Genomic DNA, 258164 nt, shown 5'->3' with positions numbered 1-258164 from the left:
CTACGGAATGATGCTCACCTGGCTGCTTGAGTAGGTCTCTATGGAAAATCTTGTTAGACCTTAATAGAAAATTATCTGTCTGTTTACCTATGTGCTTATATGGCCCCTTTGCTGTAGCTTCTGAGGTCCTTTTTCTATATGCTTTTTTGAACTATCCTGTAGAACTGAATAGAGAATGAGATCTTCTATAGAGTGCTATAGGATGGCTCAATTAAGGCCATCTTTCCTTATTAAATCCTGTAGGTTCTCAGAGTAATTTCTATAGAACTTTCTTGGTTTCCTCCCCATGAAATTCTAGAGGACTTTTCCACAGGGTATACGGGGATAAGAGGTCAGGGTACATATGTCCCTTTCCCACATGTCTGAAATGTATAGGGATAGGGGAGGATTTTACCCAATGACTGCAGGACTGGACTCATTTCCCAGAAAGTTTTCAAAGAGTCTAGTTATTTTCTTCACTGAAACTTTATTAATCATGAAAAGCTTTAAATTGTTATGGTTTTTGATGGTTAGTTGTTTTTTGGGAGAAGTAGAAGATGGTTTGAAGTAGAGATAGGCCCAAAGCTGAAATGGACTGGGCCAAAAATCATGGATCCAAATTCTCCTAAATTTGTGGTCCAAACTCTGGATCAAGATTTGAATTTCCCAAATTTCAGGGTGTTAGATTTAGTCCCTTATAGAGCTAGATTCAATCTGCAGACTTCAGTCTGAACCCAGATTTGAAGCTAATCCCATTTCTCTTTTAGAGGTATGGTTTCTTCTCAGTCTTTTATTAAAGAACAGCTCTGTCATTATCAATCACTGCATTTTCAGTCGGCAGTTAATGCAGATATACACATTGGCAAAACATTCAGACAAAATCAAGACAATCCTATGTACAATATTTCTATGGGGACTTCATTCTGTATATTACATTTGGTTCAGTCCTTAGCATAAGAATCTTTACTGAGTTCAGGGCAACACAATTCTGTTTTGTAAGTATTATTCGGTTGACTTTATCCTTTAATTATAACTATAGTCAGTAGATGACTTCATAATTAAGTGAAACCTGACCCTGAAACCATCATCCAGCCATTCATTCAGAATTATATTCACTGATCATCAGCAATTGTCCTTTTGATTCAATGAAAACCAAGGTGGCATAAGATTATCTCTGTACATTCCAAATGTTTTGCCAGTTAACTGATATGTAAAAAACAAGAACAATAATTAATCAATCCTCATTTTTGTTACTGTAATTTTAAAGTTAATTGGTAGCACATGATGTCCTCATTATGACACCAGATTAATTTTAAGTCAAGCACCGTTGGTCTCAAAAACCTCACATGGTATATATGTTTGTTAAATATATCAAAAATATTTTTATAAACTCACTCTTTGTGCCAGTAACCAAAGTGTTCTGATACTGAGATAATGCTTCTCGGTGGATTTTAGTCAAATTTTCTGATAAAGAGACAAAATTCTGCCTCAGATCTGCACACTTATCTCCAGAAAGTGATTTAGAGTCCAGACAAGAAATCATAATTACATCACAACAAAAATTAATTGTCGAGGGATAGATTTGTATAGTGTTCGGTCTAAAATAGTCTGCTCCACAAAACCAGCTGAATGTTTTGGTGATGGTATATGATTGCAGATTTGTGCCCAGAGTACACCTGGAATTGAATGCATATAGTGAGATACCTTCATTCATATGATTGGCATCTTCCAATAATGGTTCAGGTCCTTGATGAGATTGAAAATTTTTTGCTCTGTTCATATTCTGCAGATAAATATGAATCTGAGGGCCATATTGAGCTGATGAGGCCCTCTGCACTGGAGGGCTCAAATTCATTCTTGGAGTAAGGTAGGCAATGGTGCTGCTCTCCCTTATATTTCTGCTACGTGAGGGGAACTTTATTCCGATCCATGCGCTCCATTAGCAGAGGCTGATAGACTAAATAAAGGTATTGTCCCAGGTGGTGTGGCCAGGCACATTTACCAACCAGCTTTGTCCACTTTTTGGAAACACTGGCCCCTTACAGCTGTCCCACCTAGGCAAGGGAGGTTGTAGCTGCTTTCTGTAGCTTCCTGCACCTTGGGAGAATGTCTATTGTTGAGGCTTTAGTAAAAGCCTGATCCAAAGGCCATTGAAGTCAATAGGAATCTTTTCACTAATTTCAATTGGCTTTGGATCAGGCCCCAAGTATCCATGTGGGCATTAGCCTACATAGAACAGTGGTGAATTTAGCCATTGCTCTATAAAGATCTCTCTTCTATAGTGAAGTGTACATAAACAAGCATTCACATACTTTAAAAATGAAATATTAAATGAGGGAGATTGACAACTACACTGTAAATAAATATTCTCATGTTAACTATTAATAGTAGTCAAATAAATTGTATAGCTACATAAAAAGTAAGGGAATTTAAATAAATTTCCTCTGATCCAACACCCCAAGTTTAGCCCCTTCTCCCCCAAATTAAATTGTCTACCTCATCTTAATGATTTGATTTATTGGGCTTAACATGATTTTCTCAGGTGCAATAAGTAGAAACATCTGGTTCAGTATTTTTTTCTTAAGGACTTATTTTAATGGCTTGATTGTATTTCTGACAAGAGTCAGAGAGAATGACTAACTGCTGTTAGTCAGTTTAAAAACTGTAAAGGGTACAATATAGATAATTTTATGTTCCATAGTGATCACATTTGTTTAAGCGTATTGCAACTGGCTGTCTTAAGGCCCATTCCTGTTGTTAATCTGTGCATGGGACTGCTATTGAAGTCAATAGGAGGTTTGCATGCAGAACCACCATAGGACTGGTTAAATATTCAATACTGTCCCCATAGGGATTAACTTTTTAAAAAGAGCAATCATTCAAAAAGAGTGAGATGACTTCCGAGCCAACTTTTACAAGAACTATTAAGGCGGCTAGTAAAAGACGGAGAAGAATATAGACAGGTTTGTTTCATTACAACTGTGTGTCACACTCAGTCCTTGGTTGATTCATGTGTCATCATGAGCAATAAATCTCTCCCCCGTATGTTGTGTAGCAATTTATCTTTCTTTCATGGTGCCTTTCTTCTAGAATTAACCTTATAAGAGAAGCAAATTTAATTTCCTCATACTTGCATTTTTTAAACTTGATACAGATATCTGACACATTACCATATTTCTAGCATAGGAGACAAGCTAGAGCTTTAAATGCTGGTGCTCAATAAACTGATTCAACATACAAAATAAAAGTAATATCTGAACATTTTGCTGATATTTTATAGGATGCTAGAAATATGATTCAGTGGCTCATTAAGTGATAGATATTAAGCTGAATTCTTATAGGCAATGGGCAAAGTTTTCTAAAATATGTGCCTGAGTGATGAATGTACATGCAAGTTACTATGTGTCTATTATCACATACTATATGATGCTTTCGCTCCAGTGAGTTAGAATAATGATGGCAAATGGAATGCACAATACTTTATCTCTGACCATGAAGCGGAATTGCAGTCTTCCTGTCGGAAGCGCAACTGTGTATGTATGTTTTATGTACAGTTGTTATTTTAAATCATTGGAATAATTTTTTTAAACGTGTGCATAAAATGTGCTCAGTAAACCTTGTATTGCATCTGCAAAAGTTGCATAACTGCCTGTACAATATGCAGTTTGTCTTTAAAATCTGCAATTCCATATTCTATATCCATTTTCTACATGCATGTCCAATTACCTATCTTCCCATGTGCAACTCTGTGTTTTGCAGACAGAACTTGGGTGGATATTTATGAAAATTTAGCCCAATATGGTATGTAGCCTTTTAAAAGCATGAGCTTCTTTTATGTTCATTGTCTTTTGGCAGATGCTTATAGCATTTAAATGGGTGTATTTGGGTTAATAATGCATTGCAAAAAACAATAAGAGGTTGAAACTAACCATTCCAGTAAATAAAAAGGCCAGACCTTCAGCTGGCATAAAGTCATCATATTTTTATTCACCTCAATAGAGCTATGCTGATTTATATCAGGTAAGGATATGGCCCTATGTATGACTGGGTAGATATTATTTAACCCAACCATTAAATGTCTTGTGTTCAGATTTTTAAAGGTGTTTAGGTTCTGAAAGATTCAGATAGACACCTAGTGGGATTTCCAGAAGCGTCTAGGCACCTAACTTCCTTTCATAAGTATCTAGGTTCTTCTGAAAATCTCACTAGATATCTATCTTCATCTTAAAGGTCTAAATACTTTTTAAAAAGTATTAAATTATTCCTAGGTCTGTAGGATTTGTTTCTGGGCCCATTGAGTAAAATGACAAAAGTCCCTCTAATTTCAGTGGTCTAGGATCAGACCTGTTCTGAGAGGCTGCAGTTCCCAACTTTTTAGGAGCTAGATATTCAAAAAAGTTCTCTGAAAGTGATCCTTCTGGGCTGTGCTCCCAATATCTGCAGTAGGACAAAAAGAACAGGAGTACTTGTGGCACCTTAGAGACTAACAAATTTATTAGAGCATAAGCTTTCGTGTACTACAGCCCACTTCTTCAGATGCATACCGAAAAATATGTGGGCTGTAGTCCACGAAAGCTTATGCTCTAATAAATTTGTTAGTCTCTAAGGTGCCACAAGTACTCCTGTTCTTTTTGCGGATACAGACTAACACGGCTGCTACTCTGAAACCTGCAGTAGGACAGTGTCACCTTGTCTCCATATTGAAATCTGGAAGAAGTAATTCACAACCCACTCCTCAACTCACAAAATATCATCTAATAGTAAATGTAGGAGGCTCTGACCTGAATATCCAGCTAGTGCGGAGTGCATGGAGAGGACACAGGCTGTGTGAACAGTATTGATTCAAGTCCATAGAATATTTTATATAAAAGGGAGTTTGGGAGGATCCAAATGGCCCATGTTTTCAGGTGGGTTCAAGTTTCCACTAAAACTATTCACACAGGCCAAACCAAGCCCTCTTTTGAGGGCACCGTCAAAAAACATTTTGGTTTTGTGAGAATCTGTTCTCCAGAGATTTTCAGACTAATTCTGTGAACCCAAGTGGCTCGGACAGTCTGATTAAACAGCCAAACATTTATCTAAAACTTAACCTCCAAACTCTTGTAGTTCACCTCCCACTAATTTATTACGCAGGTTTTAGACGTGACAAGCATCCAGTTTTGAATATCTAGTCTGGTACACTTTCAGCTTGCATAGTGCATGTATTGAACACAACATCTTGGAGGTTGTTTGCTGCCCACTCAGTACTGGAATCATCAGCCAAAATTAAATTCAGATAATCTAACAAAACTTAAAAAAGAAGCTAGAGACTCCATCTAAGTCAGTCTACCATCACTATTACTGAGCATGTAATACAATACAGAAGCTCAAGTAAGGCCCTGATTCTTCAAATACTTATGCATATGTTTTAATAGGGACTAGCCATGTGCTTAAGTGTTTGCAGAATCAGGGCCTACATCTTTAGCAATCTCTCCAATACTCAGACCCATAGAGAGAGCTAAGGATAAAGTGTTAGCCTTAATTCTTTTTTAATTACTTTGTATGATTTGTGTCAGGCCACTGATGATACTTGTAGCCTCTGTGTGTGAACTTTTTATTAAAATCTACTGCTAAAAAAAGAAAGATGTCCCTCAAGGAGATGTATAAGAGTTCACATGGTAGGAAAAGCTGTTAAGGTCTGTACAAAATGTCTACTACTGGTCTCCATAGTCATTGCTGTGTATCATGTAAATATGTATTTAGGATTTACTTTTTCTAAATGAGGCATATTGATTTAACAAACTGCTAATGGTTGTTATGGTTTATCGTATATATCTATATTTATAATGAAAATGATTGGCTGGATAGACTAATTGCACTGTCAAGAATATGTGTATTGAAAAGCGAATACATGGTTGGTAATATATCATGTGTACTACACCATGCCTGTGCAGTAATTCTGTGTAGTAAAAATATGAAACTTTGTTTAAGAAGTGTTATCGCACATGGTTTCAATGTACCCAAAAGGCACAAGTCCACATAATTGACTAATGCTCTACAAAAGCTGTATTTAAACAATTGTAATTTTGTAGTTCTTGTTAAATGCTGGAAAACTATCTTCCAGTTATTTGTATACCTAGAGCTTAAAAAGTATCCAGTATTTTTAAAAATAATATGAATATTAGAAAACCTCCAAAAACACCAATCACTTCTTTGGTTTCAGCCCAGCCAGAATTCCTAGAGAATAACTAAAATAGTGCTTTACAATGAAAATGCAAATACAACCCTAATAATAAGAATATGACTATAGGGCCTGATTCTGTTTACACCACAGATAGTCCCATTTACTTTAATTACTTTGCCCTTATGGATCCTGTTGCAAAGCCCATTGAAGTCAATTAAAAGACCTCAGTTGCTGTCAATGGTCTTTGGATCAGATTCTTCTAGAGCTTTCTTAGCTTCAGATCTCAAAGTATCATTATCCTTGCTTTGCAGATGTGATAACTAAGGCCCAGAGATGTTAACTGTGAAAGGATCCAGAGCAATGGATGGTCACTTGTTACAAAACAAAATTAAGTGACTTGCCCAAGGTTACACAACAGATCAGTGGCATTGTCAAAAACCGAACCCAGGTATGCTAACTCCCATCCCCAAGCTCATCCCAGTAAACCTTCTAACCAGAGAGTGTAAAAATGGAGCTGCTATACAAAAGAGAACCAAGAGGGCTTCCCCAGAGGAGATATTTGAAAATTCAGTATCACAAATTGCCTTGGAAAAGAGAAATATATAATAAAAGGTGCCTTGATTTATCTTTATTTAGATACAGGGCATTTTTCTAAATATCAGATTTTTTTTCACCATATTTTTATTTTCTTAAGATCATTTTAGAAAACAAAACCCCATAGTCTTGGCAGTCACTAGTGAATCACTTCTGAATTCTTACAGGAATGTAATATATTGCCAATGTTTCCAGATGCAGTTCAGTAAAAAACTTTTCCTCAGGATTAGATTATTTACCAAACAATCATTAACAATGATTCTGGGACCGATCAGACAAACCCTTACGTAAGTCCCAATGGGACTACATGGATGAGTAAGATTGAGCCACACAACTAAAGGTTTGAAGGACCGGGCCTTTATGTTTCAATACATATAAAAGATGATTATTTCCATGTCTACTGGTACCTAGCAAGTTTGATTAAGTTAGTTCTGAAATACAGTTAACAGCTACTGTACCTGTAGAATGTGTTGACTACTTCAGCATTAAAATGTGCCATATCATTTAAATTTATATTTGGGCTTCTTTAAAACTCCTTTTTCTTGGATAATACCATGTGTTTATAGGGACTATTCATTCAGAAAAATAGCTAAATAAATAAAATATTTCTAAATTCCATACAGAAAATTTATATCAGTATAAATGTCGAGTGACAAAACAGAACAAGACTGCCATGTACATAAGAACATCAATTTCTGAGGTAGGCTAAATGATATACTCCTTTTTTCATTTTGTCCTATTTATGTTTCAGATGTGCTGAATCATTTATGTAAAGACAGATTGACAGACATCCTAATTTTGTTACAATAGTACCTTGAATTAAAAAAAATGATTAAAGACCAATGTAATTAATTTATTTACATATTTTTGAACAAGAGGCCTGTGCTGCCTGTTCTGTTTACAATGGCTTGTGCTTTGTGAATACATATCAAATGTTGTAATATATTTTTATTATCTAGAGTTAATTGTTAATACAGAAAAATATATATGTATATTGTGATTTTGTTACTCTGTTATAAAATGTGATTCTATTATTAAATGAACTTGTGTGAGCAATTTTTTATATAAAAGTTTACATTTAAAAAAATCTGCCTCTTGCTTATTGGAAAGATGGAGATTGTTTATTTTCATGTGATTGCAATGACAGAAAATGATCTCATTTTATTAACGGGTAGCTGGTACCTAGTACACTGTGATAAGGATATACTTTTTCATCCATTATGAGCACCACAGGTGTAGGAATCAAATCCTCAATCCTACAGTGACTTCACAGTTGGTTCCCACCATGTTACAGTTGAGGAGCTAAGCTGTACCTGTGATCTCAGTCTATCTTTGGCCCCTTGCAAGTGTAAGCAGAGTCAGGATGAGCTCTACCCTGACATCTGGTGGTGAATTATGGCGAGGGTGGAAAAGAACTCCAGGGGCTGATCTTGTTTGCATAGGCACACCCACTCGCCTGGCATGAAACCACAGCAACTCAAAGTGGTTACTTTGGCTGGTGTGGGATCCCCAGTTTCTCTGTTATTGGGGCAGGAAGAATAAAGTTTTGTTACCCTGATTCTGTGAATCAAGGCCAGTGGAACTGTTGTATGACAGAAGGACTGAGTGAGTCATTCACCATTACCTAAGTAGCATTTGCTTGTCAAGGGGCATGGGTTACAAAACCCAGTGAATAGAGAGAGGATGGGGACAGGTATTTGTACCTGATGGTGTGGCCCCCTCCCCGAGGGGGTTGAAACACCAATTGTACTACCTCCTCTCTCCACTGTTGAATGTCAGAGCTAACTTTGATTCCCTTAGGAGTCTAGTTACAGACTGCTGAGCTGAGTTCACTTTGGGCCAATAGTGCACCAGCACTGGGGCTCCCCTACTACTAGCTGAAATCACTAAGAGCTGAAATCACAAAAGAGCTAAAGCTATTTAAGAGCTGAGATCACTGAGGCTGTGTTAACTAGTGGGGGAGCCTGAAGCTATATTGCTAAGCTAACTTAGCTTAGCGGGGGTGAGCGGAGCGGAGCGGCTCACAGGTCGGTGAGCGGAGCGGCTGGAGGGGCAGCTAGCAGAGCAGAGCCTTGTGGGACGGGCGGAGCGGAGCGGCTCACAGGTCGGTGAGCGGAGCGGCGCAGCTCACAGGTCGGGGAGCGGAGCAGCGCGGCTCACAGGTCGGTGAGCGGAGCGGCGCGGCTCACAGGTCGGTGAGCAGAGCGGAGCAGCTGCCAGAGCACTTTGTGGGACTGCGGGTGGAGTGGAGCAGTTCGTGGTGAAGGCTGCAGTGGAACCCCACGGAGAAGCAGCCGGTTGGCCTCGGATCACGTAAGGTGCCCCTTAACACCCTGCTCACCCCCCCTTTTGAACTCTGGGGCTGCACTGATCATGGACAGAGACTTTGGGGGGTTGTCGGACTTTTGGGACTTTTGTGATTCTTGGGTTGCTGGACCCAAGAGACTTTGGGATTGGTGGACTTTTGGGACTTTGGTGATTCTTGGGTCGCTGGTTTCAAGAACCAACGGGAGAGGACACGGCCCAATTTGCTGGGGTGGGTCTTCGCTCATGGTTTGGTCTAAAAACTCTAGTTGTGGTGTTTTTTTCCATTTAATGCTGATGTTGTTTACCTCATGTTATTAAACATTTTCTGTTACACTCAGACTCCGTGCTTGCGAGAGGGGAAGTATTGCCTCTTAGAGGTGCCCAGGGGGTGGTATGTAATTGTCCCAGGTCACTGGGTGGGGGCTCGAGCCGGTTTTGCATTGCGTTATTGAAACGGAACCCCTAGATACAGAACCCGGCCCTTGTTGCTGCCAACTTAGATGGGCAGAAGGGTTACACAAGTAACAGGCCTATACCTGAAACTGTCTCAGAGTGAAGTCCAGCAGTAAACCCCACTCTTGACTGGATCAACAGGTTATAACATTTCCCATTTCCCCATCTGCATTACCTCCAGCAGCTCCAACTGGTTTGGACCTATGATTCAGAATCCTCTCTGGGAACTAGAACCAGCTGGAGAATTCAATAACAGAACACCTTGTTCAAATCAGAGTATAATTTTATTTATGGGCACATAGGAACATCACAAGCAGAGATACAAGGGTTAAAAATAACAAAAAATCGAAATGTATATCATCTTATCTTGCCAGTTAAAAAAGATTCCATTTGACCCAGGAACCTCCTATGCATTGGGGCTGGGTAAAGCAGGCTGCAGCCTCTGCCTCTCTGAGGGACTTTTCTTCCAGTCAGTCTCCCCCTCAGGACACAGGCTGTCTTTTATCATGTCAAAGATCCTTTGCTTGTGAGTCTCCACACAAAGATATCCTGAGATTTCAAGCAGGACTCCTGAACCTGACCAAACTGATTTTCACATTTCTCCAGAGGGGGCAGGAGAAAATTTTCATTCCCAGGGTGGCCCATTTGAGCCCTAAGGACTTGGGCTCTGTCAACAGGCAATGTTTCATTACAATGTTACAGCCATTCCTTCAGGATAACTCTTAGCTACCTTTTAACCAGCAATACAATAACTGAAAGTCCACAGAGAAATAACATTCATAAAAATTAATACACATGCCAGTCATGTTCTTCAAACACCTCTTCAGAGTTCTTGGCAGGATTGGGGCTTATGGGCTCACATCTACTCTGGTCCACACATCAGGTCTCTTGATGACTGTTCTGCTTTCCCTACAGGTGTGACATCACCATTGTGGGAGAGCAGAAGGACTTAAGAGAATTTAGCATTCCCAGATGCCTGTTCACTTCAGAGAGAGTCAGCAATTCTATGTACTGTGTGGCCTTGGTTCCTATTTTCCTCCCTTGTTTCAAGAAATTCACCAAATTACTTTTTATTTTCCAACTCCCCAACAGCGCTGGTTTTAGGGCAATGCAGCACATGTGGTTGAATGAAGGATTTCTATTTTGTCAGACTCCACTTAAGTAAAATCTGATGAGCTGTACAGAATCCATGCCAAGGAGCCAATTCCCCTACCTCCCTGCATACACATGCATGGTGGAGATGACCTTCTAATGACAGCTTGGGAATAGAGAAACTGGGATGCAGAAAACAAATACAGTTTTCAACTAACGGGATGAAGGAGAGTGATGATGTTGCCATGGGGAGGAACAGAGAGAAAAAGAGACATGGTGGAAATAAAGAAATTTGAAGGGGATGGGAAAGTAACGAGAGGCTGATAAGATGAGAAACCTTGGAGAAAGAAAGGCAGAGGGAGACAAAAACAGGTGGGGGACCTTGGAGAAGAAGAGAGGGATTTTTGTTTCACAACTGTTGTGATTATTGATGGGACTCATTTATAACTGGATCCAAATGCCCCTTTGGAGTAGAGAGAGAGGGATGATATCCAGATGGGAATGTTGCAGCTCAGAGTCAACTCTACTAGAAATGAAGTTAATAAAATACAACTTCCAGCTTTAAAAAATTAAGTCACAGTAATGTAATTCCTCAGGTGAAAAGTTAGTCATTTTAGTCCTTCAAGGGAGCTAGCAAAAAGTCAACTGGGAGAAAAGTCATTTTCTGTGCAAAGGTTTTTACACAGCTACAGTGCCTGGACTGATAGAATATTCTGAAATCACAGAATTTCTGGTTCTTGTCCAGCTCTCTTTTCTGAAATAAAAAAAACAAACAACAGAAAGATGTTCCCACTAAACTAAGTTTGGGGGGGTTGGGGGAGTTGGTTTGAAAGCATTGAACGATTTTGTTTTGATTTCTACCTTTTAAAACTTCATTTTTAATATAAAATACCAATATGTTTTCTTTCAAAAAGACATTTTGAAATGAAAAAGGAAGCATTCTCTTCCAAAAAGTGTCAAAAACAGGTGATTTCGACGTAACAAAAATGCTTCATTTTGGATTTTCTCCCTCCCACCTCAAAAGAAATTTCATAAAAAAATCAAGTTTAAGAGAAGTGAGTCAGAAGAGATGGTTGTAATTTTTTATATTTGTTCAATGGAAACTATGACATTTTGGTAGTCAGTCATAAAACAAATTTCAGCTAGTTATGTGATCTCACCATCACTTGTCCAACAGTGTCGTCATTTTTATTTTTATATTTTCATATAATTTCCATACATTTATATGTAAAATAAAAAAATCAGTCTCTAAAGTATCTATGTCACTTTTAAAAGTGGGATTTAGGCCTTGCAATTTTGAGCAAAGCAACACCCACATATCTTTAAAAATCTGGGCCTAACAGTCTCTCATGTTGCCTCCAGATATTCAGAGAGAGACCAATTCTGAAAACAATAGGAGTTGTGGGTATATAAAGGATGCAAGATCAGGCCTTAATGTAGCAAGCTAGGGAAAAGTAAACAGCTGCTTCACTCAAAATAAAATAAGAAATTTGGAGTATGATATGCTCTCACAAAGATGAGAAACTGGACTAGCTCCAACGATGTAGATGGCATTACTCTGGTTTATACCAGTGTAAATAAGAACAGAATTTGTCTGAGAAGAAAGAGACATAACTCCTCTGAGACAACACGGACATCATTACTCTTGATCCTATGCACATGATGGGCCAAATTCTGTTTCTGGACATGTCCACAGAGCACTACTTGAACTCCATGTATGCATCCAAGGACAGAAGTTCACTTATTGTTTGTAGAAAAATTAAGGTGCAGAAAAGTGACTGGCAGAATACAAAAAGAAACACAATCAAATACTTTTATATTCCCTAAAGTATTGCTTCCCAAAAAACAAATTGAAAGGGAGACTGCAATCTCATTTACTGACTTTTCAATAATATTCATCTCCACAGTGCCTGAGCACCTCACAGACATTAATTAATATAATCTGACATTACCTCACATAGGTATGGAAGCATAAAAGAACCCAGGTTAGAAAATATTTAGATATATTCAAGTTGGCAGGGCCTGATGACATTTATCCTAAGGTACTTAAGGAACCAGCTGAAACAATCTTGAAACTATTAGTAATTATCTTTGAGAACTCATGAAGGATGGGTGAGAATGCAATTGGACTGGAGAAAGGCAAAGACAGTACCTATTTTAAAGAGGGGAACAAAGAGGAACTGGAGAACTATAGACCAGTCAGCTTAACTTTGAGGCCTGGAAAGATACTGGAACAAATTATTAAACAATCAGTTTGTAAGCTCCTAGGAAATAATAGGGTTATAAGGAATAGCCAGCATGGAATTGTCAAAAAAATCATGCCAAACCAACCTAATTTTCTTCTTCGACAGGATTATTGTCCAAGTGGATGGGGAGTGGGGAGGGACAGGCCACGCTGTAAACGTGATCTATCGTGATTTTAGTAAGGCTTTTGACACAGTCCCACGTGACATTTTCATAAGGAAACTAGGGAAATGCAGTCTAGATTCTATTGCTATAAGGTTGGTGCAAAACAAGTTGAAAGAACATACTCAAATAGTAGTTATCAGTGGTTCGCTGTCAAACTGGGGGAACGTATCTAGTGCTGTCCCACAGGAGTCTGTCTTGGGTCGGTACTATTCAATATTTTCATTAGTGCCTTGGATAATGGACTGGAGAGGATGCTTATAAAATTTGCAGATTTCACCAAACTGGAAGGGGTTGCTAGCACTTTGGAGGACAGGATTCAAATCAACACACATTGAAATTGGACAATTGATCTGAAATTAACAAGATGAAACTTGATTAAATGCAAAGTACTGCACTTAAGAAAAAAATCAAATGCACAGCTACAAAATGGGGAAGTACTGCTGAAAAGGATCTGGGGGTTAGAGTGGATCACAAATTGAACATGAGTCAACAATGTCATGCAGTTGGCAAAAAAGGCTAATATTCCAGGTGTTTTAACAGAAGTACTGAAAAAGGCTAATACTGTATTCCAGGTGTATTACCAGAAGTATTGCATGTAAGACAAAGGGAACAATTGTTCCACTCTACTCCGCACTGGGTGAGGCCTCCCCAGGAGTACTGTGTCCAGTTCTGGGTGCCACACTTTAGGAAAGATGTGGACAAGTTGGAGAGAGTACAGAGGCAAGCAACAAAAATAATCATAGGTGCTGACTCCATGGGTGCTTTGGGGCTGGAGCACCCACAGGAAAAATATGGTGGGTGCAGAGCACCCACCAGCAGCCCCCCTACCAGAACATCCCCTTCCCCCCTGTGCCTCCTGCCCACTGGTGGGCCCTGCCAATCAGCGCCTCCCCCTCCTTCCCAGTGCCTCCTGCCTGCCATGAATCAGCTGTTTCGCAGCATCAGGAGGTGCTGGGGGGGCGGGGGGAGGAGTGAGGGTGCAGTGTTCTCGGGGGAGGGGGCAGAACTGGACGGCAAAGGGGTGGGGTGGGAAGAGGCAGTGAGGGGAGAGGTGGGGTGGGGGTGGGACTGGGGCCTTGGGGGAAGTGGTGGAGTGGAGGGGGCCGGGGTGGAGTGGGGGGAGCACCCCCCAGCAAATTAGAAACTCAGCAGCTATGAAAATAATAAAAGGTTTAGAAAACCTGACCTATGAGGAAAGATTTAAAAAAAAACTGTTCTCAGAAACGACAACTGGCAGCATGTGTGTGTGGAGGGAGAACCTGATAACAATCTTCAAACATGTTAAGGGCTATTTGAAAAAGGACAGTGATCAATTGTTCTCCATGTCCACTGAAAGTAGGAAAAGACATAATGGGTTTACTCTGCAGCAAGGGAGTTTTTGGTTAGATATTAGGAAAATTTTTCTAACTATAAGGACAGTAAAGTTCTAGAAGAAGCTGTCAACGGAGGCTGTGAAATCCCATTCATTGGAGGTTTTTAATAATAGGTTGGACAAACAACTGTCAGGGGTGATCTAGGTATATTTGGTGCTACCTCTGCTCAGGGTGCTGAACTAGATTACCTCTCAAGATCCCTTCTAGCCCTACATTTCTATGATTCTATTATAATGATCTCCATGTTACAGACGGGGAAACTGAGGCACACAGCAATGAAGTAATTTGTGTGAAAGATTAAGGAAGTCTGTGACAGAATTCAGATCTTCTGATCCCCTGTCCAGTGCCATAATCACCAGACAATCCACCTGCCTACTCCAGTGTAGGTTTCAGTTTTCCATGACTGATACCAACAGTGAAAAGCCTTCCCCCACGCACATTTTAAATTAATAAGCCAAATAGCAAATGATAAATTGGCAGCTACCACTTCAGAAGTTGTTCATGCGCCAGCTACTGTAGGAGTCCCACACGAGACAATTTCAGTTTGTTTGTTTTTCCATTTTGCAGTAGTACAATAAATAAAACAGTAACTTCTGTTACTCTTGATTATCCTGGGCAGTAAAATAACTGAAAACAGATGGCTTACATTCAAGTTAACACCAAAAGTACCAGTAATGCTCTTTGTCCTGGAGTAGGAGGAAGCCACATGGGAGGGAAGAGGGGGAGGCGTGCCTCCAATTATATGGATTGGAGATTGTCTTTGAGAATAGGTTAGCAATCAACTATTACTTTAGGGAGAAATAATTTTGTCCTCACCAATTATCTTTTAAAAGTAGCCTTGATAAACCAAGCAGTTTCAGATGTACTGTTACAGAATATACAGGTCTAACGTCACACCAGACTAGCACTGTAGTCCAATAATTATGTGATAGCATTTTGCATTCCAATTTTGCTTCTACTTTAATCTTTGCCATCTTGCAATCATTTAGCATAAAAGGCTGACTCATTTCCACAGCCCATCTTTCCTCTCCTCTTAGTGATTGCTGCGTGATTGGTAATGCCATTCTGGACTTGCCATTAAGTATACTCAGACATGACCTGATCCCACAACTTGCCGAGCACTTCCTGCAAGATACTGATTTCCCTCAATTCCTCATAGGATCAGGCCCACAATGTTGAAGTTATGTCCCAAGTCTTTAGGAGACAGAGTTGTCCCAAGTCAGTTAACATGGATTCCAACTGGAAACTAAGAGGGATCAAGCTGTAATTTTCACATTTTAATCTGGATTTTGAAGACACAAAGCTTAGAGCAGTTCAGACTGAGATTTTGGATTGACTCATTATGAAGATACTACAAAATTCAGATCTGGATCTATGTTTGGGGCAGTGGAAAGCTAATTTCAAGGAAAGATCTTTTCTGCTTAAAGTCTACAGGAAAGATCTTGCAGGGATGGGTGCCCTGCCTGCTTTCTAATTCCACAGCAGTAGGAGATGAAAGTTTTCTGTGGGCCCTGCTGAGGCTACTGACATTACAATTTTGCATCCCGATGGGACAGACACTCCAGAATGCAATGCTGTAGTAGGAAGACCCTAGTCTTGTTATGAAGCCCTTTGGGGTTGCACTGTTCCAGACGTTTGGAGTAAGCACACCACACAGAAGACCTTCTGTACAGATTATTTGATGGGAAGATGATTTACCTCACTGGTCTTTTAGAGACTAAAGATGGAGAAGGAGGCCAGCTAGTTGTCTCAGGAAGAGACAAGACGGCTGAAGGAGACTTACCAGTTATGAGCACTGGTGAGTGGTAAAAAGCTACTGGGGCTTTTATTCCAAGGAGATAGCAGTAGGTCAGGGAGGAACCTAGGGAGAAAGGAAGCAACCCAAAACTGAGTCCAAATTTGGCCCAGGTTTACCAAAAGTTTCACAATCTGGGAAACAAGGCCAAGTTTGGAGTTCAAAATTGGAGTTCATAAAGCAGGTGTGGGCAAACTATGGCCCATGGGCCACATCCGACCCCGGAGAGCGGGGTTGGGGTTTGCCCTGCTCTGGCCTCAAGCCAGGGAACAGGGTTGGGGGCTTGCCCCACTCCGCGCGGCTCCCAGGAAGCAGCCGGCATGACCCCACTCCGGCTCCTACATAGTACACATTGGCGTGGCCAGGTGGCTCTGCGCGCTGCAGTGCCTGCATGCATTGCCCCCGCAGCTCCGATTGGCCTCGGTTAAATAATATATGGAGATATCCTATCTCCTAGAACTAGAAGGGATCTCAAAAGGTCATGGAGTCTAGCCCCCTGCCTTCACTAGCAGGACTAAGTTCTGATTTTGCCCCAGACCTCTAAGTGGCCCCCTCAAGGATTGAGCTCACAACCCTGGGTTTAGCAGGCCAATGCTCAAACCACTGAGCTATCCCTCCCCGCGATGGGAGCTGCAGGGGTGGCTCCTGTGGATGGGGCAGTGTGCAGAGATGCCTGTCCGCGCCTCAAAGCTGTAGGAGGGACATGCTTCTGGGACTTGCTTGCGGTAAGCACCGCCCAGAGCCTGCCCCCGCTCCATGCCCCAATCCCCTGCCACAGCCCTGATCCCCCTCCTGCCCTCCAAACCCCTCAATCCCAGCCCAGAGCCACCACTTGTACCCCAAACGCCTCATCCCCAGCCCCACCTTCATCTGGCCAGTCCTAGTATTGCTTTTTACTGGGTTTTTGTTCATGTTCAACTTTAATTTGTATTCCGCTCCAAATTCAAACCAGGCCCTCAAATTTCAAGATGGAATAATGAAATTAAGTCAATAGGATCAGCACCAATCAAAGGCCTTCACTGATTTCTAATGAAAAATGTTAAAAACCATGCAGCTGCTGCTACCATCTGTGCAAGTTAAATTCCAGCCAAGATAACATCCTCCTCCGAAGCTTCACATGTGGAGAATGCAGAGGCACCTCTGGGAGACCATGTTGCAGCTGAAATGCTCTGTGGCTTGAAATTCAAAAAATAATCAAGTTTTATAATAGAACAGAGTGAGAGAGATTCTGGTAATTTCCTCTGACTCTACCGGTGGTTTTTTAGTTCTAGTCTCCATTACAACCTGCTCTTTGCATTACTCTAAATATATCAAACATTGCCTTTCATGTCACGGAGGCTTGTGCAAAAGGATACCAATTCCTGGAAGGCTCTGCATGGAAACTTCACAGAGAGAGAATAATTCGTTTGGAGAATAAGTGCTCCATAATTTAAAGAGTTTGGCATGCAGATGGTTGAAAAACTTTTTTCTTTCGCCAGCTTCTTGTTGGAACCCAGTTTAGCGCCTCATGCCAATTTCTGTTACCTGATGTTCAGAATAAAGCTGCCTGCAATTTCAACAGCACAATATGTATGTCCCTGCTCTGGGAGGGACAAATATGGCATCCCCAATATCAATTCGGAGGGTTTTTTTTATTTCTTTGCATTTCTACTAAATCAAAGGGGGTCCTAGCCAAAGCACTAGGTGCTCCTGATAAAAAGTTCTGAGACAAGACAAAAACTAAACAGCTTAATCCCCCATCATCAGAAATCTAGTTCCTATGAACTATAAAAACTCCTTTTCTTCGTGCATTCTTACCTCCATCAAATCCCTCTCCTCCGTAGCAGCATGCCCAAATAAATGCATCCTGCCACATATCCTGAAGGTAAACAGACCCAGGGTATTTTGTTCCAGTGGGAGAGTGGGCTTGATCCAGAGCTAAAAGCCTCTCATAGAAAACATTCCATATCAGCCCCCTCTTTTAAATGAAGGTGGATCCAGCCCCAGGACTTCCACAGATTGCAGTTGTGACACAGAGAGAAGAGGTCTCATTTATATGCTCACCTAGGCTGATATTTTCCCCACCTATATCTGGGCTAAGCTCGCCAATGCATGCCGTAAAGATATGCCAAGAAAGCACCATACAGCTGCTAGTATCTAAGGCCACTTACTCAAGTCACTTATATTAATGTTTCTTGCAATTTTTTCAGGTATTTTTGGCAGAAAAATTCTAACAACAAGCAAGACTAGAGAAAGGAAATCAAATGTCATTATGTGGCAGCAAACAATCAGTTACCCATGTGTAGCCTTTGCTTAATAGAAAGAAAAGAAACTGGAAGAACAGATTACAATATTTGATGGCTCTTTTTGGCATAGGACATTGTGCCTTTGACAAGGCAGCACCTCAAGGAGGAGATTCCTAATGAAACAGGATAAGAGAACAAGCAATGGCAGTTACAATACATCCTATACTGCCAAGACATTAAGTTGTCTATGTCACTTGCGGAACCACACAGCCCGTTGCAAATAATTGACTTTTGTGGAACTTGGCCTTGCAGCTTCACTAATGAATCGTATCTTTTACAAAGGTCTGTGAATGTAGGCGGTACAAAGCATGGAGTTTTCCCAAGAAGTTACTCAGAATTAATCTTTAAACCCCCATGAATATGTATATTTTAAGAGTTACCTTTGATATAATTCTGTATACTGATCATTTTATCAAAAATAAGCAGTAGCTGCACTTGTATGATGCCCAGATTGATTACAGAAGGAACACTGTGTTTACATTATCTAGGCTGTCTTCACATTTATATTAATGCAACATAAAAACATTGCAGACATTTTAAATACAAGCAGCCTAGGTAGCCTGATGTCTTCCAGATGAGGCTGGATATTGCTAAGGCTATATGTCAAATACTGAGTTGATTATAGCCAGGCTCCAAGTGTGCCATCCACCAGGGCATAGTGAGGCAGTGTCTTTTGTCTCTTGACGTTGCAAATTTGTCGTCTTGGGTTTTTTAGAACCTTTCTGAAAGAACATTAGTGATCACGTAGTGAACCCATCGCCCTTTCACCGATATTCTGACAAGAATTCTTACACATGTCATTATTACATACAGCTTAATCATTTTTAAGTTCATGCCACACTCCTTCCATTTGCAGGTAGCATATTTAATTATGACTGATTGCATTTTATCTTAATAAAGCTGCAGTTGAAGAGTATTTTTCTACTTCTGCCCTATGTGAGTGGTAGAATTCACTATTTCTGGAACCTTCATATGTTTGGAAAACAAATATTATGTACCTTATACTTGTGCTGGACTATATATTAAATATCCTGGCTTTTATATCACTATACATATTATATAGTTCTGCATTTGAATACTGTTTTGGAAGTGATTGTAACTATGCCTAGTACCTCTAAAGCTTTTAAGCATTCCCTTGCCCAGACTGCCCATCACTAGCTTCTTACTACCTTTTGAGGATGGGCCCCACAGTTCCTTTGCCTTTGACTAAAGGACCAATCCTGCACTGAAGTGAGTCAATGGAGCTTTGCCATTGACTTCCACAGCAGCAGGATCCAGCCATATATGCATAGGTTATTACGCCATGGTTGTTTCTGCTTCTCTCCCTTCTGATGGAATACGTCACCCACTGTGACGCTTCCCAGGGAAGCGAGGCACCTGGCTATCACCTACCCGTAGCATGAGAAAGCCTTCTTTGTACCTGCCAGGGGTCAGCTCTCTGACCCTCCCAGCCAAGGCAACACAAGCACTCCCCTCTCAAACCAGGCAGGCTCTGCTGCTGTCCCTCATGCAGGTTATTGATAGGCACACTCCAACCCCCGCATCCTCCAAGTGTCCCCCAGCAGTGTCCAACCACTTATTCGCTGGATGCCCAGAGTGACCAGACCCACTGCTTCCAAAGGAACGGTACACCACAGCTTACAACTTACACCTTAGAATGCAGCTCTGCTTAACACACAGCACTTATAAAGGAAGCACATACAAGTCACGAAGAACAGAGGTTCATAGGATAGCAAACAAATGTTGGAAACAAGGGTTCCATATAAAATAAAATCATAACACATTCAAGAGCATCAACTCAACTAACAAGATGCCCTCTTGACTAATAAGGTACCCCGAAGTCCTTCACACTGTTTTCCAACCAGGATGGCAGAGACCCTTCTTTCATGAGATCAAGCCCAACAGCAATTTGTCTCCCTCAAACAAAGGATGTCTGGGCATCTTTTGGCACCCCCCCAATATATCAGCTGAGAAAGCATCCTCGCCTCCACCCACCCCACTCCGCTGCTTCTCTCTTCGTATTTATTTTCCTTCTGAAGTTCCTGCAAGCTCTTCATTACCATCTGACTCAGCATGCTAATAGACTTATATTGTAAAATAAAAAATGGTCAACCAATGAGGTAAGTGTCTGATGAAGTCTGTCTCAAGGCACATATTTCCATACATATTATCTGCACATACATTCTGAAAAGATTGTGATGACCAATGAGAGATAGGCTTTCAGTAGAAACCTTACATGACTCTCTTTGGTGAACTAGAATGTAAATACCAGACTCCAGGGATCATTGTAGCCTGTATGCCCCCTTCTGCCTGCTGCCAGTTGGCATCAAGAGGCCCTTGGGTAACACACTCTCCATCACCACAAACCAGCTATGCAGTTCAGGCTGTTTTATTTAAAAATCAGGATCTGAGAAAATTAGAGAATCATAAGATATAACTTCATGTAACCATACAAATAATTTAAACAGGAAGAAAACATAGTTCATCTAACATGGTGATAAGCTTAGGAACTAGGTCAGATCTGTTGAGTTGTTATCTAGTGGTTAAATAGGATTTAATACCATGCGGTTTTGAGAGGTCATTTAATTTTGTCTTCACAAGCTGTCAGTCAGTCTTTGTGTTCAGTGACTCATCAGGTTGTATCTAGAGTCAGATGCTCTGCACAGTCCTGTGTGTAACCAACAGAATCTTCACTTAGGTTATGTTATGTTGGGGTTTTGGAGTCAGAACTCTCCCTTAGCCTCTCCAGGTGTTACACACAATTACAGTCTCTATATTACAATCTATTTCATTAAGTCCCTGAGCCACAAACTGGGAATTTTCTTCCCAATCTGCATCTGGGTTACTCTGAATATATTAAAGCTTCTGTGTAAGAGGCTATTGAGAACACAACCATTTCGCATCAACACTATGACAGGGTGGTTTGCCTTTGGGCTGAAGAGCCTGAGGGTAAGCCAGGCCTGATTACATGATGAGTCCCATCTGAGGGGAATCAAGTGATTCCTGGTTAAAAGGCAGCGGGAAGCTGGGGGTGGGGCAGAAGAGGAGTTAAGAGAGTAATTGAGACTGCAGGAAGCAGGAGAAAGCTCTCCAGGCAATGAGGTCTGGGAGAGACAGACAGACAGACCCTTAGGGAGGAGGGGGCTGTGCCCAATTGAAACTGGGGTGAAGACTGTATAAGTCTGTGTTTTGTTTTCAAAGACTGTGTTGGACTAGTGGGAGAGAGATACTGAACTACTGTTTGGGTGTGTGGAGGGCCCATGTGCACCTGAGGCTAAATAAGTGGGATCCCTTCTGGGAATTGTTTGAATAACATTGTGAACTGAGTTGTTGTTAGAGAGCCCCTGAAGAGACAATATAGCTACAGAGACAGATGCTGTAGAGTGACTTCTGTCCACGAGGGGGTGCCGAAGAGGCTACGAACACCCATTAATAAATTCAATGTACTGATAATTTTTTAGTAACTTTAAGCAGGTATCTGAGCAAACATCTCCTTTTAGAAGAGTCTTTTAAGATGCTGACTAGCTTCTACTTCGCTAAAGGAATGTTTCCCTGGATGAATTATTAGTGAGCATATGGTGAATGTAGCATATAGCACAATGAAGTCAGCGAAAAAAATATCTATTGACATCACTGATGTTGGACTGAGTTCATTTGATATAATTGTAATAATTAATAGACAGTTGAGATTAACACACACACACACAAAATGAAGGTGGCAAATGCAGTGTGAGACCATAAAATAACAGAGGTACCCTATGAAATAGCCATAACAGGCCTGATTCAAAGACTATTGATGTGAACAGGAGACTTTCCATTGACTTCAAGGGGCCTTGAATGAGGCTCAGAATTGGGAGTATTCAATTCTTCACTAGCATGCCAAGGAAGGCAAAAATCTCAGATTTACCATGATGACCAATGTATTGTGTATGTTAGTAAAGTCAGTTCTAGCTGCAATGTTTTGGAGTGCAATATAATAGAATGATTTGTCATTCAAGTGAATCTTGTAGCTTTTAAAAGAATACAACTTATGTTCATTGAGTAAATTGGTTATTTATAAGAGAAATAGTTTAACAAATATTTTAACAGCTGCATTTGAAGTAGGTAGAAAATTAACAAAGTTTAGAAAGAGCTAAAAAACTGTTTTCAGGGGGATAAATACTTAAGTAATAAGACACATAGTTGCATATTATGGAGCATCACTGGCTGTTGGCACAGATCAGTTGCATTGTTTCAAGCCACTAATGAAATGCCAGTATCAGGTTGTGATGTTATCTGACTAAAATATGAGCATATAGATCATTGTTGCAACCACTGTTATATATTTGCAGCAAATCTTGTACAAAGATTGTCACATGAGGTGTCTATGAAAAGGTTATGATTTGCAGGTTATCATTATGCTATCTGTATGCACGTATCATCTTTGTATTTGAAGTTATAAGTATTGGCTGTATACTTGGATTTTGAATGTTTGTTCCTGGGGTAATGCCCACAAGGTATTCAAATTGAGTGAGCCATCAAAAGAACATTTAACTGACAATGGACAATGGGAGACGCACATCTACGCTTAATGGAATTTCCTGCTGTGACTAGGTGAAACGCGTGGACATGTGACTTGACCTCATGACTCCAAACTCCATCTCGTTGCTGTAATTTTCCAGAGTAAGAACAGTGGGATGCCCCCCACATGACAGAAGATATAAAAGGCCATGAAAACACCTCCATTTTGTCTTCAATTCTGCTTCTGACCTCTGGAGGAACTTTGCTACAAACTGAAGCTCTGTACAAAGGACTGAATGACCCACCCAAGATGTGGATGCATTCCAGAGACTTGACTTAAGCCAGCAGTTTATTCCATCACTGCTACAAGCTGAACCAAGAACTTTTCAATTACTATATGTATTTGATTCTTTTAACCAATTTTAACTCTCACCTTTCTTTCTTTCTTTCTTTCTTTCTTTCTTTCTTTCTTTCTTTCTTATGAATAAACCTTTAGATTTTAGATACTAAAGGATTGGCATCAGTGTGATTTTTGGGTAAGATCTAAGTTATATATTGACCTGGGTGTGTGGCTGGTCCTTTTGGAGCAGAAAAAAAACATTTATTTGATGAGACTGGTTGTAAAGAACCACTCACCTTTAAATCCAGTGTTTTTGGTGGTAATACAAGGACTGGGATGCCCAAGGAAACTGCTTTTAAGACTTCTTGTTAGCCAGTGTGGTGAAACAAAAGTTTATTTTTGTTGCTGGTTTGGTATATCCAATGGGGGATTAGCCACCAGACTTGGGGTGTAGCTGCCCTATTTCTCAGCAGTTCGTCCTCAGTTGTGACCCACTGAGGCACAGTTATACAGGTGTTACACACAAAGTTCTGAAAAGTCTTTTGGAGTTTACAAGACTGAAAAAATTTAAAGAGCACTTTCAAAATGTGGGGTACAAAATCTTTGTATAAAATCTAAAGTTTCCCTCTCAATGGCCTATGTGCCCACAGGGTTAATTTCCTTCTCAGACTATTAGTTGGAACTCTAATACTTGGGCATATTTCTTAAAGACAACCTTGTTAATCATGGAGCAAATGGAGGAGTTTTGAGAACCCTTGTTATACCTTCTTGATTCTCTTGGTGCATGGGCACTAGATTCAGCCCATTATATACATTAGAGAGGCTTAGGGGATGCTCTAATTGCACCATTCCGCTGGCATAAAGTGCTAGAAAGCAGGTCCTAACTGAACTGCTGAGAATTCCTTCAGAGTAGAAGAGCTCTTGACTGATATAAAGTGGCAAAGCCAGCTCCTATGCCAACTGTCCCATGCATCCTGGCATATGGAGTAAGGGATATATGTTGGGGCATATTGGACTGGAGGAGGAAGGGGTAGTGTGCCTATGCTACACCAAATCACAACTGATACACATCTCATAGGGACCTTATCAAGATAGTGTCAAAGTGGCCAGAACAAGAGGGGAGACCAGGGGCCAATTGGCTATATTTGATCCTGAAAACATTGTAAGTTTTGCTTCTTTATTAAAGTTCTCCTTTCATGTCTCTCTCAAAGCCATGTTAAGAACTCCAGCGCTGCTCCTTGGTGGGTGGGTGTGTATTTTTATATATATAAAAAGAGACCTACAAATATCTCCAAATAATATTTTTTTCCAATATGCTTCAGAACATCTAATTTTTCCTTTGCTTTATGAAGCATAGGAGATTTAAAAATTTTATTAAAGTTAATGTTTAAAATGAAATATACACGAGTTAAGAGGCAAGGTACTATACATCTGGGGTCAGGCTTGGGTTATGCGGGGTTACAGATATCGTTTTCAAGGATGAGAATACACATACATATCACATAACCTGCATAGACCCAGATTGGGGTGCAAGGGTTTTGAAAGTGTCAGTGGATAAGTGGGCTTGGGTACACCACCCATGGAATGAATAAGGAGTCCAAGTCAGTATCGGTGTAGCGGATAAGTACATGGGTGGGGCGCGTCCCTTGGTCCTTCAGGGAAGGAAGTGGGTTATTTCCCTGGTCGGCGGTCTCGGTTACTCAATGCGGTATTGATGGTGTCCTGTGATGTGTTCCGTATTACACTTTCCAGGACTTAGATTATAAAGTTATTGTAACCATAACCATTAAGTAATCCTAGAGCCACTTGCCGTTCAGATTCTTACCTTATAGGAAAGTAACTATAACATTATATGCAGTACCCTGTTGTGCATTATTACTTAGCTAGAAGGTGGGTTTGAGTGAACAGGAACCTGTGCCACACAATCCAGACATAATTGTTATTTAATCTGCCTGCAAGTAGCCATTTTGGTGTGTTTAAACCCAATTCAGTCAATTGCTGCTATTAGTGAATCAGTGCATTAATGCTAGCTTTCTATGTCAGCTTCCAACCTCTCGAAGCGCTCCGATAGGAGTAATAGGAGTTCCAGGATATTTTGAGAATCAAAATATTAATTATAAAAAGCATGCTGTACATAATGTTAACAGTGATCATTATCACAAGGTGCTTTGCCAGGAAAGAATCCTTAATCACACCATCAATTCAGAGCCACAATACTCCATGAGAGACAGCAGTGAGGTCATATTAGTCACCGCACAATTTTGTATCCTGGAGATATCCAGCAAGTCTCTTGTGATCTACTAAAAATACAACTGTACGTTTAAATTAGAAACTAGTGACAAACACGACAGCATTCTGCATCTCATGGCATGATCCAAATCTTTGATCTCAGGGAAAAGGAGCAAAAGGCAACCCTGAACTTTATGGGTATTTGCCATTTAAACTGATGTACAGTATTTTGCAACTTCATATTGCAAGGAACAAATACAAGTAACCTGTCTAAAGCCTCTAATATGGGGACCTCAAAATGCTAATTGCTTGTATATTGGTTTTTAGAAGATTGACCTTTCCTTACATTTGTCTGATGTAAAGATTGCTTTTGGTCCTTTAGCTTGTCATCTGTCCTTGTTTATTCCATTTCAAGAATATCCACATAGCATGGAATATTGCTGCTGATCTCATTAAGTGTCTTCTAATAATTACAGGTTTAAGCAAGCTAAAGACAGCAACTCTCACATAAATTAAGCTTGTAGTGAAAGAGAACAAGAAAAAAAATGAGTAGGAGTATGGTAATTACATGCTTGTGACTATGACAGTAGGCAAAAGAAAACAGAGCAGCAGATGGTGTCTAAATCTAAAGGAAAATGTAAATGAGGCTGAACTCAGACAATTACCAAACAAGAATGATGTATACATTACTGCAGGACCCAGTAGGTAGACATTCTGCCTAAGAAAACTTACGAAGAAAAGTGTTACCTGAAAATCTTAGGGCACTATGCTGTATGCAATGGATAGCATCTTCTCTTTCATCTTGACAGGCACCCACAACCAATCACTGTGCAGGGGATTTGTGAGCCCTTTAGGTCCATACTTTGATTTTGTGACCACCTCTCTCTCCAATTGCATTCTCACAACCATTAAAGATGCTACTTAGGTCAGATTTTGTCACCGTTCCTCACACAAAGTAGTACCTTATTCTGACAGTAGCCCTATTGATTTTAATGTGCAATGTAAGGTACTACTCAGCTTGAGTAAGAGCATCATAGTATCTGGCTCCTAGTTTAGAGGGAAAGCCATAGATAAGACTGACATCCAACAAGAACTGCCACCAATATTTCATTGGTTAAGGGAACTTTGTTGTTGAATCGCAGATTGCTGCACAGGATAACTAGGGGAGTCATTCTGGCTTGGTGTTCTGAGATGCAGAAATCCACTTATCCTATACAATTCCTGTTTCTACACCAGTCCAGAACTGATAGGATCTTAATAGCAATTCCAGCAAACTAAATATCTCCTCAGAAAACTGTTGTATACGTATTTAAGACAACCAGGAAGCAGGGCAGTTTGTGAGTATAAGGGCATTAAAATTCAAATGCTTCATCAGCTGAAGCAAAGGTGTCAGCCAAACACATTCAAAGGCCTGGTCTACACTATGAGTTTAATTCGAATTTAGCAGCATTAAATCGAATTAACCCTGCACCCATCCACACAACGAAGCCATTTCTTTCGAAATAAAGGGCTCTTAAAATCGATTTCTGTACTTCTCCCTGACGAGCAGAGTAGTGCCGAAATTGATATTGCCATTTCGAATTAGGGTTAGTGTGGCTGCAATTCGATGGTATTGACCTCCGTGAGCTATCCCACAGTGCATCATTGTGACCGCTCTGGACAGCAATCTGAACTCGGATGCACTGGCCAGGTAGACAGGAAAAGCCCCGCGACCATTTGAATTTTATTTCCTGTTTGCCCAGCACAGGAGAGCACAGGTAACCACAGAGAGCTCATAAGCACAGGTAACCATGCAGGCCGATAATCGAAAAAGTGCACCAGCATGGACCGTACAGGAGGTACTGGATCTGATCGCTATATGGGGAGAGGATTCAGTGCTAGCAGAACTTCGTTCGAAAAGACGAAATGCCAAAACTTTTGAAAAAATCTCCAATGGCATGATGGAGAGAGGCCACAATAGGGACTCAGATCAGTGCCACGTGAAAGTCAAGGAGCTCAGACAAGTCTATCAAAAAACAAAGGAGGCAAACGGTCGCTCGGGTCAGAGCCGCGGACATGCCGCTTCTACGCCTAGCTGCACGCAATTCTAGAGGTGCCACCACCACTACCCCACCTCTGACCGTGGATTCCGAGGCGGGGGTAATCTCATCAGCCACACCTGAGGATTCTGCGGACGGGGAAGAGGAGGAGGAGGAGGACGAGCTTTCAGAGAGCACACAGCACTCCGTTCTCCCCAACAGCCAGGATCTTTTTCTCAGCCTGACTGAAGTACCCTCCCAAGCCAATATCCAAGACCATGACCCCATGGAAGGGACCTCAGGTGAGTTTTACCTTTTAAAATGTAAAACTTGTTTTAAAAGCAAGCGTTTTTTAATGATCACTTTGCCCTGAGGACTTGGGATGCATTCGCGGCCAGTACAGCTACTGGAAAAGTCTGTTAATGTGTCTGGGGATGGAGCGGAAATCCTCCAGGGACATCTCCATGAAGCACTCCTGGAGGTACTCCAAAAGCCTTTCCACAAGGTTTCTGGGCAGTGCAGCCTTATTCCGTCCTCCATGGTAGGACACTTGACCACGCCATGCTAGTAGCAAGTAATCTTGTATCATTGCATGACAAAGCCTGGCAGCGTATGGTTCCGGTGTTTGCTGGCATTCAAACAACATCCATTCTTTATCTCGCTGTGTGTGATCCTCAGGAGAATGATATCGCTCATGGTAACCTGGTTGAAATATGGGAATTTAATTAAGGGGACAGAGGTGGCCGTTCCTACTGGGCTGTTTGCCTGTGGCTGAAAAGAAATCCTTCCCTGCAGTTAGCCAAGCGTGGGGGGAGAGAATTGGCCCTGAGCTTTTCGCGTTTGGCTAGCAGGGATCTTCCCTGATACCAGCCACGCTGTCGGGGGAGGGATAAAGCGATCATCCAGAGAATTGGATGGGGTGGGGGTTAGTTTGTTTTCTGCTGCTGAAGGTTAACAGGAAAACCACAGCACTCAATGGGCTTTGCTTGGTATGTGGGAAAGGAGGGTGCAGAAGCCGAAAGACAATGGCTTACCATGGCCATATGCAAGACGAAATCTGTTGCCCGGACATGCGTCTGTGATCTCTAGCAGCAAAGCCACAGGCACTCAATATTAAGAGGCAAAATGCGACCTTGCACAGAAATCACATGTGCTATGTGACGTGAATAGTATTGTACACCATGAAAGAGTATAAGCATTGTTCTGTAAAATGTATCTTTTAAAAAAATTCTCTCCTTTTTTCCTTCCCTCCAGCAGCTGCAAATTTTTCAAGCCTCCCTCCTCCCCCCCGAAGGCTCTCTCAGATAAGGCATTGGAAAAAGAGGATGCGAGATGAGATGTTCGCGGAAATCATGGAATCCACCCGCAGTGAAAGAGCTCATCTGAATGAGTGGAAGGACACGGTTTCAAAGTATAGGAAAGATGCCAGTGAACGTGAGACAGGAGGGACCAACGTGAGGAGAGGAGAGACGCTCGAGATGAGAGGTGGCAGCAGGAAGATCAGAGGAGGCAGGATGCAACACTGTATCTGCTGTGTGAGCAAACAGACATGCTCCGGTGTCTGGTGGAGCTTCAGAAACAGCAGCAGGATCACAGACTGCCGCTGCAGCCCCTGTATAACCACCCTCCCCCCTCACCATGTTCCATAGCCTCCTCACCCAGACATGTAAGAATGCGGGGGGGGGAGGCTCCGTGCACCCTCCTATTCCACCCCAGTGGACAGCCCAAGCAAAGGCTGTCATTATTTTAACCTTTTTTTAGTGGCCTTTTCCTTCCCTCCAATCCTCCTCCCAGACCCCACCCAGGTTACCTTCACAGTTCTCTCCCTCTTTTTATAATCAATTAATAAAGAATACACGATTTTTAAACGATAGTGACTTTATTTCCTTTGAAAGTAAGCTGTGATCAAAGGGGGAGGGTGGGTTCCTTACAGAGAATGAGTCAATAAAGGGGGCAGATTTTCATCAAGGAGAAACAAACAGAAATTTCACACTGTAGCCTGGCCAGTCATGAAACTGGTTTTCAAAGCTTCTCTGATGCACAGCGCTTCCTGGTGTGCTCTTCTAATCGCCCTGGTGACTGGCTGTGCATAATCAGCAGCCAGGCAATTTGCCTCAGCCTCCCACCCTGCCATAAAGGTCTCCTCCTTACTTTCACAGATATTGTGGAGCACACAGCAAGCAGCAATAACAATGGGGATATTGGTTTGGCTGAGGTCTGAGCGAGTCATTAACGATCGCCAGTGACCTTTTAAACATCCAAATGCACATTCTACCACTATTCTGCACTTGCTCAGCCTGTAGTTGAACAGCTCCTGACTCCTGTCCAGGCTGCCTGTGTATGGCTTCATAAGCCATGGCATTAAGGGGTAGGCTGGGTCCCCAAGGATAACTATTGGCATTTCAACATCCCCAACGGTTATTTTCTGGTCCGGGAAGTAAGTCCCTTGCTGCAGCCGTTTAAACAGAGTAGTGTTCCTGAAGACGTGAGCATCATGAACCCTTCCCGGCCAGCCCACGTTGATGTTGGTGAAACGTCCCTTGTGATCCACCAGTGCTTGCAGCACCATTGAAAAGTACCCCTTGCGGTTTATGTACTGGGTACCCTGGTGCTCCGGTGCCAAGATAGGGATATGGGTTCCATCTATCGCCCCACCACAGTTAGGGAATCCCATTGCAGCAAAGCCATCCACTATGACCTGCATATTTCCCAGAGTCACGACCTTTCGTAGCAGCAGGTCAGTGATTGCTTTGGCTACTTGCATCACAGCAGCCCCCATAGTAGATTTGCCCACTCCAAATTGATTCCCGACTGACCGGTAGCTGTCTGGCGTTGCAAGCTTCCAGACGGTTATCGCAACTCGCTTCTCAACTGTGAGGGCTGCTCTCATCTTGGTATTCTGGCGCTTCAGGGCAGGGGACAGCAAGTCACAAAGTTCCATGAAAGTGCCCTTACTCATGCAAAAGTTTCGCAGCCACTGGGAATCGTCCCACACCTGCAACACTATGCGGTCCCACCAGTCTATGCTTGTTTCCCAGGCCCAGAATCGGCGTTCCACGGATAGAACCTGCCCCATTAACAACATGATCTTCAAAGCACCGGGGCCCGCGGTTTGAGAGAATTCTGTGTCCATGTCCATGTCCTCATCACTCTTGTCGCTGTGCTGCTGTCGCCGCCTCCTCCTCGCCTCGTTTTTCTGGTCCTGGTTCAGCATAAACTGCACGAGAATGCGCGAGGTGTTTACAATGTTCATGACTGCTGTCTTGAGCTGAGCGGGCTCCATGCTTGCCGTGGTATGGAGTCTGCAGTGTTCACCCAGGAAAAAAGGTGCGAAACGGTTGTCTGCCATTGCTTTCATGGAGGGAGGGCGAAGGATGTACCCAGAACCACCTGCGCCAATGTTTTTTGCCCTATCAGGCACTGGGATCTCTACCCAGAATTCCAATGGGCGGGGGAGACTGCGGGAACTATGGGATAGCTATGGGATAACTACCCACAGTGCAACGCTCCGGAAATCAACGCTAGCCCCAGTACATGGACGCACACCGCCGAATTAATGTGCTTAGTGTGGCCACATACATACGACTTTATACAATCTGTTTCCAAAATTCAAATTCTGTAAATTCGGATTAATCCCGTAGTGTAGACATACCCTTATAGGGAGCACCAACCACGTGCCTTTGAGGTTGCTACTGCTGTGATAGGGTAGACCCATATATGAGCAGTTAACAGGTTTGTCTGGCCTTGCTTTTGCCATATCTGGGCTCAGGGAAGCATGAATCAGGATGGCCTTGGTCTACAGATATTTATATTTGTGCCCCATTTTTCCTTACTTTGTGACACACCTTTGACAGAAGAGGGAACATGTACCTTATAAATCTGTTTCACCAACATAGAAAATGTAAAGGCTGCCCTAGCTCTGCTCATGAGCTGTAGAAGGCTGTAGGGAGACACTCCTCTCCTGAAACAAGGTGTATGTCAGTATTTTGCCACCTACCATCAAATATCAAACACATAGTGATGGGACCATTTTCCCAGGAGAACTTCCTGTTTTCTCAAGTTGTCAGCCCCTACATTTTTATGTCTGGTACGCAGGCTGCTTCCATGGATTTAAGATACATCCCTGCCCAAGATGAGAGACTAGTTTCTGACCAAAGGAGACTGGACCTAGAACCCTGCTGCTTGTGAACAGGGGAGTGGTCTAATTTTACCTTTACTGCACTGTGGTGATTTACTAAGTACCTGAAACTCCCTATAGCTTATAAATCTGCCATCTGCTTGAGAATGATTACATGATGTCAGATTCTTCTTCTGTCCTTTTCCTCTGCATGACACAAGCTCTGGGAGGCCTCCCTACTCTGAAACCCTGGTATCTGTCATCACAATTTGCTATGTTCACAAGTTTATGCCTTGGATCAGATTTTTAAGCACCATTTCAGGGATTGAGGGGAACTTCACTGAGCCAGGAGAAAACACCAACTTTTGGAGATTTTAAGGAAAATGAGCCCTGGCAGAAGAAGAAAAAGAATGTAGCCCAGGATAACACTTTGAGCCAGGCTCCCAGGAGAACCGTCAGAAGCTCAGGTCTCGTCTACACATAGCTCTTGGCTGTTGTAGCTGAGAGTGTGTTTTTTTGTTATTCTGAGTGAAAGTGGCCAAAACTTTCCCCACACTGAACATGGAGGTAAGGAATGTGAGACTTCTGGTCCTTGCCAGTCTTTAATTTGGGTTTCCATTCTCTGTGCTCTGCTGGTGGTGCACCTTGAGGTAGCAGCAGGATTCTCTTGCCCCCACATGCTCCTAAGCCTCTAGGGTGCACCCCCTTGCTCCCAGGGGCTCCCCTCTTCCTGTCTGGAAAAAGTAATTCAGGGTGGCAATGTTTTTAAACTTTATTGGGAGGAGGAGAAGAGCTGAGATGGAGGTATTATGTTAACCGCTGCCATCAAGTTTCTTTGGCCTATAGGCAATTACAGAGGTGGGTGAAGCTGATGTGTGTGCACTAATTAGATGCCAAGGACTCAGTGTATCCCCCCTCTTCCCCTTTTGTTTTTTCCTATTTTCCCCACAATCAACAGGGTTCTGCCCATAGAAGCCAAGAAGCCAAGATCATTCCCTGAAATTTTGGAATTGATTGGATGCAGTATTCAAAAGTTATCACGTTACAAACTAACTAGACATACAGATGCCACTGAATTGAGTATAAGGCCTTATTTTTCTTGGCCAATACTGCCTTTGCAGTTGCCGTTTTAATTACATGATCACAGATTGCCTTACACTATATTTTCTGTTTTTCCTCTGTTTCAATTCCAATTGACAGATGTCATGATCCCTAAATGAAGTGATGAGACAGTGCTTGCCATTTCTCCTTATTTTGTCTCTTTTAATGGCTGCAGGTGCACACATTATTCAAACACTTTCCCCTAGAGGCTGTGGGTCTTAATCATCCTATTAAAGTGACTGTGTCTCTGCCATAATTTTCACATTAAAAATAATCTAGTTTCATTACACACACAGAGCTATTCAAATTATTTGTTGTGAAGAATTCATCTGTTGCATTTAGCCTTTTTTATGTTTGCAAGTTGTCCTCCATTATCGTATCATTTTTGTTCATTATTGAAGTTGCTCAAGGAATATTTTGTATGAAGATATTTCATCCTAAGGAGTGCCTGAGAACTATTGTTCAGAGTGAGTAATAAACCAAGTATGGGACTTTGGAATCTACTATTTGACATGAGTAAGCCTTGAGGTGGGGGCCTTGTCTCCATGTGTTTGTACAGCACCTAACACAGAGGAGGACCTGGATTGGGGCATCTGATCATTACTATAGTATATGCAGTAAAGAATACTAATGATTAGTAACAAGGCATTGTTTCTGTTCCCTGAATACATATAAGTGGGGAAAAGTAGAGAGCATAAGTAGAATAAGACACGGTGCAAGGAACAAGGAGGGAAAAAGAAGATTCCGATAGCGCTGTCGTTACTGTTCCACATAGGCCACTGGTAGCAGCAGCACAGGACAAAGATGTGAACAAAATAATCCCACTAAATCAAACAGGTAAAAACAGTGGATTCTTTTTTAGTATAGAATCTCTACTTTATTCTCCTCTTCTAGCACGACTCTCTCATTCATGTTCTTCCATTTTGACTGTCTGCAGTATGTAAGGCGGGGTGCCTGGTGTCAGCTAGTCAGACCCCATTTGTGCATGCGATCTAACTGCTTGCTTTCAATACTGTGGGTGATAACCAGGGCCGATGGGGGGAGGGAGGGGAAAGCTGGTACAAATTACCGGGGCCTGGTGGTCCGTAAGGGGGCCCGGCTTCCCCTCCCCCCTTGTCGCCTTACCGGGGCGCAGCAGTCCGGAAGGGGGCCCGGGGCCGGCTTCCCCCCTCCCATCGTTGATCCTGTTTAGCTGGTCCACCCTTGCTGGGGGGCCCGAAAAAAATTTTTCACAGGGGCCTGAACCCGCCCTTGGCAGCCCTGGTGATAACTGCCTAGATATGGGGAGCAGAAATGTATGCGATGGAAAAAACACGTCAGCTGCTGTATATATATTGGATGTGACTAGGTTGCAGAGAGGAGGGTCCAGGAACTGTGCTCAACCTGCCCTGTGGCAAGTAGTATAGTGAGTAAAAGTGATGTTTCAAATGTCCTGTGTCTTTAAGAGACTTTCTACCTTAGGAATGGTTAGTCCTTTCTGGAGAACTTGTAAATAAGATCAAGAGTACTTGTGGCACCTTAGAGACTAACAAATTTATTAGAGCATAAGCTTTCGTGGACTGCAGCCCACTTCTTCGGACGCATTTGTTAGTCTCTAAGGTGCCACAAATACTCTTGTTCTTTTTGCGGATACAGACTAACACGGCTGCTACTCTGAAACCTGTAAATAAGATGCTGATTTGAAATGAATGCCATGGTTAGTCATCCAAAGAGGGTTAGTTAATAGGAATCTTGTTAAGCTATCTTACGGTGTGGGTTGCAGTATGTAAGTTGTGGGTTAATTTATGGAACAACATCCCAGTAAATCTGAAAACTACAAATACTCCTAGTGGTAGCAAACAGGTAGCTGTGTTCAGAGTAAGCTCTAGGCTAGTACTGTCAATGCTCGGTGAATTTGAAAATGATTCCTTAAGATGGCGAGTGGCAGTTTATTTTTATTTTGGCCATTTTCACTTCCTTTAAAGTTGAGTGGTTTTTTTTAAACCTAATATTCTCCGGCGTCATCTCCACTGAGCTATGCCTGCTTCCTGCACAGAGTTAGTTGTGTTCTAGCTACCTTCTTGAAGCTGCTCTCTCCCGCATTCTTCAGGAGACTTGGTTTATTATTCCAAAAAATAAAGAAGGTTTTTACCGTAAGTTTCAGGGGTGCACGTCCTGAAGCTCCCCAGCCCCAATATGTCCCTCCCCCTTTTGTACAGATTGTAAATTCTGTAGGGCAGAGACTGTCTTTATGTGTGTACACAGTACCTAGCACATTGGGGGCCCGAAAGCCACCCTGTAATAGAATAAAAATAATAATTCTGCTGGTTTGCAAAAGGGAAAAGCAAACCCCCTGTTCAATTCTTTAGGAGTCTTATTTTTGTATGCGCCTTACGTCCAAATGTTTACTACATGCAGAGCCATGAAACTGTGAGCTTCTTACGAGGAATAATGCAAGTCTTCTTTGTGCAGAGACAGAGTGAGTTTTGCTAAACACTTTAATGCCAAAGCAGGTCAGCTAAGCTGATACAGCCTCTAATTAGCACTCCTGCCAGCTTTACCTGCTGCTGAATGGCACCCAAAAAGGTGTGACATTCTTTCCTCCCTTTGAAGACACCAAATAAAATCACTTCCTGTCTGGCTTTTAGGGTCAAATGCTCAGCGATTATTATAAATGAGGAACTAAACCATCAACCCCACCAGCGGGAACTGCCTTTTGGAAAATAAGATTTGATCTATGTGGTTGAATGTTCACGCCAAGCGAGCCAGTGAAACAGACTTCCACAATATTCCCTTTGTAGTGCACAAATTTCTAAAGGAAGGAGGTGGCTGGGGGAGGGAAAGAGCAGAACAAGTGTTCTATGATTTTACATGGACACTGCAAAAATTGGTTACATATGAAAATAGTAGAATGAAACATTTCTAGAGGTGAGCCCAAGCCAGAAAGTCTGTCCTGCTCCAGAACCTATTCTGTAGGCACTTAAAGAGTTAATGTTGGTTTCTTTGGATTTACAAAATGACAAGAGGTACTTATGTATGTTCCGCTGACCAGTGTTTGCCAGTACAGCAAATAATTGGTATAGTATAACAGCACTCAAAGCCTTAATGCACCCAGAAGCAGTGCTGTGCCACTTCCACGTTATTAATGACACCTGCCTCTGTTGTGACCACATGTGCTTCTCTGTACTCCTTACTCCTGCTTGCAGCAACACCACAAGAACCACCACAAAAAAGCCTCACTCCTCCAAAACACGGTGGTGTTCAGAGCGATGTGTTTGAGCTTGGGCCTATCTGCACATAGTTCATGTTAGTTACATAGATTATAGCACATATAGGGAGGTATCAAAATATTACCCTGGTGTGCAGCAACACATTTGGATTGTTACTTCATTGTTAATCAGAATCATACGCCCCCCAGAAACACACAACTATAATCAGATCTTGGTTCAAAAAAAAAGATAGTGATCAATATTGCCAGCCCCAAATGTTCAAACACATGAGTCAGGTGACATTGGCTTTAAAAAAAATTTGGTTCTGGCTTCTGAGCCTAGAGGGGACATGTTTAGCCTTTCCTCAGCAACTATGATATACTGTTTAAAAAACCAACAGAAGCTGAGATTCTCATGTAATCACTTGTCTCTGTGAGCTGGGGCATTAAGAAAAAATACCAAATACAGTAGGACTCACAATGCAATTGCAAGAATTGGCACCACTGTTAATATTGCTCAAGTGACTGACTTATTTTATTTACAGTGGCACCCACTATGTGCTAGAAACTTTTTAAACATTCAAGGAGGGATGGACTGTGCTCTGTAAACTCACAATCTTTAGATATGGCACATGATCACACTTGCAGATCAGGAATCAGGTAACTATTAACCATTGCTAAGTCTGGCCATCTCTGTCTTTGTGAGTGAGAGGAGTTGAGATAGGGAATTGTCTTTGGCTAATTTCTCTTAAAACAACTGGGTTCTAGTACATGGACAGTTCTCATTTCCTCCCCAAAGCCCGATCTCTTTCTGAATAGCTCTCCAATAGAATCAAGGCCAGTACAAAAATATATTTCAAGACAGCAGGTTGGACACACAAAACAAGAGCTTTCCACATGTTGTAATTTTGGGTGGTTTTGAAAACCACTGTTTCACATTCCCAGCCGTGCGTTAGGAAGCAGCCTAGCCTCGGTGGAATAAACTAAAAGACAAATAGCCAGGAATACTACAGACTCCTACACTGTGCTCTGATTGTTACTCTAACAAGTCTACATTTGTCGAGTTTTGGGTTTCTTTAATGTCAAACAATTGCAACGATACAATGTTGCTGCTCCCTGGGGGCTGCGGGTCCATAATTGCTTCCGTCTATCAAAAGAAAACACATGAAGTGTATACAATATGCCCACACAGCCATACTACTGTCTTACTCCATATCTTGAAATGCTGGGTTCTATATTGCTCTTCCTTCTTTACTCTTGATCTTTTTTTCAGGATCTCTTTTTAAAACCACTAACGTGGCATATGAGATTTATTTTTTTTAAAGAGATGAATTCTGGATTTTTGACGTGGGGCCCAAATAAGTATAAACTGCTTTGCAGCAGTAGCTGCATGGAGGGCTTGTCACTCACTGACACACCTTCCACTCCAGCCATCCCCTGGGGAGTGGTAATTTACTGCTGGGTGTATATGCAGTGTTGGTTTAACTACTCTGGCCAGTAAGTGGGAGAACAGATGCTTTGCTCATTTCACTCCCTTTTCTATTCACCCCCATCCTCTTGCTCTGGGAAAGAAATAAGCAGGCAGGTAGCCCTGATAACTCCTATACACCTGAACATGAGGTGCGAGATCCAGAACTATTGCTCTTTTTTGCCAGTATGTAATCCAAGTCACTGTCTAGTCCCATGTTGGCTCAGAAAAAGCAAAGAGATTAATCAAAAAATTTCACACCTACGTAAGAACAAATGTTCTTATGTTCTTAAACCTGCTTTTCAATTGGGTTTAAAGTTTACACCTAAAATAATCTAATTTAAGTTTTGATGTTGTGAAGTCTTACTGAATGTGTCTGGGCTAGATGCTCTGCTTGCCTAGACTTTTTGCCCTTTTTGTATGTACGTATCTTAAATTCTGTGAACCTGGATCTTGAATCAGAGACGAAGGAGGATAGTACACATGTGCCCAGAGCCTGAGATGAAAAATTCATATTAGCATCCAAGTTGTGAGCACCCACCAAAATTCAGGGGTGCATTATTTTCTAATAATGGAAACTCAGACCGAGATCTGAAACCTAAGCTTGCCAAACAGTGTTCAGTGTCTTAGTTTAAGCCGGTTTCTTACAAATATATATAAATGTAGGTGGGATGGCAGTGAACCGACCTTTTTCAAATCTAATTTGCAGTAAAATTGAGCTTAAATGGGGCCACAGCTGGTCAGAACATGTGGGTTGTTTTGTGAATCACCAGATATCCTATTCACAATGATGTCTAGCAGTTTTAACAAGTTGGTAATAGGTGCAGCCTACCTGCAGTTATTGCTGTAGAATAAAGCTTACCTTCTCTCTCTTTCTCTCTCTCTGTCCTTTGGGGATTTTTGTCATTTGAAAATATCTTCTGCTGCTATGGCAAGAAATAGACAGCAACTAGTCAACTAGCACAGGGCACAAGAGACCTCCCTATCACTCTAATGAAGAAAAGTGAGTCTGTCGGCTCCAATGCCCTACATTAAAGAACCCACCATATCTTTTAAAGGCCTAGAACAGGTTTATAAATATTTTAGAATGTGTGTGTCTGCTACAGAGACCTCAGGTGTAGCAAGTGTATTAGCTTAAACCTACTCAATAAACCGAGACACTGAGCTGGCCTTTTCTAAAGAAACAAAAATTGAGTTCTTAAAAAAATATATACATCTCACACTAGTCTTGTCTGAATTCAGCTTTTCAGCAAAAGTGACCATCCAAATAATAATCTTAGTTAATGGATATAACTGAGGGATCTTGGCCTTGTAGCATCTGCTGGCAGCCTTCCACAGAACTGTGCTGGTCCTTGCCTCAGTTTCCCTTAGCTCATTCAGGGATGGAACCTATATCCAGTCTTCATTTATAACTTCAGCCCTGTAGCTGGGTTACTTGTGTCTCTTCCTTTCTGGGACTGAAAGGACTCTGGCCCCAACTAAAGTTCTACCAGGCCCTTTAGTGAACCTTTGATCAGTAGTCCCAGGAGTTAGGGCCTTCATCTCCGGCCCTTTCCTAACCTCTTTTCCAGTGCTTCCCCCTTAACAGGTTTCTTCCCTTCTTTCTTTAAGAGGGCAGAAATGGATTCAAATGCCAGAGGGCACCCTCTGTAATAAAGTAGGTTAAAGCAGGAATACAAAGCTGAAGTCCAATATTCCTATTATTGTTGCCACCCCTAGTTAGTGTTCTTAGCAGTTTCTATCCCCATCCATGCAGGAGTGGGAGGGGGAACCAGGCCCACTCTTTTCTCTGGTCCTAGCCCCAGGGGTACTTGTGTGTTTCAAACTCTTACTGTTTCCATGGGCTGTTTCCTACCTCAGGGCCTTATAGGAACCTCCTTCCTGGAATTTTATCTGATGCTTACTGGCAGAGAACTGGTTTCTCTAGGCACCTTCCTCTGGCCTGACCACATGGAGGCCCTGCATTGTAGCTCTTGGTCTGACCGGCAGCCATACTATTTTGGCTGGATTTATTCTGCAGCCTTTTATCTATGCTGTTGTGGCCTGCTGATAAAGTGCAGCTGGAGTGGTGATTGCTCCTTTTTTTAACCCTTTAGTATCCATTCTTTGTATAGTCTATACACCCCAACACAAAAGGGCTTTTAGATGCATCTACTACCAAAGGAATCTCATGATCTTATTGCTATTACCATGACCTTCCGCCCACAGTGTTTGCAGTCATCACTTGTCAAGTTATATCTTAACGCGAGGCTAGATTATGCATGTAGTAAAGAACCCATAGTAAGGGCACGGCTCTGGGGAAGCAATGGAAGCCGTTGGTCTGAGGTGGAGTAATGAACAATAGCATTTTAAGGGGGTGAAGTATACTCCTTTCCATGTTACCAGCCTTCACACCTTCTCAACTGTCATGCCTGCCAGTGTGTATGAAAGGTATGCCATAAGACCAAAACGTGCAACAACTGTGTAATTCACAGTATAATTGTCAGATTTCAATGGTTTTAAGGATAAGATCTTTATTCAAGAGGTTTTCACACTGCACAAGTATGAAAAGGTTGACTCACCACTAGCTCCCTCCAGCTTATGGCTGGGTCTGGCTTAGCAACTCTCCCCCCAGCAGGTACTTCCTGTCAATGGTCATTCCCAGCTTGTGGTGGTCTGCCTCTTCCTGTGACTTAGCCCTCCAGCCAGGTCACTTTGAAGTCTCTCCCTTCAGTGAATTAAAAGAAAAGGGGGCGGGAATATCATATACAACTGTAAAGACCCTTCAGAAGTCCTTGAACCCTTGCCTATCACTGCCTGAGCACTGATCCTCATCACTTGAGCTAATAGAATAAAGCTGTGCTTTAACCATATAACACTATAAAAATGCTGATTACACTGAATAATCAGATCCCAGGTGTCTCTCAAGTTGAGCATCTAAAATTAGTTGACACTTGACAATTCTGGCCTTAATCTCTCTTTGCCTCAGTTCCCAGCTGTAAAATGGGGACTATAATACCACCTAATCTTCAAGGCATGTTTTAAAGATAAATTCAGCAGTGTTTATCAAATACTCACATACTATGGTGAAAGAGCCATAGAACAAACATGAGGACTTTTTTTTTTATTCAGTTCAGGGTTTGAGTGTTATGTATTAAATATAGCCTGGGGTTATGCATTGATTAAGGAAAATAGAGAGATACTGAGTAAACACTGATTTGATGAATGAAGCAGGGGTCCTGTTAAAAATAGTAAGTGATCATGTAACTAAAGATTGTGTCATCATGTATGTGCACAAGGGGCCTAATTAAGGTTGCACACAATTCTGGCATTGACTACATTTTGACTGCTTTAACTTTCAACCTTAATATTCTATAAATATAGGTGGGGTTTTTTTGGATGTAATAAAGAATACTGTTACGGAGAGCCCTCATGTTTGAAAGGAGTGGTGCCCAAATCTTTCAGAAACAACAAGGAGTCTGGTGGCACCTTAAAGACTAACAGATCTGTTAGTCTTTAAGGTGCCACCACACTCCTTGTTGTTTTTGTAGATACAGACTAACACGGCTACCCCCTGATACTTGAAACCTTTCAGAGTGCACCTGCAATTTATCTAAAATGTATTGCATTCTACAGGGCTAGAATTATTTTTTTTTAAAGATCATAAGTAAAATTATGAAAATCCATCTAAATGTAATCAGAAAGTTGTTTTAAAGCTTTCTGAGATGTTTGTATTTTGGCCAGTTCCTATATTAATTATTTTATGGTACCATGCTCACTTACCAACACTAGCTATCTGGCAATGCCAAGACTAAAAATTCTGTAACTACCTAATTCCATCAAGAAAATGATTGTTATCATCATTCTCCAGACATTTCAAGAGCTTTCAGCACCACCCAAATGATTGTTTTAATGGTTGGGTCTGCTTACTCTAAGAAAAAAATACAATGGCTTAATTCCAAGATAATTCTACAAAGATATGTATATCTTAACCTTGTTTGAGGCTTTTCAAACATGCTTGCCTTTCTTGGGTTTCAACATGTGTGTGTGTGTGTGTGACAGAGAGAGAGAGAGAGAGAGAGACAGAGAGAACAAGCGTGTGCACATGGGTGTACGCTTGTGTGAGCATCTCTATTACTTGTGTTTGGTTAGCTCTCAAAATACCAAAATAAGACCATGGGCTTTATGACTTGGCTGAAAGCAACTACAGGATGCTAATTGTCTATATGATATTGCTTCCATGACATCTGATGTAGAGTAGTTTTTGGTACCCTTTTCCAAATTTTGAAGGCGTTTTCCTATCCATTGGGGCTTTTGTGAACATTGATTTCTTATATACTTCTGCATCTCATCCAAATATAGAAGAAATATTCTTGTTGGGGTTGGTTGTTTTTTGCTACAAATGGCGAGATACCCTCGTGAGCAATTACCCATGGAGCACATTTCATGGACTTTATTCTGATTTCACTAGCACTAGTGTAAATTAGGAGTAACTCAATGGAGCTATACAAGTGAGACTCTTTGGTGAGTGAGATCAGAATCAGACCCTACGCATTTCTCACATATTCTTCTCTATTAGGCTACAGGAAAGTACAGAATGTTTCTACCACTCACAGTTTCAAAGGAAATGAGGCATGTTACTTTTTCTTTCAACTGCAGCTCATTTAAACCTTTTATGGAGAATGCTACCTACTGCAACTATTTTAAACTTTGTAAACTGACCGGACATTGCTCGCTTAGTGAGCAACTATTCAATACTTTGTTTTCTCCTCCAATATTTTGTTCACTATGTGACCTCAAGCCTTATTTACTGCCACTATTCAAACCCTGTTCATGACTACAGTATCCGAGTGCTTCACAAACATTAGTACATTCATTTTTACAACATCCACGGGAGTTGAGGAGGTGCTATTATCCCCATTTTACAGATGGAAGTGATGCACAGAGAGATTAAGGTCACAAGTATCCACTAATTTTTGTTGCCTAATTTGAGATGCCTAGGACCTGATTTATTTATTTATTTATTTTGTTAAGAGTACTTAGCATTACGTAGCACTTCATACGTTCAAAGCCCAGCTCCCACTGACTTCAGTTGCAGCTACGGGTGCTCAGCACTTCTGCAAAGCAAACTCCAGGGTTTAAAGTCGGACACCCAGAAAACGAGGAACACATAATTAGTGATGCCCTGTGAAAAGTTTAGTGTAAGTGACTTGCCTGGCAGCCCACAAGAACGCTGTGGCAGGGACAGAAATCAATTCTCCAGAATAACATTCAGCTGCCTTAACAATGAGACCCTACTTTGAGACTCAGTTGAAGATAGTGAAATTACTCCTGATTTACACCTTTGTTAGTGATTTTACAGATTTCCTCTCTATACTGCATGTAGGAAGAGACACTCATAAAGAGACACTCATGAGTTCTCTTTAACAGAGCTGTTGCTTCGGAGGAGCTCATTTGCTGGGATTGTTTGCATGCAGTGGTTCACTGTACACGATGTCTAAGTAACCCCATTATTAGCTTTTTACATGTGAAATTATGGCAATGACATGCACAAATCAGGTGCCCAACTGATTGTACATTTTTGCACACAAAAATAGGATTTCACTTTTTAAAATTAGTCCTATAATATCAAGAAACATTTGACCTGGCCTGGAGGTTGGTCATCTTACTGATGCCAAGTGACAAGAAAATATTTTAAATCCCAATATGAAGTCTAGGCCATTGGAGGGTGGGATAGCTCAGTGCTTTGAGCATTGGTCTGCTAAACCCAGGGTTGTAAGCTCAATCCTTGAGGGAGCCACTTGGAGATCTGGGGCAAAATCAGTACTTGGTCTTGCTAGTGAACGCAGGGGGCTGGACTCAATGACCTTCTGAGATCCCTTCCAGTTCTAGGAGATGGGATATCTCCATTAATTATTGTTTGCTTGATAGTCAAATGCAGAATCCCTTGGTATACATTACTAAAATAACACTTTGTAGGAGTGTCTCCTTTAGGGGATGGCTTTATTTCCAGCAAGGAAAGAAAATGACACAAATCAATAGCTGATCCAAGATAGAACTTCTGTAGATTGAGTTGGCAGGATTCCATCCCGCCCCCCAAAATTTGACTATGCTAGTTTACAACCCCAAAATGTAATGACTGTTGATCAATTTTTATTAGGAATTCATTCTAGCTCTGCAGAAATGTAATTTTAAATGCATTTTTAAGTCTTTTGAGATATAAATCCATGATATGTATTCAAATGTGTTCTCTTTGGTCAATCATCTTTGATAAGTTTCCTCTAAGAAATATTGTCTGGATAGAGCAACTTTCCCTAGAAATGGAGGAAGAATATTGCATCCTGCTTAAAAATCCTGGGTGAATCCTCACATCCCACTCCAGTTCCTTTATATTGGCTAAAAGAGCCGGAGCAGTGTAAAACAGTTCTAAAAGCCTTGGATCCTTCCAGGAGAAGATTCGTCAAGCACAGGACCTACAGAAGACAGCGGTAAGGCTGCCTTCCAAAATCCCCCTTGCAAGTTGCAATGTAGGAGGTGTGCCGGGCCTGAGGGCAGCAGGGCTGCAATGCATAGCACTGCAGAGATTCTGGCAGTACTATTGCCCACAGGGTTAGGCTGCCATAAAGCAGACAGCAGCCCAGGATTTATTCAGCCTGATGCCGGGACCCGGTCCAGTCCCAAGAGTGAAATCCCCTCCTTTGGAGCCAAGACTGACACCAGCATAGTCGGAGGCATTCCCTATTGGTGCTGTGATGTAGTCCAGTGCCTGTCGTGCCTATGCCTAGCTTCAGTCAATACCTTCCCATTATCAAGGGGGAGGGATAGCTCAGTGGTTTGAGCATTGGCCTGCTAAACCCAGGGTTGTGAGTTCAATCCTTGAGGGTTCCATTTAGGAAACTGGAATAAAAATCTGTTTGGGGATTAGTCCTGCTTTGAGCAGGAGGTTGGACTAGATGACCTCCTGAGGTCCCTTCCAACCCTATGATTCTATGATCATCTCCCCGACCTTAGGCCAAACAGCCCTGTAGTGCAGAGCTGCCAAAGACCCAGGCGTTACCTTCTTATTTATTTATTTTTGTTTCACTGTGATATGGCTTACCTGGATTTTCAACTGCTACAGCCTGATGCCGAGCAAGACCTTGGCCTCACCCAGGGAGAAGGGTTCCAACCACAGCTGGGAAGCAAGAAGGGCTGCTTGGGAAACCCCAACCTCTCAGAACCATCCAAGCTTGGAGTGTCCGCTCCAGAGAGCTGCCATCTTTCCTGCGGGGATTAGCTGAATGGGCTGCCGTGCCTTGTGAGCCTGCCCCTGGGCAGTGAGCTCTGTGCTGTGCCTCTGAGAGTCAGAAGCTCACCCCTTAGGAAGCTTACAGTACTTCTGGTGCCAACAGAGTCAACATCCCTTTGTAGCAAAACGAATGCTTGTTTGAACAGCATTGAAAGAACATTAATTATTTATCCCAGAGGAAAGCTCAATTAATCAAGGCCCAACAAGCTACAGTTATGCCAGGAGGTTAAACTCTCTGTCAATCAATCATGCACATCGGCAGCAAAATTAGCAATGTCTGGTATAATGAAATACACAAGAAATAGTTTAAAAGTGTAAAGCTATTCACTCCTTGTTTTTTGGCCAGTCAAGCCAGCAATGTTTCACGAATCCCCTCATGCTCTCGGTTCTATAGGCTAGGGCACACCTTTAATACCATCCCCCCTTTCTGAATTCAAAAGTGATTCCCAGTCACTCTGTTCAGTTAGCTTTTGTTTATTTCCCACTTATGTCCTCTACCTGGCTTGTATCTATATTGTGGTGAGTGAATATAGGATTGGGAGCTCCTTGGGGTAGGGACTGTCTTGTTATTCCATGTTTGTACCGCACTTAGCCCAATGGGCTCCTGGCCCACAACTGGGCTCCTAAGTGCTACAATAATAAATGAGATATCATGTGTCCATCTACTTCCAGCATCTTCTCAGAGGGACTTATTGTACTATGCTAGAAAAGAGATGCTCAGTGCAGTATGGCTATTCATAAAGGTGGAATATGGGAATTTATTATATCTCTTCGATATAATACAGTCAGTGGGAAAAAGAGCTCTTTGTTCCATAAAATGTACTACATTTTATTAATATTTTGCATTCATATTATGCTTTAAATTTTGCAAAGAGCTTAATTAACTAACTAATCCTCAAAATAACCCTATGAGTTAGATAGGTAAATAACACCCCCATTTTATAGTTGACTAACTTCCCAAAGACTCCACATCAAATCACTAGTAGAACTGGTTTTAGAATTCAGGTGGTCCAGGTCCTATGCTCACTACCCTACACCACACAGTCTCACATGCATTTCTTGATCTGATTCATGGCCCCACATATAAAGTGATTATAGTCATTGTGTGGATGCTTAATTTACCTCATTTTCTGAGTTCAGGCTCTGTTTGTACTATACAAATAAAAAAGAATGTTGCTTCCCTTTGCCTTAGAGTATTTTAACCTACCTTTCTGCCTTCCTGCCCTCTTCAACCATTCTGTATATTTGTCTTGTGATTTCCACCCACAAAGGCTGAGTGAATTTCCTGTGCCTACTCTTGTGTTCCTGGTCTTTAAGGGACAAACTGGAAATCAGCTCCAGAATAAAGACAGCAATGAGGATCAAGCACAAGAGCAATCATAATGTATATTTTATATATAAATACATGTATACATGCATACGTAAATAAAACACAGGCATTGCAAACAGATAACAACAACAACAACCTCCTAGCTTTCCTGTCATACATTGTTTGTAAAGCTCTTCACAAAGGCGGTTAGAATCATTATTCCTATTTTACAGATATGGAATCAAAAGCACTGAGTGGTAAATGACTTAACCAGCAGGCCAGTGACAGAACCAAGAATAGAACCCTAGGTGCCATATTGGACCTACAGTTTTGATCATAAGAGACTCTATATTTTTCTTAATACTTTAAATTTTCTCTCTCTAAATATTATATTTTCTCATAATTTTTTTCCACTCTCTCCCCTATGCTCTGAGATGGGCCCAAGTGACAGAAAATTGATATAGATTTCCAACACCCCACAATTGGTGTTGTCCAGATGTAGGTGTTTGGTTCAGGCAATTGAAAAGACATCGTTTGCAAAATTCTGATCTATAGGTGGGTTTGGATTTGCGACAAACTTCCACACCCTTGCACCCATTGTCCTTCCGGACCAGAAACATAAAAGTTCAAGATTGTTTGGACAGCACATGGATCTTGCACCCAGCTCTCACCATAGTGGGAAAGACTGTGCAATCCTTACTCATGGTGGCGAGCACTGAAGCATGAAAGTAGTCCCACTTGTGTCAACACTGGTGGGATAGCTAAATGACTGAGGATATCATAACTTTTGTTCAAAATTAAACAGAACCCTTTTTTTTTTTTTGCAATGTTTTAGTTAACATTTGGGAAGAGATGCAACAGTGTGCGCGCTTCTGCACTTCCTGGTTTGGTTCAGAATCTACAAACCTGAAATGCCCCTAGAAAGACTGTTCTTGTGATATTTGTTTACTTGATGAAAGTGTCAAAAGCAGAGAGTCTCTGAAAGCTCATGAGCAAGCATGTTCTGGAGAGACTTTGCAGCACAAAATGGTGTGTAGAAGCTTTTGATTAGAATCCACATTACCATGCTTCAGTTTTTCTCTGCTTCAAATCATTTCTTTTCTTCCTGCATTCATCTGCCTCACAGCACAAGCACTGCACCTGAGAAAGCTGACAGTTTCCTTTCAGAAAATGGGAGGGCCAGCTTTCAACCAAATCACACAGATTTATATCAGCTGAGGATTTGGCCCATAATATTTTTCTCAAACAGCAGCTAGTGGTGCACATCAAGTAGATGAAGTAATAATCTAAGCACCTGCTGCTTCAATATGTGAGAGCCTGCTTTTAGCTAGCTATCCCAGGCTGCGAAGCCTATAGCCACCAAGCAATTGGGCCAGCTGAAATTCAGTACATTTCCAAGTGCCTATTAAGTTTGATTTGCAATATGTTAATAGAGAATTATCCCATAGCCAAATGATTCATAATGACATATACACGTGAAATGTACTCTCTGGAATGTAAAAAGCAACAGAGGGTCCTGTGGCACCTTTAAGACTAACAGAAGTATTGGGAGCATAAGCTTCGTGGGTAAGAACCTCACTTCTTCAGATGCAAGTCATCAACTTGCATCTGAAGAAGTGAGGTTCTTACCCACGAAAGCTTATGCTCCCAATACTTCTGTTAGTCTTAAAGGTGCCACAGGACCCTCTGTTGCTTTTTACAAATTCAGACTAACACGGCTACCCCTCTGATACTTGTCTCTGGAATGTCTCTTTGTTTTAAGGAATGATAGTTTGTTCTTGAAGCCAAAATAGGAATTCATCATTTAATTTGTAAGAATGCTTTTCATTACTCAGAAACTGACTTTATTATGCTGGATTTGCTCTAAACTGCATGTGTTCTGCACTTTATTTAAAGCTGATAGTGCTGGGGTTATTGAGGTTGAAAGGTAGAGTGACTTGCACTTGTTAAACTACTTGTGGACAAGTTTAGAGGGCACAAAATATTAACCAGTATTTTGTAATGCAAAATTTCAAAGTCAAGCCTGGAGCCTAAATGACTTCTCAAGATTATTTATCAGTTGAGCAAAGTAGTTCAGCATTTCACAACAATAAAGCAAAAAAGATTTGCTATTAGACTAAGAGTTGGGATTTTACAACTACAGTCAAATTATCAAAAGTGGCCACTGACTTCATATCCCTCAATTTTTGGATGCCAAACTTGAGATGATGAAATTTCTCTAGGCACCAGTGTGGCTACTTTATGAGATGTGTCTGTGGATTTGAATTAGCTGTGTAAGTGGGAAAATCAGATTGAAAAATTAACTTGAGAATTTTGAGACTTATATTAGTCACATATATGTCTGAAGTCTATCTACAGTGGAGAATGAGATTTATAGTGAAACCATCAAGTGTTATCTTAACATAATTCTTTTTACACAATGGAATATTTTTTATATCAAGAGCTAACAGCTCATGGTTAATGCAACTCATGATAGATCTCACTTGAAATTTTTTGTGACATGGGAACAGTTAATGCAGATGTTCCTGGTAAAATCCACATAATGCCCATTGAAACGGTGGTCTCTCCATTAGAAAGACAGATTTGATAAAGTTCATGGAATTTGCCAATTCATTGAGCTAATTCTCAGGACTCTTACCAAAATTGTTCTAAAAACCACTACTACCAAATTATCTGGAGAAATGGAGAACACACCCAGAGTTGCAGTCTGAGAGTGGAAACAATGGGAACTCAAGGGTTTATAAATAGGAAGGGTGGGAGCCAGATTGCAGGATTCAGCAGTGGAGCAACATGAGGAGGAGAAGGATATGCTGTAGAGGCCATGTTCTAGGGACTTGGCTGGTTTTGTTGGATTTAGACTGCAGGATCCTTCACCTCATAGGAGAAGAGGACTAGAATTTGCTGTAGGCTGTGAACATTGCACAGTTGTTGCACAATCTCAGAAGGAGGTTGAAGAAAACTGTGGGATTACCACTTGTCTCCCAACTTTAAGGTGCCCTAAAGAGGGTCTGCACACCATTCCACTGACAGTGAGGGTAAATCTGGCCAAAGAAGAGCCCTAGGGGGATGTACGTATGTGAGCACACATAATATATTTTGCATTTGAACTTGTGATTTTAAAAAGTACTAAAACCTGAGGACCCCTCCCTTCCTCAAAAGTCTAGTCTGTAAACAAGATTTTGATTGACAATATTCACAATTGTTTCAAAGGTTATAAGTAACCTGTTATATGTACAAGTGGATACATTTAGTAAATGTTTGTTTCAGAGATTGTGTCACTCTTCTACCAGAAGTTTAACTCTGATTAATATGTACAGACAATATTTACGTCACAATCCTGAAAAGTCTAAGTTGTGGTCGGTGCCACAGTAGAGAGGTAAGATGAGGTATGGAAAAGGGGAAAGAAAAATTATACCTAACATTAGCATCCTGTTTTCCTCAAGCCTATTAAACATAGATTCTTATTTTTTAAGGGATGATTCTGATCATCCAGTCTGACCCTGCATCTTTAACTGCAACTCTATCTCCTGCTGAATATTAGTGGTGGGTTCCGTTCAATGACTATTGGTTATCTTTTGAATATCCTTTCTCCCTTTCCCTTTCCTCACCCCCGCACTGCTGGAACATAGAAATTCCACTGCTGTTTGGCTTATGCCCATCTGCACAGAGCAGCTTGGGGGAGAGGAAGAATCTCTTATAGTAAATGTCAGGGATGGACAAAGTAATTTTAATAAAATAAGAAGCAAACTGGTCATAGAAACACAAACAAAAAAACCTTTCTTAGGTTCCCCCCAAAAACTTGACTAATTTCTTTAGCTCACTGACCTTTTATTTATTTATTTATTTATTTATTTATTTATTTATTCCTTCCTTCCATTTTTGAGTACATTTGCACATCCTGGTTCTAGCTTGAAAGGAAAGAGGAAAGGCAGAAACTCTTTCAGAAAGGCTTGTGAAACTTTCAACTCAATTTTGGAAGAACCAAGAGCTTCAAATAGTTGCCACACAGAAATGGCAGAATTTAGCATCACCGATGAGCCTTTCTCAATGCTTAGCACTTTCAGATAAAAATGGATGGGTTCTTAAAAGTAGTGTCCACAAGAATAATATTCAAGTTTTTCCATCCAGTTGATCATATTGGAAGTATCTTCAATTTACAAGTTTTGCTTGCACTGCACAAAATGCTTTTGCGGCCTGATCCAACTTTCATTGTAGTCAGTAGAACAACTTTTATTGACTTCACTGAGAGGTGGATCGGGTCCCTGGAGGATGAACAAAATGTTAGTTTCATTCTCCAGTGAGTTAAAGGTCTCACCATCCATGCTAAACAAGAATGTAATTATTTAAACACATGATATGTAATAAAAACTAAATCTATGTGATCTGATCCAGATCTCCTGAGGTAAGGAATAAATCTTGAATTTAAAACACTATGGTCTATTCAAGTGAGATTATGACTGTCATTGATCCTCATTAACTGGGCTATTGAAATACTGTCACATCTAGGGTATGAAAATTTAATTCCATTTTTCATATTCATACTCACTAACAATAAGGCTGACTCACTTTTGTAAGATCCTTAAATGATGGTTTGCACTGAATACTGAAATACTGTATTCTGTTGATATTAGGATAATATTGAGTTGATAAGAATGAATTTGATGTTGACATAATTGGCACATTGAGTTTTACAAAACAGCTGCTGTAAAGCCAGTGAGATTAAAAAATAATAACTTTTTAAAATATCCAGTGCCTGACATTATAGCATATTAAAAAAGAGGTAAATGTCACCCAACTGCTTTCTCTGAACAACAGCATTAGTACTTGGGAAAATAAAATACAAATTTGAAAATGAAATGGAATTTTAAGAGCAAGAGGAAGCTTTTAAGAACAAGAGCTTTGTTAATAATCAGTTTATATCCCACATAAGGTCATTTTGCATGGGCGCTCAGTGGGAGTTAGGTGCCTAGGCATTTTTGAAAAGCTCAGTAGGTGCCTATCTGCATCTTTGGGTGCCTAAACATCTTGAAAAATCTGACCCTTAGGTTCCTAAGTCTCACTGAAAGGCAATAGGACTCCTAAGTAGACTCCTAAGTGCCCGAGTCCCTTTTGAAAATGGGACTCAGGCTCCTGAATCAGACACTTTTGATAACCCCCAAAACATTTACAGTAGCTTAAAAAAACATTGAATTTTTCCCCTGTTTAATTTTCATCATCATTCTGCATTAGGCTTCATGCAGTGCTTCAGTGTTTATGAAGTATAAATTAGAAGGATAAAAGTAATAAATATAAATATTGTACATTAGAAGACTTAGTAGTGAAAAATATGGCCATTTTCAATTGCATTGGGTTGAAATGTGATGCCAAACAATACTCAAGCCAATACTGAGTCTCTCTAGACCTTATGGAAGATGGAGAAAAGCTCCCATCAGTGCCCAGTGGATAGAAACTATATGAACAGCATGGGCGAATTGGCTTAGAGTTTCTGAGTCTCATCTGCACAGGCAAAAGATTTCATTAAATGTGATGGCTTCACTGCCTTCAGGCACAATTTCACCGCTCAGAAACCATGTTACAATGTCAAAGTGAAATAAAACAATGTCATTTCAAGTTAAATGGCCTTTTAAAAGGAAATTAAATAGAGAAAGTACATTAGAATATGGATATGGCTGTGACTTAAATACACAAAACTAGGAAGATCCTAGGCTAAAGATTCCGTAGCATCTTTAACTTAATTTGGTGAGGCCTAAGAACTATAAAACATGATATTTTATTAGGGTCTGAGGCAACTCCCATTTAGCCGATAGGAGTCTTTGAACTGACTTTATTTAGAGATGGAGAAATCCATTAGTATAAGTGAGCACATAATTTATATTCCTTGGCTTCATTTTAAAATTGATTTACACACCCACTGCTCAACCTTCTAATAGATTAGATATTAAAATACTGATATCTCACCCTTCTGCTGCCAACTGATTGATACCAGACTAAGGATGAGCAACTCTGCTTCTGTAAAGATTGAAATAGAAGGGCCAGTTCCACAACTGGTGTAAAAAGATACAGCTCTGTCGGCTTCAGATGTGCCAGGCTGCTTCACATAAGCTGAGATCTGTCTGTACAATTTTATATAACAAGGAGCATTACAGTAATGCACTTAGAAATGTGAATTGTTACTAACTTGGATTGAATTAGGTAAAGTGAAACAAATATGCACATACACTTAGGGTGACAATGATTCTGATATGTAAGGAGACTAAGAATGCAAGAATGGATGTGAGTGCTTTTGTAACTGACATTAGTACATGGAAATCCAAGGAAAAGATGACACGTTTCTATTTTATTTTATACCTGCCAGGGTTTGGAGAAACAGGAGATGGCTGAAGGCTGGTGTTTCTGTTTTAACCTTTTGCTTCAGTTAGGCAGCTGAATGTGTTTTTATTTGGAATGGACTGTGTTTGTTTGTTTTTTAAATGTCAAGTAGAGCCTGAGCAAAGTCCTTCTTATTTTTGTAAATGTTAAAAAGGATACATAATAAAATGGAGTCGTATATACTATGGAGTTTTATTTCTACCAACAGAAAAAAAACTGTAGGGTTGTGTCCATTCTAATGCAGTGCAGATAGCATTCGTTAGGTTGATAGAAAGAGTAGAATGCAATGTCCAAGGAGAGAGAATCTCTGTTATAAGGATGTAGACTAAATAGAAAACATGATGGTGATATCTGGTTTTATCAGCATAAGCTTGTGGCTTGGGCCTATCTCTAGTTCTGATAGTAACACCTGCTACTTCAAAATGTATCTCTGAACTTGAACAATAATGATATCTCCTAATCACTACAGAAACAAAGAATTGATACCCTAGTTCAGTATTATTGTATAGCATGCATAAGTAGTTACAGTCCTGGGCTGAAATCCTAGAGCCATTGAATTCAATGGCAAAACTCCCTTGGCCTTTAATGGGGCCAGGACTTTATGCTTGGAGCTTTAAACTTCCATGTGCACTCTAGGGGATTTTCTGCCCTACAGGGTGTACTCCACTGAATAACACAAACTTCTTGAAGAAAAGATAATTGCTTCCTACTGGACAGAAGGACTGTTATGACTGTGCTGTCAAGGTAAGTGCCCATTACTGCACAATGTAAATGAACACCATACTTTCCAGCCCAGAGGTGGGAGCAATCTTCAAAGAAAAAATTTTCACCGATGAGTCCAGAGTGCATACTGGCAGGCTTGACAGCTATTAAGCAACAGCCAGAATAAAATGGCATAAGGTCACTTTCATTAGTCAGAATTCTGGATTGTGCTGGTACATACAAGCACTAATGAAAGCTAGTACAAGAGTAGAAATCTCTTTAGTATTGGATTGTGGTTCCACACTTGCAAGGGAAGAAAACTCCATTTAGGGGATATGAACCTCTTTTGGTTGTCCCAGAGGCAGAAAATACATCAGTATGGAATAACTATTTAGCAGCTCAGGGGTGGACTTCACTGCCCTTACTTGCATTGTCAAGTGCCTTACTCTGCAAATAGTCCCATGGACACAAATGGAATACTTGCAGAGTAAGGTGCTACTACTGAATATGAGAAGGGATATCTAGCCTTTGGGAGAAGGAAAGAGCCACCAGATGGTGAACCCAGATGTGGATCAGGAGACCTGGTTTCTTTACCCAGCTCTACAATTGGCACATTACATGAACGGCGGGCAAGTCACTCTCTGTGTCTAGGATTCTACATCTGTCAAATGGAAATAATAATCTTTACCCATCTTTGGAAAGCATTCTGAATTTCACAGATAACCGAGAAAGGGGTGCACATTCTGCTCCTAAGTATCTGTATTAATAACTACTATTATTTAGCAGATTTTGCCACCTTCCATACACTTACTAAGTACAAATTTTTCAATGAAAGAGACATGACTTCTCATGCAGTGAAGTACTACTTAATTTGAACAAAAGGAGGCACAGTCTGGCTTTCAATAAATAGGGAGGTGACGCATATTGGTTTTCAGACATGAATGTCTGTGATAAGTTTTGCATCCTTTTGGTAATGTAGATTCTCATAGTGACAGTGGTTCACTAATTCTGGAGGAAATACTTTGGTGGCATTGATGCCAGCTCCTGCCATTCCAACCCCAATCAGGGGCTGGATAAATAGCCTAGGTTTGCCAAATCACTGATTGCACCTGCCAACCTCATTAGGCAGGAGCTATAAGGCTGGGAGGAAGTAAGTGAAAAGTGGGGTGGAGACCAGGAGGGAAGGGAGGCTCAGGGAGAGGTAGGAGCCTGCTACTCTGTTGCTGAGCAGGCCTGTGTTAGGCCAAGCCATGGTAAATAGTCTGTATATAGTACGCAACTGGTGGTGGGAAATGGACATAAATAAAGAGCATGGGAGCTGCACCAGCTTGGAGTGTCCCTGAGTCTGTGAGGAGCAGGGCCAAGGGGATGGATACGCAGGAGCACAATGGGCACCCTGTTACAGGGAGGCACTATTAGTTATCTCCATAGGCATCAGAGTAACAAGTCCTGCCTTATACTTTCCAACTTCAGTTTTTGGTGACTCGTGCTCCTGTACTTGTGCATGTACACATCTGCAGATGTATATTTGTTCTGGGTGGCACAGGAAGACAAGACACCAGGAACATGGTTTAAATAGGCTGCAGCTTTATTAAGAAACACATCTGTGAATTATCCAGGAATAACCTATCCAGTGCAAGTTATCCCTTCTTCCATAATTTCTATCTCCTGCTAACAGCCCCCCAACTCTTAAGTTGTTCCCAGCACTGTTGCTGGAACCCCATCAGCCTCCCCTCACCTGAGGATTAAGGGAGCAGGGACAGGGGTTGTCTTCTCATCGTACCAGACATTAAGAGTTCCAACTCCATTCTCCAGCTTTTTTAGGAGATGTCTTCTCCTAATCCACCTCCAGTTCTGGTTTACCGGGGAACCAGACCCCATATTGAACAAGTATGTGAACTAGGCACCTACCAAATTGTGACAAAATGAATTTTACTGTGTCCCTGGGCTGCTAAGTGGAAGTTGAGAAACCCCCACGCTGGCCCCAGGCCAATCTGGCAGTGAAGGAAAAATTCCTACCAAGCTCTAAAAAGTAACTAGCATGATGCCCACAGCAAGGCCCCAAAACCCAGTCCTGTTCTAATTTCAAGGGGAAGGGAGAGGGAGGTTTCTTCCCAGTGCACCCTTTGGTAACCAATAAAGTTATGCTGCAACCTTATGTCCAACCAATCAGCCACCTAGCTTCTCTCCCCTAAATCCATGGGGAACAGAGGGGTGGGAGGGTGTAATCCTTAAAAGGGCCAAGGGTTTCTTTCCCTTGCTGGACCAGACAAAACCTCCTCACCTCTGAGGCTGTTAGGAGGTTATTTTGAGAGAAGTAAGTGCACCTTCATTTCCTGTACTACTCCCTTCTGTTCTCCTGATCTTGTAACATAGAAAGCCTCCAGTAAGAGATAAATGTTGTGGCTGAAGATCCAGCATCAAAAGTCAATACCAGGAGTAAGTACTGGAGAAGAAAAAGTGGAAACAATAGATGCCACGGTCCCAAAGCCACATACATTCTGAAATTCCACGGTCTCAGAATTTGCCATGGAATCCACCCTTTGCAGCAGAATTGTGCTCCAGAATTAGGCTTTCACTTTTAAAGATGTACCTTTCTAATCTTTATGGTTTTGAAGATAACATTCTAAAGGTGAACCCAGTATAAACCCATTCAATGTTGCTTTGAGTCTGCCAATAACCTGAAACGTTAAATAGGAGTGATGTGAACTGCCCCATTTATTTTAAGTAGGGGTGCTGGATCTGAAATCCACACGTCTGTTTAAATATCAACATTACTAATTATTGCACGGCTGACCAAATTCCTCCCAAAAATCTCCAGGTCTTCCTTGGTAATTTTGCTGATGCAATGAGGTGTTGGCACTACAAAAATTTGTGGCATATTGAACACTAAAAGGATGAGGACAGGGTGAAATAAATAAAATTTAACATCAAAATAAATAACATGGGGGCTAAATTATTCATTTTACATATTCATAGATTGTAAGGCCAGAAGGGACCATTATGATCAGCTAGTTTAACCTCATATTCAATTCATTGAAAGCCTCTGCTTTTTTAAATTTAAATGAAAGTGCACCAAGATTTGCACCAGAAAACTGAAATATTCAGGGACTTTACCACCCAATTTAAATGCACCTTGGAGTGGAATTTAAGAAGCCTTGACCCTGGATACTTCAGTAATATAAAAGAGAGAGAGAGACTCATGCTCTTAATAAATAATGCAACCATCTCAATAATACAGAATTTAATGAGAGTCCTGCTATTTCCTTGGGACCCAGCTGTGGCAGCATAGTTGTTTAATGGTATTTACAAAACAAGTATGTCTGGAATACCTTCCATAGGATGAACTAAAACTAGTTATTATGCAAGGGTTGATGATTGCCTTTAGTGTATATTATTGATTCTGGAACCATTTGTCTTCCTTTTCTTCATGTACAAGATTAGTTGTTGACAAGAAGAAATAAATTAAATATAGCAGACATGTATTTTCACCAAAGATTTTCTATCTGAAGTTTATTTTCTTCAATTCCGAATGATACTTTGGTGATCATCTTTTCCAGGAATCGTAAGACCATATTGAGTAAGGCAAAGCTCTAACAGCAATAATCATGGTTTTAGCAGAATTGTACTTGCATTCTTGCTACCAAGTATACAAGGGATGGTATGTTTCTTCTTAGAATTTTGACAGGAAGCTAAAAATGTAGGGCCAAACCCTTCTCTAGTGTAAATCAACATAGCAACTTTGAAGCTGCTGCAGTTGATTTACACCAACTGAGGAGCTGTCCTGTATTTCTCTAGTTTGTTCCCTCCCCACCCAAGTTGAGGTGGATTATTCTTGAAAACCTTCCTGTGCAGTTTTGATACTTAAAAGTCAGTAAGGCGCAAATCCGGTGCCCACAGCATAGCAACACCTGAAAAACAGTGGCACTGTGATGTTGGCACAACAGAGAGGGGAGGATTCCATTCCACCACCCTGCATCGATCCCCCACCCAATGCCCATTTAGCTGGATTGTGTACAGGGGGAAAAAACAGTAGCCCTAAAACCTCAGAGGAGAAAAGGTTCTGGAAACTCAAGAGATTCTTCAGTACAAATATACCAATTAGAACTCCTCGAATAGACAAAAACGTATTAATATTGGCTATGTATCTTTTACTACTATAACTGGTTTTGACTTAAGCAGAGCTTGTAATCGCCATGTGTTACAACAGAGAAAGTAGTCTATCTTCGCTGGCGCCTCTGCCTAGCCTTCTGCCTGCGCCGTCGGATTGACAGACTAATGGGCTGCTTTCCAAATTTCTCCATGATTTCTTTGATTCGTGCGAGGTTGGTTTTGCTGATTGTGAAGTCACACTGAGTGGCTCCCATGTCATAACCTACTGCACAGTTCTTGGTGGAAGAGGTATAGCCCTCTGCTTTTGCGGTGACCACATATTCTCCTGGGTTCAGGAGACGCCAGTAATCCCCATCACTCGCTGTTAAAGAAATCAGAAAAGAAGATTTTCAGACCATTGCTCTTTTGACAGAATTGTCAACACTTATCTACTATAAAGGTCTATGTTAGGTCTGTGGCCTGAAGTTATACATATAGGACTTGAGCCTCATGTCCAGTTAACCTCCGCGTGGCTGTGGCTCAGAAAGAAGTGGGGCACCAAAGGTGGCTGTATTCCTTCTTTACAACCTTCTTTCCCACCAATTTTGGGAATCACCTGAGTGGAAGTTTGACTCCTGGCATAAGCTGAGGCAGCCTTGGGAGCTCATGCACACTCAAAAATTGCTGGAATGTAGTGGAGCTCTGGTCATGTCCTGTTCCCCAGCCACATCCCAACACTGGGGGCCATGAGAGGAGCTGTATAGAGCTAGCTACACTGGTGCTGTTTCACCCAAGGATTCCCCTACACCAAGCAGGTGGCCCGGTCTGCTAGCTGTCCTGTGCCACCAGAGCAACAGAAAGCAATGGAACAGGTTCCAGGAATCTGGTCCATGGCATATGTAGCATTTGCTTGATAATGTCCTGCTTCAATAACAGTGTGTTTTAAGCAAAACACCGTTCCTTCTTTGGAGCCTTTTTAATGACCTTTAACTGGAAAAAAAATTAAGATGTGCTTATTCTGAGTTAAGTCACAATTTGGAAAAGTAACATAGGCCTGGCTGCTCCCATGTGTGACTATGTAGCCCTCACCTTGGAAATATAAATGAAGCTGGCAATGAAAACAAAATACCACCGTGAAAATCCATTACAGTTTTCATTTCCCATCCTAATTTTCTGTAACTGTAAATAAAAAATAGTACTGATTTCCCAAACAGATTCTCTGGACAGATGAGATATACACAGGGATGAGAGAAGGGTTTAAAATAACCTGTTTCCCAACACCATCAGCCAAACTAAGTTTGATCTTAACAGTTTGATATTTTGTTGAATTAAAATACAACCACAATAATTCCTTGATATGCCACTTTTGCAACTTGGGGGTCCTTTTCCTGCTGCCCTTAGCATACAGCGATCATGTTTTTTCTGTATAATATCAATTCATCGACCGAGAGCAATTTCATATGTAATTTAGGCCATGATTTTCAGCATAGTACTTAACCACATTCCTAACTTTAAATACATGAGGAGTCCCATTGTAATCCATTGAACTACTTGCGCGGATAAAGCAAAGCGCATGTTTCAGTACCTCATTGAATCAGGGCCTTAATGATTTTCCTTACAGAAGATATTCATGGCTTAATGTTTACCCAATAATTTGCACATTCTTTGGTCTTCTAGTGATGTTATTTTAAGCAGCAAATATGTTTAGTAATGGATTGGAAGAGGGGATGAAACTTAGCTTCTTGCTGTAAAACCGTATTTGTTTTACAGTTTACCCTAGTAAAGCCTGCTGAGTTGTAGGAGTGCATTTTAAAGGGTTCCTAGGATGTAATACTATATATAAAGAAACGTGACATCTCCCACAGGAAGAGTTATTGTAATGTTCATGTGAAATGACATTACTATTATTGGCCCTGCCCCTGGGTGACTTACAATACAATGTTGCTAAAATGAAAGACAACTAAAATGAAAAGGTTGTATGCTGGGAATAAGAAGACAGACTGTGTTAGAGCTGGGCTATATACTTAACTCCTTGCATCTGTGTAAAGGTATAACATTGTATATTGGGGGCTAGATAAGCTAGGCATCATGCTTTGACATAGCACGAATCAGCAAAGAAAACAACAACAACAATGCTAATCATCTCCTGGCATTATTGTGAAAGAGTACATAACTGACACACCTGGTCAAGTTACTTCTCGAATAGTAAAGACTGCTCATTTTTCTACCAACCAGTTTGAGAGTGTTTTAAAAGAGGAGCTGGGCCACCTTCTCTGCTGATATCTGGCTACTGTGCACTTCTTGGGGCTAGGGGGTGAGTCAGGTGGGGAGGGATTGTGATGGAGCTCTGCTTCACTGGGCCTGTCCTGTCCTGTTGTCATGTCCACCACAGGACCTTAGAGCTGGTTTGGGGTTGGCCCTGAGAATCCACCTTGGTTGCACATGCACAGGAGTAACTGGGCATATTTTCTCCCAGTGGGTGGGGAATAGTGTAGCCTGACACTGCCCCACTCCTATTATGCTGGCCAGCATCGCTATGCTGGTGCAGAAGTGTGTCGTACTTTACTGTGGCAGATTAGACACTGGGCCAATGGAGCCCGTGCCAGGGGCCCTGGCCAATTGGGGGGCCCTGGAAAAATGGGAAGGGGTGGGGAGGGGCCCCCACTTGCTCTGGCCCAAGGCCCCACATAACTGTAATCCGCCTCTGGTACTTTGGCCAGTAGCAAATTATTTACTTCTCTGGAGCAAGAGGAAACAAAGGAAATTTTGTTTCAGAGAGGCGTCTCTTGACCACAGTACTTTGTAGGATATTGCAGTGGTGGTGCAGTTTATGCATTGCACTTTGTACAAGGTTGTGCCTAACAGCACAATTACCCTTTGGTGCATCCACATATTTCTGACAAGCATTTGTCATGTATTTTAGCATAGCTTGAGAAATACTATAAAGGAAGCTACACAGTCAGCCACCACCAGGAAATAATTATAGAGCTAAATACAAACTATTGGCAGGATTTACTTATTTAGTTCTTTTCTGTTTTAAAACAAGTAGAGTTCATTCCAAGAGTCTGCTCCTGTTACCCATCATTTAACCTCAGGGTACTAAGAGATTTCATTCTCTGGGCTAAATGGACTACATCAAAAATTCCTGTACAGACGGTAGAGATATGTGATCAAAAATACGGGGGGATTAGAAAATATTAAGAGGTACTTTGGTAAACATAAAGAGGTAGTGTACTCAGTTAAAATGACAAAACTACGAAAGATAATCAAATTAATATATGTAAATAGACTCCAGAAGGCACCTTGATCTTGTTAACAATGTGACAGATAATAAAATAAAAATTAGGAGGAATAAATGATAATGGGTCAGATCTTCAGCTGGTGTGAACTGGTGTAGCTCCATTAAGTCAGTGGAGTTATTCTAATTTACATCAAGGGAAGATCTATCTCAATGCTTTATTACCAACAAAGGGCCCTACTGTGAAGTTAATTTGCCTGCCCAAGGAATGATGGCATACGCCCATAAATAGTTGAGTACTCGGCAGCAGCCAGCAGTATTTCAAGATAATGTATTGTTACTAGTTAATCCACTAAAATAATAAAATCTTCTGAACAATTGGAGAGAAACGTTAGATGCAAATTCTTTGTTTTGGATGTTGTAACAAACCCTGAAATTCTCATCAGATTCTCTGAAATAAAGCTTTCTATGAGAGTTTCATGCAAACTTGAGTTAATGTATGGTTTGCTTGAAAACCATGCAAAACCTATGCACAATGGTGATAGGTGCTCTAGAGAGAGAGAGAGAAATATTCTGACTGAGTTTCACTTTGATATTTGGTGTTCAAAAGATGGGTGTGAAACTATATGAAACAAAACCAGAAAATGTGGCTCACCATAAACCAAAAGCTTTGAGTTTAGTAAAACACGAATTGTTTGCTGCGTGTGTGGCAAGTTGCCACAGGCTAAACGGTCTTTTTACTTGGGAAATATTCCACTTCCATTTTAATTTCAAAGAAATCACCAATCCTTCCAGAACTGATAGCAGTGTAGGTTGTACTTGACATTGAGTCCCTGTAATGGACTAGGATCCTATATACATCAGAGGCTCTCAAAACAGTAGTCTTTGGGCCACAGCTTGTCCATGGAGCTTTTAGGGGGGTCTGCTGAAAAGTAGCTGGACATGCAGTGCTGACTTTTCTTCCTTATTTCCTGCTGCTAAATGTTTTAATAGACAGCTAAAAATCCATGAAGTGCTTTCCCAAAGTTACTTTTCATGACAGCACTGGCTGAAATTGCCACGGGGATGTTCTCTGATTGTTTATAGAAGGAGAGAGGGTGTGGGATCGTAAATGGGAAGAGAGGTGTCCACAAGTCCATTAAAATATACCCCTGCCATCCTCACACCTCTATATGAGCTACCCAGACTTTGTATCTAGGCATGCAGAGGTAAGTGGGCATAGTGCACTCACCTACTCCCTCCCCTCAATAGACTAGTCAATCCAGCTGAGCTGGCACAAGTGGTGTTTCAATTTGCTGCTGGTAAAGGCCTGGAACACAGGGGATGTAGAGAGGGAACTGTACCTCAGAAAGGTGCCTCTGACACGTTATGCCTCCCAATGCTATTCTTGGGCTGGTGAACATTTTCCTCAGGACTGTGCACCTAATGCTAAGGGCTAGAGTGCACAGCCCTGGATAATGGGGATGTGTGAACCCCATCACCCAAGGAGCCAATGGAATAATAAGAGGAGCAAGGTGCTACTTGACATTAATAAGGTCATTGGAATCAGGCCCTAAATAACTTTTTAATTTTATATCTCAATAAGAGACTATCCAATAACCTCTGCAAGCTGCTCTTTGAAAAATGAAAAAAAAGGGGTCCAAATGGGTTTGTTGATCCAACTAATGAACTTATATCCCAGGGTCAGCTGACAGAGCACAGTTCACATGTAACCATAACACCATGTCATCACCTCTGCCCAATCAATAGCTGTATGTGCAGCAAGAACAACGTGTTCAAGCTCCTGGTCTCACAAAATCAATAATTTAAATTAGCCTATTAATATTATCAGCACCCCTTTCTACTCCCATCAGATATATTGTACCGCTAAGTGAAAGTAACAGAAGGTTCTTTCTGCCCTTGAGAAGGAAGAGGAGAAATTTCCTGGAACAAGTAAATATTAATAGAAAGCTTATTGTAGACACAATTTTTATCTGCTTAATAGGGTAGTTGACTCCGTTTACATGTCAGAAAATAGCAGGTATTTTAAAAACTTAATAGCTATAATCCATTTTAAAGCAAAACTTAGAAAGGTAAAGAAAGTTGCCCAGATTCTCTTCTTGTTTAAACCAATTTTGACCCAGTGCAAATCCATTGCTTCAATGGAAATAGTCCCAATTTAAACAGGTATAAAAGAGAGAAGAATGAGGTCCCACGGAGATAATTTAATTTTTTTCTCTGCAGTTATTTATCATTTTAGCTTAGTGGCTACCCCATAAAATTTCTAGTTTCAAAGACCAATGACAGCCCATCCCCTTTATTTATTTAATGTAAGGCAAGATAGAAGTTCTATGTTTCCATCTATAAATAGAGTATCAACTTTTACACTTCCCAGATTATGGAAAAGAACAACAATTATACTTTCTCTTTTTATTATTAATAGTTAGCAGAGAACCTGAACCAGACTATTCTGATTCAGACCTGCACCTAAACTTCCTCAAAGTCCATGAGTGTTTACAGAGCAGATTGTGGGGTCTTTGATAATTGTATTATTTTACATTCATCTGGGATTCTTCTCCATATGCACTCACATTTGCATTTTCTCTAAATCATACACTATTCTCCAGTGTGGTATCCAATGTAACCGAGTATACTGAGGGATTGGATTAATCATCCATTGCATTTCTTCAGTTCCCAACAAACATTTACCAGAGTAATACAACCTACAGTTTATGACAGCCTTCCAAGTTAGTGGAAAAACAACTGATTATTTTCATTCCCTCTTTTGTTTCCCAGTGGCCCCATTTTGAAATATATAAGGAAGTCATAATTGCCTTACTAAATATCTGCAATTCAATGTTTTCTCTCACAGCAGAGACATAGTAAAGTTGAAATAAAACTTATCATAACTGAGCTAAATTTGCTGAGATTTATTATTGAGTCAGCTAACCTAAAATAGTAGATATCTGAGACTCAGAGCTTGCTTACCTAAAACTGCTGGAGTTCCTGGTATTCCATAGCCCCCCATTGATTAATTATGTCATATAACTGTACAAGCAGATCTTAAATTCAATGATGGGTAGATAATGAAATACCCAGTATACCATATTGCCAATTACTTTCTCTCATTCTAATACCAAACCAACCCTTGAGTATATAGCCATCATATCCTTACATTTGTTCTCAAAATTACAACCTCTGCATATGGTATTTCTGAGATTGATAGAATCTTACTGTTATTGGTTTAGGGGTGCTCTTTGCAAGAATTATATTTTTCAGCATCAGAGCTAATGCTATTCCCTATCATCTTTATGCAAACAACTCACATATCTACTTCTCCACTCCCGTCTTTCTGTCCAAATTAAAATCTTATGTCTCTTTGTGGATCTCCAGCCACCAGATTAAGCTCAACATGTCCAAAACAGAGCTCTTAACTTTCCCACCAGCCTCCCTCCCCTTTTTCAGTGACTGTGGACCATCATCCTCCCTATCACTCTGGTGTGTAACCTGATTATCTTCTTTTCAGCCCTCTCTCTAGATACTCATATCAAAGACAAACATTTTTCCGTATCTTCCTGTATAACATCTGAGATCTGGCCTTTCCTCTACAGCCACACAGCTAAAACTCTTATCTAGTCACCATCATCTGACTTCTCGACTACTGCAACATCCTCTTCCCTGGTCTTGATAAATGCAATCTTGCCCCCACTTAAATCCATTCAAAATGCTGCTGAAAAGATTGTTTTCCTGGCTTGTTTCTTTGATCGTATCACCTCTCCTTTTGCATCCCACCACTGATTCTCCGCTCCCTACCAGATCAAACTATTCACCTTCACTTACAAGGTTCTACAGAGGCTAGCCCCACCCTACCTACCATCTCTCCTATGCTATCAAAAATCAGCTCTCACTTTGCTCTGCAAATGATGCCAGTTTTCCTCACCCACTTGTTAAATTTTCAAGCACACACTTCTATGCTTTCTCTCATGCTGTACCTCACACTTGGACAACGCTCCCCATAAACATCTGCAAAGCCACCTAATTGTCCTCTTTCAAATTCCTCCGTAAAACGGTCTTCTGTTGTGATGCCTACAAAAATCCTGACAACTATTAAGCAGTGTGCTGAGCCCACTGTCTATCACTGAGTCGTCATTTCCTAGTGTTTCTTCATCTGTTTGTTGTCGCTCATCATAGACTGTAAGCTCCTCAAGGCAGAGACCACCTCTCTGATCTGTATTAGCACAGCACCTAGGGACACTGGTCTACGACTGCAATACAAATCATAATAATAAACTAGTTCAAAAGTACTTTGGGAAAGTCCAATTATTTGATCTAACTTCCTCTGAATAGCCCTGGGTTCATTCTGAATTTGCTGGCTCACATTTGCTTAATCAATACTGTGAAAATACTGAACGCAGGTATTAACTTTTTTTTTTAATAGAAACCTGGACCAGCAATTCTCTGTGAGTGCAATTCACCCTGCATGGAGTTAACCCTCCCACTGGGCTGCACTGAACTCTGTGGAGATTCCACCAAGCGTGCACAGTGGAACTGCAAACCTCTGAAGACCATGAGGTTTCCTCCCTTCCTACAACAGCTGATTCACCTTTTCACACTCTTCCAAACCAGACCTCTAAATCTTTCCTGTTCCCTTAATGATTAATAACCATAGAAGCACCCTTTGCTATTGTGAACTGGTACTCTAATTACTTTTGGCTAGACAGTCACAGCCCTCACTTGGCCACCCATGGGAAAAAGGCCTCCCTTATTCCTCAGCTCGGCCTTGTTCAGACTGTGATTTCAACTGTGCTGGAGAGAGCAGGGGCTACTTACCCAATACCCACCACTACAAGCAAGTAGGCAGGGAGGGGGCAGAGAAGGACTAGAAGCAGGAGGAGCCCTGACTCTCCTCCCTACCATCTGGTCAGAGTAGCCACTCCATGAAAAGGAGTGAAGTTACTTATGCCTCTTCCAGAGCACGGGAATTGAGTGACAAGTCATTCTCTGGTGTGCTCCTAGGGCACTGAAACTATTTGCGGTCCCTTCCTCGGGGCAGACTGTAAAGTTACAATGCAGCCCTATATTTGTTTGCAATAAATCTACTGATTTGTGTAGATGGATGTGATGTTGATGGGAAAGAAGGAAGCACTTGGAGGAAATAGCAGGAAATATGACCTCGCCTTCTACTGATGTATGTCCTTCAGTTGTTCAGGAGGTGCTAAATTTTATGGGCTCTTAAATGCTTATGGACTCTTAAACTAAGCCTAGATGCCCATGTAGTAGCAATTCCCAGAAATGTCAACTTTCACTATGTTCTTCCCTTCTGATGCCCCCATTAGAGTCTTCCAAGCTCCTCCAGGCAGGATCACTGCAACGCACCATATCCTAGCCTAACCCAGAAGGTTAGATGGTACAGCATGCAGCATTTTTTTTTACCTGTGCGAATGTCGTGGTTAACACCCTCTACTGAAATAATGGCATTTGGAATTCCCTTTCCAGATAAATCCCTTACCATGCCTTTGATGCCCCGATGAACCTAGTAATGGAACAAATAAATGGATACCTATTACATAAGTGAAAAGCAAATACGATAGAATCATCAAACAGTCACATCTGCATGGGAAAGCAAATCATTAACTTGATAATGACTATGTTCTCTTCCGCCAGAAATCTTGGATGAAAGATATAATTAATCTATCCCCAAATTTAAAAATAACTTTTTTCTCAAATGTAAAATCTAAGTCTTCTCCCCATGTTTGGTATTGCAGTAGGTAAAACGGCATGCATTCTCAAAGCATATAAAATATACGTATGTCAACGGAATCTGTTAGTTTTTTTTTCTTCTTTGCAAATAATATAGTTTTGAAATATCACTATCAACATAAAATTAACTTTCTAGGCATCAGCCACTTTTGACTTTACATTTTTTTTTAGCGCTTCTGTAGTTATGAACATAAGAGAGAGCCATATAAAACAACTAAAAATAGCAAGTCAAAGGGATTTCCATGTGATTGTTTTTAATCAAGCACTGCATTCTGGTAAAATTTTAACATGCTTCGTTATTTTGTCCACTTAAACTAAAATAGTCCGATGTTTAAAAAAATTCTGCTATAATTTTGAAGGGTAAGGTTTCTATGATAAATGCCAAAAATGTTCATAATTCAAAACACAGATCATAACTGAAAACTTTAGTGAAAGTGAACAGGGTTTTACTAAACTGAAATGAAACATATTAGCCCTGTGAGATCACAAGGGGTGTGTGGAGGACTGGAAAACTTTGGATAAGAAAGCATATTAAGATTTTTCTAGTGTTTTAAATGATGCCTGTTTGTACAAAGTTTCTCAGTTTCTTTTTAGCAGGAGCACTCTGGATTTTAAAGGTCAAATCTGGACTCTCCCCGTAATACAATGTAAGTGCTGTGGTTGAGATTTCCAAAGCAGCATGTGAACCAATGGAAGATAAATAATTAAGCTAATGGAAGATGGGCCTCATCTGGAGTACTGTGTCCAGTTTTGGGCCCCACACTACAAGAAGGATGTGGAAAAATTGGAAAGAGTCCAGCGGAGGGCAACAAAAATGATTAGGGGGCTGGGGCACATGACTTGTGAGGAGAGGCTGAGGGAACTGGGATTGTTTAGTCTGCAGAAGAGAAGAATGAGAGGGGATTTGATAGCAGCCTTCCACTACCTGAAAGGGGGTTCCAAAGAGGATGGATCTAGACTGTTCTCAGTGGTACCAGATGATAGAACAAGGAATAATTGTCTCAAGTTGCAGTGGGGGAGGTTTAGGTTGGATATTAGGAAAAACTTTTTCACTAGGAGGGTGGTGAAGCACTGGAGTGGGTTACCTAGGGAGGTGGTAGAATCTCCTTCCTTAGAGGTTTTTAAGGTCAGGCTTGACAAAGCCCTGGCTGGGATGATTTTAGTTGGGGGTTGGTCCTGCTTTGAGCAGGGTGTTGGACTAGATGACCTCCTGAGGTCCCTTCCAACCCTGATATTCTATGATTCTAAGATATGTGTCTGAATCCCATTGGCTGATTTGAAAAGCTGTGGAGGGTAACCCACTGAGAGCTCCTACAGGAATAAGCACAGTTCTGAACTCTTTGGCATCTGTCTCTGCAGGATCAGGTAGAAGGTGATTTGTGAACAACCTGGAGGAATAGCAAGCTTATAGTAAGTACCTCTGAAAACTGTATGGGTCCATTGGACTGGAACCTTACCTACGGGAAAACACAGCAGGCCATAGTAACCTCAAATGAAGACTTTCAGTCAGGCCCCTTCCAAAGTGAATTGTAATTGGGAAAGGTATTCTCTCTCATACCTGTTCCATAAAAACAATCAAGGATTCACGGTTATTTTCCCATTCTTCAGGTAACTCGCTCTCATGAGGATATTTGTCACAGCCCACATAAATGGATAGCTCAAAGCAGTTTGTGTGCAGGTAACTAAAGTCATTTATACCTGTTGATGCAATAAAATAAGAAAAGCTTTAGAACCACAAAATGCTGCTCTTGTTTATTTTGTGCACTAGACCTGATTACTTTAATCAAAGGGCAGAACATTCGAATAGCAAAGTAGACAACAGTTCTGGCTGGAAAATGCTGTTTTAAACATGTCATGAATATATTAATTGATTCTCATAACATTGTGCCAATAGAAACAAAATCTAAGTTGCACTTCTAAAGAAGTAAAGCCATAATAGCTCCATGAAACTTGATGCAAACTTTTTTAACTTTCCGATAGACAAGAAGTTCCATCTTCATTTTATCCCATTTAAAACAGGGAACTGAGTAGCGCAGTGCATGATAAACCAAGATGAAAAGGGAGTGAGAGAGAGAGAGGTAGCTGCTGTACTCATCCCCAGTATAAGCCTTGTTGAAAGCCTCTTGAAGACTATGGGAGTCTTGGTCGCAGTGTTCTGCAGGGTTCAGTCCTATCACTTCTCTTATTCAACATATATGTGAGACTGCTGAGTGAGAGTGTGTGAAAGTATGGACTATCTTGTCATCAATGCACGAATGACACCCAGAATTAATCTCAGTCCCCGATACTGCAGAAAGTGGGGGTCACCTTCTTGCTGTCCCAGGGTCTAACAGAATTTGGGATCTAAATGAAAAATAGTTGGGTTAAGCTTATTCCAGATAAGATGGATGTGATGCTGATGGAAAAGAAGGAAGAAGGTATATGTTCTTCAGTTGTCCAGGAGGTGTTAAACTTTATTGGCTCTTAAACACTAATGGACTCTTAAACTAAGCCTAGATGCCCATATAGTAGCAATTCCCAGAAATGTCAGTTTTCACTATGTTCTTCCCTTCTGATGCCCCAATTACAGTGTTCCGAGCTTTTGTCTCCTCCAGGCAGGATCATTGCAACACAACATATCTTGGCCTAACCTAGACGGTCGGATCACAAACTATAGATGGTACAGCATGCAGCATCCTGTCTGCTAAGTGGAATGTACTGACAAGAGCAAATAATACCAATTCTTCACCCTTTACATAGGCTGCCAGTCCAATCCCAAGTACAGTTCAAGGTCCAGTGTCCAAATTCTACGCTCATTGAAACTGGAAGTCTGAGTAATTCCACTGATTTCATCTACATCAGTAAAACTAAGAGCTGAATTCTTCTCATGGTCCTCACCATCAAAGCGCTAAATGGGGGAAGGACTTAGCTATCTCAAAGGCCATCTTTTTCCTGTAAATTTCCAAAGAAACACAATTGTTGATATAGTGCAGATTTTAACTCAGAGGGGTCAGCAGCAGAGTATTTTCCCTGGAGCTATGAAAACTCTTGTAGACCATTCAGTAGCTACACTGTGTTGAAGAAGAATGGTCGTTTGATACTAGTGAGCACTGGTGTGGGGGCAATAAGCTCATTTATACCATTCTTAAATGACCATATGCAGAGTGAGTGTGGTTTTGGTTTTTAGTTATTAACAATAAACAGGACTGTCAATAGTACAAATATTTTCCTACAGAAGTAGTACATATGAGGACATCGTATATAACTGATAAGGGAATAGAGAAGAGTTAAGGCCATACAGGTTATATTTCGTGTCTTTTGGGTGACTATTCCATGTATAGAGCCTGACCCCATGAGAGAACTATGGGCTGCACTTTTGTTTCCTATAAAGGCTCCTGCAAAAGATCAGAATTAGTATCGTTGTCTCCTAATAAAGATTTCCATTAGCGATGTGTCCTAACCAACCACTCCTGAACTTTGATGAAGCTCCAATCTGTGTCCACACTTCCCAGCTAACTCCAGTCTCTATAATAGGCCAAACTCTAAAGCCCCAGATTTCCCTGAGCACTGGGGATGTCTGTATGTAGATGAAGACCTCCAATCCATTTCCATTTTTCCCATTTCTCTGCTGATTTTCAGAAGAATCTCCCTTTGGGGAATTTCATTTATTAACATTCTCCAAACTAACACAGATAACACAATTCAATGGCCAGGCTGAATGCAGGGGGAAAGAAGGAATGAAGATTAATTTCTCATTATCCAAACAAATTGATAATTAAAAAAATATTTTAAGGCTAAGAAGAAAATTGCTCATTAATGATCATTAACTGATTTCTTTCCTAATGGCAAAGATTAGCAGGAAATACATTCACCAAGAATATCTGATTGAAGAGAATAAAAAAAAAAAAAGAAGATCCAATCAATCCAATTATTATACAGCAGCAGTCAAGTATTTAATGAGCCCTCAGTGCCTTCTGGATGCAGAGTAGGAGGATTATATAACACAGATGTTAAATTTTTATATGTTTGTTGATGGGGAAAGACTAAAATTTCAGACGCTGGCATATGCTGCTCTGCAGAAGCCTGATTCCTTTCCATGTGAGAAATGCTCACAAACATTTTTTTCTCTTTACATATCGTATTTCATCCTGGCTAATTTATGATGAAATGTTTTGTGTTACACAGTAATTGCTCTGTTTCCATACGTCTCCTTCAAATAATGGCTTAATGTTGCCAAGAGGAACTCTCCATATATTGTCTGAATGCCCAAATCCAGCATTGGAAATCAAAGATAAGATTCATATGTTGCTTAGATGTTATTTTTAGAATGATTGATGAGATCATTTTCATGGCAACCCATGGTATGCAACAGGGAATAATGTAGTTAAATACCAAAGAAATGCTGAGGCATTTGATATCTGCAGAAGCTGCTTACAGTCAGTTTGCTATACCTCCAGGGAAATTGGTGGTATAAAGGAGTTAGACAGCTTCTGGGCAACTCTCTCAGTGCAGGGTTTATGTACACCAGCTCCTTCACAAAACCCAGTGTAGGGCATACCAAGGGCATGGCTGGGGCTGGGAGGGTGCTAAACAGCTTTGAATTCAGCTATTTTGGGCTGTGGAGAAGCCCACTGGACGTCATGAGAGTAAGTTAGCGCAGACCCTGGGCAATTTTCAGGAATGTCACTTTGGGAACAGAGCTTACATTAACAGCTGTTTAAGAATGAATAACTATTGCAACTGTGGGGCTTAAAAGAGGAATAATGGAGAGAACAGCCCATGTGGAAATCTGGGACTAGGTAGAAATAATGTCGACATAGCAGACAGGCAACTCCTCACCCTCAAATCAGAGGCAATTTTGATCTGGAGCTGAATGTAACAACTCAGGTCATGTCTCTGCTTAATGAGGATTTTGGTATTAATTGTTAAAAATAATTTAGGTGTTTTTTGGTTTATGGTTAACTTAAACCATTTTCACTAGTCTCCTTACAGTATTTATTGTCAGCTCATTCCTAAATACCTAACTCCCATATAGTGCTTTTCATCGCCAGAGTTCAAAGTGCTTTGCAAAGGAGGTATCCTTATTCCCAGTTTACAGATGGGGAAACTGAGGCACACAGAATGGCAATGACTTGCCCAAAGTCACCCAACAGGAAATGACAGAGCTTTGAATAGAACCCAGGTCTCCTGAATCCCAGTCCAATGGTATGGGTGTAAAGAAGAAAACTAGAAAAAATATTTTAGTAATCTCCCCACAAAACAAACCCAGAGACTTCATTATAACACCAGAAAACAGATTAAAAATAGTGTGAAGCATCATATAGGAAAAAAACAAATTCAATGAACCAAATTCAACATATAATTGCTACTAAGAAATCATATACTACTCAGCGTCTATGCTGTAGCCAGTTAATTAATGCTACAGCTGTTAGTGATACACAGCCTTATCTTTGTTGTATCGATTCATAATCAGGTTTATACAGCATTTAAGAACATTAAAGTCAAATTCAATAATTAGGCAGTCAACTTTCCAAGTTTTCAGAATTTGCATAATGCATGGACACTTATCTGCAGGAACTGTTTCTGTGATGTGGACAGTTCAACATCTCTTCCCCTGAATTTCTGCAGTTGTTTTTAACATAGTAAAACATATTTTAAAGTGCAATAAGTTTCTGCTTGGCTTCGGTGCCAGCCAAAATTAAACTTTGCCTGATCCAATGTGAAAGCAACAAAAGTGGCTTCCAATACTTGAAACTGTTTATACAGTGAGCATGGCTGTACATAACAAGCAAGACTAAGAGCTCTAATAAAGAAAATGACACGTAAAACCACATACTTGTGTCTCAGAGTAGCAGCCGTGTTAGTCTGTATCCGCAAAAAGAACAGGAGTACTTGTGGCACCTTAGAGACTAACAAATTTATTAGAGCATAAGCTTTCGTGGGCTACTGCCCACTTCTTCGGATGCATATAGAGTGGAACATATATTGAGGAGATATATATACACACATACAGAGAGCATGAACAGGTGGGAGTTGTCTTACCAACTCTGAGAGGCCAATTAAGTAAGAGAAAATTTTTTTTGAAGTAATAATCAAGCTAGCCCAGTACAGACAGTTTGATAAGAAGTGTGAGAATACTTACAAGGGGAAATAGATTCAATGTTTGTAATGGCTTTGCACGTTTCCGTCAACGTGCAAAGGCTGAAATTGTGGAAAAGCAACATCACTTGCCCCATAACCTCAGCCATGCTGAACATAACACCATCTACAGCCTCAGAAACAACCCTGACATCGTAATCAAAAAGGCTGACAAAGGAGGTGCTGTCGTCATCATGAATAAATTGGAATATGACCAAGAGGCTGCTAGACAGCTCTCTAACACCACATTCTACAGACCATTATCCTCTGATCCCACTGAGGATTACCTAAAGAAACTACACCATCTGCTAAAAAAAACTCCCTGACAAAGCACAGGAACAAATCTGTCAGACACATGCCTAGAACCCTGACCAGGGGTATTCTATTTGCTACCCAAGATCCATAAACCTGGAAATCCTGGATGCCCCATCATCTCAGGCATTGGCACCCTAACATCAGGCTTGTCTGGTTATGTGGACTCTCTCCTCAGACCCTACGCTACCAGCACTCCCAGCTATCTTCGAGACACCACTGACTTCCTGAGGAAACTACAATCTATCGGTGATCTTCCAGAAAACACCATCCTGGCCACTATGGACGTAGAAGCCCTCTACACCAATATTCCACAGAAAGATGGACTACAAACTATCAGGAACAGTATCCCCGATAATGTCACAGCTAACCTGGTGGCTGAACTTTGTGACTTTGTCCTCACCCACAGCTATTTCACATTTGGGGACAATATATACCTTCAAGTCACCGGCACTGCTATGGGTACCCGCATGGCCCCACAGTATGCCAACATTTTTATGGCTGACTTAGAACAACGCTTCCTTAGCTCTCGTCCCCTAACGCCCCTACTCTACTTGCGCTACATTGATGACATCTTCATCATCTGGACCCATGGAAAAGAAGCCCTTGAGGAATTCCATCATGATTTCAATAATTTCCATCCCACCATCAACCTCAGCCTAGATCAATCCACACAGCGGTCCATTTCCTGGACACTACTGTGCTAATAAGCGATGGTCACATAAATACCACCCTATACTGGAAACCTACTGACCGCGACACTTAACTACATGCCTCCAGCTTCCATCCAGGATACACCACACGATCCATTGTCTACAGCCAAGCTCTAAGATATAACCGCATTTTCTCCAATCCCTCAGATAGAGACAAGCACCTACAAGATCTCTATCAAGCATTCTTAAAACTACAGTACCCACCTGCTGAAGTGAAAAAACAGATTGACAGAGCCAGACAAGTACCCAGAAGTCACCTTCTACAAGACAGGCCCAACAAAGAAAATAACAGAACACCACTAGCTGTCACCTTCAGCCCCCAACTAAAACCTCTCCAGTGCATCATCAGAGATCTACAACCTATTCTGAAAGATGATCCCTCACTCTCACAGATCTTGGGAGACAGACCTGTCCTCGCTTACACAGACAACCCCCCAACCTAAAGCAAATACTCACCAGCAACCACACATCACTGAACAAAAACACTGACCCAGGAACCTATCCTTGTAACAAAGCCCAATGCCAACTCTGTCCACATATCTATTCAAGTGACATCATCATAGGACCTAATCACATCAGCCATACCATCAGGGACTCGTTCACCTGCACATCTACCAATGTGATATATGCCATCATGTGCCAGCAATGCCCCTCTGCCATGTACATTGGCCAAACCGGACAGTCTCTACGCAAAAGAATTAATGGACACAAATCTGACATCAGGAATCATAATACTCAAAAACCAGTGGGAGAACACTTTAACCTGTCTGGCCATTCAATGACAGACCTGCGGGTGGCTATCTTACAACAGAAAAACTTCAAAAACAGACTCCAACGAGAGACTGCTGAGCTGGAATTGATATGCAAACTAGATACAATCAACTCAGGATTGAATAAGGACTGGGAATGGCTGAGCCATTACAAACATTGAATCTATCTCCCCTTGTAAGTATTCTCACACTTCTTATCAAACTGTCTGTACTCGGCTAGCTTGATTATCAACTCAAAAAATTTTTTCTCTTACTTAATTGGCCTCTCAGAGTTGGTAAGACAACTCCCACCTGTTCATGCTCTCTGTATGTGTGTATATATATCTCCTCAATATATGTTCCATTCTATATGCATCCAAAGAAGTGGGCAGTAGCCCACGAAAGCTTATGCTCTAATAAATTTGTTAGTCTCTAAGGTGTCTCAAGTACTCCTATACTTGTGTCTATTTCCAGTTGTTATTGTTGTCATACTTAATGCCATTTAAGAAATGACATACAGACATCCACAGCCCTCACACATTAACGCTACAGAGAACTCATTGCTTTAGAAATGAAGATTTTGGGCAGGAGGCTGGAACATCAATGGAGTGTAACCTGCTAAGAATCTGACTGGGTATGTAAGAGCACACCCAAATAGTGATTGAGGCCAATTACTATTGTATGGGCTCCTAATCTTCCCTTAAAACTGATCCATAGGCCGCAACCACTGCATAGTGCAATTTCTCTCTTGCTCCATTTGATAGAAGCAAGGGATATGGGCATGACTCATTCAGTTTGTGTTTTCTTCCATCTGCTGAAATGCCCATGTGTGCAATTCAGTGTTTTAGTATAATAGATAAAGTCCTTTATAAAATATGGCAGTAGTACTTGAACATCATTTCCTGTATGTTTCTACCTTGCAGCTAGTGCCAGCTGGGGTAGATCTGCTCCTAAATTCAACGAGCACTGACCAAGTTGAAGCCTAGGACTTTCTCAACAGAGGGCCACTGGAATTGTTCGCTGATTTCTTCATTGACCATTTTGGGGCTACTCCTTTGACTGTGGCATTTGCTGCTACTCTTTTCCTCCATCTTTTGTAAGGCAATGGGATATTTTGTTGGTGGAGTGACATGCTTAAGGTTGGCAGGTTCCTTCCTGTCTTGGTCTGGCTCGTTCTTTTGGATCAATTTTAATTTTGGAATGGACCGTATGACACTTGATGTGGCTCTCTTGTGACAGACAACTTTTAAATGTGTTTAATAAATAAGGTATGACATGCACACCTTTGGAAAACATCATCAGTAAATGAGGTATTTGCAAGGAAATTTTGACAGCTCTCTGTCAATCCATGAACATCTTATGAAATGCAAAATGGCAAATTTCATTAAGGTATATTCTTCTCTCAGTGTAGGTGTTTACCTGCCATGAATTGTGTGACAAGTACCATAAAATTACAGTGTTATAGCATTTAACACACTTGTTCTACAATGAATCGTAGGCAAAGTTTCTTCAGAGACTTACTTCCAGCAACTGTATGCCATGAGGCCCCATTAACAGTCCCATCTTCCTTCTGGAAATCCTCTGTATGGCACACTCGCCTTCTGGCATCTGTCATTAGTCGGTGAGTGGAGGCATATGAATATGCCAACCACCGAAATACATGGTCATCAGGGGTAGGTGTGTGCTCCTGAGTTTTCCATGTTGACCTGACCATATCATATGGGTATGCAACAACCAGTTCTCCTCCTTGTAAATTGCCACCCAGTACAAATGGATTTTTTTCCATCCATGCTATCACTGCTCGAGTCTCAACTGCCACCTAGATGGGAAACAACAGCTTCATTGAGGGGTGTGAAATTCAGTAGTCCTCACTTATTTGGACAGAAACCAAAGAGATGGTATTCAATTATGCATTAGGTTTAACATACAGTCTGAAGCCAAATCAGAACTAGGGTTTGGGTTCAGATTTTAATTCAATAGACCTGAAATCCCATGAGTTGAATTCATACAATTTTGGAGCAAAATGATGAAAATCTTGAAAAGTTCCCCTTTCTTATGAAATTTTTACCATCTCAGGCCAAATTTTTGGAAGAATCACTTATTTTTCATGAAAAGCTGGCTGCTTCTGCACCAGAATTTGGAAAACGGCCATTTGGATTTTGTATCTTGAACTATAGAGAGTAGAATGAGAGCCAGGGATTTGAACCCAAACTCTCAGGAATTCAAAGAAGTTCAGAGTCAAGCTTTTGATTTTGTTCCTTCTTTAATTCTGTCCATATTCTATTGTGTGATATTAAAACTAAAGCAATATATGAGGATTTAGCTGAAAAGCTCCCATCACTTAAAAACTATGGCCTCAATCTTCAGCTGCACATTGGTCACTTAATGCTAAGCCACTGGTGCAAAATGACCCTAAAGCCAGCATAGCTGGCAATGGGAGGATCATCTGAATACAAGGGGATCCTCTGTTAGCACAGAGCCTTGCAATTCCTGTGTCACCCTTTTCCCTGTAGCTAGCACAAAGGGAGTGAGAAAGGGAAAGGGCTTCCCTGCATCCTTGTGACCACTGGCTGTATATCTTGAGGCAACTAACAACCAGTATAAAATACAGCCTTCATATTGCTCAACCTTATGCAGGGGTGCCAAACTGGTAAACAGCCAGTTCAGAAGTGAGAGTGCATTCACTCTGTAGCAGCAGCCAAGGCCCTGCCTCTGCTCCCATTCGTGTCAATGGAAATGAAAGAATTTGCAAACCAAAGAGGCTTAAGTATGAAAATATTTCTAAATCACACAGAGTTCACAAGGGTTAAGTGCCTTCCTCTCATTGCATCTCAAGATGGCTATATTCAGCCATTCGAAATATTGGCCACTGTTAAAGTAAGACATTCAGAAATGACTTAATGTCTCTGCAATATGTGCAATTAACACAGGTCATTGAGATGGTTTTGCATATAAGATGGAGTCTGATCTGTTAAGAGATTTTTGTTTTTTTGTTTTGTTTTCGTTTTTTAAAGGAAAATTCAGTAAGAAACCTAGGGGAAATTTGCCTGATCACTAGTCTTGTAGTCTAGTTAAAATGATGGAAAACTCAGTCTCTCCAAAATACACAAAAAAGAGGCCAAGAGATACAAACAAATACCCACAAACTTAATATAATTACAATAATTCTCATTATTTAAAAAAAATGAAGTTAATGTAAGTCAGGCGGGGGGGGGGGGGAGAATATAAGTTTTAATATGCACTGTTATATGTACTAATATAGTCTATCATTCACCATCTCTCTTCCTGATTTAAGTTTCTGAATAAGATATAGGTTCTTAAAAGCTTTTATACAAATATCTCATGAGGTTTCATCCCTAGTTCACCCCACCCTTCTTTTGTCTCTCCCTTTCTCTCTGGAGCTATTTGTACTTACTGTAGCATTTTCAGAAAGGTACCATTCTGGAATTGGAATATGATGATTTGGGACTTTTCTCTGAAACTTCTTCCTATCTTCAGCTTCCCAAAGCATGGTATTTAAATCAGGGAAATTATTGTTGATGTCAATGCCACCCTGAGTCCATCTTCCTAAAGACCAGCCTCCTAATTCCGAACCCTGTAACAAAATTTTCAAATCATTCACTGTGTTCTCACCAATCAAGCTTGTATTACATTGAATAGCTGCATGCATCTTTCTGTAAAAATATAAATTCAAGGTCTTAAATGTTTGTAGCTACGTAGGATCCCAATGAATTGTGTTGTGAGCAAGACACGAGAAGTCATTCTTCCGCTCTACTCTGCTCTGGTTAGGCCTCAGCTGGAGTATTGTGTCCAGTTCTGGGCGCCGCATTTTAAAAAAGATGTGGAGAAACTGGAAAGGGTCCAAAGAAGAGCAACAAGAATGATTAAAGGTCTTGAGAACATGACCTATGAAGGAAGGCTGAAAGAACTGGGTTTGTTTAGTTTGGAAAAGAGAAGACTGAGAGGGGACATGATAGCAGTTTTCAGGTATATAAAAGGGTGTCATAAGGAGGAGGGAGAGAACTTGTTCACCTTAGCCTCTAAGGATAGAACCAGAAACAATGGGTTTAAACTGCAGCAAGGGAGGTCTAGATTGGACATTAGGAAAAAGTTCCTAACTGTCAGGGTGGTTAAACACTGGAACAAATTGACTAGGGAGGTTGTGGAATCTCCGTCTCTGGAGATATTTAAGAGTAGGTTAGATAAATGTCTATTAGGGATGGTCTAGGCAGTATTTGGTCCTGCCATGCGGGCAGGGGACTGGACTCGATGACCTCTCGAGGTCCCTTCCAGTCCTAGAATCTATGAATCTATGAATCTATGAACTCTTTTGGAGAATGGGTGTTTGCTATCTAATTCTAGCATTGGGAATTATATTCTGTCTGCCTAATCTTTCTGCTCAAATTTCAACTGGATAAACTACTCTATTCTTCAATATCTGGCTGGTAGTGCTATGGAGTGTTGTTGTCTGTACTGAATTTTATCCCCAGAGTGACTGTACTTCTCTGGCAGGAGAATGCATTCTAATTGTAGTGGACTAAGGACTGCTCTAAATTACAACAGCTGGAAGCTGCACAGGGATTACTTGATTGGACGAGGCTATGTGCTACATCAAAGTCCCATCCTGCCCCTGACATGTTCCCTCCACGCTAGAGAAAGTGGTATAAAGTTGACTATATTGGGAAATCTTCAGTAGCCCTTTTATGGCCAGTTTAAGATTTCTTTGTGTCACTCCAAGAGCACAAAGCAACCTTAGCAGAGGTTAAGGATCTGGCCCACTGTGTTAAAGATACACATACTCACACAATTATCCACAAGTCTATATGGAATCAGTAAAGGTTATAAAGCATTTTGGGATCCTTTGAAATGAAAGATGCTATATTAAAATAAGATCATTGTCATTTATTAACTATTAGCTATAAACTCCTCCCCAAAGTGAATGAAATTAAATTCCATAATATTTAACTGGCATATCTATCTCAACAATTTCATTTTACTAGTTTCACTCATATTATTTCATTGTCATTACTCAAAATTTCATAAACATATTTTTGGCTTTCATGAATTGTCATGGGTTTTGACCTTGATGTTTGTCATATAAGTTCAGAACCAGAAGAAAAGTTGTCATCATCTAGTACCCATTCAAATTAAAAATATAAAAAGAACAGTTATTTGGAACAAGACAAAGAATAGGCATGAAGGAAAATTCCCAGATGATATGGTAGAGGTGACAGGTTTATGGAGGGGGAACATTTGTATGTTTAGACTGAGATTTACAAACATTGGGTCCTTTTGGATTCTTGGCATCTACTGAGTAACCCTGATAGCTTTTTCCATCTGTACCTGATCAGGGGGCATGCAATTTTTCCACTTGGATGTGGATATCACAATTCTCCAAGCCTTTGTTCCTTCCACATTAAAGGATTGCAATGCACTCTCCACTGGGCTGCACTTAAAGAGCAGTCTGAACTTTCAACTGCTGTAGATTGCAGCTGTTTGTTTGCTTAGCTGTGCTTCTCATGTTGTATACATCACACATGTGAGCTATAGACAGCACTGACTACCATTAGGTTTCCAAATTCAATTGAAGGCGTTCATATTGAACTACACTACTCTATATGGTGTGTGTGTCCTGGCTATCCTACAGGCAGCCTCTTTCCCTACGTGCCCTCACAGCAACTGAGATCATCTGGAACACCGTTCACTCCAGTTTTTACTGAATATATTATCTCAGTGGGTTCTGCTTTTCCTTTTGAAGTGTTGCTTTATTGGCTTTGTTCATTTTGATTACATCCAAATTTGTCATTTTTTAAAAAATCATGATAATGGGAGCATATTTTACCAATCTACTATGAATAAGATAATTGCTAGTAATGTTGACAGTCACATTACCACTTCATATGCCATCTCATATCCATCTGGGTTGATTGAAGGAAGGAGATGAATTCTGGTGTCCTCAATGAGGCGTGTAATGCGTGGGTTCCCAGCCAGATATTCCTGGCACATAAATTGCATTAACAAAAGCATTAGCTCACGTCCAAGCACCTCGTTCCCATGAGCCCCCGCAATGTAGCGAAATTCTGGTTCACCTGTTGAAAACAAATAGGACAGGAATGTAGTTAGTGGAGCAAACCAAGGATGCAACCCAACACCTATTGGAGTCAATGGGAGCCTTTCCACTGGCTTCATCAGGGATTGGGTCAGCCCCCAAAATAAATATATCTCAGCTGAAAAAATGTATCTTTTCTAACTTACCTATACCACTTAATTTCTCTTTCCCATTGCTCCTATCCATAACTTAATTACGTATTGGTAGTATCTATAGCAACCATGTAAAGCATTTGGGATACATTTTCCATTGAAAAACATGGTGCAAAATTAAATTACATTATTTTGTATTTTCCAATTACAGTAAAAAACTGATATGGAACACCATTTTAAAAGATCTATGCTTTTAAAAGATAACATGACAAATCTCTCCATAAATAAAGGATAGATAATACAGGGTCTCTTGCTGACTGTAGAATACGTCTGACCTCAGGCACTCTTTCATTCATCTAAAACAATGATTCATACTTATTTGGCAAGGTTTTATTAAATGCCACAATATTTGTTGTCCTTTACTGCATAGTTCTGACAGGATGTATTCAACTCCCCTTTAACCATGTATACCACTAACAAAAAATACTGTAGACTATTATACCTAGGAACCAAATTCTTCCTTCACAGGCACATAGTGGGAGAAGGGGGTTCTCTCTGTATCTCATTGGTAGTGTTTGGAATAATTCTATCCTTCAGAATGTCACTGGACTAGGAAATATGGAACTAAACTGCCACTTAATGAATTAAGAAGGAGTGCACATACTGCATATGAAGACCATTGGCTAGATTTTTCAAGTGGCCTCCACAAATATGCTTGCAATATTTGAGGTTGCAACCATTTGTGTGTTGTAATTTCCCATCTAAATGCTAGATTCTGCCCGGGGAAATAGACACACTCATAATTATTACATGGGCATTTGTGGAACACTGGTTGTGGATGTAGTCCATGAAGGCTAAATGGACTGAATGGGTAAGTAGTTCCATACTATGCTATGGAACCTTTTGCCTTGGTCCAAGTTCAGCCAAAGTGACTGGTCAGTGATAGCTGATATTCATTACAATGTTAAAGCCTTCAGTGGCTTATGTGACATAACTTGGTGATCTCAGTCCAGATCACAGAGCTAGACCATGCCACTTGGGTACAGCTAGACCTTGACTGTAAATGGCATTGTGCAGTTTCTTCAACTGAGGGGCAGCACTGTGATGCACACAGCATGTGATGCACAGCTCCCCATCATGTGCATTGCTACATCCTTTTTGTAAGCTGAAGCTTCTTCCCCTCTACATACCAGTCCCACCATCATATCAGCATCCTTGTTGGTATTCTCAATTGAGAGACAGAATGGGTCTATAGATTGAACTACAGTTTCACCACCAGACACTACGCCCAGAACTCAGCTGAGACACATTAGTGAGGCAACGGAGGGAAATTTGAGCTGCCTGTACTTGTGGTACACATATTCTATAGATAAACACGAAACTTCAGTCTTGAGGGCTGTAAGCCAACCACATTCCACTGCACTAAAATCCACTCTATTTTTTTAAAATCAGTAAATACTATAACCCATAAGCATTAATTAATTGGATCCCACTCCCATAATGTCTTCTATTTATGTTCAATCTTTTCTTCTCCTATTAGAAATATAACGCTGAAGTTCCTCCCACACACATTCAAAATCACTGCTGCAGTGAACTTAAGTTTCTTCAGCGATAATTGCTGCAGACGTGTGGAATTAAAAAAATAAAATAAAACCCTCCTGAAATAGATTTAATCAGAATATCGTCCTAACCAACTTCGTGTTCTCCTGGGTTGTCTGAGATCTCAACAGCATACAGCTTTAGTCCTTGGTGGCTTTTTCCAATGTTGTAAATTCTCGTGATATTTGGACACATTTCATTCACAACCTTCATCAACTGTCAAAGAAAAAAAGATGCACTTATGTATATTTTATATATATGTACTAAATATATATACAAAATATTGATTATAACTCATTCAAGGTTTAGATGATTCTATGATTCAAAACTAGATGTAGGGGAAAAATACTATATTCATTTTAATTTTTCAGAGAAAAACAAAAATTGTTGAAAAAATCAATTTTGGAGATCGTTATAGGTCTGCTGGCTCAGAACCAAATGTTCATTCAGCTAGAACAAGTATAACAGTCTGCTGGAGCAGCACTGTGTGGGTGAAGTTCAAAATCCTTCTTACATCGGACATTATTTAAATGAAGGATCTGAGAGGAGGAACAGTCATAATAAAAATAATAATTCTTTGCACTCCTGGTATATAACACTTGACATTTTCAAAGCACTAACAATAATTACATAAATAATCCTCTCAACGCTCCTGTGAGATAGGTAAGTACAATAATTACTTCCTTTTTTTACAATGGGGTCTGTGACACAGAGAGTTAGTGGCGAGTTGTGATTGGAATGTAGGGGTTCCAGGCCCCTAGCCAAATATTCAATGGATACCTCCAGAAGCACTGAACCCATGACCTCATACTGGGGTTCTGGTTCTGTAAGAGGGAAGAACATCACCTGCTGAATCCTTTAAAAACATTTTTGCAGCATTTTGATTATATCTGGAGGCCTCCACCTGAGTACAGACCAAGTCCAACCCTGCTCAGATTACAGTATGAAATCTGTGGTAGGAGCACAGCAGGAATTGATATGGATGTGGAAAGAATAGCAAGACAAGCCTCTGAAAGGGGGAGAGCATGCTACACAATCTGAACTCTCCCCACTGTGTGCGGACATACAGGAAAGAATAGGAGACTTCTCATCTTTCAATATGTCATTGATCCTTAAAACTTTTCAGAGGTTTGGGGTTATGTATCTGTAGCAAGGCCGGTCACATGCTACTACATGTGACATTGCCTGGTTCAAGGTAGCATCAGATATGTGGATGGCTTGTGAAATTAACAGTTTTCATATGGGGTAATATTTCTCTGACTTGGTGATGGCTTTTATCATGCACATCTGTAAATTCAAAGATTTATTGTTGAGTATGCAGTTAATGTACATGACATTCAAATCTGCTGAACTGATAGGTACTGTAATGTGTCTTGTTGCAAATTAACTTCATGTCAGTGTTGTATACCAAATACTGCTTGACCATTAGTGACAACTGAGTTCAATTTTTGTACTCCCAGGATCGGTATCAGTTGGATTAAAAGAAATAAATGTGTGAGTTCAAAGCATGAGGTCCTAATAAGAAATAAAAGAAAATAGTTTTGAATGATAAGAAGGGCCTTGATTTTGTTGCATTGATTTTGTTCACTGGAAAGGATTATTTAAAGAAATAAGGATTTTACTATAAATTGGAATCCGAGGGAATATGGATTAGACAATCATTTTACTAGATTGTACATACCCTACTGAACAAGTATTGTAGCATAACATAACTTTGTTCTCACAGCATTAATTTAGAAACAATGACAACAGGGCTGACGATTTTAGGAATGCAATAATTAGATATGTCCAATACCCAGGCTCCAATTTAGCAAATCTAAGGGGAAAAACACAATTCATGTTGGTGAGAACATCACCAAAAGAGTGCGGTTCTATTTATAATCACGTTGCAAATGATGTGATATTTTCGTAAGTTCACTAAACACACAGACCAATTTTACAAACAAAAGAACAACTTTCTTCAGTCCATCCTCATCTGGAAATTGCAATGCAGTATGACACTCCCAGTGTCTTAATTTAAGACAAATTCCTTTATTACTATCATCAACCTCATCCTCATCACCACTATCATCAATGTTTTGATATTACAATAGCTTCTTGATGCCTCAACTAGGTCAGGACCCCATCATGCTGGGTGCTGTATAAACAATTAGCAAAAGACAAGACAGTAACTGCCTCAAAGGACTTATCGTCTAAAAGCTATAGGGGTGGATGAAACAATTGTAGTTGGGGAGAAAGGGAAGATGAGTTAACTGTAATAAGAGCATGTGGATCCATAGGCTAGCTGTGTGTACAACTTGTAGGTGTAATAAGCTGATCAGTAACACTAATATTGGCTCACCTACCTATCTTGGCACATATATACATTTTTGATTGTTTGAGGATATCTGGTCAGCAGTTTTTTGGGACCCTATCATGCAAGTTCCTGTTTAAGTATGAGTTTACATTTGAAGGGTCACTTTGTGACAATTAAAGTGAAAAATAATTATGAGGAACTTTCCTTACCTATAATAAATGGAATAAAACTAGAACCATTTTTGGATTAATCATGACCTCCCTATCACTTTTCGCTCCCCTACCCCATCCTCCTCCTTTTCCCACTCCTCTATTTTTTTTTTTCATTTATTCTTTAATTTGGTCTTAATTTGTATATTAGTAACTCATTATCCTCTGTTCTTATCATTTAGAATATATCACCTGAATATATTTGTTACTCCAACTATAAATGCACATTTGAGAATAATCTTTAAAACTTTCCAATATTTTGTTTACGTGACTGTTCTTCTGATGGTAGTCTCAAAAGGCATGGTAAATAGGACACTGGACCAGAAACACGTATTTACTGTACAAAGCAAATCCTTTTTATCTTGAATTACCTACCATACAAAGCAGAATGAGTAAAATGTATAGCCATTGTGAAACATGAAAGGAGGTCTGTTATAGCAGGATGGAATTCTCTTTCTCTAATTTATAGATAATGAAAAGATGTATTTGACTCATATCTATCCGTCTTGGGTTTTACTTGGGCTTTGATTCTGCAAAAAACTCCACATGGGCAGACCCTTCCACCATTTTCCATTTCCATGTGGGAACAGGCTTCTGACCAATGCAGAGTCTCACGAAGGACTAGGGGAAGAGAGCTGAAACATCTCAAAGATGCCTATCACTATAATATGTTGGGCCCCAATTCAGGAAAGCACTTAAGAACTGAAGTTTATTCTTATTCAGGAGAGCACAGTGAGCCTGATCCAGACCCATTGAAGTCAATGGAAATATTTCTACTAACTTCAGTATGCCTTGGATCAGGCCCTGGAACTGGGGACTGAAATCAATGTTCATTAAAGTAATGGAAATATTCACAACATGCTCATTAAGCACATACTTAATTTTTTAATTGGGGCCTAGGTGTATCATGAATTACATTTTTCATTATCTCTTAATATTCTAGCAGAGCCCAGCAGTGCAGGTATAATGAAGATAGTTCATGTTTCCATATAAACTCAAATGTTAAGGGGTTTATAAACTAGGAATAAAAATTCAGTCTATATTTAAATTTGGTGCACATGATGCCAATTGTGAAGTAACTTTTATTTTTTACTCTTAAAACTGAGTCAGACCCTCACCCTGGAATTTTATAAAGAATAAACAGTGTTCCAAAATAATCCACACAACCAAAGTATTCTGTGTTAATCTCTCTCCTTAACAAATGCCATTGGATCTTTGGCACTGCAAGGTCTTCCACGGAGTGGGTGATGGTACTGAATAAGGGATATGAATGAACATTTTTTCATACTCATTTTTCTTTCCTATCTACAATACAAATTGCACAATAGGCCATCTGAGACCTCAGACAGCTTTTTCCTTCTGCCTGCACAAACTGTCAAAGACAATCTATGGTAATATGCAGTCTGAGTGTTATTAACAACCAGCAGGGTTATAAAGCATTTCCAGGAGCAATTTTGCTAATTGACAATTGTTATTTGTTTGTAATCAGAAATTATTTACTCTATTAACACACCGGGAATATTGCATAAATTCTGCCCATTGGACTGGGCTCTGCGGGTGTGAGTCTCCCCTTGTCACACACAAAGGGAATGTGTTTTGAGTCCAGAACTAACTGGCCCCCCAATCTTTGGGGAAGCAGTAGGACTGCAATACAGCTCAGCTGAAAATACTCTTCTGGCCTATGGACTGGGACAGTGGCCACTGCCATTTCATGCACTCTGTGAAGGGGTTTTGGACCACTGGATCCACTGAGGGACCAGTCCTGTGGTTCCTTCCCAGGCCTAAATACAGAGCCCCTTTATTCACTGGACTTTTGGGGGCTAATGCTGAAACCACCTCAGTTGCATCTGAGGGCTACAAGATTCTCAGAATGGCAGGAGTGCCCCTTTCCCCACAGCTCTAAAGTGGTGCCAAGGGGGTGTGGTGGACCTTGCTCTAAGCCTCCAGATCTAATTGTATTTCACCCTCCAGTGGAGCTGTTCTATTGGTAACATACTCAGTCCTGCTGAATTCAGAGGAATTTTCAATATCATCATCATACCACCTCCATAATTAAAGATGGGCCTGAGCTGCAACACTGGATCAACTCTCTCAAATTTCAGGGCTGCTGGGGGCCTGATTCTCTCTCCCAGAGGATACAAGTAACTCCCACTGAAATCAGGTAATATTTTCCAGACAGAAATCAGACCCTGAGCATTTGTTTCAGTCCATTATAGAGACAGGGCCCAGATTTGGGATCTGAACTTTTCTGAAGTTTAGGGATGTTTGCATTCCTGGTTTTGGTTCAGGCCCCTTTCTCTTCACAATGCACAAAATGCTGTGAAAAATATTTGCTGGAAATAAAAAGTATCTACTCCCAAATTATCTGAAGTTTCGTCTTAGAAGAAGGGTTTTGCCTTAATTATCCTATTCATAGGCATCCACATGTGATCAAATGCCCACTCCCTAAATTGTTCTGGGGAGTGCATGCTTTTGCAAATCATTCTAACATGCTCATGTACAAACATGAATGTAACATGAAAATACTTTTTAGACTGTAGCCTAAACGCTGCTCTCAGATGCATGGAGAATGTTCACTCTGATTTCACAGAGAGCTTTGAATGCACTTTTGCACGCAAAATTTGACTATGGTAGGTGATGGGGTAAAATTCCCTGCCTTTTGTAAATAGCTTATGCATTGAAGCCTAAGATAGTGGTTCCCAAAATGTGGTCCATGGAGCACTTTCTGCCAGTCCCTTTCTAGTGTCTATGATAAACAACCAGAGTGGAAAACACATTAGTTATCTCTCTCTTCTAACATGGTCAGAAGTGAAGTAGTTAACAAAGCTGTCATTAATAAACTGCACCGTGAACACATTATCTTGAATGGGGAAATCTACATGTCTCTTAAAGCTGTTGTGCCAGGCTGTCTGTTTAAAGACTCAAAGACAATGATTAAATTCTCTAGTGTCACCAAAGGTATGTTGCAGTGATATCAGATCTCCTCCAATCACACCCCGAACCGTCTGCCTGCTTGCCAAATGACAAGAGTGCTACAAAATGAGATACTACTACACAGAAGCACCCAACTTGAGAAAGCCCAGCAGAGGACATAGTTCACAGCTGACCAGTTCACAGCCCTTACCATTGTTTAATCGCATCTTGATTTTCTCCTTATAGAAGAACTAGGGAAATAATTCTTTTTTTAAGCTGTTTTTCAAAGCTATTTCAAACCTGACCAACCTGTCTTTGTGCAATTAGTATCTAAAATGTATTTACATTTATTGTTCTTGACACTAATTATGCCAATTGAGTTTCTATTTGTCTAATCTTTGTGCTAGAAATATAGGCCATGAAATCTCTAGTGAACTAAACGTGTGACTTAGTACACAATTGCTCAGTAAAAATGAATGATGACTCATGCAGTATAAATACACTGAAGATTCAGCACTCAGATAATGATTCACATACTTCAAGTCCAAGCATATTATCTTTATATTTGAAGAGTAGGACAGGAAGAAATATTTCTTTAGCACATCCCACACCTATGTCTGGGGTGATATAAATCCAGATTCCCCCTCACCCCCATTTGAAGTTAAAGGGAGATAATTAAGGCTGGTGAATCTAAAATTAGACTGACAGTATTAGCTTTCTTTTGGTTCATGGTCATTTACATGGCATGAGCCTGCTGGTACCTATTGTGATCTCCCTTATCCCTGAGTTAATATTTATTTGCATCTACAGTGGTATTAAGCCAAAATAACTCCTTTGATTTCAGCTGAGTTACTCTCAGGGGTTCCCAAACTTGGTTTGCAGCTTGTTTAGGGTAAGCCCCTGGCAGGCCGCGAGATGTTTTGTTTACCGGAGTATCCACAGGTATGACTGCTTGCAGCTCCCAGTGGCCGTGATTTGCTGTTCCCGGCCAATGGGAGCTGTGGGAAGTGGTGGCCCAGCCCGCGCCGCTTCCTGCAGCTCCCATTGGCCGAGAATGGCGAACCGCAGCCACTGGGAGCTGCAAGCAGCCGTACCTGCAGATGCTCAGGCAAACAAAGTGTCTCACAGCCTGCCAAGGGCTTACCCTGAACAAGCCACGAACCAAGTTTGGGAAGGGGAACTCCTGACTGTAGATTTACACTGGGGTAACCGAGTAAGGAATCTGACCCTGCCTCTCTGTTTTATTCATATGATCACACAATACATTGAAATATGCCACAATTCTGTTACTCAAGAAGTCTCGGTGCACTATCAAGGAATGAGCATATTACAATGTTCAGCACTCCGGATAGTCACAAGAGCAGACTATTGAAACAACATACATGCCACCACCACTGTGGAAAAACCTGATAGGATTGGGTGGAAGGTTGACAAAGAAAGAAGCTGGACTTTTAGCCATATATTGCAGCATTTGTTTTTGTAGCCAGATAGATTTTTTCATCAAGAGACAAGTTTAAAAACACATTGACATTTCAAAGTACTGTACATTAAATGCCAATTTTAAAGCTGCAAATGTCACATAAATGTTAAATGTAAAGTTTCAAAAGCCATTTTGATGTAATAATAGTCACTACAGCAATAGAAAGGAAAATCATATTTAATATGCTGTGTTCATATTGATGTGAGCTTACAAAAATTTTAGAGAATAGCACACCAATGCACAAATCCAGATAAGACAGTATGTTCACAGCTGAAACTGTAACACAATAAAGCTCTGATTTGTAAATAATCTTTCCAGGTTTATAATATTTTATTTTGTATATCTCTCCATAAAATACCTCCTTCAATGCACACAATTTTGCTAGTGACAAAGTCTAACTATCCTTCTCTTGCAGCTTCAACTCATCACTCTTTTTTAATGTTTTCCCTGTGGCATTGGAGAGGAAAATGCTCAGCTTAAATAACTCCAAAATATTAGTACAAGTCCTTAAATATATATTTTGTATAACAGATGCATAAGCATGACACTGGATGGAAATATTAGCAGGCTGATCCACTGTCCATTGAAATCAATGAAGAGACTCCTACTGACCTCAGAGAGATCTGGATCTACCATCTGGCCAAAACATTCATGATTAGGAAAAAGCCATGTGCCTTTTAAAGTAGGTTATCATAAAAAAGAAACCTGCTTTCTGAGGTCTAGAATTTATTTCCTGTAATGGTTTATAACACACCCCAATATTCTGTCCAAAGGTAATAAATGAAAAATATCAAGTTCTGTTGATAGACATTGAATTTCCTTTGTAAGCCCTCACAAAATAACTTGGCAGAGGTATTTTTGGAAAAGACTTATCTGCAGTTAGGATAGATTTGGAAAATGCATAATTCTCAACTTCCCATAAGTTTGCCTTTCCCCTAGTATACTCCACAAAATCTAAGGGTCGACAGAGCTCAACTACCTAAAATAAGGACCCCAACACAATCACCCACCCCATGTGTATACATGCCAGAACTGAAATTGCATTCTCTGTGGCCTACCTGTCTCATTTCTTTGTAGTTGTGGTGTTTAAAATCAAGATCATCTGTGGTTGTCATTTCATTTCTTCTGTGATAATAATTATTTGGGTCTGAGAAAAGAAATTTTAAAAATTGCATATATTTATTAACCATTCCCAAAGGGAAAGATGCCAAGCACGGAGAGAAAGCGTTTTATTCTGAACGCCACTCTCCTACTCATATTTAATGAAGACTCTTTTAAGTAGCTGAAGTAAACAAACAGCAGCTTTGAAATATTACTAATTACCATACAAATCAACTCATTAAACCAAATAGGACCAAGCAGGCAGCAATATTACGGTAACTGAGACATTTGCTCTGCATTAACAACTAAAGTTTAATAGGAAAAGCAAAAAACACATTCCAGTCAGTGCTTTATAAAAGGGCAAGAGACACTAGAAAATAATCAAGGCATCAGAAAGATGTATTTAAGAAAGAATGGAAACAGCACTTCAGAGGAAAAAGCCCCAGCAAATGTTATCTTTCTACTAGAATAATTACTGTAGTTACTGTAGAGAACCAGTAGCTATTTGTTGTTATTGATGAGCATTTTCACAGATTATGCACTGCCTGCAAAATATTGGGCCTAATAAATAATGGATCCACTTTTTGTAGTAAGAATTATTTCTAGTTAAGTATTTTCTTAAACTCACTGCATAAGTTTTTGGGCTTTTTAATTTAAAATTAACAGACTATTTTCTTTACTATGTGGATATAATTTACTCTGTGTGATGTGTTCCATGAAAACATTTCTCAGCAGAAGGCAGGCCATCACATATCTAATTAAACCAACAGGATGACAATTAATAATTAGTGTCAAGCGAGAAGATGGAGGCGGAACAAAAACCTGTGCTTTCTTGCCTTTCCAGGTGAGTGCACTGACAATTCAGCTAAAGAAAAAGGTTGGATGAGCAAACCAGTTAGGAAAAAATCAGAAACACTCCCAGCTCCAGCTTTTGCTCATTCTAAGCAGTGAACCTGAACCACCATTTTTGGACGTTTCTGAAATGTTAACTGAGTTTTTCACCCACACCAGGGATTATTTTTCATTCTTATTCTGTTCTGCACTTCCATGTTCTAGTCTACACCAGCAGTGCTGAGATACTTTAAGAATTTGCTCCAGCGCTGTTGTTAGAACATTGCTATGGGAACTTCAGAAAAGTCTTGCACCTCCAAATCCTAGCCATCCAATGGAATTTGCTGTTGTCTGATGGGTCTCACTACAAAAAGACCACCTGATCTCAGTTGGCTTCCCAATTGGCTAGAATACAAAGCCAATCAGATGAGCAGATAAAAATAAGCTTAAAATAAGCTTAAATAAGCTTCAAATAAGCATCTGCATTTTCAGATTATTATTGAGACCTAACTGGGGAATAAATTCATGTAACTACCTTGACCCCAGTGGTGCTACAAGAACAATAAATATGGCACCATTTTAAACGTCACACCACAGTAATGTATCTGAAATGCAAACCACACAATCTCCTCTTCTCAGAAGAGACAGAATATGGTGTGTTTAATGTCACAGGAAATAAATCATAAAGATAAAAATAAACATCTTAAAATTGTCAGGATACTCTAGGTTTTCTCAATCATCAGATGTGAAAACATACAGTAACTGATTTTTCCCTAGTACTTAAAATTCCCTTCCTTTAAGAGAGATTTTTAAAAGCCTGGTATTTTGACCATGCATTAACTGTTTATCTACCATTCCTATGACATGGTGATGTAGATTTGGTGGGTGAAACCAAGAAAAGGCAATGGGATCTCCCATTTCCATTGAAATCCCTGAAAATGAAAATAATCCTACAAAAGGAGTATTGCACCTTTGGTTCTACTTCTAAAATGTGCACAATCTCAGATCTCTTGTGAACAAACATGAACGTTTTGCCAACCTCGATTGTCAGTCTGTTTTGACCATTGATTTTTCTGTTGCAGCAGGAATAGAGATTAGGAAAGTATAGAGCAAAATGCAGAAGACAAAAAAATAACCCCCCCCAACCAAAAACCCACTATCATCTGCTGTACATTAAGTCCACGTTGGCAACAACTATTTACCATCATGCAAACAGAAAATAAGACCCCATGCAGCTAAAACCACTGTAGCATTTCAATTGTGATTTACTTATTCATTCCTGGCATCATTTCAAACAATCCCTCCCCGTTGCAGGAAAAAGAAACCCTGAAAGTCTGTATGATTACGATGAATTCAAAAGAATGTATTGATTTTTTTCCACTGTCAACTTCCATTTAAGCCAGCACCACAGCTAATTTATAAACTGGCTGGCAAAGGTACTTTGAAAGAATAGTTTCTGACATGCTCCTACCCTCTACCACTCCCAAAGTGAAACTAGATAGGGTAAAATACAGAAATCAATTGCACTGTCAGGGGGACGGACTCGTGACCTTTTCCATCTCCAATTCTATAAGAGTATGTGTATGAGACAGAGAAAGAAATCATCTCCACAATATCGAATTCCTTCTCAGCACAAGAACATTGAAGGTTTTCCATAAATCTAAACTACTTTTATAAACACAAATACTTATAACTTTCTGCTCAGCTGTCATCCTCCCACTCTACCCCTCCCTATTTGTTAGATTTATCTCCTATTGTATCCTGTGTAGGTCTCTGGGGTAAGGACTGTCTCTTTGTTACATGTCTGTACCGTGCTTAGTACAATGGGGCCCTGAACCTTGAATGGGGTTCTTAAGTGCTACCATAGTATAAATAATAATAATGATAAGCAGAGAGTAATTATATATTTTTTAAAATTTCTAGTGTTCTTTAGGGTTTGATATAAAATGCTGTGTATGAAGAGAGTCTCACAAAGATGGGAGGGTGAAATCTTCACTCTCAAAGCAACTAACATTACCAAATGATAAGGATTCTCTTTTTTTAATTCACAGAGTTTGCATCCATCCTAATACCACATTGTCTCAACTTCGTCGACACTTCAACAAAGTTGAACTTCTCATGGAGTTTGCAGTTTGAAACCTGTACTCACACTATAGTGCCAAAGAACTTCTACAACTGCAGTTTGCTTTTTGTTCGTCCTATTAGAAAAGTTTTTCTTTATAGAGTGCTATGGCTGAGATGTTCAATACAGTCTAAAAGATTTAGACATACTCCTATTAAAATTAAAGGAAGATAGTGCCTAAATCCCTTAGACAGCTTTGAAAATCTTAGAATTACTGGGGTATTTGTGGCACCTTAGAGACTAGCACATTTATTCAGATGCATAGAATGGAACATATAGTAAGAAGCTATATATACATACATACTGTAGCGGTGCCTACTACCGGCCCCTTCACAAACTCAGTCGGAGACTGCTCCAACGTAAATGCACCAGTGCTCTTTTATTGTTTGTGCCTGTCCCCACCACCTACTATTTACATATCTTACAGACCAACACCCTGGGAGACCGCTAGCTTCTCCTGCCAGCAGGGATCTAGAGCTCCTTGCTCCTCCCTTTACTGTCTCTCCCCCTCTGCTTCCTCCCAGCCAGCTTTATATAGCAGGCTGGTCACTGAGGCCTGCAGTTGCATCCCCTCAGGTGATTAGGGTGTGGCCTCACCAGCCAGTCCTAACAATCCCCCCTTTAAGATGAGTCGGGCTAACAGGGGCCTGTTTTGGATCTCCTAGCCAGCACCCTGTTACACATACAGAGAACATGAAAAGGTGGAAGTTGCCATACCAACTGTAAGAGGCTAATTAATTAAGATGAGCTATTATCCGCAGGAGAAAAAAAACTTTTGTAGTGATAATCAAGATGGCCCATTTCAGACAGTTGACAAAAAGGTGTGAGGATACTTAACACAGGGAAATAGATTCCATTTGTGTAATGACCCAGCCACTCCCAGTCTCTATTCAAGCCAAAGTTAATGGTATCTAGTTTACATATTAATTCAAGTTCAGCAGTTTCTCACTGGAGTCTGTTTTTGAAGCTTTTCTGTTGCAAAATTGCCACTTTTAAGTCTGTTACTAAGTGACCAGAGAAGTCAGAGGTTGAAGTGTTCTCCTACTGGTTTTTGAATGTTATGATTCCTGATGTCAGATTTGTGTCCATTTATATCACATTGGTAGATGTGCAGGTGAACAAGCCCCTGATGGCGTGGCTGATGTGATTAAGTCCTATGATGGTGTTACTCGAATAGATATGTGGACAGAGTTGGCATCGGGCTTTGTTGCCAGGATAGGTTCCTGGGTTAGTGTTTTTGGTGTGTGGTGTGTGGTTGCTGGTAAGTATTTGCTTCAGGTTGGGGGGCTGTGTGTAAGCTAGGACTGGTCTGTCTCCCAAGATCTGTGAGAGTGAGAGATCATCTTTCAGGATAGGTTGTAGATTTTTGATGAGGCACTGGAGAGGTTTTAGTTGGGGGCTGAAGGTGACGGCTAGTGGCGTTCTGTTATTTTCTTTGTTGGGCCTGTGATTGGGAATGTGCACCCTGTTCCTAATGAATATGCACAAGTTTGACCTCTCTCCAGCAAATCAAACATATCATGGCCATTAAACACATCTTGAAAAAATGTACAGACAGCCACTAGAATAAATCATAAGTTTCTTTTCACGTGTTCTATTTCATTACGTTTCTGAATGCTACCATGACACGTTAAATCAACGGTGAAATCACACTCTTCAGATATATCGTGCAGATTCTTATCTCATTTGCATTACTATAAGTCAGGAGTAACTCCAGTTAATTCAATTAAATGACAACAGTGTAAAACTGGCATACACCAGAGAAGAATCAATAGCGTGACCATATTTCTCAAAGTAAAAATGGGACACCATACGGGGCTGGCCCGAGCTGCTCACCCGAATCCCCCCACAGGTCTGTCCCAAGTCCCCACCCCCCCCCCACCTCCTGCCATCCCTGCCCGAGGGTGGCTCAAGCTGCCTGGTGTTGCCACTCGCCCGAGCACCGCTGTGCATGGCTAGCATCGCACTCCCCCCCCCCCAAACATTCCTCCACATTCCATTAGGGGAGTAGAATTGGGCATTTGTCCCGTTTGCTCTTGCCAACTGGTCATCACTTGGCAAGAGCAAACAGGACAAATGCCTAGTTTTGCCAAAAAAGTCAGGACGTCTAGGACACGGCTTAAAAGCGGGACTGTCCCAGCCAAAATGAGATGCATGGTCACCCTAAGCATGAAGGCACCAGCCCACAGCAGTCATCTTTCAAACATTTTCTTTTAACTGTTAATAACAAGCACATTTAAAGTTTATTCTGGTTCTAGAAATATTACGGATTCTAGCAGCTTTCCCCATTCTAAGCATAGGAAGTACTTGCTCATAACAATATTTTATGTAACCATGAAAAGGTGGAAGGAACCATTCTGAGGGCAACCATTATATTACTCTGTGCTGATATACCTATCCCTTGATGAATATATAGGGATATACTACATAAGCTACACCCAAGTCCCTTACTGAATTTAAACTTTTTTTGATGCAGTCCCTACATAGGCAAAAATTTCCAGGAAAGCTCATTTGAATTTGCCTAAGTAAAGACTTCAGGCTTTAGCTCCACAAGGATTAAATTAAAACACAAAGGGCCAGAGTGTGACCTGACAGTGAGCAGTTACTCTCATAAATAATCCCACTGAAGTCAATGGAACTGCTTGTGTAGATGATTGCTCATCAGTAGGGTATGGGTTAGAGTTATAATATTGCACATAGTGAGTCCTTTGGTAGACTTAAGAAACAAACAAACAATCAAGCAAGAAATGTTCTGCAGCTCATTTGAAACAGCTACTGAATGAAGCATCCACTGCAAAAAAGAGCAAGCCATCAAATAGGTTATATACTTGTACCTATGGTAGTTTACGTTATTTTTACCTCTTGGATCAAATCTGAAGAATTCTGAAAATTATATCATGTCATGAATTTATTCTATTAAAAGAATCATCTATTGGGGTGATCATTCTCTGACATAGTAAATACATGAAAACCTCAATTGAATTTTTGTCTCCTCCAATATTTGGGTATTTTTGATCCTATCCAGCTTCTTTCTGCTTTATATTACCTTTGAGAAAAGACTGGAAAGAAAAGCACATCTATCCCTCTGAGGCAACTGCAAAAGACTGCATGTGTCAGTCTGTATCTGTCTAAGTAGCAACATTTTTGGAAACTAGTGAGGAAATTAAATAACCGGTGCCACCTTCATCATCTTTGACTTTTTGAAAGACTTTTTGCCATCTCTCCTTCTACACATAAATATGCCTTGCCCTCAATGAAACAGGAAATCACTTGATATGTCTGCTGAACCAGTACCTCCATAGTTGTGTAATATGTTTGTACAGTTTTCAGTAGGGCTAATGGATAGTTCAATCCTCCCTCTAGAAAGAGGGGCTGATCAAAAGTATCCTACAATACACAAAAATGCATATTATGAATATTACATGAACATTTTTATGATAAATATGAGAGCATCTTAAAAGATTCAGTTCAGATAATCATTCCCCACGTTGGCCCATAAATCAGACAACGGATCTTATAAGGAAAGATTTTCTCATGAATTTTCCAGAGATATAGACTGTAGTTTCCAGTCCTGGCTATTTCCAGGAAATGCATAAAAAGGCAAACATATTTTCAAGTTAGCTAAACTTTATAGCATCTCCTGAATGTTTGGCTTGAGTTTTGGATGAAGATTTGTATTGGTTCTTATTTTGTCTAAATTGGCCTCACAGCTCTAGTGGATCATCCTTCCTCAGTAAATTAGTGCTCATCACATTTGAAAATCAGGTTACTTATTAGGAACTCAAATAAGTACTTAAAAGGATAAATTAAATCTCTTATTATTCAAATTCTTGGCCTTAGGCACCTAAATAAGTTTCATGATTTCAACCCCCAATTGCCTTTAAGCACGAATAAGCCTTTTTATGGAATACAATAGGAGGCATGAGGATATTCAACACTTCTAGAAATCAGGAAACATAATTAGGTGCTTAGGTAAGGATTTAAAGGTAGGATTTTCAAATGCAACGAGGCCTACCTCTGCTCCCAATGAAGACAGTTCAGAGTTACACCTCTCGTAACCTTTAGCCTAGTGGTTAAGGCATTCGCATGAGATTCAACAAACATGCCGAAAATGTTCAGATGTTGTTCCACTCAGCCCAATTGCCTACTGTATAAATCCCCATCAAAATCCTAAGCCTTTTCAAACATTCCAAAAATAAGCAACCCTCCATATGTAATGTGTATTTTTCACTGGCTATGATACTGTCTGCCTTAATGTCAAAGACAAACAAAAACAGCCACTGCAGAAAATGGCCCCCATAAATAACTAACATGCAGAAGCATGTGTGACGTTGCACTCCATAATGCTTTATAGAAATATGCTTATGAGTGTAAGTATGACATAACTGGAATATGTTTTATGCTAGATATGCCATGGAACATATCTCTGCAAAGGTTATGCATCCTATTTGTATGCATGTATCATTTTTGTATTCAAAGTTATGAATATTGGATGTGTATTTGTCTGATTTTAAGTAGCCTCAGTGAAGCATTTGGTCAGCTTCTTGAGAAAAGACTATTCTCAGTAAGTGCCCAATCAAGAAACACTTAAGCTGACAATGAACTATAAGAGATGCCAATCCACATCTAAGCTTTCCTGGGAATGTGGTATTGGCCTGTAAAGTTCTGTGTCATGCATGGACATGTGACTTGTCCATGTGACTCCAAAACTCCATCTTGGAGCTGGATTCTGCATGGGGGAGGAGAGGGGTTTCCACCCACGAGAGAGACTATATATGCTCCCTCCATTTTGTCTTCAGCTGGCTCAAAAGAGAGCCTCTCCACCCAAAAGAGATGCCTGAAATAAACTGGAACAAAGGACAGTAACTACAGGGGTGTGAGTGATTGCTGGACCCAGACTAGAAGGAGGCTAGTCTGTCAAAGAAGCTTATTGGAACATCTTTGAGGGTTAGATTTACCTGCATTGTTTCCTACTGCATTAGGTTTAGACTTGCGTGTTTTATTTTATTTTGTTTGGTAATTTATTTTGTTCTGTCTGTTATTACTTGGAACCACTTAAATCCTACTTTTCGTATTTTTATAAAATCACTTTTTACTTATTAATTAACCCTGAGTATGTATTAATGGGGGGAGGGGCAAACAGCTGTGCATATCTCTCTATCAGTGTTATAGAGGGCAAACAATTTATGAGTTTACCCTGTATAAGCTTTATACAGGGTAAAATGGATTTATTTGGGGTTTGGACCCCATTCGGAGCTGGGCATCTGAGTGCTGGAGAGAGGAGCACTTCTTAAACTGTTTTTTTTAAGCCCGCAGCTTGTGGGGGACATGGTTCAGACTTGGATCTGTGTTTGCAGCAGGCAAGCGTGTCTGGCTCAAACAAGGCAAGGAACTGGAGTCCCAAGCCGGCAGGGAAAACGGGCTCAGAGGTAGTCCCAGCACATCAGGTGGCAGTTCCGAAGGGGTTTCTGTGACCCAACTCATCACAGCATGGATATAAGTAAGGACCTGACACTGTTTCCATTCTAATCCAAGATGAGAAGGAAATTAAAACTTGATCACTTCAACCAAAGTGAAGGTGAGCTTGAGTTTACAATGGGTCATATTCTGATCTCAGTTACATCATTGTCTATCGATGTAACCCATTGAAGTTAAATGAGTTACTGTGAACTGTCTCATGATGAGAAAGCAGAATTTGACCTTTGTCAATTGTAGTTTTTCCAGTATTTATAACATAGTTATTGTATTATTAAAAACATTTACTTTCTAAAGTACTACATTTTGCCTCTTTTCTTCTCTGGCTTGAATAAAGCAAGTGCAGTTTTACAGAATTGAAAATAAACGGTTGTAAGAACTTTCCACCTTTCCTGTAGCACATGTTGCTCTCCACCATGGTATCAGTGTCATCTTCATTATCCCCTGGACAACACTATGCTTGTCCCTCCTGTGCACTTGCTACTGGTTCCATGGTAATAGGAAGAACTTCTCATTTACTTCTGTCTGACATCCAGTATTTTAAAGAATGTGCCTGTAGACACACTAACCAGAGCCACATGGAATATACTTCAAATGGAAATCTGAGGTGCGCATTAGTCTCTGCTAGTCCACCAGGTTCTTTCTGCTGAACTTTAAATCAGTGGGATGACCCTACATCAACAGTGGAATTGGCGGCAGCAAGTCTCAGAACAGGAGCAGTTAAATTAGTAATGATAAGCTCTAGAAAGGCAGTTCTCTTTCTGCTTCTAGTATTTCTAAAAATACTATTCATAGCCCCCTGCAAAAAAAAAAAAAAGGGAAGACCTATCCCCAAAATACCAGAATTTAAGTTTAAAGAAAAAAAGCAGATGAAAGATTTAGAATGAGCAGTTGAAAACCGTAGAAAAGACTTGAACAAACAGATATACAAATATATATATATACAAATATCTAATTATAAACCTGACACTAGGCGATGTTATGCTAACCCATAACTGAGATATAAGCTTGAGGCATTGTGAAATTTTGAATGCCCTTTTTCTGGAATGGCCTTGACTTAGTTTCCATCTTGTATATGGTACCTAGTGTAGCACTAGATATTTTTTGCATGAGTATGATTAATGAAATATCTAGCATTTAAAAGATCTTTTGTTGACTTTCAGGATGTGTGACTTCTGTAGTCTTAAAGAAAAATGGAATAATTTGCCAACATTTTAAATTTAACAAGTGTTGATAAATTTTAAATCCAGGTTGGATTTTCCCCCCTAAAAGATATGCTCTAGTCCAAGCACAGCTATCAGACCTGAAGCAGGAATTTATTCAGGGAAGTCCTTTGGTCTATCTTATGCAGGAAGTCAGACTAGATGATCACAGTGGTCCATTCTGGCTTTAAAATCTGTGACTCTAGGCAATTCACAAGTGAGCCTTTCAATGCATCATTCTATTAACACTCTGATACATGTGCACTCAGTAAGGTTTATGAATCTGTATCTCAGCTTGAACATAAGAGCAATTCCTCATTAGATCAGATGTGTAATTTTGGTTTATTAATAATGCCCATTATACATATCTTTTAGTTGCATTTGAATAGAATTACACTGACACTTTCGTTGTAGCAGGGTAGAATGTATTTCTGTTACCTTTTACACAACTTTGATTGCCCATTCAAGAAAGATCTATTAATGCCAGGATAGGCTTTAGGACTCCTTCTGAGCTGAGTAATGTGGACTTAGCAAAGTTTGTGAGCAATCCTGCCAAATGTAACGGAGAACTGTGCTTACCTGGCAGGGGGCAGCCTAAGATTTCCAATCTCATACAGATGCTCCCTTCTTCGTACCATGACCGAGGGTTTATACGGATATAACGTGCAACAATTGGTACTGGCAGTTCATTGAGTACCGGGATCTCTTTCTCGCTGTTTCCTTCAAAAATCTATTCAGGTTCAAACATACAAAAACGTCAAGTTCAGTTCAACCGGGCTCACCGAACCTTTGGTAATAACATCTGGAACTAGATCAAACTCAAAGTTGGAATGAGATTATGCCCTGATAGGTAGGTGAGGGGAACTCAGAGATGAATTGCTCTTCAGGGAGAACATGCTCTCAGCTCAAATATTAGTGGGCCAGAGTAAAAGGGGAAAGTTTCACAGCTCCGTCTTCTCCACCGTTTCTCTCAAACAATGTGCACCCTGCGGGCATCCTCATCTGCTGTAAATCAGTGTAGTTAATTGACATCAATGGATTTACACCAGCTTAGGATCTGGCCCTTGGAGGGGACTCTGTATTTGATCTATCCCCTCCTGTGTGCAAGGAGCAGGAGGGGGCCAGTTCTTCAAAATAATAGCTGGTACCCTGCAGATCTGATACCCTGCAGATCTACACTGCCGAGTGGGTCAGGGACTGGCAGAGCTGGAGCAGGCGCACTCAGACAATGAGAAGGACTAGGGGGGATACATACATCGTTCCCCTTTTGGCCCCACAGAGCTTCTCAAGAATATATACTACTACTTGGTACATCGAAAGTCAATATGATTGTTTTTTCCCCAAGTTATGCTTTCCCACTATTCCTTGTGGCGCTCCTGTTCTGTGGTACTCACCATATCTCCAGATCCATTTTTGACAGTGATCCACGCGTGACTGTCATTGCTCACCATTACTTTATAAGATGTCACCCAGTCACTCCTAGACAGAAGGCAAAGGGTTTTGTTGTTTGTTGTGGTTTTTTTGTAAATTTATGCAAGTGTGTTTAATATAGCAACACTCATAAAACTGCTAATTATGGAAATCCCAATTGGCAAAGTAATATCAGCACTTGGCTGGTGAACTGAAATGCAGAGCTGGTTTTGGCAGACGATTTAAAAACTTAAGATAGAAATGAACAGCACAACCAAGATAATGTTCTGGGTTTCCAGGAAGAGGATCAGCCCCCCTCCTTCCCCCAGTGTCTAAACACATTCTAGCACCTTTGATGGTTTATCCAGACCATATGCATCAACTCCAGAGAATTTGCATTATCCATGAATGTTGCCCACCCCAGCCACAAAACATTTATAATTCCTATTGTTACTGTCAGTCTGGGTGAAAAAAGTAAATAAATACTCTAGGAGTAAAATCCCCTGAATTTTAAGCAACAGCATTTCCATTCAGTGGCTCATCCTACTTCTAATAACAGGCTGTTTCCATTTCCAGGTGCAAAAATTAGGGGTGCAGGAATCCTGAAAAGTTTGGTGTTTTAAGAAAGGGCATTTGAACTGAACCCTGAAGTTGGGTTCACAGCAGATGGAAAGGAACCAAACCCTACAGGTTCACAAAGAGGTATCTTGCTGAATACCCAGCAGGCTGGGCCCTAGCCAAGTGAGGATTTTGGACACTACTGCAATCTGAATAAAAAACAGGAATAATATGGTCCAAGCTCCATAGACTTGAACTTTTTAGGGGCCCTCCTCTCCACATCACCTGCAGCCAGACCCTCTCTAATTCTAGTAGCCAGCCCCAGGCCAGGACCTCCCATTCTTACCTTATGGCCCTTGTGTTACACAGCTAATCAGGAGTTTATGGAGGAGTAAGAAGCCACTGCCTCTATGCTCAAGTGAATCAGACCTACCCAGATCCTGTGGTCAATCTGATATGGAGCACAGTCCCTATTCACTGGTACTCCCTACTGTGAGGGGAGTGGAGATAGTAGAGGGGGGCAGGGAAAGGGTGAAGCATTGGCTCCAACCCCCTACTCATGGACCAGAGGAGCTAGTCAGGTGTGAGGGAGGAAGTAAGCTACACCCTTTAAGAGCAGCAGTCACTTATTTCCTTCCCAACCCCTCCTTCCTGGGTTCAAGAGCCAGCATGGATCAGGGGAGGAACCGTCTCCCAGAAAGGTATGTCTGAGTCACAGTGCCTGGCTGGAGTTATGCCTGGGATGATGTAGCTCATGAAGCTCCTTTATCTGGGGCTAAAGTCATAATTGAGTCCCTAACTAGTTCTAGGAAGTACTATGGTTTGTTGGTGGGTAGTAAGGGAGGCTGTGTAGGAGCAGGATTTTATAATTGTACTATGAGAATTAATGTATGATTTGATTTCATTCTGCCAGCCACCCTTTTTGAATAGCAGAAAGGAATAGAGACCAGAACAATCCTTATGACTGATTATGGTCACCCTTTTGTTTTAGGATAAGTTATGTCTACTATGGTTTCCTATATGTATTACAAATTAGGCACTCTGGTTAAATATACATTTCTTTGTTTTAAGGGTTAGAAAGTAAGAGACAGGATCTTGTATTGTGTCTATGTTAAGGAGATTAGAGGAACGTTGAAGGCCTGGGCCCCAATGTAAATTGTTTTGATTATAAGATTTAGGAAGGCTTAATTTACAATGCCTTTTCTTGCTCAACATAAAAACTTCTGTATACCTTTAACTGTAAAAGACTGTTTGTGTGAATGAGGAATATATGCATCAGGAAACGATAAGGTGTGAAGGCCATTGTTATAGCCAAATGGTCAAGGAAGAAGGAGTGAAGAGACTTAATGACACCATCAATGTGCATCCATAATGAAGGAATGGCAGATTGATGATCCTAAGGTGAAGACTGGCACCCCTAAGGACAATTGATTAAATCTAAACCAGGACAGGATGACCCTCTCGGAGGTGTATCGGAATGTTTACACCAATTAAGAAGTAACCGGTCAAAAACTGACACAGCAAAATCCATAGACTTCAACAGAGAAAAAAAGACTACAAAAGCAGGGTGCTTTGCCATGGAGTTTGGGTTCGTCTTGCCACACTCCAGGAGCATCAGATCGTGACTGACAAAGCCCGGCTCCCCTCTGCGACCAATCTGGCCGACCACTAGATTAATCCAGACTCTGGACTGGTAACTATAAACATCAACTGGCAGGACTCTGTGTGTATGTATGTGTGTGTGTGCATGTGTATGACTGAAAAGCATATGCTAACTGCTATATTCTCAATAAATGTGGTGTTTTTGCCTTCTCCTCTATAAAAGATCCCGTGTGCTTTGTATAGCATAACAGCTGGGTGGCAAAAGGGAGCTTCACCAGCTTTCTAGCCTTCTGAACAATCTCATCCCATGTTCACCAAACTTCTGCAAAACTGGAGACTGATGTTTTCCTCCCTCTTCCATCATGAGGTGACCTCCCAGATAATGAGTAAACCAATCCCTGCTAGCAAAAATATGATGACTTGTGGGGCCTTACGTACTACTGAGTGTATCTTACTCGTAAGAGTATTCCCATTAAAGAAAATAAGATTGTGGATGGTAGTAAGCACTTAGGGCCAGACTTACAAAAATACTTAGGTACCTACAGATGCAGATTGATGCCATGGGGATTTTCAAAAGTGCTTAGGCAGGTTAGGTGCCTGGCTCCCATTGAAAATCAGTAAGAATTAGGCTCTCAGCAGGACTTTTAAAAAGAACTCTAAGTTAGGTACCTATGTGTGTCTTGTAAATCTGTCCCCCCATGAGCATTTTCCAGACCAGTTAATTGATTTACATTTTGAATCAATATTCAGCCTTTAAAAAAAACGAACTTTGCCATTACTACTAGTTTAAACTGCAAAAACTTGGATATTATCTGAGAGACTGGATTTTTTGCTTTTGTACTTCAAAGCTGAAAAAACACCTACAAAACACACGCTGCTGCAGTATTTTTTAAATAATTGTTAAAATCCAGACACCCTAAACAGAACACTGTATTAATTTTCTGTATCTCAATGCAGAATCTCTAGAGACAGGGGATTCACTAGGATATAAGTTCTGAGAAATGCCATGCTGGCGTCTCAAGTCTTTCTGGCTTTTAAATGATATAAAACAATATAACTAGCAACTTCCGAGCTCCGTATACATTCAGTTCACTTATAGTAGCATCTCTCCTTCCCTGATTTTGTGAAATAATGTGGTGGTTGCCCTAGGAAAGCCACTGTGATCATAAATTCTACAGATTTACAGAGGCAGATTTACATCCAGCAGAGATGGAAATGAGGAATTTAGGAGACAACCTCTGTCAAAAAATAAATTTCAGTCAAAAAGTGAAAAAAAAAAGCTCAAGAGCAAAGTCCACACTTTGAAATGTGTGCACACACACACATGCACATGTACACACACACACACGCACATGTACACACACACACGAAAGGATTTATTTTTTGCTATTCTCCATGGCAACTTGTCAGGGACAGGAGGCATAACCAAAAGGTCAAGATGGGTGACCAAAAAAGGTTTTATTGCAAACCAAAGGCATCATCCTTTTCCTGCCACCTACTGCAATACACCACAGAATATTTTTATTTGGATTTTGAAAATAAAATGAGAATGAAAAATAAAAATTAGTCCTTATTCCTTGGTTTCCTTAAGGAACTGGTTTTGAATGTATTGGAAAAATGAATCAAACATTGAGTTTCTTTATGTCAAGATTCCAGATCATAGCTGAAATTCCATATAACTGAGAATGTTATAATAATACTGCAGCACAGATGTAGAATGTAAAAACCACCAGTCTATGACAGTATTAAACATCTCTTTTTGATATAATGGCAAATGTTCTGGTCCTTAACATTTTCTTTTAAAGGAACTAGCTCAATTTACTGACACAAGAAAACATGTGGAGGCTAAAATTATATTCTTGACTTAGAAGTGCTTTTATGCTACCATCTCCATTTTGATTTTCTCACTTCACACTCTTGTAAACGTCCACATTTCTACAAAAGGAAAATGGGCACTGATCAGACTTGAACCTGTAACTTCTTGGAAGTGATAACAAGTAACATGCTTCTCAGATGAAGCCTGTCAATTAAAATCCAAATGTGGCTAGATCTTACCCCCAGATACATGTGCAGCTTGAAAAGATTGTACAGGATTGGTGGTAGAAGATAAGCCAGGCTAATGTGGCAGCCCACACATCTGGTCCTCATTTAGCTGGGGTCTGTGGGTTAGGAGGTATCTGATAAACTGCAACAAATAAGCACACCTTTCCTCTTGCTCAGAGTAAGAAAGTGATTCCCTCTCTCCCACAATGTGGCTTGATCTGTCTCCCACTGACACTGTTTGCAAAATTCCCTTTAAATTAAATAATGCAGGAGCAGATGAATAATGAATTGTTCTCTACTTTCTCTGAGAAATCCTGCCACAACCAGCAAGAGTCTCTTTGTAGAGGAAACACTTGGCAACATCTCTGTTTCACCTTGCTGTACTACTTCAGGATTTAGCGCATGCACTAGACTAGACATTAGTACTGAGATTTGAAGACAATAACAATTTTAATAGCACTTCATATCAAAACTTCTCAAGGCTCTTTATAAAAGATGTATAAACATTTAACAACAGACCTTTCCCATTAAAGGGAATATAGGAATACTTTTCAGTATTTTAGGCATCTATTGCTCTTTTATAGAGAACATGCTGGAAGCGGTGCTGAATTAATTCTACAAATATCGGGATCTACAATAGTCCTGTAGTATACTAAATCACAGGTACCTATCTGCCTTGTGAACACATGAAAAGCTAATACATAGAAATTCCCTATAACAGCATCATGAAAATACTGAATTCCTTATCAAACATGTATGTGTGTGTGTGCATGTGTATGACTGTGCACAGGACAGACAGTATAAACCTTGTTGGTAGACAGTCTGCCACTAAAGGATGTACATGTTGTTTTGTTGTGTCTGCTCCATAATGTTCTAATATAGATATAGATTTAAATGCAGCTTGCATGACCCTCCCACAAACCAAAAGGCATGAAGGAAAAAGGCCTACAAATGACAAGAAAGATGGGTCTATTAGGATTAAGCTTGATTCAAGTATTTCCTACAAAAAACATTTCTTTTTTAAAGTTGTTTCTGCCAGACTGTTCTGTCTCTGTAATAACAACATATCTACAAAAGATAAAAATGGTCTACCTTTGTTGTGAAGATTTTATTATCTCTGTGTAGGTTTTATAAATCTCACAGAAGATAGACACAAAAATCAAAACACAATTGAAATGTCCTGGGCGTGGTGGATCTTTTATTGTTGATATTTAATGTTTCTATATGGTATGCATTTTATCCATCTATGGCACTTCTGTGCTCCCATTACTCTTGTATCTAAACACCTCACAACTTCTCTGTGACATAGGAAAGCGCTATTATCCCCATTTTACAATGGCAGAGAAGCTAACTGACTTGCCGTAGATCACACAGGAAGCCTGTGGCAGAGCAGGTAGCAAAACCCATGTTTCCCATCACGCTGGCTAGCACTCTGACCACTGGACTCATTTTCCTCTCTTTAAATAGGAAACATTCATATCATTCACACCACAAATCTACTGACCACATCTCAAAGTACTTTGATGCCACAAGAACAACGAGGTATCCCCTCCCTCTATGCCCCACTCCATTATAATGTGCCTACTTCTAACACATTATAAATTCCATTCCCTTTCCTTCCTCTCTCTAATTTCCCAGCCTCTCACCCCATCTTTCCTTTCTCTCATCTTCTGGCTCTTACTTTCGTACTCAGGGCCGGCTCCAGGCACCAGCTTGGCAAGCAGGTGCTTGGGGCGGCCACTCTGGAGAGGGGCGGCACGTCCAGCTGTTCGGCGGCAATTCGGCGGACGGTCCCTCACTCCCGCTCGGAGCGAAGGACCTCCTGCCGAATTGCCGCCGCAGATTGCGATCGGCCAGGTTCAATATCTAGGAGTTCCTCTTAACATTACACAACAGAACCGGTTCAAATCCTGCCCCACTTGTGGTTTACTGTCTGAATCCAGGGGTGCATTCAGGTGGATCCACCTCCTGCTTCTGGGAGTGAATGGGTAGTTCAGCGATGCTGCCACCTCTGTCGCTGCTTGTCAGCGTTGCAGTTTCTGCCGCTGTTCACTGCTGTTGCTGCTGGTGCTGGCTATGCTGCCGTGTTCTGAGGTTCCACCACTTAGCCCAGTTCTTAGCCCAGCTCAATGGGTAAAAGGGAACCTCGCTGCTGCTCCATTTGCTGCATCCTCTGTGTTGCCTTTCCCCGGAACATCATCCCCATCCAAAGTGTAAGGCTCAACCCCCAGACCAGCTTATCATTGATTTCAGCTCCAGTGATCACTAATTGCTGATCAGACTCCTGGTTTCTGTCTTTAAATGCTGGAGGGTGAAGGTCAAATGGTATCTAGGACTCCTTAAACAGAGTGCCTACCATCAGGTAAGAACACCTACACCTATCCCTATCCCCTTGCAGTTGGCTTTGGCATCAATACTCCATGCTTAGTGAGTGAGCTTCAAGTTAGGGTGATCTACCTCAGTTAAGTTCCTACTTAGTACAGTACAGCTGTATACATAGTCATACACTAAGGATAACCCAAAACAGCCATAGTTGATCATTCTGGCAAAGCAGGTCTGTCTGCTGATCACCTAGGCACAGTAGGTATGTCTATGCAAATATGGTCTGCTCCTGGAGTCTTTCTTCCAAGTTCATCAATAGATGGCAGGACAGAGCTCATTTCAACCCTAGCTTACACCAATACAGTTAATGCCAGGTGCAGAAATGGCACAGAGGCAGATCGCAAATTGTTATCTGCCTGCTTTCTAGCCAGTACATAGATCCAGAATTGTAATTGTTTGGGTTTTTTTTATTTAAACATGGGTTTAAGCGCATAAAAATATAATATAAATCTCTATAATGATGAAGAGCTAACTAAGCAACAATAAAAACTCTCGTGATCTATTCCTAATCCCTAGTGGATGCTTGTCCACATCACTGAGCCACCACACAGTTTAACACAATTCAGTATGACTGGCAGTGACTCAGGACTGAAATAGCAGTGATGTTGGAGATTAGACTACAGTACAAAGGGGGAGTTAATGCTGTCTACAATGGACTTGGCTCCAGCTGATCAAATTATTCTTTTGCTGTCATCATAATCCAATTTAACTGCATTACAAACACCAAAAATTAATGGAAAATAAAAATGGGCAAAGAACAGGTTTGCATCCTCTGTTATAGCATGCATTTTCAATCAGAGATCTCTGAAAGAAAAAACAAACATGACAAGACAAAACAGATTTTTAGGCCAGGCTGAAATTTTCCAACACCTTCTTATTAATGCCACTTTATCGAGAGAGAGATGAGGTCAGTCTTCCTCAGGCCTGAAGAGGAGCTCTGTGTAAGCTCGAAAGCTTGTCTCTCTCACCAGCATAAATTGATCCAGTACAAGATATTACCTCATCCACCTTATATCTCTAATAATCTGAGACCAACACTGCTACAACACCACTGCACATATATATATATATATGGATGACAAAAACAGCATATTGGAATTTAAGTGAACTTCTGCATCAGAAGGGAATTTGTAGTCAGAAGCAATTAAATATAAAAAAGTGTTAATATTAAAACGCCCACTATCCAACTGCTTCTCCCTATAGGCAACATTCAAAAGCTCTCAGGCTAACCACATGTGGGCCAATATGTAACCAAAATTAATTAAAATAAATATATTGAGTTTAAATCATGCAGCTTGTCAAGCAATGGGGTATTTTTTTAATAACTGAAATTTTAAAATGTTTAACTTTTAAAATAATAAAAAAATAATTGAGCTATGCTTTTGTGACCAAAAGCTTTATACTGAGTTTGGGTGAAATTCAACTTTTCAGAGAGCCTGTAACCTCATAGAGTTAGATTTATAGAAGAGCTCAGGGCCAGATTTTCAAGTGCCCCCTATTGAGACCAGATTTTCAAAAGAGCTCAGTACCCATGTAGGATCCAAATAAGAATCAGATTTGCAAAAATACTCAGCACCCAATAGCTGCCATGGTGACACTTAAGGCCAGATTTTAAAAAGAACCTAATCTCCAATGTACTGAGCTCTTTGGAAAATCTGGTATTAGGTGCTGAATTCTTTTGAAAATTTCATTCTTAGGGCTTAAGTGGGATTTAATTATTTCTGTATTCAGCCAGTTGCCCAAATTCTCTGATGCTCAAATATATCTGACACTGTTGTTGGGGCTGCAATTAATTATGAGTAATTGTATTCTGGTAGTGCCTAGAGACATCACTGATCTAGCGGTCTGAGCCTAAAGTAGAGCTGGGATTATAGTAAGAGTCACACCAAGGGTGGCAGCCAGAGTCAGATTTAGAAGCCATACCAAGGGTTAAAGTGGAGTTAGAGTACGAGTCATGCAACACTTTACACTTAACCAGGTGTAAGTCTCAACCCCCAGATCAGCTTATCATTGATTTCAGCTCTAGTGATCACTAAGAGCTGATCAGACTCCTGGTTTCTGTCTTTAAATGCTGCAGAGTGAAGGTCATTAACTGGAGTTAGGGCAAGGGAGCAGGAACAAGGAGCAGGATGTGGTAACGGGTGCGAAGCGGGAACCAGGCAAGGAAGCAGAGACTTTGTCTCCGGGGTTTGGTCAACATCGGGCTTAGCAACTAGTTGCTCAGACAAGGCAGTAACAGGAAACTTTATACTAAGAGGTGTCCTCCAATCAGCAGTCTGCTGCTAGTGAGCTAATCCTGCAGAGTCAGCATGGGTAGCCCTTGTTTGCTGGGCGTCTGCTGCGGTTTCCTTGTGTCCCATTGTGCTAGGTGCTGCACAAGTATATAACAAAGAGACAGTGACGGGCTCTAAGCGCTTACAATCTAATTGAGAATATTTATCACTTACAGCTTGCTCTGCAAAAAAATGTTCACCTGGAAATTGTTTTGTTCTGAAATGCATCCCTCACCACATTGCCCCTGGTGAATCTTCCTGGACAATAAATACAAAGTTTGGTTCACCTTCACGTTAAACTTTGTTGTTGGGGTTTTTTTTGGTGACATTTTCTACCCTTAATTGTGTCTCTTGCCTGTGTCTAGCATTTTGTGTGGCTGTTAAGTGCTCAGTTGAGTACATTTTCTTGGCCTCCTCATGTATCCACATGAAATTAGTATGTGCATACAACACTTTGAATAGTCTCAGACCTGTGGGGGGTTGTTTTAGAAAACGCCTCTGAAAAACCCATTGAGAAGGGATGCAAATGAAAACATTTGTGTGCATAGGTGTTAGGTTATTTAAAGTGCATATGCAGGTGTTAACGTGCATGCACGTGTTAGCACCAAGAAGATGCAGGTGCAAGTCTGATCAAGCTATTTGGCACATGCAAAGTAGAGGCTGGCCTTTGAAAACGTTAGTCCAGTCTATGAATGTAAGTATCAGTAACAAGTGTCTGTCTTGTTCATCACGTATCACATGTCATAATATCATTTTTGCTCCAGCAAGCCGAAACTACTGATGGAGAGTAGAGTGCACATTTTTTAACCAAGCCTTGATTATCAAGAATATATACAGTAAGAGCAGCATATTGCTATCTGATCTCTGACCAGGAAGTGGAATGACCTTCCTCATGGTATTTGTATATGTTTTATGTATACCTGTTTCAAAATGTTTCCATAAAAACAACGATGAGTCCGGTGGCACCTTAAAGACTAACCGATTTATTTGGGCATAAGCTTTCGTGGGTAAAAAACCCCACTTCTTCAGATGCTCCTTCAGTCAGAGGTCATCATCTTACTCCTCTCCACTGAGGTGATATGTTAGCACTGACAGAACTCTACCCTGTGCAAGTGTTTTGCCTGTTGCTGTTCTAATACCTCTCATCAGTCTTACTGCCTAAAGAAAATTCTGTTCATGTCAAACTATGCTCCCCACCTACATACTGCATGCTAGCTTAAATGTTCAAGAACACTCTTCTTGGGAATGACAATTATTTATTCTCTGACCACTGTCACCAAGTGATTCAATGAGCACCCTGAAAAATATTTTCAACCTGTTACAAAGCCATAACAAAAAATATTTATAAACACAATATGATGCTGTCTCCATCAATGGAACTTGATGCCCCATAAATACAATTGGGTAGGTAAACAGGACCACCTCGCCTAGACCACCAGCTAAGTATCCCAAAGAGAGCAGTGATTAAGGCATTGATTTAAATAGCCTCCAAGCTGTGTTGTGTGTCAAAGCTCCTCCCAGGATACAAGAACCAGGAAGTGATATTAATATAGGTACAAAATTGAAGTTAAATAAATCAATCAAGGGCATTCCACATTTAAGTTGGTGAAGGCTTATTGTCTTTGGGCCAGATCTTTAGAGGTACTGTACTTGGGCACTGCTGCACTCAGCATTGCAACACTTAACTGATTTAGAAGCCTAAATCTCATTTTCAAAAGGGATTTAGGCATTTACACACCTAAATCCCACCAATTTTCCTAAGTGCCTAAATTCCTTTTGAAAATGAGGTTTACGCTCCTAAATCAGTTACATGTTGCAACATTAAGCGCACCAATGCCTAAATGCCTTTACAAATCTGGACTTGGTTTTATTTTTAAATGGAGGAACAAATTCAAACCATTATATGGTTCCATTAAGACAGTATCACAGAAGATGCAATATCAGTGCTATAGTTAATGCAAAACATTCTTTATTAAGAATAGAATTCACTGCATAAATATGATATAATTAGTCTGTGATTATGTCAACACTGGATTATTGATTTAATTTATTTAGTTATTTATTTAAATTTATTTTTAGACATTTAGACATTTCCAGTGAAATCCTATTAGGCATGAAGGATCTACAGAGCCAACATGATTTCAATGGTAGCTAGGACAATTCTTGCAGTGAGAGCTTATCAACTTCAAGGAAGCTGTCACAATCTCCATATTCATGGCACTGACTGGGAGTCGGGATAAATAATAGTTTGTAATGGTATGATACATCATAAAAGCTCTTTGCGTGTCAGTGCATAGGAGCTACTGATTTTACTACCGTATTTGGATAAAATATTGAGACATTTCCATTGAATTTGTTAAAGTTTTATTTAAACATGTTTGTAGTCCTCATGTAAGATGTAACTATTGTTCCTGTGAAGTAGCCAGTATTTGTAGTACTAACAACTCATCCTACATTGAACTATACTATAATGTAGCTATTGTTTTTTCTAAGTATAATGCAGAACTGTGGTTTCCTGGAGATGTGTAGTAACTTGGGTTAACTGTTGACTGTGGAAGGGTAACCACCACACCATATCTGGATGCTGATACAGTTAGACTGACAGACAATGTATTATCATCAAACAAAACATATCCACTATGCTTTACATCCCAAGTACTGGAGGATAACATGGTTGGCAATTAAGACATAGCTGCACAGCGGGAGCAGGGAGCCTGCACCTTTCACAAAAAGACTGCAACATCTGTGTTCAAGGAAGTGCACTGGCTGCTGGTAGACCTGCTATCCCCTGGGTGCAGCTTGCTAAAAGGAGTGTGAGGTGAGGAGAGGAGTAGGTGGACATATGGTACATACCACAGAGCTGTCTGGTGAATGAGGGGTGTGTGCTCTAGCTTTTTAAAGGGAATTACTCTCACAAATTACTCTCACTCATGATGCAAATGGGAAGCTCTGAGAGTCATTGTGGCCCTCCAAGGCAGAATGTCTCTTTATTTCCCCCCTGGCATGGTGCAATGGTACTTGCGATGGGCAGTGCCTTTGAGGCACAATGTAGCCCTAAATGTTTTTATTGGTTTGACGACTATTGATTACTCACCAACAATATTATTAAATCATTATGATCCCATTAACAAAATTCCCCAGCACAATGAAAAATTTTCAGTGTGCAACAATTTAAAATGGCTGAATTACTAAGCCCCCATGAAAAACAGCCTTTATAATATTAGGGGGTAGCCATGCTAGTCTGTATCCACAAAAACAACAACGAGTCCAGTGGCACCGTAAAGACTAACAGATTTATTTGAGCATAAGCTTCCGTAGGTAAAAAAACCTCACTTCTTCAGATCCATGCATCTGAAGAAGTGAGGTTTTTTTACCCACAAAAGCTTATGCCCAAATAAAACTGTTAGTCTTTACGGTGCCACCGGACTCCTTGTAGCCTTTACAATGGAAATAACTCATCATTAAATATTATATTCTGAATCTGTGGTGCACTATTGAATCCATAGTATGTTAGCTCTTATTTTGAAAGTTAGATCATTTGCTCTCAGAGCTGCATGCACACACTTGAAAGAGATCATATTTTTCACAACTTTCCATAAGAGAAGAGACATCAAAAAGTACTGCTTCACTTTCTAAAGTAGCTGCTATTACTCAAGAAAGATCTTGGAGACACCATGGATATTTTCTGAACGTTTCAGCTCTGTGTGCAACGGAGGTAAAAAGGCTAACAGAATGTTAGGAACTATTAGAAAAGGGACAGAAAATATCGCAATGCCACTATATAATCCATGGCACCCCTACACCTTGAATACTGTGTCCAGTTCTGGTCAAAAATGATATAGTGGAACTAAAAAAGATTCAGAGAAGGGTTACAGAGATGATCAAGGGGATGGAACGACTTCCACATGAGAAGAAACTAAAAAGATTAGGACTGTTCATCTTAGAAAAGAGACCGTTAAGGGAGGATATGATTGAGGTCTATAAAATCAAGCATTGTGTGGAAAAAGTGAAGTGTTTCCCACAAACACAAAAACCTAGGGTTAACTAATGAAATTAATAGGCAGCAGGTTTAATCCAAACAAGAGGAAGTATTTTTTTCACACAAAGAACAATTAACCTATTGAACTGATTGCCATGGGATGTTGTGATGGCCAAAAGTACACCTGGGTTCAAAGAAAGACTAGATAAATTCATATACAATAGGTCCATGAAAGGCTATTAGCCAAGATGGTCAGGGATGCAACCCTATGACTGCAGCTACTCTAAACCTCTGGCTGCAAGAAGCTGGGAGGGAAAGACAGGGTGGATCATTCCAACTGCCCTATTCTGTACACTCCCCCCGAAGCTCTGTTATTGGCCCTTGTCGGGCCAGGATACTGGGCTAAATGTACCATTGGTTTGACCTAGTATGACAGGTATTATTATACTAGGTCAAACCAATGGTACAGCTGTACTTCAGATTTTTATATTCAACTATTACATATATTTTTAGGTAGAACATTTTCTATTCCTGTGAAAAACAAGTGAAAAAATCTAGTTGTAATCAGGGGGGAAAAACATGTTTTGAAACTGCTAATGAAAGCTATTCATGCTCACTGAGGGGAGAGCAATCCCAGTGTACAAATGTTATTTTTAAAAATACCCCTAAAGGTCAATCCTGCTCCCATTTTAGCCAGCAGAAAATTTACCATTGACTTAGATGGCACAATACTAGGTCCTACAATTGTTAAATGACCTTATTTAGTTTTAAAATACCGTGAAGTTATAAAACAACTGTGCCAAAGATCCCCTTAAAGCACTGCCCGTGAATTTACCAGGATAGCAGATGGAGCTATGAGTTACCAGGGAAGCAGACACAAAGACATCAGACCAGATATTGAAAATGCCAGTTTTTCATTCATTGCTTTGATTCATCATTGAAGACACTACAAGAAGTGGGAAATAACTGGTAAGCAGTTCACCAAATCACAAATAATTATGTCAGGTCTTGAAACACGCACTGAACCAACACAGACGTTTTCATTTGCACCTGTATATAAAGTATGAGCCTTTTTGTGAACCACTGCAGCCAGCGACAATGCACCCACTGATTTCAGTGGGAGCAGAATCAGACCCAAAGTCATTTCTGTTGAATATTTATCTTTGTTACTGGCCCTGTTGACGAGCATGGTTACCGTCAGAGAAGCTACTCAGTAGGAATGGTAAAGTGGCTCCCATGTTTATTTTCTCTTGTTTATATCTTCCAGTTCAAGAGGATAGTTGCAGCTTTTAGACACTCTTCCCATTGGAGGAGGCTGGGAGCTGCATCAACTCATGAGGGATTGTCCTTCAGTTAGGCACAATCCTACCCAGAGCTCCAGGGTGAGCAGGGAAGTGAACACACTATCACACCCACTACTGCCACATTCTCCTTCAAAGGATTAAATTGGGAAGCCCAGAGGGTGTTGATGGAACTTTGAGGGGATATTTGTAAGTGGCCTGGAAGTTGTGACACACTGGTTCCAGGGTATAGGCAGCATTCCACGTCCCACAGAAGAGGGTGAGGTAAGAGATCTGAGCCTGGGAGTATGCCAAGAGTCTCAGAGCAAGAATCAATGTCTAGACTCTACCCAGATCCTGTTGGCTTGTACACGTGTGGGACCCAGCGATTGGGTCCACTCATACCAGACCGTACAGTCGGTTATGCCTCTGACACATTATCAGTCCTCCTGCTATGACAAGGATAAGGCCTGGGGGCGATAGAGCCAGGGCTGCCCAGGGGATTCAGGGGGCCTGGGGCAAAGCAATTTTGGGGGCCCCTTCCATAAAAAAAAGTTGTAATTCTATAGAATACTATATTCTCATGGGAGCCGCTCCAAGGCCAGGGACCTGGCAAATTGCCCCACTTGCTCCCTTTCCCCCCCGGCCAGCCCTGGATAGAGCCATTCCATCATCCCTACACCAGCCGCAGAATCTCACTAAGATATGGAAGACTGTCTATGCCTCCGTTACACTGGCAGAGTGGTGTTAAGAGGCTACATCAGCAGACAGAATGGGGGCCCTATGGCCTGGCCTCAAATATGCTCAGTTTACAAGTCAGAAGAGGCTTTTTTTGACTGCCAGCCCGGCACATTCATCATGGGGTTAGCAAAACAAAGCAAAAAGGATCCTCAAACACTTCATAATCTGTATATACAGTATAAAGGGCTATATAGTATTACAGAGCCAAAATTCAGTCCCTACCCAGTCACACCAAGTAGAAAATAAAGTAAAATACCCAGATAAAAATAAAATAAAAACCAAAACCCCAACACAAAAGCACCTGCAAAATAAATTAGTCTTTAAAGCTTTTCTTAGCTAGTAGTTTTTGAAGTATGTTGTTTCCTTGTTTAATCTGCAGGCCTTTAATATGACATTAAAGGAATTATTTTGGCAATACTTTATGTTTAAAATGAATGATGTTCAGAGTTTCAATCCTGCTCCCCACTGAAGAGAATGGGAGTTTTGCCATTAACCCCAGCAGATTCAAGCCCAAAGACAGTCCTCGGACGGCACACTTCTATTTAGACATGTTTTTCTATTCCTAGTACAAAAGATGTGCTAAATTATCCACAGATTGTTTGGGCAATGAGAGACAGACCTCCCTAAGGCTTTTAGATAGTAACTTGGAAACTAGTAGCAATTCACATTTACTTCTCCTCTGCCAGAAAAGTGCATGTTTTAAATATCTTCATGTAATTTCTTCAAAAACATTCTGCCAATTTTCAGAAGAATGTTTATGGTGCCCCACTCAGAATAGCATTGAACAGTTGTGTAAAATGTGTGTAAAACAAAGATACCTTGGCAGTAATGACTCATTACACACTTTTCCAAGAATACTCAGCCACAACCCCCCTGTATCCCAAACAAATTTCATCAGCTAATATCATCCATTTCCCAGGAGAGGACTTCACATCCCTTTCTAAAAGGTTGCATCACCCTGGCAACTTTCTTTTGTTTAAGAAGGCAGGCAAAATGGCTTTGCAAAGAGCCCTTGTTAATCTCTCTCTCAATCAGCTGGTATTCATGCTGAAACAATGAAGCTGGTCCTCAAATTTATGACTCCCTAGGACATAGTCATAAATCAACAACCCAGAAAGGGCTGGCACTCTATCCACTACCACACTTGTGCTTTGAATAGATCTCAACCCACATTTGTTACATTTTTGGGTTTCACCACTTCAGGATAAAATCAGAAACCAGCCAGTTTCACTTGCAACTGGACCCAGCTTTGCTTGGGAGGTTTGCAAACTTTTGCAAAAGTTTTGACAAACCTCAGTAGTTTTTAGAGTTGATGATGATGATGAATTTAACCAGACAATTTTCATATGGCTTCAGATTTCCTAACAATGTCTGCAGCATGTAAACAACTCTGTTCACTGAGTCCATGTGTTTATTTAATCACTGAAGGAAGAGGAGTCATCAAAATCTATGAAATCTCCTCTAGGAGTCCAATTTTGCTTCTGTTATAAAAGGGTAGGATTCCAAGTGACTTCTGTATACAACTGAGTGCAGAATTTGGCCTCTGGAGTTGAAATTACTCCTCTCTTCTGAAGAAAATAAGAATGATGAATGAATTACTCAATGCTGACATGTTTGTTTCCCCCTTTCTCTCACCTCCTACTCTTCACTTCCAAGAGTTGCTGCTCCATATTGGCCTCTCGCTGCACTTGTCTGTTGTTCTCATGTTTAAGCTCAGAAACAAGTGTTCGCTAGCTGCTGGGAAGAATGAGCAAGTACCCCAGTCAGAGATGGAGGGGAGGCATGAACAAGGTAACAGATTGCAATGGGAATAACTGAGGTGGAGCAATTCACAGCAATTACTTTAGGGGCAAGGGAGGGGGCGTGGTGAGAGCTGGTGATTTTGATACTTGCTTCTGGCAGCCTCTGATCTTCTCTCCTCTCCGTTGTCTCTTCTCTTCTACCACGTCTCGTCTAACCTGTTTCCTTTGCTTTTCTCCGTATGTCCTTTCATTTGTTTCCCTTTCCTCCTTTTCTTTTCTCAATCTCACATTGCATTCCTTTCTGTATTTCTCATTCTCTCCACTCCTTCCCTCATTTCTGGACCTTTTGTCGCCCTTTTTTAGAGTGAGTTGTTCCTTAGTGCCATTGTCTCTTTCTCGGGTTGATTCTATTTCTCTAATTTTTACTTCCTTGCACTTCTGGAACAGTATTTAAACTCTCTCTCCAGCTTCCCCCAAACCGTGCTCATTCCTCCTCTCCTGCTTTCCTTTGATTTTTCTCTTTCTCCCCTTCTTCCCATCCCTTCATTTCTTCTCTTTTGTGATTTGGATTTTCTAAGTTTCTCTTCAGTTTCTCGGGATAAGCCTCACCACTTGGTGCCACTGGGCTGTCACTTCAGATATGGTGTAGGGCCTCCAGGTCAGTCAGTGCATGCAAGGAACTTGCAGCAGGATGGGACTCAGAAGAGAGGTACATTGAATGGTGACCAGATTCCCAGACATTTTGTGGTGCAAATAACAATGCTGATGTTGATAGGAATAGAATGGATTGGATTGTGATGGTGCAATAAATGGGACAAGGCGACGCTTTTCATATTCCACCCAGTAAGTGTCCCTGCATGCTCTTCACTTCATCCATTGTTTTTTTCCCTGGAGGAGAAGGAACTTGAATGCTCTCCATGATATGCCCTTAAGGCCAAAACCTGTTTCTATGAACAAAACTGTTTCCATAAACAAACTAGAAGGGCTTTATCCCTAGGAACTGTTTGTATGGACTGGATCACCAGTGAATCCAGGCTTCAGCTGCCACTGCCAGGTAGAAAGGAGAAGCAGCTGCTTCCGTTAACTACGCAAGCTTTTGAGCCACTGCATCTATACTATGAATAGGCCCATTGGCCATGCTCCCATTCTCCCCTGTCCCCACCAATATTCCTGCTCTTCAGTGAGTGGCAAAGACCTTTGTGTTACCACACGCTGGAGAGTGTGGAGATGGCCCTCTGCACATGCCCTCTGCTTTTGAGGATAAGTTAGGGTGACCAGATGTCCCGATTTTATAGGGACAGTCCCAATATTTGGGGCTTTATCTTATATAGGTGCCTTTTAGCCTCACACTTGCTGTCCCAATTTTTCACACTTGCTGTCTGGTCACCCTAGGATATGTGTACTGTTTCTTTAAATCTATAGCCGGTTCTAACCTAGGCAGCAGCTCTACAGTGAAGCACAGAGAGTAGCTTTGGAGTTAATTTTTTTTCTTGCTGTAATAAAGTTCATTGTTCAATGTTTAGAGAAAGTGACTTATGTGAGTCTTTATTACTGTAACATGACAGCCCACACCCTGGAAACATGGCATTTCTACAGAGTTTTCAGACTTGTATTCCTGTGTAAAGGGGGGAGCGGGGTGAAGAGTCTAGCATTTGAATTTTATTTCCAACAACACAGAGCACTAACTAAACTTGATCTGATCAATTCCTTGACCCAGTGATAACCTGTGGCTTCTCCTGGCCTGATTGCAAGAAGCTGGTATATTTTGGTGCCTTGATATTTTTTTCTCACTGGTAAACTCTTCAAAGTCTCCCACTGGCTAGTAAGCTTGGCTATCTTTTCTTTTAACACAGCATAACTCAGCAGAAGGGTATTTCCTGGCTCTCTTATTCAAATGGAACACATGTTGGCAAAGGAATATTCTTCATGTCTTTTTTTAAATTAAAAAATGGGGCAGTACCTCAGGTGATACAACAGCATCTTATACAGACCTTTGGGCCATAAATAGTCATTTTGACTGCCCTCCCAGTCAACAGCAATAAGGAACCAGGGGAGAGAGCCAAGTCTATGAATTCCCTTCCCTCCTACCTCCATCAGACTAGTGAGCAGCCACTCTGGGACAACAGGCCACCCAGCCCACCCAAACCACAAGAAGGCCCATCATCCTATCAGAAGCAGCTACTGGGTTGCCTGTAAAAGGCCATTAAGCCATCTGAAGTCCTACAGCCATTAATGCAGGCAGCAGAAAAGAGAACTTTCACCTCTTGATATCACCAAGCATTCCCTGTACTAGACTTTCTCCTTCTGCATTCTAAAATCTGCTTCCATCACCCTGCTGACCTACCTCACTCCCTCATCATCATAGACTATAAGGGTTGGAAGGGACCTCAGGAGACCATCTAGTCCAACCCACTGCTCAAAGCAGGACCAATTCCCAATTAAATCATCCAACAGACTTTTGCCCCATATCCCTAAATGGCCCCCTCAAGGATTGAACTCACAATCCTGGGTTTAGCAGGCCAATGCTCAAACCACTGAGCTATCCTTCTCCTTCCACTATATCCATCATATACTACTCCCTCACCATCTCCATTTTTATCCTCCCTTTTCTAGCCCTCTCTATCCACCTTCTCTTTCCCTCTATTAATTCATCATTACACCTGCCTCCCCATTTCCCTATTCCCTTCTTACCATCCTTCCTTGCTTGACCAAACGATGAGGAAGGAACAAAGGAAAGTAGAGACACATTAAAGGGTACAGTTATTTAGAAACAATAAAAATATTTAAAAACAAAACATAACCTGACATCACTGTGGGCCAGATTTTCACATGAGAGTTCAGCATCCAGAAGTTCAGATGGTGACATCTACAGTCAGATTAAAAGAGCACTGCATGTAACATTCTGAAGTGTTCTCAAAATCTGGACACCTGTTTTGGTGCCTACATGAGTGTGTTTGAAAATTCGAGACCTATGTGTTCAGAACTAGCTAAAGCAATCCCATAATATTAGTCACTTTTATCCTTCCTCTCCTTAAATCCCACTTGTCTGTCATCACTCCTAGTCAGTCATCTATTCTGAAGCTAAGCCCTTCAGAGCTAGTACCGCCCCTCACACTTGCTCTCTGTGGTGCCACACACATTTGTGCGGAATACATGATAGCTAGCAACAACATAATATTTTCTTCCTGATCCAACAAATAAAACCAAGAAACCTGTACTAGTTCAGCTTTCAGATAAACGTGTATGACATAGCAGATGTATATTCATCTGGATAAAGATTTACACCATCTCTTTTGGGTCATTTCAAATGTATTGTGTTTTTCTGAAAGCCATAAAATCATGTGCCCAGATAAAGCTTCAAACTGATAGATTGTATCTAGAAAATGCAAACACACACATACCGCATGTTAGGAAGGCTGACAGCAAAAGTTAAGCATCCATTGCAGTAAACATTATCATTTTTCCTCTAGTGTTTTAAAATTACACTTTGTCACTCCAGATTCATTTATCAGCCCTCTGAAGCTTAACATGGAATCTCTGCTTTTAAACAATCTCTGAGAGAGGAGATTAAAGAGCAGAGTTTAACCAAATCAAATAGCACAAAAATTAAAGTTACAATTCACAAATGGGAGTCAAATATTAAATAAGGACCTGATCCTTTTCCTGTGGTAGGCAATAAAGGTTTGGCACGTTACTAAAGCAGGATCAGGCCCCAGGGGCTATTTGAAAGCATGCACACTGTCATTACTCAAGAAGGGCTGAATTTTGAGCCTGGCCTGAACATCTGAGGCCTTGGCTACACTCGCGGCTCTCTCGCAGCACTGCAAGTACTCCATCTCTCCGAGGGGAATAGCTTGCAGCGCTGCGAGTGAGTGTGCAGCGCTGCAGGCGCTGATTACACTGGCGCTTTATAGCGCTGCACTCGCTGCGCTCGGGGGGGGGGGTGTTTTTTCACACCCCTGAGCGCAGCAAGTGCAGCGCTGTGAATTGCCAGTGTAGCCAAGGCCTGAGACAGACACTATGCAGATGCATGGGTACATGAGGAGAAGGAAATTGCACCCTGCCCCCCCCGGAGAGTCAGTGGGAGTTCTACCCGTTGACTTTAATGAGGACAGGATCAAGCATCTTGTTCAGAAGTTTAAAAACCAAGAAGTCGATGTGTGTCAAATGTAAATAGGGCCTCCTGCCCTGCTGCAAACTGCATAATATAAACTAAAACCCAGCAACATGACAAAGACAAAGAAGTTATGTGCTGGTATAAATGATAGCTGGCACAAGGGATGTCTAATGTATAAATACAGGAGATGTCTGATCCTTTGCTACAGTAATTACCTATCACAGAACAATGAGGAATAACTATAGCAAACTCATTGGCACAGGCTCCCACTCCCACACCAGTACGAAAAAGAAAATCAATACCAGAAATTACAGTATAAAAAGGGAAAGTTTGTTTTTACCAGAGTGATTGTTTTTCTAATACATCTTTTACAGTATGGGATACAGATCTTGTTAAATCCTGCAACCCCCTACTCACTGAAGTCGTTGCAATAGTACCAATGGGATTACGTGCTTGAATAATGCAGAGAGAGGTCAAAGGGAGATTTGAATGTATATTGTATGAAGATGCAAAATATATACTATATCCCTTAAGAGAATATTGTACTTGTAGGGCTTAATTCTAATTGGTTTTATAGTGGGGTAACTCCATTGACTTCAGTGGAGGCCCCTTTCATGTCACTTGCATCAATGTTAATCAGAATCAGGCACAGAGAAAGGAGGTTTAAAGAAAATTCAAATATATTCTCCCTCTTTTTGCCCCGCATACAACTCCATTGGGCCCTTTCTAATTAATGCTTCCACTAAGTATATGCAAGGTTTGCTCTGTTGTTCATGAGTGGGGCCATGCTGGGCAGCAAATAATAAAAATTCCACCTAGCTCTTCACAAAGGAGGTCAGTATCACTATCCCCATTTTACAGATGGGGACACAGAGACACACTGAAGTGAAGTGAGTTGTCCAAGGTCAGCCATCAGGCCAGTGGCAGAGGCTGGAATAGCATGCAGGTCTGCTGAGTATCAGTCCAGTTCTCTGTGTTATTATATGTAGTCTTATCAATTCCTTCAGTGATTTTGCACTTTTATGCCAACTGGGGAAGTAAAAGTCCCACATGAACCATCAGCCTTTTGCTAAAGTAATATGTCCAATGCAGAGACAATTTGAATGGTAGACATAACAGGATGAATTTTCAAAAATGCAATAGGTGCCTAAGCTATATATTTTAACAAGGAGCCTGGTCATGAAGAGGTGTTTTTGCACACAAAATGTGCAATTATATGTGTAAAATGGATAACTGCAAATGCGAAACATCAACTGTGTGAGATTCATAGTCAGATCCCTCACTCTGCTGCCAGACATGGGACTCCAGGATGCTTTCAGTATTTACAAGGGACAGCACAGGAGTGCCCAGCAGCTGGGTTTCTGGGTTCTGCTTTTCCAGAATGGGGTACATAGACCACAGTCTCCAAGGAGAGAGGAGGAATTGTCCCTCTTCTGGCAGGATGTCCCTTGGAGAAGTTGTAGAATGAGGCAAGCTTACTGGCCACACCTCAGTTCCATGGACTCCAACCAGAATGCACATGCTCAGTGCAATAGCAGATGCTGGAACTCTGATCAAAATGTATATCATGTTTTGTTGTAATATCTTCAGATTTTGTTTTATCCTTTTATATCCTTTTGAAATGAGATGATATGCAAATAATTATTGAAAATGTTGACTTAATTTATGTGACTCCAGAGTATAAATTAACTTGTGATTGCTGATGTACTAGTAAATCTTGGGGATTCGATATTATAGTCCAGTATGACTGAAAAATGGATAATTGTTAAATATTGGAAAACAGACAGGAAACATAATATCAGCAAATTGCACACTGGTTTAAATAATCGTATTTGGGAACACAGGGTTACTCATCACTTAAGTGGTAATGATGAGGGTTATCAAAGTGTGTTGTCCTGCTTTCTTGACATGTGTAGTTTAAGGGTGTGGTAATCAGCTACCTTCAGATTTGTTTTCCGTATACACAATACTGTATAAACAGCATGCATTTTATCTTTTTTCTGTTTAATTGCTTATGTCCCATCATCTCTTCTTTTTCCCTTTCTTCCTTGAGAAAAAATGAACAAACTTAGATCCTAACTTTAGAATCATAGACAGCAAAATAAGCATGTACTTACAACCAAAGAGAGTTTCTCCCTTGTGTGATAATGCCAGTGAACTTTGTTAGCCTTCGAGCATCTACTTCAATCCACTGGTATGGGTCATTTCGTCCTGCACACCAAGCACCATCATAAAAATCATTTTCATTAACACCTGCCTGAAAAGAAGGCAAAGCTGTCTTTATAAATCATCATTGATAAATCAAAAGCTTTTCATGGAAAAAATAAGAGAACATGAAATCATTCATTCCATTCCTTCCTTTGGTCACACAGATGTTCTAAGACTCTGATGGAGTGCCCCTTCTCAGGACCTATATACATTGGGAAAGAAAACATCTTGGCCAAAGTGGAAAAATATTTTAAAATAATTTAAAAAGCCAAGATCCTGACATAAATTTAATTTAGAGTTGACTGGTCTGATTTTGAACAGGACTTCAACCCAACCTACCTTTCTGTGCCAGCAGTCTCAGAAAGTCTCTGTCCAGCACAAATTACCCATGTGGTCTTTTGAACTGTGCAAATGTCTCTGATAGACTGACTCATTTAGAGGAAAGACTCCCCTGCTGTGGAACCCTGGCCTTCTCCTCCAAAAGTAGTTTTGGAGAACAGGGAGTTCATGCAAATGGGATCAACACATTCCATTCAGGGACATTAGTTGTGAGGCCTGGATGTCCCCAGTGATGGAGATTAGTCAGCGATTATATCAGAACTCAGGAATACTTGATGCCTAGTCCTGCACCATACATGTCTTACACTTATTGTATTTGTCAATAAAAAACAAGCATAGAGTCTCCCAACTTTTTCAAATGAGGAGGAATGACTCAGAGCTGGCCATATAAAATCCAGATGAATGCAACTAAATCTGAGGAAATTGCAATTAAGCAATAACTACCTGATCATAGGCCATTTCCTGGAAGTTATGACTAGCTGCAATGTAATTATGCGTGGAGGCACTCTGAGGGCTGTTAGCTTCACCTAGTTAGTAAGTCCTGTAAATACCCTGCACCCAGGTGGTTATTGCTATTATAAAGGACAGAGGCTCTTTGCTTTGCTCATAGCCACTACACACAGGCTTTTTAATACTTTCATACCTCCTCCTCACTCTGTTTTTCAGGAGTTATAAAGTGCACGTCTTTGCAGTCATGGCAATTCCAAGAATGGCTCACAAGCAGTTTGTAATGCTTGGTATCTCCCAAACAACTCCCAAGAGCTAGCCAGGGAGACTTTATAAATATGTATTAAAGATAAACAGGATAAAACATAGGTACAAATGCATTTTTTTCAGTGATACGGTCTCATTTGGTGTATATGGAAGTAAGCATGTGGATTATATGTCTGAGATATGTCTAGAGAATTAATGCCTGATACATTAGTCAGATTGCACGAATCATCCCTTAACATTCAATAACTTAGATCCACACTTGAATCTAGAAGTCTAAACACACACCCAAAGTCTTTGATTTCACATTAGTTCAGTTAGAATTCCTGATTTTTCCAAATTTGATCAAACCCATCAAATTATATTTATAACACAGAAAATGAAGTTTACACTCAAGTCCAACTGCAAGGGGTAGGGGAAATTCCATTAACACCAAAAAATAAATTATTCAGAAAGCAGCAAACACCGGGAAAATAAGATAGAAACTAAATAGGAACATTGCCCAGATTGTTTATGGAGAAGAGTCATTACTTCTTTCCAGGGAGGTTTAGTTAAAAATACATTTTAAGATAAAGTGAAATATGAACTATCAGGATTTGACAAAGTTACTTGTCAAGGAAAGTCAAGACTCTCAAGGGGGCTTGATTCACCATTGCAATAGTCTAGTTTGCACTGGTGTAACTCCACAGATTTAAATGGAGTTACACTGATGTAAAACTAAGGTAACACAACAGTGCCTCAGGACTAGAGACTGATTCTCCTTTCACTTGCACTAATATAAATCAGAAGTAACTCAGCTGAAGTCCATGGAGTTAAACTAGTGTAAAAATGATATGAGAGAGAGAGAAGAACCAGACCCTGGCTTGTTAGTGTAAATGGTTTGAATAGGCATAGTTCCATTGAAGTACTGACTTGAGGTTCTGGCCCCCTGACTAACAATAGTCCTTCAACTATGAGTGAACATGCCCCTCAAAGCCCAAAGTTTTTGACCAGTCAGCCAGCCATCTGCAGGGAGGGACTTTGTTTCCTCCCAGTGTCTTCTGGTGTGTTTTTATTATCATCATCATCATTATTATTATCAGGGATGCTGGAACAATTTTTATAGTGGGGGTGCTGAGAGACATTTAACCGAACTATAAACCCTGTATATACTGGAAACCACTTCAACCAGGGGGTGTGGCAGCACCCCTAGTTCCAGCACTTACGATTATTATTTTTATTTCCTTTCACCAAACCATCAGGGATGGCCATGGCTGGAGATGGGACATTGGAAGGGGAGGGTCAGGCCTTTGAGGTGGTACTGAGCATTCTCTCTCTCAGGTTCTTGGCTGGCTGGTTCTTGCTCACATGCTCAGGGTCATTCTAACTGATCACCATGTCAGGAAGGAATTCTCCCACAGCTCAGATGGGCAGTGACCTTGGGGGTTTTTCACCTTCCTCTGCAGCATGTGGGTGCACACCTCTTGCCAGGATTCTCTGGATATCTTATTTAATCATTTTCTTGCCATTGCAGGTACCTCAAACTGGTGCACCTGGGTCCCTCCTATTCTCTGCCAATGGCACATAATAGTCTAGTCTCCTGGGAGCTGTAATGCTTTAGTCTAATTTAACTTTTTGGATCCAGTGTGCAGGGGCTGGGTGGTGTTGGTGATCTGTGATATGCAGGATGTAGGACTAGATGACCTGGTGGTCCTTTCTGGCTTTAAACTCTATGACTCTGTTGCTGGTTGGCTCCTTCTACAAAGTAATCCGGAAAGTAACTGTTAGTGTTGCCATGAAACTGAGTCTCCATTCAATGGAGTGGATGAAATAAAATATCATGTTGAAATAGAGATGGGCCTTGAACTGTAAAGTTAAGATCCAAACTCCTGCAAAGTTCAAGGGTAGTTGATTGAGGTTTTGGTTCAGGCCCATCTCTAATTCAGAATGAGACCATTGCTTTATAAATGTGACATCGGAGGATGAAGAAAAGATGAACTCGGCAGTGGATGATAGAAAGGAGAAGGGAGAAGAACAAGACCAGTGGCACAGGAGAAGCCTTGTTTGCACAAATCACTGAAGCACATCCTGAAGGCCCATTGCTTTCAATGAAACTAAATTACATAGTAAAAGTTAAGCACACCTTTAAAAGCTTTGCTGAATATGGCTGGACTTCAGCACATGCTGAGCCTTAAACATGTGCTTAAGTGTTTTTCTGAGTCAGGGACAGAAAGACGGCATGAAGATGAAGTCTGTATTGTTACTTGTTTCCATTCTGTTTTTTCTTCAACTTTTCTCCAGCTACTAGAATATTTTACTATTCAATATATCAGCAATTTGTTTATTGCTGTTTAAATATACTATTTTAAAAAAAATCAAGATGCTTAATCAAAAATTCTTAAAATAGGCTTTTCCTGGGAAAAAATATCCTAAAATTATTTTTTTTTAATCTTTTTTTAAAACCACGGTACTGTCATTTGTTTTTAAAAAGGTATTTGAAGTCCTTGAACTTGTCTTATGGCCACCTTTATATTTTGTTTCCATAAATTTATGTTCTTAAATTAAATCTTTAGTAGTTTAAATGGTGATAGACCTCTTTTCATGATTGTAATTTTCATTCCTGGTTATGTGATTAAAAATAGCTATAATCAAATATTCAGCCAAAGAATATGGATCAAAATATACATTCCCATGTAAAATATTTACATAAATTTTAACTTCCATGTATTTAATTAAGGGAGTTAAGGGGTTAGAATTATGATTTAAGCATGGCCAAAAGTGTAATTTTTCAAGAGTTCATTTTTAAGCACTGATTCAGTAAATTTATAACTAATAGGATGAAGGGATTAGTGGAAGCAGGGGAGAAGATGGGCTGAAAGTCAACCAAAGTATTAAATCAGACCATTTTAGTCTTTTAATTTGCAGGTAAAATAAATACTTTCATTTTAGTGATTTCAAACTCTGAATCCAGGTCCAAGTTGTTTAGGATCTATATTACATTACATTACATCTACATCCAAATTCCCAAATCTAAATGTTCTTGAACTTGGAGTTTAAACTTTTCCAAAGTTCCAGGTTGGTGTTCTGATGCAGGCCACTACACAGATAGATTGCAAACCCAGATCTAAGCCTAGATCTGGATCTGAAATTTGTTTATGGAGTTTTGATTATGGCTCAGCTCTCAAATATATTGTTATTTTTGAACCCAGCGCTGGCATGTGGAATTAAATGGCAGCACTTTCAATGACTTCAGTGGGAGCAAGGACAGACTTTATTACCATACAATACATGCCAAAGTAAATTCTTTGTTGCTGTGCAGACTAGTAAAGTCAATGAGTTAGCACAAGGTGTATGTCTATTTATAAATGGAGATATCCTGTCTCCTAGAACTGGAAGGGACCTTGAAAGGTCATCAAGTCCAGCCCCCTGCCTTCACTAGCAGGACCAAGTACTGATTTTTTCCCAGATCCCTAAGTGCCCCCCCCCCAAGGATTGAACTTACAACCCTGGGTTTACTAGGCCAATGCTCAAACCACTGAGCTATCCCTCCCCCCAATATGACAGCAGGGCACGTCTTTTCTCAATTCATAATCATTATGGTTCTCTTTCCAAATACAACACAATATAAATATTGTCCCATACTAGCACAATTCAAAGAGCCCACTTTTGTATCAAGGGTGAAGATACTAAGCCCTAAATGTACTAAAAATACAGAGGCAGAAATTTCAGTTTTCTGTGAAATCAATACCCAGTAAGTCAGCTGCAATGCAAGTAATTATTTATACCTGTAGCAATCTATCCGTGTTTAGCTTGTATATAATTCTTAATGGGATGAGGACAACAGTTAGATCCTCTAAGGCAATAATTAGTTCACCACAGGGAGCTTGTAGATCTGAAATTGCTTGGGACTTGTACTTTCAACCAGCTCATGATCCTTTTAGAGTAGTTACTGCCAACAGAAAGGAGTGGCAGCATAGAAACTAATAAATTAAGAAATATCATGGTGCATATTACAGTACACCATCAAAAACATAACTATCATTTGCTTAAATATAACTGCAAAATGTCATTAGCATTTCTTTAGCTTGAAGAAACTTAAGTACCGTATTTGTGTAATAGTCAAAAAATGATTGTGGATTTCACTGTTTGCTCTATCCTGTAACAGTGACATAAAGAAACAAGATTACACACAAACTCATCTTCTGATACTTAAAAGAGAGTGGAATCTACTGTGTGCATACTGGGTGAAATTCACAGGGCATGCAAAGTTCTATGCACCACCTTCATCGCAATTAAACCTTCTAACCAGAGTTTAAGTGGGACTGAAGTGCATAGATAATATGCTGATCCTCTGCCCAGGGTTGAATTTCACTCTCTGATTACTGTACATTTAAGAAGGAGTGCACATAAATAAATACACAACTGCATACAGTACAAACAACCAAATGCACATACTTGCACTCCTGCCTCAAACTCTAAAGCCTGTCTTCACTGTGTAATTGACTTTAACCTCAGCTCTCATTAATAAAGTACTTGTAAATGAATCTAAATTTCAAACTGAAACATCAAAAACCGTATTTTTTCCCAAATTTGGTTATAAATAAAAGTCCTATTTATATATTTCCCAATATCACCAAAATTCAGAGATGATAATCCTGAACTGAAGTTGAACATGCAAAATTAAGTGACAGAGGAAATCTGGAAAGAGTGATCTCACCAACTTGAATATATTGAAACCTTAGTCATTTTAGGCCAGGCTGCAAACTAGGAGTATCTGAAAAAGAACAAGAACTGCAGAATGCACTTTTACACGCACTGTCAGTCATGGTAAGCGCTCAGAATGTTTGAGCTGGTTTAAGGGACTACTGAATGGTTATCTGGGTGGGCGCTATAATGTAGAAAGTGTGCAATTTGAAGTTTACTGGAGCTGTCTATTAGAGATAAAGTTGTAGAAGAGAAATAGGTAGCACTCAAACAGGAAAAGGAAAAGAGATAAATTCCTAAGTTTAAACATTGTCATAGATTAGGTACTCTTGTGTTATTTATATACAAGCCTCCCAGAGTGATGGGATCATGAAAGTATTTATACCAGAAAATAATCAAAACAAACTTGAAAGTTGAGAAAATGAAGAGAATGTTTGCCAGAATTTACACAATACATGGAAAAGGCAATAGATATGTGGAATAAGACATTGCATCTAGCAGAGTTATAACAGGCTGAAGCATTTGTTTGTGCAGTAGGAAAATAGATCAATTTTCTAAACAAAGATCTGAAACTGGAAAATGAAGAACACAACTGAAAAAATATTTTTGAAATAAAGAAGACTGGCCTTTGGGGTTAAAGGACTCTTCGTTGGAGAGTACATTGCAGCCCTCAGCCAACCACCTAGATGGAAGCATGAGCTTCGCTATGGAGAAAAATGGAGTCACTATCTAAAAATTGGTACAGATATTACAGTCACAGCCAGAGGTGTCTGAAGAACTGCTGGGAAACAGCAAGTGGCAGCAGCTCATTTGCAGGAGGAAGAATTGGACGCTGATCAAGATGAGAGAAAGACCCAAGAAAGAAAGGAGTTCTATGGCCCAGAAAAACCCTGAAACTTGGCAGACTGGAGACAGGAAACCCGAATAAATGACCAAATGTTATGGAAACTGTACAGCTGGCGTGCCACTTAGCTGTTCTGAAAGGAATAGTTGGCCTGAGCCCCTTTTCTGTTCACATTCCAGTTACAAGGTTTTGATCTAGTCATAAACCTGAGAGTGGCCCCCTCAACTATTTTTATACTTTTAAAATATACTTTCAAGCCTTAAACACATTCACCATCATCCTGTTTGCCCCTTGAACAATGCACTGATTCTGGTTTTGGTAAGTGCATTGGAGGGAAGAGACTGAAGGAGCCATCTTGGAAGTAACTGCAGCCTGAATCAGATTACTTCATTTATTGAATTCCACTCTATTGGGCTAAAGGAAAGTGTCAAGCCGAATTCAAGTTTGGAAGGAACTTCACAGCAAGAAAGAGTCACTTCTAATGTTGGTAAATTCCACTCTCCTCAAAGTCATCTGATCCATGACTCTATTCTATCACTAATGTCTCAGGTAGGGTAAATAGATCTCCCTGAAATATGTACCTTGATTTGCTTAATCAGTTAATAAATATATGGAAACTGATTCACACCACATAACTCCAGTTTTAGGCTGGTTTAATTCCTTTGACTTCAGTGGATTTACACCAGCATACAACTAGAGCAACTCAGGGGTGAATTAGATCTATAATACACTTGCCTTTGGTCTCAGTTTCAAGATGTTTGTGTGACTTCCCTCCCCCCTGCCGATGTCCCAAAACCAGACATTTCACAATTAATTCACTCTCTAATTTAAAAGAACTAAATAACTGGGGATAGCCTGAGATCCCAATTACATATGGAAGACAGTGCAGACAGGTTACAATATAAAATGAAAGGCAGTATATAGCAACAAGCATCAAACAAGGACTGACAGGCTGTTGAGACAAGGAACCAGGTATGCATCTCAGTACCCGGTAATACTTTTACCATTTTTATAGCATTATTCTACACAAATAAAATGTAACTATCATCATTCTTTGGTTCTTACATAGTACCATTCATCTAATGATCACAAAGAGCTTAAGAAATATCAATTAATGTTCAGAACAACCATACAAAGTCATTATTATTCCTGGTTTGGTTTTGTTTTTCAAATTGAGAAACTCAGGCATAGACATTAAGTGACTTGTCAACTTGAAAAAAGGGAGGTGAATTTCAAGGCCAGGATTAGAACTCAAAAATTAATGGCCACTAGTCCCATGCTCAGTCCATCAGACAATGACTCTCATTTAGAAAAGAGACTGTTATGGGAGGGATAGACAGGCAAAGATTAATAAACTGGAACCATAAAACCAGTTGAGACTTTAGCAACTTTTCACTTCTAATTTGGTGACTAATGTCCTGTACATGCTATCGAGCTATAGATATTGTGCTCTCTTTTGTATTAGCAATGGTTTTAGACTGGAAGGGAATGGGGTAGAGAAGGAAGCACTATTAAAAGTGAAAAAACAATTAAGAACAAGAGTTTGGGACTGAGGACTTGTTCCCACAAAGCACTTAAACCTGTTCTTGCATATTAGCAATTCCATTAAATAGTGCTATTCATGTGCCTAGAATTTTGTCTTTTGCCTAAGACTGATGCTGGAATAAAAGAGATAAAACCATATAAAGAGAAAATAACTAACACAGCAGACACAAGAACATATACAAGTGGCTTCCAAATTGCTATATTTTTGGTAGAAGTATCATTGCCTGGGAAAAGCTGTCTGGCGACAAGTTACTTTGCTTAATAATGTTTTTTCTATTCACCAGGTTCATTATTTACAGGCAAATAATGAAACAAAATGTTCTTGCTTCTCAAATATCCTTACAGTCTCCTCTTTGTGCTCTGTTAACACAGGAAGGTTCTTTTCCCTGCTTCTCTCCACCTCACCTTCTTTACTTTATGGAAGATGCACAGTTAATCTCCACGCCAGTTTCCGGTATTGAAAAGCTGAGTGTAATAAGAGGAGACATAGCCGGGGAGATGAGATTGGACATAGGAGGGACAGGGGGGACGAACACAAAGAGGCCCGCAACATACAGTGCTAGTAATGGGAGACAGGCTAAACGACATACATTAGGCTGTTTGTACACCAATGCGAGAAGCCTAGGTAATAAAATGGAGGAATTGGAGCTCTTGGTCCGAGAATTGAAACCAGATATCGTAGGAATAACTGAAACGTGGTGGAATGGCGGTCACGACTGGAACGCAGGTATGGAGGGGTATGCGCTGTTTAGGAAAGACCGGGATAAAGGTAAAGGTGGGGGGTGGCATTGTATGTCAATAGTGAAATAAGCTGTAAAGAAATAATAGTGGATGGAATAGATAACACAGAGTCCGTCTGGGCGATACTCAAGCTGGGTAAAAGTACTACTAGAGCCTCTCCGGGGATAGTGCTTGGGGTGTGCTATAGACCGCCGGGATCGACCCAGGATATGGATAAGGAATTGTTTAATGTATTAAGGGAGGTAAATACTAATAGAAACTGTGTAATTATGGGGGACTTTAACTTCCCGGATATAGATTGGGGAACAAACGCTAGTAGCAATAATAGGGCTCAGATGTTCCTAGATGTGCTTGCGGATCAATTCCTTTATCAAGTGGTAGCTGAGCCGACGAGGGGGGAGGCCATTTTAGATTTGATTCTGGTAAGTAATGAGGACCTTGTTGAGGAAGTGGTAGTGGGGGACAACTTGGGCTCCAGTGATCATGAGCTAATTCGCTTTAAACTAAATGGAAAGAGTACCAGAATTAAGTCAAAGACTAGGGTTTATAATTTTAAAAAGGCCAATTTTAACAAATTAAGGGGACTGGTAAGGGAAGTGGATTGGGCAAACGTATTAAGGGACCTAAAGGCAGAAGAAGCCTGGGATTACTTTAAGTTAAAGATGCAAGAGCTGTCAGAGGCCTGTATCCCCAAAAAGGGAAAAAGATTACTAAGCAAGAGACTTAGACCGAGCTGGATGAGCGACCGGCTGAAAGGGGCGATTAGGAAAAAACAGAAAGCGTACAAAGAGTGGAAGAGGGGAGGGATCAGTAAGGAAACTTACCTTAGTGAAGTCAGAGAATGTAGAGATAGAGTGAGAAAGGCCAAAGGCCGGGAAGAGTTGGACTTAGCGAGGGGAATTAAAAGTAATAGTAAGAGGTTTTACAGCCATATAAATAGGAAGAAAGCAAAGAAAGAAGAAGTGGGACCGCTGAAGACTATAGCCGGAGAGGAGATTAAAGATAATCTAGGCATGGCTCAATATCTCAATGAATATTTTGCATCGGTGTTTAATGAGGCCAATGAAGGTATTAGAGATACTAGCACCATTACAGAGGGGCATACGGGATGGGGGATTACCGCATCCGAGGTAGAAACAAAACTAGAACGCCTTAATGGGACTAAGTCGGGTGGACCGGACGATCTTCATCCGAGAATATTGAAGGAATTGGCGCGGGAAATAGCAGGCCCATTAGCGACTATATTTAATGAATCTGTAAACTCGGGGGTAGTCCCGTTAGACTGGAGAATAGCCAATGTGGTTCCTATTTTCAAGAAAGGGAAAAAAAGTGACCCGGGTAACTATAGGCCTGTTAGTTTAACATCAGTAGTGTGCAAGGTGCTGGAGAAGATTCTGAAAGAGAAACTAGTTGAGGACCTTGAAGTTAATGGCAAATGCGATAAATTACAGCATGGTTTTACGAAGGGCAGATCGTGCCAAACGAATCTGATCTCCTTCTTTGAGAAAGTAACGGACTTATTAGATAAGGGAAATGCGGTGGACCTAATATACCTGGATTTCAGTAAAGCGTTTGATACAGTACCCCATGAGGAACTATTGGTTAAAATGAAAAACATGGGGATCGATATGAAAATCCAGAGGTGGATAGGGAATTGGTTAATGGGGAGAATGCAGCGGGTCGTATTAAAGGGTGAATTGTCGGGTTGGAGGGAGGTTACTAGTGGAGTGCCTCAAGGTTCGGTTTTGGGACCCATCTTATTTAATCTATTTATAACTGACCTCGGGACCGATTGCAAGAGTGGGCTGATAAAGTTTGCGGATGATACGAAGGTGGGAGGAGTTGCAAACTCGGAGGAGGATAGGGATACTCTGCAGGGAGACTTGAATGAGCTTGTGAATTGGAGTATCAGAAATAGGATGAAATTTAATAGTAAAAAGTGTAAGGTGATGCACTTGGGGACGAATAATAACAATTTTAGTTACAAGATGGGGACGCATTGGTTAGAAGTAACGGAAGAGGAGAAGGACCTAGGGGTCCTTGTGGACCGCAGGATGACTATGAGTCGGCAATGTGACGTGGCGGTGAAAAAAGCCAATGCGGTCTTGGGATGTATTAGGCGAGGTATATCTAGTAGAGATAGGGAGGTCCTGCTTCCGTTGTATATGGCGCTGGTGAGACCTCATTTGGAGTACTGTGTGCAGTTCTGGTCTCCAATGTTTAAAAAAGATGAACTCAAACTGGAACGGGTGCAGAGAAGGGCGACTAAGATGATCAGAGGAATGGAAAACCTGTCGTATGAAAAGAGATTAGAGGAGCTTGGGTTGTTTAGTCTGACAAAGCGAAGGCTGAGGGGGGATATGATTGCTATCTTTAAATATATCAGAGGGGTTAATACAAGGGAGGGAGAGGAATTATTCCAGTTTAGTACTAATGTGGACACGAGAACGAATGGATACAAACTGGCCGGGGGGAAGTTTAGGCTTGAAATTAGACGAAGGTTTCTGACCATCAGAGGGGTGAAATATTGGAACGGCCTTCCGAGGGAAACGGTGGGGGCGACGGACCTGTCTGGTTTTAAGATTAAGTTGGATAAGTTTATGGAGGGAATGGTTTAATGATAAAACATAGTAGCCAAGGAAAACCAAGCAAGGGTACATGAACAGCATAATGGCCAACAAGGGTCAGGCTAGAGACTCTTGCCTATATGCTCGGGGTATTACTGATCGCCATATTTGGGGTCGGGAAGGAATTTTCCTCTAGGGTAGATTGGCTGAGCCTCTGGAGGTTTTTCGCCTTCCTCCGCAGCATGGGGCAGGGATCACTAGCAGGAGGGTCTCAGCCGATTGAAGTCACTAAAACACAGGATTGGGGACTTCAACGGTAGAGTCCAGGGAAGGGTCTTGCGGCCTGCAGCATGCAGGGGGTCAGACCAGATGATCATAATGGTCCCTTCTGACCTTAATGTCTATGAGTCTATGAGTCTATGAATTCCATTAGGATTTGAATGCTAAGCAACATAAAATGTAGAGCTTTTTAAAGCACAAAACAAACCCCACAACTTCAGAACTCTTCATCAACCCTATCCACCAGTATAATTCAATATTTCCCCCTCATTTGAATAATGTGAGCTGACAAGGTAGTCAAAACCTATAACCATCCATTAGCACTGTCTGCAGAACACTACAACCCTAAGCCGTTTTACCACTTACAAAGAAAATTGATGTTACCTGAATATTAAGCCTTCCTCTGTGGGCCCCAAGGCCATATCGCTTTACTGTAGAAGCATGGAGCTGGAAATCAGTAATTTTTAAAGTCTCTAGACCAAGCGGTGGGCAACCTGTAAAACAAAGTTTTATTAAAAATGAGGAAAAGAAACAAATATATATTATCCAAAGTTCCTTTTGTATACATTTGTGTGCGCATGTGTGTGAGAGACAAAAATAGGTCGTATCCTCAGCTGGTGTAAATCAGTATAGCATCAATGAAACCAATGATATGATGGCTGCTCCATTGAAGTCAATGGAGTGATGTTGATTTTCATCAGTTGAGGATCCAGCCCTTTAAGTTTTCATTAATAGTTCTTTTTCTTTGCCATACCCTTCCTTTTCCACAGATATGCACAGTATTTCCTATCAAGTGCTTGTCAGTACAAAATGCCAGCAGAGTGGCCTTTTATTTTTCTCTTTTGGCATTTACTACTGTGTCAAGTTATGTTTTCAATTAAAGCACATTCTGGAGACTTCAAACACTCACACACATTGTACAATAGCATCTCTTGGAAAGGTCTGCAAGGCCACACTGTAAAGCTCTGCTGGAGCAATGAGTAAGCACAAACAGGGCAAATTTGAAACAAGAAGCCATCTCTATAAGCTTCAAATGGTGCAGGGTTTTGAACAAAAATACAGATGCCAGTATTATATAGTACTGCAGCAAAATCCAGCCTTAAGATCTTACTTTGGAAGATAAGACATCAGAAAGATCCTACTATACTTTTTTAAAATCAGAAAAGTTCTAGTCTAAGGTACTTACATAACCTCCATTACCACAGTATCTGCATTCCTCACAATCTCCAACATATTTATCCTTATATCAGCCTTTGGAGGTAGTAAAGTTCTCGTATCAACTTTTCATAGAAGGGAAATGGATGCATAGAGAGAAACAGTTCACACAGGAGTCTGAATCCAAGTCTCCTAATGCTAGCTTCTAACCACGACTAGACCATCCTCCCTTTCTGCTTTGATTTAGAGTTGTGAACACAGCCTTACATATACCATAGCTACCAAGGAATAATTAATGCATGTAAAACTTGGATCCAAGACTATACAGGGTTCAAAAAAAGAACTAGATAAATTCATGGAAGATAGATCCATCAATGGCTATTAGCCAGGATGGGCAGGGATGATGTCCCTAGCCTCTGTTTGCCAGAAGCTGGGAATGGGTGACAGAAGATGGATCACTTGATGATTCCCTGGTCTGTTCATTCCCTCTGGGGCACCTGACATTGGCCACTGTCAGAAGACAGGCTACTGGGCTAGATGGACCTTTGGTCTGACCCAGTATGGCCGTTCTTATGTAGGTTCAGGTCTAGATTGAAACCACTCATCTGAAAATCAGAGATGTCTGGATTTGAGGATTTGATCCAGGCCCATCTCCAATCACCATACACAAACTGATAGAAAGGACATAGGATTTCTTGTTCTCTCCCTTAGCTCATGAATGATGTAAACTCCTCCTGGAAAAATGGAACTAGGATTATGCTGCAAACAAACTGCAAGTATTGTTTTGCTCACCCTTAGAAAAAAGGTTTGGACACTTCATCAGTGATAGGGCTGGTTTCTGGTCTCACCGAAGCCAATGGCAAAACTCCTGACTACAATGGAGACAGGAGTGGGACCATTAGGATGATAAACACTTAATATAAATGTATTTTTTTTAACGCTAACAATGGGCTCAGTGCTGCACAAGAGACAAAATGCAGACAGACCCTGCTCAGAAGAGCTTTCAATCTAATTAACAGAAACAGAGAAGAGACAGGATGCACTGGGAAAACCAGAGGAAGGAGTAGCTTAAGGGGAATTTTGTTTGTTTTAATTATATTTTGTTATATGAGTGTTTCATCTTACATTGTTCCCTAAACAAGACAAGCCTTGGGTTCTGAAAGACCTCTATTGGGAGTAAGTTACACAGCTGAGAAGAACCGGTAATAAGAACTCCCTGTCTCACTCCTACAAATTCAACCCTCTGGACAGATTTAGAAATCAATCTAAAGGCATAATCCTGCAAACTCTTCTGCACCTTAGTACATTCATGTTTCCCAGGGAACAAAACTACCTAAGGTTAGGCAGGCATGTAAGTGCTGGCAGGATTAGATACTAAGGTTGACGATAGAAGTGAATGCATGTGGCTTTTTCTTTGCAATGCTTGAAACTTCATAAAACCAACGATACTAAAGTGTAGCATTTAGAGTTTTAAGCTCTTCAGACCACAGACAGTATCTGCCTCTAGCAGCAGTGGTCCCATTTGTGATGATTAGGGTTTCTAGATGCTACCATAATATAAAAAGGTATATATAATAATAAATTAATAATATGCCCCATTTAAAGTGTCTTTCGCACCAAGGGCCATGGAAAATCTCTTTCAAAGAATTCTGAGAAAAGCAATTACTTTCACTCGAAACTTAAGATAGATTTTCAACTATAGTCTCCATAGGTGAAGGCTAATGCACTCAGTCAACGAAACATGAAGTCACCGGAAAAAATCTCTTTAAAAAAAATCAAATATGTTGCCCCAACTCTGGATTGAAAATTTTGACCTTAAATAAAAACATCTGATTTCCTCCACTCACAGTCCCTCTTTCCCTGGCAGCCATACCAAACTGGGAACGGAACAACATCACTCTTCATAAAATTTTTTTGGGCCTGGCTTTAGGTTTATCTGCTACCAACTATTAACTTGCTAATGCACCACCATTTGGTGGTGATCTTGTTGTCATCAAGTCTGTTGTTCAGAGCAGCAAATGTGTATGGGATTTGTGATGTTTTTCACAAAAGGCAATCTTTGATTTTGCTTTAAAGATGAGTGCCTATAATAAAGGATTTCTAACTTTAAGAGAGTCAGTTGTTTCACTTACATGTCAATTCCATCAACACAAATGGTAAGGAAAGTTTGTACCATTTACAGAATTTACCAAACTAAGGGTTTAAATCTATTAGATGGGGTGAACGGGTGGGGTGGAAATGGGAAAGTTTCCAATAGGACACGGTCTGATAATCTTCAAGGTACTGAATATAAGACACAGCAACCCATCTAAATTTGCCAGTCCACTACCGGCACAACTATTAAAAGTCCTTTATATGAGTGTCCTTTTAGGTTAGGTTTCTGCTTTGTTTTCTTAAGTTTTTAATTTATTACCAGTAATTCATTTTGAGAACATGTATAAAATTAACAAATATTCAGATTTTGACATTTGGCTCCTTGCCAGTACTGCATTATTGACCTTGTATGCTTACTTGCCCATTGACTTGATCTTTTTAATGAGTCTACTCTAGGTAAACATAGGCAATCTAATTTCTTTTCAACAAATAATGTCAAGCAAAGAGATCAAACTTACAGTGCCTCTCAACACTGCACATTTTAATATAATTTTAATATTTGTTTTAATACTGTTCATGTTAATTTGGAAAAAATCATGTGTAAGCTGCAGAAACTGTGTAACTACTCAGAGCTTCATATCTTGCCAGGTTCAACAGAAAATTATCTGATTATCTGGGCATTTCTTTAATAGGAAGATTCATAATAGCAACACAGGAAATTCAACTTTGGCTTTCAGTGACATTTTTAACCTGCACATTATCTACATAATGAGTCCCCAACTAAATCTGTCAATATCCAACCGTATTGATAAAGCTTTACAGAGATAATTGATTCCCTGATCTTTGACAATGTCAGAAAAGAGCAGAACTTAATTTACTTTCACAATAGGAAGTTAACAAGTCACAAAGAATGATAAACATAAGCTTTGCTCACCTGGCTAAAAACAGGTCTTATGCTAAAATTTTATGCATTATTTTCAATTGGTAATAGGTGCTAGATTTAGGGGAAGTGTTTGGGTCCAGATTAATTAATTTCAGGTCCTGGTTAGGATAAAAGTTTGCATTTCGATTTCACAGTATTTGTATTTTAAAAGCTGTTCTTGTGAGATTTCTTTCTCAAATGGTAGAAATCTTGTCAAATATCTGCTATTTCAGGCAGAAAAACAGATTCTTCCTGCATTTAGCTCTGACCCAGAACCAAAATCCTATAGGTGAGGAGATGACACTGATTTACGGATTTCAAATTCTTCAGAACAAAACAAAAAAACAAATTCAGAGTGGTTTGGGTTAGAAACATAAGTTAGGAATTGAGGTCCCAGCTCAGCAAGTTTCTTATGCATGTGCCTACTTATAAGCATTTGAATTGTCTCACTGAAGTCAATGGGACTGCTCACTTGCTTAAAGTTAGGCATGCACTTAAGTACCCTGCTGACTCATGGCCTAAATGGTGTGGAAGTATCCTCAGAATTTCAGAAAGTGTTTAAAAGCTCTAGGTAAAACCCATCAATATATAGCATGGTTTATTCTAATTAGAGGCTAATTTGTCTGCTGGAAAACATTATTTAGAGGTACAGTACCTCTTAGAAGCCATGATGCAATGTCCATTCCTTCAGATAATGCCTAGTGCTATCTTGGTGGATGGTGTATATCAGAGCTAAGACCAGCCAGCATTTCTGATGCAACAGCATCATTAGCCAAGGCATTAGCCATAACTTTTCTGTATGGCAGGGACTTTGAAGATGGTTTCAAATACATGCTATTATCCTGCAATCTGTACTTGCAAGACCATAGTATTGATCAGCCAAAGTTCCATTGTAATTTAGAGTGCACTGAGCTGAAAGGTAGGCAACTCTCATGCAGAACCCAAACCTAGCTCAAAGGCTCACGATTAAGTGAGCAGTTGCTCACATAAGCAGTCCCACTTATTTCTATAGGATCACAACTGGGAACAAATGCTCACCAACATAATGGGTTCATAATTCAGTAAGCAGGATGAGCCTACTGTGACGGGATGGATCACAGAAACCCCCTTGGGGCTGCCAACTGATGTGCCAAGACTACTTCTGCCCCTGCTTTCCCTGCCAGTTTGGGACTCCAAAACCCTGCCTGGTTGTGCACTGCCAGACACGCTAGCTGGCTAAAAAAAACAGACCAGATCTGAACCATGTCCCACAAATTGCTTAACTGAAAGCAGCCTAAGAAATGTTCCTGTCTCTAACACTCCCAATGGGGTCCAAACCCCAAATAAATCCGTTTTACCCTGTATAAAGCTTATACAGGATAAACTCACAAATTGTTTGCCCTCTGTAACACTGATAGAGAGATATGCACAGCTATTTGCCCTCCCCAGGTATTAATACATACTCTGGGTTAAATAATAAGTAAATAGTGATTTTATTAAATACAGAAAGTAGGATTTAAGTGGTTCCAAGTAGTATCAGGCAGAACAAAGTGAATTACAAAGCAAAATAAAATAGAACATGCAAGTCTATGCCTAATACAGTAAGAAAACTGAATACAGATAAAATCTCACCCTCAGAGGTGTTCCAGTAAGCTTCTTTTACAGTCTAGTCTTCTTTTAGTTTGAGTCCAGCAATCACTCACACCCCTTATGGTTACTGTCCTTTGTTCCAGTTTCTTTCAGGTATCTTATGGTGGTGGAGAGGCTATTTCTTGAGCCAGCTGAAGACACAATGGAGGGGTCTCCCAGGGGTTTAAATAGACTCTCTCTTGTGGGTGGACACCCCTCCCTCTCCCCCCCCCCCCCGTGTAGAATCCCAGCTACAAGATGGAGTTTTGGAGACACATGGGCAAGCCACATGTCCATGCATGACTCAGAACTTACAGGTAGCAGCCATGGCTTGCATGCTACCTTGAACGTCCTCAAGGAGACTTCTTATGTGGCTTGGAGTCTTCCAAGATCCATTGTTCATTAAGTGTTTCTTGATTGGGTACTTAATTTGCACATTCCTTTCCCAAGAAGCTGACCAAATGCTTTACTAAGGCTACTTAAAATCAAGCAAGTACACAGCCAATATTTATAGATTTGAATACAAAAATGATACATGCATACAAATAGGAGGAATAGATTCAGGAGATCACAACCTTTACAGAGATATGTTACATGGCATATGTAACATAAAACATATTCCAGATATGTCATATATACATTCATAAGCATATTTTCATAAAGCCTTATGGGTACAATGTCACACTTACATCCCCAATTACTGAAGTAATTATAACTTATACAAGTAACTGTTAGAGGAACTGCAATGCTAACCCTGATGCTCAAATGTTCACAATTCTTTATTAAATTTAGGAAATATACATCCTTGGAATTACAGATCAATTTCAGCAATAGACAAATATTTATTGTGAGGACATGGAAAATAATAAAAGTCAGTTAGCCTAGCTCAACTGTTAATTTCTTCTTTTTTTTCTTCTGAATCAATTTTTTCAGGTCAAAACACAGATTGTCATATATTTTGTTATATTTAATAGACACAATTTGGAAATCAGCTCTCTTTTGTTGCTCTTTTGGGGCAAAGGAACCAAATTGGCTATTTTATTTAAAAAGATTTCTCATCAATTCTAGTTGTATATTCTGTTCTTCTATTGGAAAAAAAAGTTTCCTTGTTATTTATTTATTCATTCATAGTTATCATTTTGAAGAGATGAATCTATGATCATATTGAATTCCCACAAGAAAAATCTGTGCTTGTCTAACTCCTCGCCACACTGTGATATTCAGATCTGTAAATGGAGAAATATTTTCCCTGTGCAGTCTGACAGGCTCCTCACCATTTGGAAGCAGAATTTATTTTGACTGCTTATTTATTTTTTATGATTCTAAATATGTTTTTGCTCCAGGTGCTTTGTCATTTTTAAATAGATAAGAATCCCATAGCACTTCAACATGTTTTTTTAATTTAGAGTTTATGTTATAGACACACAGTCCAGGGGAAGATTAAAGGAGGTCAAGACACTGCTGATATTTATTTGATACAGAATCATCCATATACCAATAATGGCTTTGGCTCTGTATATTTTTCCAGAGACATCTCTAGCTATACATTTGGGGCTTGATGTTCAGGCTTAGGAAAGATTCCCACTGATTTCGGTCAGAGTTGAATCAGGCCCTCATAAGCTGAGCTCAAGTAGTTCACTACAGTTTGGCTAGAACTGATTTTAGTTAAAGTAGTGGAATTTCTGTGAATATCTACACTATGGGCTTGATTTTCAGATATGCTGAACAACCACAGCTCCGAACTTCAGAAGCAGTTGTGGGTATTCAGCCTCCCTTAAAATCAGGCCCTATAATGCTGACTTTTTTAATATCTCAAGACACACATGGGTCAAATCTTGCCTCACCGCCAAAATCCTGCCCTGTATGAACAGTGATGACTTTTGGGTGCATCCAGTAATAGACACCCTGCCATTGCATGTGGGGCCATTTTGATGCTCTGCTGTTCCTTTTGCCAATGGGGGCGGCGACAAGCCGCGGCCAGCACATCACTCGCCCGCGCTGCTTCCCGCCGCCCCTATTGGACGGCGAACCACTGCCAGTGGGGGCTGCGATCAGCCGAACCTGCCGCGTCAGCAGGTAAATAAACTGGCTCGGCCCTCCAGGGTGCTTACCCTGGCGAGCCAAGCGTGCCAAACGTTGCCGACTCCTGGGCTACTTACATGTTGAAAGTTTAACACCTGGTTAATAAATGCTTTGCTGGATCAGGATCCTAATCTTTAATATTTTACTTGCATTTTTTTGAGGCGAATCCTGCAATCCTTATGTTGTACTTATTCAGATAAAATAAACCTATTGGAGTCAACCTAAGGACTACGAGCTTTGGCCAAAGTTAATATACATTTTAATCTTTTGAGCTTTCCCTATGAAATGTGTGGCTGAATAACTCACCTTCCAGTAATGGAACATTCTGTACAGAAAGCTCTAACTAATTCTGTCCATATTCTATGCCTCTTCCTATGAAATTTAGCTCATCATTTAAAATCTATTATGTCACGGGCGTGCAAAGTATTCTAAACATGCAGTGCACCTGAAAGGATTTTATCTGAGCAGTAACAGCCAAGCAGCTTTTTAGTTGAAAATATGTTTTGATTGCTTTGTGTCATTAAATATTGCCATGGACAGCCTTTGTGGGGGCTGGATGGAATGGAACAACATTCTCCATTCAGTCTAAATAATTAGTTATATTTATAGTCTTGGACCATTTTGGGGGAACATGTTATAGCTAAATTCTGCTGTCTTGAGGATGCGCTCACATAAGTGTGAACCGTTCACAGATGTTTATGACTCACTTACTTGGTATGCTACCCTAGCTTTTCTGGAGGATCCAAGTTCATGGATTTAGCTGTGCATGGTTCTGCTCGTCTTCCTCAGTTTCTTACGCCCACTATAATTCTCTTCTGCTTTCAGTTCCAGTCACCAATTCCCCCACCCCCATTTAGGTGAAATACTAAAGGCAGATGAAGGTTGCTCTGGCACTTGCTTCACTTTTAATTCCTCTTCCATATAAAGTAATTCCCAGTGCACTAATGAAACAGAGCAGGCTATCTGTGAGCTTATAACAAATCACGCATATGCTAGGTGCAATACTGAATTTATAGGTCCAGATCAAAGATGGAGTAGGGGAATAAAGATACTCTAAAAACACTAATCCATCCTAGGAAAGCACTAATTGTACCCTAGCCTCCCATCAAACACATGCAACTTTCTAATGCTCACAGCAACCACTATATGGGGTTTAAGAGATTGGGGATTTTCCACTTAAGGAAGGGGTAATGTTTATCCCAGTGCTATAACATCCACTTCCCCTTATGGTACTACTGTAGAAACCTAAAAAAAGACCCTGCAGGTATGTTGTAACCATAGGAAGCAGCTCTGATGAGAGAGATTCCTTTTATGCTAAGCCTAGAGGACCTGGTCCAAAGTCCATTGAAGTCTTTCCATGGGCTTTGGATCAGGCCTAGAGGTGGCATAAGACTGTGCTGTTTACACAGAGTTAGGAGAACTATTCATGGGAAATAACATATTCAATGAATGTGTCTCTTACCTAAAAAATTATCCGTGAATGGACTTCAATAAATCTTAATTATTGAACATTTTACGGGAACACATTTCAGACTATGGGCTGTTGGTGAATTGGTCACTTTAATTACTAACTACTTGTGATTTGTAGTGTGTCATTGATCATTGTTTCATGTACCATGTGCTAGGTAATAACACAACATGATTTAGTGTTTCTAAAACTAAAATGGCACTTTTTAAAGACAACTATTTATAGAGATGCTGCAACTGCAGCTAGCATTCAAGCTATGTGCAGACAGATTTCCCGGTGCCTCCTCCAAAATTTTGCCTCCTGTAACCTGTGCTCCATGCAGGTTGCTACGTCACAGAGTAGCAGTTCAGGTAGATAGATTGTGATCTGCAATGCAGGTAGCCCACTCAAGGGCTCCCTTCTCCTCAAACACCCTTACGTCTCTTTGAGGGGCACAAAACATAGGTCATGATTTGGCCCTTAGAATCAATGTGTATAAAATTATGCTGCCTGTTTTGCTTTATATAACAAATGTGCTGTTGCTGATCATGTCTATCAGATCTGGAATGGTGCCTGGATCAGAGATGGGCACTCTTGAGAGTATTTCCATTCAAATGTTTCTGTTATGTTGCAGGAACAGAAGAGACTTCAAAAGCTCTGCTGGCACAAGGAGACATATATGATACATGGTAAACATATCACACTGTCTTCTTTCACTAGCTTCTCTCTCCCCCTCTCTGCTCTATCCTCACAATCCCTTTGCATTTGGTATTCAATCTGTCCATTCTCTGCTCTATGTTTTAACTCTTTCTTCACTGAATAGTTTCATTATGCTTCCTCTGTTATGTTTTTTACCCCTGATATTCTCTCCTAAGCAAAAGCATGAATGCAATGACTCATATTAGAGTCAAACTCTGAATCCCTCAATATTTAATTGGGATCAAAATCAGGCAAACCTACTCCCCTACCTAATTCTCAATGATGGACATGTTAATGGAAACACAGTGTAAGCATATATTAAATCAAATATAGAAACAGGAACAGAGAACTTGTCTTTATCAGAAATGACTCTCTTTGGGGTTGGGTCTGGTATAGATCAGATGTGCCTGAACCAAAACCTTGCATCCAGGCTCCCCTGAATGTTGATAAAATGTGGATCTAGAACTTGGCCTAAGGTTGCAGCTGAGGCTCATCTCTTATCTATCATGGACACAGTGCCCAAACTCTGTAACATCAACTCCAGCACCAAACAGAGCTCTCCAAATCTTGCATGCTTGGCCAGATTTACTGATGTTTTAAATTGATGATTACCCATTTTGGCTGGGGTGGGGTGGCGTGGGGGGGTTGTACACTGCTTCTGATTCGTATCAGGAATCAGGGCCAGCAGTAGAGCCAATCTCTGGGCAACTTCATTAGTGCAGGTGGCTACACCACCTGATTGGTTTGAAGAGTCTGCAGACCAGCTCTTAAGCCCAGCGCAGCAGCAGTTCAGTGGCTGCTCAAAGCAATTACCCACAGCTGTGATGGTGCCTGCTTGGCCCCAGCCCTGCCTCATTCCAGGTAACCCATCCTGACTCGGTTCTCTGATTCCTGACTTTGGCTGTAGCATCTGGCCTCTGACTCCAGCTCTGACTCTTGGCTCTGCCGCCTGACTCCGGCTCTGACCCTGGACTTCGATTCTGACTACTGACTGCTGCTCCAACCCCTAGGCCTGACTCCTGCTCTAGCCACTAGGCATGACTGCCCACATCGGGGTCATAAGAACGGCCATACTAGGTCAGACCAAAGATCCATCTAGCCCAGTATCCTGTCTTCAGACAGAGGCCAATGCCTCAGAGGAAATGAACAGACCAGGTAATCAAGAAGTGATCCATCCCCTGTCGCCCATTCCCAGCTTCTGTCAAACAGAGGCTACCATCCCTGCCCATCCTGGCTAATAGCCATTCATGGACCTGTCCTCCATGAACTTATCTAGTTCTTTTTTGAACTGATAAAGGGAATCATGTTGAGAAAGTGAGCAGGCCCTGGCCACATCTATTTCTTGTACGACTACACTTGCTTTTTCTACAGAGGTCATGGAATCTGAGCAAGTTGTGCATATTGCATTAAATCCCCATCTCTTGCTATGACAGAAGAACAATGCAGAATGTATTTTGTGGCAATGTATGTTCTTTTTGAAAGGACTGACTGTAACTTGCACCCTTTCTGTTAGTTAAATGCTGTGTACCAGATGGCAGAATTGGGCACATGATTTATTGAAAAGGTGGTGGAGTGTAGTATATGAATCGGGGAAAAGCTCTCTTTCTTCTTCCCTAGTTGAAGTAAAACTAGTGATAGGTATAGAATAAAGTAAGTACTACCCCTCTTCTATATCGCAAACCTGAAATGAAACCAAACATTTTTTTAGATTTAGAAAAGTCCACTTAACTTATTTATACACTATTTGTCATGTTTATGCACCTTAGCACTTGCAGGTTGAAGTCAGTTCTGGAAATGCCAAAACAACATATTTAGCATTGGGATCTTTCAGTGTTTCTTGAAGAGCTGAAAGCAGATTTTCCCAGAAAGCCTGGTTTTAGAAGATTTCCTTTCCATGTTTTCTGACTCAAGAGGTTCAGACAAACTTCAGATACAATACAGCTTTATAAACTGTTGTAGGCAGTGGTGTTGTAACTGTGTTGGTCCCAGGATATTAGAGACCCAAGGTGGGTGAGGTAATATATCTTTGTTTCTTGAATTTGCCCAGGAAGCAAGAAGCAATGTTGGTCCAATAAAAGATATTACCTCATCCACCTTGGCTCTCCAGCTTTATAAACTGGAATTTCTGAGCCTTCTGCTGCTGCCAGAAGTTATGTCATTTATGGCATAGAGAGTATGGGAGTGCCATACAGCAGACCGTCACCAGTCAACAATCACAAAAATGCCTTTGGGTCTGATTGTGCCTGAGTAAGGTGCAAGGATAATGGGCACAAGGAGCCTCCCTCACTTTTGCTTGCATGGATGGACATAACTAATTGCAGCTGTTGCATGCAGAATGATCAAGAACTACACGTCCAGAGTGGTGCTAGTCTTCTCATAGCACGGAGAGTGTCCATGGCTGAACTCAATCCCCACTTATTAGAGCTTGCCCTCTGCAGGAGGGAATGAGCACTGCACCTTCCACAAAAACACTTCAGTAGCTATGCTTCCAAAGGGCTCCTGGGAATACACTATGCCTGTCAGAGACAAAATGTCTCCCAGAGATACTACTGGTGTGCCATGCCATTGATGAAAGAAAAATACTCCCCATTTATACCCAACCCAGACTGACTGAGGAACCCACCCCATTTTCTACAAAAAAACACTGCAGTGTATTTGGTATCTCTCTGAAAGAGATGTCTTCCCTTAACTGCTAGAGATTAAAACCATTAAAATGTAATGATTATAATGAGTTCAAAACTAAGTGCAAGTGAGGCTGACTTGTGAGCCATTAATTCAAAACATTTCCATCCAATATTTGTTTAAGGCACCAGGATGAACAGAATGCATAATTCCAAGCAAAACAGCCAAACTAAACATAGTAGTCAAAAAACAAGAATTAGCCTTCTCTTGCAAAGTCAAACATACTTAGCCAAGCATTTCAGATAAAAAACAGAGGCAAACCACTCTCAGAAGAGCTGGGCGTTTGACAAAAACTACCAGTGGAAAAGCATACTTCTTGAATTATGCATGTGTCTAAAGTATCTTAAAAATATCAAAACCTTGAAATATACTGCAGGGCCAAAAAGATTCCACAGAGGGGACACAAACAGTAGTTACAGCACAAAAGATATCTTAACCTTGTCCATGCAATTAAGTAGAAGAACATGAACTAAGAAGATTACTGCTACATTAGATATTACTTTGGGCCAATAAGGGCCCAAAGACAAAGGATGAAAATGGAAAAGGAAACAGGGAGCATATTGTCAAGGACACAGTTAAACTAAGACTTTCAGTCTTTTAACAGCTAAGCTAATTCAAACAACAACCACTGAATTATTATAGCCTGATCGATGCTTAAATATTTTACAGATATAACTTTACCAAAATAATTATACCAGTAAAAGCGTTTGTGTGGAGGCACTTCTACCTGTAAAAGGATGACTTTATACCAGTATACTTATTCCCCTTCTCATAGGGGAATAGTTATACCAGTATAGTGCATCTTTATATGGATACTGCATCCACACTACGAGGGTTGTATTGCTCTAACTATACTGGTATAGTTAAGTAGGACAACTTTCCAGTGTAGCCATGCTCCAATGCAAGATAGCACACAATTTCCATCATTCAATCAACAACCAAGGAAGGTTTAACACATACCTCTCTTATGAAATTGAGGTCCCGTCTGAAAGAACAATGCTTTATCAGAGACTATGTGAAAAATAAAAGAATAAACAAATCTGCCCATCCTGATATCATTATGAAGGCTTAAGTACAAAGTCTGTGCTGCCACAGAAAATTAACATAACACAAAAACCGTCAATTGTTTCTTAATTAGGTAGCCAACATCCCAATCACTAGAAATATGGAATCCATTTCCCCTTCATCCAAACTTTTTCTATGCGACTGCTGCCAAAAAGCAGCCTTGGTTTCCTTTCTTAAACTGCTCCCATTAGTCTTCAACTGTGCCAGACACAATAAGGAGAATTTCATTTGAGAGTCCCATATTTTTGACTGAAAGAATGGTTCTTCTCCACTTGACTAAGTGTGACATATAACATATATAAAGAGTTGTGGCCAGCTTTATGGATTTTTGCTTAGATTCTTCCATCAAGAGCACAGCCTGAACACCAGGCTAAGCACGGAGTACCCCCATGGGGGAAATCACAGGGAAGAGACCCTACCCTCCTCCATCACAGGTTGCAGAGTGATTGGCACTGTATACGTGAGACTACAGTGACTCTCATGGCCGCATATACATGGATCAGATCTGCGAGTGGTGTAAATTATCCTAGCTCTATTGATTTCAGTGATTTACACTGCTTACGGATGTAGCCCAGGATTTTTATTTTAAATCTGATCCTATTTAGTGGCAAAGAATTATTAACCTTCAAAACCATCAATACAGGCACCTCTGTTGGTGAGGAAGTATTTTCTAAATCTGTCACACTTGACTGCAAAGCTGAGCCAGAACCAGAAATTGACTCCATTTTCTGATCAATGCTATTTAAAGAGACCCACCTACCACTCATCTTTCAATCAATCAATCTAGGGTCTGGGCTATGGCCAGTTTGAATGTCTTCGTATGAAACATATGCTGGAGAGGATACTGAAGCAGATGCACTACCATCCTTTGAAGCAGCAGTCTGAGGTTTGAAAAACTTTGCAGAGAGCAAAATAGGTTCATGTGAGGCGGTCCAGAATGTCTCTGGCAATTGGGATATGGCAGAACAAACTTGAGGAACAAAAATCTGACCTTGAATGGGAACTAGATGGTTCTCTTGACCGGTAATGGGATACAGAGTCTTTTGACTATAGGTCATTTTTTTAATTTAACATTAGTTAGTAGCACCTGAAATTCACTTGTGCACATCTGATGCCTCTGGCTGACAATATGAAATGAATCTGAAAACTTAGTTCAGTGCTTAGTACAATACAAAAACGAGCATCACAAGGTGCCCTGATTGCCTCCATAAGATAATCAGAATCCAAAGACTGACTGAATATGGAACCTGAACTGTCTTATCATCTCTAACATATTCTCCTCCGATCAAGATTGAGGCACATTGGCAGGGGAGCATGGGGAGGTACTGAATTACCACGCCACGTGGTGAACCAGTTGATGGATAGAGAATGATAGCATTTAAAACAACACATTGCAGCTGAAAGAAAACATTAAACTATTAAGCATGAAGCAGACACAGGAACTGATATGCTTTAAGCTCATGGCAGGTTATAAATCTCTTTTATATCCAGAATGATGAGTTCAGGTATCTCCAGCTTAACTCAACCACATCGTCTCTCTGATATTTTTATGGCATTTATTAAAGTTTGCATTTACCAAGGAAAACAGGAACAGAAAATATTTCGTATGTGCAATGTGACCAAGTCAACACTGCAGGTGCAACTTTTAACACTTCACTTTTGAGCCATCCCTCCCACTCCTTGCCACTTACAAATTCTTGCTTGAGAACGTGCTGCTAACCATAAAGCCCATCAAAGTTTTCCCCATTCATAAGCAGCAGAAAGAATCTGGGGATGGGGGGACAAACTCTATTACAGAACTGTCCCAGGGCTGAGAGAATACAAATAAAACAGTCAGCCAGGGAACACAGCCCTACACCTTGTTGTAACAACGAGCAAGAAGGGTGCATATACCAGCCCCATCCAGTCTCTCTCTCTTCCTGAATCAGCAGTAACTTCTATAGGCCAGCAGGGGAAAGAGAGACCAAGGTTAAATGGATGACTATTCAAGGTTAGATAGGTTTATTTACATGAAGTTCTGCCCGTGATTATGCCATCCACAAGTTAGCCTTAGTTCCCCTCTATTCCTCTCCTGCACTGAACCTGACAGTCCTCTGACAATGACTTCTGACTCTCTGGAAGACAGGTTAGCTTAAATACTTGACCTATATACAGAGCAGGTAACAGGAAATACCTAAAATCAGTCCAATTCATCTTAAAATAGCTTTTAAAAATTAAAACTTCTGCCCTAAGTTCCAATAATATAAAGGTTAAATTTGTCTGACACTGTAATAAGTACAGATTTTAAAAATAAATCTGCTATTACTATTTCATATGGGATAATGAGAGGCCTGAATAAAAACACATACTCTTCATGAGGAGAGCTATTACTCACACAGTGCATTCAGAGGAAATTCATATGGTTGCAATTTATCTAATTCCAGACTTTGCTTGCTTGCTTAATGACTGGGAAGGAAATCTGTTTGCCTTTTCTTAAATATGTTAGAAGAAACAAATAAATTGGGGTTGGGTTTTTTGTTTTGTTTTTAATTCATTTTCCTGTTAGATTCTTTTCAACCAAGGATTTTTTGTTCAAACCCATCTCTAACATTGTAGTAAAACATCCAAAGTGACTGACTTGGTCAGTGGCCCAAACATATAGGTCACTTGAACATTCTATCAATTTGCATCATGGGATGCAAAGAACTAGCAAAATTTAGCTAGAGAACAACAGGAGGCTGTTTGGATACACCTGGGTACCAAAAAGTAGATATTTTATAGGGCTGTATGAAATGGGAAAACTCACCCAATAGGTAAGTTTCTTTATCACAAAAGCACCCCACGTTTTACAAGCTCTTTAACCCCTGAAAAACGTAAAGAACATTGAAGAAGTTAGAAGTAAGAGGAAAAGTAACAGTGCAAGAAATAATTAGAATTCTAAGAGTTTGAGGAAACCCAAGCCAGAGATTAAATAAAATGAAACATTGCCCAAACCAAGAAAAGAAGGCCCCAATTTGGCTCAGCCGGGAGAAGAGCATTTCTGGAAAGGAGGAAAGTGGGAGGGGTGTGTTTTGGGAACTAGTCTGCTGGCAGGGACTGGGGATTACTGCTGGAGAAAACAAAACCATGAATGGCATAGGAACTCCACTGAAAAATATACCATTGATGAAGCCATCTGAGTATGGAGCCCAGATCATTCACACCATTCATTCATGCCTTAATCCACCCGTGGAAAGGGCATGCTTTTTAAAGAGCTAAGTAAATTTACCAGCACACTATATCCAGGCCTTCTTGTTCCCACATCCCACTAGTTTTGCTGCTTCTCACGGCAGCCCTTGCCAATCTTTCTGAGGCACTTTGGGTTTCAAACAGCTGCTCACTGTACAGATAGCACTTTGATTTCAACTGCCTCCCCTGCTTAATTATTTCATCCATTACCCACTTCCCCTCCCCGCAGCTATCTGGCTTCAGTCTAGAGAAGGGGGAGCCCATTCAGGTTAAATAAGAATTTTTGTTCCAAATTCAAACCAACACCTAGGTTTCATGGTTTCAAAAGTTCAGTTAATGTCTTTTAAATTATTAGTAGTCATCATTTTCACAACCCTCTGAGCTTTCTGGTTAAGAAATGCCAAAATACTACAAGAAAGGTGGAGCTCGCAGCATTTCCAAGCTGATCATAGGGTTGCCCCTTGGTTGGTTCTTAATTGGCCTGGCCAGTTTTTGTACCGTCTTGCTGGTTGTGGGTGAAAAGATTTAGTGTGCTGTTTTTTTTTTCTTGCCTGGAACCAACATTCCCTGTAAGCTGCATGCACACACTGCCATGCAGTGATCTTATAACTACCGTGCAAATCATGTAGTTAGGAGTGTGGTCCTGCTTTGTGTGTCGAGCCCTCAACCTGCTGAAACTGCAGTGGCTCCTCTTGGCACTGGGGACCAGGACGGACATGAGGCTCACTATCAAAGAGGGGTAAAGAGTTGGGTAAGGGAGGCAGGGGCTTGTGGAAGGAGATGTGGGGCACCTTCACAGCTGTGGTGGGGGACTGGCCAGTGGTCAGCTTTTCTGCATCTCAGATGTGGCAACCCTCTATCAGAACAAAACACTGGAAATCCTGCAAGGAAGCCTGCTCTTATGAGGCTCCCAGCTCGTTTTTGCAGACCTAAAAAGTTCCAATAGTTCACACCAGGTTCAGATGAATGTTTCAACGCTTAGGCACTTACCCAATCCAAATGTCTGAACACTGAGGTTCTCCCATCTCTATTCCAGCCTCCTAATTAGGGTCAAAATCTTCTTGCTGATGACTTTAGCCCAACACAGAGCTAGTCCTCTAAGGAGAGACAGATGCCCAGCCTACCTGTGACAGATTTTTGTTAGGGGAGTTTGTTTATGTGCACTCCGCGGTAAAAGCCGTTAAGTTGTTGTATAAGTGTTCCTTTCAAAAGGCTGTATTAAAGGGAGAGAGACTGCTGTAAAGGTGGAGTGTTTGGCTTCTCCTTGACTGAGCTGTTACTTGGGACCTTATTGTTACCTCATCCAGGGGGAAACTAAGGCAGGCCACAGCAGAGTGGGAGCAGTGCCCATTTACACAGTCTTAATGGAGCTCCACATTTTATCCCACACAGCCTCTAAAGGGTGTGACTCCTCCAGGAGGAAAATAACCGCTGACCCAGGAGATGAAGGAGGGCTTTCTGGCCATGGAAAAGCAAAAGTGTTTTGGGGGTTCTGCAGTACTGGCCAGGGGAGGGGAGCTGCCTCTGTCCCCTCTCCCAGCAATAAACACATGTTCTGCTGTTACTGAGCTTGTGCCTGTGTCATCATTCCAGGGACAAGAGCCTCCTCCCTCCATGCAGGTAAGAAACTGAAGCTGTCGGCCTCAGGCCCTCTGACTAACCGATGTCACTTTCTACTCTCATGTACACCCCAAGTGCCTAGTTCTATCCCTCTAGCTCTTTTATTGCTGCCCGAAGACCTAATCTGGCCCATTCTGTACTACACAACAAGGGCTTGTCGAACATGAACAAATACTCTCTAACTCAGATGTGGAAGGGGAAGAAATCTGACTCTGAATTAGGGAATGAAAGTGAGCAATGAGCACATGGAGGATGGATATTGTGCTATTTTATCTCGGCATTTTTAAGGGGCTGGGTGGTGTTATAACTGCATAACTACCTTTCCGTTTAGTGAGGACTCTGCTGCTAACATTTTTGCTGTGCTTTGAAAAGTTTGTGTTGTTCTCTTTGAAAGAGCCGTGTAGCTTCCTTCTTCCCCAGTAAATGATTGCTTTTTGACTAGCATTCAGAAAGTTACACGGAAGACTGCTACAGCTTATTTGGCAATACCAAAGAATTCAGATCCATTCGCAGAACTGTGCATAGACAATATAAAGGGTCATTACTTACATTGGTTTAGAAAGTGGACCCAAAGGACATTTAAGCGTCACTTTTCCTTTTAACTGCATAATCCTAAACTAGTGCTGAATGCCTGGAGTGGATTTGTGAGTATTTCTATAAGTAAGCTTACTGAGAGTGCTCTGCTGTACTTTGTGGGGTTTTATTTGTTGTTCACAAACACGCACGCATAAGTGCCAATTTACTTGTGGAAAAGGTCTCAGGTCCTGAAAGTTGAATGAATTCCAGTACAAAAGGTTACCGTGCAGAAAATTCCTACAGAAAGTGCATTAATCATAATTCGCTAGTCTTCTTTTTTTGTTTTCCAGTTTCATTCCTCCAGTCAGGAAACAAAAAATACACCCTAGGACTTGCCTGACCAATTACATCCCACAAACACCACATTTTACGGAATAGGTACACCAGAAGCAAACTTGACATAGCTGCTACAATTTATAAGTAACAGGGAACTGTTGGAAGCTTTCAGTGTTACAATATTCCCATATTTTACAAATTTGTCAACTCACCCTAAAATATTCTTGATATTTGGGGTTCTTGATTTTGCTCAGATGAAGAGTTACCACCATTTTTAGTAACGTTTCAGAGAAGCAGGAAAGAGAAAGGAGGGGCACAAAGTCAGATTCTAAGGGCAGAAGGGACCTCCAGATCATCTGGTATGACCTCCTGTACATCACAGAGCACCAACACCACTCAGCACACACACACTAAATCCAACAATCAAAATTAGACCGACGTATTACAGCCCACAGGAGACTAGACTGTTATGGCAGAGAATAGGAGGGATCAAGGTGGCCCTGTGCCCAAGGTCCCCCGCATTGGCAGGGAAATAATTAAATGCAATATACACAAAAAATCCTGGCAAGTGACCTGCATCCACACTCTGCAGAGGAAGACAACCTCCCCTTCACCCCCACCCAAAGTCACTGCCATTCTGGCCTAGGGGGAAATTCCGTCCCAACCCCACATATAGTGATCAGTTAGACACTAAGTATGTGAGCAAGAACCAGCCAGCTACGCAACTGAGAGAATGCTCAGTGCCACCTCAAAGCACTGCCCCCCCTCCCCGTCCAATGTCCATCTCCAACTGTGACCACCCCTGATGCTTCAGAGGAAGGAGACAAAAAAATCCCAGAATACATTAGGGGGGAAATTCCTTCCTGACCTCTGCAGGTGGCCAGCTGAAACCCTGAAGCATGAGTTTTTTGGAACATAAGTGAAGCCCCAGGTCTGTTGAGTCCTGGCCCCTACCATCACAAATAACCCCATCATATAATTGCACCCATATATTTGTCCAACTCTCTCTTAAAACAAACCAAGGTTATGGTACTTCTGATTACGAACTCCCCATTAACATAGCCCATGTACTACATGGTAGGGAAGATATTTTTGCCCTTGCAGTACTGGGATGATGCTGTGTCCTTTGGTAAGTTTTAATGCCCGTTTCTGTCATTGCCACCACTTCTAGGAATGACATCGCAGCGCCAGAAAAGCTGACCATTTGGTGCTGCTCTCCCTGTGAGAATGGGCAGCAAAGAACTCAGGGAAAGTTAGGCTGGGGGGGCCTCCTGGGATCAGGAAAGCATAATGGTGGTATAAAGTTGTCTTAGCCTCCCTTCGCCCTGGCCTGCAAGTTTTGTGCTACAAGGGTCTGTCAAATTCACCTTATCCTCCTTCAGTTGCCCTACAGGTCACAGCACTGCCTAGAATCCTTGCAGTACCGTGTGCTGTGATTCTGCCCTTGAAATATCCTTCCCATCTCCATCATGTCTCTTTCTACCCCTGAGGTCAAGGTTGCAAGGGGTCCTTGAAAGTCAGCCTTACAGCTGACTTCCACAGTATCTGAGTTGCAGAAATCCTCCCACCAGATGAAATCAGGATTTTAGGGCCCTTTACAACCACTCCAGTCTAGCTACTCTGGAGCAGCAGTGAGAATCTCGCCCTTCAAATGAGGGATGTGGAAGAGACTGAGGCTGCAATCCTCACCTGCTGTCAAGGAGCATACAGAGCAACTGGAGGAGAGGTGGAGGTTGTCTGCATAAGTGGCTTTAAGTCCTTGTTCCCTAGAGCTCAGGCTGACGATGCGCTGGGCTGGTCACCCTGCTGCCAAAAGTCCCCAGGTTCCATTAGACAGCCAAGAATCATCAGGACAGAGGGAAGCCCTGGCTACTCTCCGGTTCCCCTGGCCACACCCAATTCATCAGCACCAGGGAATGTGCATGGGATAAGAGCTGCTACATCTCCAGAAGATCCCCTAGACTAGGGTGAACCTCCCGTGACAGACTAGGGCAGATTGAAGGCTGCTGCACCAGTAGAGCACCACTGGGATTGTCTGAAATGCAATTTAAGATTGAGCTTCTCCATGCTGGGATGACTGACCTATGAGTTGTCTGAGTCTCTTCTAGATATTCCAACATTCAGAAAAATTTGCCTAAGCAATGTTATATTTTTGGCACTGAGAGCTTCTAAATGAAACTTTGGCTTGGAGCATAAAAAAATTTAAAGAACACAAGAAAAGCGTTTTTTTTTCTTGTGTACTTCAGAACACAGTGCTCAGGCCAGCCAGCTAAGTGGATGACAACTATCATTCTGTTTGTCCCTGGTAACATTTTACATCATCTATCAATTATGAAAAGAAAGAAAAGGCTGAGAATTTAAGCTCTATTTGCGTGCTGGAGTTGTTAACTGCAGTGTCCCAGTAAATCCATTTTGATTTCCGTAAGTGTAAGCTTACAATACAGTTTACAAAGAAGGATGGGCTTCAGTCAAAATTCAGATGCAAACCACCCCCAAATATTTTGGAGGTTTCAAATCTGATCCTGGATCCGGTATTGAGCTTTGTAGATGCCCCCCCCTCACTTTTATGGGATAATCTCAACCCACCATTCAAAAGTTGGGGTGGGGACAGAGGTTCACAATCCAGAGCTGACATTTGTGGTTTAGGCACATCTACAGTTTTAATATATTTTGAACTTTCCCCCTCATTTGACCGATGTTTTAGGAAGACACTGACAGTAAAGCAAGGCTGTAAAACTGTCAGCGTAATATAGGCTCTCTCTGAAGAAGTGAACATAAATATACTTTAATTGCTGGAAAAGAATGAACTAGTTAGTTTTCAAGTGTTCACATTCCAAAGTGTCATTTCCCAACATGCTGTAGTGAGTCATGCACTCAGATGGTTTACAGTAAAACTCAGTGTGTTAGAGGTAGGAGATACTGGGCCCAGCCCAACACTCCCTACTCAAGTGTAACTTCCATAGAAATCAAGGGGAATGGAGTCAAGGAGGAAGATTGTTTTGTTTCCTGAAGCATAGACAAGGAGGTAAAAGAAATGAGGTTGAGCAGCAATGGATCTGTAGACTCCCTCCAGGACCCTGCTTCAGGGCCAAACAAAATATTGGAAGCCAATCAGAGGTGTTGGGGCTGGAGACTCCCCTTAGTTTCCTGCTCAGTCTGAGTTGGGCAGAGCAGTAGGAGCAGTGGGAACAAAACACTTAGCCTTAGTCTCCATGGGGCTGGTGGCTGTAGCAGGTGCCAAGCAGGAGTCCCTCAAGATTCCCCCTGACCCCTTCAGTGGGACCAGGGAAAGCAGCAGAAGCTGAAGATATGCTTTCTGACCCCATGGAAAGCACTGAGATTAGTGGGTCTGGAGGCTCCCTCAGGTCTCCTCCATGGGGGTGCATGAAGCAGCTAGGGATGGAAGCCCACACATACCCTCTCCATGGATCCAAGGATCAGGAGAACTGAGAAGCCAGAGAGAGCTAGGGAGCTTGCAGTAGTAAAAAGATGGGGAAGGCCCAGGGAGCTACTCTGGCAGTGGCAGGTGGGAAAGAAATTGTCATTCTCTGGAATATCTCCACATACCATCGAACCTTACAATCTGAATAGAGAAATCAGACATAGGAAATGTTATCATCCCCATTTCACATACAGGGAACTGAGGTATGGAGAGGTTAAATGCTTGTCTAGGGCCACATTGATTGTCTGTGGAAAAGTCAGGAAATGAACCCATATCTCCTGAATTCCAGTTTACTGACTTAACCACAAGACTGTCTTTCCTTTCAAGATACTTGGAGTCTTTGAAATTCACCCATATACAAAACAATCCAAATGATTAAAGCTCCTTTAAATCTAAAATTTGTGAGACTTTCAACTGTACTATTTTTTGTAGCTGGTTCTTCTTCTGGAGAATCAGAGGAATATTAAGTTGATCTTGGACAAGTCACGCACCGCAGATAATTCGCAAACAGCCTATAGGCTGACATATATTCACATAAAACATTTGTTGGACAATTCACGTTAATGAAAATCAAAATGTTTGAGTAAGTCACAATGGAAAAAAACTAAATTAATCAGAAACTATTCAATAGAATTGCAATATTTTCCATCTCCATGAATGAGAAGCCACTGAATAGACATACTGAGAAAGAAATTTAGGTTCATACACCTGCACATGAAAATATTTTCAAAACTTTTATTTAAAAAAAAAACCACAACTTTTTAAAAACACCTTAGGACTCTGGGAAGCAGGAGCAGAGATCAGATTCATGTTACTCCGGGGCTGGTCTGAATCTCCATGCTAGAAATAGAAGTTCATAGTATGCACATGCTGTCAATTCCCATAAATATAAGGAAGGTTGGATTTCTCAAGATATTATGAAGCCTTTCTCTGCTAGATCATTGATTCAATTCCACCTGAGGTTTGTAATAATTGCAAATCATGACAGCCTGCTGGAGTTTGCTAGCTTTCATGAAATCAACTGGAATATCAGTTCAGATCACAATGGACAAGCATCCATAATACAGAAACCACACTCACAATTAGCATTTGGCTATTTCAGTCTCACATACATTGAGGTGAACCCTCCAGATCAGATTTAAGGCATATTGATATGGCAGAATGGGAAATATTTCACTGTTGCTGTTCCAGAGAGACAGCTCTTAATCTAGCACCATTCTTAAAGCACCAATCTCTTTGTTTTAAATGAAACTATACCTTGTTCTTTTATAAATGATAAAAATATCTTGGGCTTCATTCTCATTTACACTGTGGTGCCATTAAACACACAAAGAGGGATACTTACTGTAAGGGCCCTTTTACTGCTCGAGTGGTGTTAAAAGAGGCCTTAATGGAAATGAGAATTAGGCCCCTTACCTTACATTGTATCTCACTTCATCCACACTAACACGGCGTGGTTCCTTGTCCCCACCTTTTGTTGCACGCTGTGCTAACATAGGTTATTTCAGCACGCCATTTCATAATCAGCACAGCATCTAGACATTTCACAGCACTCTTCAATATCTTTTGTAATTTAATTTAAATGTGACTGGAGAGAGTAGCAGCTAAACCAAGAATTCCAAAAGGTACTTTAGAAACTCTACACGTACTTTCTCTGACGTCTTCATAGACCCTTCGACTTTCATAATCACCATCTGGCATCTTCTCATTCCCTTTCTTGTTTTTCTCACCTTTCTTGTTGCCATTTTTAGCTGTAGGATGAAAAGAAAAACAAGTTTTACTTTTTTTCACTGTCAAATGTATTTAACAATGGCTAATAACTACACAATGAATAAAACAGTTGCTTCCGTATGATGGCATTCCAATCCTTCCAATGCAGCAGATGTTTAGAATATTCTGTTACTCTTTTCCCAGGTTTGAGAACTATAGAAATATGGGTGCAAGGAATCAGAAGTGTCCTTTTCTGCGCTGCACTACGAAGGAACCAGATATGCATTTCTTTCTTGCACGAATGGAATTCAGTTTTTAATATCTACACATGCGCCAGTGACAGTTTATTGCTCAAGCCTCATCATTTGATCAAACATATAAGGGCCCCACCCAACACCTATTGAAGTGAACAGAAAGGCTCCCCTGGACTTCAATGGAGTTGGATCAGACCTTAAAAGGGGTGAGTTTATTTAATCGGCAGTGATCCAACATCTTCACAGACCACCACCAATATTCTCTCCCAAGGCAAGAATGCTCCCAAAGCTGGGGAGCACAAAAGCAGCATTGTTCTGCACTTATATTCTGATGTGTTGCAGTGTCCTCCATACACAACCCTTCTCCTCTCCACATAGTTTATTCCTGCCAGGAGCATGAATAGTATGTTTGGTTGGGTTTGATAGAGGTAATTTGTAAATCAGGAGACAGGCTGACTATGATTATCTGCAGAGAACATTCAACAATCCCATCCCAACAGAAAAGAAGCCTGAAAACACTGTACAAATCTTTATGGCATGTCCCCTCTTAATTGTTTTTAAATATACCCCCACTCTGTTAGGCATTTGATATTAGTGCAGTATCTAGATTGTCCAAGAGTGGTTCTATGGAGAGAATAAAGGGGGAAATTTAGTGCTCTATTTCTCATCTGGCTTTGTGCCACTACAATGATTAATTCTCTTTCTGTCCATGTGTATCTGAGCTGGCCAAATGCTCCAAAGAGCTCTCCACCTGAATTTTAAAATGAACTCATGTCAGCCATGCTTGGACTCCTTTTATGTCTACTTTCCATGAACATCCAGAAAGTGGAATGTTAAGCTCTCACATTCACATATTCATTCCAGGAATTATATAGATTATATAGCAATGGATGCTGCTTGACACAACAGAGAGACACTGCTCATCGGGGCCTTTGCGTGGGACATTAAAATGAGCCAGATAAGTATCTGATGCATCCTTTGAGTACAGGACAGCACATGCACAAGCAGCTCCTCTGTGTGAATGTGATTTAAACTCTGCACTAGATGACAAATCTTCCAGTAGCCTAATTGTCACCGGGACGATGACACTTGGGGTTTCAGGTGTATGGGGGGTGAAGTCTCAAAAACTTACCTAAAGTTTCCTGAAATTTTACTGAATGATATCAGCTTTGTGAACTAACTAAAACAGCAATTCTGCAGCCTATGAGGAAGCAACAAATTATGTAGTAATTTTTACTTTAAATGTCTGGACTGATAAATTGTTAATCGAGGGAAATTTTCCACGATTTCATTGCACTCCAATTTTTGGTTATTTTCTGAAAATCCAGGGAGTTGACTATGTCCCTTTCACAAGCAAGAAGGAGCAAACAGTCCAATGAGCCATCTGGAAGTGAGGGGCAAGTGGTGGAATGTATTTAAGGAGACAGAAGAAGAGGTGTGGGTCCCACAGCTATGTCTGCAGGAATGAAGCCATGAGATATGTTTATGGGGGACTGGAGTGAGGAATAGGGTGAAGTTGGTTGGGGGTGACTAGAAGCAGGGGGTGGCATAGAGGCTGTGGGGGAGCAGGAACTGGAGTTCGGTGGGGGGGGGAATTTTTGGGGGGTAGAGTGGGATCGAAGGGTTTGGGGGAGGAGATCCTGACAAATGGAGGAGATTGGGGTAGGTGCTCCCGGGGGAGAGTTAAAGGGCCTCAATTGGGTGGGTCAAGGGCGGGGCTGGGGGGATGGGCCTTACCACATCTGATCCTGAGTCACAAAGTTGAATTGTTGGCTGGGGTTGTTGTTTTTCTGATCCATGCCCCCACTCTGTGCTAGCACCCTGTGGTGGCCAGTCTGGGACTTTCAATCTGGCTAGACACCTGGGACTGAGCCAGCCTGGAGCCAATCCGTGTCGTCCCAGATGTTGTTAGGCAACAGCAGCAGAGCTTGGGCTCTTGAGTGGGGCCTGGGCAGGCTGCACAGTAAAAAAAGGTCTGGCAATGGTAATGCCATTCCCCAGCCATCCCACCCCCCATCCCCAGAACCAGCATCCCCTTTGCCCCATGGGCAGCATGCACAGAGTCCTAGTGGCAGCGCCACCCCTGCCAGCTGGCACCAGTAGCAGCCTGAGCTACTCCACCACTGCTGTTCTCCAGGGGCATGGGGAGACCACCTACCAGCTTGGCACTGCACTGCCTCTGAGGCTGCAGCAGCAGCTGAATTCCCAGCTGGAGGACAAAATTTTACCGAATGTTTTGGCAGTGAGTGGGGGCTTCATCCTGTTCTGCCCCTGCCTTCCTTGTGGCACCTCTACCTATGTGTCTCATAAAGGAAAAAGACTTCTTCACTACAGGTGCCAGCTTCCTCCAGGCCCCGGGGGTGCCCTGCCCCCACCAATCCCCTTCCCCCAAGCCTCCACCCCACCCCTTCCTGCCCCACTCCACCCCACCCGCCCCCTTCCGTCAACCCCCCATCTCCACCTTGCCTCTTCCCGCCTCCGCTCTGCCCCAGGCCCCACCACACCTCTTCCCTTAAGCCCCCACCCCCCCTTCCTGCCCAGTTCCACTCCCTCCTCCAAGCGTGCCCCATCCCTGCTCCTCCCCCTCCCCCCAGCACCTGCTGCATGCCGCAGAACAGCTGATCACAGCAGGCAGGATGCACTGGGAGGGAGAGGGAAAAGTTGATTGGCAGGGCCACCGGCAGATGGGAGGTGGGAGTTGGCTGCTGGTGGGTGCTAAACACCCACAATTTTTTTTCTGTAGGTGTTCCAGCCTTGGCGCAACCATGGAATCGGCGCCTATGTTCTTCACGTTTTATACGAATAACCTAATGCTGCTTATATCTTGCTCCCTCACCATAAATTGCTACCTCTCCCTGAGAGAATCAAAGTTCACATGGCTTCTTGAAGTCCTTCTCCCAAACCTTAGAGTTACACTCGTCCAATCAGAGAACAGAAACAATAGCATATGATTTATCTGACCAATCACAACTAAAAAGATCAGGTTGAATTATGAATCTGGGCTACTGGATATTGCTGCCAAACTGTTCATATTCAATCCATCATGCATGCAAATCCTCTCTTATTCTCTTCCAGAAAGTAGTACATTGAAATAATGAATAAACTGGAGCAAATCATAATCCACCACCAGCATTCCAGAAGCAGATTCAGTCTCATGCTTACCTCTCTCAAGTCTATTAAAAGAAATCTTGATGTTTTTAAAAAGGCCCTTTTCTCACCTCAGATCAGTTTGGATATAGAACTGTTATCCAAGGTAGTGTGCTAAAACAGGTTGAGTCCTTTCTGAAGGGACATACCCAATGAGAAGTGATGGAAAACTGCATCTTCACCACTAGACCCCTTGCTTGTAAAGTCCCACAAGGATAAGTTCTCTCTCTGCTCCTTTTCAACATCTACAGTCATCCATTAGATGAACTGATCAAACGGCATGAACTCAAGAGCCAGCAATATGCCTATGGTACATAGGTCTAACTGTTCTTCACCACATACAACCACATCACTACCACCAAGATGAGCTGGCTGGCTGAAACTGAATACAAGCAAAACAGTGGTGATGCTGGTGGGCAGAAGGAAGAATTTGGAGGAGTTTGCAGCTACAGTGTATTCTTCTTTGGCTGAAGGTACTCATCCACATTTGGTCAGTTTGGTTCATGATCTAGAATACTCTTGGATTCCTTACTGATGCTAAGTTCTAACAAAGCAACATCTGTGATTAATGCTTTCTATCATCTCTTGTTGGCTAGGAGACTGTCCCATCCTGGCAGATTATGGCCTGACCTCAGCTATTCATGCCTTCACCACTTCTTGGCTGGACGACAGCACTGCAATATACCTGGGCATGAAGCTTTCAGCACTTAGGAAACTCCAACTAGTACAGAACTCTGCAGAGCATCTCCTCAGCAACACAGGCTACCGCAAGAACTTCAGGCTTGTTCTCTACTCTTTACGCTGACTTCCCATAGAATTTCAAATCATGTTCAAGTCTCAGTCCTTATACTTGTCCCAGGCCATGGAGCTCCTTGAACATATCTAAAAAACGACCTGAAACTCTGAGTTGAAGACTGTGATCAACAACTACACCCCTCTGGCACAAAGGAAAGTAAATAAAGGTAAAGCTTGTCTGTGCAGGAGACAAAACTCTCTTGGGGGCTGATCTGAGACTTTGGAATAAATTCCCCCAGGAACTAAAGACCATCATAAACTGCATCACCTTCCTATTCAAGTGCAAGGCATCCTTTTTTGACTTGCCTCCCCTAACACACACCGAACAATGTGAATATTTATTTAAAAAACTGACCAAAACAAGACACTCCACTACACATTTGCGCCCCTGGGGAGAGGTTCAGAGAAGAATAAATGAGAGTTACGTGGACATGTTACTTAATGCATTACTGGAAGATGCTCAGATATTACAGCCATGAATGTGGTGTAAGAACAGATATAGAATAGAATCTACTGAAGCCAATGGGACTAGTTGATTTCAAAGGGCTTTAGATCAGGTCCTAAACAAGCAAGAATGGAATTAGAAAATACAAATCCACTTGTGATGGGATCTGTCAATCCAACCTCTTACCTTCCAAGGATTACATGGTACAGTTGAATTTATAAGAGTCATAAGGGAGGCAAAGGGCAATATGAGACTGATGTATTGTTATGTAACTCAAGTGCTCGCAAATACTGCTTTAATTTAAAAAAATCATAGCATTATCCTGGACTTTCCCACCTAAAGTCAATGGGAGACTTGCCCATTGACTTGAATGGAAATGGATTTGTACTTACATGAATACTTCACAATGTAAAACAGCTGCATTCAAGCCATCGACAGTAATTAGCTTAAATTAATCAAGTACATGTCATATGCAATTTGCTGTAGCCTTTACACTGTTTTGATTTTAGTCCAACTTTAATTCAAAGTTAGCACTGATCACTAACAGCTGCTCAGCCAAAGGGCAGATCACACATTCCCATTCCTCTGCCTTTCTTCATTCCAGCCAAGATCCCGTCTATTGTTTGCTACAACATATAATTAATCCAACATGCCCCTGCTCCCACTGAGCTTCACAAACAAGGAACATTTTATATTTACTGTATGTCCATTGAGTTAATCTTTATTCAATGTATAAGCGTTTGTTCATATATGTAAATATATATATAAATAAATACTTACACCTCCAAACATATTTACAGTTAGATTCATAATTATTAGTTAAGCACCAATCAGTCATGAGCTCAGCACGATCTGTACCTTTATAAGGCCAATTTTTCAAAATTGGGTGTGCAATTCTAGGCACCTACATTTATATTTTGGCACTTATGTAAGTGACTTGGTTTTCAGAGGTGCTGAAAACCAACAGCTTTAATTGATTTTAATGGTACTAATCCACGTAACACTGCACTAGATGGTGTTTTAGATTTAACCTACATAATTGCTGGATCACTCTATAGTGCCTCGGATAGTTATTTTGTGTAGATTATAGACAGAGCTGCTAGTGCCATCTATAGTTAAGGTTCTTCAATACTTCCCAGTATAAGAGCCATTTTTTCAGATGCTTATAACTTCGCCAGTCCTTAGGCGTTCAGGCTAAGCTTCAACATGTTGGGTGTCTGCCTTAGGCTGAATTATTTTGGGTAGTTTCAGTTAAAATGTTTCAGACATTCCAGAGCATGAGTAAGAGGAAAATGTGGTTTTTCCCATGTTAAAAAAAAATAAAATCTTATGACAATGTATTTAAGATGTTCTAGCACCTCCATGCTTTGGAGCAGGGACTTGAAATTTGTCAGGGAGTCATGTGGGCGTCGGGAATATGCCCTTTGCTATCACCCTGAAAAAATGCCCAAATATGGCCACGCTATAAGTCTTTGAAAAATTTCAATTCACGCATGCTCAGCTGAGACTTCTTAGAGGTTGGCAGCTCAGTTTCTCTGCACTGAACATGCTCCAGTCCAGGGCTGAAAGGGCTCAGCAGGACTTTCCCTGTAATTGCTTCAGGCTGTGTGGCACCAATCATCAGAACCAAGAACAAGGAAATTGTCCCTCACGCTCTCCTTGCCCACCATGCTGGTGCCCAGGTAGCATGGAGGAGGAAGTCATCTGACTGAAATGCAGAAGAAACTGGAGCTGGATATGGGAGGAAGTGGGTAGGGTTGGGACAAGGAATACGGTGGGGGATGACTGGGAACCAGGGAGGAAAGAATGAGAGATGGAGACTGGAAGAGGATGCCTGGAAGGAGAGGAGATTGGGAACAACTGGGACCAGCATGGGGATACTGAGACTGGGAGCTTGTGGGGGCAGAGAGACTGGGACTTAGTCACGGAGCCTAGGAGAGAGAAACTGGAATGAGGAGACTGAGACTGGGTAGGTGAGGGGACTGATACTGTGAGGAGCCAGGGATGAGGGGGTGGACACTAGGATGAGAAACTGGAGGGAGGAACAAGAATGGCACAAGGACAGCGTGGAGGGGACAAGGGCACCAACATTTCTAAGTCTCACCATTCCTCTGCTGTCAACATATGTTTGTGAAATGTGTCTCATATCCCCCTCTAATACTGGTCCACATAGAGGATGACCACCTACTACTGCTGCCAGTTACTCCCTTAGTTCAAGTGGCAGAAGTCTGTGGTAGATCTAAAGGCTCCAGCCCACCTGATAAATCATGTGGGTGTCAATGCAATGCCATAGCATGGAATTTCTGTTTTTACAGTTTGCTTTTTTTAAAAAACCTAGGAAATTACAAAGAAAAACGATGTTAAAAGAACATTAAAAGTTGGGACACCACATGCTCAAAAGTTGAGAAAGCCAGCATCACAGGGTGTGCTGCTTCCCAATCGCCCCCTTGTGGCATGAGGTCACTCTGCAGGCCCCCTTCCATCAATCTCATCCCTCTCCAGGGCTCCCCAACTAAACTCACTTCCCCAGGGCTTTATTTATTTTCCAAAACAACAAACAAAAATGCAAACATTAAGCAGTTACCCTTCGGACCTTAGTCTCTGCCTCTAAGGCTACTGCCAGGCCTCCTGTCTCCAGCAGACCCTGCCATTCCTTCCTTTCTCTGCAGTTCCTTCAACTTCTTCAGACCCTCTGCCTTCCTTCCTTGTACTCTTTATCAGCTAATCCCCATTCAGATGTGCCTCCTTAGTAACTGGGATTGGATGGGCCCAGGCCTCTGGCCCTTAAAGGGACAAGCTACCCCGTTACAGCCATTAATTCAGCTCCCCTTGTGCATATGCATTATGAGAGTCTTTAATTACATGATCACATAGTCTTTTTTTCCACAGGACCCCTACCTTATTAACCCCACAGGAGGGACCTGTCCTGGGAATGAATCAGAGTGGTGTAAAGGGGATTGCTGTCTGTAGGACTCTGGCCTCATTTGTTGCAGAAGTTGGAAAGTGTGTGAATGAGGAAGGAGATTGCAGGAAGAGAAGAGAATCAAATTCTATCCCTGCCTCTGCCACAGAGCTAATAATAATAATAATAATATATGGAGATATATACCTATCTCCTAGAACTGGAAGGGACCCTGACAGGACATGAGTCCAGCCCCCTGCCTTCACTAGCAGGACCAATTACTGATTTTGCCCCAGATCCCTAGGTGCCCCCCTCAATGATTGAACTCACAACCCTGGGTTTAGTAGGCCAATGCTCAAACCATTGAGCTATCCCATCCCTCCTGAGTGAGACTGGGCTTTCTGGTGTATGTTTGCAGCTATGCTGCTAGGAAAGTTGGGGTAAAGCCAGTAGGGAGCTTGAAGGCAGTATAGAGCTACAGACCCTCCATGGTCTGGATCTTGGAGAATCAACTGATTTAGTGTTATGAGCTACCTATCACTTCTTCAGTGGACCAAACTTCACCAAGGGAATACTTTTCAGTACATTCTACAAGTGCAAGCATACAAAGTTTCTAGACACCAATTTGGACCAAAGGGGATAATATGGCTGTACATATGTGGGGCTTCTTACATCCCTGCTGGAGTCTAGAGGGCTGTGAACTGAACCCTGGACACAAATAGGGTCATTGCACCTCAGGGGGAACCCTCCTGCCTCCCCCCCCACACACACACAAAATGGGAGGGGGATTTGATAGCTGCTTTCAACTACCTGAAAGGGGGTTCCAAAGAGGATGGATCTAGACTGTTCTCAGTGGTACCTGATGACAGAACGAGGAGTAATGGTCTCAGGTTGCAGTTGGGGAGGTTTAGGTTGGATATTAGGAAAAACTTTTTCACCAGGAGTGTGATGAAGCACTGGAATGGGTTACCCAGGGAGGTGGTGGAATCTCCTTCCTTAGAGGTTTTTAAGGTCAGGCTTGACAAAGCCCTGGCTGGGATGATTTAGTTGGGAATTGGTCCTGCTTTGAGCAGGGGTTGGACTAGATGACCTCCTGAGGTCCCTTCCAACCCTGATATTCTATGATTCTATGAAAAGCAGTGCATGCACTACCAGGTAATAAGCTGAATCAGCACATCCCAGAGTTACCCTGCCAGTGCCATCTGCTTTTGAACCTTCTGTCTAGCTGCTGATCCCCAGTGGAGCACAGGGTTATAGGTTTCTTGTACCACTGCTACCTTCACCCAGGCAGACTCTCTGCTACTAGGGTCCTCTGCCCTGGGCTGTACCTGCAGCTAAGATCTGCTGGCCCTCTAACAATTTTCAACACTGCAGAAATGGTAAATTTGGGGCATAATGTATAAAAAGCTGTTTTCAATTTTTTTCTTGATCAGAAAGTAACTGATTTTTACCAGTTTTACACTTAAACTGCAACCCTTAATTTAATATCACCTATATGCAATTGGGAAGAGTTAATGCCACTATGAAAACCTTACCTCTCCAATTTGCTGTGAGGTGGGTGTCTTTAATTTGCAAATGTTGTGTCATATCCCATAGTATTTAAGGATACAAAATTCCTACTGAAGCCAATGAGAGTTTTGCCTGAGTAAGGGCTGTGGGATTTGGCCCTTAATTTTATAAGATTGTTGCTTACTCCATGAAATAATTTAGATTGCGAATTTCCACCAAAGAAATGAAATAAGACCAGTGCAATCAGAGAATGCCTGTAGAATAAACTGCCCAGCCACCTTAGTGTAACCGTGTCGAAATAGAAAGCGCTCTACTGTGCTTACTGACCACAGTTTGGGGAATTATAGTGATGTGTAGGTTTCCAATAGCTTGTCTTCTTCCAGCCAAAGAAATTACATGTAATAACTGAAGTGATGGACGATATGGCTGCCCTTTCATTTATTTATGATATTTATTAGAACCTCCTAATTATTAAAATTAATCCCCCTAGGAACTGATCTCTCTGAAGGAAAATCCCTGTTTACATTTCTTTCATGGGAGAGCTTTAAAGTGAAATCTGACAGTGATTCACCTGTTCAAAGGTGAAGAACATTTAGAGTTAAAATGACCGGAGGTAAAATATGAAATCACCATAAGACAGACAATCAGATTTTACCATGGAGTGAGTCTCTCTTCATTTGATTGCAAAACTTTAGTTTCAAAAACAAGCCAAATGTGAAATATGATAAGAAGGGAAGTTCATGCACCAGCTGGAGTCTCATTTGATTAATGAAATGCAGTGTTTTTGAAAGCTCTTAACGTGACAGGTGAGAGGGAAAGGGTAAAAGTGCATGTGAGAGTTCCAAAGAGCTGAAAAGCTTGGTGTTAGAAGTTAGTGTGTGTCATCATCACCAGCACATTTATTATTATTACTATCAGTATTAGGCTATTAATTTATGTTAGAAGTCAGAGTCAGCGTGAGACTCAGCAGAGCTCTGAAAGTTAGGAAGAAGAGGTGGAAAGTTACCTGGTGGAATCTCGAGAATGGATTTTTCTTTTTTGTTGCCTTTCTTCTGTTTTAACTCTTTCTTGCCCAGTCTGAACCTTGGGGGCTCCTCTGCCTCTGCAACGGGGGCTGTTTCTTCCTGTCCAGGTTGCTCTGTGAAAAGGGAAAATTCCTCATCAGGACCTGGATAGGAATAATAATGATCCCTGTTTATAATCTCCTGCAGGTAATAATCCTGATCCTCCACAGGCAAAGCCTGGGATAAATCCCCAAGCAGTGCTAGCCCAAAGGCACAGAGAGCAAGACAGAGCTGAGACGAACAGGAGCCTTTCTTGCTAAGAGAAATCATTTTTTTAAAGCTGCACAAAAACTCCACTCTGAGTCCCAGATCCTTATTCAGCAGATAGGAAAAACAGCAAGCTGTGGTCACTGGTGAATTCCAGGACTTGTGTAGGGATAAAGAGTCCAGTCTGTGATAAATGCTTCTGCATTAGACTAGTTTGCAAAAGTTGCAAGGAGTGCAGTGAGAGAGAGGGTTGAGGAGGGAGGGAGGCAGGAGCCCGAGGTGCATGTGATCATAGGACTCACCAGCCAGACACATATACAGACACACAGGGGGAAGAGAGAGAGCTCTGCTCTGCCAGCACTTGGCAGGTGTGACTCTCCAGAACACTCTGTCTTGTTTTCTTTCTTGCTTTCTATTTCCCTCTCTTTCTTTCACTGCAAAAACCAGGGTTACAAGACACAGTTTTCAGCTCAATGTCTTGGCTTGTGTAACTCTTCCATGAGGTGGTGTTGGCAGCAATGGGGGTCAGGTTCAATATCTAGGGGTTCCTCTTAAAAATGAGAAACAGACCTGGTTCAAGCCCCTACCCAGTAATCTGGGAAAACTAAACACTACCCCTGGGCACATCTAAGAGTATGTCTACACTACCCGCCGGATCGGTGGACAGCGATCAATCCAGCGGGGGTCGATTTATCACGTCTAGTCTAGACATGATAAATCGACCCCTGCGCGCTCTCCCGTCGACTCCTGTACTCCACCACCGCAAGAGGCGCAGGCTGAGTCGACGGGGGAGCAGCAGCAGTCGACTCACTGCGGTGAAGACACCATGGTAAGTCGATCTAAGTACGTCGACTTCAGCCACCTTATTCACGTAGCTAAGTTGCGTAATTTAGATCGATCCCTCCCTCACCCCCAGTGCAGACCAGGCCTAAGAGGCAATAATTCCCCACTCACAAGCCCTGAGTCTGTGTATAACAAAAGAAAAGTTTTATTAGAAGGAACCCAGAATTAATTTGGGAAAACACTGAAACAAATTATTCAAAAGGATGTAAACCATAAACAAACACTAGGGTTACCATACGTCCAGTTTTTCCCGGACATGTCCGGCTTTTCGGCAATCAAACCCCCGTCCGGGGGGAATTGCCAAAAAGCCGAACATGTCTGGGAAAAATACCGGACGGGTACTTCCTCTCCCGCGGCTGCTCTGCTCCTCCCCGGACTCAGACTTCGGCTCTGTTTAAGAGCCAAGCTGCCCGAGCCAGCGCTACCGGCTTCAGGCAGCCCCCGTGCCTCCAGACCCTGCGCCGCTGGAGCAGAGCAGCTGGAGCCGGGGAGGAGAAGTGCCCAGCCGGCGGCTGGGGTCCGGAGGCACGGGGGCTGCCCGAAGACGGTAGCGCTGGCTCGGGCAGCTTGGCTCTTAAACAGAGCCGAAGTCTGAGTCTGGGGAGGAGCAGAGCAGCTTAAGCCGGGGAGGAGAAGTGCCCGGCCGGGGGCGCAGGGTCCGGAGGCATAGGGGCTGCCCAAAGCCCAAGTGCTACCAGCTTCATGGTTTGCCGGGCAGCCTCCAGACCCTGCGCCCCCAGCTGGGCGCTTCCCCTCCCAGGCTCCAGCTGCGCTGGGGAAGCGCCGGTCGGGGGCACAGGGTCTGGAGGCTGCCCAGCAAACCGTGAAGCCGGTAGCGCTCGGGCAGCCCTTTTCGCGTGGCTGGGAGGGAGGAGCGGGAGTTAGGGCGGGGACTTTGGGGAAGGGGCGGGGAAAGGGCGGAGTTGGGGCGGGGGCAGGAAAGGGGCAGGGCTAGGGCCCGTGGAGTGTCCTCTTTTTTTATTTTTTAAATATGGTAACCCTAACAAACACCCTCTCCACAGTATATAGGGCAGTGGCATTTGCCTCCGTTTCCCACCTTGCAGTGTGAAAGTCTGATGGACGAATGTCCATCTAACATGCCACTCCCCTTTCCTTCCACTGCACCCCACTCTGTTGTCTGAGGTCAGCCAAGTCCTGGAACTCAAAGGTGCATTCACATGGGATCACCTCCCACCCTGAAAGGGGGAGGGGAGGAACATTGAGCACTGCCTCTACTCTCCCACTGCTCACCACTGCCATTCTCCTGCTGCTCGCTGTTCCTCTGCCATTGTTGGCCACGTACTGCTGCCTCTGCTATGTCTGCTGCTGGTTGCCGCTGCTCCCACTGTTATATCTGTCACTGCTTGCTGCCACCTCTGTAATGCCATGATCTGAGGTTCCACCACTTAGCCCAGTTCTTAATGATCTCAGCTCTGAGTGATTTCACTGGGTAGCGGGGAACCTCACTGCTATTGCAGCCTCTAAGTTGTCTTTCACTGCAACACTGTCCTCACACCTGACGCCAGGTCTAAGGCTCACTCCCCTAGACCTGCTCATCAGTGGTTTGAGCTCTAGGAATCAGTGAACAGAACCGAGAACGCTCAACTGAGTTTGATCAGTTCTGTATTTAAACATTGGAGAGGGGAGGGTCAAATGGTGTCTAGGACTTATCAAAAAGAGCCCTTCCCATCCCCCTCACTTTCACTTGGATTTGGCACCCCTCCCCCCATTTAGCAAGTGAGGTAAATTTTAGAGTGAGCCTTCAATCAGAACATGCTAAGTACAGTTCTGCTGCTCTTTACGTACACAATAAGGATAACAACATTTAATTACCCCTGCACTCAATACTACAGTGAATTTTAACCCAAAGCAGCCAAAATTGAGCACTTTGGCAAAGCAGCTCTGCCTACTTCAAGCCCTGAAGAAGAGTTCTGTGTAGTTTGAAAACTTGTCTCTCTCACCAACAGAAGTTGGTCCAATAAAAGATATTACCTCACCCCCTTGTGTCTAATATCCTGGGTCTGACACAGCTCCAACACCACTCGATGCAAATGTACACACTGCTCCTGAAGTTTCTTCCCTCATTAGATGGCAGGGGAGAGCTCATTCAGACCCTGGCTTACACATGCAAGTTGCAGTGACCTCAGTCCTCATATACACAGTTGATCCTGGACTCCATTTTTTATTTGACAAAAAGTGAAATTGACAACAAGCATTTGCCTCTCAGTCACTGTATAAACGTATGTCTCCTCCTTGCCAGAGAGACTGTGTGCTATGCATCTAGATCAAAGAAAAAAAATACTGTTTCTGTGCTTTGATTATAAAGTACAATTAACGTTGTTTTATATGAAGCGGTGCACAAAGGAAAATGCGTCTGCATGATCTCCTTTTGTCCTAAGGCATTCTATTTGGTTGCATGGGGTGAATAAAAAACAGGTGTTGATGGTGATCTGTATTTTCCTTCCCATTTTCTTCATTTTGTGCACTTTCTCTACACTGGTGTTCTACACAGCAACACAAAGGCAAGAAAGTGAAAGATTTGTAGAAGGAGAGTTGTTGGAGATAATCATAGAATCATAGACTCTAAGGTCAGAATGGACCATTATGATCGTCTAGTCTGACCTCCTACACAACGCAGGCCACAGAATCTCATCCACCCACTCCTGTATCAAACCCCTAACCTATGTCTGAGCTACTGAAGTCCTCAAATCATGGTTTAAAGACTTCATGGTGCAGAGAATCCTCCAGCAAATGATCCGTGCCCCACGCTGCAGAGGAAGGCGAAAAACCCTTAAAATCTTAAGTAAGGAAAGTAAACCTATAGTCCCACTGTATCCACCTGCCCCACTTCTGCTCCTTTCCCATCCTGGCCCAGGCTTGTCCCCAGTTCTCCCATATACCATAGCCCTCAGGGGGTCCCCATGAAGCTGGGTACCAGGCAATGCAGGAAGAGTGTAACCCTTCACAGGTCACTCAAGTTTTGCTACACCCTGAGGAAAAGGAATCGTATTAAGCTTGGGGTTCTCTAAGCCTCACTTAGGAGTAGGACACAAGAATTGCTCCAGGACAGAAGCAACTGAAGATCAAGCAAAAATATCAAAATATCCTCCACAGATTTCAAGTCCTTCATCAGGTCCTTTAACCTTTATTCATATCAAACATAATTCAATTGTAGGTCTTCTGCACAACATTGTTGTGGATTAAAGCAAAACTTCACATCTCAGCACCCATAAACATTTATTGATAACAACTGTGATCCTCACTTCTGCTGCACACAGAGTTAGGGCTGGTAGGAAATTATTTCAAAAAAAAAAAAATCAACAGAAATTAAACAAAAATAATTTTCATTCAAATTTTTATTTGAAAATTTTTATGTTTTCAGAGGGAAAAAGTCTGAAAACCAATTGTTTTCATCCAAAAAAATGTGGCTTTTAGTTGCCAAAACCAAAAAGTTTTTCAGGTTTGAGTTTTCACTTGTTTCATTGAAATATAAATTGAAAGTAATTGAAATTGCTTCATTTAACTGAAAAGTCATTTTCCATCAAATATAAGTTTTGATGCAAAAAAATGTGACCAGCTCTGCACAGGATGTATTTTTTAAACCAATCTTTTTGTCTCTAAAGCAATGGTGAGAAGAGGGCAGATTGTGGGAGCTAACACCCCTGTACTTAGAGGGTTTGAAAATGGAAATTTACATAGTAATTCCTGATTATCCTTCTTAATAGCACCTCATGTATCCAAAGGATGATCAACATCTGGATATCCCTCTTACTCTTGACTGATTTAACAGATGTTCTTACACTAGAAAGGGAAAACAAGGTATCTACTACTCTACTCCCTTGGGCCTACACATTAGTTGGGGCAGATCTTTAGTCACAGAAAATGTGCATAATTTTACCACCATGAATTTCATAACCTTTCTTGTAGAAGTTTCAGAGGTGTCCATAAATCGAATACAGAACAGAAATAAGGACACTTTCAGTTGTTGTACAGAAGAGACAATTTGAATGGTTTTTACCATGTCAGCAATAATGACCTTATTATTTCACTAACTAAATAAATTTGAACTGCAATTATTTAATCACTGCAGTTGACCAAAAAAGAAAAAAAAGGATACTGTTACTGTATGTAAAGACTGGAGCGGATTTACACTTCCAAACATAACAAGATGGGAGTATTTTCTCAATATTTGGAGTCAAGTATCTATTAAAGAAGTGGATAATAGAATTTTTGGAATTTTACATTACTAGCATTTTACAGCTTTAAAGGTATACATTTCAGAACATTAGCTTCCCCCTCACATCATGCAGCACCCTTTTCTTATCTAAACTACAACCTAAGTTTACTGATTTATTAATTCACCAGATATGTATTACAATGTGTAAATTTGATAGAGGGCCTGAATTTCAAAGCTGAGTGCATGTAATTGCATGTGTTCAATTGTATGCACCTAATTTGTACATGTAAATACCATGTTTGTGACTACAAATACTCAATTTGCATATACACATCTACATCTGTGTATAAACGGTTTAACACGGTGCCCTTCACAGTGGTATATATATATTCATGTACTTAACTGTCCATTAGTAAGTGCAAACATCTGATTTGAGCAGGCTATCACAGTACTTGCATATGCAAATTAGGCAAACAGAATAGTGCACATGTAATTGTGCTTACTTGGTTTTGAAAAAGTAAGACCCATACAGTGTTTTTCCCCCAAAATTCCTTTTTCTTACCCCCAGCTGTTTTCAGCTATTAATGTGATATTGCAGACTCCCAAATGGTACAGACACCATCCACATTTTCTCACAGTATCAAACAACTGTTTTTCTTTTCATATACATATGCCTATCTCCCACTAACATTAATCACTGGATCTTATCTGCATGGAGAGGCTCATTTACCCAAACATCTATATCTCTTGTTTATTTTTATTTACTTTTTCCTCATAGTTCAAATATTTCCTGTTATTCCACATAACCCATCTGGGGAGAGAATACTCAAAAGGTGCAGTCCTAGTAATTCCATTCCTTTTAGAAATTGTTGTCACCCCCTAACTGCAGGCATACAGATATGTTGTCAACTCCCTTTGGACCAAATTCTGCTTCTGAATATACACATATGGTTCTCATTGCAGTCAGATGGAGCCATGCATGCACATCTCTGGACAGAATGTATCCCTCTAGCAGCATAGGGTGGATGCAGCTTTTTTTCTTTTTAACAGGCAGGTCTTGTTTCAAAACAGAGTCCTAGGACCACACAATTTTCAGAAATTGAGCCAAATTTTGCTCCATAAAACCAGTCTGGTTCTAGTGACATCATTGAACTCACAATGGTGTAATTAGGAATGGAATAAGAACAGGAGTACTAACAAAGTCTCTAAGGGTATGTCTACACTACGGGATTAATCCGAATTTAGATAATTCGGATTTGAAAAACAGGTTGTATAAAGTCGAAATGAATGAGGCCACACTAAGCACATTACTTCGGTGGTGTGCGTCCAAGTACCGGGGCTAGCGTCGATTTCTGCACCGTTGCACTGTGGGTAGCAATTCCATAGCTATCCCATAGTTCCCGCAGTCTCCCGCGCCCATTGGGATTGTGGGTTAAGATCCCAGTGCCTGATGGGACAAAAAACATCGTCGCAGGTGGTTCTGGGTACAGCCTCACCTCCTCCCTCCCTCCCTGCATGAAAGCAACGGACGGCAGACAACCATTTTCGCGCCTTTTTTCCTGGGTGGGTGAACACTGCAGACTCCATACCACGGCAAGCATGGAGCCCGCTGAGCTCAAGACAGCAGTCATGAATATTGTAAACACCTCGCGCGTTCTCGTGGAGTTTATGCTCAGCCAGGACCAGAAAAACGAGGCGAGGAGGCAGCGGCGGCGGCAGCGCAGCGACAAGCATGATGAGGACATGGACACGGACACGGATACAGAATTCAGTGAAACCACAGGCCCCGGTGCTTTGGAGATCATGTTGTTAATGGGACAGATTCTATCCATGGAACGCCGATTCTGGGCAAGGGAAACAAGCACAGACTGGTGGGACCGCATAGTGTTGCAGGTCTGGGACGATTCCCAGTGGCTGCGGAACTTTCGCATGCGTAAGGGCACTTTCATGGAACTTTGTGACTTGCTGTCCCCTGCCCTGAAACGCCAGAATACCAAGATGAGAGCAGCCCTCACAGTTGAGAAGCGCGTGGCGATAGCCCTGTGGAAGCTTGCAACGCCAGACAGCTACCGGTCAGTTGGGAATCAATTTGGAGTGGGCAAATCTACTGTGGGGGCTGCTGTGATGCAAGTAGCCAAAGCAATCACTCAGGTGCTGCTACGAAAGTTTGTGACTCTGGGAAATGTGCAGGCTATAGTGGATGGCTTTGCTGCAATGGGATTCCCTAACTGTGGTGGGGCAATAGACGGAACCCATATCCCTATCTTGGCACCGGAGCACCAAGCCACCGAGTACATAAACCGCAAGGGGTACTTTTCAATGGTGCTGCAAGCACTTGTGGATCACAAGGGACGTTTCACCAACATCAACGCGGGCTGGGCGGGAAGGGTTCATGACGCTCGCGTCTTCAGGAACACTACTCTGTTTAAAGGGCTGCAGCAAGGGACTTACTTTCCGGACCAGAAAATAACAGTTGGGGATGTTGAAATGCCCATAGTTATTCTTGGGGACCCAGCCTACCCCTTAATGCCATGGCTTATGAAGCCATACACAGGCAGCCTGGACAGGAGTCAGGAGCTGTTTAACTACAGGCTAAGCAAGTGCAGAATGGTGGTAGAATGTGCATTTGGCCGTTTAAAAGGTCACTGGAGATCATTATTGACTCGCTCTGACCTCAGCCAAAGAAATCTCCCCATTGTTATTTCTGCTTGCTGTGTGCTCCACAATCTCTGTGAAAGTAAGGGGGAGACCTTTATGGCGGGGAGGGAGGCTGAGGCAAATCGCCTGGCTGCTGATTACGCGCAGCCAGACACCAGGGCGATTAGAAGAGCACACCATGAAGCGCTGTGCATCAGAGAAGCTTTAAAAACCAGTTTCATGGCTGGCCAAGCTACAGTGTGAAATATCTGTTTGTTTCTCCTTCATGAAAACCCGCCCCCTCTATTGACTGATTTTCTGTAAGGAACCCACCCTGCCCCTTCCCCCAGCTTTCTTTCAAACCAAATAAAGTCACTATCATTTAAAAATCATTTATTCTTTATTAATAGATTAGAAAAAGAGGGAGGGAACCCGGGTGGTATTTGGGAGGAGGATTGCTGGGAAGGAAAAAGCTACAAAGAAAAGGTTAAAAAAATGACAGCCTTTTGCTTGGGCTGTCTACTGGGGTGGAATGGGAAGGTGTACGGAGCCTCCCCGCCGAGTTCTTACACGTCTGGGTGAGGAGGATACGGAACATGGGGAGGGGGGAGGGTGGAACAGGGGCTGAAGCGGCAGTCTGTTTTCCAGCAGCCGTTCCTGAACCTCCACCAGACGCCGGAGCAGCCCCAGCATTGCATCCTTCATCCTCTGGTCTTCCTGCCGCCACCTCTCATCTCGAGCGTCTCTCCTCTCCTCACGTTGGTCCCTCCTCTCCTCACGTTGGTCCCTCCTGTCCTCACGTTCACTGACTTCTTTCCTATACTTTGAAACTGTTTCCTTCCACTCATTCACATGAGCTCTGTCACTGCGGCTGGATTCCATAATTTCCGAAAACATCTCGTCTCGCGTTCTCTTCTTATGACGCCTTATCTGTGATAACCTTCGGGATGGAGGAGGGAGGCTTGAGGAATTTGCAGCTGCTGTAGGGAGGGGAAAAAAGAGAGAATTGTTTTAAAAGCTACATTTTGCAGAACAATGCTTATACTCTTTCACGGTGACCAACACTGTTCACATTACATAGCACATGTGATTTCTGTGCAAGGTCGCATTTTGCCTCTTAATGCTGAGTGCCTGTGGCTTTGCTGCTAGAGATCACAGGTCTGGGCAACAGAATTCGGCTTGCATGCGGCCATGGTAAGCTTCTGCGCCCTCCTTTCCCACATACCAAGCATAGCTTGTAGAGTGCTGCAGAAGCCTGGCCAATCTCAGCCAGTTGGGGGGGGGGGCAGTGTGGGGGGGCTTGTCTGGGCCCATTCAGGCAAGTAGAGTGCTGCGGTTTTTCTGTTAACATTCAGCAGCACCAGAAAACAAACTAACCACCCCCCCTCTCGCCATGAATTCTCTGGGATGATCGCTGTACCCCTCCCCCCCACCGCGTGGCTGGTATCAGGGAAGATCCCTGCAGGCACCAAACTAACCCCCCCCCGCCGCCACCCCCCTCCCGCCATGAATTCTCTGGGATGATCACGGTACCCTCCCCCCACCGCGTGGCTGGTAACAGGGAAGATCCCTGCTAGCCAAACGCGAAAAACTCAGGGCCAATTTCCCATCTGCGCTTGGCTAACTGCAGGGAAGGATTTATTTTCCGCCACAGGCAAACAGCCCAGTAGGAACGGCCACCTCTGTCCCCTTAATTAAGTTCCCGTATTTCAACCAGGTTACCAGGAGTGATATCACTCTCCTGAGGATTACACAACAAGATAAAGAACGGATGTTGCTTGAATGCCAGCAAACACCGGGACCATACGCTGCCAGGCTTTGTCAGGCAATGATACCAGATTACTTGCTGCAAACATGGCATGGTCAAGTGTCCTACCATGGAGGAGGGAATAAGGATGCACTGCCCAGAAACCTTCTGGCAAGGCTTTCGGAGTACCTCCAGGAGAGCTTCATGGAGATGTCCCTGGAGGATTTCCGCTCCATCCCCATACACGTTAACAGACTTTTCCAGTAGCTACAGACTTTTCCAGTAGCTGAACTGACCGCGAATGCAAAGTCAGGCAAAGTAATCATTAAAAACCGTTTGCTTTTAAAACAAGTTTTATATTTTAAAAGGTAAACTCACCTGAGGTCCCTTCCATGGGGTCAGAGTCTTGGGTACTGGCTTGGGAGGGTACTTCAGTCAGGGTGATAAAAAGATCCTGGCTGTTGGGGAGAATGGAGTGCTGTGTGCTCTCTGCAAGCTCATCCTCCTCCTCCTCCTCCTCCTCCTCTACCCCATCGGCAGAATCCTCAGGCGTCGCTGATGAGACTATCCCCGACCCAGAATCCATGAACACAGGTGGGGTAGTGGTGGCAGCCCCCCCTAGAATTGCATGCAGCTAGGCGTAGAAGCGGCATGTCCGCGACTCTGACCCGGAGCGACCGTTTGCCTCCTTTGTTTTTTGATAGGCTTGTCTGAGCTCCTTGACTTTCACGCGGCACTGATCTGAGTCCCTATTGTGGCCTCTCTCCATCATGCCCTTGGAGATTTTTTCAAAAGTTTTTGCATTTCGTCTTTTAGAACGAAGTTCTGCAAGCACTGAATCCTCTCCCCATACAGCGATCAGATCCAGTACCTCCCTCACGGTCCATGCTGGTGCTCTTTTTCGATTATCAGCCTGCATGGTTACCTGTGCTGATGAGCTATCTGTGGTCACCTGTGCTCTCCACGCTGGGCAAACAGGAAATGGAATTCAAATGTTCGCGGGGCTTTTCCTGTCTACCTGGCCAGTGCATCCGAGTTTAGATTGCTGTCCAGAGCGGTCACAATGATGCACTGTGGGATAGCTCCCGGAGGCCAATACCATCAAATTGCGGCCACACTAACCCTAATTCGAATTGCTAAAATCGATTTTGGCACTACTCCGCTCGTCGGGGTGGAGTACAGAAATCGATTTAAAGGGCCCTTTACATCGAAATAAATAGCGTCGTTGTGGGGACGGTTGCAGGGTTAATTCGAATTAAAGCTGATAAATCCGAATTAAAGTCGTAGTGTAGACCAGGCCTAAGGTGCCACCACAAGTATTCCAGTTCTTTTTGAAAATACAGACTAACACGGCTGCTACTCTGAAACCTAAGAATGCAATGTGGCCTAAGACAGTTTCTACCTGTTTTACTTATAAAATGCCAGGACAGTTTAAAAATAATTGCAATCGATAAGAAATTAATATTTCCTTAAAGCAACTACAACTAGCATTATCTTTACTATTGGGATGGAATTATTCCTCTTAATAATATGTAGATCACTCTATACGTTATTTAAATCCTGGACCCACTGAAGTGAAATGCAAAAATCAGTTGAAAAGGTGCCAGGATCTATTTGTAACAAATATACATTTGGAGATTATGGGCCTGCTGCTGATTTCACTAACACCAGTTTTGCATCAGTGTAACTGAGATGTCTTCAGTGGAGCTACTCTTGGTTTACATCTTCTGTGGAGAACTGGATCCTATATGTTGCTGAGAGAGAGAGAGAGAATAGCTTTTCTTCTTCATAGCTAGTTTCTGACAAAAAGTTTTCTTTGGTCCTGATTCAGGAAGGCACATAAGCACATACTTATGCTTAAAGCTGAGCACATGTTCAGTGCTTTCCTGATTCTGGGCCTTAATTTTTGTTTATATCATACACTGTATGCTCCTATTTTTGGGATCACTTAATTACATTTTAAACCACTGGGTGACCTTCACGACTTTTCTTTCTAATTATGTGTTGTTTTTTTTAATTCAATAAAAAAAAATCTAAGAAAGAAGCAGTCTTATTCATTAGTATTCCACAGTAACTTTCTGAGATAGCACATAAGGTTTCTATATGCTTTGGAAACAAAACAGTAACTGTTCTTCCAAGCACCAGAAAAGCGTGTGTGTTCCTTTACACTTAAGATGTGTAGTAAATCATGGACCATAAAATGAAGAAAATGGAAGTAATTTCCCACACACACACACATATATAAACCATTTTACTCCTACTGTCAACAGGGGCAAAATATATCACCATAGGAAAGGGAAACCTCAAAGTGCTATTGGAAAATACAAAGTAAGCTGCATTTAAATTTTAGAACCATTCCTCTTACAAGCCTGTCTTCAAACGGTGACTGGACATTGAAAATGATCTCGTATTAACCCATTTTATTCATTTTAAGTGCTGTTTTTAGTATAAACAGAATTTCATGGTTTTGCCAAGTGGAGGCTGCCAAAAATATCAGACATTTTCTCTTTATCTCTTGAGCACATCAAAAGCTGTTGCAAAATATGAACTACAACTAAGAATAGCCATTAACACTCCCTTTGCTGAAGAAAAATTGCTATTTCCTCTAGGAAAGCAATGTCTAAAATAGTCAAATGACATTAATTAAGACAATTGCTTTTAGAAATCACTTATTTTAATTGTTTAAGAAATGGAGCACAACTCCAAAGTGGGGCAAATAGCACTATCTTTTCTGGTAAAAAAAAAATAAGATGATCTTCATACGATCACTCTTTGTACTTGTGTGTACGAGGAAGGAGCTCAAATTGCCATGGAAACCAAAGGTTCCTTGTTATCTAATACTTCTGAGGCTATGATATCACGATCATCACATGAACCCATTTTTGGCTAGAGATCGTCCTGAGCTGCGCAGTTTGGATCTGGATTTTGAGCCCCCAAAATTGTCTAGGCTTTTGACTCAGTTCACAATAGAAATATTTTGAAATTGGATCAGGGTTTGGATCCCAGTACGCCCTACCCCTCCAGCTCCGGGGTATTTGTATCTGACATCTTGGCTCAGTCCCATCTCTATTCTTCTTCTTTTTTTTTTAATTATTAAATGCTCCATTCCTTAAGGGGAGACAAATTAGGAGAAATGGCATTTAAAGAAAGTCAGTTAGACAGTATCTACCAATGTCTCTGTGACATTCAGAAAGTTGTAAACATGGGTAAAAATTTTCTGGCACATTTAAAAAGAATACTTATGAAACCAAATTCCTCCAGGCCCCAGCATGACTGGGTGGTTTTAATGCCAACACCACACTGACCTGGCACTTGGCAATCACATTCCAGGATTGATACCAGTGGGAGCCTAACTAGGAAGGGGGACTGAAGAGATTCACAGGTGCTCCAAACATTTGTAAAACTGGCTGGCTGAAGGAAAAGGAACTAGTTGCTAAGCTTATTTTATTGACATTTTTGCATTTGAAAGACTGTAGCTCTGAATTAATGCTTGGTTTAAGTGATGTGATTTTGACATTTGTTTGCATATTTGGGGAATGGGCTGGACAACACAGATCCTACATAACGTTGAGAAACAATGGGACAGAATGGTCTCACTATCTATACACAAAACCTGAAAATGGTGTGTAAATAAAATGCCCTTCAAATTCTAAATTCAATGTCCCTCAAATTTCTTGGAAACAAAAAACACCTGCTTCCAGCAAGTTCCCAAAGAGTTCATCAATTTACACTGTCTAGTTCTTCCCAAAACCAAACAGATTACAGGGCTGTCTTTGTAGGATAAGAAGGAAATAGTGTTTCCCTCAGATATACTAGAGCAGTGGTTCTCAAACTTTTTTTTTCGCACACCACTTGAAAATTGCTGGGGGTCTCATCGGACCGCTTAATGATCTTTCCAAATGTTGTTTGTTCCGTCAGCTAACTATTGTAAAGCGCTTTGGATAAAAGCACTAGATTGAAAAAACCTTAATAATAATTAACGTTTTTTGTTTACAAATAAAAGCACACAACTCATATTATAATATCAGTAGTCTTACCTTTCTAATGTGATGGATGTGCCCTCTCTCCCCCACCATGGCAACCCCCCAAGCTGGGGCTGGGAAGGAGAGGGGGTGTAGAAAGGGTTCGTCGGGTTTCATCCCTCTCTGGGGCGCCGGGAGCTCATCCCACTCTGGGGCACCAGGGAACCACAGCCTCCCTACAGCGGGTCTCTCCCTCTCTCCCCCACTGCGACAGACCCTGAGTTGGGGCTGGGGCTGGGGGGTGGGGTGGGTCTCTTCCCTGCCACAGCAGCCATAGATCTGAGGCTGGGAAGGCCATTTCTCCCTGGCAGCCAGAGCCCTGGAGCTGGGGAACGTTGCCTCTTTCTCTGGCTGCCACAGCCCTGCACATCCCAGATTTCCCCCACCCCCTCTTCTCACCCCACTGCCCCTCCCACCTACCCCTTATTCCCCCCCCAAGGCCACCACCTCACCTTACATGTGTGTCTTCTCCAGGGTCCAGGCACCTAATTAGTGGAGCCACACCTGCACGGCTCCACTAATTAGGTGGGTGGCCCTTCATTCTCTTGTGTGCGGCTGCCCAGGCATGCAACTTAGAGGGAACTATCCGCGGACCACCTGAATGGAGCTTGTGGACCACTGGTGATCCACGGACTACAGTTTGAGAACCTCTATACTAGAGTATTCATTGCACAGCTGGCTGTCACATGGGTTAAAGTGGGATGCCTCTGTATGCCTGGCACACAAAGAAGAGAAGTTTTGTCCAAATATGAACTGACATAATGTATGGAGGCTGCATTATTTACATCTAATACATTTGTTTGAAGGTGGAAATACCTGATTTTATTAATGTTCATAATCATGTACTTTTGGACAATAATACTCCACTAAACTTAATATACACTAAATACCATCAATAACATTATTTCCCTTATAAAAACAGTGAAGAACCTGAATGATTCATAAAGAACATAGGCAATTAAATGAGTTCTAACTTGTCATACAGCAAGTATCAAAGACTCATGAGAGACGTTTCCATTACTGGTTATGACAATATAGTTTCACAGGTATGTAATAAACTTGTTTGTACGTGACTTCTAGTTATTAAACATGGGCTTGTGCTAGCGTGTTGGATAAAGCTGTTTAAAAAGTGAAGTGATAAAGTCTCATTGCATCTTTAGCATCTAAAGACAGGAGATGATTACTAATGTGTAGTTTAATGCACATTATGTAGATCTAGAATTTCTGCAATACAATACCACTGTTTCCATCTATGCAAGATGCATGTGTGACTGGGGTCCCGGGGGGCCACACTGAGGTTACTCAATTAGGACAAACTGCAAAGAATGGGGCAGACAATCCCCAAAGCTGGTGGATATCCCAATATTTAGTTTTACCAAGCCTTCTACAATACCTTTGCACAGAAGCCAAAACACAGTTCCCCTATAGCAACCCAGCCTTGGGCTTCAACCCAGACACTCAAGTCAGATATGATGAGGATTACTGAAAATCTTATTCATCATATAAGAAAGTTCTACCAATCCCAAAGGATCAGACACATTACCTCCCAAGTTAATGAATATTTCAGATCTTACCCAAATATACACATACAGCCAATTCTTATTAACCAAACTAAAATTCATTAAAAAAGAAAAGAGAGAGTATTGGTTAAAAGATCAGTATACATACGGACATGATTACAGTTCTCAGGTCAGTTTTATAGTAGAGATGGAGAGCTTTGTTGTTGCAAAGAGTTCCTTCAGAACTAGTCCATAGGTTGTAGTCCAATGTTCATATTCAGGGTGATCCAGGTGGGACTGGAGATCTCAGTCTTACAACTCAAGCTTCCCCTGCATAAAGCATCAAGCAGATCTGAGATGAAAATTATCAGGACCCAAGGGTTTTTTATACAGTTTCAGGCCTTCTCTTGACAACTTGGAATTCTTAGGCAAACAACAGGCAATCATTGAGACTCTGAAGCAGACCTATTTCCTAAGCATCATGGGTAATTAGCTACACAGATTGATTAAGGCAATTATAGACTCATAGACTCATAGACTTTAAGGTCAGAAGGGACCAGTATGATCATCTAGTCTGACCTCCCGCATGATGCAAGCCACAATAGCTGACCCACCCCCTTTCCCTTGACTCAGCTGTTGAAGTCCCCAAATCCTGTGATTTAAGGACTTCAAGTCGCAGAGAATCCTCCAGCTAGTGACCCCCCGCGCCATGCTGCGGAGGAAGGCGAAAAACCTCCAGGGTCTCTGCCAATCTACCCTGGAGGAAAATTCCTTCCCGACCCCAAATATGGCGATCAGTAGAACCCCGAGCAAGCAGGCAAGATTCTCCAGCCAGACCCTCATTGACCATTGATACTATTTACCCGCGATGGCACGCTGTTGATTGATTGACTAAAATCACGTTATCCCATCAAATCATTCCCTCCATAAACTTATCAAGCTTAATCTTAAAGCCAGAGAGGTCTTTTGCCCCCACTGTTTCCCTCAGAAGGCTGTTCCAAAATTTCACCCCTCTGATGGTTAGAAACCTTTGTCTAATTTCAAGCCTAAACTTCCCCACTGCCAGTTTATATCCATTCGTTCTCGTGTCCACATTATTACTGAGCTGAAATAATTCCTCTCCCTCCCTGGTATTTATCCCTCTGATATATTTAAAAAGAGCAATTATATCCCCCCTCAGCCTTCTTTTGGTTAGGGTAAACAAACCGAGCTCCTCGAGTCTCCTTTCATACGACAGGTTTTCCATTCCTCTGATCATCCTAGTGGCCCTTCTCTGTACCCGTTCCAGTTTGAGTTCATCCCTTTTGAACATGGGAGACCAGAACTGCACACAGTACTCCAAATGAGGTCTCACCAGTGCCTTGTATAACGGAAGCAGCACCTCCTTATCCCTACTAGATATACCTCGCCTAATGCCTCCCAATATACCTCACCTAATGCCTATTTTCCACCATTTGCAGGTGATTTGCAGTCAATCAATAACAATATATATCACTATATTTAGAGTTCATTTAAATATTAAGATCTCCTGTTGATCTCCGAATTAACAGAATACAGCATAGCCAGGAAATGTTTGATTACATTGTTAACCTCGAACAATAAACACACAAAATCACAAACATTATCTACCAATGTGACCCTCAAGGTTGAATTTGGGTAATGTATCCTGCAGGATGCTTAACCCTTACTGGCCATGAGTCACAGCATGCAATTAACAGATTTGGACAAATTGAAGGCTTAGTGTTAATTGCATTGTGAGAGAGTGTGGTTTAGGAGAATGGAGCACTGGACTGGGAGTCAGGAGCCCAGGGCTCTGTCACTGATGGGCTATGTGTCCTTAGGTGATTCTCTTCATCTGTTTCTTCTCTCATCTTCCATTTGTCTTGTCTGTTTAGACTGTGAGCTCTTAACGGCAGGGTCTGTTTCTTACTACATGTGTGTTCAGTGCCAAGCACAATGGGACCCTGATCTCAGTTGGAGCTTCTAGGCACCACTGTAATGAAAATAATACTACTAATAATACTGACTTTAGTGGAGTTATATTAAGGATGTAATGGAACAAGATAACACTCATAAGAGACTCAGCTGAAGCAGCAGCAAGCTTTATTCCAAGAACACAACACAGCGCCTTGCAGATAAGGAGCCAGGTAGCCACTGTGTTGAGCAGACTGACTGGCATTTGTTGAGATCTTAAACAGCGGGCATGGGTGGCCTCCAGTGGGCAGCAACTAGTGGTGAGGGTAAACTATACTAATTCAATTACAAGCCTTGCATAGGCTGCATGAGTTCCTTACAAATGATGGATTTGGCCCACTGAATCTGAATGTTTGGAAATACTAAAGCTTAGACAAACACACACAGAAGTATATTTGAATAGTTTTTCTTTAAGTCTTCATATTGTTTTCTGCTAATTTAACCCAAGCAAAATCTCACTAACTTTTCCAATGAAGAAAAGGAATATGAAAAACATTTCCAGAAGCTGTCCTGAGAATATAAACAGTTTATCCCACTCTTAGAAATATTAAATAATAATATTAAAGTTATATGTAAATCACTTGTTTGACTCCAAGAAAGGAAATGTTGGTTCTTTTTTAACATAGTCCAATCAAGCAGTTTTCTTTTTTACCACTGATAAACAAAACCTGGACAAAGAAAGATTTAATTTTTTTTGGTCATTTTGTAATGGTGTTATGTAATATTATTACCCAGGACCTCTCTTCCTCTGCTACCTTCCCACCCATCCACCCATGCCTCTGGATCTGCTTCCCTTTTCTTGGATTTGACATCAAGATATCCAGATGTCTAATAGACTGAAGCATCGGCTTTTATGTTGTTTCCTCAAATACCTAGCCAAACAGGCTCTCTATTCCTCAGTGTCACTTTCACCACTTTAAGACTTAAGTTCATATTGAGACTTGCTTTCACACCTGTGATTGTACCATGCTTCATTGCTCCACAATCTCATGGTTCTGTTTCATGAGAATTCTCATCAGATTTGTGATGATGGATGAATCACGTCATTAAAACTTCTGTCTGAAATAAATAAGAACGGGTGGTAACCCCACTGGGAATCAGGGAGGGAAACTCAGAAAAGATGTAAAATATGCTGTTCCGATGCAAGCTAGGAGTCAGAGCTGGTGTCAAGGTCAAGAATCAAGCTCAGGGTCAGAGAGAGACAGAGTCAAAATCAGGCCAAGGGTTAGTACCAGGATCAGTGTTGGTGTTCCAGGAGTTGATTGGGGCTCAGTATCCAAGTCAGAACTGAGGTAAATACCAGTAATTCAGAAGCAGACCAGTCACAGCAGCTACCTAGAAATCCATATTGTTGCCTGGACACTTCCTGGTATGCCCCGTAGGTTTATATAGGATCAAAGAGCCAATCATCAATCACCAAGACAACTGTCAGTCAGATCACTCAAGGTGGAACTTTCTGTGGCGTGCAACTTCCGCAGATTGTGGGTTTCAGGGAGCAACCATGGTACTGCTGACAGTGTGTGGATGTTGGTTGCCTAGGAGCCCTGCAGGGCTCTGGTCAAATCCTACCAATCCTTATAGAGCACTATGTCTAGTTCTGGGCACCACACTTGAGGAAAGATGTAGACAAACTGCAGAGAGTCCAGAGGAGAGCAACAAAAATAAGAGTTTAGAAAATCTTATCTATGAGGAAAGGTTAAAAAAACTGACCACAGAAATGTAGGACTGGAATGTACCTCGATAGATCATCTTGGCCAGTTCCGTGCACTGACGCAGGATTAAGTATTAGCTAGACCATCCCTGACAGATGTTTGTCTAACCTGTTCTTAAAATCCTCCAATGATGGAAATTCCACAACCTCCCTAGGTTCCAGTGCTTAACTGCCCTGACAATTAGGAAGCTTTTCCTAATGTCTAACCTAAATCTCCCCTGCTGCAATTTAAGCCCATAACATCTTGTCCTGTCCTCATTGGATAAGGACAACAAATGATCACCCTCCTCTTTATAACAACTTTTTAAGTACTTGAAGACTTATGTTCCCCCTCACCCCTCATCTTCTCTTCTCTAGACTAAACAAAACCAATTTTTTCAATCTTTCCTCATAGGTCATGTTCTAGACCTTTAATAATTTTTTTTAGTCTCCTCTGTACTTTCTCCTATTTGTCCATATCTTTCCTGAAGTGTGGTGCCCGGAACTGGACTCAGTACTCCAGGTGAGGCCTTATCAGTGCTGAGTAGAGTGGAAGAATTACTTCTTGTGTCTTGCTTATCAACACTGCTGTTAATACATCACAGAATGATGTTTGAGTTTTTTGCAACAGTATTACATTGTTGACTCATATTTAGTTTGTGATCCAGTCTAACCCTCCGAACCTTTTCTGCAGTACTTCTTCCTAGGCTGTCATTTTCCATTTTGTATTTGTGCAATTGATTATTCCTTTTTAAGTGTAGAACTTGACATTTGTCCTTATTGAATTTCATCCTATTTATTTCACACCATTTTTCCAGTTAGTCAAGATCCTTTTGAATCCTAACCCTGTCCTTCAAAGTGCTTGCAACCCCTTCCAGGGTTGGTATCATTCACAAACTATGCCATCATCCAAATCATTTACGAAGATATTGAATAAGATTGGACTCAAGACAGATCCCTGTAGGATCTCACTCAATATAACCTTCCAGTTTGACTGTAAACCACTATAACTACCCTGAGTAGCTCTTCCAACCAGTTGTGCACCCACTTTATAGTAGTTCCATCTAGGCTATATTTCCCTAATTTGTTTATGAGAAGGACATGTGAGACAGTATCAAAAGCCTTACTAAAGTTGAGATATCCTATCTACTGCTTCCCCCCTATCCACAAGACTGAGGAGGGACATGATACAGTGTTCAAATATGTTAAGGTCTGCTATAAAGAGGAGAGTGATCCATTGTTTTCCATGTCCACTAAAGACAGGAGAAGAAGTAACTGGTTTAATCTGCAGCAAGTTAGATTTATTTTAGGTATCAAAAAACTTTCTGACTACAAGATGTGGCAAGGCACCTCTTCTTGCCACCTCAGCCTCTCCGTTTTTCCCTCTAGTAGCGGGTTGAGGGGGAGGGTTGAAGTAAATCAGCTCTACTCTGGAGGTTTTTAATTATTAACTTTGGTTTATTTATACTATTTACAAGGTAGGCCTCAGGGTAAGCCCAAGTAGTTCTCTGAAGCAAAATAACCCACAACACAAAAGAAATACATCTCTTTACTCCCACCAAAGCATTGACTTATTATGCTGGCTTCTGGTTACCTGTCCTCACCAAAAACAGAAGTAAACTCAATGTTGCCCCTATAGGAGAACAGCCTCCACCTAGAAGCCTTTACTCCATGGTGGCCCTAACCCTATTGCAATTTGTTTCTTCTCACAGCTCCCATTGTCTCAACAGAAGAGGGATTTTTAAAGGTCACTGACAGCCCTTAATTGGACTCAGGTGTCTCTAATTAACCTGAGGTAACCCCTTTTCAGTTCATAGGTAAAAGGCCTTCACCATTCTAGGACTTATATATCAGCCATTTCCCACTCTCTTATAGCTGATAGGTCTGACTTTGTCACAGAGTATAGTTAAGCACTGGAACAGGTTTCCAAGGGATGTTGTGAAATCCCATCAGTGATTTTTAAGAACGGGTTAGAGAAACAACTATCAGGTATGACTTAGGTTTATTTGGTTCTATCTCAGACCAGGGGACTGGTCTAGTGACCTCTCAAGGGCCCTTCCAGCCCTACATTTCTAGGATTCATGGATTTGATTCTGTATTAAAAATTATGCCATTTCGGAATCCAAATAAGTATATTCAGACCCATTCACCATCTCTAATTCACACATTCTGGACAAATTTCCAACAGAACTCACTGAGTGGTTCTTTCCCAGCTAATAGGGCAAGGATGGAGATGCATCTTCTTCCACTCCAGAGAAATGTGCAAAGCAGCCAGATATTTTGATTACTTATTAATGTTGAGGGATGTCTGCTGGTTCCAAGGACACTAGATGTATATTGTAACTGAGATCTATGGTTAAAATTAGGTCCTTCTTTTTGAATTTCTAAACATCCATTTGAAAGTCATAATCATGCCAAAAAGTCACCATTGTATACATAACCAGGCTATAAATGATAAATTCAAAATCTCCAACTGCTGTATTGAAACATCCTTTTTAAAACTTATTCACATTCCTTGGAAGTGTATAATATAATCACTTATTGATTCCTTAGGAAATCCTTACCAGAAGAAGGAATGTGCCTTGTCCCATTTTATTCATTGCATAGTGCAAGCCCTCTGAGTATTTATTTATTTCTCTCTGAATCTTGGCCTTTTTTTTAAACCTATTGCTTAACTAGAATTCTCTTATGTTCTACCGTTCGGTACAAGCAGATTCAAAAGATACCGAGAGAGCAAGTCAGATAACAATACCTTAGTTGGCACAGAAATCCATTATGAGTTCTTCAATTTTTAACTTGACATTGGGGTTTGGTAAAGGATATTATGTTGAATGCACACTGTGTATAGATAAGGTCTGATCCAACTCCCACTGATTTTGATGGGAATAGAGTCAAGCCTTAAATCAGTAATATGGTTATAGTTAGTGAAAGGGGCAGGCAGTCCCTTAATCAAGGAATTTAATAGAGTTGTTATTGTACACACCTTATGGATCAAAAATAATTTTTCATTACCTTCTTTCTAGCCTGATTAGTACTGTTAAAAATATACATAGAAGTGTAACGCCTACCATAATCTTTTCCTCTCCATCAGTGCACTCAAAATTTTAAAAAAAGATGACAACACAATATGGAGATCACTGGTAATTTGGGGCTAATGGAGCTATGCCCCACCAGTAATGTTATAACTGCACAGTGTGGCTGATGCAGTTGTTACTACCACCGTTGCCATACACATAATGCCACTGAATTTGCCATACATGGATTTTAAATCACAGCTAAGAACATCAGTGCTTTTTAAAGGCAGTTCGTGTGTGCATTGGTCAGTTTTACAAACTAATACAGATATGACCTTTGGGAACTGACTCTCTCTCCTGAGTTCTTATAATGAACTAAACTACTGAGAGAGCTGTTTCTTCCTTTGAAACTACAGCTGCAACTATTTGACTGCTTTCTTTTGCAAGATCTCTATGTATGGAATTCTCAATGACTTCTATTTTGGGACTACAGAACATTCTTCTGCTTTCATGCTCTTTGTCTTCAATTTGCAAACGTAAGGGAAGAGATTTGAGCCAGGAGAAAAAGGGAAAGGCATTCAATAATACAAAAAGAGTGGCTCTGTAAGTGACTATCTCTCTACATCTCTCCCTATGGTTCACGGGAAGTCAGTATTAGTTATTCAAAGTATCCATGAATAGGAGGTGAAGTAAGCCCTTTTAAAGATACATTTTTAATGGTAAGCTGAACCTAGCATTGGGTGTGTAGTCACACCAAATTGGAATACATATACAGACGCTCCCCGACTTACGCAAGCGTTCCGTTCCAGAACGCCTTGCATAACTCAAATTTTGCGCAAGTTGGAAACATATCTCCGACCATTCACGTGTGTACCTACAGCCCTGAAGAGTGTTGCAGGGGGCGACCCCAGACACTGGCAGAGAAGTGACTTCATTGAATGATGCTGCCTGAAGGGTGGGGGGACACAGAGACCAGTAGTAGGGCCTTGATATACATAGTGATGGACTTGACTATCCCCACAGATCTGCACTCTACACAGGGTTTCTCAGCCACATCCTCTGCCCCCTCCTAATGCTACAAATCCCTCTGCTTTGAGAAGAAACTGCTGGCAAAACTCCATGAGGTCAAACTCATGGAGTTATTATTAATTGTTTGTATAATCGCAGTGCCTAGGAACCCTAGTCATAGACTAGGACCCCATTGCGCTAGGTGCTGTACAAATTCAGAACAAAAAGTCCCTTCCCCAAGGACCTTGCAATCTAAGTATAAGACAAGAGACAACAGAATGATAAAGACAGATGGGGTAGTACAAAGGGACAATGAGACCACACTAGTCAGCATGATAGGCAGTGGTGTCAGCTCACCAGCAGTCTAAATGTTGTCTGGTTTTTGTAGGCCTCACCACAGAACAGATTTTTAAGGAGGATAACAAGCTAGTTTCACAAATGTTTACAGGGAGATCCTCCCAAGCATGAGGGACATGGGGAAAAGCATGAAGGTACATGTTTGAAAATTTAATAAGTGAGTGACAGAGGCTGACATTGGAGGGGGTGAATATAGGCCATAATGTTTATTCAATATAGAAACATCGCTTTACTTCTCACAATATGCATCTTTGTATAGTATGTGTAACATGGTCCCAGTTATTCTCCTGTAGCTATTATACCTGCATAACTCCCACCAAATTCTGGATTGGGCCCTAAATAAGCTTTAAACAAACTGAGGGACAATATCACAAAGATAAAAGTGATATCCCTTAAGAGTTTACGACTATCACAGCTGTCTTATTTTCACTTTTATGATGGAAAATCTGCTACTAAACTTAGGATCAAATATGGCAGATCATTTACAGCTGTTTTCTCCTCAGTTCATTTTTAATTACAGTCTATCATACATGCCAGATTAATGGAACAAAGTGCAGTCACTTTACCATTAATCTTCCTTAAACTAGAAAAATTTGGTGACAATACTAAAATCATATTTCATAAGTGATTTATTTGAGGAGGTCAAGCTTGGAATTGCAACACAAAAAATATTTCTTGTTATTATACCCAATCATGTGTAAACTCCTCCCTGCCTGCTTGTCTGTGGCTGTTACAGGCATGAAAAATACATATAAGGCAATGCTGAAAATGTATTGGAAAGCACTAGTAGCTCAAAACAGAAGCATACTGAAGAAGCAAAGCAGGATTAACTAAATTCCACACAACTAGCCAAATTCCACAGATAATCCTTAATATACTGGAAAATAACACTGGTCTACTATTTTTGAGAAGTCGTCTGCTTCAGAGATAAAATGTGCTATTTATTATGTATTTTGATGTGCTGAATTCAAATACGACAATTAAAACAACTGATTGGCTACTGTTTCTAAGATATTTAAGTTTTTACATTTTATGTCTATGTATATTGTGTAGATAGTAGAGTTTTAATCATAAATTGTAAACCTAGGTCTTTTCATGTGTTTATGGTTGCTTTACATGATAATATTTCACCTGTCCTGTTTATGTAACACTTTAAAAATCAGCAAAAAGGTTATATAAATAACATTTATTATGAAACAAAAGGCAAAAAACTATTATGTACATAGTTTAATCCTATTCAGTGTCTACTCGGTGCTTTCTTGGCTTGTCTCTTGTATTCATTAAATGGAGCATCTCTTGTCACTGTCCAGCAATGGTCTGCAAGCATTGATGGGCTCCATTTGCCCTGATAGCGTTTCTCCATTGTTGCAATGTCCTGGTGAAATCGCTCGCCGTGCTCGTCGCTCACTGCTCCGCAGTTTGGTGGAAAAAAATCTAGATGAGAGTGCAAAAAATGTATCTTTAGTGACATGTTGCAACCAAGGCTTTTGTATGCCTTGAGGAGGTTTTCCACCAACAACCTGTAGTTGTCTACCTTGTTGTTTCCGAGAAAATGTATTGCCACTAACTGGAAGGCTTTCCATGCCGTCTTTTCCTTGCCACGCAGTGCATCAAATGCATCATCTCAAAGAAGTTCACGAATCTGAGGACCAACAAAGACACCTTCCTTTATCTTAGCTTCACTTAACCTTGGAAATTTTCCACAGAGGTACTTGAAAGCTGCTTGTGTTTTGTCAATGGCCTTGACCAAGTTCTTCATCAGACCCAGCTTGATGTGTAAGGGTGGTAACAAAATCTTCTTTGATTCAACAAGTGGTGGATGCTGAACACTTTTCCTCCCAGGCCTCCAATGACTGTTGGAGTGGCCAATCTTTCTTGATGTAGTGGGAATCTCTTGCACGACTATCCCATTCGCAGAGAAAACAGCAGTACTTTGTGTATCCAGTCTGCAGACCAAGCAAGAGAGCAACAACTTTCAAATCGCCACAAAGCTGCCACTGATGTTGGTCATAGTTTATGCGCCTCAAAAGTTGTTTCATGTTGTCATAGGTTTCCTTCATATGGACTGCATGACCAACTGGAATGGATGGCAAAACATTGCCATTATGCAGTAAAACAGCTTTAAGACTCGTCTTCAATGAATCACTGAACAGTCTCCACTCATCTGGATCGTGAACGATGTTGAGGGCTGCCATCACACCATTCATGTTGTTGCAGGCTACAAGATCACCTTCCATGAAGAAGAATGGGACAAGATCCTTTTGATGGTCACGGAACATGGAAACCCTAACATCACCTGCTAGGAGATTCCACTGCTGTAGTCTGGAGCCCAACAGCTCTGCCTTACTCTTGGGTAGTTCCAAATCACTGACAAGGTCATTCAGTTCACCTTGTGTTATGAGGTGTGGTTCAGAGGAGGAGGATGGGAGAAAATGTGGGTCCTGTGACATTGATGGTTCAGGACCAGAAGTTTCATCCTCTTCCTCTTCCTCGTCTGACTCAAGTGAGAATGATTCTGGTGCATCAGAAACCGGCAGTCCTTCTCCGTGGGGTACTGGGCGTATAGCTGATGGAATGTTTGGATAATGCACAGTCCTCTTTTTCTTCTTTGACACACCTTTTCCAGCTGGAGGCACCATGCAGAAGTAACAATTGCTGGTATGATCTGTTGGCTCTCTCCAAATCATTGGCACTGCAAAAGGCATAAATTTTCTTTTCCTGTTCAACCACTGGCAAAGATTTGTTGCACAAGTGTTGCAGCATATTTGTGGGGCCCACCTCTTGTCCTGATCTCCAATTTTGCAGCCAAAATAAAGGTGATAGGCTTTCTTAACCATAGTGGTTATACTGCGCTTTTGTGATGCAAAAGTCACTTCACCACAAACATAGCAGAAGTTATCTGCACTGTTCACACAAGTATGAGGCATCTCTGCTCACTTTGGCTAAACAGAAATGTGTCCCTTTGCAAAATCAAACACTGACAAATAAGAGAGCACGACACTGTATGATTTCTAGAGCTGATATAGGGCAATTTGATGTAAGCTTCATTATGATTGCATCATCCATGACTTCTAGGAATAACATGATGCAATTCATATCATGTATGACACAATACCAGTTTCAGATTGCATCATTCATTGTTTTGCCTAAAAAGCAAGTACTGTCCAAACCCAGTCATAGATTTATTCAGAGATCCAGTCAAAGATGTATTTTAGTCATTTCTGGTTTAAATTGAGATCCCTTCCCTTTATAACTTACTTATCTTCCGCCAATCCCAAGTCAAGGGTCATATATACTGACGCAATAGCATATCATGAAAACTAGAGCCAATCAACAATTTTAAGCATCATTTTCGTTCTCAGTGACCCAGAATTAGTAAAGTTTGACTACATTTATTTCAAAAGCATTTTGGCTGTAGAGCAGTGAAAAACCTTGCCGTTTCTGAGTAGATTATTGGAGTTTGTTTTTTACCATGCTAAATAATGCTCATACTTTTCAAAACTTCAATCATGGGCCAATTTGGGTAAAAACACAAAATGCCAGTTAAAAAATAGCTGTGTGTGTGCATGGGAGGATCTAATATGCTATCGCTTCAAGTCATATGCCTGGTCTTGAATGAACATATCCCCACTGCTCTCTACAACTGTGACTGCGAAGAGATCAGCACTGAAGAGTCTGATTTGCAAGGTTTAACAATCCAATTTACAACCCTACATGGAATGTAAAGTCCACTCATTGTTAATGTTGTGCAGAATTCTCAGTCCTAATTTATAAAGGTTTACTTTTGAAAAGCCTAATGAAACAGTGTTTACAGTATTTTTACAAATGTGTACACATTATTCATGTCCAGTTGGATTTTAGGCCTAGATTCTCAACTGCACTGAATGTGTGGTAAAGCCGTTAAAAGAGGGTGCCACAAAGTCATTATTTGTGGCTTCCCTTATCTTGGCTCAAGCACTATGCCTGCCCAGGCCCTGGCCTCCTGTCTCTATGGGCACATTCGTCATGCAGATGTCGATCACAGGGAGGGAATGTCCATCCCTGGGATTCCCCAGGCTCGGGAAGATCTACAAGTGGTTGAATAAGCCAGATTTCCAGCTAAGTAGCAGAAGCAATTGCCGTATCCTGGGCTAAAGTTTATAGATGTGCCTTGTAGCTTTTTCTGACAGGGCAACCCAGACTCCACAATGTCAATGCAGAACACCATGGGAGGAACTCCACAAGGGGAGCCATGCAGAGAGCTCTTCCCGTAGCACTCATCCTTTGGATTTTTCCATGGGAAAAGATGATCCAGGCCAGCATTTGCAATATTTATCCAAACCAAACTTCCAGACTTTCTGGAGTGCTTTTACAAGTTGTAGTGTCACAATGGAAGCCTCACTAGCACAACAACGTTGGCTTAGATATCTTATACCTACTGTCTCCTAAATTAGGTTTGAATTGAAACAATGCACCTTGGACTAGATCTGCAAAGGGACTTAGGTGTCTGAGTGTCATATTAGGTTCCTAGGTCCAAAAATTACATCTTCAAAATCCCTACTCTGCTGCTACCTAAATTTGCACCAGTGGCCCTGTAGGTACCTACATTTTAACTGGTTGGCATGTTCTAAACCACCTAACTCAGAAGAGCCCCTCCCCCCTTTATATCCAGTATCTCAGGGGTTAGAGCACTCAAGTTGCATGTAGGACACACAATCCAGCTCTACTTTTTGCTTGATTCAGGGCATAGACTTGAACCCAGGTCTTCCATAGCCTAAGTGAAGGCCCTAACCACCAGGCTGGGAATGGGGTATTCTAGCCTAAGGTTCCCACTCTCACCTGTTCTCCTTAGGAACAAATATTTAAATATTCATTACACTGGAATTGGTCTCCTAGGTGAGTATCCTAACCACTGGTCATTCTGACTCTCATTCTGTCCCAATGAATATTAAAGTATTTTATACAATGTAGAACAGCTTTAACAGTAGAGCTGAGGGAGACCCATGCCCAAGGTCCAAGTCACTGCTCTGGTTAGGTAGAGAGAAGAGTTGAACCTGGGTTTCTCCACATCCTCCATGAGTGTTCTAACCACTAGGATATGTGGTGACACTACCACCACAATTTTTTTTTTTATTATTATAGAAAGGGCTGACCTGGCTTAGGTGTCTAACTCCAGGAGAGGGTTTGGAGGCAGGCACTTAACTCTGCCCCTCATTATTTTCTACTGGCTATTTTAAGCAGCTCCCTGCTCAGCTTGCCGGCTTCTGTGAATCCCGTTCTTTGGGCTTGTTTGCACAATTTTAATATAAAAAATAATATATGGAGATATACCTATCTCATAGAACTGGAAGGGACCCTGAAAGGTCATTGAGTCCAGCCCCCTGCCTTCACTAGCAGGACCAAGTATTGATTTTTACCCCAGATCCCTAAGTGGTCCCCTCAAGGATTGAACTCACAGACCTACCTTTTATGCACTAAGTGTCTGGGTGGACTCTGGTATCTTTTAATAATCCCATATTGAAACAGGGTAGATTAAAGGACAATCTGGAATTTTTTTTAGTGTGCAGCAGCAGAATTTACACAGACACTTAGTACGCAGCAGGCTAGCATGGGGTCATAGATTTGAACTTCAGCTTACTGCAAGCAAATTATTTGTGTAGACAAGCCCTTAGATGCCTAACTCTCCCTCCCGCAGCGTATAAAAAGCCTGAGCACCTAATTCGGGGTGAGGAATCCACTGGGTAACACGGTACCAAAAGTTTGGTATTGCTACACTCAGCCTGAGTCCCCTTTGTGTGATCTATCCCTTTGTGGTGTGATTTCTTCAGTACTAGCTCCAGAAGAGTTTTAATATCAGTTCAAGAGTTTCAAATGGCCCCTTAGTTGTCCAGCTTCTGCAGGTTTTGATTTTTCAAGTATATGATCGTGAAGGAGCTTGTCCCCATACGAAATACACACGTTTTATCATCTGCTTAATCATCTTCGAGTGGAGCAGTCTCATTGTTACAGCCCGATCTTTGCTGAGCATTTGGTTTGTCACTCTCTTTATTTTAGCTGCCAGATGCCGCACATCAGTGATGCAAATAGAGGTTTAAAAGTGCATGTTTATGATTTTGGTCATTAGGGGATAGGGACTTTGGTTGTGGTTCTAGAAATAAAGTAGAAAATGCTACAGGTCTTGATCCTGCAGAGACTGAATCCCATGCTCAAATTTAGTATCACTGAGTTATATCAGGGTCAGATGTAGGATTTTAGTGGTAAGAAGCCTCTGTCCCCTAAGTTTCTCACCCAGCCACCCCCTTTCTCCTTTTCCCCTTCCTACCTATTTTCTTTCACAACAGACATGAGACAGTATGAGAGACACAAGGTAGGTGAGGTAATATTTTTTATTGGACCAACTTCTATTGATGAGAGAGAAGCTCTCAAGCCACACAGAGCTCTTCTTAACTCAACTACCTTGTCTCTCTAATATCCTGGGACTGACACACCTACTACTACACTACATGAGACAGTCTGGCTCAGAACAAAGGGCTAGGAAATAAAAGCCCTGAGTTTTACTTCTGGCACTGACTTGCTGTGTGAACTTGGCCAATCACTTAATCTTTCTGTGACTCAATTTCTTCATCTGCCAATGAGACCATGATAATTATTCTCCTTTGTAAAAGTGCTTACCAAAGTACTAAGCATTATTTAAAGAAACTCCTCATCTCGCAACTGGAACTGTACATTTCACATTACTAGATAGCTTTGCTCCAAAAATGTGGACCAGGCAGTTCATTAATATGTACACTGACAGCAGGAACAATGATGGAAGTGTGTTGACAGCTGCTAAAAGTGTGTCAACCTGGTTAGTCAGTTCTCTACATGATTCTTCATCATGAACTTACAACTTATAAACTGCCAGCCAATCTTCTGAAGATCCTCCTTATAAAGAGGATCATGTTAGCATCCTTTCTGTTACCACCTCCTTTTATGTTGAAATGTGTAAGCAGCATAATTGTGTTGGTCTTTTAACTCTGAAATTCCAGATAGGGTATGGAGTATTTGTTATCAAAACTGCATATGACACCTGGGACTCTCAAAAGCACCTAAGGGAGGGAGGTACTTTTGAAAATCTCAGCCTGTGTCTATTAAGAAGCTTTTAATCTATTACCTGAAAATTAGGGTATTTACTAAATTTGCACCAATTAAGGTAGAGTTACATCCAGAATAAATTTGACCCATTCTCTGTTTGCCTGTAATTTGAGTACAAACTATTTGTACCTATTTAATATAAAGGACATGGAATTTGTTTCGTAATCCAGTAATATTAGCAAGGAATTTACTGGGGTTATAAGGCTGTCAAAACTTTAGTTAAATGGCAAATTATTATGTAATTGGTGGTTGGCTACATTTGTGACTCAGGCTAATAGGAAATGCATTCAGCAATAGCATGTAGATTGAGAGCAGAAGGTGATCTGTGTTTGCTAGGGAAGCCACAGCCTAAAGACTGCAGATTTAAAACAGTATTTACTAGGGGTCAAGAGACTAATGAAGAAGTCTTTTCTTGTCTAGTATAAAAGCTTAAAGTTCTCATGCCTAAATAAATGGGATACTACACAGAAAAGGTCTGACTGAGTTAGTAAAAAGTCCACAATGGAGCGCTACCATTTCAGACTCAAAACAGATCACTAAAACTTTGCCCAGAAGCAGTAAGAGGTGTCTTTGTTGGCAAAACTGGCTTCCTATACCTTAATGACAGTTTTGTTTTAATGCAGTACTTTCCCATTAGATACAGATGCTAATGCTCTCCCCTGTCTGGATTCAGACTAGGCTGACAGATTTAGTTTTAAAAGTACTGCTAATGAGAGTGGGTTTTTTTTAAATGGAATCAGTAATTTGTTTGTGTTCTGACCGTGTACAGATAATGATAAGTAACTTTCCCTATAAAAGTCAATGTGTTGCCACACTTCTGGTGTCCTACTGACGTCAGTGGGACTATGCCCAGTAGTAAGTACATGCAGTCAGCTACCGCGGTGATGAGTGTCCCTCTTGGATAGAAATATTTGCATGATCAGGCCTATGGCTGCCGCAAAACCAGGAAAACTGGAGCAGAGGCAGTTAACATAACAACTCATGGCAAAGATTAAGGCAAGTCATTTTGCTGTTCAAGTGAAATATATAATGAAAAGAAAAGGGAGAGAATACTGGGTGATTGTGGCCCAAATCTTGCCAACACATAAGCACGTTCTTAACTTTATGCATGTGAGTAGTTCTACTGCCATCCTAAGCGTGTTACAGATTGTAGTCCTGGGATCCTTTTTGGGTGTCAAGGGAAGGGGGGAAATGGGGTATTTTGTTGCTATAAATGATCATTATGCAGGTGAAATGACAGACATAAATTAACTCAATTTACATTGTAACTGTAGATCCATGTAGAGAATTCTGTAATGACGCCCTGGGTAATACAGGCTGAACCAAGGCCAGCTGTGTTCATCTGTATGACCTGAAGGAACCCTATTAGTTTGGGAATCTCAAATATTCTTTTAAAAAATTACCCTTAATGTTTTGGATCAAATAAAAAATTACGTAAACTCCAGTTATAATTAAGAATGCAACTGCAAGAAATGTATGTGTTTAGTTACCCAGCCTTCAGCATACTTCATGCTGAGAACCACCAGTGCTGAGATATCTAAGTATAGAGGGCATGCAGTTTTAAATGGATTAGTTAAATAAGTGATGCACATCCACCAGTATATTGATATAAATCCAACACAGTAAAAATTAGTATTTCATTCTGGATGCCTATGCTTATCTGGAATGGGTAGAGGGCCCAATCCTGCTCCTATAGAGATCAATCACAAAATTCTTTGGCAGGGCCGGCGCAACCCATTAGGCGACCTAGGTGGTCGCCTAGGGCACTAACATTTGGGGGACAGTGACCGCAGCGGCTGGATCTTAAGCCGCCCTGGTCATCGTCGGTATTTCAGGGGCGGGAACTTCCGCCGCCTAGGGCGGCAAAAAAGCTAGCGGAGCTCCTGTTCCTTGGATTCAATCTTCAGCTGCACAACATTTATACTGGGTGTGGCCTGGAGAGAGAAAACCTGCTCTTTAGCCTATCTGCAGCCAGCCACTGTGTCAGCCAAGGTGTGCACCAGCTCTTCTTTTCTGTTCCTATGTGCCCCTTACATGGAGAGGAGGAGGGACAGCACAATTGAGAGTTGGTGTAGTGAGCTCCATCACCTAAGGTGTTTCCTGTGTCAGGAAGAATCCTCACTTGCCTCTTTTGAGCCGCTTTTTTGGTTATCGGAGTAGCTGGAACGGGGCCCAAAGATTCAATCTCATTATCCAATGAAAGCAGGAGAGGGCCCAGATTCTGTTGTCTGAGTAAGAGTACAATACTACCAGGAGCTGGAACATAAATATCTTTCTTCGCTAATTTCCAAAGAATGTAATTAGGGAGTCTCAGCAAGCAACCAAATTTATTCCATAGAAGCTCTCTCCCCATATGCATGATTCTTCTCTGTAAAAGACATTTCCAAGTTTCCTTTTAGACGGAATCATTTTTTAAATTAGTGCTATAAAAATAGAGATTTGGGAGTGTTTCAGCCATTTTACTGTTTTCTCAGTTTTCTTTGAGTTCTGACAAGGGTTTGGTTCCATTTTCAAACACTACAATCTTACTGCTATTTTTAACTTTGTTTTATTTCTCTTGTGTGGTCTGAATGTAGCATGTATGTCATGACATACCGTCCAAGGAAATACATCACATAGTGTCCTCTCAAACAAAAGTGAAAGCTGCCACTTACATACTGCCGTTGTTGGCACTTTCCTGGTTTGGTCTAAGCAGAATGTAATACTCAGGGTAAGTATTTCTCCAGTCTGTAAATGTTTCAGACTGAAAACTGAGACTATGTTAAATCTGAAAGAGTGAAAAGTCATTTTAATTTCACCAGAGCTGAAATAACAGTGTTTGCAACCAAAACCCACGCAATTGTTGTCAAATTGGAAAGAGTCCAGCTACAAGAAGGATTCCAGGCCTGGAAAACCAACCAAGAGAAAGTAAAGCAGCTCAATCTAGTTAAGTTTATCCAAGAGGAGGTTAACATGTGACCTGATCACAGCCTATAAGTGCCTACACGGAGAGTAGATTTCTTACAGTAGAGAGCTCTTTAACTTACCAAACAAAGGCATAACAAGATCCAATGGCTAGAAGTTGAAGCTAGAAGTAGAAGTTGACTAGGAATAAGCAGCACTGCTAAAAAATTGCACCTAATTAACGATTGGAACAACTTACCTAGGGATATGGTGGATTCTCCATCACTTGAAGCCTGTAAGTCAAGTTTGGAGTCTTAGAATCAGAAGTGTAGGGTTGAAGGTGACCTCTTAGGCCACACTCCCAAGTATACCTAGACCATCCCTGACAGGAGTTTGTTTAACCTGCTCTTCAAAACCTCCAAGGACAGGGAGTCCACCACCTCCCTTGGTAACCTATTCCAGTTAGTAACTATATAGTTAGAAAGATTTTCCTAATATCTAACCTAAATCTCCCTTGCTGCAGGTATATCCCTAGCTCAACATAAATGTATGGGCTTGATGAAGGAATCATGCAGTGAAATTCTATGGCCTGTGTTATGCACGAGGCCAGACTAGAGGATTATAATAATTCCCTCTGGCCTAAAGTCTATGTAAACTTTCCATTCAAAGTGTGCAAGATATCCTGAGCTCAGTACACAGGAGTGAGTGTGATTCTGATTATCATTCTGGTTTACATCTCTTTGCACTCCAACAGTTTCAGTTTGAATACAATCATGAACATTCGGATATGCAGATGATCCTGACAGGACAATCCAAGCACCAAACCTCTATGACACTGAGAAAGCATTAACTGAGGACCTCTGATCTATGGAACAATACTTCCGGAAATGCCTCAAACCAAACCCCGAAAAACAATAGTAAATTGTAAATTCATTTCATCTTGATAACTGGAGTGCCAAAAACACATGGAAAGTAGCTTTCTGTGGTAAAAATGTGCAACATGACTACACCCCAACATCCCTCAGAATTAAACTCATCCACACTCTCATCTTCCATGATCACCTTGAGAAGGTAGCTGCAAAGATAAAAACAAGAACCAACATAATCCAGAAACTAGCAGCTACACCCTGGGGTGCATTGGCATCAGTGTTGCGAACATCTTCAATAGCACTTGTATACTCAGTAGATGAATATTGTGCACCAGTATGGAGCAGATGCAGCCACACGCCCTTTTTGACACCCAGGTGAATACAGTGAAGTGGTGCATCATTAGAATCCTTAAGTCGACTCCAGCACCATGGCTACCTGTTCTGTTTAACATTGCTCCCACACTGATAGGCCAAACTGCCGCAACACTCCGCGAAGCTCAGCAAATCCAGGAAAATAGATGTCTTTCTAGCAACCAAGATTTGACAACATCCCCTCACCCTCATCCACCCCCCCATCCCCCCACCCCAGCATCTTAAGTCCACAAGACTTTCTGGGAACATTCGCTTTGCCTCATGCAATCAGTCTACATTCAGAAAGAGGCTTGGAAAGCAGATTGAGCTAAATAAGACTTATTTTTAAAGTACCTTGTGCCAGATCCCATGCAGAAGTTTCCTGGGTGTGACCTTCCACAGTCATCTTGGTTAACTCTGAACCAAATGTGAACCAACCATGGTAGATGTGGACATCTAATGCACAAATGGAAAAATCAAGGACTCCCCGGCGTGCGAGTCTGGCTCCCCACGACAGACCATCTAAATATCACCACCTACTGCCCAATTTATAAATATGAAGGAGGCATTTCTGCAATAAATTCTGCTACTCCTGATGTAGCCATTTGGCTCAATCAACTTCAGGTGAAATCGTAGTTGCTGCTCTACACCAGGCATATGAAAGAAGAAGTCTGAATACAGAATTTTGTCCATAACTGCCGAGTTTTTGCCTGGTTTTAGGTCGAAACTATGCAAGCTCACCAGTTTGCATATGATTTCCAATCAAAGCCAATGCACATTGCTGAAATATTTCAGCAAGTCTATCCCAAGATTTGGGTTTGAAATGAAACTCACATTTAGGTGGAAGTATTGACTGTTTTGAGATTTTAATGTGAAAGTTTTGCACTAGTAAGAACATAAGAACAGCCATCCTGGGTCAGACTAAACGTCTATCTAACCCAGTATCCTGTCTTCCAACAGGGGCCAGTGCCAGGTGCTTCAGAGAGAAGGAACGGAACAGTTAATCATCAAGTGATCCATCCCCTGTTGCCCATTCTCAGCTTCTGGGAATGCCAAGCCCCATATAATCCTTTCTATGGATAACTTCATGAGTCTTGGACTTTGGTTATTGCCAATTTATATTTATATAACAGAGCCGACTAGCTCAGGATAGAGTAAGCAATAGCTTCCCTGATTTTCAATGGTCTTTTCACATCTCACAGTGACCCAAATAACCAAAGAAAAGGGATCTGGCCCAGAGATCATAGTAATATATTCTGGTCAGTAGCACTGTTCAAAACATTTTAAATTTCAAAATTTGATGCAAAGCAATTATAAAGAAAAAAAACACCAATTTTAGAGCTCAGCATGTCCCTGACCTGGCTGACGCCTGTAGACCCTACCACATTATAAATAATACATACCATAGCCCCATTCTCATCACTGGGACCCTATTGAGAGGTCTGCTGGCGGATTACAGGTGGAGGGAACAAAGAAGGTGAGGGGTGTTTACTAACTGAAGCGTCATACTGTTGCTGAGAGCATTATAATGCTGTCCAAATGGGTAAGGTGAGACCTCCCCTATGTTACTAGGCATACTAGTCTTCTTCCATTCCAAAATGCTACTGGGTCCCAAATATTTGATACACGCTCTGTCTAAACTATAAGTGACAAGAGTCAGAGTGATATTTTAGAAACTGAGTTTCCACATCAATCCTGGCTCAAAACCTGAAATTAACATTTGCTATTTAATGTTATGAGAAAAATGCTCCTAAAGTGAGTGAATAGTCTATTTTTAGTGTGTAACATGGCTGGTAAAATGGGGATACTGTTTTCTAATAATTTCTGCTGTGCTAACAAGAAGAGATTATTATACGTGACACTGCCATATGGAAATGGTATTAATCTATGCACAATTGGAGTTCTGGCAATTAGAGGTTACCTTATTTATGATATTTTCATATCTGAGAACACACCAAAAATGTCTGGTAGAAATATGACATATACAGTGTCTCTTCATGAGACATGGAACAGGGTAGTAGAAAAAAAATTGGTAATACAGACATCTCTTCCAAATTCACAGACATATGTAAGATGTCAAGTCCCCTCACATCTGCTTGCATCAATCACATGTTCCTGTGCACCATGTAGTGAGATGTTACACGTCATATCTTAGCTTTCAGCATGGGGGGAACTTATTTTTAAGAGCTATGGAGGACATATACAGCCAGAAAAAAAAGTGGTGATCCTGACTTTCTTCTCAGTTAAGCCCATCTTACACCAGTCTAACGGCATTGATTTGGAGCTGCCCTTAATGAAAGAAGAATCAGGCACTGTGTATTTAATAAGTATTGCCTGTCAATTTGGATTAAATTTAGACCAATGGTTCTCATCATTTTGGATAATATCACCCTCTTTTCCATTCTGGAATCAATCTAGGTCCCCTCTTCCACTAAGATCTAGCTAATCAAGTCACTAGTAAAACTCATCGGCTCCCGGTTCTTAGTCCCACTTTCAGTTGATTGGGCAACACAGATCTAAAACTCTGACAAAGACAAGGGAAAATATTCCTTAAAAGCAGAAAGGGTGCAGAAAAGAGCCACAAAAGTTCTTTGAGGGCTGGAGAAAGTGCCTTATAGTGAGAGACTTAAAGAGCACTAGCTGTTTAGCTTATCAGAAAAAAGACAGAGAGGTCACTTGATTAAAGTATAGAAGTACTTATGTTCTTAAGTACCAACATGGAGGAGAAAATACAAGGTAATAAGGGCAATTTAATCTAGCAGAGAAAGGCAGAACAAGAACCAATGGCTAGAAGTTGAATCATACACATTCAAATTAGAAATTAGGCACAAATTTTGAATAGCGGGGGTGATTAACCATTGGAACAAACTCCAAGAGAAGTGGTGGATTGCATCTTCAGATCAAGACTGGGTGCCTTTCTGGAAGGTCTGTTTTAGCCACACACAAGTTATCAGGCTCCATACAGTGCTGACTGAGTGAAATGTAATGGTGAGATATAGGGAAAGTCAGACTAGATGATCTAATGATCCCTTCTAGCCTTAAACGCTATGAAAAAATCAAGATGTGAATACTTTCTTCCCATATTGAGGGGGGGGTGATTAAATACAGTAAGAAGTGTTGGGTTGCATAAGTGTAGAGCTAGCACACTTGTTATATAAACTTCTGCTTCTGATTCGTTCCCTCTAATTCCTTCCCTACTTATAGCCACTCATTTCTCTTCTCCAGACCCTCACGTTTCTATGTCTCACCTACCTTATTTTGCTTCTCTTATTGTTTTCCCCCCTCCAAATATTGCAGAAAAGCTAAATTCCTTTGCCATTTAAAACAAAGACACTATGATGTATCCTCACTGAGGTCTGGTCTATACTACCCGCCTGAATCGGCGGGTAGAAATCGACCTCTCGGGGATCGATTTATCGCGTCCCGTTGGGACGCGACAATCGATCCCCGAATCGGCGCTCTAACTCCACCAGCGGAGGTGGTAGTAAGCGCCGACGACAAAAAGCCGCAGAAGTCGATTTTGCCGCCGTCCTCACAACGGGGTAAGTCGGCTGCAATACGTCGAATTCAGCTACGCTAGTCACGTAGCTGAATTTGCGTATCTTAAATCGACTCCCCGCTGTAGTGTAGATGTACCCTAACAGATGACCCTAGAACCTTTTGTTTCAGATCCTTTCCAGAAAACCTCACAGAACACAAGGGAAAAGACATCTGAATTTCAAAATGCACCATTCAGCTCTGTCTGCTCTTGTAATCCCTCTTTTGAATCCACAGTCTAAAACAGTATCAATACTGATTGGTTAATGTGGTCAATAAACTTGATCTGGTGTAACAGAGCACAATTTGGCTGGCAGAATGGGTAAAATCATCAGTAGTGGCCATTTTTAAACACTGGAGACCATGCTACATATATTCCAAACCTTAGCTTTTCCTTAAGTTTTCCCTGCCACTACATTAATACAGGATAAGAAAGAAAAAAAATATTAATGTAAGTTATCGTATACTAAGTGTAAGCATCACTGCTTCTCTCAAGGTACCTTCTTAGCCAGTTTGGGGTGAAATAAAATTGCTTACACATTGGAATGACTGTAAGAAGAGTTGACTTGAATCATTCATGCTGTCTGGGTGATTAAAATTCTCCAGATAGATCTTCGCAATATAAAGGTCATATAATTGGTTTCCCTTTAACAGAGAAATTCTTTCTTTCTTCGGGGTCTACAGACTACATGTTATATATGTAGAGACAGAGAGACACACACACACACACACACACCCTGTTGTTCAGTCTGGAGACTTTGTACTGTAATTGTTCCCAGGTTAGAAGAGGTAGTCGAAGCTTGAAAGACAACAGAGCATTCTCTTTGTACTTACTCCTGTACGATATTATTGCATTTCCCTGTTATTTCTTATGAACTCCGTAAGAGCAGCAAAGGCCTTTGTTATGAAGTTGCTAAATAAAAAGCTTAATGCTGCATGCTAGGTTTTTAATTTCATTTTGTCTGCTCTTTTAATTCACTCTTTAAACTACTAAGTTTTGGTTTATATTAACTACAGATGTATCTAGAAGAATATAAAATATTCCTTTCAGAAGATGCCAGAGTGTACATTTTTAAAAAAAAGATAAATAATGGAAAAACACTTTTGAAAATGATGTTTAAAAAAATAAGGACAAATTGAAAAAAGAAAGGGGGGCATTCTATTTTAAAACTTTACTTTTAACAGACATATTAAAAGTTACTTGGATTAGCTTGCTAAATGTTAGTCATCCGGTTTCTCCTTTTCCCCCAATTGCCTCTCATATAATCACAGATGATGAAGTTCACCCTGCACAGAGAACAAGCACAAACCCTCAAAACAGACCTTAAGTGCAATTTCAGAGGTGCACACTTGTGCTGGCCATCTGCACAGGAGGTGAATTTCATCTACAAACTGGAGACATGTGATTAACCTGGCTTTGCTGGATTATGAATGGAAGAAGGGTTGGGAAGAAAACAAGCACACAAGTACTCATCTGAGAAGCTTTGAAGAGAACTTGAGGGCAGTAAGTCTGATATGGTCACTTCTATTGGTGTGTCCTTAATTTCCCTGGGCTGGGCTCTCCTGTTAGAACACAGCTCTTCCCAGTCTTCATCTGCCTTTGCAATGGGCTTCTCTGACTTTTCCAGCAATTTTCCCAGAGGAGCTGAAAAATTATTCCCCGCCACATTGAAAGACCAACTAGTCTCTACACCCCCTCAGCACATCATCTACTGTTTGGACATTACTGCTTGACAAGCAGCTCCTTCATACTGCATATCCATGTGTAATAGCATGGGTGCTCCCCATCTAAAGCCCCCCTTTTCATCAACACTAACATTGTCCCACATACCTACTAGCAGCTCAGTGTGGAGCAACAGGTGTGTCCCTACCTCAGTATCCCTTTATTGGACATTAGTAAGTTCAGTGAGGATTATATATAGCCAATAGTACCCTTTCAGGGTCTAGTTTATTTAAGAAAGTCTTCACCTGCAGTGTCCTAGGGTGGGGGGGGTGATAATATTCCCCCCCTCCATTCAAGAGACTCCTCTGTCCAGGCTGTTCACCAACAAGACCCTCCTGATCAGGGATGCTCTTATGGAATCAGTCCTTCTGCCATCTCCTGGGGAAGAGATCCTTCTCTAGATACTGAGCTCCTGCAGAAATCAAACTGCTGCAGGTCTTCCCTAGAACTGCGTATTGCTCCCCCCGCTATGTGAACCTCTTGCTGCCTTCTAGTAAGGTCCTTTTGCAGACACTAGGCCTTCCTAGCACTTTGCCACTAGCAGCCCTTTTGGAATGTGCTCCCTCCAGGAGCACCTTTTCAAGGTCCCCTTTTTCTGGTGACCTCATTAACCAGCTTAGATGAAAAGTCTTTCCTCAAGAGCATGGTCTTTGTGTTTTGAGGCTTCCTGATTGAACCCCTATGAGCCGCTATTGGGCCCAGGTGTTCCTTACCCAATTAACTTCTGCACAGCCACTTAGGTAATTAGCTACTCACTGGTGGATCTGGGTTGATTCATTCTCCTTTGCAGACTCAGGGGCCAACTATCCTGTTTTATGTTTCAGATTATTTCCCACCCTGCACCTCCACCAATAATACTATTCTAGGTCATTAATAAAGATACCAAATAAGATCAACTACTGAGGCACCACATGGGGCACTTCCCAGGATCTGGATCCATTAGCCATCTACCATAATCCTTTGTAATTCTTCAGCCAGTTTTCAATCCATGTGCCAGTGTTCACAACATGAATTTGTTTCTTCAATAAGATTTTGTGAGAAAGTGAATCTAAAGCTTTATTAAAAGCCAGTTGTATTCCATGACTGTATGCTCATCATCACTTAACTGTAAAAATGATCAAGATTGTCCAGAATGATTTGTTACATAAAAACTCCCCCAAAACACTTCTATCTGTTTATGGTTCTGATATTCTATTTTTTTTTCCCTAGACTGTCCCTTATTCATTTATTTCTCTAGATTTTCTCACTTACCAAAATATCTTCATTCTCTTCTCCTGTTCTGTGGTTTGCTTCTTGTGAGGAAGAAGACTTGCAATGGAATTATCAAACTCCATCTAGAAGCATCAGTGCTGGATAGAATCAGATACCACAGTCTATTTTCTCCCTTTTGTCCAATGTAAAGGTGTCAAGACCTACAGGCCTTGAACCTGGGTCCAGGGAAGCAGCCTGTTAAGAATTGCTGACCCATGACCCCTGAAGCCCAGACCCAGTTTGATGCTCTTTCCCTGATACCCCATTGGCCTGCTAGCCCTATTTAAGACAGCAGTAGGGCCAGGAAGCTGTCTGAACAACTGGGATCCACCCTGTACAGAACAGTGTACCTTGTGCCTGCTCCTTTACTTCTTAGCATCTTGACTGGCTTTGCTCTTAACCTTTGACTTGTAAGTCTGAGCTCCAGTTTGTCTCCTGCCTCTGATCCCCTGGTATCCTGACCCAGCCTGACTCTGGTTACTGACTTGTGGTTCTGATCTCCTGGTGTCCTCACTGTTGATTCTGGCTCTGATCATTAGGTTTGGCTGCTCACAACCTAGCCATGACAAAAGGAAAGATTTGAAGACATCTAAGTTTCCAGTCTCTATTTTTATTTAATGAAGAGCAGGTCACTGCCATATACCCTAAGCATTCATAATTCTTTGACTTTCAAGAACAGCCTTTAGAATCAGTACCTAGTGTTATATAACTTAATTAAAAATTCTACTTAAGGAAACAGAAAAAATTGGGGCCAGATTCATCCTTGAGAACACTCCAATCACCCTTGTGTTTGAAATCATTGCATTATATACTTTAATCTAATTGTACAGCCAAATACTAGGGGATATTTAGGGAAAGTGAAGTATTTCTTTATTCCACATGACACAATGGAAGAATAAACATCAATTTAGAAAGTCAAAGAAATATGAGAGAACAAGCAGCCAGCTTCATATCATGAAAAGTTAAGGGGAAGGTTAACAAAGTTAAGGGGAAGGTTGGCAAAGAAAACCAAAAATAAGCTCTTGGTCTTTTAAAATAAAAATAAAATTTCATGCAGCATTTCAGTCCACTATCCCCTACTGCAAACACTTAAGACTTACTTTAGAAGCAAGAGGATGAACCAAGGAGTGTCATTGTTCAGTAAAATACGAATAGTATTTTTACAAGCTAAATCGGTCATTTTGCCAGTTTCCTACCATATGCATAATTTGTGTGATGCTTTTATGTAGAGCTAGAGTGCATGCTTGCTGTATTCATGAATGTGTCCCAGGAAGGAAGAAGCCATCCCATAATGGGCAATTATGGAAGAACGTGCCTTTAGGAGTTTCTTTCCAGGGTGATACCAGCCCACAGAATACTGGGAAATCTCCCATGTGGCCTCATGTCCCAGCCAGCCACTAATAAAAAAAATAATTTTCCTCTGTGCATTTAATGAAAGGCCAAGGGATCCTCCCCGGTACTCTACTGAATTAGAAGTTTATCTAGATGTCTCATAAGATCAGCCCCCTCAAGTGACTGCATGGTTCTCCACCTATCCACTGATCGCTGTTTCTAGTGCTCTAAGTCTATCTCCTAGCCCCACTGTTTGTCAAAACTATAATCCCTAACCAGGAGTGGCCTCCTGTGTCTATGAAGAATGAGCCAACTCCTCTACCTCTCGGCCATCACTTGTTGTATTTGCCTCTGCAAAATACAGGGTCAGGGCGTGGCTACACTTGCAGATGTAGAGCGCTGTGAGTTAAACCCGCCGTCGGAGAGCGCAGTAGGGAAAGCGTTACAGTCTATCCACACTGACAGCTGCTTGCACACTGGCGCGGCCACATTTGCGGCACTTGCAGCGGCATTGGGAGTGGTGCATTATGGGCAGCTATCCCAGCATGCAAGTGACTGCAACATGCTTTTCAAATGGGGGAGGGGTGGGGTGGAGTGTGACAGGGAGTGTGTTGTGTGTATGTGGGGGGAGAGAGAGTGGGTTTTTGGGGGGCTGAGAGCATGTCAGCATGCTGTCTTGTAAGTTCAGATAGCAACAGATCCCTCTTCTCCCCCCCCCCGCTTCCCTCTCTTATACACAGCGTTCCTGGCTGTCAAAAACGGAGCTTTCAAAGGGCATATCTGCATTCCTATAGTGATTAAAAACAATGACAAGAGTGGCCACTTGACTTAAGGGGATTATGGGACGTTTCCGGAGGCTGATCAGAGCGCAGTAATGCAACACCTTGTCCACACTGACGCCGTGGCGCTCCAGCGGGGGCGCATCAAACGTTATTCCACTCGCTGAGGTGGAGTACCAGCAGCGCTGTAGCCGCGGAGTCAGAGCGCTCTACATGCCTTGCCAGGGTGGATGGGGAGTGAGCTAGGGCACCTGGGGCACCTTTATTGCGCTGTAACTCGCAACTGGAGCCAAGCCCCCAGTCTCACACCTGCACAATTTTGCACATGCACTAGTGAAGGCAGTGAAAACCTGGCCTCAACTGTATATTGCCTCTCTTCTTCTCCCTGAGAAGCAAGTTAAAATTGCTTCCCACTGATCATCTGCACTAACATAACCCTGGGCTGCCTTTGGAATATACTCATAAATTTAAACAGATACCAAAGCTGGAGTCTTCACTCCTGGAGAAGAACACATTTTTCATATTGCTAGTCTAGGGGTTGAATCACTGTCTGCTGACTAACATCTGGAGTATCAGCATTTTGTTAAGGCGAAGCATTCTAGATTACTGTAAACTAATCTCCCTTGTTTAAATTTTATATTTCTAAAATGAAGAATGGCTCATATTGGATTTGCTCTGTCCCATGTTAAGGCATTTAACCCAGAGGTTTATTTTTGATTGAATTACTATTGCTCCTCAGCATTTTAAGAATATTATTAAACCTACCTCTAAAAACAGGATATACAGCCACCAAGTCCTCTTTAATTTAAAGACCAGTTATATGGGGAGACCCCAGGGGATAAAAAGCAAACACCATAGTTGAGGAAGCAAAGAGTTTAATAGGAATGTCCAAGCGCAGGAAACCCTAGAAACCAGTGCTTTGAAAAGGGACCGGTGCCCACAAAAAAGAAAATCCCCTATAGGGATGTGGTAGGGGGAAGGGAGAGAGTACTAGGAACCTCCACCACCCCAGGCCTGGATATATGAGCTGGCCAAAAACCCATAGGTGATCACAGACCCCACTCTCTCCTACTAGATGCATGAACTCCAGGTGTCAGAAATGGGGAGGGAAGGGATCGGCTGAGCCCTGACCTACACTCCAAACTTATGTCACAATAACTACATCGCTAATGCGATAATCCCTGAGTGACATAGTTATACTGAGGTAGACAGCACTTTGTTGATGGAAGGGCTTCTTCCCTCATCGTAGCTCCTGCCTGTCGGGGAGATGGAGTACCTATATGGACGAGAGAAGCTCTCCCATCAGCCTAAGTAGTGTCTTCATGAAGGACTACAGCTACGCTGCTGCAGCGCTGTCAGGGTAGACAATCCCTGAGTGTTGGACCATTGCTTTGCCTATCCTCCATGTAGCATCTGCAGAGCTGGTGGAAGGTGTAACCTCAAGGGTGGTGTAACTGTCATGTCAGTGGGCACAGCGTGGGAGTCCCCAGGGGGAATTCTGCCTGCCTCAGCCGAAATTACCCCCAGGCATTCCAACTGCTGTGTCTGGTGGTGCCTGGGGCACTATCTATTCTAGCCTGTAGCAATCAGACATCTGACCCATATAAAGCTGAAAAACACTTACAATTAAGCCAGTACAAATATAGAAAATAACATGAAGAATGAGATTCATTAATCTCACTATTAAACTCATTTAAACAAAAATGCTTAGCTAAGGTCTAGGCTCATTTCCTGAAAATGTCTAGTTTGTTTCCACTTCAGTTTCTCAGTTTGGTTCTGATCTTGCACAATGCTGGGCAGCGCCTTGGAGGGCTGGAGCATCCACAATTCCTATGGACTTAAGTGGGAGAAGAAGGAACTCAGCACCTCACCAGATGAATCCCTTAGTCCTGATGTTATGCTCTCGCTGCAGTTTTTACCCTGCAGGCAGATTCTGACAATCTGTCTGTCAGCCCATCCAGTTGGGAATAATATATAATTATTAACACTGTAAGTATCATGAGATTATTGACTACAATACCAGAAGGCCCCAGGGACCTCCTGGAGTCAGCCAGTACAGTAGAAACTGGCAACTATTGTCACAGCAGCATTATATTCAAACTATTCATGTATATCAGGCTTTGTTCATTGCTAGCCTTAATGCCACTGTAATAATTCACAACGGACAACACTTTTTTAAAACCCTTTGGAAACTTTCTGCAAAATAAGAAAAAAAAGTAGCTCTTCCAAAACCCTCCCCCCACTTATAAAAGTCCCCACAATTGTAAGGGCCAGATTCTGAGCAGATGTAGGCACAGAAGACAGAGGGTGACGGCTGTCATTCTCAACCAGTCCTGGGGTAACTTAGGGCAGCCTAAGGGCTGTTGTAACTTACACAGCTGGGTCACTAAGGAAAGTTGGTGGCCTGTAACTGTCCTCTGCCATGCAGGGCCGGCTCTAGGCACCAGCAAACCAAGCACGTGCTTGGAGCGGCACTTTTTCAAGGGCGGCATTCTGGCCTTTTTTTTTTTTTTTTTTTGCTTCCCGCGGCAAAAGCCTAGAGCCGGCCCTGGCAGCAGCAGCGCGTCGTGGGGCCGCTACGGGTTGTGCCGCGGGGGAGCAGTGCTGCACTTTGTGGCTGGGCCGGGCATTGCTCCGAGCGGGGGACACTTGGGCTGGGGGCCGCCCCACGGGGCACATGGAGCCACCTGCAGGTGCCGCAGGCTGGAGAGACCCTGGGCTGAGCTACGGCCCGGGAGCCCCGCTGCTTACCCCAACCCTGCCAGCGCCAGATCGGCTGGAGGTGAGGGGGGAGCAGGCGGACTCAGCACTGGTGGCGGGGAGCCCAGGGCTGTGGCGGCAGAGGGTGTGGTGTGGGGCGGAAGAGAGAGCCCAGCGCAGGGGCGGCAGGGGGTGCGGGTGCGGGTTGGGGCGGGGGAAGAGAGAGCCCAGGACTGGGGCGGCAGGGGGTGGGGGGGTGAGAGCCCAGGGCTGGGGTGGGGGGCAGCCAAAAATTTTTTTGCTTGGGGCTGCAAAAGACCTAGAGCCGGCCCTGCTGCCATGCACCCTCAGTATCCCTCATAATGCTCCAAATAGTACCCTGTGACATCACGCTGAAGGGACAGTTAGTGAAGGAGCCAGCTCTGCCCACTTTATATCCCGTAAGAGCTCCCCCGCCCCCGCCAGAGGAATTTTCAAACTGGTAGCTGCAGCCAGATTCTAGCCCTACTGTGCCACTCAAATGGAGCAAAAGAGGATGGAGTCAGTGTAGAGAATCTCAGATATCTCTCTCTTTTTTGCTGTTCCTACAATGGTGGCATAGTCTAATAGTAGTACCGTGGCTGATGTAGAAAATCTATTATCCTGTCACAAAGAGATTTCTCGTCATAATCTGCCCTGGTGTGAGAGCTCAGTGCAGATTCCACAGGTGAATGGAAGGGAAATACTGATTTTACTAACGTTCTTTTATTTATGCATACTTTGGTTTGGTTTATGGGGCAGATTGTACCTTAACTATAAAATCTTGTACGAGACTCTGATAATGTGAGGTCCTCTTAATAAAATAATGACTGGACAGGGACTTTTTATTTTCTTCCCCATTCCCCTCCACCCAAACTAAAATGCCCTATCAACAAATTGAAGACTTACATTTTGTTTTGTTTTTCAGACTCCTGTTAATGGCTTATATGTATAGTAACATATATACCAGTGGGCTGGATAGGCCAACATCTTGCAAACAATAGTTCTCTTTACGGGAGACTACACTGTAATTTGTAGGTACAGCTGGTCAAAATTTCAAGTATGATTGAATTTTTTAATTAAAATTCAATTTTTCAATGGAAACCCCCCAGATTTTCAATACAAACATTAATAAAAATGTTAACTAGCTAGAAACCTTGTTGGAAGGTTTTGACCATTAAAAAATTGACAGACAAAAAAAAAAGTAAAAACTTTCAAAAAATTCCCAGGAAATGTTTTACTGTGAGGTTTGTTTGTTTTTTCGTGACAGTGCAAAAATGAAATAACGCATGAAATTACATTGCTGATATATCTCATACACATGTATTCTTGTGATTAAAAAGAAACAGAGAAAAATATCAATACTGTTCTCATTGCTTATGATCTCTGTTATAGCAGAGCAGTAAACCTGCTATAGTTAAGATTAAGATCAGATTTCTGTTTAAAGGTCAACTCTTCTAAGTGCTGTAAAAGCTACATGGTTAAGGATTGCCTTGAAATTTGGAGTGCTTCTTGGGAGTGCAATGTTCTACTAATGATCCAAATTTGGTGTCATTTGACCAAGAAGTTCCCAAGATACAGCCCCCAGAAAAAAAAAACAGCTTTTCTTAATGTTGAGAGTTACCGGCAACCTTTTTTTTTTTTTTCCCCTCCTCTCATTAATAGAGAGCAAACAAGAGCTCAGATCACTGCACCTGGAGATCCAGTGCTCAAGAGTTGCCCCAACCAGCTCTTTGGGGGAAGTCAAATTAAAGTTATTTGAAGAAGATTTTGCTTCTCCCCCATTTAGAGAGTCAGAAGCCTCGTGCACTGTGACATGCTAAAGAATTATATTGAGCATGTGCAGGGAGAGACGTTAACTATCTGGTAAAAAACCTTTTTATTAAAGGAGCTGGGTAGTTCTGATGAACTGGTATAGTCAGGCATTCTGAACTTCTCACTAGGCACTCTGAGTTCAAATCCAATGCAGGGCAGAAATCTGAAGTTTAAAAAAAAAAAAAAAAAGCATGTTGCTTCAAATCTGTCTTTATTAAGGTAGGATTGTTATTGTGGGGAAATGTAATCTGAGTGCAGCAGAATATTCAGAAGGGGCTTGTGCTATTTTTTAAAAAGAAAAATAAACTACACATGCAAATGCTTACTGGGAAGGGAGGGTGATTGGGGTGGAAGAATAGGTGGGAATCAGGGGGAGGGATTGGGGATTAGGAGATGGGGAAAGGCTGGGACTGGGGGGAGGGATGGGCCCTGGGAATGGGGACATAGAGGTGAGTGACGGGAGAACAGTGGCAGAGGCACATATCAGCCCCACATTCCCCTCTCATGTGTGTGCCATGATCTGGGGGCTCCCAGCCTACTTATAGGGATGTGATAACCCCTCCTTCCCTGCCCCACCTCATATAAGCCAGTTCTTGAGGGGGTTTTCAAAGCTGGGGAGCTATGAGCCCCATCCTCTGCCCCCCCCCATGTGAGCAGGGATCCGGGGGTCCCGGCCCATCAGTGATGTCTGAACCCCACTGCTTACCCTACTCTGTATGTGTGTGCCACCTCAAGAGGGGAGGAGTTGAGGTTGTGTAGGTGTTTACCTTAACTCTGTATTTCTTGGCTTTCAGAAGGCTGAGTTTTGCTGAACTCGATGTTCTGGAAGGGCATGAACTATTATCGGGCAACCTTACCTCTGCATTAGTGAATTTATTTTTGCCATTAAATAGTCATTTAATGTTTGCTTAAAAGAGACCAATGGGAGAAAAAATAAGAACAGTCCCAGGAGAAATAGCATAAGTACCTTTGTGACAGATGTTCAGGCTTCTCAGAAATAGAAACTATATTCTGGCATGAGCCTGTGTATAACAATAGTCCAATACTGATACTGTTTATATCATAGCAGGTAATAAGTCCCGGAGATTAAAGAACTATCGTAAGAAGCATTAACCATCCCAATACAGAGCAACTATAACCAAATTAAAACTCAGAATACTTAATTTTTTCTCTTATAAAGAATCCTCTTACTGTTTAGATGCCAAAAATGTGTTTGCTTCATCATAGTGAAAAAACATGTGTTCCCCTCAAGTGACTCAGAGCTTTGCAGGGTAAAAAAAATGTTTTGTCTCCCTCATGTTAGTAAGATGACATCTCAATAAATTACACCATCTGGACTGTGCCTTACATGACTTATTGGGGAGCAAGTTTCGGGATATCAAAATCTTTCTTTGAAAAAAACAAACATGTTAGAACCTGCTCTTTGTCTCCAGATAATAAGAAGGAAATACTGAAAGCTTTCAACAACTTAAGGATTAGGTTTTTTGGATTCTTGTTTCTAATTCCCAGACTAACACCTCTGGGGAAACCACATGGACATGAAAGGCTCTAGCCACCTGTGGGGGAAGAACAAATTCAGCTTCTAAAATTACTTCCAAGAACTACTGGATGCAGCTAATCAAGTCCATGACTTCCAAGCTTTCCTGTACTCATAAGATCCAAAGTTGTTTTAAACTCTAGAATTATTCTCTATTACGTGGTAGAATACTATTGATGCTAATAAGCAGCCCAACACAGCCATAAAGCCTTCCACTCCAAATGTCAGGACAGCAGCGACTTATGCTCAATGACACTCTCTTTTACTCCATTTGGATTTCTCTCTTTCCTGCCTCCGCTCGATTCTCCTCTAACACTAATTTTATACCAATGTAACGTCAGTGGAGTTACTTCTCGTTTCTACTAGTGTGAGTGAAATCAAACTCAAGACTCATAGGGACAAAAATATTTCTAAAGAGTTCGCCCCCAATCTGAGACATTATCCCAAAGCCAGCTTCTCTGGCATGCTAAACAGAAATAGAGTCACCAAGATCGGCAGATCCTTGACAGACATTCAAATGTGTTTTGTTGGTGGCAGCTGCCACATTCTCTATGCGGGCATTGGTGACATAACTTACCCATGGAAATTCTCCAAATGAAGTGTAGAAACACAAGGAAGATCAGCTTGGTGAAGCAGTTGCTGGAGCACACACCCAAGCCAGAAAAGTTCTGAACCATGATCACTGGTTATTCTCAAATCTCACATAAAGCTTGAGTAATCAGTCTTTCTGAGACTGTCCTGCCCTGGGCTTGAGGAGTGATCAGATCCACATACCCCTATTCTATCCCACTTCACCTCACCTCATGCTTCCAACTTAGTGATAAACGGATCCAAGATCCTCTGCAGCAGAGACTTCTGTCTGTGGGCAGGAGAAGCAGCCACTGCCCCTCTTCACCCTCTCAACAGGCAAACCTGCTCCTTGCATCGTCAAAGCAAGGTTTTACACTTTCCTCTGGACCAATGCACAGAGGATTCAGCCCCTCTTCCTACCCCACTCCAGGGATACTGCGAGGGTTCTGCAGCATAGAAGGCATTCCCCAGACCCTACACCAATGGGTGAATTTCACCCACAGCCCAAACATTTCTTTTAATATTGGGTTTGAAGCCACATGGCACTACCTGCTATCAAGGTGACTTTGGATCCAAGACATCTTATAATTAGATAAAGATGAGAGAGAATTTCTGGGCTGCCCTAGGATCTCCTCTGACTCAGAGCCAATTATTATGTCTGTTCTCCCCAGAGAACGCAAGCTTATTGAGTCAGAGAAGCTACCATTTATTTCAGGAGAGAAGAAGTGCTGCTGAGCTGTAAATTACCCAATCAAAGAGAACATAAGGGTACCGCTCTGTACAGACTTATTGTTATCAAATCCTACACCAACCCCCTCCCCCCCACACACACATACATAGATCCATGATTACTTTTCCTTTTAAAGTCTATAGATTATGAACCAAATTCAGAAGTGACATTTAAGGTAGTGCGACTCCATTACACTAAATTAGATTCTTGTACACTTGGACTTCCTTACATTATTGGTAGAGTAGGTGCAAGCAGGTCTATGGGAGTCTGCGTGGGTATAAATTACATGCTGAGGAACCAGAAGAATATGTAAGAGGTGTAAATGAAAGTAGGTTGGTGATTACTTTGCCCCTTCTTCCAGCTCCTCAGCCTCTAAATTTACCGAGTTAGACTACCTTAATCAGAGTGGATCTAAATAGAGCTAAGAGAGCTTGAATGTAAAGGAGGAGTCCAGTGTATGGGAGTCTATATTACATCACCTGGCCCTTTGGCTATAACTGCACAGTAACCTATAATGTAAGAATAAGGTATCATGGGTGAAACCTGGCCCCAGTGAAGTCAATGATAAAACATCTACTGACTTCACTGGGTCAGAATTTCACCCAATTTCACTCATTCTTGTTCAAAAAAGTCATAATTCATTGTTCTGATCACTGAAAAATAGTTGGATGATTAACCTTAGATTATGGTTCCTCATTAAAATCAAATCACAAAAGCAAAAGATTCTCCTCTTTCTCCAGGGGGGCTGAAACAAATCATTTTATTTTAATCAAGAAAATACCTCCAAGGTTTTCAGTGGTAGTTAAATGAGATTTTTTTAATGGATTTTCTTTTTTTAATTCTGACAATCACATGTTTTTTTTCAAAAATAAGCAGCAGTGGGAAAAAGAAGGAAAAAAATGTATTATATTTCTAGTGTCTTAATGAGCCTCAATGGAATTATTGTCTTCGCAGGTGAGAGTATTAACAAGAATGTAATTTTATACTTGGCTACATGTCAAAAGCAGCAGATTTATCTTCCGTTTTAAAATAATTACTACTTCAGTAATACTGTAATTAATAGAATAGTCAGTATTGTAGCAATTCACAAAGACAGCTTCCTTACCACTCCACTGATATATTTTACTAACCAACATCTGTGGGGCTAATATGATATTGGCAACAAATGGGAAATTTTAACTTTGCATTTGATAGTAGTAGTGGACACAGTCCTTGTCCAAAAGGTTGTACAATCTTAACCCCAGAAGCAGCAAACACTTACCACTGTGCATCGGCTTCAACTCCCATTAGTAAACACTCTGCACAGTATTATTGACAGGATTAAGCCCTAAGTGCCAAGAGATCAGACAACAAAAGCCATCCTCACATAGCAGCTTTTTGGACCAAATTTTTATATTCTTACTCAAGTGACAGCACTGAAATTAATTGAACCCGTTGCAGTGCTATCTACTCAATGTGAGTAAGGGCTCCACAGTCTTTCCCTTTGTTTTTAAATAGGATCAAAACCTAGGAGACGGACCAAAAGAATGCCTATTTTATTTATTTTTAAAATCTCCTGTTTTTATGGATGGGTAACTCATGTGATGTTTTTTTAAATATTTGGGGTTGGCAACATTGCACACACAGTAGATGTTAAATCCCCCTTTCACTGAAATATCCGTTAACTGAAAATAAAGGTCTGTCTCTGACTTATGTCCCATAGAGCTTTTCTGTGCTACACACACTAGGATTTTCACCATAGTCCAGGTTTTTCTGGAAATTTCCTCTTTTTTGATCCTCCATCTTCTGTCTGGATGGATTTTTCAAATAAGAGGAAATGTCTGGAATTTTTACGGCTCAAACATTGAAGCTCAGAAAGAGCTGGCTCTGCGTCCCGATTGGTCCCTCTGCTGCAGCTGACAGATCCCGCCCACCCTGGCCCAGGCTCCCAGCCCTGGGGAGGGGGAGAGGCAGGGAGGCACTGACAGACGGCTGCTGCTGTGTCTTGGGCCTGCGCCTGCCGCCCTACCATGACAGGAAGCGACACTGCCTCCTACCTCAAGAGTGAGGCCCCAGGTACCCCCTCCAGCGCCCTCCGGGTACCCCTCCCAGTTCACACACCCCTCCAGCACCCCCCAAATACTCCCCAGTATACACACACACCTCCCACACCCGCCAAATACCCTTCCCACACCCCCCCAATGCTCCCTCCAAGTGTACACACCCTTCCAGCACCACCCAAATACCCCCTATACACACACCCCTCCAGCACCCCCCAAATACCCCTCCCAGTACACATACCCCTCCAGGACCTCCCAAATACCCCCTTCCAGTACACACACCCCTCCAGCACCTCCCAAATACCCCCTCCCACACACCTTCAAATAATACCCCCTTCCAGCACACACATTTGCCTCCAGCATCCCCCAAATACTCCTCCCAGTACACACATACACCCCTCCCGCAAGCCCTCAATACCTCCTCCTTGTACACCCCCTCACCCCCCCAAATACCCACCCCCAGTACACACCCCTCTAGACACACCCCTCCAGCACCCCCCAAATACTCCCTTCCACACACCTTCAAATAATACCCTCTTCCAGCACACACATTTGCCTCCAGCATCCCCCAAATACTCCTCCCAGTACACACATACACCCCTCCCGCAAGCCCTCAATACCTCCTCCTTGTACACCCCCTCACCTCCCCAAATACCCACCCCAATACACACACCCCTCTAGACACACCCCTCCAGCACCCCCCAAATACTCCCTTCCACACACCTTCAAATAATACCCCCTCCCAGCACACACCTTCCCCTCCAGCACCTCCTAAATACCCCATCCCAGCACCCCCCAACTGTACCTCCCCCTCCCCCAGCCTCTGGCAGTGTCCTTTTTTGGAGAGAATCTGAAAAATAGTAACCCAGATGATCAGCAAATCCTCTCCACCTGCTCCAAAGTGGAGAACTAGAGCCTAAGGTTTGCAATGTGGGTAAACAGCTGTTTAGGTAGTATTTTCTTCATCCCATTGTGTGGGTGAGACTTGATCTGGGGCCAGCTAAAAGCTCTTCACTGTGCTTCTGTGCTAGGGACTTGGGGCATGGTCATTTCTGAATTGGCTGGCCAACTCTTCAGTTCATCTAAAATGCCAGCTAAAATGTTCCTTGAATCTGCAAATGAACCTATATTTAGTGTATGACAAATAAGATTGCTCAAGAGCAGAGTATTACTTAGTATGGGTAGGTAGATGTTAATCTGCTTTGTGATAAGAAGAATAAAGCCCAGTTCAGATAGAGGAAATTAAACTGTCAAGTTTAAAGAACATTAAACTCATTTTAAACTGCATAAATTACCTGAGTGCAGTCCCCTAAAGATCAGCATAATAGGATCACATTTGCTTAATCTAGTTAAAATCCTAGAAGTATTTTCTCCCATGTGCAACTGATCAAGATAGATTTTTGATCAGCCACTCAGCATGAAGTTACAATGCAACAGGTCTATCCTTGAAAATACAAGGGTATGTATCATATTGGCAGTAACACGGTCATCCAAACAAGAACAAAATATGAATACAGCTCTTTCCTAGTAGACAAGAGACAGCTTTCATTGTGAGAGAAATACGATTATTAAATGAAGAAGCTGAATTTATAAATATCACAAGATGTGGAGCCACATGGTTTTGGTGTAATGCTCTTCATTTCAAGAGAGAGAAATCATGCATTCTATTAATGTCCTGCAGAGGCCTAGGAATTAGCATTTTGATTATGCTGTGCTACGTTTCGTTCATAGGTAATTTGAAGACAACTATTCTTTGATATCTGAGAAATACCTGCTCAATATCATAACTATGTATCCTTCGTTGTACTAATAAAAAATACACCTGAATATTGTGGAGATAATTATGATGATGTAGACCATATTTAGAAATAGTGTCACCCTACCAATCAAAATTAAATTAAAAAAACAAGGAACCTCAGGCGCCGGAGGCACACTTAGAAAGGGTAGTAGGAAGTGGCCCAGGGAAACCAGGCAGTAGTCTGGTTGTGTTGTCAGAGTCTTCATCAGTCTCAGTTTCAATGGCAGAACCAGGGTTTAAATTCAACTGGAGCTGTCAAACCCAGCGAGTTTTCATAGCATGTTGGGGGCGAGGACATACAGGGCTATGGAAAATACTCTATGAGAATTTAAGCCCTGGGCAGAACCCTCTGCTACTGTTAGGGCCCTGGACTGGGACCCAGTGAGTAGGATGGGCCCGGGTCCCCCTACCCCCTGCAGCCAACCCCATCCCTACCTACCTTAGGCCAAGAGGCCTGTGTTTTTTCCTTGAGTTAGGAGTCCAGGTGAAGAACTATTGATTGCTGTGCCTCACCCAGAGGGTCAGAGCCCTTACACTGTCAATTGCTGTCTGCCCAAGCTGGGAGGCCTTGGGCTAAAGCCTGCTCATTGCTCTACCCCTCCCAGAGGGTCAGGACACTAGACTGTGGATTGTTGCCTTCCTCAGCCAGGAGGCCAGGCCATAGACTGTGTGCGGCTCTGCCCTGACTGGAGAACCAGAGCTGTAGCCTGTTAATTGACCCCTCCCCACCTTTTGTGTGACATAGTGAGGTGACATGCCCTCCTTCCACGCTTGATGGGAGGGATGGCACAGAACCACTACACTTGGTGGAGAATGCAGGCAGCAACCCCACCCCTAAGAAAAGGGGTCAAGCTCAATAGCACAGCCCCATGGTCAATGAGCACCAGGATGGAAGTGGAGAAGCTTATTCAGTGGTTGGACGAAAGCCAGCAGCAACAGCAGGCGGCTCAGCTCCAGCAGCTGCAGCGGCTTGTGCAGCAACTGGGGATGCAGCAGCAGCAGCAGCAGCTGATCTGGGTGCTAGGGGTCCAGCATCAGGAACAACAACAGCAGTGCTTCCAGTAGCTGGCATCCCTGCTGTCCAACCCGTTTCTCCTGCAGCTGCTTCCGTATCCTCCTCCTGGTATGATACATGGCCACCTTGGCCAGCACCAGGAGGAGGTTGATGAGGAGGTCTTGCGACTTCCTGGGGCCATGGATGGGGTCAGGGCCGGCTCCAGGCACCAGCCGACCAAGTACATGCTTGAGGCAGCACCTGAGAAGGGGCGGCCAATGTTGGGGTGGCGGGGGGTGCTCGCGGTGTTTTTTTGTTGTTGTTGTTTGGCGTGGTGGCGCTCGAGGGTTTTTTCTTTTTTCTTTTTTTGGCCAGGCAGCGCAGGGGGTGTTTCGGCGGTGCGGCGCTGCAGGGGTGGATTCGGCGGCGCAGCCCAGCGCTCCAGGGGTTTGGGCGGCGCGGCGCTGTGGGGGGCACGGGATTGGCCGGCCCCACGCTCGGGGGGTTTGGCTGGCCCGGCAAGGCGCGGTGGGGCACGGCGCAGCGGGGGCTTGGCTGACCCGGCGCGACACTCGGGGGCTTTGGGCGGCCCAGCCCGGCCCAGCGCTCAAGAGGGGGCCCGGGGTTTGGCTGGCCTGGCGCTCAGGGGGTTTGGGCGGCTGGCCCGGCCCGGCCTGGCCGGGGCGGAGGTTTGGTCGGTGCAGCGCTCTGGGGGTTTGGGCGGCCCGGCGCTCAGGCGTGGGGCGGGGGTTTGGCCAGCCCAGCGAGGCACTCGGGGGGCTCGGGGGGTTGGGCGGCCCAGTGAGGCGCTGTGGGGGGGGCGGTGGTTTGGGCGGCACGGCACTCCGGGGGTTTCGGCGGCACAGCATGGCACAGCCCAGTCCGGCGCAGCGCTGGGGGGGAGGGTTCAGCGGCCTGGCACTGGGGGGGGGGGTCAACGGCATGGTGCTGGGGGGGGGGTGTTACTGCGGGGCGGTGCTCTTCTTTTTTGCATGGGGCGGCAAAAATGTTAGAGCCGGCCCTGGATGGGGTGTGCATAAATCAGGAAGTGCAGGGAAAAGTGTTGTCAGAACCTAAGGAGAAGGTTCTAGAGGAGTCGGAAAAGGACCTGCAACCTCGTGCACTCAAGATAGATGTGCACCAGGATCTCCCTCTGGGTGGGGCAGAGCAATGAGCAATCTCTAGCCCAGCCTCCTGGCTAGGGCAGACAGCAGATAGTCTATAAAGGGCTCTAACCCTCTAGGTGGGGCTTAGCAATGAATAGTCCTTCGCCTGGTCTCCTAGCTCAGGAAGACAGCAGGCAAACACAGGCCTCTTGGCCTAAGATAGGTAGGCAGCCACCCCAGGGCGGGGTTGGTTGCAGGGGGAAGGGAGACCCGGGCCCATCCTACGCCACCGGGTCCCAGCCGAGAGTCCTAACACTAGCAGAGGGTTCCGCCACTGGGTCAGCTAGGGTCCCACTGAAACATGCTGACCTAGACTCTGACAACCCAACCAGACTACTGTCTGATTTCCCTGGGCCACTTCCTACTACCCCTTCTAACTCTGAGCAGTCTTTGGCACTCAACCCCTTATACAGCCCAGGTGCCCTCCTCTTAATCAATCAGTTAATAAATCTAGATGTACTGGCCATTCACCCTATGACCACCCTATATAAAACTATTTCCACAGTAACTTGGATCCCAAAACCTAATTGCAATTATATGAAGACAAGTGACAAGAATGGCCACACATTTCTCCAAAAGCTCAAATGCAAGTGGCAGAGAACTTGTAGCTCTGAAATTAGGCAAGCTCCCAATATCCAAAGATAGTTTCGTAAACAAAGAGATGATTGCAGCCATTTTTAGCTCTAGTATAAAAGCTGTCTAGTATGAAGCCAAAAACAGGATAGATGAAAGAAAAAATTCTAGTTTAAATTTTGTAGAAATGCCAAAATGAGCACTAGGAATTGATGTGGAAATAACATCCTGTACATCTGAAACAAACATTTCAACAAAGATTTTAACTAGCAAATTGATTAGTTAAATAAAACAATTTGAAAACATTTGGACAATCTCTGTCTCTTAAGCAGTCATGTATGGTACTAAAAATAAAAAGAAAGAATAGTCAGAAGAAGAAAAGGTGTGCCACAGAATTAGAGGGCCATGGCATTCTGTTCATGAACATTCCTATGAAATGATGCTTTTCTATTCTCCATAAATAGGGCTGGTTCTGGACAGCAAGAGAACGTCAGGTTACCTCTACCCAGCAATGCAGAGGGTGGGAGTAACTTAAATGGGCAGACCTCCCAAAGCCGTTCAATCACCAAATGGGCGCACACAAAAAACAGGCTGCCCATTTGAAAAATTGGGCCTTACTCTCAAACTCATATACATGTGACACATATATGAATTAGAGATGACTTCTATTACACTACTTCTTAGAGTTAAGGCCACTGCCGTTCACTGTACCCACATTTCATACATGTACCCGGATTGCCAGCATGGTTTGGCACACTCACATTGCCAGCCCAACACAATTCAATTCACTGAGAAATGTATGATGTTTCTTCCCAACATCAGTCTGAAATAATAGGTTTTCTCGGTCTTCCTTTGACTGACTTCCTCTGGACATTTCTCACCCCCCGCCCCCAAAATAAGCTATCAGTGGTAGCTACGTGGACAGTGAATACTTTTTTGCCCTATCAAACGGACTTGTATAAAAATATAGGTATGTGCAATTATAAATATGTCCTACATGGCAGGAATGATGTAAATGCATTTAAAGGTTGTAAATGCCATGGTCTCTTCGATTGGATAACAAATCCAGGTGTATAATAAGAGATCCTGTATGATGAGGTCATGATATCGCTGTGTATGTCACTTCTCTGCTAGCTGAATTCTTCCTCCATCTTTCTACTACATTCCAACCAGTCTTCAACCAGCTGCAAATGTCTCCTCTTGGCATGTTGTACAGGATACAGATACACATGGAAATATTGCGCACTTTCCATGGCTCCATCGGAACAGTTCCACAACTAGTGCCCAGTCACCACGTGCTGCCTATCTGCCTGTCGGTCTGTCTGTTATTCTGTCTTTGTAGACACTTGTATCTAGCAGCACATTACTGCATTATCTGAGCATCCTACAGAAATATATGGGTCCACACTATACTTTGGGTGGAATTTTCAAAAGTGCCTAATGGTCAGATTTTCAAAGGCATTTAGATGCCTAAAATTGCAGATAGCTTCCTAGTGGGAGAAAGGCATCTAACCTGCTTAGGTGATCTTGAAAATCCCTCTGTGTGCCTACAGATGCAGGAAGGCACATATCTGAATCTTAAGGCACCAAAATACCAAAATGAGACTCCCATTGACTTATGTGGACTTTGGAGCAAGTCTAAAAACTAAATAATACCTTATCTAATAAGATTATGTAGAACACTACATTGCAAAGAAACCGAAGCCACATGCAAGATAGGATACCATATATTTTAGAGAAAATTTACCACTTCAGGATCTTGGGTGCCACATGCAGATACAGCATACACTGCATTGCCCAAGTCCATGCATTCCCCATGTATTATCCTTTCCAGATTTCTGCATCAGCTCATTCAGCTCCATGTTTTTTCCAGAGGTGTTTTGTATTTTAAGCTCAGGCAATAGCAGAATTCCAAGATGAGCCAATCGCAGGGTTCTTCTGTCAATGATATGCATCAGTACCCAAAAGGACATGTAGAATGGTAAGTAGCATTAGTGTTTATAACAGATATACTTTAGTTTAGGAGGAACTCTTGTAAGGATGCTTTGTTCAGTTTTTAGCAGATAATTTTATTTACATTGTTATCAGCAGTAGTTTCTCTGCCTTATTTTTACTTATTGTGGGGATTTTATTCACCTCCTAAAGCCTCCTAAACTGAAGGGAAAGATGGAGTATTTTAATCATCACTGACTGTTCTGCTTACCAAACACATAAATGTCAGCCTTTCTAGTGTTTCCATTTTGTAAACTCTCAATGCTGAAGAAACACATATCAGTTCCCAGCAGCTTAGGACCACCTGGAACAAATTAGCATCAGAGTGTTTTAACAATTAGATGAGAACTTTTTCAAATAACTAGTGGGATTTGAAACAGAAGATAATCTTGCCAAACCTTTTTAAGTACATGGATTTCTGAAGACTCGCCATTTTCTGCACTCCATCATTTCTAGATTTATGAGTAAGTTGGGTGCAATAGATCTCATTCGTTTTGACCAGTAGCTCTGAAAAGTGTCAGTAATAATAATGCTACTGTAAGAAGAATGCTACCTGTTTGTTGCCAAATTGTGTCTGAACTGAACCAAAGGAAGGGGCGTACCATTTGCAGGAGGCCATGGGAGTATCCCATCCTAGGGAATTTAGGGCCTGATCCAAAGCCTGTGAAACCTTAATTCAACCTCCTTGTGCATATGCCTTATGACACAGTCTTTAATTACATGATTAACAAGCTATGGTCACCTTGAGGCAAAAATTATCAGCGAGGTTCTTTGGACTGTGTTGTGCAGGAAGTCAGATTAGATCATCATAATGGTCACTTCCATCTTTAAAATCGATTTATCTGTGATCACATATTTTTTTCCATAGGACCATCACTCTTACCTCCATCTTCTGCCCCTCCTCTCTCCTCCTGGCTCTAGCTCATAGTCCCATTCACCCCAGTCTATGGCCCCTATGCTACCACCTTGCAGTTAACGCTTCCCCACTCACATTTGTCTCTGTTCTGCAGTGGTTCTCAAAGTGTGGGGTGTGCTCCCCTAAGGGTCAGAGACAAACATTCGGGGAGGGGGGAGGGAGTGCCACACTTCCAGCCCTGCTCCGCCCCCCCATGCCAGCTCTGCCTCCAACCCCATGCTGCCCCCCAGTCCTGCTCCACCTCCACTCCCAGCTTCACCCTCACTCCCTCTCCATCCCCAAACCAGTTCCAATCCCAGTTGCAGCTTCACTCCATCCCCAGACCAGCTCTTCCCTCATTCCCTCTCTGCCCCCAGACCAGCTCTGTCTCCAGCCAATGCTCCACTCCACCCCCTGCCTGGCTCTGCCCTCATTCCCTTTCTGCCCCCCGACTAGCTCCACCTCTAGCCCCAGATCCTCCCCCATCCCCTGTTCTGCCTCCAGCTCCACCTTCAGCCCAAGCTCCACTGCTGAGGAAGCTTTGGTTGTGTGGTAATGGAGGGGGGGCATGGACAGATTCCATTACTGGTAAGAGAGGGCATGACTGGAAAAGTTTGAGCACCACTGCCCTTGTGCATTACAGTAAGGCAGCTTCCTCCTTTACCTCCAGGCTTCTTGGGCAGCAGCACGGGGAACATTAAGTCCACAGGAGAGAGAGTGTTCAAGTTCTCAGTTCCAGTGCCTAGTGACAAAGTGGCCTCTGGCACATAGGAGAAGCAATTGCAGAGAAAAACCCTTTCAGCCCCGCAGTCCTGGGACAGAAAATGCTCAGTTGGTCTGGAGGATGACACATGCACAAACCAGTTGGCACATAGGTGCTGTGAGGAGTTGGAGCATGCTCAGTGCAGACAGAACCTCTGGATAATTTAGCTGCCAATGTCATGCTGTCTGGAATGGCTCACAACTGTGAGTGCCAACCTCATGGCAGACTGTCAAAAAGCAGGGCAGACACCCCAAACTGGTGGTATGTTCTATAATTAGATTTCACCAACCCAGTAACAAGTGCGAACTCCTGAAGCACTATACCAGTCTTACTATGGACTCACAGACAGTCCCCTTGGGCACTCCAGTATATCTTACCACCCAGGCAAATTGGACTAAGTGATAGTCAATTGCCATACACCAAAGATGACAAAAGAATCAAGTAGCTTCCAGCCTCAAGAGATCAGCTCACTTACCCCAGGTTAATTTGTACATCTGATCTCACATGAAAACTAACGCTTGTAGGCAATCCTATAGTAAACTAACTAAGGATTTATTAACTAGAAAAAATAAATGAATGAAATGTGGCATTTTAAAATGTTGAAACCAGTCCAAACACCTTATATCTATACTTTAACCCATATCTCAAAGACTTGAATCAAACTTTTAGTTCCTAAAAGCAGTACTTTTTGTGTGTAGACAGATTGGCAAAACCTGCAAATTTGGCTCTCAACCCAGACTAAAGGCATATTTTTCTTTTCTTTTCTTTTTTAGTTGAAAGGAAAGATTATTTAACTTAACTAACAATTTTTTCCCCCAGAAAGGAAGTAGACAGGTCACACCAATGGATCACACTTAATGGTATCATTTATAATAATTGTTTCTGGAAATTTTGTTTGCTTGCAATATCTGAACCCCAGGAACGAAGGAGGATTCCTTTGGAACCCTAGAATAAAAATCTCACATTTCAGAGATTAGCAAATAGATAATATATATTTCCCCTCATCCTTTAATTACGTTCTCTGAGCTCTTATTTTTTTCCCTCATGTTTTTTTTCTGTTGGACATAATTTCTGATAGCCCAGTCTTATGCCATTTATGTGCCTGCAACAGTCTACAATTCTTGTTATAAGCACCAACCTAAGGTTGTATAAATTATACCACCACTGTGTCGGACCATTACTAAGATTCTGTCTACACTATGGACAGTGGCACAATGGGTCTCCCGGCGGCATAATTAAACCACCCCCAACAAGCAGCGGTAGCTATGTCGGCAGGAGAGCGTCTCCCGCTGACATAGTGCTGTCCACACTGGTGCTTTTGTCAGCAAAACGTATGTTGATCAGCAGTGTGATTTTTTTTTCCCACACCTCTGACCGACAAAAGTTTTTCTGACAAAAGTGCTAGTGTAGACAAAGCCTTAACCTTGGTCAGTAGTTTTGGGACAGGATGACCCTCAGATATATTTAACCTTATTCTGAGAGGTCTGTTTATACTACCCTGAGAAGATAAACCAGCTGAAGACTTGTACATAAGCCTGTGGTAGTGTTCTCCAGAATTTCATCAGTTAAAATGATTACAATTCAAGATGGGTTGGACCACTTGGGAGGGCCCCAGAGTTCCCTGTAATGATTACACTTCCCTGTAAGACTATCGTGAAGCTGGACCATCCATTACATAAGTACCATAGATACTGCAAATGAAAAAGAATGATAAACAAACAGCTGCACCTCTTGGGAAATGACGCCCGCTAAATGGCTTTTCACATTGCTTAGAATAAAAGCGTAACTAAGGGATTGTTTGGATTAGACAGGCTGCTTGAAATTAATGATTCTTATCACATTTTCAATCACTTTTTGGAAAGGCATGGTAGCATCTCACTGAAACTTAGAGGATGGTTTTATGTTTATATTTTAAAGGTATATGCCTCACAGAACCTTACAGTGCCACATGCAGACCAGTTTAAGTGCATATACATAGTTAAAGTACAATATTTTCTCTCAAAAGAATATCTAATGCAGTACATGATTGTTTCTGTGATTCCTGTTTCCAAAAAAAACTTGCAAATAATTTGTATTGGTTTCAATATGCAGTAAACACAAGACGTCTGACTACAAAAATCCATTGCTTTTGTTACTAGACATTTTAAATAGATTTTTAATATTTGAAGGGATTTTTAAACTGCAGTATATGTTACTCTACATATCTTTTCAGTATTTAATTTTTCTCTTATGACGAATTCACAGAAGTTGTTACTGAGCAATAATTCCTGGGCTTGTATCTCAGTTTATGCATTCTAAGCATGCAATAACTGAAGGATGTCAATCCTAAAATATGATATTGTTTTGGTCTGTAATTTTGTTGATGTGTTATACAGTGATACCAAAGGTCTAAGGATCATACCATATGAAATTAAATGCTACTTTAACCTTCATTTGTATACTGAAAGTCTAAACTCATTCTTCTTCTTGACTTTTAGAAATACTGGACTGTGATCTCATGATTTGCCATAGGCCAAGCACATTGGGTCTGATCAATAAAAGGCCAGGAGACCTCTATGAAAAACAATGGCATGGCAGGAAACAGAACTGGTGATTCAGTACATGACATTCTCTCTCTGAGTCAGTGTTGAACCAATGTCCCATCATGGCATTAGCTGGCTCAGTGCACCTTGAGACACCAGTGTGCGGTGAGATGGACAGTGGTATAAAGGCAAATGAGATGCTCCAGTTCCCCTCCCAGCCTTGGAACCAGAGCAAGTTAGAGCACCCTCAAGACTGTTCTAACTTGCACCTGGCTTCAGTGGCCTCCAAGGAGCTTTTCTGGCAGTCAGGAATCACTGAAGCACAAAGGGACACTGGCCACACCTCCCTCCTTCAGCTGGCATCTGCAAATACGATAGAACCATCTATGCCAGCCCTATCATATCTGGGTGTTCCCCTAAAGTAGGCAAGATTAGGGATTATGGTTAAAATATAACATGCAATACACAGAAGATATTATTAAAGTATTAATAAACCACATGGGGAAATGGCTCCCACTAATTAGTTTCAGAGGTCCATAGACTGGTGTAGAACTTGCTCACAGGGATTTTGTGTATATATTATGTCTATTCATTGTCTGAATTATATTCTGCAATGTTAGTCTGGGTCAAATTTATCATTACTATTCATATAATATATGTTGCTGGGTTTGATGCACATATATCCATAGATACTAACTGAATGTCAAATTTAAGAGGATAATTCAGAATTGTTTGGTATTTTACTCACCTATCCTAAGTTATTATTGAGATATTTATTATTTATTGTTCTTTGCAAACATTTATAAGGCTGCCTAACCAGGGTATTTGGACACATTTTAAATGGGAGCAGTTCTCATTATATTTGGGTAAAGTTTAAATACATCACTACCAACACCCCACTCTCGTCCCCTGCTCCAGCAGTACAACTATCAAAAGCAATGATTCAAACAAACCTAGCAGCTTTAAGTTGACACTGGACATGCTCAGAAACTTAATATAGTCACTCCCTCATTAACATTACCTCATCGCTTTAAGTGTATTCACTCCCACACTAGTAACATAATACCTTTTCTTACATCTTTCCGAGTGCAAAGCACAGCCCTGCTCGTTTCTCAAATATTTCCCTGCAGTGTATGAGGAAGCATGGTTACAGAAAGAATCATGTATCTGTAGACACAGAAGGGACTATTAGCTTTTTTGGTTCACTTTTCAAACATATGGAGTAGTAAATAATCGTGTGTTTATTTAATTTTGTACATACTCAGCACAGCTAATATTAACAGCAAGGGGTAGGAATGCAAGCCAAAATAGGGAAAGAACAGCTTAAAGAATATTTAAATAAGTTAGATGTACTCAAGTTGGCAGGACTTGATGAAATTCATCCTAGAGTACATAAGGATCTAGCTGAAGCAATCTCAGAACCATTTGCAGTGATCTTTAAGAACTCCTGGAGGAAGAGTGAGGTCCCAGAGGACTGGACAAGGGCAAACACAGTACCTACCTTTAAAAAGGGGAACAAAGAGGACACCAGGAATTATAGACCAGTCAGCCTAACTTTGATACCTGGAAAGATACTGGAACAAATTATTAATCAATCAGTTTGTAAGCACCTAGAGGATAATAGGGCTACAAGGAATAGCCAGCATGTGTAACGCTGACAGACCCTGATTGTTAGTGGGATCAAACCGGGGACTTCTGGAACTTAGTGCATGAGCCTCTACAGCATGAGCTAAAAGGCAGCTGGCTGTTAGCTAGGGTTGTAGAGCAAACTTATTTCTCTCTCTCTAAGTCAGGGGTTCTCAAACTGGGGGTCAGGATCCCTCAGGGGTCACAAGGTCATTACATGAGGGGTCACGAGGTGTCAACCTCCACCCCAAACCCCTCTTGCCACCAGCATTTATAATGGCGTTAAATATATTTAAACATGTGTTTAATTTATTAGGGGGAGTTGCACTCAGAGGCTTGCTATGTGAAAGGGATTGCCAGTAAAAAAGTTTGAGACCCATTGCTCTAAGTGGTCTCGGTGCCACTAGATGGGGCAGAACACCACACCCAGGAGGTGTGTGGGTTACACATGGATTTATCAAGAACAAATCATGCCAAACCAACCTAATTTCCTTCTTTGATGGGGTTACTGGCCTAGTGGATGAGGGGAAGCCATAGACATGATATATCTTGATTTTAGTATGGCTTTTTACACAGTCTCTTGTGACATTCTCATAAGCAAACTTGGGAAATGTAGTCTAGATGAAATTTCTGTAAGGTGGGTGCACAACCGGTTGAAAGTGTAGTTATCAGTGGTTCACTGTCAAACTGGGGGGATGTAACTAGTGGCATCCCACAAGGGTCAGTTCTGGGCCTGGTACTATTCAATATTTTCACTAATGACTTGGATGAAGTGGCAAGCATGCTTAGAAAATTTGTGGATAACACCAACCTTGGAGAACAGCACTTTGGAGGACAGGATTAAAATTCAAAATAATCTTGACAAGTTGGAGAATCAGTTTGAATGCAACATGATGAAATTCAATAAAGATAAGTGCAAAGTATTTCACTTAGGAAGGAAAAAAACAAATGCGCAACTACAGGATGGGGAATAACTAGCTAAGTGGTTTTACTTCTGAAGAGCATCTGTGGTTATAGTGGATCACAAATTGAATATGAGTCAACAATGTCAGGCAGTTGTGGAAAAGGCTAATATCATTCGGGGGTATATTAACAGGAATGTTGCATGTATGACATGGGAACTAATTTTCCTGCTCTACTTCGGCACCGGTAAGGCCTCAGTTGGAGTACTGTGTCCAATTCTGGGTTCCACCCTTTAGCAAAGATGTGGACAAATTGGAGAGTCTAGAAGTGAGCAACAGAATTGAAAAAAAGTTTAGAAAAACCTGACCTATGAGGAAATGTTAAAAAAAACCCTGGATATATTTAGTCTTGAGAAGAAAAAAAAAAGACTGAGGTGGAACCTGATGCCAGTCTTCAAATAGGGCTGTTAGAAAGAAGAGGGTGATCAATCGTTCTGGATGTCCACTGAAGGTAGAACAAGAAGTAATGGGCTTAATCTGCAGCAAGGGAAATTTAGGAAGATATTGGGCAAAACTTTCTAACTATAAGGATAGTTAAGTATTGGACTAGGTTTCCAAGGGAGGTTGTGGAATCCCCATCACTGGAAACTGGGTTGGACAAACAGCTGACAGGGATGGTTCAGGTTTACGTGCTTCAGCCTCAGTGCAGGGGGCTGGACTTGATTACTTCTTGAGGTCCCTTTGTGATGTCCTGTGCCTTTAAATGTTTGAGCATTCTTCCCCTCCTCAGTGAAATGCATCAGTTTCCTGCTGGTTCCAGTTTTGCTGTGTGAACAATTAACATTTCCACAGCAAGTAGCTGTGCTTAAATGAGCTCCTCTGTGTCTGTATCACCTTCTCTACTGGGTCCAGAGAGAACACCTTCCATCCCTACATTTCTATGATTGTATGATTTACACGGAGCTTCATGGAAGTGACTCATTATATAGAGGAATAATGTTCTTATGGTGGAGGCACTCAGCTTGGACTTAGGAGAGGTGTGTTCAAGGCCTGACTCCGCTATGGAGTTCCTGTACGAACTTGGGCAAGTCATTTAATCCCTTGGTGACTAATTTTCCCTGTATATCATGGGGATATATTAATATCCCTATCCTGTCTTGTCTATTCAGACTGTAACTTCTTTGGGAGAGGGATTGTCTTGCTATGCATATGTACAATGCCTGGTATACTGGGGATCCAATCTTGTTTATGACCTCTAGGCACTACAATAATAATATATATTTATATATCTTATAAATAAAAAATATAGATGTAGTGACAGATACACATGATGAACAGAGGGGTAAATATTGATTGCAGCCACAGGAAATCACGCAGTTAAATCAGACATTAAGAGTCATGAAAAGCTACATTTTCAGATGGATTTCACTAAAGTCACCATTTGCAGGCTCCATTTCAAGTAAACTTTTTGCAACCCCCTAATTTTGGTGCTACCTGTGTGTGTGTGTGTGTGCGCGCGCGCGTGTGCAAGTGAATTCCAAGCACAAACACTACGCATTGAATAGCTAAGTACAGTACGTTATTTAGCTAATACTTGCATCTGTACATTTTGTGGGTGGCAAAAAACATGGGTTCAAATTTTGGTTACAAAAGAAAGGCCATTAAAACTAGTAGAAAAATTCTGAATTTAAAAATTCTTTAACAAATAAAGGGACTTCTTTTTTTTTTTTTTTTTTTTTTTTTTTGCCAAAATCTCACAGCTAGCTCTGGAGGTTAACCTTTTGAAAATGTAGGCTGAGATGTCATATTAGGGTGAAAGTGAGCAAAAAATTACAATGACCATCTTGTGCACAATGCATGAGGACTTACTGTGGTCATAGATTCTATAAATGACTAAATATAAGGAAAACAAAGAAAACTCTGAGCCCAACTCCGAAGCTTATTCATGATGATTTATTCATTTCAGATGTAGCTTCCACATGCACCTACATCAGTCTAACCTGCAAACCTGATGCTTTATTTGTATCAGTTCTGCTCATTAAAACAAGGCCAGTGTGAAAGATGCTTTGAAGATAACAAGGAACAAGAGTCTGCTTATCATGAGAACTCGTGTGGGCTGCAGAAATAAAAATCTGCAGAACTTGTCCAGGCTTTGACGAAAACTAGGACAAATGTATCATGGCAAAATGGGACTAAGTTCAAATGAATAAAATATAGCACTTTCTCTGTAGTGGAAATACCTTAGACTGACAATAAATTGAATCTAGCCTAAATAAATTAGGAATTTTGCTCATTAGACAGTTCATAGACATAGTACCAAACAGAAGTTAAACAAGGTCTCCTAAAAGAGTAATAGCGCACAAAAGAAAGTTCGTAGGCCTTTGTTAATATTGTTGGCATGCTCTAGGGAAAAATGTGAGGCACTGCACTGGTAACCTGTGCTGTTAATTGAAACATTCTATGCCCTGAAAGCAGGGAAGTTGATATTTGCTATGGAAATTGCTCCATCGCTTTGAGTTCTGTTACTGCTTTCTGACCTTTTGAAGCATTAGTACAGAAGACTCATATCTTCTGTTTGCAATTGTTCCATACAAGATAATGGATATATAATAAAAAATATTCAGTAAGAATCCTGGCTCAACTGCATGTCTATCAACCACAGGACTCCTTTGGGAGAGGGAAAAAAACTGTGTGTAAAATGACAGTTAAGAAAAGAAAAGTATGTTTATCTTCTCTGGACAGAAATTTGATAAAACAGCCAAAATGGTTTCATTACACTTAGCTTCAAAGACACACAGTAGCTGGCTGCTTTCAGATTGTTATACTGTTGTACCCATACTGTGTGAAAAAGTCTAATTTTCAAAGGACATGGTGAAGTATTTGAAGCCCAGACTGAATATATTTTCCAAGTTGCATAGTTTAAAGGATTTTTCTGTTCGTCATATTACACTTTGATGTTGTTGTTTTTAAGTCCACTGATCCAGCAGGAAACAAGTTGGTCATTTGCAGCAGTGAAATTTCTCCCTATATTATCCCTATCACAGGCCTTACAAAGCTGGTTGGGCTCTCTGAAAGCAGGCTTTGCTTTCTCTGAGGCATCTGTCTTCGTGCTTGTACAGCCCCCTATTAGAGTAGAATCCCAACACCTGAAAAGTGGTTATGAATTTTGCCGCTCAACACCCCATGTGAGGTAGGGAACTTTTATTATCTCTGCAGATGGGGAATCAGGGCACAAAGAGAATTCCTGGCATGCCCAAAATCACATAGGAAGTGTGTGATAGAGCCAGGAATTGAACTGCCGTCTCCTGAGTTCTAGTGTAGTGCCTTAACTCAAGACCCTCCTTCCTCTGCGTTAGTTACCGGTTACTACCTAGATATTTGATTCACTGGAGCAATTCTCTGATCCAACGTTTAAACAAAAATGTGTGCACATAGCACCACATTTTCAATAGCGCTCAGGGCCACATTTTCAAGCACTCGGCATTCATCACTGGGGACACCTTTAGCTTCACTATTATATATTATAAAATAGTTTAACTTAAAAATAATCAGTTAAAATGACATCGCTTGGAATATAGCAGGTCTTGAGGGGATATCATAAACTCCCCTGGTTGACACACTTACAGTTTCAACCATTCTAGTCTCTGAGTCTCAACCCAGGATCATTTCTTAATTCCCTGAAGCCAAGTGAGGACAAGAAGCAGCCCATATTGTTCAATTGAAGAGTTCTTCGGTTCCCTTTACATTACAGCCAAACTATTCTGGTGTGCTGGTCAAATCTCACTGAAGCAAAGTTGCCTCTGCTGCATACTAGAGCTGTATCTGGCCCTTTCGTGGTTCTGGATCTTGAAACTTCTAGTACTTCAAGTTCCTGAACCTCACTACTAAAACCATTAACTTCCTGCCTCCTACAGTTCTTATCACACCCAAATTCTGAACGCTCTGAATCTTCTGATGCATAAGCTTCCGATTTTGATTGATTGCTGAATGGTTCTCTTTCAAACACCCTTCTTAGTTCATGTTGTGTTTCTTTCAGCCCCCACCTCAAATTACATAAAAATGCTCCCTTACAGGTATGTTAATTTCTGTTTAAGTAATACAGACTTTTATACTCATAAGGAATAAAGTCCTTTTAAAAACATTCCAGATGAAAGTAAGTATATGAAAACATTATATCGCAAATACAATAATCATAAAGCGTTATAAAAGCAGTTTTTCTTAAACCAAAGTTAAACTGCTCAGGACTGCCATCTAGTGACACTAAGGGGTGCATTTGACATACAGTCAAACTTCCAGAGCTGCCACAATAACTGTTACAACTATCCTTATAGATAGCATGCATACTTAGCTTTGTGTTTGGAATAAATGTTTGTGGAATGATCCTGTTCTGTGGCACACAGCACTAACCAAATCTTTCACGGTACATGCCTGTGCAAGGATGGAGCCTTAATTGTCTTTTGAAGAGTTATTGATGTTGCTTTTTAAAGTGTATTTACTTCTGCAGCATGGTAAAACTGAAACCTGCAAAAGATAGAGTTAAACAATCATTTCTTATTTCAATGTACAAATATAAAGGCAAAATATGTTTGGGGCCTTAATACCAGGTACATTGGGTATATGACTTTGCTGGAAAATAAAAATTTTAAATATCTTTAAATAATGCAGTAAATTCATAAGCTGGTAGCTTTATATAAACACAAATGTGTTACAGAAATAAATGCATCTGTGAAGTAGATATATATAACAGATGTGTCAGTAGGGATGATGAGTTATTACTGTGTCTTTTTTCTGTTATATGATGCTGTGGGATATATAAATAATGCATCTGAATAATAAACTGACAGAAGTAAGGCTGTCAGATTTAGGTTTGCCTTAGGTTAATATTGCCAGGCATCATAGGAAAATGGAGTTGTCACTTAGTGCCATCTAAATACTGTAATTTATTGTGTACAGATTTGGGGCCAGATTCTTCAGTGTAGTGGATTGGAGTTATTTTTAATTTATACTGGTGTAGCTAAATGGCCGGAATGTGGCTTTTGCTCTGTATATCAATCTGATGTTCAAGTGATCGATGCGCGCGTGTGTGTGTGAGAGAGAGAGAGAATGTATGAGAGAAACAGGGGAAAAATCATAGCTAATGTAAATATCTATGTTTGGATACAGTCAATGCTAGGTCAAATCTCTCAAGCCTTATATTAAAAACACAGAGATTAATGCTGTTCCAGTTCTCTTGTTTTTGTCCTTTTCCACAACTCGCCTAGGGACATTTTGTGCTGGTGAAACTGAATCTTCAAGTGGAGGAAAGGAAAGTAATAAATGTAACTGAAGTTGCCCCTCATGCTTTCCCTTGGGGCTTTCATACAAAACCAAAAGACTGTAAATTCACAACACTCTTGTCTCATTTTAATGGCCCAGGTTGTCTCACCAACATTACCCTCATGGAGAATTCTCTCCCGCCTTCCCACTCCCCCCTCTACCCAAGGATCCCATCTTCCCACACAGAATATATTTGGTGGGGAAGAGAGTCCCCTATAGCACCATTCCCTTGGCCTGGATGTCACAGAGTTACCTCCTGTGTGACAGAGGAATAGGTGGGGCTAGGGTGACCAGACGTCCCAATTTTATCGGGACTGTCCCGATATTTCCTTGTTTGTCCCGCGTCCTGACTGATGTTAGGTTGGGACACTGGACAAACAAGCAAATACTCTGGATCCCGGAAGAGCTCGCACCCCCCCCCCGACTCCGCCCCCTCATTCCCCCATTGGCTCCCTCCCCGAATCCCCGCCTCTTCCCCAGGCTCACCATTCCTCCTCCCTCCACAAGCGCTGGAGGGAGGCCCCGGAGACGCAGGGGAAGCGTGGGGCCAGGGTGAGTGAGAGTCCGGCCTGGCCCCGAGTGCAGGCAGGACTCAGTCGGGCGGTAGGGAGAGTAGGGGGGTGGCCCGCGGGGCCAGGCGGTGGCTGTTCTCCCCCCCACCCCGGCAGCGGGACTCGGGAGCAGCTACTGCTGCAGCTCCCACTGCCGTGGGGGGAGGAAGCGGCCGATGGCCAAGCTCGGCGGCTGTGGCTGTGGCGCCCGGGCTCGAACCCCCCGAGCCCGGGCCTGCTGCGGGGACCCAGCAGTGCGCACGCTGCGCCCAGCCCCTGGCCAGTTGTGTCTGGGCTGCTGCCCGGCTGGTGCTATCCCGCGGCGGCCCCGGGGCGGAGGCATCGGCAGCCCAGCCCTGTTCATTCCCCTGCGGGACCCGAGCGGGACGGGGGGTTGGGGCCTGCTGCCCCCACTCCAGGGCCACCGTGGGATTGCACCAGCTGGGCAGCAGTCCAGACGCAACTGGCCAGGGGCTGGGCGCAGCGTGCACGCTGCTGGGTCCCCGCAACAGGCCCGGGCTCGGGGAGTTCGGGGGCGCCAGAGCCGCAGCTGCCGAGCTTGGCCATCGGACGCTTCCTCCCCCCGGCAGTGGGAGCTGCAGCAGCGGCTGCTCCCGAGTCCCACTGCCCAGAGGGGGAGAACAGCCACCGCCTGGCCCCGAGGGCCGCCCCCCTCCTCTCCCAACCACCCAACTGAGTCCTGCCTGCACTCGGGGCCAGGCCGGACTCTCACTTACTCCGGCCTCGTGCTCCCCCTGCGTCTCCCGGGCCTCCCTCCAGAGCTTGTGGAGGAAGGGGGGGTGTTCTTGTTTTTTTTCCCCTGTCCCCTCCCGCCACGCCTCCCCCTCCCCCCCCTCCCCCGCGTCCTGATATTTGACTTGGGTGATCTGGTCACCCTAGGTGGGGCATAAAGTGGAAGGCTGGGGTGGGTTAATGGAACATGCATTTCCAAGGTCCTCAGAAAAGTCAGCAGAGACTCAGTGCTGCTTGGGGGTTCATTAACAGTTCCACCACAGCCCTCTGCACTGGGGAAACCTTTACAGAGGTGTGTGTCCTGCAGAGTGGCAGCTGGGGGAAGGACTAGAAATCCAGTGCCATTGGAACTATGCTCTTAGGATGCCAAGGAAAGCCAATGGAGTCTTGGAGACAGTGGGGAAAGCCCCTGTGATATATGACAGAACCACTGCCCATTTTTCAAGAGGGAGGGGCAGAACCCATCCTCACCCCTCTCCGGAAAATGACTCAAGGCAAATTCTATGATAGAATCTTCCCAGATATTTCTTCTGCCATGCATACTTCCATGGCAGGGTGTGACTGGTTCAGTTTGATTAGCCACGAACTCATAGTAACTTTCCAAATCCCATTCCTTTTCCTCACATTCCTTCCATCAGAAAGGGACCCAATGAAATCCACCAGCAGCAGCACTCTGATATTAGCCTGTGCTGAACTTTCTCTAGTTCTTACATGAATGAGTCATTTTTGATACTGCTAAATTTCCAGATGTATCCTGCCCTCTTGTGGTACTTTGTTTCGTTAATCCTGCACAAGTCCTCGATGATACTGTAAAGGCAGCAGAAGTTTTAAAAAATGCATGTTGAACCAACTCTAAGCTTTATTTGTGTGTGTAGGGGAGATGGATCATTGACCATTCCCGCTGTCCTTTGAGAACATGCTTTGAAAGGCCTTGTAAGAGGTAGCAGACTGTTAGAAATCACGTTTTTGTAATTCCCACCTCCAGGCCCAGCATCTCATCATTTCCATCAACAGCTTCAAACAGGGAAATCAAAAATTGTGAGGATGGCCTTTAAAATAAAAATTAAAACCTTCTTTTTAGCATCTCAAAATCCGCTGTGTTCTAACTTCCAGCCAATCAGATCCTGCTTCTCTTGAAAAGCTACTGTATGTCTCTATCTATGAGTCAGGACAGACAGTCACCTGAAAAAACTACTGGCATGGACCACAAAACAATGCCAACCTGAATAAGGTCATACAATCTAGCCCTTCCATGTGGAGTGGAGTGGTACCAACCCCACAACAGTCACAGGACAAAACCATCCTACTGGTGCTGGGCAGAATGGCTCAAGATGAACAGCTGCAGCACACGGTGAGTACTCGCTGCTGCTGGGAGAGCTGGGAGAGAAATGGTTTTCCCATCCCACAAAACTTTTCAAGATTTCAAAAATTTTCCCACTGCACGTCAGGAAAAGCCAACACCTTCCCAAGTTTTCCACCAACACACACACACTCCAGAATAGCCAACAACCCATTGGTCATACACTCCACTAGGATAATTAAATATTCATTGGGCCAAAGAGCTAGGATGACTGACTCTATAGCACAGTGATTAGGGCACTCGTTTATGATGTAGGAAACCTAGGGTCAAGTTCCTGCTCCAAAGAACATTTATTTATACAAAATGGAATAACTCTACCCGGGAAGACTGAGAAAGCACCCACCCCAGAATAGCCAATAGTCTGGTGGTTAGGTCACTGTGATCCAAAGACCTCTTGGCCCCAGAGGGCACAGCAGGGCGGTGAAAGGGTTACAGGGATCCCCTGGGTCTTGCATCTACATACTAGTTCACCAAAGGATGTCATGTAAGGTTTGTACTGAAAGCCTGTGTCACACTGGTCCTCATAATCATTGTGAAATGTACATATAAACATGTGTGAGGAGTTATGAATATATACAAAAAATTATGTTCTCTAGATCTGTGAGCTAAGGCAAGTCACCAAAAGGTGATCCACATACTCCTGTCAGGCAGGGGGATGCTTATCTCGCTCTGGCTGTTCCTGGGCAAGTGAAGTACAGTAGAATCCAGAGTTACAAACACTTCGGGAATGGAGGTTGTTCCTTATTCTGAAATGTTTGTAACGCTGAACAAAACATTATGGTTGTTCTTTCAAAAGTTTACAGCTGAACATTGACTTACTACAGCTTTGAAACTTTACTATGCAGAAGAAAAATGCTGCTTTTAACCTTATTAATTTAAATGAAACAGTCACAGAAGCAGTTTCCTTTCCTTGTCAAATTTTTTTTTATAAACTTTCCCTTTTTTTAATAGTTTACGTTTAACAAAGTACTATATTTGCTTTTTTTTTTTTTTTTTTTTTGGTCCCTGCTGCTTCCTGACTGCATACTTCCAGTTCCAAATGAGGTGTGTGGTTGACCAGTCAGTTCATAATTCTGGTGTTCATAACTCTGAGGTTCTACTATATTGTATGGTTCACCCTAGACACTTATTTACCAGCAGGTTATTGGCTATTCTGGTCTCTCTCTGGTTTTGACCAGACATTCCATCCTGTGCCTGAGAACTCTTTCCTGATGAAAGTTTCATCGAAACTGGCACATTCCCGCAAAAAGTTTTGGCTTTGATAAATTGGCATTTTCCAACGAAAAAATGGTTTGTCGAGAAACTTGCTACCAGCAGTAACTACTGGTCTTCTGTAACAGTGTGCCCTGTTCTCCGACTAGCTTGATGGAAGCATGCTAGTTGGCTAACTGGCTATGCTCCCTGAGCTGGACAACTACACTCCTATAATGGCTCCTGACTTCTCAAGGGGTCCATCTACACGGCAACATTTCACATCTGGTTTTCCAGTAGCTGTGCAGCTGCAGGGTGCTAAGAACAGCATGAGTACTAGTGAAGAGAGGGACCAAGTGTTTTTATCATCATGTCATGGAACTCTGTACCCTGTCTACTCTGGCAAGAACACTGTGGCTAGCACTTTCACTCACCATAAGATCTGCCACATTATGCTCCTCCATGGGGATCTCTCATGTAATCTCAATGAACTGTCCACCACCACCACCAGTGCCAAACACTGTCATTCAGTAAATATCTCCTCCAATGTTGTTGCAGCTGTGTTGGTCCCAGGATATGAACATCCAGAAATAATTTTTTCCAACCTCCCTCTTTTGGCCTTCAAACAAACCCCGAATCTCACCAAGCCCATCATCCAAAGCAAGCTCCCCACAGACCAGGACACACCAACTCAAAGCAGCAATAGACCCCGCCAGAACAGCAGATGCAAAACCTGTAGACATATCTCCACTGCTACAATGATCAACACCCCCCCACAACACACCTTTCAAGATTCATGGGTCTTACACATGCCTATCAGACCATGTAGTGCATCAAATGCCCCAATAACAACTATGTGGATGAAACCAAACAACCACTGCATCCTCGAATGAACTCATTCAGAAAAATGGTAAAAGACACCATATCATCTGGGGGTGAACATTTTTCACAAAGTGATCACTTCATATCTGATTGTTCAATACTCATCCTCAAAGGAAACCTGCACAACACCTTCAAAATGCAAGCCAGGAACTTAAATTCATAACTCTTCTAGACACCAAAAGACATGGACTTAACAGGAACACTGGCCTCATTGCTCATTATAACAATTTGTAACTCACTCCTCTGCCTGACTTCATTTTAAATGGTTTCCTGCAATGTTTCAACTCCTTATGCATAATAATCTAAATTATAATCCTCAGTTGCCCACTTCAACATACGTGACTTATGCTTAACAATTTGTCCCAACTTGTATATAGCTCAGACACTCTGATTTCCTTCCCCAGACCCGAAGAAGAACTCTATGCAGCCCAAAGTCTTGTCCCTTCCATCATCAGAAGTTGGTCCAATACAAGATATTATCTCACCCACCTTGTCTCTCCATCATAAATGGTATTATAGAAATAAGAGAGAGAGGCCATGGCCTATTCTTTGATTTAATAGCTTTACCCCTGCAATATTTGTCGCCCAAATATTTGTCAGGCTCTTTACAATGATTTATAATAGTGACTTGTCTGGCTGACACTGCCCTTGATAGTTTTAAACTATAAATTAAATAACCTGTGTAAAATTCACACAGAATATCTCTAACACCCACTCTTTCCTCTTCTTAAATTCATATGTAGATTTACAAAAAGTACAGGAGTACTTGTGGCACTTTAGAGACTAACAAATTTATTTGAGCATAAACTTTTGTGGGCTACAGCCCACTTCATCAGATGCATAGAATGGAACATATAGTAAGAAGATATATATACATCCTCACACCTTTTTGTCAACTGTCTGGAATGGACCATCTTGATTATCACTACAAACGTTTTTTTTCCCCTGCTGATAATAGCTCATCTTAATTAATTAGCCTCTTAGAGTTGGTACGGCAACTTCCACCTTTTCATATTCTCTGTATGTATATATATCTTCTTACTATATGTTCCATTCTATGCATCCGATGAAGTGGGCTATAGCCCACGAAAGCTTGTGCTCAAATAAATTTGTTAGTCTCTAAGGTGCCACAAGTACTCCTGTTCTTTTTGCAGATACAGACTAACACGGCTGCTACTCTGAAATATGTAAATTTAGCCTTTCTCAAGAATTCTTAATACTGCAGAATATCCCTTAATCTTATTTTCCCACAGAGAATACAGATCAGAACTTTCAAACTCTTCATAATTTGTTCTTTCCCGAACTTGAATGCCTACAGTGCTTATTAAAGTAAGGAAATGAAAGCATTTGCTGGAAGCAGCTGTAATGCAGTTTGACAGTGTGCAAGAAACTCTAGGGACCCTTTCTATCATGCCTCATTCCAGACCTGCACCTCCTTTGGTATAATGTTGCCAATTCTTATGATTTTGTCATAAATCTCATTATAATTATTGTTTTCCTTAAAGCCCCAGCTCCTGCAGTCAAGTGGATATGTGATGATTTCAGCCTTCATTCTTAAAGAAAAAGTAAGTTTCTAGCCCTTGTGGCTTTAGAGAAAGCTTCATAATGTGACCCCAGTGCACCGTAAAAGCTCAAAAAGCAGAAGGCAAATAAAAAGAACACCAAATCTATTATTTTTACATAATCTCATGATTTTAAAGCCAATGCCATGATTTTTTGGTGAGCCAGACTCATGGTTTTTGAATATTTGGAGTTGGCAATACTGTTTGGTAGTTATTTCTGGGGCATTTCTGCAGTAGAGAATGACAGTGTTTCTGTGCAATGAACTACAGAACGGTTTTCATATTCTCTGGGTGTCTAAAATGAAACCTCCAAGGTCATGTTCTCAATCAGACTGAGGACCCAATTCATTCTTAAGTTATTATTATTATTTATTATTTGTATTACCAAAGAAACTAGGAGCCCCAGTCATGGCCCATGACTCCATTGTGCTAGAGACTGAACAAACGGACAGTCCCTGCCCCAAGGGACTTACAATCTAAGTATAAGACAGGAGACAACAGACTGACAGACGGGAGCACACGTGAACGATGAGAACATACTGGTGAGTATGATAGACGGTGGTATCCGTATACCAACAGCCTAACCACTGCCAAGTTTGTTTAGCCATCATGGCAAGGGAGAGTTTTGAGGAGGGATTTGAAGATGAATAATGAGGCAGTTTTGCAGATGTCCATGGTGAGCATCTCTCAAGCTGTGGAGCAGCATGGGAGAAAGCACAAAGGTACTTGTATGAAATTTAACAAATGATCAGAGGTGAGCACTGACAGCTCAATAACGAATGAGAGATGATAGGTACGGTGGGGAGGGGATTAACCATCAAGGGTCTTGAAAATGAATGCAAGCAGCTAATGTTTTATTCAATAGAGAGCGGGGAGCCCATGGAGGGTTTCAAAGAGCATGGTAGCATGATCAAAGTGATGAGTTAGGAAAGTGATCTTTGCAATAGCTTTCTCAATGGATCTGAATGGGGCAAAATTGCATTTGTCAAGGCCAGAGAGAAGGATATTTACAATGACAGAGATGCAAGAGGATGAGAGCTTGGATAAGAGTTTTAACTGTATGGATAGACAGAAAGGCTGTCTCTTAGAGATTTTATGCAGAAATAATATGCAAGATGTAGACATAATGAGGATCTAGAGGGAAGTCCAAGTCAAAGATGATGCCCAGGTTACTGATCTGGGTGACAGACAGATAGTGGTGTTGGCCTGGCCATAGTGATCAAGTTCATCCCTATTCCGAAAAACCTGTAAGATATGTTTAGCTTTAAGTACGTTCTTAAGTCCTGCTAAAGTCTGGGATTTAAGCACTTGCTGAAGGTTAATTATGTGCTTAAGTGCTTTGCGGAATAAGGATGGATGACTGATTTGAGCCAAGATAACTAAGTCTAGTTGGCAATAATTATTCTTTATTTAATAATCTTGTTCCGTTACCCTTTCTCCTTAACTGATGTCACATAAACCCTGAGAACCATGACCATGTACAATAAATAATGTCAATATTAGTTTTTTTCCTATTATGAACTGCTCCTAATCCAACTGTCCCAAGCTAAAGGAAAATTTTGATAAATACAAGGTTAGAATCCCAAATAATCACTTGAAATAATAAATCACAATACACCTCACTAAAATGTTATAAACATAGGATCAGCGCCATTAAAGGCATTCCAGCTACATCCGTTTACAGCACCCAGAAATATGGCATGTTTGGTGTTTATAGGGGTTTTGTTAGTTTGTTTTTTCTTCTTTCTTGCAGTCATTTCAGCTTATCAAAAATTCCATTTTTCTTTTTATTCCCCTACAAGAAATATGTCTTTACTCTTTTTCTTATTTCTCAGTCTGATTTCTTTTATTTTTGGCTATCTCCTGGTTTTATTTTCCTCAGTACAATTTTGACCTATCGATTTCTCTTACAACTCTAGGTTTTTATTTGGCTCAAGTGCATTTTTTATGCGCTTTCTTTCTTCATTTTCACTCCTTTATACTGTTTTGTAAATGTTATATATTGCATCTTCTTACTGGTCTTTTATTTAGAATTACACTGTTATTCCATATACTTCAGGAGAGTTATTCTGCACTGTGTCCTCTTTATGTTGATATAAGGTTGGGTAGTGCTTAGGGTTTGATTTTATAGAGGCCCATAATTATTTCTCACTCTCGTGTCAAGTATTTCAATGTGTACTTCATTATTTCAGTCTCTTTATCCTTTATTTTGGTATAGAATCGTAGAACCACAGGGTTAGAAGGGACCACAAGGCTCATCTTGTCTAACCTCCTGCCAAGATGTAGGATTTGTTGCATCTAAACCAGTGAAACCTCAGTGGTTCAGGAGCCAAATTAACAATCAACATTAATCAAAAGAGCCACAGTCATGTGAATTCATTGTTTCATTTACTATAGTACGATATATTCAATTTTATACAGTATGACGGGAAATATTTAGTTATACGTAATTCTCACAGCAAAATGACTGACCAAGTATTATTATTTTATCAACTACAATTGATTAGTAACATAGTAAAAGCATCCTGATTGGTTAATCACTTAGATTGGTTAATAATTAAGTCACAGTGTTTTAATATCATGTGCTGCAAAGAACCGCAGGAGACAAATAAAGAACCATTTGTGGCTCCCGAGCCTCAGTTTGAGTATCACTGGTCTAAACCAGCCAAGACAGATGGCTATCCAGCCTCTTTTTGAAAACCTCCAGTGAAGAAGCTTCCACGACTTGCCTAGGCAGTTTGTTCCATCGTACTACTGTTCTTACAGTTAAGAAGTTTTTCCTGAGATTTAATCTAAATCTGCTATGCTATAGTTTGAACCCACTGCCTCTTGTCCTGCCCTATGTGGCAAGAGAGAACAACTTTTCTCCATCTTTTTAATGGCAGCCTTTCAAGTGTTTGAAGACCGCTATCATGTCTGCCCTTAATCTCCTCTTTTCCAAACTAATCAAATCCAGTTCCTTCAGCCTTTGCTCATATGGCTTGCATTCCATCCCTTTGATCATCTTTGTCTCTCACCTCTGGATCCTTTCATAGAATCACAGAATATCAAGGTTGGAAGGGACCTCAGGAGGTCATCTAGTCCAACCCCCTGCTCATAGCAGGACCAAACCCAAACTAAATCATCCCAGCCAGGGTTTTGTCAAGATGGGCCTTAAAAACCTCTAAGGAAGGAGATTCCACCACCTCCCTAGGTAACCCACTCCAGTGCTTCACCACCGTCCTAGTGAAAAAGTTTTTCCTAATACCCAACCTAAACCTCCCCCACTGCAACTTGAAACCATTGCTCCTTGTTCTGTGATCTAGTACCACTGAGAACAGTCTAGATCCATCCTCTTTGGAACCCCCTTTCAGGTAGTTGAAAGCAGCTATCAAATCCCACCTCATTCTTCTCTTCTTCAGACTAAATAATCCCAGTTCCCTCAGCCTCTCCTCATAAGTCATGTGCTCCAGCCCCCTAATAATTTTTGTTGGCTCCACTGGACTCTTTGTAATTTTTCCACATCCTTCTTGTACTGTGGGTCCCAAAACTGGACACAGTATTCCAGATGAGGCCTCTCCAATGTCGAATAGAGGGGAATGATCACGTCTCTCCATCTGCTGGCAATACTCCTTCTTATACAGCCCAAAATGCCGTTAGCCTTCTTGGCAACAAGGGCACACTGTTGACTCATATCCAGCTTCTCATCCACTGTAACCCCTAGGTCCTTTTCTGCAGAACTGCTACCTAGCCACTCGGTCCCTAGTCTGTAGCAATGCATGGGATTCTTCCATCCTAAGTGCAGGACTCTGCACTTGTCCTTGTTGAATCTCATCACACTTCTTTTGGCCAAATCCTCTAATTTGTCTAAGTCCCTCTGTATCCGATCCCTACCCTCCAGTGTATCTATCACTCCTCCCAGTTTAGTGTCATCTGCAAATTTACTGAGGGTGCAATCCATGCCATCCTCCAGATCATTAATGAAGATATTGAACAAAACCAGCCCCAGGACCGACCCTTGGGGCACTCTGCTTGATACCGGCTGTCAACTAGACATGGAGCCATTGATCACTATCCATTGAGCACGATGATCTAGCCAGCTTTCTATCCACCTTATAGTCCATTCATCCAGCCCATACTTCTTTAACTTGCTGGCAAAAATACTGTGGGAGACCATAGCAAAAGCTTTGTTAAAGTCAAAGAATAACATGTCCACTGCTTTCCCCTCATCCACAGAGCCAGTTATCTCATCATAGAAGGCAATTAGGTTAGTCAGGCATGACTGACCCTTGGTGAATCCATGATGACTGTTCCTGATCACTTTCCTCTCCTCTAAGTGCTTCAAAATTAAATAAAATAAATTATAAATTAATGGAGATATCCTATCTTCTAGAACTGGAAGGGACCCTGAAAGGTCATGGAGTCCAGCCCCCTGCCTTCACTAGCAGGACCAAGTACTGATTTTGCCCCAGATCCCTAAGTGGCCCCCTCAAGGATTGAACTCACAACCTGGGTTTAGCAGGCCAATGCTCAAACCACTGAGCATCCCTCTCCCCCCACCCCCCCAAATTGATTCCTTGAGGACCTGCTCCATGATCTTTCCAGTTTTTCTACATCCTTTCTATACACTGGTGTCCAAAATTGGTCACAGTACTCCAGCTGAGCACTAACCAGCATCAAGTAAAGTGGTACTATCACCTCCCATGACTTGCATGCTATACCTCTGTTAATGCAAGCCAAAATTGCATTTGCATTTTTTGCAAAAGCATTGCTGTTTTCTTATTCTCCTCTTTATTTATTTTATACTAGTTTATCTTCATGCATATTTAATGGTAGTATGATTTTTTTTAATCTAACCATTCTTTTCGCATTTGTAACTCAATGTCCCATTAAAGGTGGTTTCTTGAGCCCCATCTATGATCTCGTTTGACAGAATGACCAGATTGAATTCCAGAAACTTGTAGGATGTTCAGTTTAGCCAACTTTTGGTTTCTGCATGAGGAGGAGGATCTGAAGGGCCAATAACCAGTTGGCTAGATTTGATTCATGGCTGAAGTAAGGAGTAGCTACAAGTGGGTGTCACCCTGAGGATAGGATTGAGATGACAATAAAATTATGAAGAGAAATAAGTATATAAATAACACTGACCCCTTGTATGGCTCCTTCCATATCAGAATTTCAAAGGTTAGGTTGAAAACTAGAGAGAATTTTAAAAAAATAATTGTTACCGTTATTGCAAATTTGGACTACTGTACAAACTGGAAAAAAACAAAAACAAAAAAAGGGGGGAAATGTTATAAAATATTTTGAATTTTTTCCCCACAAATAATTTGTTTGAAATTTCAAAAATCTGAGAACTTTTGACCAGCTCAACTCTTTGCAAACACTAATCAGTTGGGACTCACAATACCCCATGATATAGGTAACCCCAACTATCTGATGGTCTCTGGGGAAATCCAAACATTTTGGACAATGACAGGGACTGACCAACGAGTTTTAAGTCTGACCCCTCAAAGTTGCATTTCCCCTGGAGCTCACCCTTCAAATCCTGTTTGCTGGCTCCCTTGATAATATATATTGTGAGACAACTTCTTCAAGGCCACAAGTAGCGAGGGTGTGAGAGCCCCCCTAGCTTGGAGTTCAGTGAAGAGGACCCTCTGCAGCCATCTAGCAATGCTGGTTGTCTCTGCTGGAGGAGACTGGAGCTGTGCTGTGGAAGGTGTGGAGCACATAGGGTGACCAGATGTCCTGATTTTATAGGGACAGTCATGATTTTTGGGTCTTTTTCTTGTATAGGCTCCTATTACCCCCCAGCCCCTGTCCCGATTTTTCACATTTGCTGTCTGGTCACCCTAGGAGCACAGTGGAGACAGGATATATTGACTTGGGAAGTAAAACAACCACCAAGACGCATAATCACGCTCTGGTTCACCACGTTGGTATTGTATTATTAAACTCTTTTTCAGGGGATAGAGAGATTAGGTAATTTACCCAAAGTTAAAGAGAGGGAATCCATGACACAGCTGGAAATAGAAAATTTGAAAATCTTGAGAACTAGTCTCTTGCTCTAATCACTAGATGATACTGCAGTATAAGGTAAGTGAGGGTTGGGGAGAGCATGGTTTGGCAGAGAAGAATCATACACAAATATGTGGGCAACACCTGAAATTCACACAGGTAGTATTCGCTTGAGTCACCATTTCCGTGTGTTATTAAGGCCTGATCCAAAGCCACTGGAACTGGAGTCAATGGAAAGATCCCAGTTGATTTTAAATGGGCCTTGATCAGGGGCTGATAGCCTAAACAAATGCCATAGGAGCTATTGTCACATCACAGCACTGACTCTCTGACGCCAACCCCTTCCCATCCTACTTCAAATGCAATGCTTCCCTTTTCTTAACATAGAAGGGGAAATTTTTTAAAGACTGCAGCATCCCAAATGTATTTCATTTAAAGAGAGCATTATTTTGTGACACTAAGAAGCAGTGTTCGCTAATAGCTCATCTGTATTTTTCTTTAAAAAGGTGTCATGTACCATAGCTCTCAGATGCCACAAGAGCCATGTGATGAGTTACCACAGCAACTGCTACTTTGGTAACAAATAGCAGGCTGAAAGCTCTTGTCGTTTGTACAGGCTCTTTCATCATTTTCTCCCTAGATTTTCCATGCCTGTTATGCATAACCAAAAGGTGGCCACATACTGTACCATATGAGGGGATGGGGGAGAAGGGATTGGTAGGCTTTAGGAAATAGTAAATTGTGCTTACAGCACGCGTTCTGTGCTCTCTAAGCTTCCCCCCCTCCATTTCTGCAATCTACACAGAAAATAATAAAATGATCTATGCATAAATACAGGCTTGGGAGAATTGTTGTTTTTTTAATCTGACTTCAAAGGTTCAAACTCAGATGGAATGCTACTATTAAGATGTTTATCCATAGCTAGATACCAGTTATAATCAGGGGCATCGTTTGCAGGGGGCAGGACTGAATTAACTCTCCTGTGGGCCCGGGGCTATTAGATTTTGTGGGGCCCCTGTACACAGGTCCTTTTCCTGGGAGGGAATTTGGGTGCAGGATGGGGCTGGGGCAGGACATTGGAGTGTAAGAGGGGGTGTGAGGTCTGGGAGGGAGTTTGGGTGCAGGAGGGGATTCTGATCTGGGGCAGGGGGTTAGGGTGGAGGAGAGGGTGCAAGATGCAGGCTCCAGCTGGGAGGCGCTTACCACAAGTGGCTCCTGGCCAGCAGTGCAGCAGAGCTCAGCCATGCCACTCCTGGAAGCGGCTGGCTGCTAGCACATCTCTGCACGCCTCTTGTGGGGAGGAAGTTAGCAGGTCTCCGTATGCTGCCCGCACCCACAAGCTGCGGGGACAGTGCTGGGGGTGGGGGAGCACGCGGAGCCGCATCCCCCTCGCCAGGGGCTACTGTCAAGGCTGCTTCCCCACTTTGAACTTTAGGGTACAAATGTAGGGGCCTGCATGAAACTTCTAAGCTTAACTACCAGCTTAGATCTGGTCCGCTGCCACCACTCTCGATGCTAATTCCCTTCCCTGGGTAGCCTTGAGAGACTCTTCACCAATTCCCTGGTGAATACAGATCCAAACCCCTTGGATCTTAAAACAAGGAAAAATCAATCAGGTTCTTAAAAAGAAGGCTTTTAATTAAAGAAAAAGGTAAAAATCATCTCTGTAAAATCAGGATGGAAAATAACTTTACAGGGTAATCAAACTTAAAGAGCTCAGAGGACCCCCCTCTAGCCTTAGGTTCAAAGTTACAGCAAACAGAGGTAAACACTCTAGTAAAAGGTACATTTACAAGTTGAGAAAACAAAGGTAAACTAACACGCCTTGTCTGGCTGTTTACTTACAAGTTTGAAATACGAGAGACTTGTTCAGAAAGATGTGGAGAGCCTGGATTGATGTCTGGTCCCTCTTAGTCCCAAGAGCGAACAACTTCCCAAACAAAGAGCACAAACAAAAGCCTTCCCCCGGCCCCAAGATTTGAAAGTATCTTGTCCCCTTATTGGTCCTTTGGGTCAGGTGTCAGCCAGGTTACCTGAGCTTCTTAACCCTTTACAGGTAAAAGGATTTTGGAGTCTCTGGCCAGGGGGGATTTTATAGTATTGTACACAGGACAGCTGTTACCCTTCCCTTTATAGTTATGACAGCTACAGAGCCATGCCAGCAGCGAGCCAATTCCGGCAGCAGCGTGGGGCTACGGCAGGCAGCCTGCCTGAGCGCCCCTTTTAGTGGCCCAGAGATCGCTGCCTGTGATTTATTTTTGTGGAGCCTCCCTTGAGCCGGGGCCCTGGATTGCAGCCCCTAATGCCCCTGCCTTAATCTGGCCCTGGCCAGAGGAGATGGCTACCTCCCACCCAGACTTCAATGCAAAGATTAAAGGAGCAAAAATGCCATACATTTCTTATTTCTCCTTCAGTATGGTTCTGCTTATTTTCTGTGGCCTGAACTCCTTCTCCACCCCCACCCCCCAACCACCGCCTGGCTTCCTGGAGCAACTTTAAGACAACCCCGTGAAGCTGAGTTGTCAGTTACAGCAAAAGCAGCATTTCAAATCTGAGTGACAGTCTAGTAAGCTGGAAAATAGCTCTTGTGCAACCGTTGGAAATGCATGACAAAGGAGAAGGGGTTTTGTTGTTTTGTAAAATGAGCTTTTCCAATGTCACTTGAAATGGGAGCTACTCACCATTTCTCACAAAAGGCACTAACCGGTGAGTTGTGGCATTTGAGAGTACTTACAATACTATGGGACTGTTTCAAAGCCACCTGGAGTCAATGGAGATTCCCATTGACTTCAATGAGCGTTGGACCAATCTGTACAAACTCAGGTTTAAACACTGCTGCTTTGCACCCCACGCTGGGCTGCTGCCTCTGCATAGTTTAGCCCAAGGAGCCTGGCTAAGTTACAGTAACCTCCTTGGGCTGCCTTATGGACCGCAGCACAGCTTGGAATCTCTCCAGCACTGTGTTGTGGCTCCAGGCATGCTCCTGTGTCCCATCACCTGCCCTAACCTGCTCCCCCTACACAGGGGCTTCTGAGAGGGTCCTCTGAGGTTAGCCTTATGGCTGCCTTCTGCAGTGCCTATGCAGGAACAATGCTGCCTTGCCAATTCCAGAACGTTGAGAGCCCCTTTATGCTACTCCAGCCCTTTTACCCAGAAGTATCCTCCAGCACCGCAAAGTACATGGATCACAAAAATCCTTGCTCAGGGGGATTAGCCTGTGCCTTGTACCTCAGTATCTCAACTGTTTTTATTTTGTTTTGCTTTGCCATATCAAAAAAAGCCTAGCCCACAAGAGCAAGCTGTTACAGTGAAATATATGTTTGCCCTGAAAGCAGGAGGTTGAGAACTAAGTGCCTCCAGCGCTGCTGAAATACATGTATCTCACTACAACTCCTTGCCGAGGGTGTACTAGTGAGAGCAGCACTTGCTCTTATGAAATGTTTTTGCCGTGCATTTAACTGATTGAGGCATTAAGAAAATTATATGTACTTTGCACAGGCAATTGTTTTTATTGAGCGTATGGATACTAAAATGGCAAAAAAATATCTCCTGCCTGTAAAATGTAATACGGTGATTACCACTTGGATCTTTTAAAAAAATTAGTTCTGCTAAATACAGCTTAATATATATACTGCAGGATCCTAATGCTGTAGGGCAGATTTGAGCCTGGCGATCCATTAGACCCCTGTCATGCAGACTTGACCAATAATCATTTTAAATGCCTTTGTATTGATTGATGCAGTGCAGGGAGCAAGCAGAGTTTTTACAAAAGTTGATATTTAAGAATAGAGTTTCCCTGCAGAAGCTTACCAATGCTGAAATCAACTGAGGCTAGTATCTGTCAAGGGACTGAAAACGTGGAGCCTGATTCAAAGCTCATAGACTCATAGTCTTTAAGGCCAGAAGAGACCATCCTGATCATCTAGGACAATGGTGGGCAAACTTTTTGGCCCGAGGGCCACATCGGGGTTGCGAAACGGTATGGAGGGCCAGGCAGGTAAGGCTGTGCCTCCCCAAACAGCCTGCCCCCGCCTTCTCCCACTTCCCACCCCCTGACTGCCCCTCTCAGAACCTCCGACCCATCCAACGCCCCAGCTCCTTGTCCCCTGACCGCCCCCAGGACCCCACCCCTTAGCCAACCTCCCCCTCCCTGTCCCCTGACCACCCCCTCCCAGGACCCCGCTGGCCCTAACTACCTCCCTGGGACCCCACCCCCATTCACCCCTCCCCCCAAGCCCCTTTCAGAATGTGGCCCTGCGAACATGGGCAGAGGACTCAGGAGGAGCAGGGGCAGCCCTGCAGCCGGAGAGAAGCGGCGGTTTCCCCTTGAAAGCGCCGCTTCTCTCCGGCTGGCTGCCTGGTGCTCCTCCGGAGTCCTCCAGCTGCGTTTCCGCCACCCGCACCGCCTGCTTGCTCCCCTGCCCACGCAGTGCAGCCCCTCCCGCCCTGCGAGGGGTGGGCCGGTGCTGAGCTGCCCAAGTGCCCAGCCCTGGGGGCCCCTGTTGTTGGGGGGCCCCGTGCCAGGGCACCCTGTGTTCACTTGTAAATCTGCCCCTGACCTGCGCTGCCCAATGGAGCCAGCCATGCTGCTGACCTGCTGGCACAGTGAGCTGCGGCTGCAGGGGAGGGGGAACAGCAAGGGAGGGGCCAGGGCCAGCCGGGAGCTCAGGGGCCGGGCAGGACGGCCCCGCCGGCCGTAGTTTGCCCA

General features: G+C 41.8%; 1 protein-coding gene across 1 annotated transcript; it reads right to left on the bottom strand.

Moving 5' to 3' along the window:
- Positions 1-54622: 54622 nt before the first annotated feature.
- Positions 54623-170668, bottom strand: CPXM2 (carboxypeptidase X, M14 family member 2). Its single transcript, XM_054036032.1, has 14 exons — positions 170134-170668; positions 160015-160116; positions 135875-135984; positions 123691-123830; positions 100841-100925; positions 100026-100176; positions 89774-89862; positions 81910-82033; positions 79910-80106; positions 77433-77612; positions 75539-75836; positions 67685-67824; positions 65800-65899; positions 54623-57531 (listed from the first exon to the last, which is right to left on the bottom strand). Exons 1-14 carry the CDS (start codon positions 170459-170461, stop codon positions 57278-57280), a joined length of 2298 nt encoding a protein of 765 aa, XP_053892007.1. The 5' UTR covers positions 170462-170668; the 3' UTR covers positions 54623-57277.
- Between the last annotated feature and the right edge of the window lie 87496 nt (positions 170669-258164).

Source organism: Malaclemys terrapin, chromosome 7, assembly GCF_027887155.1.
Source record: "Malaclemys terrapin pileata isolate rMalTer1 chromosome 7, rMalTer1.hap1, whole genome shotgun sequence".
Classification (NCBI taxonomy): domain Eukaryota; kingdom Metazoa; phylum Chordata; order Testudines; family Emydidae; genus Malaclemys; species Malaclemys terrapin.
The sequence above is the reverse complement of the archived record's forward strand: the minus strand, read 5'-3'. Positions and strand labels throughout refer to the sequence as shown.

Excerpts from the sequence above, each read along its gene's own strand:
- CPXM2 (XM_054036032.1), bottom strand. The coding sequence starts at position 170,461 with ATGATTTCTCTTAGCAAGAAAGGCTCCTGTTCGTCTCAGCTCTGTCTT. Across the intron at positions 77,613-79,909 it reads ATGAGATGGCATATGAAGTG|GGTTCGGAATTAGGAGGCTG; the intron begins GTAATGTGACTG and ends ATTTTGTTACAG. Across the intron at positions 67,825-75,538 it reads ATGGCATACAGTTGCTGGAA|GTATAAATGACTTTAGTTAC; the intron begins GTAAGTCTCTGA and ends TTGCATCAACAG.